The following is a 288,358-nucleotide window of genomic DNA, read 5'->3' on the forward strand; positions in this document are numbered from 1 at the left end:
AGAAAAGAAAAAGCTGGGCAAGGTGGTGCATGCCTTTAATCCCAGTACTTGGAAAGCAGAGGTGAGTTTGAGGCCACCTTGCAATTACATATCCAGGTCAGTCTGTGCTAGAATGAGACCCTACCTCAAAAAACAAAAAAAATAAAAAAAGAAAGGAGACAACAAAACAAGAAAAGAAAAGGGTGTTATCAGTGGTGCTGGTGGGAGTGAAAACCTGTACAACCACTCTGGAAATCAGTGCGGAGAGTCTTGACAAAGATGAAAATGATCTACCACCTGATCTAGCTATAACTTTTCTGGACATAGACCCTAAGGACTCCACTCTTTACTACAGAGGTATGTGCTCAGTCACATTTGTCACTGCTCTTTTCACAATAGCTAAGAAGTGGAATTAGCCCAGATGCCTATCAACTGATGAATGAGTAATGAAGATGCATTGAGTGGATTCTACTTAGCAGTAAGGAAAACTGAAATAATGAATTTTGCAGGAAATGGATGTACTTGGAAAGCATCATTCTAAGCAAAGTCACACAGGCACAGAAAGACAAACACTGCATGTTCTCTCTCATATGTGGTTCCTAACTCAGGCCAGCTGGAGTTGGAAATAATTGGTAGCAAACATCAAGAGTTTGGGCATAGAACTAGAATAAGTCTAGGAGAAAATGAAAACAGGGAAGGATGAGAGGAAGGGATACTTGACAGTCTAGGTGAGGGACAAAATATAGGGGGGTGGAAGGGTCTTTGGAGAAGGGAAGATGGAGGGTAGGGAGTGATACACAAGAGTAAAGACAATGTGAGTTAGCACCATAGAAATCTTCCTCCTGCACAGCAGGGAGCAAGGGCAGGAAAGTGCCCTGCAGAAACAGGAGAAAGCTTAATTCTAAAACAATAAGCTCAGGTTGACCAATCCCAGGTCCAGAAATGGGTTACTCCCTACAGTGAGCTATTGGTCAGGGAGACCCATGAGGTCCCCCCAAAAAACACCTGCCATTGCCAAAGCACTTGGATACCTGCTGGAGGTAAAAGGTAAGACAAAGTGCTATGGGAGCTGCTGGGGGATAATGGTCACTAACAGCATAAAAAGAAAGGGATCCCGCCAGCTACAAAAGCAACCAGTCAGGCAAGAAATACACACCTATGCAATAGTGGCACACCACCTATGGTGATTACCAACTGCTCTCGAATTGGACATGAGGCCAGCTCAATGTGAGAGAACTCATACCTGGTCCTGGGAATCGAGTCAGAATCCCTGGATAGGCAATACATAGATTTCAGAGAGAAGTCCCCACTGCTCTTTGGCTAAAGAGGGTGGGCACACATCTAAAAATTCTCCCAAATAGGGCTGGAGAGATGGCTTAGCGGTTAAATGCTTTCCTGTGAAGCCTAAGGACCCCGGTTCGAGGCTTGGTTCCCCAGATCCCACGTTAGCCAGATGCACAAGGGGGCGCACGCATCTGGAGTTCGTTTGCAGAGGCTGGAAGCCCTGGCGCCCCCATTCTCTCTCTCCCCCTGTATCTGTCTTTCTCTGTGTGTCTGTCGCTCTCAAAGAAATAAAAAAAAAATTCTCCCAAATAAATATGATTGTCCCCTTTAATCCAGGCTACTCTCACTTATGGTTGTAGAATAGGTTTGATTTTACAGATGACAGAGGTAAATACTGGGGTGATCTGAGGTCCATGAGTATGACAAGAAAAGATAGCCAACCACCTACCAAGAGATGTGTCACCTTTTCCCCAAATGCCTAGGAGACACTGCAGAGGTCTTGTGGCTACACAAGTACTGCTCTCACTGCTAGCCTGACATGCACCTCCAGAGAGATGGTGACAGACACTAAGGTCATTGGAAACTCATCAAAGCAGAAATCTAGAGGCAACAGAGAGCACAGCACTAAATCAGGTTTATAACATGCCCCAGCCAAGGCTCAGAGAACACTGTGGAGGAGGGGCAAGAAGAGTAAGAGGGATTACCTCAGGCCCACCCCCTCCCTTAACAGCTCCAACAGAGACTGACCACGGCCTTCCTGACCCCATAGTGAATACCAATAATCCTACTGAGAAGGGCCTTTGCTAGAGTGAACCTGGAGAGAGGAGAGAGTGTAACCTTTTTAAAAATAAAATGAAATTTAAAGCTGAGTGTGGTGGCGCACACCTTGAATCCCAGAGACTACAGAGTTAATTCCAGGTCAGCCTGGACCAGAGTGAGACCCTACCTCAAAAAACCAAAAAAAAAAAAAAAAAAAACAAAAAACAAACAAAATATATATATATAAAAAATTAAATTAAATTTTAAAAAAGAATGAAACACAAGATGAATGAATTTCCTAAACCAAATGACAACCAAATGCAGGCAGATTCACAAAGGTTACATATATTTAATTCCATTTACTCAAAGTTCAGAAATGTGCAAAGTTACCTGAGGTGATCAAAGCCGGAACAGTGATTTGTTTGGGTAGGGTGAAGTATGACTAAGAAGGGTCCTGAGGGTATTTCTGCATATAGTTAGCATTTTGCTTGTTCATCTGAAGTCTGATCATTTAATTAAAGTTTATTAAAGAAAAATAAGGGTCATCAGTGGAATGGGAGCTGAGGAGAAGGGACAAAGAGCGTAACATGACAGGAACATAACCAAATTACAATATGCTCGTATGATAAAGTTTTTGATTTTAAAAAGGGGGGTTTTCTGGGGAGATGTTCTGTAGTTAAAAGCATTTGTTTGTAAAGCCTGATGGCCCAGGTTCAATTCCCCCCATATCAAGGTAAAGCCAGATGCACAAGGTGGTACATGTATCTGGAGTATTCTTACAATGGCATGAGGTCCTGCCAGGCCCATTCTCTCTCTCCCTCCCTCCTCTCTCTCTGCAGATAAACAAATAAAAATGTTTCTAAATGAAATAAAGGGCTGGAGAAATGTCTTAGCAGTTAAGGTGCTTGCCTACAAAGCCTAAGGACCCAAGTTCTACTCTTCAGATCCCATGTTAGCCAGACACACAAAGGTGAGGCAAACGCAAGGTCGCACATGGCCACTAGGTGGCAGAAGCATCTGGAGTTTGATTGCAGTGGCTATCTCTTTTGATCACTTGCTCTCTCTAAAAAAAAACAAAATAAAACACTTAATTAGAAAAGATTACTTATTAAAATTCAGGTTTAGAAGCCCAACATGTTGACACACTCCTGTAATTCTAGTACTCAAGAAACTAAGGAAAATCATAAATTCCTGGCTAGCCTGGTCTACAAAACATGAGAACATGTCTAAAGAAAACAAACTCAAGGATGTATCACCTCTTAGTTGCTATGAACACTGATTTGAATATCATAAGGGGAAGTCAAGACAATGGAAAATATATACAAGGCCTGAAGGATTGCTTGAAAAATTCCATTGCTAGCAGCTCACAAGTGATTCTTTGAGGCCATATCCTATGGTCTTAATTGGCTAAATATAATCCTCTGATGCCAATTAAAAATGCTTTGTTTGGGCTGGAGAGGTGGCTCAGCAGTTAAAGCACTTGCCTACAAAGCCTAAAGACCCAGGTTCAATTCCCCAGTACCTATGTAAAACCAGGTGCACATAGTAGCCCATGCAGCTGAAGTTTATTTATAGCAGCTAGAGTCCCTGGCACACCCATTCTCTGTGTCTGTCAGCCTCTTTCTCTCCCTTTCTCTCTCTCCTTGAAAAAATGATATTTTTAAAATGCTTTATTTGAGACTTTTAATCCTAGCACTTGAGAGGCAGAGCTAGGAGGAGGGTCATTGTGAGTTTGAGGCCAGAGTGGGACTAGAATGAAATTCATCCAGGTTAGCCTCAAAAAAAACAAATGCATGTCAGTTTGTTTATGGTCTTCATGATAGTGATAGTTTGATGGTTGTATTCATTCTGTGTATGTGTGTGCATGTGTGTATGCATGGGGGTGTACTGGTGTGTGTGAGCATGTGCATGTGGAGGCCAGAGGTCTTATGTCTCCGTCTGTGTCTATCCACCTTATTTATTGAGACAGGGGCTTTCGCTGAATCCAGAGCTTAAAGATTTCACTGGTCTAGCTCACCAGCTTGCCCCAGGAATTCCTTGATTCTGCTTCCCTGTGCTGGGAGTAACGGTGGGCCACCGAATCCCCCCTGCATCTATGTAGGTGCTGGGGACCCGGCCTCAGGCCTCATGCAGTCACAGCAAGCACTTTATCCACTGAGCCGTCTCCCTAGCTCTGATGCTTCATTCTTATCCTCAGATTTATCAAGATGTACACGTTGAGTATGGACAGCTTTTTGAATAGCAATCATACGTCACTAAAATGGTTTATAAAAAATGTATTTTGTGTGTCATATTCCAACATTGTCCTGCAGAAACTGGGAACAATTATTTTAAGCCAATCTATTGCAAGCATTGAGAAAAATGTTCATTCTGCAGTATCTCGAACAACTTGTTCAGCCAGACCTGAGAGAGTTTTAAAAAACTGCTTATACAGTAAGGTCAATATAAGGTGTTATGTTTTATCAGGGCAGAACAGTACTCTCCTTCAAGAATTTCAAGAGCACTCTACCCTCACTCTGAAGAAAAGTCTGCAAGTCTTTTTAAGGCCTCATTGAAATTCACTCATTTTAAATGCATAATTGAGCCATGTTTAGTACATTTTGTTATTTCTTTGAAAAGTGACTATTCCTGGTAAGAAGCTTGTACTGAGTTTCTCTCAGTCAGAGGAGTTGTTTCAGTTGAGGTGTCTTGGTGGCTGCTGTTTCTAGGTTACACATGTGAACAGAACTTAGCGTTCCTGCTAGAATTCTGACTGAAAGCCTGCTTTCCCCCACAGATTTTAACAATTCTTGGTCGCCTCTACATTGCAATAAGGACACTGAGGATTCCAATAGGTTTACCATTTAACATCACCATACACTCCAAGGGCAGTGCATGGTAAGCTAGGCATTTCAATGCTGCTGTAAGTCTGGCTTGTTAATCATGTATTGAAGTGGCTTATTCCACTATCAAAATTCAATTAGTCATCATGAAATGAATTTTTCTCTGCTTCTTGGCAGGTGTACAACTCATTGGTCATCAGAAAACAATGCCAGTAATCTCTAAGTCAAAGGTCCCATGAAATTGGTACTTTCACATTCACCTGTGCATTGGTGTTCCTAAACAGCTTGCCTTGTTTCCAAAGCCAAGTGATCTAATTTTAGCACTGGGAAGATTCACTCAGAAAACAGAATTGTTATGTTTTCAATTAACATATCTTTAATCAAAAGCTAAAGAGGAAGAAAGGGAAGCAAGGAGAGAAATATGGTGGCTGGAATGTAGGATGCCCTCCATAGGTTCCTGTGTTTGAGAGCTTGACGACCCCTCCCCCGTGGGTGATGCCATTCTGGGAACCTCGTGGAGCCTTTAGGAGGTGAAGCCGTGTTGTTCTGCAAATGCTGTGGAACCTGTAGGAGGCGTAGCCTGGCTGGAGGAAGTGCGTCACAGGGGTGGACCTGAGGTGCTTCTCTCCCCCGCCCCAACCTTTCTGCTTTCTGATTCCTGTCTGCCAAAAGAGATCGTGCTCCTTGTTTAGCAACCATGCCTTTTTTTTTAGCGACCATGATGGACTCTACCCTCTGGAACTGTAAGCCAAATTAAACCCTTTTATTTTTTCCATCAATTGCTACTGGTTTTTGTTCCCAGTACTGAGAAAGTAACTGATAGAGGAGGGAAGCCCATGGAAGAAACAATTGCCAAGTTCAGTAATCCCATGGTTTCAGAGTAAGGCAGTTTAGGATTAACAGGGCCCCTGAAATTAAACTAACAGCTAAACATGAGAAATGTGCTTGAGTCGTTAAGGGGAGTCTGTCTTTTCCTTATCTCTTTTCCCTAGTGAAGTTCCTCAGTAGATCTCTTCCTCCCCAAAGGAATTTCCTTTCTATGAAAACAACCCTCAAAGTCACCAGATGGGTGACCCCTCCAGACCGCCCGCGTTACTAGAGTTTTGCTTTCTTTCCTTTGCTCAAACTTTGTATTACATTTTTTTTCTCTGTTCTTCCAAACTTTTCTTGCTTTTTAATTCTCTAGCCCTTAGAAGGTAACAAAGGCTTCTGTGGATACCCAAGTCTTTGTTATGACTTGCCTAGACGCTATGAGTCCCCTCCCAGGTCCTCTGCACCTGCCTCCCTTATACTTCTTAGTACAATACAAATGCTCCATAAATAGATGAACTATACTGTTCAGAGAATAACAAGAAAAGAAAGCTTGCGCATGTTAACTGTAGATGCAGTTGTCCTACTCCTAGCTTGATTGACAGCTACTTCACAGATGTGAACCTGTGGGTACTGAGAAGCAAGGATACAGTGAAGATGAATCCACGACATTCCACAGTTTGGCTTTAAAACTGTCCATACATAAGACATCCTGCTAAATAATGGAGCATTCCTGAAGAAATGAAAAATCTTCACTTTATTAGATTATTGAATATGGAATAATAAAATACATAGTTATTGGGCAAATTTCATAAGATTACATTAAAGGGCAAACGTATCTTAGAGAAACAAAGATCAATATCATCATAAATATTAGGAAACATCTCATGGAGGAAATAGTGAATACACTAGGCCTTGAGGATGGCTAATAATTTTAAGAAAAAGTATCCAAATTGGGGGATTCTCTCATATATATAGTCCTAATTTCAATAGAGTGATGACAACCTATATTTATATCTGCCTAAGTGGTCTTAGAAGTGGCACATAAATAAAAATGTGTCTGCATCATTATGTAGAGAACAGTAGAGCTGAAGGATATAAAATGTAGTTTGTAAATATCTGTGTTCCTGACTGTTCTCATATTCCTTGGCAAAAATAAAGTCCAATAAGTTAGTGTGATGATTCAACAAAGATTCATCATCTTCATTGTCATCTTGATTAGAATAGTCTAGGAAAACACGTCTGGGTGTGTCTAGAGTGAATTAACTGAGGATGGAAGACACACATTGCATATGGGCAGCACCATCTCATGGGGTGGGGCCTAGACTGAATTAAAAGCTAGCTGAGCACCAGCCTTTACTTCTCTCTGCTTCCTCACTGCAAATGCAATATGACCATGTGTCTAGACCATGCTCCTACTACCGAGTCCTCCCTCCATGATGAACTGTACCCTCAAACCGTGAGCCAAAATAAGCCTCTGATAGTTAACTTTGTCAACTTGATGGGCTTTAGAATCACCACAAAAATGAATTTCTGGACATATCTTTGGGAGATTTTGTAGGTTAGGTTATTTGAGATGGAAAGACCTAACCTCACTGTGGGGCAACACCATCCCATTGGCTGGACATCTTAGATTACATAAAAAGGAGAAAGGAGCCAAGCATGAGCATTTACCTTTCTGTTTACTGAGTGCTGATGCAATGTGGTCAGCTGCTTTATGTATGATGACATACATCATACATGTATGTAATCTCAAAGTGTAAGATAAAATGAATGGTTCCTTTTGAACACATCTGAAAGAAGGTCACTATCTAAATCCAGACTGCACCAGATGCTGGTGAGGACTTGGAGCAACAGGAGTATCGTTCATTTTCGATAGGAATACAAAATGCTTCAGCCATTTTGGTAGTTTCCTACAAAACTAAATCTATTCTTTTATGAGCCAGCAACTGTGTTCATTGGTATTTATGGTATTTATACAGATAAGGGGCAAGGGAACAGGCTCTGTGTAAAGTGCTTGCCATTCATGAGAACCTGAATTCTGATGGATCTCACACAAAGTCAGACAGGGTACTACATGTCTGTAATCCCAGCACTCATACATTTAGATAGGCATAAGGGAAAATTCATGGAAACTAGTGGGTAAGCTTACTTGGCTTTGTCAGCAGTGAAAAAGAGACCCTGAGCAAATGAGGTAGAAAGTGTGGACTGACACTCAGAGTTGTCCTCTGATATGAGTGCCGTGGCATGTGTGCATGCATGTACACACACACACACACACACACACACACACACACACACACACACAGATAAAATTTTAAACTGGATATGGTGATGCATGCCTTTAATCCCAGCACTGGGGAGGCAGAGGTAGGAGGATCACCATGAGATTGAGGCCACTCTGAGACTACATAGTGAATTCCAGGTCACCCTGGGCTAGAGCAAAACTCTACATCAAAAAAACAAAAACAGGGCTGGAGAGATGGCTTAGCGGTTAAGCGCTTGCCTGTGAAGCCTAAGGACCCCGGTTCGAGGCTCGGTTCCCCAGGTCCCACGTTAGCCAGATGCACAAGGGGGCGCACGCATCTGGAGTTCGTTTGCAGAGGCTGGAAGCCCTGGCGCGCCCATTCTCTCTATCTCCCTCTATCTGTCTTTCTCTCTGTGTCTGTCACTCTCAAATAAATAAATAAAAATAAAACATTTAAAAAACAAAACAAAAAATGTCTTAAAGTGATTAGACAATACCGTATGGTTTTTTAAATGTAAAATTGAGCAAATGACCAGAGATGGTCTCAATATGAATGTTCAATCACTAATCACTTGCTTAGGGATAGCTAGTCCACACTTAACTATGCAGATTTATTTCTCCATTAGGACTATAATATTTCACCCCATCCTTTTGAATAACAAAGCATAACTGAATGCAGCATGTGAGGAAATCCCATGGAATAAAGCACATGACAGGCCCACTGTTTCCAACTCTGTGTTTGTTTTAAGCCCTTGAATTCTAACAGCCCCATCTCAAAGTTTACCCTTTTATTATGCTAAAATGTAATTTGTTCTTTTGTGACTTTAATCCTCTTAAATATTCTTATTCTGCAATCTTAATTTGATTATCCTGTTATCTGAGATTCTTGGAGGGAACTAGCTCTGTTACTTATGAAATTTACTAATAACTAATTATCTATGTTTGTTCTTTAAGAGTTTTATAATTTTCCAGTATGAGCTCATCTTGAGTGGGGCTTAATCTGTCCTGGCACAAGTATTAAACAAGACCCTCTAGAGCAATTGGCTAGTATAGGACAAATTCTCTTTTTTTTCTTTCTTTCCATTTTTTCTTTTTAATTTTTGTACATGTATCTGTAATGAAGAGACTCTTGTTCCTGCAAACAAATGCCCATCCTGCTATACATGGGTGGCTAGAAAATTGAACCCAAGCCAGGCTATACTATCTTCCCAGATTCTTTTTTTTTTTTTTTTTTTTTTTCAGAGAGAGAGTATGAGAGAGAAGGAAAGAATGGGCAAGCCAGGGCCTCCAGCTGCTGCAAACAAACTCTAGATACATGTGCTACCTTATGCATCAGCCTTTATGTGGGTACTGGGGAATCAAACCCACATCATTGGCTTTGCTGAACCATCTCTCCCCCCCCCACCCCGGCCTCTTTTTAAAAAAGATTTTATTTATTTGAAAAAGAGAGATCAAATAAAGGGCATCACGCATGCTAGGCAAACAGTCTAGCAACTGAGCCACATCCCCAGCTTCAAGGAAACTTTCTCGATTTAGGTAATTCTGGGCCAAGCATAAGAACACATTTTAAACTAATTCTGTGGCTAGAGGAAGCCTGACATAGTGAACTCTCATGCATTCTATGGCAGATCAGCTTTTTGTCATCAGTTATGTAGATGGTAAGATTGTAACCAGTTTAGTTTTTCAGGAAGGCTTTGTGCCTTGGACACCCTCTTTATCCATAAGTGCCAACAATCTTATCTGCTGTCCAGGGCATTAGAAGCCCAAGGACACTCAAAGCAATGCATAGTCTTTACTTTCTTCCAGCCACAGAAGGACAGTTATAAGATGCTCATTATTTGCTACCAGTGTTTCCCATAGAGTCAAACAGCTCCTGGCCTCCACTAGCTGCTTTCCATCAGCATCTGAGGAAACAGCTAGGTTTGGTTGGTGTTTATTACATGTCTCACTGCACAACTTTATGAAAAAAAATATAAGACTATTATATGTTTGGAGTTTTTCAAAGACATGAAATAGGTTATTATTTATTCTTTTTCTAAGCTTTTTTTTGTATTTAATAATAAGAAACATTTGTAAATAAGATAAGGGAACAGTGAAAGATAAATGCCTTTGATTAAATTTGAAGGCCTATAAAAATACTTCTCTGGGGTTGGAGAGATGGCTCAGCAGTTAAGGCACTTGTCTATAAAGCCTAAGGACCCACGTTCAATTTCCCTGTACTCATGTAAAGTCAGATTTACAAGGTGGCATATGTATCTGGAGTTCATTTCTAGTGGTTAGAGGCCCTGGTGTGGTGTGACCATTCTTTCTCTCTATGAGCCTCTCTCTCTCTCACACATAAATAAATAAATAAAATAAAAGGAGACTTCTTTGGCCAGGCATGGCGGCACATGCCTTTAATCCCAGCACTTGGGTGACAGAGGTAGGAGGATTGCTATGAATTTGAGGCCAGCCTGAGACTACTGAGTGAATTCCAGGTCTGCCTGGGCTAGAGTGAGACCCTGCCTCTAAAAACCAAATAACTAAACCAAACCAAACAAAAATAAAATAAACTCTATGCAGCAGCCATTGATGTGAATAACAAACACATGCTGCCTACCCAGCACCATCCCTTGGCACCACACTTAGGGATCTGAAAGGCTCCTGCAGCTTTAGGCAATGTTCCCAAGAGAAAGAGGAAGAAGTAGTTCAGACTTGGACAGAAACTTGACCTGGCCCATGCCAAGAACTTTCGAAGACTTCCAAGAATTTTAAGAGTCTTTCCAAACACTTAAGGCAAGCACAGTTAATATAGATTGTTTCTGTCTAGTTCACATAGCATGCTGCTTACTTACTATCAATTTTTGAGACAGGGTCTCACTGTTTTCTCATGTTGACTTTGAGCTCATTATGTAAGCCTGGATGACCTCTTTATTAATTATTATCTCATTGCTGTGACCACCCAATACATGGACAAAAAGCAACTTAAGGAGGATGACTTTGCAGTTCAAGTTTACAATCCATCATGGTGGGGAATGTATGGCTGTGGGGTCTTAAGTCTGATGTCAGGAAGCTGGTGCTCAGTTGAGCCTCTTTTTTTAAAATCTAGTCTATGGAATGCTATCACTCACAGTTAAGATGGTCCTCCCACCTCCAATGACCTAATTAGGATAATCCTTCAAGGCATGCCCAGAGGCTTGCTTCCAAGGTTGTTCTAGAGTCAAGCTGAAAACCATGATTAATCATCGTAGACACAAACATGGTATCCACCTGCCCCTCGACAGTAGTTTACTGCTCCTCTAACCCTGGGGACTGGTGCTATCTATGACCTTTTAAGTTTCCGCTCTCCCATACTTGTTGACCTCCCTCCTCCCTCCAGAAGGGATTATTTCAGTCTCTAGGAATTTGCTATGCTACAAGGCCAGAGGACAACCTTGGGTGTCATGCCTCAGGCACTGTCCACTTTTATTAAGACATTTAGGCTGAACTGGCCGGTCAGTGAGCCCCAGGGGTCCTCCTGTTGCCACCTCCCCAGCCCTGGGATTACAAACAAAGGCTCCCATGCCTGGTTTATTTTATGTGGGTTCTGAGAATTGAGCTCAAGTCCTCATGCTTGCCAAGCAAACACTTCATCAACTGAGGTTTCTGTTTGTTTTGTTTTTGAGTGAGGTGGTCTAGGAAGAGGGAAGTGAAGGATGGCAGAAGAGGTATGGAATACATCTTCAGCCTCAGCCATTGGGCTTTTTCTTTTAACTTCCCTTCTAACTGCTAGTGTCTGTACTGTGTACCTTGTTCCTTAATACAAGAAATCATTAAATGAATAAGCGAGTATACAACTATTAGGAGCAGTTCTGGATTTCTGAGATATAATATGCTCAGCAAGGTGTTCTAAGGGGCATTCCCTCTAAAATAAGAAAAATGGCAGAAATAACTGAGCAGCAAAGGAGCTTGCACTAATTATTATTATTTGTTTGTTTGTTTTCGAGGTAAGGTCTCATTATGGCTCAGGCTGACCTGGAATTATCTATGTAGTCTCAGGGTGGCCTCAAACTTATGATGATCCTCCTACCTCTGTCTCCTGAGTGCTGGGATTAAAGGTGTGCGCCACCATGCCCAGCTTGCATTAATTATTTTTATATAATTTTTTAAAAATAAAAATAGTGAGGTTGGAGAGATTGCTTAGTGGTTAAGGCACCACTTGCCTGCAAAGCCTAAGAACCCATTTTCGACTCTCCAGATCCCATGTTAGCCAAATGCACAAAGATGAGGCAAGTGCAAGGTCACACATGCCCACCAGGTGATGCTAGCTTCTAGAGTTAGGTTGCAGTGGCTGAGCCCCTGGCATGCCAATTCTGTCCCTATCTGGAGTTCGTTTGCAGAGGCTGGAAGCCCTGGTGTGCCCATTCTCTCTCTCTCCCTCTATCTTTCTCTCTGTGTCTGTCGCTCTCAAATAAATAAATAAATAAATTTTAAAAAAATCACTAGGGTTTGTTTACCAAAACCACAGTGAAAATGGCAACTCTCAGTTGAATGAGATATTCTGTCTCAAGGAAACAGGTGGATGAGTGAAAAGAGGAAGATACCTGGTATCCTTTGGCCTCTACATATATGTGCACAGGATATGTGCATTGTACATTCACCTGTATATACCCCACACACATCACACATTTCACATACGACACCACACAGACTCTCTCTCTGTCTCATGTACACACGCACACACACACACACACACACACACCAAAAAAAAAAAAAAATAGTGTATTTGGACTTATGTCTCCACAAACCAAAAATACCAATGTTATAGGTGTGTAAACTGAGTTCTGGTCTGAGAATACTGAATTGAATAGGTCAAAGATTTTTTTTTTTTTTACTCTACTTACAAATCTTCATGCTGACAAGAAGTTTTAGGAAAATTTATGGCAAGTTTGTCTTTTTTAAAATGCTATGTTTCTATAAATCTTTGCAAAGTGCTATGAATAAGGCTGTAAATCACTTCCCTAGCTTGAGTAATGGGACTTGTATTTCATGACAGATACCAAGAGGCCTAGTGGCTATCATTGAGATTGAGACTTCTGTAATATTTAATACTTACCTACTGAAAAAGAGGAATTTTGAGACTGTGTGAAAGTATTAACCATAATTTTTGCTGAAAGATAAATAAATAGAAATCAATGGTGCTAAGTGTGATTGTTTTAAAAAGATTTGTTGTACACAGAGGGAAAAGTAGAATGAATGAGAAACAAAACTGTAACTCTCCTCACTAAATCAATGTGGATGTAACTTCAGAGTTTACGTCTACAACTGGTATGTGGAGTTCTAGTGGAGAGATGGTGCTGAGTGCTTCTTTCTGTATTTCATTTCAACATTAAATTCAGATAAGAAAGAAATGGAGTGAGAGGGGAGAGGAGGACACAGAGAAATAAGACAGGATAGAAATCCATGCCACAGGGCTTTATCACTGAAGTTGCAAACTCCCAGTGCAAAAGCTCAGGCCAGTCATGTGGAGGACAACATCTTTCAAACCATGCATTGTCAGAGGTGTGGGAGACTAGAACAGTCTAGGGGCAGGGGGTTGAGAGGAACCTGGAATGGCTCACAGCTCAACAGAAGGCATCTAATGGGCATTTGCCATTTTGTTTGTGAACATTCCGTTCTACTGTGGAACATAGGAAAATTAACGGGACAGATGGAACTCCCATGTTGTATTAAACATACAGGCAGAAGTTAAAATCTACTCTACTGAGAAGATACACGCTGCACTGTATATTGTGTGCAGGAGACATTTGATCTTCAGGCAGTCTTAAGTTTCTGCCTAGTATGCTGGGCTTTCTGGCCCTGCTGCTGTCTTCTCAAGAAGCAGACAAACAAAACATCCAGCTGCTCATCAGATTTATTGGTAAGTTCCAGCTACTGGCCAGACATTCTTACCACTCTGTATTTGCATGGCTTATGGTAAGTTGTTCCCAAGAGTTATGTCTGTAGGCCTCTTCTTTTCAGTTCTGCATCCTGTCCCTCAGGGACCTGTACCACTTCCGTACTGACATCCCTGTAGATCTCCTAGCACATAGAACGCCCTCTCACCCTCATTTTCCCAGTGCTTACTTCTACTTAGACATACACAAATGTCTTGTGGGCACCTCAACTTTCATGTCTCTAAAATGGGCCTCATCTTCCTCTCCCTAGGACAGCTTGTTCACCTATACTTCAGCATGGTGGCAATGGCTTTGTAGTCAGTCAACCACAACTTTGAATTACCCTGGCTGTCCTTTTCTTCAGGCATTAAGGGGTCAGGTCCTGTGATTTCTACCTTACCGCTATCTTCAGGGGTTTTCTAAATTAGCACTGAGTGACCCTGGATCTCAAAGTGTCTCTAAAACCAAGGTCTAAGTGCACAATGAAGGAGGCCTTCAAGCTTGGCCTTCCTTTACCTCTCATTCTTACCCAGATTCCCAATGCCATGGAAAAGATCCTTCATCTCTCTGTGCTAGCCTCCTGGCATCTCATTGTCTAGGTTCTGGGTGCCTTAGATGCCTCCCATTCTCACATTCAGTATTCTACCACTGCACTTTTCCTGTCTAGATACCCTATTCTTCTGTGACCTATTGGCCCATGACACAGTTACCCACTCATTATCTGCCGTTAGATTTAGCTCTCTTTAGCTCCTAGCAAATGTACCCGTTTCTCTAAGAAGCTCCTCTGAAGCCCAGGCTTTCTTCCCTCTCTATCCCAGCCCTCCCTTGAATCAAATGTCTTTCTTGCATGTTTCTACAGTTCTTAAAATGTCTCTTCCATTATACTAATCACAAGGGTTGCATAGAAGTGAGGTGGGAGAGATGAGCAGAACCTAGGTAAGTAATGGAGTTAGCATTAACCCCAGGCTTGAAGAGACAGGAAGGGAGAGTGAGAAGAGAGCCATGTAGAAGAGGTTACCAGGTGAGGAAGAATGACCTTTGACAGTGGCTGAGGCAACCCTGAAGGGAGAGATTGGTTTTACATGCCTCCCTTCTGGACCTCAGGCCAGGGTTTCCCACTTGCCAAACTTACCATTAGCCAGAGGATAAGGACCAAGTCAAACCATCTTATAGCTCAGCCACTAGATTTTTAAGGAAAAGGCTGGAAAGGCTGAGGGACAAATGACATTATCTAGCTCAGTCACACATGGTTTTGTCCATTAGCCTGTCTCAACAGGCAGAGCTACCTGGTCACAGAGATGTCTGTATTCCTGGCCACTAATACAGAAATGCTTATGGGCAGAATAATAGTATATGGAGACTTGGGCATTACTTAAAGGACTATACATTCTGAGTCTGCCACATGCTTTCTGGAGTCTAAGACAAAAATGATAAACAGCGTAAGACCAATAATTGTCATTACCTGTAAAGAGAAATATCATTTGGTCAAAAGAGGAGACTCCTTGCACACACAGGGAGGAAGGCAGAAAGAGAATCCTTAACAGAAAGTGACTCCCATCTGATTTTCTTAGAGGCAAGCCACCAGGGGGGAACACATGCTCATGGGAAGGAAAACCAAATCTCATTATAGATGGTATATGTCTGTGTGTGTGCCATATGTGTGTTTGTGTGTGTGCATGTGTGTATGTATGTGTGTTCATGTATGTATGTGTGTGTGTGTACCATGTGTGGAAGTATGTGTGTTCACATGTGTGTGTGTTGTGAGGCCTGAGGTTGGTATCACACGTCTTCTTCTATTCCTCTCCATCTTATTTATTGAGACTAGGTCTTTCACTGAACCCTGAGCTCACTTGCTTGGCTAACCAGCTTGCCCTGGGAATCTCCTGTCTGCCTCCAGAACACTGGAATTCCAGGTTGGCTGTCATGCCTGCCAGCACTTACGTGGACACTGAGGGTCTGAATGCATGTCCTCATGTTTTACCCAACTAAGCCATCTCTCCAGACCCTCATCTCCACCTCTTGATTGGAGGAAAGTAAAATAAAATTGTGGACACTCTTTTAAACTACAATATTTTCCTTTTCTAATATGCTTGTCTAAATGAGAGCGGGTGTGGAACTCAGGGGGTAAGAGATTACTCCAGGGTGGTTCAGCTCTCAGGTGGTCCTGCCAATATTCGATTCGATTTTGTAAATCAAAATCTCACTGACTGTCATAACACCAGACAAACCTCTTGTAATTGATAATAATAGGATGGGTAAACCCTGCTAGGCCCCAAGTAGATGCAGCCCATTTAATTGCCTTGGACAATATATTTGTTTTGCTGGAAAAATATTACCCATCAAACAACCATCCATAAACACTTTCCAAGTTTCTCCCAAACATCTGTGTTTTTAATTGCATTTTTTTCTGTAGATGAATCACCCTTTTTGTTTTTTATTATTTTATTATAATTTTATTTTTACTATTACCGTATTTCTCACTAAAGATTCTGTTGTATTGTTTCTCATGCCACTACCTAGATTACTACCACCTCCCCACTTGCAGCCTTTGCTGGTTCTGTTATTATGCCTGCATACGCTCTTCCGGTAGACCATTAAGGATTTTTTTGTGTTTATGAGACATAGAGCCCAAGCTGGCCTCAAGTTGCTATGTAGCTGAGGCTTGCCTTAAACTCCTGATCCTCCTGCCTCCACCTGGGATTGCAGATATCTACCACCACACCAGCACAGCTGAGGAAATATGTTCTTTTAGATTAAAGTCTGACATATGGGCAGAGAAACATTCTTTTGTCTTTCTTTGTCCTCCCCCCCACACCTCAGATTCAACATCCACAGTTGAAATTTTCTGTTGAGTCAGAATTTGAGACATTCTAGTTTAGAAAATCTGCAATCTCTTACGAGTTTAGTACTTGTTGGTCTAGACAGACTTCTCTCTAGGAGCTTTACCTGATTAGGGTTCTGGTTCTTTCTTTGCTCCCCACTCAAAGCCTTGCTTGGAGAATGGGGTGAAAAATCAGTTAATATGAGGTTCGCTAGCAGAAGCAAGTTTCTAGGAGGATGAGCCAGGCCTCAGAAACAGAATGCAAGCCATGAAGGGACTGCTGTGAGGTTTTGCTTTAAACAGATTTTTAAAAAGTATCAAAAGATAGATGCAATTAATTTTGCTAGCATTTTGTTTAACTCAATAGATCCAAAGGACTATTTATTGGAACATACAACTATGTAAAGATCACAGAAAATAAAACCGTGGTTTAAAACCCCCGTCCTTGTGCTACCTGCATCCTGATGGAAAACATGCCTAATGAAGAAGGTGGTTCTAGAAGACAGCAGCTCTATGTTGCCACAAAACAAGTTATGGGAGTTATCTGTCATTCTTGTTTTCTTATTGTCTTGACTCTGATACAGTCTGTTGTCCACTTGACTCAACTCATTCAAGGCTACCTACGTTTCAACTCAGCAACCGACAGGGAACTGACAAAGTGCATGAAGTTAGCCTCTGACATCTCAGCCTCCTTCTCTCAGATTGCAAGCCTTCGTTCCCTTCATGTCCCAGCTCAAGTCACCTGTCCTGGAAACGACCCCATCTGATGAGGCCTGAGCACTCCCTGCCATCCCCCTCCCATAACTTGTTTTGTGGCAACATAGAGCTGCTGTCTTCGAGAACGACCTTCTTCATTAGGCATGTTTTCCATCAGGATGCAGGTAGCACAAGGACAGGGGTTTTAAACCGCGGTTTTATTTTCTGTGATTTTCCAGTTGCAGAGCACCACGCGTGGCCCACACAGGTGACCCAGCACCCAGTTGAGGACGACAAACTCGGGTTTCTCTAGCCCCAGCGGAGGAGGTCAGTCGGGCGGCGCGTGGCAGGTGGAGCGCCCACGCCGGGCGGCTGCGCTCGCGCCCCGGCTGGCTGGCGTGGGTGTGGGGCGAGTGGGTGTGCGCGGGGTGTGCGCGGCGGAGCGCGCCAGCGAGTCGGGAGCGCGGAGCCGGGAGGAGCCGCGAGCGCTGCGCCGAGCCTCAGCGCCGGCCGGCGGGGCAGCTCGGAGGTGGGTGGGCCGCGCTGCCGGTCCGCCCGCGGGGTCCCCATTGGCCGCCTGCTGGCCGTCCTCCGCCCCGAAGCCGGCGAGGAGCCGAGAGGCCGCTCGGGAGCGGACGCCGGGGGGACATTGTTCGCGCCGCGACCCTCGCCGCCCGGGGCTCTGGAGGCAGCGGGGTCCGCGCCCCCGGTGTTCGCTCGCTGCGCTGCCGCCTCCGGCGCCTATGCTCGGCCTCCGACAGCGGTCCGGAGGGACCGGGGAGCGCCCGGGCGCCCGGGTGAGTGATCCCTCCCGGGCTCCGCCGCCCGCTTCGGCGTTTGTCCGAGCCGCGCTCCGGGCTACGGCGAAGGCCAAGGCGGGGAAAACTTGGCCTCGATGGGGAGGAGGATCGCCGCCGGCAGGCGGCCCCCGTGCCCCGGCTCGGCTCCGCTCGGCTCCGAACAGGTGGCGCGCGCCGGGCCGGGCCGGGCCGGGCGCTTTGTGTCGGGGCGCGGGGACCGGGCGCTGGCGGCGGCCGCTCCCTCCCCTCCCTCCCTTGCTCCCCCGGGCGGCGGCACGCCCGGTCGGCCCGGTAACGGAGCCGGAGTCGTCAGGAATGTGCCTCTGGGGACCGCCGGGCTCCAGGAAGGAGAAGAGGTGGCGGCGTGGCCGGGGAGGTGCGGGGGCCGAGCGGTGGCGTGGGGGTGACGCCGCCCGCGGGCTGGGCAGGGATGCTGCGCCCCGGCGAGGGCTTCGCTGTTCCGCTGCGCCCCTGGAGGCGGGGAGCCGGGGGGCGTGTGTGCCGAGGAGCGGGCGGCCGGGAGGCCAGGTACTTCCGGAGCTGCCTCCGGACCTAGCCGACCGAGCCACGTTCCCGGACGTGGACCTTGGGGTGCGGTGATGCCGGGATCCGGGGTGCCCCTAGCCCGGGTTTAACAAAGGGTGCGTCCCCCTCCGCCCCGCGGGGAGGGGCAGCTCGGGAGACGTGGTCTCGGGAGAGCGGGGCTCAGCCCCGGGGAGATCTGTTTCCTTTTGGATGTGGCTTTTTAATTAAAAAATTTTTTTTTATCTTCCCCCATTTTTTTGTTCCTTCAGAGGACTGGAGCTTGATGCATGAGGAGCCCATTGAGGCGCGAGAGCGGTGGTGATGGTCCGGCTTTGGTGAGGCGCGACGGTTTATCATGACGGTGTTCAGGCAGGAAAACGTGGATGATTACTACGACACGGGCGAGGAACTTGGCAGGTAGGAGGAGGGGCGGAAGCGCACGCCACTGGGTTGTGGAGATGCGTGATTCTGGGGGCAATAACGAATGCACTTCTGAATCTGACATCTCTCCCCCACCCCCACCTCGCCCTTACCGTAGATAGCAAATTGTAGAGAAAACTAACCCAGAGAAGGCCAGGGACCAGAAATAAATGACCTGATCAGAGAGGCCCAATTATTATGCACCGGAGTATTGATCAGAAATCCTGGAAGGAACAGATTGGTCACTCCCACTTGTGACAGCCTTGGGTCTTCTGAGACAATGAGGCAAATGCGAAGGTTCTAATTGCAAGCGGAATTAGCTCTGACGTGTGATTTAAGCAGAGTACAAATTAATTAATGGGCCTTTAAAAATTTAATACTTTGCCCCGTCCCCTCTCTCTGAATTCTCAGTGTATCACAGCAGGGATTGGTAGGAGGCTAGTGGAGACTTGACAGATGTTTGGCTCAACATTGTGAAACTTCTTGTAGCCAGGAATTTAATTACAGGGTTGGTGTTGAGGTGGCTTTGGTATCATTTACTAGGTTAAATTTTTAACCAATCAGTGAGAGTCATTGTGGCTTTCTGAACTCAGAGTATGCTTGCACACTGCAGGAGCTGTGATTCCGGGCAGACTTGCAGTGTGCAGGTGAACAGTCTTCAGAGGCAGTCTGAGCACTGCTGGCCGCTGCCTTTGGGTAGTTCCTGGTGTTCACTGCATTATGTCAGTGAATATCCAATTTTCAATTATATATTTATAACCTGTAAGGCATTGGCCTCCTGAAACCCATTTTGTGGAATCAGAGTACTTTCACTGCCACTCAAGTAGGCAAAAAGTATTTAAACAAAGTACGAATTGACTCATCTGGCGTGAGTACTAAAATAGGCATTTTTCCCTTCATACCTGATGTCCTCAGACCAAGTTTCCTTTTTCTTCCTGTATTATTTAATCCACACTCTAGATTACCTAGTGAGAATTGTGAAAGCTGGCTTAACTTTTTTTTAAAATTTAGATGATAGTGAAGAGTGACAGCAATTTTGTTTAAAGTTACTGTAACTTCTATTTCTGCATCTGTTCAGTATTGACTACAAAACTTGCTGAGAGCAGGAAATTACTAGATGCTACAGATTTCAGCAAGTGAATATAAGGGAAGACTCCAGAAAAAAAAATATTTCATGGATATAGTTAACATTGAGGCTTAAGTGTGTGCAGTTGAAATATTTGGCTTGACTGGGATTAAATCATTCTATGCCTGTGGTTGACAGTAAGATGAGTGCTTATACGATTATCCTTTGGAACTGGACAATATTTCAATACTATTTCTGTATGGTTACCTGATTCTAGAAATTCTGTTTCAAGGAAAGATGTGTAAAATTGGACAAAGTGATTGTTTTATAGTCAAAGTATATTTTTGGTGGAATTATGTGTTCAAGAAAAGAAAAAAGAAGGCACATCCCTAGGTTGTCAAGGGGCGCTTGTGATCACTGCGTGAGTGATGACAAGAGGCGGCTTGCTTAGCTGTCGCTAGCATTTTGCTTTGCTTGTGGTCCTGACTACATTTCCATGTTAACTTTGCTGTGCAAGACTAATTGATGAGCTGTTTAGTAAATAATTTATGCAGCCTAGGAATTTGAAGAAATACTCTGCAAAACTGGAGAGTTTTGAAAAATGAAACACACATACACATTTGACATGTATAGCTCCTCTTGTTTTTGCCAAAAGATGGAGCAAATGGTTGGCTTTTTCTAAAGGCTTTCAAGTCTTCAAGTTTTGTGTGCGTTCTGTCTGTGGTGTGTGCATATGGGTGCGTTTGTCCTATGTGTGTGAAGGCCAGAGGACAACCTCAGGTGTCATCCTTAGGTTGACTCTGTTCACCGCTTTTTGAGACAGGGTCTCTTTGGCCGGGAGCTCACTCATTAGGCTATTCTGGCTGGCCAGTGAGCCTAGGGATCCTCCTGTCTCCATCTCTCAGTTCTGGAATTATAGGCACATGCCACCTCAGCCTGGTATTTTACATGAATACTGGGGATCAAACTCTGGTCTTCATGCTTGTAAGGCAAGACTTTACCTAGTGAGCTGTCTCCCCAGTCTAACTTGTATGTTTGTGTGTGTGTGTGTGTGTGTGTGTGTGTGTGTGTATCTTGATGTAAGGTGGACCTGTGTGACAATGCTACTTTTATGGCATCAGGAGTTACTGGGATTGGAAGTAGGAGTTCAGTGTTTAAAAAATAAAAATAGCACAAGTGCAAGGTAATTCTAAATACTGACCCTTAAGTTGCTAATCAGTGAGTTCTAAATAGGCTACATTCAGGATTTAAGACATAACTTAACTGTTTTTAATCATCATTAGATAATAGCTGCTCACCTTATATATGGACTGAGACAAAGTCTATAAGCTAGAGAACAGGTGTGTTTTAAGGAAATGGAATACAGGATTATTATTTTTCTATTAAAAGAACTGTGAGAATGCTTATGTTTGAATGTTGTACATGTATCTGTGTATTTTCCAAGACTGTAAAAGCTCTCTGTTAACTGTGACAAACTTTTAAACTACTAGGGTTATTGCAGGAGTGATGGATGAAGCCACCCACTTGAGAGAGGGCAGAACCCACTCTGTAAGTTGTCTGATTTAAAATCTTGAGCAGATTGCCTCCCCACTCCAACCCTTGCCTAGTGCTCATTTCATAGTTCTTGTGAAAATTAAGCCATCTAATGTGCAAGATCAGTTTATAATAGTAAGAGTTAAACAAGAACTGATAGTTTCCACAGGACTGGCCAAGATAAGTGGGTGTTCCATGCAGGCTAATATCTTGGTCTGCTGTTTGGTATTCTCTAAGTTTCTGCTTCTCAATTTTGAGAAAGGACAGGATGTGTGAAAAGCGTCCTGATGGAGACAGCGCTGTGGCCAGTAGCTCCTCCGCCTCTCTGGTTCTAAATAGTGCAGTCTAGGCTGAAGCAAAATGTGAGGGGCCCATCATCATCTTTAGGAGACTTTGGTGACCTTTAATGCTGATTCCAGGAAGCCTTCTAGCATCTCACCATCTACCCCAATAGTCTAAACCAAGAACCCTTTTCATGGTGTGCTGAGCTCACTGTTCTGCTTCGCGTTAATGGCCCAGGGCTCCCTGGCTCTGTAATCAGCCAGGACTTTGGGCAGCTGCCTGCTGGCTTGCCCTACCATCCGTTCTGTTTTTCTCCTGGCCATCAATCAGCCTGACCTATAAGCTTGCTGGGGCACCTCTCTGTCCGCTGCTTTCCTGAAGGACTGGCTCTCTCTTCTCATTGTCTGACCATACCTGGTCTGAAGGTCTGCCTCCCGAGTAAGTCTTTCCATAATGAATTTTCCCCTCATAGGAGACAGTTGATTGGAGAGATGGACTTCCCAGTGACACGTACCCCCATGGTTTATATGACTTTGTTTTACTGCTTGCTCATGAGTTCCTTCTGGGCATACTCTGTCGCCTGTTATTACTGGGGTCCTTTCTCTCCTGAGTGTGCACTGTACTGAAGAACATGAGGCCAGTGTGCTATGCCTGTCCAAATGGGCATACTGTCCAGGGCCATAGAATGGGAATGGACTTTCGTCTTTTCTAACACATAATTAGATTCATGACACTTAGTAAGTGCTCAGCAAGTACATGGTGAATGTTTGAACAGATCAGTATGTGGGAAGCACCTTGAAAAGAGTAATAGCCATCAGGTCTTCAGAAAGTGGGGACCATGGTGGAGCTGAACATGGAGGAGGACCAAGCCACAGCTTACGGAAGTGAAGACTTCTTTGTAATTGCACTCTGTGACCCAGTCATGAGGAACTCAGCCAGCAAATTTCCAAGTACAAGGTCAGTTATAAACAAGTCAAATGGAATGGTGCATTAAATATTGCACATTAATTTGTATAGTTGTTGGAGGCAAATCAGATTTATAACATTCCCTGTTTGGCATAAAATCCATAGGCATTTTAACTGAAGTGAAAAATTGTTGGTATGCAGTAGAAGGCAAGAGGGGGTGCTGAGAAAAGTGGCCATTTTGTGTGGCAGGCAGGAGCAAGGCTTTCTGGAAGGCTCTCTCTGGGGAAGCGGCTTGATGAGTGAGATCAGCCTGGTGGGGCTGTGCTGGGTGTGGTTTTTCTCTTCTCATTTCTGGCTCTGAATGTTCCCAGATGTTTCCTCTGATAGGAGAGACCACAGAATTTAAAGAGATGACATTGAAACTGTGTCAAGTGCTGCATATGGTGTTTCTAGGTGTTTCTAATGGAACTGAGAGACTCCTGATGCCTCTTGATGTCATTGCCGTTGCATGGGTGGGGCCCAGCGCATCACTGATGTGGCACTGATGTAAACATACCCACCACATGGCCAGTCCTGAAATCCTACAGCATTTGCAGCTTTATACAGGACATCATACTTGTTGGTCACAAGCAACTCTTCCTGGCTTATTACCTTCATTGTCTTGTGTATGTGTGTGGAAAATGCAGTTATTGCATGTGTGTGGAGACCAGAAGTCAATGTCAGGTGTCACTCACTGTCCATCTTATTTTCAATCTTTTGGTTTTTCGAGGTAGGATCTCCCTCTAGCCCAGGCTGACCTGGAATTTACTATGTAGTCTCAGGATGGACTCGAGCTTAACAGTGATCCTCCTCCTTCTCTCCTCCCCAACTCCCCCTCCCCTGCCCCAGAGCTGGGATTAAAAGCATGCGCCACCATGCCTGGCTCTCCATCTTATTTTTTTGAGACAGGTTTCAGTGAGCCCACAGTTCACAGGTGCAGAAAAACTAGCTAGCCAGCTTGTTCCAGGGATTCCCTGCTGTCTCTGCCTCCTGAACACTGGGGTTTCTAGTGCAGTCTATCATGCCTGCTGCCCCGCATTGTACATGGGTGCTGGAGCTGAACTCCGGTCCTTGTGCTAGCATGGCAAGGGCTTTATCCATTGAGCCATTTCTCTCTCCCCTTGGTTTTCTACTTTTAGTTATTATTTTGGAACGTTCGCCTACTTTTGAAAGAAAGGTTCCTTACTCTTAGTGGTATTCGATGGTACACCAGCAGCAGCAGCCTTCTTTGTCACATCATCTCTTGATAACATTAGGAGACCACACTGAGTGACAGATACGAGCTGTGGGTATAGGTAAGCACTCTGTGGAGTCAGCACAACCAAGACTCGGTCTAAAGGCAGTACTTATCTTGTCCTTTAGTGAGACATGAGTACACAGATGCTAGAGGTGAGCTGTACATTGGAGGAAGTTCTAATAATGCCACGCACGTGCCAGGCTGTGAGGGTGAGGGGAGTAAAGCCAGCTGGTTGAAGGTTTGCTTTCTGGCCTGGGGCTGTTTCTGTTCTGCATGAGTCTCCCTTAGGTTCAGTGGGGCCAATAGCAGAGAGGGCTGGCAAGTGTTCATTGATGGAGAAGCCGAGGAACCCTGAAGCTAGTTTCTTAGCCTTCTGTGCAGACCCTATGACCCCGGACTTGTGTGTTGGCTGGACCCATGGGAACCTGAAGGCTCTGTCACATTGGCATGCCACAGAAAAGCCAGAAAATCCACTGGAAATGGACAGAAGGGGATGCACTAATTCTTTCCAGGAGTTGCTTACAGGTGTTTCCTCAGGAGAGATTTACTGTCTCTTGACATTTCCTATCCTTTTTTCCAGTATAGTTGTCACCCCTGGAAAGCACAAACTAGTTCACTTCAGGGGTGGCAGGAAGAGGAGGACAACAGAGGGGAGGCCCAGAAGCTGTTGTTTGTGTTGAGGGCGGGGTCAGGGTAACAAAAATCAAGGTTGACCCAGCAAGCAGTTGTCTTCTTAAGTCTTAGCAGTTGTTACAAATGCCTGATATAACCAAGTATTTTGTAGGAATAAGATAAATCATACCCTAAATAAAGGTGTATTGCTGGTTAAAAGACACAGAAAACAGGCTACAAAGATGGCTCAGTGGTTAACATGGTTGCTTGCAAAACCTGTAGGCCCAAGTTAGCTTTCCCAATAGCCATGTAAAGCTAGGTGCACAAAATAGCGCATGCATCTGGAATTCATTTTTAGCAGCAGGAGGATCTGGTATACCCATGCATGCTCTCTCTCTACCTCTACCTCTCCAATTATATACAAAAAGAAAAGAAAAAAGAAAAGAAAAAACAGGAAGTTATCTATTCCTATGGGAGTGGCTTCCTTTGCTGCCTCAGGGACATTAGCCTGGAGGAAGCTTGGGTACTTAGCATTCCTCTCTCATTTGTCCAATCAGTGTTTAGTTAGGCCAAGTGGCCTTTCTCAGACAGCACATTAATAGGTGACAAGAGATACACCCAGGGGCTGGAGAGATGGCTTAGCGGTTAAGCGCTTGCCTGTGAAGCCTAAGGACCCCGGTTCGAGGCTCGGTTCCCCAGGTCCCACGTTAGCCAGATGCACAAGGGGGTGCATGCATCTGGAGTTCATTTGCAGAGGCTGGAAGCCCTGGCGCGCCCATTCTCTCTCTCTCCGTCTGTCTGTTTTTCTGTGTCTGTCGCTCTCAAATAAATAAATAAAAAATTTTTAACAAAATTTAAAAAAATTAAAAAAAAAAAGATACACCCAGGACCCTGGACAGGCCTGACTCATTATCTACAATGCTTAGGCTATATTAAGTTGATTGTTAAGAGGTGGTTTGGGCAGCTCTGTGATGCCAGTCCCCCCATTGTAGAGGAAGGTCAAGCATAGTGTATTTGCTACTTTTTAAATTTATTTTTTATTTTTCAAGGTAGGGTTTCACTCTATCCCAGGCTGACCTGGAATTCACTATGTAGTCTCAGGGTGGCCTTGAACTCATGGCGATCCTCTTACCTCTGCCTCCCAAGTGCTGGGATTAAAGGTGTGCACCACCACACCTGGTCATTTTTGCTACTTTTTCATCACTGTGACAAATACCTGATAGAAACAGCATCAGGGAGTTGAGATTTATTTTGGCTCATGGTTTCAGGGAGGTCTCAGTCACAGAAGGCATAGCAGGGAATCTCAGTCTGTGTCAGTAGAAATGTATAGTAGACACCACTCATGTAGTGGTAGACCAGGAAGCAGAGGGTAAGGCTGCAGCCAAGGACCTGGCCATAAACTTTTAAAGCCCATCCTGACTGATCTGTTTCCAACTGCAAGGGCCTACCCCCTAAGGGTCCCCTAGTCTTCCAATATAGAGCCACCAGCTGGGGAGCAGGCGTACAAAACATGAATTTGTGAGCAACATTTCAGATCCAAACCTTAACAGATAGCAACTACTTGACAACAGATTTTTGTTAGAAGCCCTGCCAAAGCTGTCATGATCTAGCTTCTTGGAGCCCGCTCTGGCCATAGGGATGCACCATGTGTGGACCTCCTTTCCTTTTCAAATGGCTTGTGCCTTGCATTTGCATGTAGTGTTAGCACGTGGCAGTTTTTTAATCAATGTTGCAGTTACCTCCTTTTTCATAGGACAAAACACACAACCAGAAGCGGCTCATGGGAGAAAATGGGTTTATTTCAGCGTGACGGGCCTAAGTAGAAAGGCTGGGTCACACCTCCACATCATCAGGAAGGAAGCAGTCCCATGTGAGCTGAGGATCTCACACCCAGTAGGGCTGAACTAACAAACCCCAAGGTTTGCCCCCAGCAATACATCTCCTCTAGCAAGACTCCACTTCCAGAAGTTTCCACCAGCTGGGGATTAAAAGCACGAGGCTTTATCATACACACATGAAAGGCTATGGGGGTATATCTCACATTCAAACTACCACAGTCCAGTCCTAAAGTTAATAGTTTAACATTTTAGAAACTTCACAAAACACTTCCATCATTATTTAACTTTTGAGTGACTTAATATGTTAGAATCTGGTCTCTGCTCCTGGGTCTGCCTCCTAAATGAACAACAGTTTATCTTTTCACTGGACAGCAGTTTAGAAGTTGTCTTTGGGATTTTTATGTGGCAGGTAGCATCCATTTGTTTTGCTTTGGTTTGTTGGGATATACTCTGCAGACAAAATGCTTCATCTCTTAGCCTTGAGGCAGATTATATAGCAATATATATGATTATTGATAACAAATTCAATGTGTCCCTTTGATAGCATTCTAAATGAATTACTTAAGTGTGAAGTTAGGATGGGGTGGAGGAAAGAAAGTAGGCATTTGATTTTCCATATTATCTAAGTAAAACAGGTTTAACAAAGCTTTCTCTAGCCAAGCCTGGTGTGCGCACTTTTAATCCCAGCATTTAGGAGGCTGATGTGGGAAGATCACTGTGAGTTCAAGGCCAGTCTGGGCTATAAAGTTAGTTCCATGTCATCCTGGGGCTACAGTGTAACCCTTCCTCAAACAACCAACCAAACAAGCAAACAAACTCCAAAACAAAAAAAAGAGAAAAGAGAAAAACCCTTTTTCTGTCTCATAAATCTTTCTCTTGTTAAAGTGCTGCAACCCACCAGGCTGACCTGGACCTCATGGTGGTTCTTCCACCTTAGCCTCCTGCCAGTGATTAAAGACCACACCTGGCTGTGGTTATTTTTTTTTAACAATAAAAAATTAAAAATCTAAGTATGTGTCTTATGTTTCAATCCCAAACTGAACCAAATAAAACAGCCAAGGGTAGTAAGTAATCTCTGGAGCCGCTGGACAAGCATGATCCCCACCACCACATCTATTAATGTGACCTGTTTTTTAGGGGATGTTGAGGACTGGCAGGCTAACACATTGGAGTGTGGTCACATTAATGTGATGTTGCTTACTTCAGATAAATGATGTGGAGTTTTGCCTCTTAGGTGTTTACCATTGACATTTCCATTGTGAACCTGAGAAATTTTGCTTAACAAGATATATTGAAATGTCAAAAAAGGAAGAAGATTGGGAGAACATGCTTGGTGTTTTTTTTTTTTCCTTTGTTAAATTTATTTATTTATTTGAGAGCAACAGACACAGAGAGAAAGACAGATAGAGGGAGAGAGAGAATGGGTGCGCCAGGGCTTCCAGCCTCTGCAAACGAACTCCAGACGCGTGCGCCCCCTTGTGCATCTGGCTAACGTGGGACCTGGGGAACCGAGCCTCGAACCGGGGTCCTTAAGCTTCACAGGCAAGCGCTTAACCGCTAAGCCATCTCTCCAGCCCTTTTTTTTCCTTTTTTAAACACATTTGATTTTGGATAAAACACATAATGTTGGAGCAATGAATGTTTGTAAATTGCTGCTCTCTGGTTTGTAGAAGCTTCTGATGATGGTGATTATAGTTATAACCTGGTGGTTTGGGGATGAGGAAGTTAGTTTCACATATGGCCTCTCCTGAGACAAATTTTACTTTCTGTCAAAGTTGACTGATTGTTATTTTTTCAATAAACATAGAAAATATTGCTTGTTTTTAAATATTTGGAGAACAGTTGCCATTGTAGGTTGAACATCCCTAATCAGAAAACCCACAGTCTGAAATGGTTTCAAACCTGAAACTTTCTGAGTGCTGATGGGGATGCCACAGAAGAAAATTGCACAACATGGAACCTTGATTCATGCACAGAGTTTTTACAGATATGCTATAATGGGCAGGGGAGATGGCTCAGTGGTAAGGTGCTTGCTGTGCAAGCATGAGGACCTGGATTTATTCCTTAGTACCCATGCTGGGTGTGGTGGCATGTACTTATAATTCCAGCACTGGAAAGGCAGAGATACGATGATTTCTGGAACTTACCTGCTACCTAGTTTAGTCTAATCGGTGAGGTCTAGAGCAATGAGGGACCCTGTTTCAGAAAGAGGTAGATGGGCTAGAGAGATTGCTCAGTGGTTAAAAGTACTTCTTGTTCAAACATGAGGACCTGCGGCGGCTAAGAGACCACTCTTGATTGTTAGGAGCTGGGCATGGCCATGCACATCTAATCCTAGGGGCAAAGAGCCAAGAATCATCAGGGCTTGCTCTTGGATCTGTAAGAGACTGGCTCAAATAAATGAAGGGGAAGCAGTTGACCATGATGGTAGAGGTTGGAGGATCGCTGTGAGTTTGGGGACAGCCTGAGAGTACATAGTGAATTCAAATTCCAGGCCAGCTTGGGCTAGAATGAGGCCCCACCTTGAAAAACAAACAAAAAGAGCAGGAGAAAGACCACTGGAGTGGGACTGTAGGCAAACACCCCTGCTGCAGGTCAGCATATGAGGCAACACACATACCACATATCATATTACACACACACATGCACACACACACACACACACACACACACACACACACACAAGCAAACCCAGCAAAAACAGATTGGCAGGATTTTAAGACCTTAGAACAGCCCCACATTCCTGACCTACAGTATAAAATAGTCTAGTTGAAAAAGAAAGTAATCAGTACGTTTCTTTTTAAAAAAATATTTTAGCAAGCAGGGTGTGGTGGCACACACTTAATCCCAGCTCTCAGGAGACAGAGGTAGGAAGATCATTGTGAGTTTGAGGCCACCCTGAGACTACAGAATGAATTCCAGGTTAGCCTGGGCTAGAGTGAGACCCTACCATGAAAAACCAAAAATAGATAAATACCACACACACACACACACACACACACACACACACACACACACACACATCCCTACATAATGTTATGTCCAGTTCTCGGCACCCCCAGTGACCACCAAGGAGAGCTTTATTTCTGGCTTAAGCTCGGACTCTAAACTTCCTCAGCACAGTGGATCCATGCAAGAGCCCCAAGTAGCAAGAGGGCAGGGTTTTTATAGGGATTTGAACAAAGAGGTAGGGGGCAGTTACATGATTCGTTGGTTTAAACAGTAACTGTACTTGTATTCTTTTGATTGGCTGGGGCAGAGAGGCCGAAGGGACAAGTCTTGGTCATGTCTGGACACATCTAGGGGCTGACTCAGGTCCTCTGCCTAAGCGGGAATTTGAAACTTAGGCCTAGCTTGGGCAGCGCCTTACTGAAGCCTTGTTATGGTGCCAGTCTGTTTTCCGGGTCTTTCACCTATATATATGAAAGGGAAGGTGGGGGGGAGAGTAATGGGTGCCACAGGGCGTCCTTTCAAAGGAATGCCAGACACATGTGCCACTTTGTATACATCTGGATTTACATGGGTACTGGGGAATTGAACCTGGGCCATGGGGTTTGCAAGCAAGTGCCTTTAACTGCTGAGCCATTTCTTCAATTCAGAGTGCCTTTCTTTTAGCCCATCATGAAAAAGATTAGATTTTTTTCTGAGTTCCCTATCTTTTGCTTAGGAACTCATTGGTCTGTGACCAGGCTGCATATGGTGGGCAGATGGATACTATTTAGGTGATGAAAGAAAAATAGATGCAGAGGGCTATGCTGGAAAAAATGGGAAGAGGTCCTGTTTACATCTTCCTTTGTGTTCTCCTCTATCTGGCATCCTCTGTGTGTAACTCATTTTTTCTCTCATCAATCTGTTTTGTTAATAAAACAGTAGAGATGTATGTCTGGGAAAGTCCTGAAGGGATGCAGTTCTCTGGATGTGGGGTTAAGCGGATTAGGAGTTAAAGACTGCTCACTGTGCAGAGGCAGCCATGGTATGTGTATCCTGTGGACCACAGATTTAGCAGATGACCAGTGAGGTTGGAGATGCCGAACCACACAAGGGATAGGGATACAGATGCTGTCCTAGAAAGCTGCTAAGCCAAAGGTACTACAAAGTTATTACGAACTTAAAAATAGAGATTGAGCAGAGTGTGATGGCTCCTGTATGTCGTCTCAGCACTTGGGAGGCTAAGGCAGGAGAATCACAAGTTTGAGGCCATCATGGATTACATAGTGAGATACAGAGAACCTTTTTTGAAAAAAGTAAAAAAGCTAGGAATGGCAGCTCAGCTCTAGGGAGACTGAGATAAGAGAATGAGACCAGCCTGGACTACAGAGTGAGTTCCAGGACAGCTAAAGTGAGATCCTGCCTCAAAGAATATAAAAAATAAAATAAAATAAATACAAAAATATTTTTTAAAAGAATTTAAGCATTCCTAAGCTGAAATATCTGAATTTAAAGTGTTCCAAAATTTTAAACTATTTGAATACAGATGTGATACACATTTCAGATTAGGTATGTTCAACTGGGAAGTCTGTGTACATATACCCAGATCTGAAACACAAACACTGAAATCTAGAACACGTCTGGCCCCAAGAGTTTCAGATAAAGTGTCTTCAAACTGTAATATTTTATTGGTCTATCAAAAAGTGTAAGGGCCGGGCATGGTGGTGCACGCCTTTAATCCCAGCACTCGGGAGGCAAAGGTAGGAGGATTTTGATGAGTTCGAGGCCACCCTGAGAGTACATAGTTAATTCCAGGTAGGCCTGAGCTAGAGTAAGATCCTACCTCAAAAAAAAAAAAAAAAAAAAAAAGTATGATGGCAAACAGCTTGTTAGAGGAGCCCAGTGTACCCCTGGAATGAAATAGAGAAAGTTGTCTCTACACATCGGCTTTGCTATTCCCAGTATCTGCAGCTGGCTTGTGCACTGCACTTAGACATGCTGGAACTTTCTGGCGCTTGGTTGTCAGGAGCTTGCTCCTGTCTTCAGATAAGCAGTGTGAGGTTTCCATTCCCACCACAGTTTATAGAGGGGCCCTTTTCTCCTGGGTCTGCCCTGTGTCATTCTGGCTGCAGTGGCTCTGATGGGAAGGGGGAAGTATTTACAGCTCTCCGGTTTAGAACAGATAAGGGTCTGCTCCCAGGCTGCCACACCCTCCCAGAGAGCTCCAGCTCTCTGAGTCAGTTGTTTGGGAGAGGAAGTGAGTTAGCACAAATGGAGGATGACATTTTATCAGTCCCTGCTTTCCTCTCCACCCCTCCTACAAACTGTGGACTGGGGAGTTGAAACTTGGTGGCCACGGTAAAATCATGAAGTCCCTTGCTTTTAATTTGAGCATTGAGTGATTATGTCTAATTTTAAGAATATTCCTAATTAATATGGACTATCCTTTCTGGGCCCCATCTTTACAAGCCGCAGTGTCTGGGTGTGCTGAGGCTGGATCCCAGGGCCTCATGCATGCTTCGCAAGTACTCTGCTACTAAGCTCTACTCCACCCCGAATGCACGTAATTGTAAACATTCACCTGCATTGGAGACAGTTGTCATTTGGAGAATAAGATTCACATACAAAAATTAAATAACTTGTGCTGGAGAGAAGGCTTATCAATTAAGCCACTTGCTTGCAAAGCCTGAAAGCCTGGGTTTGATTTTCCAGTACCCACTTAAAGCCAGATGCACAAAGTGGCACATGCATCTGGAGTTCCTTTGCAGAGGTGGGAGGCCTTAGCATGCCCGTTTTCTCTCTTAAATAAATAAAAAACAAAGTGAAACAACTTGAAAGTATCCATAACCTTCTCTCTGTTCTTTATTTCTGTGTCACTTAACAGTTTGGATGACTTAATTGACTGCTTTGTGTTTTAAATTAGTGTGGACATGTGATTTGGGGCTTTCCCTAAGGGTTGGGCCTCCCCTAAGTCTGCTGAGTAGAGAAATCGTGGCTTTTTGGTGTCTCCTGTATTGGTCAGAGTGCACAGTGGACCTTTCAGAGTTGTTTTATAAAGGTTTACATCCAGAAATGAGAATATGAGCTCTGAGCGTGGGCATAGTAGCCCACACCTTTAGTCCCAGCACTGCGGAGGTCATGAGTTCAAGGTCAGCCTATACTAGAGTGAGACTCTGCCTAAAAAAATAAGTAAGTGATGCAGAAATTAGAATATGGCTCAAGTCTATAGCATAGTGCTACAATCTGACTAATGTGTAAGCAAGACATTATTTGTCTCTGGAGGGTGAATATGATGAAAATACATGTTGTACACATATGTCATTGTCAAAAACAAATAAAATTATTTAATAAAAGATTATTTGCTTCACAGTTTTGGTAAACCCAGGGCATGTTACCAAAATCATGAGAGGCCTTTGTGCCTTATCCCATGGTGAGGGTAGAAAGGGCAAGGGCTAGAGAAAATTAGAAGAGTTGATCTGCTCTTGAAACAACCCACTCCCACGATACCCAGTCCACTCCCATGATAACATTAATCTATTCAAAACCCCTCTCATCATGCCTCATGTCCACACTGTTGCACTGGGAACCAGGTTTCCACATGAGTTTTGTAGGAGACATTCAGACCATAACAGGACTCAGATCTCTGACTCTACAACATGCCTTGGAAATTTCACTATTTCTATGAGACCATTTTCTTACTTACGAAATGGAAATTCTCCCCGTACCTTCTTCTTAAGGCTGTTGTGAGACTGCATATGATGTGGGTAAAGTGCTTGGTGTCAGGTTCTGGGTTCAAGCTAGAGGAGTACTGGAGATTAACTATTTCTTGGTCCCCAAATTTTAATTTTAACTCCAGGAGAAACTGGTGGGATCAAAGCCACTAGAATTAAATAATAAATAAGAATGGACTATGTGATTAAAAATTATATAATCACATGTAATGCTGTAATAGCTAGGCTTAGCTGTTTTACATGGGTGCTGGGGTTTCTGAACTCAGGTCCTCAGGCTTGTTCAGCTAAGCCATTTCCCCAGCCTTGTAAATTCATGTTTTAACGTGGTGTTCTTAAGTTCCTGAAAGGTAGATTCCATTTTTCTAGCATACATTTTGTAAATTACAGACCACTTTAAGATTCCTAACCAGTATACTCACAGTCACAGCACTAGGGATTTGGACAGGGAAACAAATGTCTGATTTTTGTTTTGGGTCTTTATGCGGATGGGCATCTGAAAGGAATATGGCATTGAGTTCCTGATCAGGATGAGCCTGCTACAGGGTACAAGACATAGGGCAGATCCGGAGGCTCCATTCATGTCTGACACGTACTTAGTGAGATGTGAAAATGGGTGCTTGGCCAAGGCAGAACTGTCCTTGCCAAGAAAAGCCTATTAGGTTGGTGACTGAAAGGCAGAATTGTTCAGATTTGCTTAATGGCCAGGCTGGGCCAGCTGCTGGGGTAATGCCCACTTACGTGGCTGAGTGGCTGTTCTTGTGTGCCTGGAGTGTAGGGTCTGGTTTGTGAAGGACCATGGGTACACAAGGGAGGATGCTTTGAAAGGATTCTTCCTTACTCTTTAGGCCCACCAGATGGATATCTTTATAAAACTGATGCTAGATTCTGTCAAAGTTGAAAAGGTGCTTGACTAGAAATTGCATCTGTCATGTGCATTCAGATGAAGTAAAAATGGTAAAATTTAATAAACAGGAAGCACAGATAAGCTGCTGTAGAACTGTCCACCGTAAGATCACTCATTCATTGAGGCTTAACTGAACAAGCTGTTATGTGTAGGCCGGAGTCTGATATCTGTTTCTTGTGTTCTGAGACAAAGAAGTGGACCAGGGACACATGGCTAGTGAGAGAACTAGAGACTGTGCATTAAGAAAGAGAAAATGGGGGCTGAAGAGATGGTTTAGCAGTTAAGGCACTTGCCTGTGAAGCCTAAGTACCCAGGTTCAATTCCCCAGAACCCACGTAAGCCAGATGCACAGGGTGGTGCATGTGTTCATTTGCAGTGGCTAGAGACCCTGGCACACTCATTGTCTCCCTATCAGGAAAATGAAGAGATAAGTAAGGGGGTGTATGCCTGTGGTCCCGGAACTGAGGCAGGAGGGTTGCCATGAGCTTGAAGCCAGCTTTCCTATATGACATACCAAGTCCTTGTCTCAAGATAACAAGAAACAAATGAGATAAATAGGATTAGGGGTGCAGCTTAGTAGTGAAGCACTTGCCTGCCGTGTCCCTGGGTCCAATCCTCAGCACCCTGCCCCCTACCCAATTCAAATTACAAAGTGAAATAAAAGAAATAATTATTTTAAAATTTTTTATTTTTTTATTTATTTGAGAGAGTGAGAAAGAGAGAGAGAGACTCAGCACACTGGGACCTCTGGCCACTGCAAATGAATTCCAGACTCATGTGCCACCTTGTGCATCTGGCTGACGGGAGTCCTGGGGAATTGAGCTGAGGTCCTTTGGCTTTTCAGACAAACACCTTAACCACTAAGCCATCTATCTCTCCAGCCCGAAATAAGTATTTTTGACTTACTCCAATTTGAAGGATTTATCCATCCAGCTTATTGTGAGGGGCATATACAGGTATGCTGGTGGATTCAGGTGAAGATGTGGGGTTTATCTCTATCCACCTAGTCCCTGTAAAAGCTGGAATTGAAAAATGAAGGAATTGGGGACAAGGAACCTGAGGTTCACCAGAGACCTCCCACTAGATCAGTAGCTAAAGGTAGATATTATTTTATTTCAATTTATTGATTTTTTTAAATGAAAAGTTTGCACACATAGACCCTTTTGAAAGGTAGATATTAGAAATAAGGTTTTAAAGTTGAGAAAACCAGGGCTCAAATCTGTCTTGGAGAGTGTGTTTGAAATGATCGAAGTATCTGCTGGTCTCCCAAACTGTTCGTCCATGTTTAAAAACTGGATGATGAGGAATGCAGCTCATTTCCTGACCTGTTTCTCTCTACATATGTCTTGAGAGAGATGTGTAAAGACGTTCAAAGCGTCAAGCACAGTGCTGGAATGATATGTTGAGTAGGTGCTGACTTCCTTGTTTCCTCTAAGCCCGGAGTTCTCACCTTCAGACTTCATTGTGGTCTCGATAGTCCTCAGTCATAGTCCTCAGTTGGGTGAGGCCTCCTGTCTATTGTGCATAGCCTGTACCCACAGGAGGCATCAGTTTCCCACAGTACCACACAGAACTGTCTGTAGCCATTGCTAAATGTCTGCTGGGAGGCAGACTCCTTCCTATAGGCAGTGAGGACCACTGGCTATAGAATCATAACAGCATGGCCGATAGGTACAAGGGCCGTGGACAAGGAGAGCCTGTACCGAGGGGGTGAGGAGAATGCCTCTGACCCTCCTATGAAATGAGCTGAAATAAAGTATTGGCCTTGGATCCAGAGCTGGGAGGTGTAGGCCAAGGTCTGGGATAGTTGCTGTTTACTGTGGCTTGACTGGGCTGTCCCTGGAGTCTGGGCTGGGACTGAGACTAGGCCTGGAGAACCTGCTGGCCAGATTACTTCCAGGTCCTCATCCCTGGCATGATCGCTACTTTGTGGCTTCACTTTGTGTTCTTCATGCTAGTCACTGCTGTCATCTCCTCTTTATGATACGACTTCACTGTGTCGTTCTCTTCCTTATGACTGGAAGCTTCTGTGATCCAGACCTGTGTCTTGCTTTCTGCTGTGATGTCAAACAAATAAACTAGTCCCAAGTAAGACTCAGTGAATGTTTGAGTGAATGAATGGAGGGTTTACATCATGCTGAACAAATAGATATCAACATAAACCCAGATAATTAAGTTAGAGCAAAAAAGCAATAACCCCAGTTCAGAGGCAAAGGGTCCCTGCCTGACCACTTGGAGAGGAATTGTAGCAGTTTGGTAATTCACACATGTTTGGAGAATTAGTGGGGTCCTGATTGCAGGAAAAAGAAAACTCAGCTTTCAGCTGCACTGCAATAGTTGACCACCACATCGGGAAGGTGTTGGCTTCTCTGTTTTCACAGAGGCTACCCTGTGTGCAGGACATGATGGTGTTCTGTTCTAGGTAAGAACTCAAAAAGCAGGGAGCCCCGTTATGTTATGAATTATAGATTTTGCTTAACTGTCTGGTCAGGTGCCATGGATTTCTTTTTGCAAGTACAAGCTGCATTGGGTCTATGAGACCAGCTCCTCATGGGGGACCCTCTATTTCAGGGCTTAGTCAGCCTTTTCTTTGGAGATACACATTTTAAGTTCGGTGGGCCTTGTGGAGTTGCAGACAATCGCGCTGTTGGGGTTTAAAAAGGACCACAGGCGCTCCATAGCTGGATGAGTGTGACTGTGCTACAATGAGAACAGCACTGATCCAGGGTTCGCCAGTTCATCACAATTTCTTAACTCTGCTGTTTTACTGTTGTGTAAACCACGACTCCAAGAAGTGACATAATTTACTTTGCCAGCAGGAGTGAAGGGCTGAGCTGAGTTTCAGACTTCAGGCTGCCTGGCTCCACAGCCAACATTCTTTCCATCTGTCACATAGCACAAGGGATCTGCTGGATGGAGACGTTTGCATGTGGGACATGAGGGTACCAAATAGGGCCCGTAGCAGGAGCAGTAGGGACAGTTTGTCTAAGTGGGAAGAGCTCAAAACCGTCCAGTAGACAGCAGGGAAAAGTGGAGTCATGAGCATGAGACACCAGAGATGTTAGCCCAGATTGCTCACCTGTCTGGGATCATTCCTGTTAGACCAGCATTACGGAGGATTTGAGCTGATAACCTCTGAAGGTCTCTTTGAGTCCTGTTGGCACCTGATGCTCAGGGAAGGTAACCATGTGGTAACAGCTGTCATCACACCTCTACCCTTCAACAGTGTTCCCACCAGGATCTGCTGGGCCAATAGCCACTGTTTTCTTTTTTTTATAGGGTGCATCCTGCAGCTCTCTCCTCCCTGCTCCTAATGAGACTCGTACCTGCATCAGTTCCCTATCATCCACCCTGCTTTTTGCGCAAGTCAACAATATTCTAGTCTCCTTTCTCTGGCTCCAAGCACTCATCTCAGCCAAATCCCCTGGGTGAATAGAGCACAGAGCAGGGCGGTTGTGGGGTTCAAAGTCACAAAGTAGCCCAGATAGCTCATCCTTGCACATGAAGGATATGGCTTGAGCCTTGCCGCTGAATGCTAGCGGACTTCAGTCTGTCTGGTGTAGTTACAGTCTCATTGCTGAGACAAACACCCAACTAGAAGCAGCCTGTGGGAGAAAAGGGTTTATTTCAGTCTTAAAGTTTCTGGGAGAAACTTCATCATGGCAGAGGAAGCTGGTTAATTTTTTTTTTTTTGATTTTCAAGGTAGGGTCTCACTCTAGCCCAGGCTGACTTAGAATTCACTCAGTAGTCTAAGGGTGGCCTTGAACTCCCTGCAATCGTTCTACCTCTGCTTCCCAAGTGCTGGGATTAAAGGCATGTGCCACCACACCCTGCTATGATGCATTCTTTCATATAGCCACAGCAGAGGCCGGATAAATGGCTAGAGCTCAGTCTGGCTTTGAGCATACAGTAGGCTAGACTCAAGATCCGCTTGATGGAGACTAAGTAGGAAGCTTTATCAAAATTGCCTGAGGCTATGAGAGATACTTAACCACTACACTGGCTGTAGTTGTGGCTTTTGCCCTTTTCTGGTGTGGAATTCTGACTACCTCCAGGACTACATGATTCTGTCTCCACTGGGTTCCAACTGGAGGTTGGTTGTGTCCAGATAATCTTTGGGTTGGTCCTTATTTTCTACCTAGTTTGAGGCAGAGTTTCTCAATTTTCCACTGTTCCAAGCAAGGGCTTCCAGGAAAGCCTCCAATTTCTGCTGCCTTCCTTTTTAACCTTAGTATGCTGGGCTTATAGAACCCTGTCACAATCCTGGTTTTTATGTGGGGTCAGGAGATCTGGACTTGTATATCCAGCACTATGCTGCTCCACAGCAAACGCTTCATCCGCATAGCCATCTCCCTGGCCCTCTCGCTTATTTTCTGTGAGTCTGTCACTGAACTGGAGCTCCCTGATTCAGCTGGCCGGCTTGCCCCAGGGATCCTCTTGTCTCTGCATCCCTGATGCTGAGATTATAGGAAGACCACCACATGTAGCATTTACGTGGGTGTTGGGAACTGAACTTGGGTTCTCATGCTTGTAAGGCAAGCACTTTGACGCACCGAGCCATCTCCTTAAAGCCTCTCATGACCGAGAGTGGAGTTGCGAAGGGAAAAGTAAGGTGGGGGGAGGGATGACCATGTTTTATTGTCTGTGATTATGGAAGTTGTCAATAAAAAAAATAGCTTCAACTCTGAGGACCTAGGGCAGGAGGTATGAAGCATACTCCCTGCCCTGTCTGCTGGCTCCCTGTGACTTGATGTGCCTTTACTTTCTCTCTTTTCTACCCTCCCTCACTTCCTAACTTCTTTCTTTGCTTCTTTCTCTTTTCTTTTTCTTTTTTTAATTTTTTTTATTTTTTAATTTTTATTAACATTTTCCATGATTATAAAAAAATATCCCATGGTAATTCCCTCCCTCCCCCCCTTTTTCTCTTTTTGCCTGTCTGATGGGCTAACAGTCTGGAAGGCACTTTTATGGCAATGAAGTATAGAGGTTTGGGGACTGACAGAGGGCTAAAAGACCGGGGGTGACTTGGAGAGTGATTTTTTAAGATTTAAAATATTTTATTTATTTATTTATTTATGAATGAAAGAATGAGAGAGAGGTAGAGAAGGGGGGGAGGGAGGGAGGGAGGGAGGGAGAGAATGGGCATGCCTCTAAATACTTCAAATGAACTTCAGGTGTATGTGCCATCTTGTGCATATGGTTTTATGTGGGTACTGAGGAATTGAACCCGGGTCCTTAGGCTTTTCAGGCAAGCACTTTAACTACTGAGCCTACTCTCCAGCCCTTGAGGATGATTTTTAGAAGGAGAGGGTGGAGTGCTGACAATAAACCGGGTTCTCTCCCTTATGGTCAAAACTGAGGTCATGGGCCAAGTACACACAGGGAAGTATCTGGCAACCGAGAGCCTATGTCAGCCTGGAGTGAACTGGAGCCACGAAGGAGGGCCATCAGTGCATGGCACTTTGGAGAATCAGTTATGCCACTCATCTCTCATTCTGACCCCCACACTCCTCCTACCTGTGCCTCCCAAATAGCAGGAAGCCCCCTGCAGGTAGCTGGGTGGTGCCCTGTGTAGGGAAAAAAGAGCAAACGTGGGGTGGAGATGGGTAGGTAGATGAGAGAGTAACCAGGAAAAGGTGTCCTCTGGTAACAACAGGGACATGTTAGTGGGTTTGCTATGTTCTTGCTTCCTTGTGGCGGGGCAGGTGTCTGGTATCTGTGGTGTCGATATGCTGGGCCCTCCCCTCCGCTGCTGCAGGAACTGGGGTTGTATTTTATTTCCCTATAAAGTGATTCCTGAGCACCTTACTTCAGAGTGACATGCTCCTAGCCCTTGGATGTTGGCATGTCCATCCAGTGCTATGTACACAAGTCACATGTGTGTACACACTTGTGTGTGTTGCCTCAGTGAAGCTGTCACGATTTCAGTGTTGTCAGTATCTTCTAAGGAGAAGATGCTTCAGCAGGATGTGTTGTTGTTTGATGATGATCAATTCTATTTACTGTTCATGATCACAAAATTTTGAAATGAAGGACTGTAGACATAGTTCACGATGAGTTTTTGTGTTGCTTTTTTTTTTTTTTTTTTCTGAGGTAGGGTCTCACTCTGGTCCAGGCTGACCTGGAATTAACTATGTAGTCTCAGGATGGCCTCAAACTCATGGTAATCCTCCTACCTCTGCCTCCCGAGTGCCGGGATTAAAGGCGTGCGCTACAATGCCCGGCTGTGGATGTCATCCTCAGTAACACCCTCCCCACCTTTTTTTTTTTTTTCAGTTATTTTAATTTAATTTAATTTTTTTTTTTAATTTTTATTAACATTTTCCATGATTATAAAATATATCCCATGGTAATTCCCTCCCTCCCCACCCCCACACTTTCCCGTTTGAAATTCCATTCTCAATCATATTACCTCCCCATTACAATCATTGTAATTACATATATACAATATCAACCTATTAAGTATCCTCCTCCCTTCCTTTCTCCACCCTTTATGTCTCCTTTTCAACTTACTGGCCTCTGCTACTAAGTATTTTCATTCTCACACAGAAGCCCAGTCACCTGTAGCTAGGATCCCCATATGAGAGAGAACATGTGGCGCTTGGCTTTCTGGGCCTGGGTTACCTGACTTAGTATAATACTTTCCAGGTCCATCCATTTTTCTGCAAATTTCATAACTTCATTTTTCTTTACCGCTGAGTAGAACTCCATTGTATAAATGTACCACATCTTCATTATCCACTCATCTGTTGAGGGACATCTAGGCTGGTTCCATTTCCCAGCTATTATAAATTGAGCAGCAATAAACATGGTTGAGCATGTACTTCTAAGGAAATGAGATGAGTCCTTTGGATATATGCCTAGGAGTGCTATAGCTGGGTCATATGGTAGATCAATCTCTAGCTGCTTTAGGAACCCCCACACTGTTTTCCACAATGGCTGGACCAGATTGCATTCCCACCAGCAGTGCAGAAGGGTTCCTTTTTTTCCACATCCCCGCCAACATTTATGATCATTTGTTTTCATGATGGTGGCCAATCTATCAGGAGTGAGATGGAATCTCAATGTAGTTTTAATCTGCATTTCCCTGATGACTAGTGACGTAGAACATTTTTTTAGGTGCTTATATGCCATTCGTATTTCTTCCTTTGAGAACTCTCTATTTAGCTCCTTAGCCCATTTTTTGATTGGCTTGTTTGATTCCTTATTAGTTAACTTTTTGAGTTCTTTGTATATCCTAGATATTAATCCTCTATCAGATATATAGCTGGCGAAGATTTTTTCCCATTCTGTAGGTTGCCTCTTTGCTTTTTTCACTGTGTCCTTTGTGGTGCAAAATCTTTGTAATTTCATTAGGTCCCAGTGGTTAATCTGTGGTTTTATTGCCTGAGCAATTGGGGTTGTATTCAGAAAGTCTTTGCCAAGACCAATATGTTGAAGGGTTTCCCCTACTTTTTCCTCTAGCAGTTTCAAAGTTTCCGGTCTGATGTTAAGGTCTTTAATCCATTTGGACTTAATTCTTGTGCATGGCGAGAGAGAAGAATCTATTTTCATCCTTCTGCAGATATTTATCCAGTTTTCAAAACACCATTTGCTGAAGAGGCTGTCTCTTCTCCAATGAGTATTTTTGGCATTTTTATCGAATATCAGGTGGCTATAGCTACTTGGGCTTACATCTGGGTCCTCTATTCTGTTCCACTGATCTACATGTCTGTTTTTGTGCCAGTACCATGCTGTTTTTGTTACTATGGCTCTGTAGTATAGGTTAAAATCAGGTATGGTGATACCACCAGCCTCTTTTTTGTTGCTCAGTATTATTTTAGATATTCGAGGTTTTTTATGATTCCAAATGAATTTTTGGATTGTTTTTTCTATTTCCATGAAGAAAGCCTTTGGAATTTTGATAGGGATTGCATTAAATGTGTAGATTGCTTTAGGTAAGATTGCCATTTTCACGATATTGATTCTTCCAAGCCAGGAACAAGGGATGTTTCTCCACTTTCTAGTGTCTTCTGCAATTTCTCGCTTGAGTGTCTTAAAGTTCTCATTGTATAGATTCTTTACTTCCTTAGTTAGGTTTATTCCAAGGTATTTTATTTTTTTTGATGCAATTGTGAATGGGAGTGATTCTCTGATTTCATCCTCTGTGTGTTTGTTGTTAGCATATACGAAGGCTACTGATTTCTGTGTATTTATTTTGTATCCTGCTACATTGCTGTAGGTTTTGATCAGCTCTAACAGCTTGCTAGTAGAGTCTTTAGGGTCCTTTATGTATAGAATCATGTCATCTGCAAATAATGATAACTTGATTTCTTCCTTTCCAATTTGTATCCCTTTTATGTGTGTCTCTTGCCTTATTGCTATGGCTAAGACTTCCAAAACTATATTAAATAGAAGTGGAGACAGTGGACACCCTTGTCTTGTTCCTGATTTTAGTGGAAAAGCTTCCAGTTTTTCCCCATTTAGTAATATGTTGGCTGTAGGCTTGTCATAAATAGCCTTTATTATATTGAGATATGTTCCTTCTATTCCCAGTCTCTGTAGGACTTTTATCATGAAGGGATGTTGGATTTTGTCAAATGCTTTCTCTGCATCTAATGAGATGATCATGTGATTTTTGTCCTTCAACCCATTTATGTAATGTATTACATTTATAGATTTGCGTATGTTGAACCATCCCTGCATCTCTGGGATAAAGCCTACTTGGTCAGGGTGAATGATCTTTTTGATATACTCTTGTATTCTGTTTGCCAATATTTTGTTGAGAATTTTTGCATCTATGTTCATGAGGGAGATTGGTCTGTAATTTTCTTTTTTTGTTCTATCTTTGCCTGGTTTTGGTATCAGGGTGATGCTGGCCTCATAGAAGGAGTTTGGTAGGATTCCTTCTTTTTCTATTTCCTGGAAAAGCTTAAGAAGCAATGGTGTTAGCTCTTCCTTAAAAGTCTGGTAAAATTCAGCAGTGAATCCATCCGGGCCTGGGCTTTTTTTAGTTGGGAGATTATTGATAACTGCTCGGATCTCCATGTTTGTTATAGGTCTATTTAAGTGATTAATCTCATTTTCATTTAATTTAGGTAGGTCATATAGATCAAGGAAATCATCCATTTCTTTCAGATTTTCATACTTTGTGGAGTATATGCTTTTATAGTATGTCCCTATAATTTTTTGAATTTCTCTGGAATCTGTTGTGATGTTACCTTGTTCATCTCTGATTTTATTAATTTGTGTCTCTTCTCTCTTTCTTTTGGTCAGATTTGCTAAGGGTTTATCAATCTTGTTTATCCTTTCAAAGAACCAACTCTTTGTTTCATTAATTCTTTGGATTGTTCTTTTTGTTTCTATTTCATTAATTTCTGCCCTAATCTTTATTATTTCTTCCCGTCTACTACTTTTTGGTTTGCCTTGTTCTTCTTTTTCCAAGGCTTCAAGGCGAAGCATTAGGTCGTTTACTTGCGACCTTCCTAATTTCTTAATATAGGCACTTAAGGCTATAAATTTACCTCTTAGAACTGCCTTCATTGTGTCCCAGAGATTTTGGTATGTTGTGTTCTCATTATCATTTGACTCTATAAATTTTTTGATTTCCTTTGTGATTTCTTCATTGACCCACTCATCATTTAGTAGTGTATTGTTTAGTTTCCATGATATTGTGTATGCTCTATAGCCTTTCTTGCTACTGATTTGTAGTTTAATTCCATTGTGGTCAGATAGAATGCAAGGAATTATTTCAATTTTCCTGAATTTGTTAAGATTTGCTTTGTGTCCTAATATATGGTCTATTTTAGAGAATGTTCCATGTGCTGCTGAAAAGAATGTATATTCTGCAGCCTTTGGATGAAATGTCCTGTATATATCTGTTAGGTCCATTCCTTCTATGACCTCATTTAGTCCAGATGCCTCTCTGTTTATTCTTTCCCTGGATGACCTGTCAATTGATGAGAGTGGGGTGTTAAAGTCACCCACCACCACCGTGTTTGGTGTTATCTGTGACCTTAGTTCTAATAGTGTTTGTTTGACGAATTTGGGAGCCCCCATGTTAGGTGCATATATGTTTAGGATTGTAATGTCCTCCTGTTGTAGTGTGCCCTTAATCAATATAAAGTGACCTTCCTTATCTTTTTTGACTAACTTCGGACTAAAGTCCACCCTGTCTGATATTAGGATAGCAACCCCTGCTTGTTTTCTAGGCCCATTTGCTTGAAACACCGTCTTCCAACCTTTCACCCTAAGATAATGTCTATCCTTTGTAGAAAGGTGAGTTTCTTGAAGACAACAAATTGTAGGATCCTGCTTTTTAACCCAGTCTGCAAATCTATGTCTTTTCGTTGGGGCATTGAGACCGTTGATATTAAGAGATATTATTGAAAGGTGTGTATTTATGTTTGCCATTTGTGTGTGTGTGTGTGTGTTACTTGTTCTACCTGTGCTCTCTTCTGTTAACTGGTATTTGAGTATGGCTGGTTTTTTCTAGGTTCCTTATATGTGTGCTTTTCCTTTTGTTCAGCATGGAGGATTCTATCAAGTATTTTCTGTAGAGCTGGTTTTGTCTTCAGATATTCCTTTAACCTGCTTTTGTCATGGAATGTCTTTATTTCTCCATCTATTTGGATGGATAACTTTGCAGGATAAAGTAACCTTGGTTGACAGTTGTTATCTTTCAGAACTTGGAATATATCACTCCAGGCCCTTCTGGCTTTAAAAGTTTGTGTTGAATAATCTGCTGTAATCCTGATGGGCTTGCTTTTGTAGGTAACTTGATTTTTCTCTCTAACTGCTTTCAATATTTTTTCTTTGGTTTGTGTGTTTGGAAGTTTGAGTATAATGTGGCGAGGAGAGTTTCTTTCTGGGTTTTGTCTGGCTGGGGTTCTAAAGGCTTCCTGTATCTGTATTGGCACCTCTTTCCCAATTTGGGGAAAATTTTCCTCTATGATTTTGTTGAAGATGCCTACTATGCCTCTGGAGTGGAGTTCTTCTCCTTCTACTATGCCCTGAATTCTTATATTGGATCTTTTCATAGTGTCCCGAATATCTTAATTCCCACTCATACTTTTCTATAAGTTTGTCTTTCTCTTTGTTGGACTGCATTAGGTCTGCCACCTGATCTTCTAGCTTAGATATTCTGTCCTCTCCCTCATCCATCCTACTGGTGAGATTTTCTACAGAGTTTTTTATTTCATTGACTGTGTTCTTCATTGCTAGTAATTCTGACTGGTTTTTCTTTATTATTTCTATTTCTCTATTTATGTCTTGTATTGCCTTCTTTATTTCATTAAATTGGTGTCCTGCCTCTTCTTTGATTCCTTTGATTTCCTCTTTGATTTTGTCTTTGATTTCTTCTTTGATTGTTTTCATGTGTTCTTTGACCTCTTTGAACATATTTATAATTATTCTTTTGAACTCTTTCTCAGGCATTTCCTCTAACTCTTTCTCACTGGAGGACATTTCTGATGCATTAATACTTTTAGGTGGATTTATATCGTCTTGCTTTTTAGTGTTTCTTGTGTTATAATGTATATATTTTTGCATCTTGGATTAAGTTAATGCTTGGATTTTCTAGCTAGCTGTGTATTCTTAGCTGTATCAATTGATTTGATGTAATATATTTTCAGGGTAGGACCTTAAGGTATTAGGTGTGGCTCTTAAGACTCTCAGAGTATCTACAAAGATGTTCTTAGGGGTTGAGTTTCCCTGCTATAGGAGTATTCAAGCAGGCTGAGTGGAATAATATACTGGTAGATTCTAAAATTTAACTAAACACTGTACCCATTCCATCAAAAACAGCCCCGAGTATGTATGCAAGAGTAGTTATTATAATGACCAGATCCTCTATCAACAAAGAGGTTTAGATTTCTGGTCTGTTGAGGTATCCAAGTCAGCTTGTGACCAAGTGAGACCCTTCCCTGGTGCAATCCCAGTTACCTTGGGTGATTGTGGTCTCAGTCAAGTTGCTGCCTGGGTCGTCGGGCTGCTGTTCTGATTTCTGGAGCTGGGCACTTGCTTTTCCTACGGGGCAAACTGAGCCGCTGCTGCCGCCTCTCCAGCTGTTGTAGCTGCCACCCCCGGAGCCACCACTGCTGCTGAAGCTGCCATTGCCGTGTCCACCGCTGCTGCTCACCCCGAAGCCGCTGCTGCGGGATCTGCCACCGCTGCCGCTCCTGGGTCCGCTGCTGCTGGGGCCACTGGTACTGGTGCTGGAGCCGCTGAAGTTGCTGCCGAATTCTGCTCCTCCTTGGGTCCCGCCGACAGCCCAAGTTGGCGTGGCTGGGTCCCAGGCCGCTGCTGTGTTCGCTGGAGCTGGGTTCAGGCGGCGGGGGAGGGGAGGGAGCCGCGGCTGCTCTGGTTGTATCGCTTCTCCACATGTGCTTTTACCTCGCGGTCTGCTCCTCCCTCCGTTGCTCGCTGCCGCTCTCCCCTCACGTTTCCCGAGTTGCGGAGAGCGCGGTGTGAGGGGAAAATCCCGCACCTGGCTTGTCCTGCGGCTCGAGCCGAGAGTCCGGCGGTTTTCTGCTGCTCCGCGGTTGCGGCGGGTAGCCGAGCCGCCCCGGAGCCGCTGTTCCCGCCTGTGCAGGCTCTGGATGCTCTATAACTCTTCCACTTCTCCGCTGCCGCCTCAACTTCCTATACACCTCACTTTTTGGTAAAAGTGTGTATTTTGCTGAGTTTTTTTGGTCTTTCCCCCCCCTAGGCTGCTTTGGCGTGGTACCTACGCCGCCATCTTAACCGGAAGTCCACCCTCCCCCTTTTTGAGGTGGGATCTCTCATTATCTTGGGGCTTGCTAATTAGGCAACTGGACGGTAAGAGAGCTCCCATGGTCTTCCTATCTCTGCTGTATAATGCTGCTATTACAGGCATGTACCACCACACCCAGCGGTAGTTTTTCCTGGGTATTGGGGATTGAACTCTGGTCCTCATCCTTGTGATACAAGCACTTTACTGACTGAGTTATCACCTCAGCGCCCGTTGTGTTTTGTTTTTGAGACAAGGTCTCACTGTGTAGCCCAGGCTGTCTTTGAACCTGCAGTGTTCTTACCCAAGCCATGACAGTGCTGGGATAGTTTCTAGGAGTTTTAAAAGTTGACTGAATATAAACATTCTCACTGCTGGTATCCATAGGGAAAGAAAGAGGTCTATCTGAAGTTACCTGCCCCTCCATGTTCACTGCAGCATTATTCTCAAGAGCCAAAAAAGTGGAATCACCCTAATGTCCATGTACATGGATGGCTAAAGAAAATATGACACATGGTCGTCCCTAAGGACCCATGGGGGATTGATTCCTGGATCCCCTGCAGATAATATTTGCATACAAGATGCATTTTCCTGTCTACTTAAAACCATTTCTGTTACTTCTAATCCCCAATACAGTGCAAATGCGATGTAAACTTTTTGTTGCATTGCATTGTTTAGGGAATAATGACAAGAGAAGAAAAGTTTAGACATGCTTATTATAAATGCAGCTGTGGTAGACTTAATAGTTTACAGCTAGACCAGGGTAGAATTGGAATCAAATGGTTATGTACTTCATATGCTGACGATTCATCCAGACAGATTGGCACTTCTTACCATGTTAACTCATAGAAGGGAGAGAAGGCAAGTAGGAATAAGATGTGGTTGACAGTGTTTCTGTTGCACAAGGGAAAATGGGCAACTGGGATAGCCAGGAGGATTCATAAAATCCCACAAATCCATGACTCAACCTTGGGGGCACACTTTCCCTCAGCACAGCTGTTTGCTGGAATATCCCCTATTCAAAATGGAACCTCAATTCCTGGTGTGAAACCTATGTGATTGGAGTTTTCACTGGCCAGTGGAGCAGTCATGCCAAATCTCATTGTTTTAATGAAAGGAAGAAGGAAATGTTAATATGGAATTGGTTTCTTGCTGGTAAATTTTAAATTGATTTTTAGTGCATTCTGAAAGTGTATGACAGCTTCTAAAAAGACAAGATTTAATTATGGGCTACAATGAGCTGTATAGTAGGTGCTTGGATTTGACCCAGGGAGAAGAGGAACCATTGGCAGAATCTTGTGAGTAGGTTGATGGGAAAATCAGCTTTTGGGACTGAGGCCTTGGGAGCCTTCCAGCATTCTAAGGTGTGAATTAGCCTTCTGGGCACTCTGGGAGGAAGTGAGGAATTGCCTACTGAGCAGCTGGGAAAGCATCTAAGCTGTCTGCTCTGACAGGGACCAGGACAGCAGGTGACACAGCTGATTTCACCCTCTTGTCCCTTGAGTTGTACTTCCTCCTGTGATAATCAAGGGATTGAAGTGTAAGACACTTCAGGCGCTTGAAAACCAAAGACAGGGAAAGCTGATTGGGACAATGTGTTTGAAAATAACTCAGGGCTATGTGTATACACATACGGTGGGGGCGGGGGGAGTTAGATATTGCTAATTACTTCATGGCTTATTTTTTTTTATTTTCTATTTTTTACTTGTGTGTTGTATGTGTGCATGTGTGTGTAAATGATTGTGGAAGCCATGTCAATGTCAGGTGTTTTTCTGTATCTCTGTCCTCCTTCAGGGTCTTTCCGTGAACCCATGGCTCACTGATTAGGCTATACTACCAAGCTAGTGAGTGGCAGGGATTTCCTATCTCTGCTTCCCCAACACTGGGATTACAGGAAGGTAGCACCACCTTCTGCATTTTTATGTGAGCACTGGGCTTCTGAACTCAGGTCCTCATGCTTGTGCAGCAAGCACTTAACCCACTGAGCTGGCTTCCAGCCCCAGCTTGAGGGTTTATGGTTGTTACCAACACCAAACCAACGTGACCAGTGATGAAGAATGAGAAGCTTATCTGACCCTCAGACTCTTACATCTTCTGAATTTAAGTAGGTAATGTGTACAGATAGTTTCAAAGCCAAAGATAATATCCTTCTGCTTTCCAGTGAGTAGTTTCTTCTTGGGAGACATTCTAGGTTTAGTCTATGCATATGTAAGTCGATGAACTTATAAATAATTATTTTCACACATGGCATTATGTGGCACATATTAGTCTGCACATTTTTCCCCAACTAACAACATGGCTTGAAAAGGATTCCAATACTGAACTATTCTATATACTTTCTGTCATTCCTTATCTAAAACCTTTTAGGATAATTTTCATATTTTTGTATTATAGGCAATTCTGCAATGAGTACCTTTGTATGAAATGTTGACACACTAGATAAATTCCTAGAGGTGGAATTGTTTCATCTGTAGAAATGAGTCAGTTTACAATCTGACAATTCTGTTATTACTCTGTTATTCCAACCCCCCTCACACAATTGTGATGAGTATAGTTTCATTAATTAAAAAAAAAAATCTGCCAGAGTGTTGAACATGAGTCCTTAGGCTTCGCAGGCAAGTGCCTTAGCCACTAAATCATCTCTCTCTCATTCTCTCTGTCTCTTACTCTATCACTCTCACATTAAAAACAAAAAAGGTAGTTTGTTGGGCTTTCTTCAGAAAAAATATACCAGGTGTGGTGGCACATACCTTTAATCCCAGCACAATGGGGAGGCAGAGGTAGGAGGATCACTGAGTTTGAGGCCAACCCGATACTACATAGTGGATTTCAGGACAGCTTGAGCTAGAGTGAGACCCTACTTTGAAAAAAAAAGGAAGAAAAGAAAAGAAAAGAAAAGAAAAGAAAAGAAAAGAAAAGAAAAGAAAAGAAAAGAAAAGAAAAGAAAAATGAGTGTAAGCATCTTTTAAATGTGTATAGGAACTACTTGTTTTTGCTGTGAATTTTCTACTCATAGTATTTGCCCATTTTTTCTTTTAACTGGTAACAGTTCTTTTAAGAATTTTTGTTTGTTTGTTTTAGAGAAAGACACAAAGATTGAGGTAGATAGAGAGTGAGTATGGCTGTGCCAGGTCCTCCTGACACTGCAGATGAACTCTATACTTATGTGCCACTTCATGCATCTGGCTTTTTTCTCATGGGTACTGGGGAACTAAACCCAAGCTGTTAAGCTTTGCAAGCAAGGGCCTTTAACTGCTGAGCCTCATCATTCCAGCCCAGAAGATCTTTTTTTTTTAATCTTTAAGAGAGTGAGAGAGAGAGAGAAAACGTGAGAGAGAGAGAGAGAGAGAGAGAGAGAGAGAGTGTGTGTGTGTGTGTGTGTGTGTGTGTGTGTGTGTATGTGTCAGAGCCTCTTGACTCTGTGCAAATACATTCCAGATGCTGCCACCACTCATGCAGTGAGCTTATGTGGGCAGCTTAGGAAATGAGCCCAGGCCAACAGGCTTTGCAAGCAAGTGCTTTTAACTGTTGAACTATCTCCCAGCCCCTAAATGTGTGTGTATATATAAGTTGTTCTTTAAAATATTTTTATTTATTTATTTGAGAGAATGAGAGAGAATGAACTTGAGCTTGCCAGGGCCTCTTTCCAATGCAAGTGAACTTCAGACACATGTATCACCTTGTGCATCTGGCTTTACATGGGTCCTGAGGAATTGAACCTACCCTGGCAGGCTTTGCAAGCAAATGCTTTTAACTGCTGCGCCATCTTTCCAGCCCCTGGATATTTTTTTTTTTCTTTTCTTTTCTTTTATCAAGGTAGGGTCTCACTCTAGCTCAGGCTGAACTGGAATTCACTATGTAGTCTCAGGGTGGCCTCAAACTCATGGTGATCCTCCTACCTCTGCCTCCCGAGTGCTAGGATTAAAGGTGTGCACCACCATGCCCGGCCCTGGGCATGTTTTTTTTTTTTTTTAAATAGTCAGATTAATCAAATTCCTTACATCTTTTGTACATTTCATATCACTGTTAGAAAGGCCTTTTCTATCCTAAGTTTATTTATTTATTTTTATTTATTTTTTTTATTAGAGACAGAGAGAATGAGAATATGGTCACCCCAGGTCCTCCAGCCTTTGCAAATGAACTCCAGATGCATGTACCACCTTGTGCACCTGGGTTATGTAGGGCATAGAGGATCAAACGTGGGTCCTTGGGCTACTCAGGCAAGCACCTTAACTGCTAAGCCATCTCTCCAGCTCCTGAGTTTGTTTAAAGATGCTTTCTCATGGCTTCTTCCAGTACTTTTAGGGTTTATAACTTGTCTGTGCTCTATTTGGAATTCATTTTGGTATACAGTGTAAGGAGTGGCTCTATATGAATTTTTCTGGGGCCCCTCAATTGCCAGTTGGTCATTTAACATAGTTTTTAGGGAGGCTTTTGGCACTGTTGATTGCTGTAGGGAGACATAAGAGCATTGACCTTCAGGGATCTTTGTGCATTCTGGAGACTTCAGAAGTTATGCCTGAGCCAGATGGCTGATTAAGGAAATCTAGAAAGATAGTTGTGTTTGCTGTCTTCACATAGGCACAGATGTGCAGCCAGACCATGATCATAGTCGGTTGGAAGATGGTCTGCAGGTATTTCCACCCAGGGAGGTTGGTGCAACAGGGGCTAGCACCTAGCACAGAATGTACTGTCTTGGACAATGCGTGCTACAGGGATAAGCACTTTGGGTACCAACCAGGAGGTGGGCCAAAGCTTGATGCTCCTGAGTTCCTGTTCCTGTTCTTTTTTAAAAAATATTTTTATTTATTTTCAGGACTAAAAAAAGAGAGAGAAGTATACTCCAGGGCCCTTTGCTCCTGCAAATGAACTCCAGATGTATGTGGGTACTGGGGAATCGAACCCGGGTCCTTACGTTTCGCAGGCAAGGGCCTTAATACCTAAACTATCTCTCCAGCCCCTCACCAGAGCCTTTGATGGGAAATAATTAAAATGGAAGAATTAGTCCTACTTTGTATGAACGGATGAGTTCTAGAACTTCCTGTATTTGTGTTTTACTGTGAATAGCTTTAAAATGAATTAGACCTGTCCCGTTAATGTGTGTGTATGTGTGTGTGTTCATTCATGTGGAATTCAGAGGATAACTTTGAGGTGTCTATGTGTTACCTTCTTGTGACAGGGACTCTTTTTGTAGTAGTTTACTTTTTTATTATTTTTATTATTCTAAAGTTTACACTATGAACAAATTATATACTGGTTATATTCCCATTGGGTTATACTCTGTATCCTCTCTCCCTTGTCCCCATTCCACTGAGGGTCCTCCTCAGGTGGGGTTGATGATATTTGTAATGGGGACATGAATGCACCAGCGTTTGGGGTCAGTGTCTCAGGATATACCTTCCCACTCTGTGGCTCTTAGAATCTTTTCACCCTCTTTTACACTGTTCCCTGAACTTTGATGGGCATGTTTTAAGTCTCCTTTAGTGTTCAGCTCTCCGCATCTGCAGAATTTCTGCTTTGATGAGATTAGTCTGTTCAGTGTCTACCACCAATTCCTTGGAGGATATTGAGGCAGGGACTCTTGTTACTGCAAACCAACTGCTAGACCGTAAACCATCCTGAGACTAGCTGACCTCCAGCTTTGCAGTTTTCTGGCTCCTCCTCACATTGTTGTATGGTGGTGGGATCATAGATCCATGTGCCACTTTTCACTCACCTTTATGTGGGTGCTGTGGAATTGAGCCCTTGAACTTTACCTAGAAACAGCAAATTAAATTCTTTGTTGAATTTTGTTCTTTTTCCTAATTAATTGTTACTAGATTTTCTTGGCTTTTTTTTTTTTTTAAGTGTTTCAAGGTAGGGTCTCACTCCAGGCTAACCTGGAATTCACGCTGTATTCTCAGGGTGGCTTTGAACTCACAGTGATGCTCCTACTTTTGCCTCCCAAGTGCTGTGATTAAAGGCGTACGCCATCATGCCTAGCTTTCTAGGCCTTTTTTGAGAGGTTTATTCTCTCTACAGTGACATTCATCTTTTCTATTGTATAGTTCTGAGTGTTAAAATTTATTTCTCTCTCTCTCTCTCTCTCTCTCTCTCTCTCTCTCTCTCTGTGTGTGTGTGTGTGTGTGTGTGTGTGTGTGTGTGTGTGTGTGTGTACACATCAGGTCTCTTACTGCTGCAAACGGAGCTCTAGATGCTTGAGCCTTTTTTAGGCCAGGCTTGATGTGGGTACAGGGGAATTGAACCTGAGCCTGCAGACATTGCATGCAAGCATTTGACTGCTGAGCCATCTCCTTAGCCCCCAGTTCTGAGTTTTCACAAACATGTAGTCTTGTAGCACACTATAATGAAGACATGCAGTGGTTCTATAATCTCCAGAGTTTCCACATGAGCCTTGTACTTCATGCTTTCTCATCCCTCATTCCTTGCAGATAACTAACTTACTATCTGTGTTCTGTTCTGCTATTCTGTCCTGTTTCTGAAAGACGTAGAAATATAATCGTAATATGTATGTGTTTTAAATTTGGCTGGCATGATGTTTTTGACATTTGACATGTTATTGCTTATATTCATAGCTCACCCATTTTTTAAATTTTTTTTGGCTTTGTTACTTTTCTTTATTTGAGAGTGACAGAGAGAGAGAGAGAGGCAGACAGAGAAAGAGAGAGAGCGAATGGGCACAACAGGGCCTCCAGCCACTGCAAACAAACTCCAGACACGTGCGCCCCCTTGTGTGTCTGGCTAGCATGGGTCCTAGGGAATCGAGCCTTGAACCGGGGTCCTTAGGCTTCACAGGCAAGCGCTTAACTGCTAAGCCATCTCTCCAGCCCTCACCCATTTTTTAAAAAATATTTTAATTTGTTTGTTTGCAAGGAGAGAGAGAGCGAAACAAAGAAAGAGAGACGGGGGGGGGGGGGAGGGAGAGGAGAGAAAGAGAATGGGCCCATTAGGGCCTCAGCTGCTGTAAATGAACTCCAGATGCATGCACCACTTTGTGCATCTGGCTTTACATGGGTACTGGGGAATCAAATCCAGGTCATTAGGCTTTGCAGGCAAATGCTTTAGCTGCTGAGCCATTTCTCCAGCCTAGTTCACCCATTCTTACTTCCAAGTTGTATCCCATTGTATAAGTGTGCACAGCTTATTTATTCACCAATGGAGGGTCAGACACTTGGGTTTTTTCAGTGTATTACAGTCATCTTCCTTATTCTCAGTATAAGTTATCCGTGATCAACTTTAGTAAATTTTAGTAGATATTTTGATATTTGTTTCATGATGGTGTTGTAATCATTCTGTTTTACTATTGGTTATGTTACAAATCTGTGTGTCTAACTTACAAATTCCACATTATGATAGATAATTTATAGCATGCATAGGCATTAGGACTACCTGAAGTTTCTTGTATTCACTGGGATTTTGTAACATACCCCCTGGATGCATGGGGATTACTGTGCTTGTATTTTGTTCTTTCTCCTAGTTGACAGGAAGCTTTCTAGAGAAATTATTGACCAAAATACGTTAGTGTATTTTTTAGGCAGATTTTTTTGGACATCCTTCCCCTAAGACAGCCTATATAATTCAGACCAAATGGTCCTTTATGGTGATGGTGATAGTGCCATTGTCACCATGCCCAAGTCTGGTTGACAACTTACCATTCCGCCATACTCAGTCTACGCTATGAAGAAATGTTACAAATATTCTTGAAATATTCTATGAAATACTCTATGAAAATGCAGAATCCAAGCAAAATTATCTCCATATGCTGTTTTCAACTTCAAAGACAGTTGGAGGACAGCAAGACTGGATTTCTTCCTGTGAGAATGCAGGAAGTCTCCTTAGCAGTGAGAGCCAAGGAAGCAAAGCTGGGAAGGAATTGTTGAACCCAGGGGTCTTACGCAGGGCAACTGATGAACACCGCACAGTGTAAGTTGTTAGGACTGTCAGCTTTTGGTCACTACTTTTTGGATTACGAGAATGATATTTTGTCAACATTCTGCCTGAGCAAAGCCTGGTGTAGGGCTTCATCCTTCAGAGAGGAAGAGCTGGTGTCTTCATGTTTCCTTGCCAGCTTGTGCTGTATATGTACATGTGTGTGTGGGATGTGCATGCACATTTCTGTGCTTGTGTGTGGAGGCCAGAGGAAAACTATGGTGGTGTACTTCAGGTGCCATCCACTTTAAATTTTTTGTTTGCATGTGCCTGCACGTGTATAGGCCAGTGCTTGACATAGGGTGTCTTCATCTATTACTCTAGTGTATTTTTTTTTTTTGAGGTTGGGTTTTTTGGGGGTAAGGTCTCACTCTAGCCCAGGTTGACCTGGAATTCACTGTGTAGTTTCAGGGTGACCTGCCTCCTAAGTGCTGATATGAAAGATGTGAGCTACCACACCTGGTTTAAGGCTGGGTTATTTGAGCCTAGAACGCGCCCATTCACTGCTCTAGCCAACTTGTTTCTAAAGATCTCCTTTCTCTGCCTCCCCTACTCTGAGATTACAGGCAGCTACCACACCCAACCAGCCAGCACCCACCATCTCTTTAGACGACCTTCATCACAGGTGAAACATATAGGGACCACCTGATTTTGAGATTTCCAGCTTTCAAAACGATGAGTTTAACAAACCTCTTGTTTGACCTAGGCTCTGTCCTTTTGTTATAGCACTGGGAAATAAACTAAGAGACCCAAGGAGCTTGTTGGGTCTCTGATGCTGAACCTACCGTCTTTGAACCCAGCACATAGTTGTCTTTGCAGCCTGCAGGGTCTGCAAGTCCAAAATGGCAACTCCATACTGCCTCCATACTGCCTACCAGATAGGCAGGGGAGGCCAGTTCTGTGTGGGCACGATCTGTAACAGCCAAGCTCCCAGCCTGGCACAAGATCGATCTTGCTCCAGCTAAGGTGGCCTCTATTCCTGGAATTTAATGCTTTCTGAATCCAGGTCTCATTTGCCAAAAGATCTCTAAAGCCTTTAAAAAACCCTAAAGTAGATGTGCATGCAATACTGTCTTCCATTAACAAGTGTATCAAAACACCAACTTGATTTTTTTTTTTGTTTGTTTGTTTTTGGATACTTTCCAAACAGTGAGCTGCTCTTTGAGCTGATACTGACTGGATTATTGGGACTTCCCCTACATGATGTTTCACATCCCTCTTTTCTTATAAGTGACATTTTGATCACTTCTCCTTTGAAACATGTACAGGAAGCCAGGAGAAAAATCCCTGAGTGGGAAGAGATCTTACTCGAAGACTTTGTCTGCATCTGACCCTTTGCTGGTCAGAAATAACCCACCTTTGCTGCTGCTGTCAGTTGACTTTGAAACTGGAAAGTAGATTTCACAAACATTTCCACAAACATTTCCATTGCACCTGTGTATCTACAGTATCCCATAAGGTCGTGTCCTTAGGCGGCTTGTGTGAGTGCACCTATACTAATGTGCAGTGCAAAGCCAGCGTACACTAAGCATATGTCTTTATTATTCTGGTTTTACGGAACCTTGATGGGCCAAGTGCATTGATGATCTGTCCAGTTGGAAGCTGTTACTGTGCTTTGTCTACTCCATCTTTCTGGAATGTTCTTTCCCAGAGAATCACATTTACCCTTAATGCCCTTTAAAATTAGTTCAACTTAATGATATAAAAAATGACTACCCTACAAAAAACACCTCTCACCCCACACTGCACCCCATTTTCTGCCCTGCTGCCCCAAAACACATAGGTTTTCTAAGGAAGTACAGTATAACATTCTTATTTTTATTTATTTGTCACTGTGTGCATGCACCAGGCTGCCTCACACCAGGTTGTCTTGCCTGCAAATGAATGCCTGGTACTTGTGCCACATTTTTGCATCTGGATTTATGTGATGGTGGGAAATTGAACTCAGGCTGGTAGGCTTTGCAAGCAAGTACCTTTAATAGATAAGCTATGTCTTCAGTATTCTATTTCATCTCTTTAGAATTAAAGATGCTGTCATTGGCTGACTCTTTGGGCATGTATTTATGCCTGTTTTACTCCAAGTACTTGAGATGGCTCCTGACACATGTAGGTATTCAGTAAAAGTCAAGTGACAGGTTGAAGATGTTGCTCAGTTGGAAGAGTGCCTAGCATGCCCAAAGATCTGGGTTTAGTCCCCAGAACTACATAAACAACAGGAGTGTCAACCCCAGGACTTGGGAGGTGAAGGCAGGAAAATCAGGAGTTTAAGATTATCTTTGGTCACATAGTGAGTTTTAGGCCATGCTAGGCTACATAAATCTCTCTGTCAAAAAAAAAAAAAATTGCAGGGGCTAGAGAGATGCTTAGCAGTTAAGATGCTTGTCTGCAAAGCCAAAGGACCCATGTTTGATTCCTCAGTACCCTCATAAATCTAGATACACAAGGTGGCACATGAAGCTGAAGTTCATTTGCAGTAGCTATAGGCCCTGCCATGCCCATTGTCTCTATCTATCCCCCCTCAAATAAATACATAAAATATTTGTTAAAAGTTGCAGAGGGAATGCATGTATGGGTGAGAGCTGCACGGAATCATGTTGCTTGGTGACAGAACAGCTAGGAAAGGGCCAGGTGGCACTGGGGGAGACAAGTTTGGCTGAATGTGGGTGCCAGCTGATGTCCTTTACCTTCTAGATAACTGACTGCAGTGAGGCTGCCTGGAGCAGAGGAGCCATCACCCCACGGGGGCTCATGGCCACTCTGTAGAAGGCTCAGGAGAGGGTCTCTACCACCTACACTGCATGCCGGTCAGAACCAGGCTCTTGTAGTACGACTCCTCTTTGTCACCTTGGGCACTTTAAATCTGAGGTGTCATGAAAACACTTGGTGTGGAGGAGGATGTGAAGCCCCCCTTTCCACCTGCTCACAGGCTCTGCTTCCTCACTTGCAAAACAGATCACAAGAGAACACGGGAACTTGTGCAGCCTGAAGCAGAGATCGTGCCTCTGCTTTCCCCTGTAGTATCCAGCATGGCAAAGCACAGCGTCCTTGTACTTCCTTTCTTCCCAACAAGACCTACCCAGCTCTGCTGTGTTCTGGTTTGTTATTCCATTCACTGTGTGGAAACACGGCATTTCCCAGAATACAAGGAATAAGCGGAGCCTCGAGGTCGCCACTTTCACGTAGTTGTTGGGAGTCCAGGGGGAGGAAGCAGTTCAGAGCTGTAACCTCTGTCTAACACACATGTAGTTATCACCTGGATTTTAGTTTTGCAAGGTGATTTCAGATTAGTTTTGAAGGAGAAATTTCTCTAAAGCACAATCTTAAGTCTCCCCAAGGGTCAAATAATGCCTCTTTTTCCATCCACTGTACTTCAGAAATTCCAGATTAATTTTCCTCTATTTGAAGAATATGGTTCTCTAAAAGGATAAATGTTATTTAATTTTTAAACCCCCACATCCTGGGGAGTTGTGACATTTTGGGAGACTGAGACAATGTCCCTTCATGTCAGTGGGGTGCCATGGGATAGAGCCTCTAAAAAAAGTGCACAGAGGGGATCCTTCTTAGGGCAGGTGGGAGCACACAGCCAAGGAAGTCCCCAAGGGGCCCTTTTGAAGGTGAGCCTCTCTGAAACAAAGGTAGTCACAGGGGCCAGCAAGGTGACCTCTCCATATTCAAGCAGGGCTCCCTTCAAAGGAGGTTTAAGTAATTTCCTTCCCCAGGGGATTGGAGCAGCTGTGAGCCAAACATTAGCATCAGACCTTTTAAAAACAGAGACTGATGCATTTCAGAAATGCTTACCTTCCAAGTAGCCAAGTGGATATATTTTAAAGTATCTATCTAACCCTCATGGAAGAATTAGAAGAGAAAGAAGAGGAGGAGGAGGAGAAATCTTTGTTTAAAATGTTACTAAGGGGGGAGGGTTTGGGAAGATGGCTCAGTGGCTAAAGTGCTGGCTGTGCAGACATGAGAACCTGAGTTTGGATCCTCAGAACCCATGTAAAGATGGCAGGTGTGGTATTGCATGCTTGTAATTCCAGCACCGGGGAGGTGGAGACAGGAGGATTGCTATGGCTCACTGGTTATCTTGTCTAGCTGAAGTGGTGGGCTGTGGGTTCACAAGAAACCCTGCCTCAAAGAGTAAGGTGGAGAGTGATAAAGATCCCTGTTGTTCAGCTTCTGGCCCCCACATACATGTGCACACACAGGCATGTCCCTATTCATGTACCCACACACATATAAACATGTATACACACAAGCACACACACCAAACGTGTACATTAAAACAAAAAGAAAAGAAAAACTGTCACTAATGGGGAAAAATGGCTTTGGTGCTGCCACCAGCCTGGCCTGGCCCTTGCCAGATGGGCACTTGCCTCACTGAATGAGGATGTTACGGTGTACCTGGTATCACCATTGCCAGTGTTTTGGCTTTCAGCAGTTCACCAACAGTGGCCCAGGGCCACATCTAGTTGTTGTTAGTTTTTGGAAAGCCAGTGTGATAATTTTTATATTTATATATTTTATAATGATTTGGAAAAATACAAAGGAAAGCAGTAATTCAGAACACAATTTATATGAGAATTGGATTATTTCAGTATCCAAAAATGAATTTTTTTGAGGTAGGGTTTCTCTCTAGCCCAGGCTGACCTGACATTCACTATGTACATTCAGACTGGCCTTAAACTCACAATGATTCTCCTACCTGTGCCTCCTAAGTGCTGGAATTAAAGATATGTACCACCACACCTGGCCCAAAAGTGAAATTTTATCAGAACCCAGCTGAACCACTACTTAGATTCCATATTTACTGTTCTTTTGTTTTATTTATTTCCTCTATGATATATATTTCCATTCACCCATCCATCCATCCATCCATGTGTTCATCTCAATCTTGATGCATTTCAAAATAAGCTATAAATATTAGTGCATTTCAACTATAAGTTGCTTTTATTTCCACAGTTACTAAGGAAAGAATAAAGGGGATGAAATATTTTTATTCCTTGGCATACAGGGATACAGTTAAAAACATATGGGAGGGGCGGGAGAGATGGCTCAGTGGGGAAAGTGCTTGCCATCCAAGCATGAGGACCTGAGTTTGGATCCCGGCACCCACGTAAAAGCTGAATGCCTTTAGCCCCAGGAAAGGGGAGGGAGGTGGATCCCTAGTGCTTGCTGGCTAGCTAATCTAGCTGGATCAGTGAACTCCATGTTTAATGTGAGACCATGCTTCAAAATACAAGATGGAGACCGCTTGAGGAACATACCTAGCATCAACATCCAGACTCGTGTGCATACACATGTGCCCAAACACATATGAACATGAACAAATACTTCAAACACATACACATGCAATAAGTATAATATATGAAAAGACCTGGGTAGTTGAGGCAGGTGGATTACCCTGAGTTCAAGTCAGCTGAGGCTGTAGATTGAATTCCAGGCCAGAGTGGGCTACAGAGTGAGACCCTGTTTCAATAAACAGAAAGCTATAATGTAATTAAAAAATACTTATGATAGATATATAACTATAATGAATACATTCATTATAAATAAAATAATACATGTAAAAAATATAAATTCTAAATACATATATGCACACTAAAATTTTGTACATGCATGAGTGTACATTATATATATATACATACACCTGTGTGCATGTGTTTGCATATGTGTGTGTGTGACTGTAAATTCACATGGAATGAAGATTATCCATAAAGCAGGGGGTTGTGAGAACCTGCTGAGAGAATGGCATGCAGTAGTACCGGGATGCTTACTGAATTGTGAAATTAAAGATGCCAGGGACATCCATGTGGAGGGTTCATGGTAAGCAGATGTTTTTTTGACACCAGGGAACCACATGGCAAAGGGAGTGTGTGAGGGATTGGGCACTAAATGTAGTCAATGGTATAGCCAGTTTGGTCTCCACCTTCTTGCCCATCACAAGATGAAATCCCATAGAAGTATTACTGCAGTTTGGTTGTGGTTGTGCTGAACCTTTTTGACCCTGCCCGGGACAGAAGTGGCTTCTGTGTGTTTGTGGGCAGTTTAGTATACATAGGACTTGTACAACCCAGAAGCCCAGTGGTTGTTACCTATATGAAAAAGGGTACATCTAAATGACTTAGTTATTTAAAAACTATTTATTTATTTAGCATTTGCATGTATTGTGTATGTCCATTATGTGCAGTTAGAGGCCAGATGACAGCTTCTCAGGGTCTGTGTTTCGCATCTTTGCCACTGCAAACTGCCAGATTCTTCTGTCTCTGCCTTCCATTGTTGTGTGCTCAGTAGGATGATCACTGATGCATACCCTGGCATCACACAGGTGGTAAGGAATTGAATTTGGGCCTGCAGGCTTTGCAAGCAAGTGCCTTTATCCACTGAACCATTTCTCCAGCCTAAGTGATTATTTTGACTATTTAAAAAATATTTTATTTGTATTTATTTGAGAGAGGGAAAGAGGGGTGGGGAGGAAGGGAGGAAGGAAGAGAAAGAGAGAGAGAAAGAGAATGGGCACACCAGGGCTTCCAGCCACCGCAAACAAACTCTAGATGCATGTGCCACCTTGTGCATCTGGCTTACGTGGGTCCTGGGGAATCAAACCGAGGTCCTTTGCCTTTACAGGCAAGTGCCTTAACTGCTAAGCCATCTCTCCAGACCCTATTTTCACTAGTTTTAACTTTGGTGGTGCTGGAGGTCTAAGCCAGGACTGCCCCACAGTTGACCAGTGCCCCACAGAGCTACCTCTCACTGCCGTCTTAGATGCTTTTTGTTGTCCTTCTGCTCATCAGTTTTCTAAAAGTTCTACAATAGATAGGCATTTTCTCTTGGAATAAGGAACTAAATAAGTGGGTAATTTATACCTGCTTCCATCCTCCCTGTTTTGCAGATTAGCTTTTGCTCAAGTCAATCCCAGGGTACCCTCCAGATCTGGCCTAACCTTGGCATAGTGCCCCAGAGCAGCTGCTTCCTAAAGCTGCTGGCTGGTAAGGATAGTGAGAGGCTCTCGCCTGGAATTCCTCCAAGGCTCAGTGGGTTTTCTGGTTTCTTTTTGGAAACATGTCCACAGAGGCTGACAATCATATTCCCAGGATGAGCAAGCAGGGAAGATGTATGTCATAGTACATGGCTACAATCCAGAAGGTTTTAAGACACCACATTGGCTTATGATCTAGACTGCTTACTTCAGGGAAATGCTAAAGAGTTAAAAGCTTTTTATCTCTCTGTACTGATTTATAAAATCAAAAGCTTAAAATTCTAGCAAGTGAATTAGTTTCAAAAATTGAACAAATCCACAAGTCATATGGGAATTGTAAAATGTTTTGGAGACAATAGTTCTAATTGAGTCAATAAATAGTTTAATAATAAATAAGACACCACAAAAGGCATCCATTTTCCTCCATTGGCCTCTCCCAACATCAGCCTCCAATGAAATCTGTGTTTTGCAGTGTTCTATTTGTTACCCAGACACTGCATTTATTAGATTTATTTGGTTTTAGGGCAAATGATAACAACTTCCAGACTGTTATTGTCATTTAAATTGTCATACTCTTGGATGGGTACAGTAACAATGAAAAGTCAAGACAGGAAAAAATTTTAATTCAGCCCATCATTTTATGCTTTCTTCATGGTGTGAGCAGTATGAGCTTTACCATCTGAAGCAACAATAGTTGTTTAAAATTAAATTTTACTTTGAAAACTATAAAGTTGAAGAAGTGTTCTCTCAGTGAGCTTGGAAGACTCTGGAAGTGTGCCCGCCAATAGTTGCACTTGTGTAGCAGACAGCATATGGGGCAGGTTTTCTGGGCGTGTTATTGGGTATGTATACATGTGTGAAGTGTGTAGTGTTTGTGTGATTGTGGTATGAATGCATATGTGTATGATTGTGTATTTTGTATGTAGTTCTGCATATGGAGTGTGTGTGTATATAGTGTGACTGTGGGTATATGTGCGCTCATGGATGTGTGTAGTGCACATGCATGTGCCTATGTATGTGAAATGTAGTGTGCATACATGTAGAACATTTTGTATGTGTGTATCAAGTATACATTTGTGCACTCTTGTGTGCTTTTAGTGGGAACAGTGGGGAAGACCACAGAGGCTGCATATCTAATCTCTGCTTTTAATGGAGAAGGATTTCCAGAAGCAGCAGATGGTATGAAACATACAGCTGTGAAGTTAGAAGAAATTCATGGTGTGGACCAGATTGGTCCCACAGCCTAATAAAGCAGGCCCCTGGAGCTGAAAACGTCAGAGAGCAAAGCCCTAGGCCACCTGGGGTTGCTGAGCTGCAGCACGTTCGCGCCCATGAAATCATGGCTGCCAGTTCAGTCCCCAGTTCCCCAGGAATCCCTGCGGTCTGACTGGTTTCCAGTGCTGTGCTGTTGCCTTCAAGACTTCTGCTTCTTCCCACATTTACTTTTAAGGTCAGAAGTATTCTAAGTAGAGCCAAAGCTGCAATCTCAGTGTCAGTGTTGGAAGCAATGCACCAAGACTATCCTTTCAGAGGAAATTTAAGATGCTAATTTCTCACACAACTATAATTGAGCCAATCATTAGCATTAACGACTGACTTAGGGACCTGCCCTTTTGAAGTGCATTTTTGAAAAGAAATTCCCCTTACATAGCAGTGGCCATTAGGAGGCAGAACTAGAAGAAAATGAAAACCGCTATTACTACACCACCTGGAGAGAAGCATTGTCCTCATCCAGTCACTTCCCCATCTGAGGTGAAGGCAGATCTGTAGATGGAAAGGCTGTTGCACGCCATCAGCCTTCACATTCCAGTATTTTCTCTTTTCAAAAGGCTCTACCAAAGTACACTGCAGCCCTCAATAACACGGTTCAGTTGTCTTGAAGTGTGTTATTAGGACAAAAATTTAAGCATAATTCTTTTAAAATCCTGAAGCAAATGAGACCCGGTATTTATGCAAATGACTTTCTGGCCAGCTGTTTTCTGGATGTGATCCTGTAGGCTCTGCCCACGTACTGAAGGGAAACTGACTGCCGCCTCCCAATCTGAGGATGTGAGTGTTAGATGTTACATGTAAGCAAAACATGTAATCACCAGACATTACTTAAAAACTCCTGGAAGTAAAATATCAAGTCATGGGACAATAGAAAACAATTCTGGTCTTACAGAGAGTTTATGGACTTTATTTTTGAAGTTAATTTTATCTCAGGATTAAGGGTGAACAGTTTTGAATCTTTGTGCATATTGGACAGTAAGTTTGCTTGAATACTCAGTAGTGGGCTATTCTGTGTCAGCGCATTGTCTGTCACTGTGCATGCAGATTCTTTGGGAGACACCATATGTTAGCTTCAATTAAGTCTTTGTGTGATGGCAGTGATAGCATATAAAAATAGTTAACGAAGTTTGTGACATAAAGGTTTCTTGGGACAGGGCTCTCTACATAACCCTCATAATACAAATGCTGGGATTATAGGTATATGCCATCATACCTGGTTCAAGATGTTTTCTTATTTCAGATGTGTGGATGTATAGTTCACAATGTGTAGATTGTATTTTTTTTTTTAAAGCAGAATATAACCTTTCCCTGACTGCTGTTTAATCAGCTTAAGGTAAATCATTCTGGCTGCTAACAAGAACATGTATGACCCTGCTATACAAATCTGTTCTAAAGCACAGTATGCATGATATCTATGCTGAACATTCATCTCTTCCCCACACTGCAAGCCTCTTAGTACCTCTGTCCTAAATATCTTTTCTATCTTAGAGCCTTCATATATTTGACCCACAGATAATTGTTGAATTAAAATTTTTCACTGATACACATATCACAGAAGTTTGTTTTCAGTTTTTCTAACCAAGCTAAACATCACCCAGGAATGAATGTTATTTAAAATTAAAAAATACATTCACATTCTACGGCCGGAGGGATGGTTTAGCAGTTAAGCTGTTTGCTTGCAAAGCCAAAGGACCCAGGTTCAACTCCCCAGGATCCATGTAAACCAGATGCACAAGGTGGCACCTTTGTGTGGAGTTTGTTCACAGTGGCTGGAGGCTTTTGTGTGCCCATTCTCCCTCCCCCCACATTTCTCTCTCTAATAAATAAAAATAGAAATAAAAAAGAATGCATTCTTAAACATTACTACATTTTAAAGAAGATAGATACTACAGATTTTTTAAACAGTAAAAAATATTTATGTGTGTAAATTATCTAACCTATTTTTAGAAAGACAGAATCATAGCATCAAGCAGAACATCCTTTTAATTAACTCAGTGAAGCTTGCTATTTTCATTTTTTGATGATTGGTTTCTATGGCACTCTCAGAGCCTTCCTCTGTAGCCGTGTTCATTTTAAAGGCAAGCTGCTCTTTTGTCAAGACTCAAAGAATGATGGAGAGAGATAATGAGGAACTGTTGAAGATCTGACTGCATTGTGCTATAAACACATGCACTTTCAGAAGTGATCTTCAATGGTTAACCAAAGAAGAAATGCAAGAAAGAGTGTGAGACTTATGTTTGAAATGAAGATAAAATCAAGGAGAGTTAGAATCTGCCAAGGGTATGTTTACATACATAACAGATATAATGGCAACTTGCAGTCTTTGTCATTGCTAATGTGATAGGCCTTTCATGTTATATATCTATCACACTAGATATCACACTCTAGAGATCATATGTATCAATGGTTTTCCTGTTTGTTGCAATGAGATTTTATCAGTGACTGCTGTTGTCTGTATCTTTGCTCAGGTCAGATTACATTTTAGCTGCTCTTTGAAATGGTGGAGGGAGCTACAGAGAATTAGTAATTTTTGTGCTTGTGTGTGTGTTCATGTGTGTGAGCTTCTACTTGTGTGTGGTGGCCAGAGGACAGCCTTGGGTGTTGTTCCTCAGGAATACCATCCACCTTTTTCAAGATAAGCTCTCTCATTGGCCTTGAATTTACCTTATTAGACTATACTGGCTCTCCAGTGAGCCCTGGGGATCTACTTGCCTCTGCTTCTCCAGGGCTGGGATTATAAGCGCATATCACCAGTAGCACATATGGCATTTTTACATGGGTCCTGGGGACCAAACTCAGGTCCTCATGCTTGTAAGGCAAGCACCTTAATGATTGAACCAATTCTCCTGCTCAGAATTACATTTTAAAGAAATAAACATCCACAGTTTGATTTAGACCTTGAATTTAATGCCAGCAGCAGGAGTAGTGAGCCCCCCAGAGTGCTGTTGCTCTCTTCCCCTCCTCCTCCTCCTCCTCCTCCTTCTTCCTTTTTCAAGGTAGGGTCTCACTATATCCCAAACTGACCCGGAACTTACTCTGTAACCCAGGCTGGTCTTCAGCTTACAGTGATCCAGTTATTATTATTATTGTAAAAAAGCAAAAAAAAAAAAAGTCTTCCAAGACTTTTTAGGGGATCTGTAAAGTTTTCACAGTAATTTAAAAGTATGGAACTGAGTAGTGATGCACTCAGTTTTGACCCCAATTAATAGTAGAAGAGTAATCCTGTATTTTGTAAGGTCAGATGGTAGTAATTTTTCATGGGTTTCAATGAATTGTTCGATGGTATCAGCACATCAGCCCTAGGATGTTGATGTCCGTATGCTCACATTCAGCGGCAAAAGTGGAGGCTTGATGGTCACAGGGAGAGTTAAGGGATGAAGTTCAGCAAGTTATGAAGGTAGCCAGAGATGTCTGGCAAGCTGCCCTTGACCCTGGCTCCATCCACTGTCACTAACTTTGTCAAGAGTCCCTCCTGCAACTGCAAGCAGTGTGGGTCACTGGTTTACCAGAGCTGCCGTATTCATGGCCCACATAGTGAAAGCGACACCAGTATTTGTCAAGTACTGTGGGGACTGGGGAGATGGCTCAGTGCATGAAGTGCCTACAGTGCAAGCATGAGGACCTGAGTTCAGATCCCCAAGCAGTCATGCAAAATGCTGGGTATGGTGGCACATGCCTGTGATTCTAGTTCTGGGGAAGCTGAAACTGGTAGATCTCTGGGGCTTGCTGGCTAGGTAGTGTAGCTGCATCAGTTAACTTAAGATTCAATGAATGATATTTTCTCGTAAAATCAGTTAGACAGCAATAGAGGAAGATACCTAATTTTAACGTCTGGCCTCATATGTATACACACACACACACACATATTTGTACTACAAATACATACTTTACTTAAAAAGCATTTATGGTACTGGTTGGCTTACATTCGATTACTTGTTGAAGATTCAGCACACTGTTGATACAGGAATTAGGATTCGCGGTTGAAGGTGACAGAGCTTTTCTCAGCTCTTGGGCAGGCAGTAACCTGAGAGTTAGGGTACTGGAAGCTCATGGCCACATACAACATTCACCCAGTCACTGGCTTGTAGGTTCTTGTCTAGTGAATTTGATGCATAGAGGGTGGAGTTAAGAAAGATTTTATTATAGAGGTTAAGAGACAGAGCTCCTGCTAGAAGACAGGAAGGGATTTGCAGAAATGGGGAAGCTCATCTAAAGACCCAAATTGGGGTCTTCGATGGAAATTTACTGAATGGGAGCTGAGTTAGCCAGTCTAGTCCCCACCTCAGATGTTCAGGTATCACAAGGTTTCCAGAAAAGGAAATGATCTTTCTTCTAGGGAAGAAAGAGAAAGAGGTGAGGAAAAGCCAGATTTCCCCTTATGTTCCTGACCTCTAGCAAAGTGGAGTCTGCAGGGACTCCTTCAGGCAGAAAGAGATAAGGAAGAGCAGGCCTCTCCCTCTATAGGCTCAAGGCTTTCTACCACCCCTACACTATTTCATTACAATGCATGCGATGTCCTACCAATTTTAAAGATAAAGAAACTGGCTGAGTGGTTAAAGTACAGCTGAGCCATGGAGAAGTGAAATTCACATCTGTCTCAGGCCAAGACCAGTGTCTATGCCTTTGTCCTTGCCCTTGCAGGTCTGTCTGTCTATCTGGCTTTGGAGACCATGTGGAGCCATTCACTAGACTCCAAACAACACATCAGGTCTCACTATGTCAGCCCATGGAAGTACATGAAATGGCATCTTGATCACAAGTACACATTCTTCTAACTTGATTCATTGTTGGCATGCCTTTCTGTAATTAGGACTGTATGAAGGACATGCTAGAAATGAATTGTTTTTATTGTTTCCACAATGAATTGAGTAGACATTTTTCAAAATTTGTTTTTAACAATTCATTTATGTATTTATAATATGGCATATGGTATAGACTGTCAGTGATACAGGAATTTTGAGTTCCTTTTAGGCCAGTGCACCAATAATTTGAGGTGCCTCCAGATCCTTATCCCATGAATTCGAAGAATGAAATCTTCATGGATAAGGATAAGAGGATAAGGTTCAGAAAGACTTTTTTAAAAATTTTTTTCTTGTTATTTATTTTTATTTATTTATTTGAGAATGAGAGAGAGAGAGAGAGAGAGAGAGAGAGAGAGAGAGAGAGAGAGAAAGAGAGAGAGACAAAGAGAATGGGCACTCCAGGGCTTCCAGCCACTGCAAACAAACTCCAGATGCATGCGTCCCCTTGTGCATCTGGCTAACGTGGGTCCTGGGGAATCGAGCCTCAAACTGGGGTCCTTAGGCTTCACAGGCAAGCGCTTAACTGCTAAGCCAACTCTCCAGCCCCAGAAAGATTTTATTATAGCTTAAAACTTTAGGGAGTAGGAGAGAAGGGGGCTTAAGCCTAGCATATAAGATAAGGAAGCAAGATGGAGCTCCTGCCCAGGGAGGCAAGAGGGGGTTTGAGAAGCCAATCTCAAGACTCAGGTCTGTGTTTTTATGGAAAGTGGTTACATGAGGAAAACAAAGTCCTCAGGTTGCTATGGACACAGAGCAGATTTTACAGCTTTTCCAGTAATTTTAGGTAAGGGTCAGAGTTTCTGTCCTCTAGGAAGCGTGTATGCTCAAACCAGAGATCCAGAGATCTTTTATGGAAGGTATGATATCCAGGTTTATGCAAGCTCAATGACATTTCCTGCTTTTAGTCAAGGAATTAAAAAAAAAAAATTCACTTTGGGGGTTCTGCTACCATTTCTGTCTCCTATCATTAGCATAAAGAGTGTAAAAAAATAAGTACTTACTGTGTGACAAACAGTCTTCAGTTGTGGCTGTAGTTCTGCTCATGGCCCAATAAGGAAGACATTTTCATTCTGGGGAAGGGGCAAGACGGTACTTTAAAAAATATTTATTTATTTGACAGAGAAAGAGGGAGAGAAAGAGACAGAGAGAGAGTGGGCGCACCAGGGCCTCCAGCCACTGTAAATGAACTCCAGATGCACGCACCCCTTGTGCATCTGGTTAACATGGGTCCTGGGGAATCGAACCTGGATCCTTTGGCTTTGCAGGCAAATGTCTTAACTGCTAAGCCATCCCTCCAGCCCAAGATGATACTTTTTATACAAGAACACTTTTAAGATTCAAGCAGGAGCCAGGCATGGTGGTATGTGCCTTTAATTCTAGCACTGGGGAAGCAGAGATAGGAGGATCACCCTGAGACTCCATAGTGAATTCCAGGTCAGCCTGGGCTAGAGTGAGACTCTACCTTGGAAAAACAAAAGCAGAAATAAGAAAACAGAAAAAGTTTAATTCAGCTTATACTTGCATATGATAAAATCCATCATGGTGATGTGGAAACCTTGTTAGAAGGAGGAAGCCAGCCTTACATTGTTATAGCAACAGAAATGTAGGAAGTGGGGGCAGAGAAAAATGAATGAGGACAGCACCTGAGCTGCTTATAACACCTCAAGCACGCCCCCCCTCTCCCTGCTGCACCACACGGTCACATACTTCCACCAGCAAGGTTTTGCCTCCTAAAGGCTCCACAACTTTCTAGAGTGGCACCACCAACTAGGGATCAAGTATATCCATGAGCCTATGGGCATCATTTTACAGTCAAACCCCACAAAAGGCTTCCTTAGTGGGAATGTATTTGACTTTTTCTAGATACTCAGCAAGTATCAATAACCACTTTTCTTAAAAAAATAGTTTCAGTGGCTTACCAGTTATGTGTAACTATTAATTGTATTGAACTTAGTTTTGAAAAATGCATTAACAAGAGCAGGGGAGATGGCTCACTGGGCAAAATGCTTTATACACAAGTATGAGGACCTGAGTTTGGATCCCCAACACCCACATAAAAGCTGGATGCAGTGGCATATGCCTGTCTGCAATCCCAGTGCTAGGGAGACAGAGACAAGAGCATCCCTAGGACTTGCTAGTGTAAACTTTGTGTTCAGTGAGAGATCCTACCTCAGAAAACACGGGGCAGAATGACAACAACCACTGGCCTCCATATACATTTGCACACACACATGTGCCCATACTCATACACACACAGAGACGTGTGCATGTCACACATGCATATACACATAAAAAATTTAAAAATAAAATGCTTTCATGAATGTCTTCTGAAGACAGGTAAGGGAATTCTGGAATAATTAAGAACACATCTGCCAAAATGACTCTCAGGCTTACTTTTTCATCCTATGGAGCCTTTTGCAAATGCATTGTTTGTCTTCATCTGAGGATTTCTACATTTGCCTGTTAAAGCATTATATTGTTGGCAGTACAGTTTGTGACTTGGATAAAGTGTTAAAAATTTAAGCAAAATACCACTCACTTTTAAAATGCTCAAGTTAAATGCACTATAAGGATGTGTTGGGACTTTTTTTTTTAATAATATTGTACTATGAGTTTAAGGTTTGAGTACCCAGAAATTAACCTGGAGCCTTAGCAGTATCCATAATCTAGAAACAAACTCACTTGAGACAATAAAGCAACAAGTTGTAAATATAAAATGCCCAGAAACTTTCTCCCACAAATTACTTCAGGTGAAGTTTCAGAACAGATCATACATGGTTAAATATGTGAATTAAAACTTTAAAAATTATGCAAACAAGATAATTTGTTACCTGAATTTTAGAGTAGCGAGGGAAAGTATTACACAGTACTCTGCTAATCCAGTGAAACCTAAGTCTGAATTTTTCTCATGCTTATTTTCAATGAAGATGAACCAATGAACTCGTACTTCCATTTTTGGCTCTGGCTTGCATGAACTGGAAAGAGTTTCATAAATACCATTCTCGAGATTATACTGGGCTGGCAAGATAGCTCAGTAGTTAAAGGCGTTTGCTTACAAAGTCCACCAGCTCAGATTCAATTCCTTAGTACTTATGTAAAGCTAGATGCACAAAGTGGCACATGCATCTGGAGTTCCTTTACAGTAGCAGGAGGCCCTGGTACATCCATTCTTTTGTCCTCTGCTTGCAAATAAAATGTATTACTTGTTTGAAGAGGTGGGAGGTGGAGGTGGAGTGTCTGGACAAGCATGAAAAAGGTATGTTAAAAAAGCATGCTTGCCTTCAACAGACAATTGAAATAACATATCCCAAGGAGTTAGAATTTCCTCCGGGAATCTCATGCTGGGAGAAGGAAAAGGTTGAGACAGTAGTGCTGTGCACATGTTGACCAGGACCTCTGACCCGCTACTTAAACCTTCAGGACCTTGAAGATGGATTGGGGTGGTGATGGGTCGCTGGGCCTCTTTGTCCCACTTCCCCAGTGCCACCACATTGCTTCAGTCTCCCTTTCTGCTTTTGACTATTAATTTGTCTCTTTAATTGGATTATCTTTAATAGGTGGCTAAGCCTGGTTTGTTATGGCTGCCAGATCATAGGCTCTGACCCTAGCTCTCCATAACAGAAGGAGAAGGATCATAAGGCCATCCTCAGTATTAGCAAGATCAAGGCCAGCCTGGGCTACATGAGACTGTCTCAAACAGCAACAAAAAACAGATAGATAGATAGATAGATAGATAGATAAGATAGATGGATGATAGATAGATAGAAATGATAGATAAATAAAGTACTTTTTGAGACTGCATAGGTGTGTGTATGTTTACTCATGTGTATGCATATGTACATACTTGTGTACATAAATGTACATGTACACCCACCCACCTGAAAATGTATATAGCGTGTAGTCTAAAAGAGCCCATATTCTTTTGAAAACAAGTAAGTTTGCAGTATTGCTAGTGACTGCAACATAGGTTCTTTTGCATGTGTGTGGATGGGTGGGGGTTGTGCACATGTGTATAGACGGTCATGTGTGTGGGTGCAGTTATGTGTGTGGAAGCCAAAGGTCAATGTCAGGTGTCTCTTCAGTTTTTCTCTACTTTTTTCTTTCGTGAGACAGGGCCTCCCCTGAATCTGGAGCTCATTGGTTTGTCTAGACTTGAGAACCAGAAGGCCTCCTCATTTTATGTGGGTTCTGGGATGCAAACTCATGTCTGCATACCTGCCCAGCAATCATTTCATCAATTGAGCAATCTCTCCAGCACCCACCCCATTCTTCATAGTAGGATTTGAGGGCATCCTACAGATAGTACATTTCCCAATCTCTCACATGGTTATGTGCATAAAACTGCACCCGGGGAATGTGGAAGTGGTACCTTTAAGATGTGTATTTACAAAAGACACAAAGTAGCCAGGCATGGTGGTGCATGCCTTTAATCCCAGCACTCAGAGGTAGGAGGATTGCTGTGAATTTGAGGCCATCCTGAGACTCCATAGTGAGTTCCAGGTTAGCCTGGGCTAGAGTGAGACCCTACCTCGAAAAAACAAACAACAACAACAAAAAAACCAAAGCTAATTTCTTTACCACTCTCCAAAATGCAGGAGGAAAGGCCGCTGAATACATTTTCCATGCAGACTTGAGAACAAGCCCACCTCCAGCACTATGGGTGGTGTACCCACACGCTCTGAGCTACTTGAAGCGTTTGATGAGCTGCTTCCTACCTGGGAGATTATGCCAGTGGCCCCTGCATTTTGCAGCAAGTAAGAGGCTGTCAGACCAGCTGCTGAAGTGCTTAGCGCCTTTTGTTCAGACAATCCCAGGCTTCTGGGCCCTAGTGTTCCTCCTTCCTCACACACCAAGCTTCCTGGGGAGGTGTTAGGAAGTGCTTAATGAGCTTTAGAAATGCTTTTGGAACCAACCACCTAATTGTGATTAATCATCTCAGCCCCAGCAGCTAAGATGAAGAGATGGTAATGGCGCTTTGATTAAGTTAGAGGTGTACCGCACAGGACCAGCAGAACACCAGTAGGAGCTCAAAGTCATTCATTAGCTTCTTTGAGTTTTTAGGTGAATATGGAACTTTCTGGAGAGAAGACTTACTAGATAGGTCCCTAACAAACGGCCAGACATTTCAGCACTAAAGTCAGGGTACTTGCTTATTTGGTTTTTTTCTCCAGTTCATCAAGATGCTAAGTTTGGGGTTGAAGAGATGGCTCAGGGGTTAAAGGTGCTTGCTTGCAAAGCCTGACAGCCTAGATCCCATTTCTCAGTACCCGTATGCACAGAGTGGTGCATGTGTCTGGAATTTGTTTACAGGGATGGGAGGCCCTGGCCTGACCATAACCCCCCCTTCTCTCTACATTTCTTCCAAATAAATAAAATATTTTTTAAATTTTTAAAATTTTTTTTGTTGTTGTTCGAGGTAGGGTCTCACTCTAGCCCAGGCTGACCTGGAATTCACTATGTCTTCTCAGGATGGCCTCAAACTCACAGTGATCCTCCTACCTCTCCCTCCCTAGTGTTGGGATTAAAGGCATGCCCCACCACGCCCGTCATAAAATAATTTTTAAAAGGTGCTGTGTTTGATTCCTTATGGTCATGAAATGGACCAATTTGTCACATTCCTAAAAAAGTGTAAAAAGTTATCTTTTTTATCACCATCATCTTCTTTGTTCTGTTCTTCCTCTTCATCCTCCTGCTCTCTCCTCTTCAGTCCTGCTCATACCTCCTCTCCTCCCTTCTGTTTCTTTTTGTATTTAAATATTAAATATTTTCAATATGTTCCATAGCAAACACTGCCAGCTTGTTTGAGGGGAAGTTGATTTCCAGTTAAACTTTAATTTGCCTATTAAGAGGCTCAGTGTCCTGGAGGGTAACTGTTCTACCGTAGAGTTTCATAATACTCAGGTACAAGCATGGCTCAGGGAATTTTGTGGAAGAGGGGCAGAAAGATTGTTAGAGCCACAAGTTGGGACTCTTTGCACAGAGACACTGTCTCTTCCTCATAACTGACTGCTGCCCCCATAATGCATGACCCCCAATCCCCATGGGGTTGACCTGCATCCCCAATGAGGAAGGCCTCTTCAGAAAAGGGGCAGGGAGGAGGGAAAGGATGGTACCAACATGCGATATTTACATACAGAATATGTCCATATCTAATAATAACAAATAAAGTATTTATTAAAAAATAATACTCAGGTACAGTGAGGCCAATGGGTCAGTAGACCTCTGCCAGTGGAAAGACACCGTGTGCTCATGTTCCCAACAGGAAGGGTACACCTTGACACACAGGTTTTTACTGGGAAATACTACGGTGAGTCAGGAGGCAGAGGGAGCAAGGGGAAAATATGGGGGGAAGAGCCTGTAATGGGGAAATTGGGGTTCTGGGGTGCTTCCTGGAACGTGAACCCCTGAGTTCATATTTGCAAACTAACCAAAGAATTGGCAATTCCAGATTCAAGAGAATGACTTTTACAATACCACATTTTATTCAGATGTTACAAAGGAGTGGGGAAAGGGGCAGGTTGTGAGGTAAGGGGAGGTAAAGTAGAGAGAAGTATGCCACGTGGAGCCCAAAAGCCCATGTGGGCCACGTGTAGCTCAGGTGTCCATGTGACCAGATACGGATCTGGGTGGAAAAGCATGGGAAGAAAAGAGAAAAGAAAGTTCAAGGAGTTCCTGCCATGTGGGAAGCTGGGGGGTGGGGATAAAGTATGTGGTGAGTAAGAGCTAGGAGGCTCTCCTGGGCTGGGCCTGGGCCCAGCCAGCTCAGGCCCAACCAAGGGAAAAACCCACAGTTGAAAGTTTCCAAGTGATGAGAGAGAGAGAGAGACAAAGACAGAGAGAGAGAGAGAGACTACCCTCCCCTTGCAATGATATATATATATTTTTTTTTTGGTTTTTCAAGGTAGGGTCTCACTCTGGTCCAGGCTGACCTGGAATTAACTCTGTAGTCTCAGGGTGGCCTTGAACTCATGGCAATCCTCCTACCTCTGCCTCCCAAGTGCTGGGATTAAAGGCGTGCGCCACCATGCCCGGCTTGCAATGATATTTATAACCTTAGGGTGGTGGGCTGTCTTTTGGCCCAGGTGAATGAGAGGGCCAGTTGGTTGGTTAGAGCTAGGGGCTGTTTCAGGAAGAGATTAGCTCTGGCACCAAGATCTGGGGCTGAACTTGACCAACCACAATGTTTAAATCCTATGAAAGACCTTCTTCCCAAGAGGGGTCCTGACAGTTTGTGGAGAAATAGTTCTACAGAACTAGGCAAGAGATAAGAAATCAGATTGTCTTTGATTTCTAGCAAGTGCAGAACAAACTTTCTTACCCTTTTTATCTTCAAGGGTCCAGTCACCCTAACTCTACTCCCCACCCCCGCAAGCCTTTATTGTGGTTTCTGGAGAAAAGAAGAGTCCAGTTAGGCGAGAATTTAGGACTGCAAAGTCTGAGTAACTTCAGTGGGCTCTGGTGTCTGAAGCTGACCCTAGCTGTCTGGTACTAGTTCCTGAGGAGGCTGAGGCTGAGGAATTGTGTCCTGAAATGTGGAGGCCAGATAGGAGAAATGGGGTGGATGGGCTTAGGTGCTGGATGGGTTGATTTGTATATTAAAGGTGTGTCGTCTGGTGAGTCATTTTCTGTCTCTAAGAGTAGGCCAGGCCTGGCAACCACCCCTGAGTTAGTCAGGGCCCGAAGTCAAAGTCTTAGATGGATAAACCAAAAAACAGGAGGCAAGGTTAAGAATGATGATGCATCTGTTTGCAATATGGAGGACCTCTCACCCCTTGTCATCCTTCCCTCTTCCTACTTCCCCTCACCATTGTGTGGACTGCAGCTCTCTTTTTTGTTCCTAGGTCTATTCTTCTGCAAAATATAAGCTTGGTTAACATTGTCGGTGAAAAACAATCAGTAATTGAAAAGCTGAATTGATACATACATTTTGTTTCCTTAAGCTAATACCCAAACACTGGAATTACTTTTTGATTCTTTAACCACCGCTAGTTTTAAGAAGTATTCAGAATTCCCCCTCACTCAGGCAAGCGGGGCTATGTTCTTACTTGGTTTTTTTTTTTTTTTTTTTTTTTTTTAATGTTTCCTTGTTGGGTATCCTGTTCTAGCCAGGTTTCCCAGGTGTTTAGCACCCCCTTGGGGTGCACAGTATTGGTGGTACTGGGCAAACTATGTGCCGGGAGCCTGCTGGACACTTCAGCTGGATTCTCTCCATGTGTACTTCAGCCTCCGGTTCTGTTTTGGGGTACTGCCAGCAAAGTGGCTCTACAGCGGGCTGTAAAGGGTGCACCTTTAGTGTAGATTTCGTTCTAATGCATGTGGTTGGTTTGGATTATCTTCTGAGTATTTGAAGAATGAACATCTATGGTGGGGAGAAAAAGTCCTTAATTTCTCCGTTTATTTATTTATTTTGGACTTAAACAGATTTTATTCTAGTTACTCAAAAAAAAGAAAAATATTAACAGATTTTATCAAACCCATTGTCATGTAACTCGAGAGAGCAAGTAAAGTCCTGTCTCACCATTTTAATGAAACTTTAAAACAGGAAATATACAGAGTCACCACTCCATACAATTTGTGAGCCATTTTGGCCAGCAAATATTAAGCAGAAAGAGCATTAAGAACTAAAAATTCTCAAGCTTAGAAAGATGTAGTTCAAGTCTTTGCTCTGCATTTACTTATATGAGAAAACAATGCTTTAATATAAAACAAGTCTGAGTGCTTTACTTCCATTACAGCCTGCTTAGCCTCCACTGACCGCTGTCCTTCACAGCCTTAGGCTGAGTCTTATCACTGCAACTGAGCTTGGGAAATTCGGCACGACTGTAGGTACAATTCTGTCTTACTGTGCAGGTCACAATAGATATAGTAAGAGATTGTATACCCAACCATAAGATGACTATTAATTATTAGACAAAAACATCCAACTTTATCCCCAACCACAAATTAAATAAGATACCACCATCTAAAGGCTGTGTTTACTGTGGTGCCGTCCTGAGAGCTCATACACTGAAAGTGTGTTAAATACAGATGGTAGCATCAGATATGAAGTACAAGGCACAAGACTAAGTGTCCTGGGCTCCTGAGTCATCTGTGTGCCACATATGTAACAGAAAGATCAATTTTAAAGTTTTTCAGACAGTTCTTCAATTGTTTACCTTAAAAAATATTATCACATGAGTTAGGATTTCTTAATTATACATTTTTCCTTTTATTTATTTTTGTTTATTGTGTATGCATATGTGTGTAGACATACATGTGTGTGCAGAGGCTGTGAATATGGTCTGTTCTCACCAAAACTCATGTTGAAATTTGATTAAGAGCTGGTGAGGTCTTTAAAAGGTGTTTGGTCGAGTCCACATTCATCAGTCAGTAGTCTCACAGGCATGGGTTGGCTGTCTCAGGAATGTGGCCCCATGGAGTCTCTTTTCTGCCATATTTGGGGTAGTATGTAGCTCTCATACAGCTTTGGGCACCTTTGGAGCCTCCAGATGAGCCAACATCATTCTCTTTTCTTCACAGATTCTTGAGTCTTGAGTATTCTGTTAAGACATACCATCTTGTTTGTCCATTTAGTTGACGTTGTGTTTTCCTTTTGAGGTTAATGATGAAATCCTTAAAGATGACTTGTTATCTGGGACAGCAAAGAAGAGATTTTTATTCCAAGAGACTTGTGGACTGCCGAGGCTTATTCCAAGGACTCTGGTGACAATAGATTAATTAGGACAGCAACCAACAATCTTCTAGAACTTTCCAGGTGTGGTGACACACACCTTTAATCCAGCACTTGAAAGGCTTGAGGTAGGAGGACTGTTCTGAGTTCAAGGCCAGCCTGGGCTAGAGAAAGACCGTACTTCTAAATAAATAAATAAACAAGTAAAATCTTCTAGAGCCATGGTTAACAGGGGAAGAGAAGTACTCCTGAGAAACCATCAGGAGACGACCCTTGGCAGAGCTCGGGGGCCAGCTCCGCATCATGTCCCCTGCATCCTGGCTGCATAGGGTGATGAGCACCTTGACCTCTTTCAGGGCAGTGTGGGCCCTGATATGGGGACACAGAGAAGCTGTAACCAGACCAGAGTGTGGCTGCCAAGCTCAGCAGAAAGGACACTCCTGAAGATAGCATCATTGTATTCTGTCTTCTTAGAGCAATGAGCAGGGCTGATAGACATGAGAAAGTCTAGCTTGCAGCCGATGCAAGTCTCAGATGCCTATGTGGGCCATCATAGCTGGGATCTAGATGCATAAACACACTCTAGAATAATCTCAGCTGCCAGTAAGTCGGGGAGAGGGGGGCTTCGAGAACAAGGAGTCCTGATGATACCTAATATCAAATTCTAAGACAACCAGGAGACTCCCTGGGCCAGCTCAGCTTTCATTTAGCCTGCTAGTCTGGGAAATGTGATCCAGTGCTTCCCAGCCTGGCCCTGCCATGCTTCTTTCCTAGGCCAGGTAGGGAGCCCAGACCTTAGTCAGGACAGCCTGCGTCATGGCTAGTGCTCATGGAAGAGGATGGAAGCTCAGTTCACTGTGCTTAACTAACTGCAGCCCTTGGTGTCAGGAGAGCTGAGAGCCACAGAGCTTTTCTTAGCTCTGGTTGGGTTTCTTTAGGAGTTAAGAATGCCAGACACTTAAGCCTGGAGTGGTGGCGCACAGCTTTAATCCCAGTACTCAGGAGGCAGAGATAGGATCTCCATGAGTTCAAGGCCACCCTGAGACTACATAGTGAATTCCAGGTCAGCTTGAGCTAGAGTGAGACCCTACCTAAAAAAAAAAAAAATAAGGAATGCCAGGCACAGTACTGCAGTGGCTCTCATTCTTGTCTTGTGACTTGAGTTGACAAGCACCGACACACAGAAGGTAGGTTATCAAAGACTTTTTTTTTTTAAATTTTTTATTTATTTATTTGAGAGCGACAGACAAAGAGAGAAAGACAGACAGAGGGAGAGAGAGAATGGGCGCGCCAGGGCTTCCAGCCTCTGCAAACGAACTCCAGACGCGTGCGCCCCCTTGTGCATCTGGCTAATGTGGGACCTGGGGAACCGAGCCTCGAACCGGGGTCCTTAGGCTTCACAGGCAAGCACTTAACCGCTAAGCCATCTCTCCAGCCCTCAGAGACTTATTTTAAGAGAGAATAGAAGTAAAGCCAAAAAAATCTCCCAAGCTAAAAATCTGAGTTGCTTTGAGCAGATACCTGCATGGTAATTTAGGTCTGGTTTGCTTACAGCCTTGGAGATATAAGTTAGGCATGAGCCTTTTTGCCATGTTTATATATATGGGGTGGGGAGACCTTGATTGATTGGTGAGTCAGAAAGGAGAGCACAGACTCAAGAAAGAGGCCGCTAATGGGGGGAAAAGCTTGTGAGTTCCTAGAAAGGTGAACCAGAAAGTTGTTCTTGATTGCTATACTGAATCAGACTGGAGTTCTCTTCCAGTCCTGCCAGGGCAGGTAGGCATCTATGTTCTTTGGGCCTGTGTCTGTAAGATTACTTTGCTCCTAATCTCTATTATCAGGGCTGTCTGGATCTGTAACTGCTTTGTGAACCTCCCTGAACTTGCCAAAAAAGAGCAAGGAGGGATGATTACAGGAAGAGAGTGCCGGTCTCAACGTGACAGGGACATGACTGTTCAGTAGGGAGCATGAGACTTGTAGCCAGGTGGACTCTCTTTCTGTAGCACCCTAGCAGACATCACCATTGCTGACCGTTTTCCCCAAGTGCAAAGGGAAAAATCAGTATTACTTAAAAAAAAATTGTTGTGTATATAACCATAAAATGTATCATTATAATTTTTGTATATGTTATTTAAAGATTTTGTTTATTTATTTGAGAGACACAGGGACAGAGAGAGAGAGAGAGAGCACGCACATGTATGGCATGCTAGAGCCTCCTGCCACTGCAGACGAACTCCAGATGTATGTGCCACTTTGTGTGTCTCACATTATGTGGGTAGTGGGGAACCAGACCCAGGCCTTCAGGCTTTGCAAGTGAGTTCCTTTAACTACTGAGCCATCTCTCCAGCCCTGTAACTATTATTAAATGCATGGTTCAGTAGCATTAGTTAACGTAATGCATTGACTATGAAATGTCTCCTGCAGTCATCTGTGTTCGGACCCTTGGTCCTCAGATGGTGGCACTGTCTTGGTAGGTTTTGGAATCTTTAGGAGGTAGATTCTTTTTCTTTAAATTAATTAATTTACTTATTTGTTTTTTCGAGGTAGGATCTTGCTCTGGCCCACGCTGACCTTAAACAGAAGTGAATTCCTACTGGGGGAAGTACTTCACCGGGGACAGGCCTTGATTTTTCTAGCTCAGCCCCACTTCCTGTCCAACTTCTAGCCACATGCTCCTGCTGCTGTGCAGCTGCCTGCTGTCGCGCCTCCCCATCATGACTGAGGTTAGACCCTCAACTGTGAGCTGAGATAAAGCCTTCCTCTCAGTTACTTTACTCAGGTATTGTGTCTCGGTGGTGAGAAAATACTGAACTCAAATATATTCACATTGTTCTGTGATCACCACCACTGTCCATCTCCACAGATACCCTATATTTCTCAAATACTAACTAGGTTTTACTGCATTTAGCACTTGACAACCGCCATTCTATTTTCTGTGTTTGAATTTAAAATTAACTTTTTATATATAGTTTTATTTTTTTTTAATTTATTTGAAAGAGAGAAGAGAGAGAGAGAGAGAATGGGCACGCCAGGGCCTTTAGCCACTGCAGAGAAATTCCCGATGCATATGCCCCTTGTGCAGTTGGCTTACATGGGTTCTGGGGAATCAAATAGAGGTCTTTTGGCCTTGCAGGCAAATGCCTTAACTGCTAAGTCAACTCTCCAGTTCCCTAAAACTAATTCTGAGAAGATATGTACTGATCCTTGATACTGTTGCTGATAGTAAGGCATATCTAGAAAACTAGACAAGAGAACAAGCAAAATCCCACTTATCAGATTCTTAGATATTTCGTACTTGAACTTTGTCCTATAGGGTGGGGCAGGTTACTGGGAATACTGTTAATCCACACACTTTCTGGCCCTCCCTAAACATTCTGGGCATGTGCCATCAATTATGTAATTAGTAATGCACTAACATATAATCATTCTAATAATATCATCAGCAGTTGTTACCAAGTTGAGAATAACAAGGAGAGAAAGAGGAGGGAGGAGACATGTGGACCATGGGCAGAAAGGGATTTGGGAGAACACCCCCAGTAGAACCTTCACCAAGTCTGGACATGTTCAGTGGACTGAAAATCAAGAACCAAATCTGTAAACCTCACCGTAAATTAATTAAACTGTAAAATGTAATATTTGGGAGATCCCATTTGAGTTTACTTGAAAGCTATATTGCTCTTTTCTCAAAGAAGTGCTCTCCAATACCCAAGTACATAATCTAGGTCTCTGTAGAGTCCCAGATCAGAAACCCGACCCACAGCTTGGTATGGTGATGCAGGCCTGTAATCCCAGCACTGGGGGAGGCTAGGCAGGAGGATCCCAAGTCCCAGGCCAGTTGGACCTACCTAGTTGAGAGAGTGTCTTTAAAAAAAAAAAAAGCATGTTCCAAGACATTAAATAGGAGGTTATGTGTTTTCTTTTGTTTGTCTCAACAGCAATCATTAAAGAATTGGAAAATTGAGCTGGGAGTGGTGGTGCATACCTTTAATCCTGGCACTTGGGCGGCAGAGGTAGGAGGATCACCATGAGTTTGAGGCCACCTTGAGACTACATAGTATATTCCAGGTCAGCCTGAGCTAGAGTGAGACTCTACCTTGAAAAACAAAAACAAAACAAAACAAAAGAGTTGGGAAATGTCAGAAGAAGCAATCAAAATAAAATGTAATACCAAAACAGTTATTTTCACTTTATCTAGAATATTCAAGGTAAAGGAGTACAGCTCAGAGGTAGAGTAACAATTAGCATGTATGAGCCCTCAGTTCTTTTCCCAGAACCTCAAAAACAAAATTCAGCCTTAATAATGTTTACCTCTGGATGTAACAATGACTCAAGTGGGAAGATGGAGGGACCATTCACAGGAAAGCACACAAAGCAAGGGTGTGTACCTCTGTCCCTTGGTTGGATGCATTAATTGCTCCTGTGGTTGGGAGACCTCCTTGGAGATCACTGATGGCAATGTGGACCCCTCCCCCAACTGCCAAAAGAGCACAGTGCCTTCAGGTGGCCTCTGGCTCACTGGTCATGCCAGAGGGTCAGCTGGAGCCATTATTGCCTCAGTGCTTCCAGGTCTCCGGACTACCTTCTTGGATGCTGGCTTTTGTTCTTGACAGGGCTTTTGTTCTGTGCCCTCTTGCAGGATATAATAGTAGTGTCTGTTATAAAGGTGTCTGGTTCTCCAGAGAGATTCTAGGAGTAAAGGAACCACTCCTGGACCCTTCCAAGCTCTCAACAGAGCTGATGGGAAGGAGGAGCTCATTGGGTCACCGGCTACACTCACGACAGCCGCACTGTAATGACTTAGGGACATGAGGGCTTATGCAGCATCCCTTTATGAAAACCTCAGAGTCACACAAGGCCCACTGTCTGATTTCACTGCCCTGTTGGGCACTGGTTAGGATATGCACTCTGAACAGACACAAGTCAGGATGTTGAATTGAGAGCAAAGCCTGGTCCAGAAACTTAAAGCGATGAATCTGCCTACAATTGATTTCCTCTTTTTTCTTTCCCTTCCACAGACCCAGGGAAAGACACCCTGGGGCCACTAGCTATTCCTCAAATAATATTAGTAACAAACATTAAAAAAAAATCATCCTTCCAAAGTTATTTAAGTCTCCTCCTATGTCATGTATGTGTGCATGCACGTGCATGCGGAGGCCAGAAGTTGATATTGAGTGTCTTTCTCAATCACTCTCCACCCTATTATTAATATTATTTTCTTTCAAGGTAGGGTCTCACTGTAGCCCAGGCTGACCTGGAATTCACTATGTATTCTCAGGGTGGCCTTGAACTCACGGTGATCCTCCTACCTCTGCCTCCCGAGTGCTGGGATTAAAGGTGTGCACCACCATGCCCGGCTCCACCTTATTCTTTGAGACAGGGTCTCTCATTGAATCTGGAGCTCCCTGATTCAGCTAGACTAGCTAGCCAGCAAACTCCTGGGATTCTCCTGTCTCTGCCTCCCCAGTTCTGGTTCCAGGCTTACACTGCCATGCCCAGTGTTGCAGTCCGATTCACATTGCTGGTAGAAATCACCCAACCAAGAGCAGCTTCTGGGAAAAAGAGGTTTATTTGGCTTACAGGCTCGAGGGGAAGCTCCACGATGGCAGGGGAAAACGATGGCATGAGCAGAGGGTGGACATCACCCCCTGGCCAACAGAAGATGGACCACAGCAACAGGAGGGTGTGCCAAACACTGGTAAGGGGAAACTGGCTATAAAGCCCATAAGCCCGCCCCCAACAATACACTCCCTCCAGGAGGCATTAACTCCCAAATATCCATCAGCTGGGAACCTAGCATTCAGAACACCTAAGTTTATGGGGGACACCTGAATCAAACCACCACATTCCGCCCCTGGCCCCCATAAACTGATATTCATACATGATGTAAAATACAATGCATTCAGTCTGACATTAAAAGTCCCCATAGTTTTTATCAATCTCAATGATGTTCATACATCCCCATAGTTCAAGATCTTTTAACTGAGCCATAATACCAAAATATAACCTCAAAAAACCCAGAATGGCACAGAATAAATATTCACACTGCAATAGATGGCATTGGGCATAGCAAAGAAACATTCAACCAATACAAGATTTAAAACAACCGGGGCAAACATCAAACTCTGTAGCTTCAAGTCCAGCAACTCAAACCAGTGACAAATCTTCAAGTCCGATAATTCTAACCAGCAACAAGTCTCTGGCATTCCAATTCCATGATCATGAGCCCACTGCCATACTTCCTTGGCGGTGAAGTGAGTTCCTTGGTCAGAAGCAATGCTGTGTGGAATGCCATGACGGTGGATAAGGCATTCTGTAAGCCCACGGATGGTAGTTTTGGCAGAAGCGCTACGTGCAGGAAAGGCAAATGCATACCCAGAATAAGTGTCTATTCCAGTAAGGACAAAACGCTGCCCTTTCCATGATGGAAGAGGTCCAATGTAGTCAACCTGCCACAAAGTTGCTGGCTGGTCACCCCGAGGAATACTACCATATCGGGGGCTCAGAGTCGGCCTCTGCTGTTGGCAAATTTGGCACTCAGCAGTAGCCATAGCCAGGTCAGCCTTAGTTAGTGGAAGTCCATGTTGTTGGGCCCATGCATAGCCTGCATCTCTGCCACCATGGCCACTTTGTTCATGGGCCCATTGGGCAATGACAGGGGTGGCTGAGGAAGGAGGTTGACCACTATCCACAGAACGGGTCAGCTTGTCTACTTGATTATTAAAGTCATCCTCCAGTGAGGTCACCTTCTGATGAGCACTGACATGGGACACAAGTATCCTTATATCCTTTGCCCATTCAGAGAGGTCTATCCACATACACCTTCCCCAAATGTCCTTTTCACCAATTTTCCAACTGTGCTCCTTCCAAGTCCCAGACCATCCAGCCAAACCATTGGCCACAGCCCATGAGTCAGTGTATAACCACACATCTGGCCATTGTTTCTTCCAAGCAAAATGCACAACCATATGCACTGCCCGAAGTTCTGCCCATTGTGAAGACTTCCCTTCACCACAGTCCTTCAGAGTTGTCCCAGAAAGGGGCTGTAATGCTGCAGCTGTCCACTTCTGGGCAGCGCCGACATAACGTGCTGAACCATCTGTAAACCATGCCCTAGATCTCTCCTCCTCAGTCAGTTGATCATAGGGCACGCCCCATGATGCCATAGGTGCATGCTTGGGGACAGAAGGCATTGCAACAGGAGTAGCAACCATAGGCATTTGGGCAACTTCCTCATGTAACTTACTCGTACCTTCAGGGCCTGCTCGAGCCCGATCACGTATATACCACTTCCACTTGATGATGGACTGCTGCTGTGCACGTCCAACTTTATGGCCTGGTGGGTCAGACAACACCCAGCTCATAATGGGCAGCTCGGGTCGCATAGTAACTTGATGGCACTGGCTCTGAATTGACATTGATTCCAGGAGACCCCAAAAAGCACCATGGCCCTTCAGTTAAGGTAGGTGCTTACGGAGGTCAGGTGATCAATGGAGTTTTGGCGAATGTTAGACTGACAGTGGGTCCACTGGGTCCCCGAACGCATCCTGTGGTTATTTCCCCTGTCCCAGAATGCATAATTGGGATAGATATACTTAGCAGTTGGCAGAACCCCACTCCCGGTACCACTTTACTGTTGCAGTCCGATTCGCATTGCTGGTAGAAATCACCCAACCAAGAGCAGCTTCTGGGAAAAAGAGGTTTATTTGGCTTACAGGCTCGAGGGGAAGCTCCACGATGGCAGGGGAAAACGATTGCATGAGCAGAGGGTGGACATCACCCCCTGGCCAACAGAAGATGGACCACAGCAACAGGAGGGTGTGCCAAACACTGGCAAGGGGAAACTGGCTATAAAGCCCATAAGCCCGCCCCCAACAATACACTCCCTCCAGGAGGCATTAACTCCCAAATATCCATCAGCTGGGAACCTAGCATTCAGAACACCTAAGTTTATGGGGGACACCTGAATCAAACCACCACACCCAGTTTTTATGTATGTACTGGAATCTGAACTCAGGTCCTCAGGCTTGTGCAGCAGGCACTTTACTCACCGCTCCCTCTCCCCTAGCAAGCACTAGAAGCACCCTCATATTTACTGTTAAGATCAAATAAGCATCATGCAAGTGCACACAATTATTAACAATTTATTGAATAGCTTTAGAGGTGGGCAAGTTCATACCAATATGAGTCAATGTGTATTGTATGGGAAAATTATTATTTAATGCAACAGAGTAGGTCACTAGCTGGTGCTTGCCACTAGATACTGTTTTATTTTTAAAAAGACAAATGGAAAAATTAGGCATTCTAAAACAAGACACAAGAGTGAATGGGACCATGATAATTACTGCTCAGGGAGTTGAAGAAACACTTTATTTGCATTCTAATTTCCCCCTTTGGGGCTCACTGATGATTCAGAACCCAAAAATAGAAGGCTGGACATTGTATTCATAGTAACTCATGGGTCCGTGTGGGTCACAGATCTCTTGAAGTGGTTTTGTGTGTATGATTTCATTTATCTTCACAGCAGCAGATGAGGAAACTGAGGCAGAGAGTCAATGTACTTTAATAAGCAAGCTTCTTTAGTCAAAGATGGCAGAGCTGGGTGACATGCCTCCTTGTGCTGTCCATCTGCCTCCGGAGTTGCCCTATGTGGACAGTGAGTTTCACATTGCTCTTTCTGGGTCCCTGACACTTGCCATATACCTGTGGGAAACAGTATGCATTGCTCAGGATTCTGGCCACTGGGGACAGGGCAGTGAATGATGTCATCTCGTGCCATGGTGCCAGTGCTAGGTAGAATCCTGCTGATTGTTAGGGATGGGGATTGTGGTGTTCTCCGGTGGAAACCCATGAAGGAGCCTCAGCTGCTGCTTCACAAAGAGGTGTCTTGGGTGTGGTAGTTAATCTCTGTGTCAACTGTTGTCATTGGATCACAAATCACATAGGAGACATATCTCAGGATGTCAGTGAGGATGTTTCTAGATTAGGTCACGTGAAGTGGGAAGACTCACCCCAAATAGAGGAAGGACCATATCCTTGATTGAATAGAAAGGAGAGAGATGGTTGAGCTCTAGCATTTGTCTTTCTGATTCCTGACTGGATGTGATGTGACCAGCTGTTTTATGCTCCTGCTGCTATGTGTTCTCTGGATGACGGACTGTGTCCTCTTAATTGTAAGTTAAAGCGAGCCTTTCCTTCCTTGCTTGTCACAACTTCAAGGAAAGTAATTAATACAAAAGCTCATGAAGCATGGCATGGTGTGGAAGGTTTCCTGTGTGATTTTCAGCTGGTCCTCTCAGGAGAAGGAACTTCCTCCTCAAATGGTTTCTTTTTACTTGTTTGTTTGAAAGTCACACGGCCCACGGGTACCTCAAATGCTATGTAACTGAACTCAGGCTGGCCTCACACTCCCAGGTCCCCAGTGCAGCATGTCCTGCCTCAAGTTGTTTCTTACAAGGCGATAGAATGGGTTCTTCTTGGCTTATTTTCAGTAAGAGAGTAAGAACTAATTTTCCCTGTTGGGTAGAAGGATTGTTGGCTTGGAGAGAGTCTTTTGTTTGCTCTTCTGAGTTGGTGAGCTGGCAGTGTTCTGTGAGGCACTGGCCTAGGAGCCTGGGGTGGAGCGAGAAAGGCTTCTCTCAGCTCAGCAGCATTGTAGTCAAATGGATGAATGGCCTAGTTAGCTTTTCCTCTCTAGTCTCCAGCTGCTCCTATCTTCTGAGAAGCAGAAAAGAAGCCCTGACCTGGCTGTCCCCCTGGCTGCCTTCCTTGGCCTGGTGTGGCGTTTGAGGCCCAGTAGCATTGTGCTGTCGGTGCCTGTCAAGCTTCCAAGTTAAGCTTACCATACAAGTATTGCTGTGAGGAAATGCAAGACCCATCTAAGAAAAGTCTGGAAGCTTGGCCTCTTCATTTCCCACCATGGCTGAGCCTGAGGACAAATTATGTCTCTTGCCTTTTTGTTCTGTTCCGTGCTCCTTATGTCCTCTGCTTCCCCTGTGCTTCCAAGTAAGAATACTTGCCTCTTTTCCTCAGATTCACAGAATACTCCTTTGTGAACCATGGAGATTAAGAAATTATAAATTTACAATAACTTTGAATGTCCACATCTTTTATTTTGACACATTATCATGAGGACTGTTAAATGACATTGTTTTGGACTTATAGCCTGCACTGATTCCCAACAAACCAGGCTCAAAAACAACATGAAATCACTCATGCCAACATTCACCAACTAAGTGCTGAAAGCAGGCAGTTGACCTAAACTTTGGACAAAGCAGGGCCAGAGGAAGGACAGCCAGTTGTCCCAGATTAGCTACAGTCACCATGACAGGAAGCTCCCTTTGCTTTAGTCCCTACATTCTTTTTAAAAAAATTTTTTATTTATTTGAAAGAGAGAGAGAGAGAATGGGCACACCAGCACCTCTAGAACCACTGCAAACTCTAGATGCCTGCACCACCATGTGCACCTGGCTTATATGGGTACTGGGGAATCAAACCTGGGTCCCTAGGCTTTGCAGGCAAGTGCCTTAACCACTAAGCCATCTCTCCAGTCCCTACATTCTTTCTCCCCCATTTTCAGCAGGGTTTCCTGAACCTTAGAGGATGTGTTCAATTCAGCAGAAAGGAAAAATGAAACTGAAATTAGCAGTTAACTTATTTTTCAATTGTTCTCTCTCCTCACTTGCTAACCCTACCTTACTTTGAATGGTCCATTTACTTTTTATTCATTTGAGCATTAAATTTGGGTCTTCATGTTGGCCCAGGCAAGCACTTTAGTGACAGAGCTATTGCCCCAGCTTCCATTTTAGTTTTTTTATTTTTACTTATTTTATTTACTTGAGAGAAAGAGGCAGATAGAGAGAATGGGCACACCAGGGCCTTCACCTACTGCAAATAAACTCCAGATGCATGCACAACCTTGTGCATCTGGCTTACATAGGTCCTGAGGAATCTAACTTGGTCTCCTTTGGCTTTGCAAGCAAGTGCCTTAACCACTAAGCCATGTCTCCATCCCTCTGTTTTAGTTTTGATTGTTACAATTGTGAGGAAACACCCCGAGTGTGCAGCTAGTGGCAGGTTCCTGTTACTTCTCCCTGGCTTTTGAGAGCTGAGTGCAGGAGACAGGCGATCTATCTGGCTTCACATGAAGGTCACAGAACTTCCAAGTAACTGGCGTCCTTTATGCACAGTGACTGTCTATCTTGGCCTGTGACTTGCTCTCCCTGAGGTACTGCAGGAAGATACTGGGCATAATGGGTTATGTTCTTCTGCTGTGAGTGGCCCATGGGCAGTATCACAGAAGCTGAGACTAAAGCCAAAGCCACAAGCCAATGGCAAGCCTACAAAAGAATGAATGACCTTCCCACTGAATGTCTTAAGTGAATAACTGATAATATGCTTCTCACATGAATACAGATGTGCACATGTATATGTACACACCCATCACAGTGTACAGGCACACAAGCTCTAAGGTGGTCACTGCATACAAATACTCGCTACGCAGAAAGAAACAATTCCTAGGCACCAGCTGGTCTCTAGGTTTCTGCTACTTATTTTCTCCCCTTCATTGCAGGGGTTGTACTGTGACTGAAAGGCATTCTCTTGGCCTGGGCAGCAGCTGCCTCCTTGGACCGCTTCACTGCCTTATTGGGGGCCCTGTGAGAACCACACAGAGTTCAGTCAGAGCCTGGAGTGGCCTGCACCCGCTCCTTTGGTTCCCATTCCCATGCTGTCTGTGATATCTCCTGATAGGCAGGGAAAAGGGGAAATCAGACTGTCTAGAGCCCAGCCAATGACTTTGCTGAGTAGTCACTGGATGCCCCTTCTACTTTAGTTGCTTATTGAGTCACACAGAAGGAGCCCAGGACAGTTTAGGCTCCCTCTGCAAAAAGTCACAGGTATGAGGGCTTTGTGTTTATTCATCCTCCAGGCAGCTCCTTCCCCCTCTCCCTACCATACCAGCACCAGCATTTACAGTGCTTTGAGTGTTGTCTAATTTAATTCATTGACCTTAAGGAGGTCTGTGGTAACACAGATACCCCTCCGTTTACAATGGGATTATGTCCTGTAAATTTAAAGACCCAAGTGAAAAAATGTACTTACTACATTTAACTTACTAGGCATTGTAGTTCAGGCAAAGAACACACTATACAGTGTGTTTTACTCATATTTGTATGGTGAGCTGGGAGCTGTGAATGTCACTGTCCAGCATTCTAGGAGGTCAGGGTTTTGAAGTATAGTCTTTTTTTTTTTTCTCCTTCTCTTTCTCTTCCTATTCCTACTTCTTTCCTTTCCTCCTCCTCTTATTTGATACTTTTAAATATTTTTATTTATTTATTTATTTATTTGACAGAGAGAGAGGGGGGGGAGAGAGAGAGAGAGAGGGAGAGAAAATGAAAATGGGCACTCCAGGGCCTCCAGCCACTGCAAATAAACTCCAGACACATGCACCCCCCCCTTGTGCATCTGGTTTACATGGGTCCTGGGGAATCAAACCTCGGTCCTTTGGCTTGTAGGCAAATGCCTTAAGCGCTAAGCCATCCCTCCAGCCCTTATTTGATAGTTTTTGAAGCAGTTCTTTCTCTATAGCTTTATGGCTTTCAGCACATAAACCCTGTGCCCAAAGATCCTCGCAGATTGCTGTTGTTGGGCCCCACTGGGCATCCCTCCTTCCTGCTGCTCTTTACTGCCTGTGAGGGGGATGGTGGGGGTAGGGACGGAGGCTGTACTCATTGGGGATCCTCAGAAACAGGAACCGGAACAGGAGGAGGTCTGCCTAAAGGCTCAGTGGGGCTTTAGAGGGACCAGTCAAGGTTCCCTAAATCTCTGGCATCTGAAGGTTGTAGGTTTTGGGGACCTCGAGGGGCATTATAGCCACCTGTAGGACCTGGGGAAGAAGCTTCATGGGATAGCAGCCAGAGCAACAGCGCAGAGCCAGGTCCTGGGGGGAAGAGCACTGGACTGTATTTGGGGACATTGAGGGACAGTCTAGGAAGCAGGACATGGGCCAGGCATACGCCTAGGCAAATGGCCTGCACCTTAGATCTTTCTTTGTCACTTACTCTAGTTAGTGGCCCACGCTTTCCCTCAGAGTCAGAACTATGGATATGCTGGTCTCCATGTGTGATGCAGGATATCCCCTGATCTCATGATCCCAAACTCAGGCATGGTGATTAAAGGAATCAGAACAAAGGCCTTGAGGCTGATAAATAACTGATTAGCTTCAGGCTCCCCACTTTTCCCCAGTACCTTCTATGGGTTTCCTGTGATGACAGAAAATGAATCAGTGTTCTAAAGCCAAGGTAAGCAAGGAGATGAAGGCAGAGTGAGCAGGCAAAGTATGAGCAGAGGATCAGTGCCGTTTTAGTAGACCGAAGTTCAGGAGCCATCCTGCAAATAAATTAGGACCAGTGGAGCCACACTGCTGCATCCACAGCCCTTCTGACTAATGTGAGCTGGAGTTCCGCCTCACATGTCCTAACTCTTGCTCCTCAGCCCACATCAGTGAACCAGTAGCACATGGCTGAGTAACAACTGGCTTTCGAGTCTGGAAGAAATATGGGGACTTGAGCTACATCTTATGTGCCAAAAGTCACTGGCTCATAGCAACTTTAGGAGCACTTGAGCCCCCTCCTGTGATGCATAGAAAGGATATTCTGCAGTACTTGATAAATACCACCACACAGGAGCATTTACAAGGGAGGTCAGGAGCCAGGCCATCCTCTAACCCCATGTCTCTACATTATTTATACTCGAAGGAGGTTGAGATTGCCTCTCTGACCTTGAACTGTGGCATTTTGCTTCATCTCAGGCAGTGTCCAGGGGGAAATAAATATATTTTGCCAAGTCTAACTTTTAAAATAATAGCATGTCAGCTGCCCAAATTTGGAAGACAGATTGAATCATCAGTCTGATGCTATTGCAAAACAAAGACCATTTGCTGCCTATCAAGCTCAGTAAATGACTTAAAGAGGATTTTGCCCAGACATGATGACTGGCTCTGCTTTTTGATGGAGCCTAAACTGAGTGGTGACCTTCTAAACTTCTTTAGTTTCTTCATGACAAATGATGTGATCTGGAGTGAAGATTGCAAAGTGGAAGGCTCGCAGCAATTGGCCTGTGGATTTGTAAGCAGTGAATTTCAGGGCAGATGCTGTCCCCTCTTTATAAAGTGATTGTTTGTCTTAGTTGCTGTTGTTTTTAATGACAGACTTTTGATTCCTTACTGACTGTCTATTAGGGCATTATTTCCTGGGACACGCTGTACGTTTATACATGTATTTGTGAGAATGTTACCACAATGTTCTCAAGTTTTTAAAATGTCCACAGTATAGGAAGAACTGTGGGAGTTGTGGTAAATAAAGGTAAATATGATTTTAAGAGGTCCATGTTCTATTTTGAGAAAGTGTGAACACGTGCACTAATAGACTTTCCCTCCAGATATCCTTCCTACTTAAAATTTACTGTTGTCTGTTTCCCTTGTATAGTTCATATTCTTATTTCCCACAGTTACTGTTTTATTTCTGTTACTCACTGCTCCTAGTTGCATATGAACACTTATTTTTATCACATGCCAGGCAGTCTGCTAAGCTCTGTCCATGTATTATTTATGGCAGAGCTGAGATTTGAGCCTGGCTGTCTGTTGCAGGCTTAAAGAGATTTATTTATTTAAGAGAGAGAGAGGGAGGGGAAGAGGGAGTGTGAGCATGAGCATGAGTATGAGCATGCCAGGGTCTCCTGTCATTGCAAACAAACTCCGGACACCTGTGCCACTTTCTTTTATGTGTGTCTGGTTTTATGTGGGTGCTGGGAAGTTGAACCTGGGTGGTTAGGCTTTATAGCAAGCAATTTAACCACTGAGCCATTTTTCTAGGATTCTTAAGAGTGCTTGTACAGTATCCCAGCTGGCTTCTGGGACTGCATCTATCTGGCTTCCTACTGGCTGGTATAGGGATTCCCCACAGGAAAGAAAGAGTTGTCATTTGTAGTCTGAATGAGACCTCCCCCCCAGAATTATTTTATGTATTTACTCTCCCACTTTTGACTGGCCCAGGAAAAATTCCTATCACTATAGAAGCTAGTACTAAAAGATCCTGCACTTTATTGTTAGTGATGTTTAAAACTACGAGTGGAAAGATGATGGACTTGGGAAAGGGATCTAATCATGAAAAGAGAAGAGGACCATGGAAAGTATGGCTTCAGCCCTTGACATTGTGATGGTTAGCCTCTGGCTGTCAACTTGACAGGATTTATAATCACCATGGAAACAAATCTCTTCAAGTTTTCTAGATTAGATTAATTGAAGTGGAAAGACCCTCCCTGACTGGGGGTCCTGGACTGTACAGAAGGAGAGAGCTGACCGAGCAGCAGCGTTCCCTGCTCTCTGCTTCTTTCCCCTGGGTGACAGCAGACTCTGCTTTCTGCTCCTGCCATGCTTTCTCTGCCCCGATGGACTTCCCATTGGAACTTCCAGCCAAAATGAACCCTTCCTTCCTCAAGCTGCTTCCTGTCTTGTATTTTGTTACAGCAACAAGATGGTAACTGAAACACTCATCATCAGAGTAAAGGGCAAAGGAACCCAGTGTCCGTGCATGGGAATCAGGTGTCCTGTGAAAGTGCAGATTCTGACAGTAGACAAGGAGAGGAGTTGAGTTTCTGCATCTCATACAAGCTCCCCTGTCCATGCTTTAGGTAACAAAGCCATCAAAGATAATTAGTGTTGCAGTCAATAGTGAAATACATCTTCAGTGACTCTTAGAAAAATCACATAAATGATGTTGACAATTATGCCTGTGGCCACTTGGCTATGAAATATGACTACTCAAGGGAGTCTGATGGCTCATGGAAGCAAACCAGATTCCCAGTCAGACCACATGCAGTTGTGCATGGGTAGGAATATGGTAACAATGGATGTCTCTATTTCAATAAATGTAAAATGGGATGGGAACAAACCTGTTTCAACACTGGTGTGGAGTGTATGGAGTGTGCGTATGTGGTGTGCATGTGTCTGTATATTTGTATGTGTGCGGGCACATGTGTGTATAGGTGCTCATGGAAGTATGCGCACATGTGTGGAAGCTAAAGATTGACATCAGGTGTCCTCAGTTGCTATTTACCTTTTTTTATTTTTTTTATTTTTATTTTTATTTTTTTTTATTTTTTCCAGCTTTTATTTTTATTTTTTAGAAATATCTAGTGATAATTAATTACTATGGTGGTTTTTGTTTGGTTGGGCTTGTGTGTGTGTGTGTGTGTGTGTGGTTTTTTTTTTTTTTTAAATTTAATTTATTAGTATTTACCTTTTTTTAAAAGGTAGGGTCTCACTCTAACCCAGTGTGACCTGGATTCACTTTGTAGTCTCAGGTTGGCCTCAAACTCCCAGTGATCTTCCTACCTCTGCCTCCTGAATGCAGGGATTAAAGGCGTTCCCCACTATGCCCATTTGTTTTTTAAATTTTAGATTTATTTTGGAGAGAAAGAAAGAGAATGGACATGCTAGGGTCTTCAGCCACTGCAAATGAACTTCAGACACATGTGCCACCTTGTGTACCTGGCTTATGTTTGTCCTGAGGAATCAAGCCTGGCTCCATTGGCTTCACAGGCAAGCACCTTCACTACTAAACCATCACTTTATCACACCCTATTTTTAATTTTTTTTTTTTTTTTTTTTGGTTTTTCGAGGTAGGGTCTCACTCTGGCTCAGGCTGACCTGGAATTCACTATGTAGTCTCAGGATGGCCTCGAACTCTCAGAGATCCTCCTACCTCTGCCTCCCGAGTGCTGGGATTAAAGGTGTGCGCCACAACGCCCGGCTCATTTTTAATTTTTAATAATATTTTTTATTTGAGAGAGAGCAAGAGAGAGAGAGAGAGAACATGGATGTGACAATGCCTCTCACTATTGCAAGTGAACTCCAGATGCATGTGCCACATTGTGTATCTGATTTTACCTGAATACTGGGGAAATTGAACCCTAGACCAGCAGGCTTTGCAAGCAAGTGTCTTTAAACTGCTAGCCCATCTTCCACTGAACCTAGAGCTTAGTGATTCAGCTAGACTAGCCAGTGAGTCCCAGCGTGTCCCAGGGACACCTGTTTCTGCTTTGCCAGTGCTGGCATTACAGGCACACTCCACCATGGTTAGTGCTGGGGTCTGAATTCAGATCCTCATGCTCTGTTGCAAGCCCTCTACCCACTGAGCCATCTCCCCAGCCTTCAACCTACTTGCTCTGATGGGAAAATGATACTCATCTCAGCAGCAGTGAGGAGTTGGCTCCCCTTTGCTGCTACGCAAAACAACTGTCCACCGTGGAGGGGCTCGGTTGTGGCCTGTGACCCTATGGCTCCATGGAATATTGCAGCTTGCTAAAGGCAGGAGGGATGATGCTCTTTTTGTTTGCATTACTAAGTGGTTTCCTGTCTCCCAGAGCGGCAAACCCAGGGGACAGGTCAGTGTAGGAGGCCAGCCTTATTTTCTTCCCTGAACCCATCACTGGACCAGGATTTCTCTCAGGTATTGGCATGCCCCTTTTGGGCCCAATCCTTGGGGTCAGTATGGAAGAACCTGAGCTGGTTCCTGTTTGGGTGCTGGGACGAAGAGGCAGAGAGTAAAGAAGCTGGCTGATGAAGGCTTACAATGCATGCACAGAGATGTGGCCCAGAATTTGTGGTAGTTTGTTGAAGACATAGCTTATGAATACAGAGTTCTTTCCCAAACAAATTATTATAACATCAAAATACACTCTTTCTACTGGCAAAGAAAGTGTGGCTAAAGTCACAGGGACACGATGTACCTTAGAAATGCTTAGCCTCTCCTCCCAGGTCTTGGGTGCCAAGTCAATCTGTAGCTGATTATTGTTGTGAATATGCACTCAAATTAGCTGTGGAGCCAGCCATCTGCTGTCTCCTCTAGGTTCCAGCCATGGGCTCTGGCAAACTACAAATAATCCAAACTGATAGCATAAGGAAAGGAGGAGATGGGGGTTCCACGAGGCAGTGGGAAGCAGAAGATGGGGGAGGTACTGGGGAATGTGACTATCTTTTTACTCCTCTGTCTTTTCTACTTATGTGTTTCTTCCAGTCAGAGCAAGATCATGTGTGAATCAGGAGACCCTGGTCCAAATCAGAGATGCTGCTCCAAGTGGAAGTAATGAGGGAACCAGGCTCACTTGTGCCTTTTGGAGCCTGTTTTGAAATCAAGAGCTGCTAACCTCTTAGCTTCCTCGGGCGTGACATAGCAAGAGTCCCCATCAGACTTGAGCCTAGTGGCTGTGCTCACAGGGCTACATTGCCTTTGGATAGTCCGGGAGCCCAGCCCCACCTGGACCTCCCTTCATGACTCTTTCCCAAATGCCTCCAGAGTTCTGCATGGTTGTCTGGAAGTCCTGAATGGCCTATGTGCACGCTGCCCTATTATGTTTAAACCACTTGCTCCCCTCCCTGTTCACACTCACAGACACCCTGAGAAGCTGGCACTGTTCACTGTCAATGCTAACATTAAAGAAACAAAGGTTCCAAAAAGACTGTTTCTGTCTAAGGTCTCTTGGCCAATGAGTAAGATGAAAATGTGATTCTGGATCCCACCACTGACTAGACAAGTTTGCTCTGCAGAGAACAGTGCTGAGGGAGGCTGACCAGGAGTGAGGGAGCAGTGGTGCCCGAGTCCAGCTAGAGACACAGGACCACCTGCAGGGCCAGCCCTTACTGTCTCGGCTCTTGGTGCCCACAGGGACTTGGACCAGTGCTGCTAGTTCCCCTGAGCCAGCAGTGCCAGGGTGTGTGTGTGTGGGGGGGGGTCTGTGTGCATGCATGTTTGCATTTGTATATATGTTTGCATGTATGTGCTCCTTCATGTGGAGGGCAGAGGTCAACATTAGGTGTCTTCCTATCCCACTGTCCACTTTACCTTCCTAAGACAAGATCTTTCACTGAACCCAGAGCTCACCTATTCAGCTAGACAAGCTGGCCAGCAGGAGATTTGCCTGTGTTTGCTTCCCTAGTACTGGGATTACAGACATGTGTCGTGAGCCTTGCACATGGTACTAAGGGACCCAAACTCAGGTCCTCATTCTTGTGTGGCAAACACTACGCACTATAATCTCCCCATCCGGGGACTTAAGAGTTTGAAATACTGATAATGGACTCACTTCTTTTCAAGACACTGGGACCCAGTGCTGTGGCTCTAACAGACATCTCCACAACCCCTCCAGTCATGATCAGTGGGTGAAAGCCACACTCCCAGTGAGTGGGGCTTAGCTTCCTGGTAAGGCACTTGTGTAGAAGTTTGTTGAAGCAATTTCATTTCGAATTGCTGCAGTCCCTGGGGAGATGGTATGTTGCCTAGAGCCCTTCACTGCATTCTTAACTTCAAGGTCTGCCCCTGGAAGAGATTGGGAAGTTGGCTGTGCCGTGAGTGGATCAGATCGCTTTTGCTGCTTAAGCATGCTCTCCTGTCTTCACTGTATGGGGATCTGAGACCCACAGGATAGAAAGAGCCCACTAGAAGGGAAAGGCTGTCTACATGTATATATTTTGTGTCATGCACCAATGTCATTTAGAAAAAAATAAAAACTGTTCTAAAAATCTTTCAGAAGTGGTTGAAGGGCTGTCTGGATTTTATATTTCTACAATTCTGCAAAACAGGCCTGCCTTTAGATTGTGCTAGTAAATCATCTACTCCCAGGAGGTGAAGGGGAGCGAGCTCTCCCTCCCTCTCTCTCTCTCTCTCTCTCTTTCTCTCTCTTTTTCTGTAGTAAAAAGCTTGGTCTAGTCTGGTTTGCACAAGCAACTGATATATTAAGCAGACCTTATGAGGAGAAAAAGGAGAATGGGCTAAGGAAGGAGACATCAGCTTGCAAAGTTATCAGACAGTTTTAGGGAGGCAGTTTGTCTCAATGAAGGAAATTCCTTCTTGTCACTTCTGGTTTTGAAGCACCAGCACCTGTTCTCAGCCTGGCTCCTGGTAGACCTGACTGACTATTCCACATTGCCCTCCTAGGCTTACTCGGCATGAGGTATGGTGAGTCTAGGTTTGAACAGAACTTTCATTGACTCTGTGGTTGAGAAATACTGTCCCAGGCACCTGTCTTTTTATTTTCATTTTGTTTTTCTTTTTTGAGACAGAATCTCATGGAGCCCAGGCTGGCCTAGAGCTTGCTACGTAGCCAAGTTTGGCCTTGAACTTAGAAAAAGCAACAAGAGGAAGTTCTAAATCATGCATTTATAGGCACTGAGAACCATTTCCACAAGGCATGTCCATCCCAGATGGAATCAGGTACTGTTGCAAGAGAGTAAGGATTGCATGCGCACGCACACACCCAAACACACCCACACACACACAGATAGAAAGAGAGAGAAAAACATTATTTAAAATTAATAAATAGTAATACTTTAGTGGCCTACTTTGTGGAGTCCAGGGTAAAACAAGGTCTCACTATAGCCCAGGTTGTCTTGGGTACTTACTATATCAACCAGGCTGGTCTTGAACTTATAGCAGTCCTCTTGCCTATGTGCTAGAATTAGAGTGTTCCACCATGCTGCCCCGAGGCAGCCCACGTTTGTGTGTGTCTGTGGGGGTGAATATGTGTGGTTCTGAGCACGTATGTGCCATGGCACACATTTGTAGGTCAGAGGATGAGCTCAGGTGTGGGTCCTCACCTTCCACCTTGTTTGAGACATGGTGTCTGTTGTTTGCTGCTGTGTATGCCAGGCTGGGGATTCTCCTGTCTCTGCCTCCAATCTTGCTTGTTGGAACACTGGGCCTATAGAAGCATGCTGCTATGTTTAGCTTTATGTGGGTGTGAAGGATCCTAACTCAAGGTCCTCATGCCTGTATTGTAAGCACTTTACCCACTGAGCCATTTCCTCAGCTCCAGTAGCTCATTTTTTGACAAGGGCTTGGGGTGAAACTGGAGTCTGGGAAGTTGACGCCCATTCAGGCGCAAAGCTGTGATTTCCTAAGGCCTCACAGCTGGTGCACCCGGTTGGACAGGCTACAATTCACAGAGGGGATATTGCAGAGCTATATCCTGCCTGTCTCATTCTAGATGCTTTGCCAGCTTTCTGGTTAAGCTGGACCTGCCCTTGGGGAGATCTTCCAGACCTTGCTCCGTTGGTCGCTGCCTGCCTGGGATGGGCCTTGTAGAAATGGCTGTCAGGGTGTGATTGATAACCGCTGTCCGTTTGTCTTGTTCTTCTGCCCAGAACAACTTTCAGGAAATCAGTAAAACTTTAGGTATTCTCTTCATTAAGGAAATCAGCATGAAATATTATTTCTTGATACCTGAATGTCGTGATTTTATTTCTGGCCACATAATACCTGTGATTCTGGCTCTTGATGAGTTTGCAGAGCTCATGAGAGGACAGCAGCTGGTTTTTCTCCCTTGCAGGTCTGATGCCCGTTATCCCAGACTTGGGTTTGCATGCTTTGTGTTTCTCTTTGCATACCTGAGTCACTTGTTTATATTTACTTTGTCACTTTGTGATAAGAGAAGAATTTCTGTTGGTTGCAGTCCTGGGAGAAGGCACAAACATTGCTGATCAAATATCAATCTCCACAGCCATTAAGGACTTGACCTCATTTTCCCTGTGATACCAAACACGAGTCCCCTTCATTCTTACTCTGTGAGCTTTTCTGTCCAATTCAGACTTTACTTCTCACTCCAACATTGGCTACTTATTAACATAGAGGGAGATAACACAAGTTGCCAATTTGCAAAAACGGAGAGAAATTAAGTTTGGGGAGCCAGTTTTATTACATCTCCAGATGTCTTTGAAATAAATCTGCCTGTATGTGGAAGTGTATGTGTTGAATAGGTATGGTATGGTGTATGATGTGTGTGTGGCCTATGCATGTGTGTGTGAAGATGTGTGCACATCCATGTGGTAGCCAGAGAAAACTGTCAGATTTCCTTTATCACCCATCCATGTATTTCCTTGAGTCAGAGTCACTCCTTCAGCCTAGGGCTGCTAAGTTTTTATTGGTGACCTCGGGTCTCCATCTGTTGAAAAACTGAGTTGCAAATGTGCATAACTATATCCAGATGCGCATGTGGGTGCAGTCTCAGGCCGTCACAAGTCCTCATGCTGGAGCAGCATGTGCTCTCACCTGAGCCTTCTCCCCAGCCCTTGTATTTTTCTCTTCTTACCTCTCCAGCTGGGCCATTGTCCTTTTCCATTCTAATCATTATGTTATGCAAACAACTAGTTATACCAGGCATAAAAATACAAGTTTTACACTTCGGAGTGGTATTTTCTGGGACACACACAAGCAAAAGGCTTTTGCTTGAGGAGTGAGAAACCTACCTGGTGTGAATATCCATTTTTCCTGGAGTTCCTAACAAGAGGAGTCCTCATTATATGGCAGAATTTGAAGCCTGACTCCAAATACAGAATTGGCGTTTCATGCAAGGATGCAGGTTCTGATTCCCAGAACAGGAGAAAAGGACAGTAGCCATTTAGGACACATGGGACATTGAGTAAGGGGTTTGGTGACTTTATTTTTCTTCATCTGACATGTCATGTGCTCAGTATGCTTTCCTTGCTTACACAAAGAACTGACCCCTAAACATGCTGATAAGAAAAGACTAAGTAATTAAACACTCCCAGGGTTCCACTTGGTTTCAGTGAGCGGGCTGGAACACGAGCCTTTTGTTTGCTGTTGAAAGTTTAGCACTTGAATTTCAGGTTGGGCTGTTTGGTGCATGAAGGAAGATGGGGGCACCTCATGCCAATGCCTGCTTTCTTTAGGCCTTGAGAACAGAAGGCATTGTGCATTCGGTACACATGCACACAAAGCCAACAGTGACTTAATTGTACCCTGGGAACAAAAGCCGTTACCTGGGGTCAAGATGGGGCAGCTCAGACTTTGGCTCTACCACTCTCCTCTCTGCAGAGTCAGATGCTGAGAGCACCAGAGCAGGCGTCTCAGCTGATGCTGGTATTTCCTTGTGAAATTGTGCTCTGTGGAGCAGTTTCTCCTGGAGCTTTGAATGGGTGGAGATGGTTCAGTAGTTTCTGCACTTTCTTAGCATGTGAAAGGTACTGAGTTCCATCCAATCATTGTAAAAATGAATGAAAGAGTGAATGAATGAATAAACATGTAAAATGGGAGCATGTGGCTTTGTGAAAACGACTTTATTCTGAAGGAACCCAGCCTAACCCATAATCCTTCCCCACCCTCTACACACACACCCTTTACAACACACATACACACCACGTCAAACAGAAGGAAAAGGCTGAAAGGAAAAGGAAGAGTTTAGTTCTCCTGCTCATTCTGTCACTTTCCAGAAGTTGTAATGACAGAGATGGATGGTGGCTACCAATCTGCCTGCCAGCACTTTAGCTCTGGTGACGTGACTTAAAAGCATTTACAGAGTTTATAGGTGAAGCTTTCTGCAGGCAGTATGTGAGTGCCAACAGAGAACGTGGGGCCTGATGTTTTAGGTGGATTGCCACCTCTGTGTGTGATGACACTATCTCACTGAGTGATGCCACCGTTCCTTCTCAAAGTGTGATGTGAGGGATAGAATATTCTCTTCTGAAAATGGCCCAACAGTTGTCTATTATCTTGTTGGTTGATGCCCCCTAAACCCAGCATCTCCCTTCTGGGGCACTTTTTTCATTTCCTTTTAGAGGTGTTAATGAAGATCATTTTCAATGTTTTATGTTCACTAGGGAGACTGGAATAGCAAATCACCAGTGAGCATAGTTGCTTGGAATTGGACATTCTTTTTTTAAATTTAACTTATTTATTTGAGAAAGGTAGAGAAAAGGGATGTGCCAGGGCCTCCAGCCATTGCAAATTCCAGACACATGCACCACCTTGTGCATCTGGCTTACATGGGTCCTGGGGAAGTGAACTGAGGTCCTTTGCCTTTGCAGTCAAGTGCCTTCACTGCTAAGCTGTCTCTCCAGCCCAAATTGGGCATTGTTGTTCCTCCAGTGTTTTAGTAAGTCTTTTTCAGCCTTCTCCTTCTGTTTTGACTTCTGGGCAGTGTGTGTGTGTGTGTGTGTGTGTGTGTGTGTGTGTGTGTGTGTAGGCTGGGGAATGTTGGAGGTCTAGACTTGATTTCTTCAGAATAGCCTGGTTTCCACAAAGCCACATTCCCCATTTTTTAAAAAACATTTTGTTTATTTATTTGAGAGGGAGAGAGATAGACTGAGAATGGGCATGGCAGGCCCTCCAGCCACTGCAAACGAATCCAGACGCATGTGCCCCCTTGTGCATGTGGCTTATGTGGGACCTGGAGAATCATACCTGGATCTTTAGGCTTCAAAGACATATGCCTTAATCACTAAGCCATCTCTCCAGCCCACATTCCCCATTTTTAAATATTAATAGAAAAAAAATCCATCCATCCATCCATCATTATTTTTGCAGCAATGGGATGCCTCCCACCTTCTAGGCAAATGAATGTAGCTGCTAGTGATGACAGTAGCAGCAAAATGCAAGCTGGCATCTACTGACCTTTACACTATACTGCTCCCATTGTCACTTTTCATCCTCACAATGGTGGGTTTTTATTTTTAATAGTGAAACAAGATGAAAAGTGAGTATTTACATGGAGTTCCACCTCAATGTCTAAATACATTCTCCTTGAAGGTATACATTTGTCATTAAAGCTGTGTGATGGTGTAGGGCTCTTGTTGGCATGCAGAGTCCAGTTCTGGGGCCTGGGTGGGCCTGAGGTCCTGTGTGTATAACATGTGTCCAGTCCAAGCCCAGCTAGTGCTGCTTGCTGTGCAAAGAACACGGGGTGCCAGGTTTCCATGTTGGAGATGAGCCAGCCTGGCTGAGCAACTTTTCCCCCACCTCAGAGCCTTGCTTTTACAAAACTGACTTCTTGAGAGTGTCTGTGATCTGTACACGGCCTGCAGCAAGTGCCCGCTTCCTTCCTCACACTGCTGCAGCGTGACATTGATGGCTGCTGTTGGCTTCAAGATGCCTACAAGTTGGGTCTTTTCTTCTCATTGATTTCTGCCCCAGGAGAAACAGCTGTACTTCTTGCTGTGAAACGCAAGCCGCTGGGCTCATCTTTTCTGCACATTACGCACAGATGGTCTCAGAGCTGATACCCTGGCTCTCCAAGAAGCACTACTCATACTCAGAGAATGATGCTTCCCCCAAGCCACTTGTCAATACAGCCTCAGAGATGACAGGAGAATGGGAGGCTACTCCGGGGGGGGGGGGGTGATATGTTGTATAGATGGAGGTCTCATGTGTTTGTAGCATAACTGAGCCTGTGTTGCTAGAAGGAGAGACCAGATTTCTATATGGAGAAAATGTTTCCAATTCCAGCTGACACTTTCAGTGAGTGTCCAATCACTCCAGTACTCCCATATGCCCAGGAATTTAAGAGCAGGGGAACCAGTTTCTGGAAATGTTAACAAGTGATTAGTCTTGTGAGATTTTTTTTGCCCTTAATTGCTGTGATGCTACTCGAAACTGACCATTGATCATTTGGATTTGGAAGGTTTCTTTAGCGATGTCTTCATTACTGAATTAGGATTAGTTTTGGCTGCTTGTGACAGAAAAGCCTGAATAACAAGAACTTAAAGAAAATAGTTTGTTTCTCTGTCCTGTAGTCCACAGGTGACATGGCAGCTTTGTGATGCACTGTCCTTCTAGGTGCTGTTCTCCCGCACAAAGAAGGACTTTGACATCGTGGTCAAATATGGCTGCCAGCACTCCAAGCCATCACAGGGTGAGGGCAGGCAGGGCCATGCTCTTTTCAATGCAGATGTGTGTGGGGGACAGACTTCCACCACATCCTTCTGGCCAGAGCATAGACACATGCCCACAAGGAAAGTTGTGAAATGGAATCTTTACACCAAGCGACCAGCTGCTTAGCCCAATATAGGCAGTTCTAGGGTGAAGGACAAAGGGAGGTTCATATGCTGGATAGACAACTATCTCTGCCTCACTGGGGTCTCAGAATCATTCAAACCTCATTAGTTCTTACCTGGGCAGGTATTGTTTGGATTTGGTCCAAATGCTTCAAATGAAGGCTTCTTGGCTATACCAGTTGAGGTATGGCATCCAAATTATTTGAATATTAAGAATTAGATACATTGCTAAAGTCTCAATTTTTTTTCTAACATTCTTCCCGTATTGCCTAGAAAGTACCTAGAATAACTTTTTGTATAGGTGAATATCCATAAGTTGACAATTAGCACAGTGTTTTCTCTTTCTATTTGCAAACTCAAATATTTTCCTTTAGAAAACAGTACATCCAGAGAAGAATAAACACATTTTTTGGCAATTTAATCATGCCAAACTCAGAACAAGTATCCAGCAGAAGTATGCAGAGGCCATACAGACCCCCACTTTGTCTCAGGAGGAAGGCTATGAATAACCCCAAGTCCTGTATCCAAGGCAGCCTGATCTTAAGATTTTACAAAGGCTTTGATGTTTTGCTCTTATTGGCTTGCTCATGTTGGCAGTGACCATATGGCATTTAAAAAAAATAATCTCTTAATTCCAAATTTTGGTGCTGAAAGCAGGCTGAACCAGTGTTTTCTTATACTGAATATATTGCTATTTTATCTATTAAAACCTAAATAGGAGGGCTGGGGAAATGGCTCAGAGGTTAAAGGTGTTCACTTGTAAATGTACCGGTCCAAGTTCAGTTCCACAGCACTCACCAAAGCTGGCCACAAAAGAAATGCATGTGTGTCTGTAACCCAGTGCACCTATGGCAATGGGAGGCAGAGCCAGGAGAATCTGGAAGCTTAACAACTTGGGCCAGCTACACTGGTGCACATGCAGCAGCAGAATGAAGAAGACCATGTCTCAAAAAGAAGTTAGCTATTGATACAATTTTATAATGTTACACTAGAGTTTACGCTGATTAGCATGATTTTACAACTTTTCTAGGGTGCCAGCAGTTAAGAAGCAGACAGATCAGCTGTCCTACATTGGACCTAAAGTAAATTGCTTCTAGGAATTCAATATTCGAGGTCTCAGAAACTTTGTCATTCAACCAGACTCAGGAAATAATGGTATATGTTGAATTAATTGCTCAACTGGATCAGTTTTTGCAAGGACTGAGCTTCAGCAGGACTAAGGTGACTACGATGGACAATGAAGGAAGCACATGGATGGGAAATCTCTTAAATAAAAGTTTATTGGCTTTCCACATAAAAAAGAAGAAGTTAGAAGGAAAGGAAGAGCACCCCAAGATTGTCCTCTGACATAGCACACACACATACCCACACACGTTAGAATCCAAACAAAACCAAACTTCATTGTACCTGTATTTCCTTGTATCTAAATTCTGTATTGTGTCAGAGTGTGTGATATTTGCATCTCGGGAAGGTTTTATCTTGTTACATGTGTGTCCATGTTTGGAGGGAAGAAATCCAAGACTGGGGTGACTTGACAAGCTGTGGTTGCATCTTGGCTTTTGCCTCTCGCTACCTGTGGATTCTGACAAATTACTGCATTTCTGCAGATCTCAGCTTTTGTTTTCCCACAAGGCTGACAGTGAGGACAGAGCAAGCTGCAAAGTATGTACCAGAAGGACCCAACCAGCACTTGGCTCAGTGGCATACCCTTTCTCTGTCTAGATGTCAAGGGCGCTTTGATGTCAATGGATCAAAGTCTCACTTGTCACCGTGTAGAGGAAGGGAAGAAACAATAATCTGAGTTACCATCCACTTGTATTTATGTGTCTATCTGGTATGGAACTGATGGCAAACAAGACAAACCCGAGAAGCTGTTGTGTGTCCCAGGTTCCCCAAGTGTCTGGCTATGGGCAGCATCATCAGCACCACCTGGAAACCCGCTGGAATGCAGGCCCTTAGGCGCCGTCCCTGAGGGTCAACTCTGTTTTCACCAGACTTGCAGAGGATTTGAGAACCACTAGGTCTTTACATCCTGTTTCTCAGTCCTTATAGGATTGAAAATTCAGTTAAGCTGGGCTTTAGCCCAGGCATGAGGACGTTTTAAAAGGCTCTGTCCCTGATCCCTTTCCTGTGTACCAATGCATATCAGCATGGCAGTTAGGAATGTGCCTTCAAGAGGCACCTCGAAGTCCTCTGGGAGATTGCAGCAAAAGACATGCACAGCATTGCAGTCTGCATATCTGTTGGTGTGATGATACCACACCCCCCAAAAACACACACACTTGCACACACACAAACATGATCACACATACACAGTCACACACACAGGCTTACATGCACTAGTCTGGTGTATCCTGAAGGGAAGCTTTTAGTAACTCTGACTGAAATAATTAGAGATTCCATTTTCTTGGTTTTCTATGACAAGTAACACTTGATTGACACATTGAATGGCTTGTAATCATATTCTACTTTGAACTAAATGTGCTTTGTTTAGGTCCAGAGGGAAAGAGAGAACATTTCCACTATTACACTAACATCTTGAAGCCACCACAGCTGGTCACAATGGCAAAACCATACAGGTCAGGAGCTTTAGGTTGGGAACCCTCACAGAGGAAGCTCTGTGCTGGACAGGTTGTGGCGAGGCAGGGACTCTTGTCACCATTTCCACTCACAAGGCTGTCTATGGGACTTTTGCATCCTAATTCCTTTGCTTTTATATGTGTGTAGACATCTACCTGCCAGCTTGAATTTGTGCCTGAGCTTGGAGGCCTGTGTTCCAGCAGGAATGATAGAGGCTCACTTTGTGAATTCCAAGAACTTGGCATTACAGCTGTTGCCAGTAACCATGGTGTACTCGTTTCAGGACATCCCCCATCCTGTCATTCTAAAATCTCCTGGTGATCAAATCTCTTTTAGGAAATCTCTTTGTGGTGGTTTTATTCAGGTGTCCTCCATAAACTTAGTTGTTCCGAATGCTAGGTTCTCAGCTGATGGAGATTTGGGAACTAATGCCTTCTGGAGGCAGTGTATTGTTCAGGGCAGTGTATTGTTCACTGGCACACTCTTCTGTTGCTATTGTCCACCTTATGTTGGCCAGGGGGTGATGTCCACCCTCTGCTCATGCCATCATTCTCCCCTGCCATCATGGAGCTTCCCCTCAAGCCTATAAGCCAAAATAAACCTCTTTTTCCCACAAGCTGCTCTTGGTTGGGTTATTTCTACCAGCAATGAGAACCTGACTGCAACAGTAAAGTGGACCCAAGGGGTGGGATTGCTGCTAGATACCTGACTGGGTGGCTTTGGCCATTTGTAGCTGATTTTCAAAAGGAATGTGGAAGGCTTTGAAACCTTGGCCTAAGAGATGCCTTGCAGTGCTATAAGTACGTTTTGATGGACTATTCTGGTCAGAGCTGAAAGGCCAGAATGCAGTAGGAACTATGGACTGTGAGGTTTGGTTTATGAGGGTGAGAAAGAGCTTTGTCTGGACTGGGCTAGCAGTTTGTGCGAGAAGCTTGCTCTTATGTCCATGTCCTGAGAAGTTGTGCAGGGTTGCTTTGCGTAGAAATGAACTGGTGTGAGGAGAGGGATTTGGCACGGAAAAAAGAAATATCTTTGGGTGAATTGCTGCCCATTCAGCTGCCATTGAGAAATTAAAACCTTTGAGATTGGACCAACTGACCTGTGTTGGGGCAACAGGAAGAATGTAGACTCTTTTGAAGGGGCCTGGGTGTTCAAGGAGTGTCCTGTTCTTCAAAGTCTGCTTTATTTCTCCCTGGATTAACAAATTGGCACCCTACCTGGTATTGTAGAGTTTAAGAAATGCTGGAAAGAGGGTCATTGAGTTTGCAACACGGTCTTGTGGTTTGGAAATGGCCATGAGCAGTGTGAAGCAGGTTTGCTGGATGCCTGCATGGAGACCCCAATGGGGCCATGAGGATAAGCCGTGGGTTGCAGTGGAGAGCCAGTGAAGATGCCAGGTCCACGAGATGGCTGCTGAGGAAAGCTGCCAGTCCTAATGAAGTTTTCCAGGACTGTGAGTAGCCTATCTGGAGGGGCGGAATTGGAACTCCAGAGACTTTTTGCTAGTTAAAATTAACAGACTTTGAGCCGGTCGTGGTGGCGCACGCCTTTAATTCCAGCACTCAGGAGGCAGAGGTAGGAGGATCCCTGAGAGTTCAAGGCCACCCTGAGACCACATAGTGAATTCCAGGTCAGCCTGGGCTAGAGTGAGACCCTACCTCGAAAAACCAAAAAAAAAAAAAAAAAAAAAAATTATCAGACTTGGAGATGTGTCACTGGTTAGAGTTGTTGGACTTGAAGGTACAGAATTTGATGTTTGCCCTGGTTATTTCACATCTTTTATTGGCTGAATGTCTCTTTGCTATGCCCAATGCCCAATGCCATCTTTTGCAGTGTGTGCTATTATGGGTTTTTTGAGGGTATTGTTTGGTATTATGGTTCAGTTAAAAGATCTTAGAGTATGGGGATGTATGAACATCATTAGAAATGATAAAAATTATGGGGATATTTAAAGTTAGATGAATGCATTGTATTCATCATCATCATGTATGGTTATCAGTTTATGGGGGCCGGGGTCAGAATGTGGTGGTTTTATTCAGGTGTTCCCCCATAAACTTAGGTGTTCTGAATGCTAGGTTCCCAGTTGATGGAGATTTGGGAAATAACGCCTCCTGTTGGGAGTGTATTGTTGGGGGCGGGCTTATGGGTGTTGTAGCCAGTTTCCCCTTGCCAGTGTTTGGCACATTCTCCTGTTGCTATCATCTACGTTATGTGGACCAGGGGGTGATGTCCACCCTCTGCTCATGCCATCATTTTCCCTGCCATCGTAGAGCTTCCCTCGAGCCTGTAAGCCAAAATAAACCTCTTTTCCCCACAAGCTGCTCTTGGTTGGGTGATTTCTACCAGCAATGTGAAACTGACTGCAACACTCTTTTACATATAACTTATGTTCATCTTCCTTCATACTTCCAGTAGATTCTAGATGGCATACTATAATAAAGTATAAATGATATGTAAATTGTTATTATATTGCATTGTTTGGGAAATTATGACAAGAATAAAACTTGGTCCACATTCTGTACAGCTGCAATTTTTCCTCCACGTATTTTCTCAGGCTGAGTGAACCTGTGGAGACAGAATGCACAAATGGGTGACCCCGACTAAGTGTGGGAGATGTGGAAGCTCTGCAGGGAGAAGAGGAGGAGAAAGGATTGAACTTTCCTCTTGGGGTCAAGCCCATAGGTTCACGCCGTCTCTGTTTCTGTGTGTGGTGGTTCCTGGGTCCTCCTTTGCAACCTGGGGAACTTGGCAGAGTGATACTGCAGCAGTGACTAGCGGACTGACTATCATCCCAAAGGCTCTACATGCATTGTGTTCCACCCACCTGTCCATCCATCCCTTCATACACCACCTACCATAGTGTTCCAATAAAAATGTAGTAGGTAGTATATCCAACCTACTTCTAGAAAGCATTTGCACTTGGTTTTTAAAGCACAGCACTGGTGTCCAATGGAGGACTATGTAACTATCTAGAGACCCAGTGGTGGCCTCTACAGAAGTCTGCTTTTTTCTTTTTCATTGTCTCCAGACTTTGGGGGCTAGGGAGATGACCCAGTGAATAACGTGCTATTGTGAAAGCTTGAGGATCTGAATTCAGATCCCTAGCACCTACATAAAATGCCAGGCATGCTAGTACACACCTGTAATCCCAGCACTGGAGAAGTGGAGATGGGGATCCCTTGCTTGCTGGCTAGCCAGTCTAGCTCAATTGGTGAGAGACACTGTTTCTCTTAATGAGGTGGAGAGTGAGTGAAGACGACACTGGACATAACCTCTGACTCCCCCACATGTGCGTGCGTGCGTGCGTGCGTGCACATGCACATAGACCTACATGTACATGCATGCCCATACACATACACACATGTAAAAATAACCCTAGACCTTATGAAAAACTACATGTGTACAGTCTGCCAGTTAGTTATAAAGCCTCTTTGATTAAAGACAGTGGGTATGGAAGCCGAAGTGGTTGAGAGACAGGCAGTGTGCCTTTAACTGTTTGCCAGAGGACATCTTAGTCAAGAGACAGTTATGCAGCCTGACCTTCTAGAAAATTTCTTTAAGTTCCCGATTTTAAAAGTAAGCAGAATTGTCCATGGTTATGGTGAGCCCATTGTGGGAATATGGTAGGCAGGGTGATGACTCCAATGATGTTCTCCTTTCTAATACTTGGAATCTGTATACGTGATCTTACAGAGCCCACATTGGAGCTAACATTAGGTGGGTGTGGGGTTTCCAATGCAGAAGCAGTCATAGATGTTTTGTCCTCATAAGTATAATTTTACTTTTTTAGACCATCTGCCCTAGAATTTTCTTTGGAAGATATGCTCTACATAGTAAATGACACAGTAGTCAATTCATCTTATCTTTTGGTTTTTCAAGGTAGTGTTTCACTCTGGCTCAGGCTGACCTGAAATTAACTATGTAGTCTCAGGGTAGTCTTGGACTCATGGCAATCCTCCTACTTCTGTTTCCTAAGTGCTGGAATTAAAGGCATGCACTACCACACCCAGCCAAATTCATTTTATTTTTTATCTCAGGAGTTTCTTATATAGCTCACCATATGTTGGTGACCACTTACTGTACACAGATGGATTGTGAGGTTAGACACCCCTCCTGTCTACACAGAGATGCCCATCATGCATGTCTCAGTAGAGATTAGGTTATATCTCTACTGAGATTATTATTGCCCCTGTACTATATTGGGGAGGGGATAATAAGGAGGAATAAAACCCCTGTAGAGGGCATCAGGCAGAATTCCCCAGGAAGGACTGAAGGGTTAAGTGTCCAAAGAGGTTTTGTACTGTTAGAGGGGAGGCGGTGTTGAATAGGGTTCTAGTAACACACAAGGACAGTGACTGGCAGCACGTGATCATTATTTCTGCTTGTGTGCATTATGTGGCTTGTTGTCAGTTCTGCTGTAAATGTAGACAGCACGGAAGACCTGAACTGCTCAACCCACCCAGACCCCCAGCTACAGGCAGCAGGGTTAATACATGACCCAGTTAGATAACAGTGAGGGAACTCATCTGAGTGCTTAATACATGACCCAGTTAGATAACAATGAGGGAACTCATCATCTGAGTGGTTTTCCCACTTGGTTTCATCCTCCTTAACTACTTTCACCTTCAGCCTCTGAAACTCCTGCTGGCTGTTGGCCTACACCACTCAGTGTAGCCTCTGGAGATAAGTGTGTGTTCATTCATTGGATAAACCTCTGCATTCCTCAAATCAGAGTCACTGTACTTTGGTTTTCTGCCAGAGGGGTGGAGCTAAAATTAAGATTGGTGGTAGCTGGCCGGCCTACCTGAAAATGAATTCTCTTTGTTTCTTAACCACAGACTCAGGGTTGTGATAATACAACCAGGCTCTGTGTGTGTGTGTGTGTGTGTGTACTTAGTTTTACTTACAGCAAATATCAATATGTCAAAATGGTTGAAAACAGCATGTTTTCATAATAAATAACAGAAAAACATCCTTAAAGGCTATGGTTGTGAGGATCGGAATTCCATTTCAGCTCTGGAAACTACATGCTCTTGTGTAGCTGTAGCGAAGTTGGATTGTAAATTGGAATTTGATTCTTCCTTCTTACTCCCCCAATTCCCTGTTGGCCCTGTTGAAGATAGCAATCTGGGTCAAAAGCAGTGTGCTCCCATGATCAGCCTACACAACAGTCAGCATTGGGACCTACCTGGCTGAACTGGCTTGGAAACTTGGAGAACGCTTTCCAGCCTGCTGCCAGGGAACAAGGCCACCATTCATCTTGAGCCTTTCACCCAGAGTGGATCAAGTGCTTTGCCCCGAGGGCCTATGTAGTTTAAGCATTACTCTTTCTCCTTTTCTCTAATTTGAAGGTCTTTGGCTTAAAGTAATGAGAAGTTTTAACATAAATTCTGAAATTTAATTTTAGTGGAATCTCACACACAGGTACCAAAATAACAACCCACTACACCTTAAAAAAATCCCTTGGGGCTGAGGAGACAATCCAGTTGGGAAAAAAGTTTACCGTGCAAGCATGAGGATAAAGTTCGAATTCCCCCACCACTGAAAAGCTGAGTCTGGTGGTGCACACCTGTAGTCATAGCACTGGGAAAGGAGGAGACAAGAAGATCCCTGGGGCTCGCTGGCCTGCTAGTTTAGCTGGATTGGAGAGTTCCGGGTTCAATCTCAAAGACTTAATGTGGAGAGCAACTAAGGGAGGTACTAGCATCCACCTTTCCTATCACAGGCATGCATACATGTGTGTATAATGAACATATACATATGCTATGTACAGATACATAATCCTAGAAGGACTTCAGTACTGTACTACTTGAACGACTGATTTTGTGCTCTGCTGGAATGTGGCTTAGTGATATCTGAGGTATGTCCATAACCTATCACCGAAGGGGCTACTGGATTTAAAGCCAAATGGAGTTGGAGGTGAATTGAATTTAAAGGTTCAGTATGTCAAGAAAAACCAGTAGAGAAACCACAAGAGTTCCTGGAACTGTAACACCAAGCTGCTAGAAACCAGTCATGGACATTTGGTGACAGTCATTGCTGATTTTTCTTATAATGGACAAATGTTTAATAAATGGTCAGGAATGGAGCTGGAGAAATGGCTCACTGTTTGCTGCACAAGCATGAGGACCTGAATTTGGATCCCCAGAACCCATGGAAAATGCTGGGTAAGGTGGCACACACTTGTAAGCTCAGTGCTGGGCAAGCACAGACAAGGAGGTCCTGGGATTCACTGGCTAGCTGGTATAGTCAGATCACTGACATCTAGGTTTAGTGAGATCATGCTTAAAGAATAAGGTGAAGAATGACTGAGAAAGACCCCCCCCAGCCTTGCCCTCTGCCCTTCCCCCACATGCGTCCACACACACACATGAACATGTATACACATACACACCCAAAAAACGTCGTCAGTAGTGGCCAAGACCAAGGCTTGAGACTGACTCACTTAGTTGCTTCTGCCACGTTTCTTCATGCTCTGCCGTTTTTCCTTACTGTGACTGCACACCGTCAACTGCTCCGCTTGTAATGGAGTCTGTCAAAAATGATTTTGAGGGCTGGAGAGATGGTTTAGCGGTTAAGCGCTTGCTTGTGAAGCCTAAGGACCCTGGTTTGAGGCTCGGCTCCCCAGGTCCCACGTTAGCCAGATGCACAAGGGGGCGCACGCGTCTGGAGTTCGTTTGCAGAGGCTGGAAGCCCTGGCGCGCCCATTCTCTCTCTCTCCCTCTATCTGTCTTTCTCTCTGTGTCTGTCACTCTCAAATAAATAAATAAAAAATTAAAAAAAAATGATTTTGAGATATTGGAGGCTCACAACTTTAGCTACCTAGTAAGCAAAGTCCCTCGATCCTGTTGTCCTCTGTATACAAGTGATTGTCCCCTTGAGGTCTTAGAGCTCATCGTCTCTAGGTCAACAGTGGATATGCTTGGGCATGGTCAGAATGGTGCCATATTTTCCTTTCTGTTAGGAGATATTTCCTGGTACTGCCTTTTCACTGCCTATTACTGCTCTCTCTTCAGTCTGGGGGTGGACATTGAGAGTAAGTCAATTGAATAAATAAAGTCCACTTGCCAAGCAGGAGCAAACTTAAAATTAGCTGAATCTTAATCTCCATTTGTATTTAACACTGAGACTGGGCACCTTTTTGTTGCCTCATATGTCATGCTGCATAGAAATCTTTATGTTTACCCTTTTGGAGCTAAAGGCTGGTCCATGTGATACCAACATGAGCTGACCAGAGGATGCTACCTGGAGACTGGCGTATGTTTTCAAGCACCCAGTACTTCTTACAGTATGCATGGTATCCACTTGACTTCCGTTTGCAAAATGGCAGAGTATAATTAAACAGAAAACTCTTTTAATGCACATAAGCAAAGGAGTGAAAACTATAGTCACTTCTTAAAAAATTGTTATAGGAGCTAGAGAGATGGCTCTTAAGCATTTAAAAACACTTCTCACATAAGCAGGGGGCCTGAGACCACCCAAGTTTTATTTCCCAGCACTCACAAACACAGCTGGGCATGGCCATGCATGTCTGTAATTCTAGCCCTGTGGGGAGCAGGGAATTTTATTTTTACTTATTTATGAGAGAAAGAGAAATGAATGGAGATACCAGGACCCCAGCCACTGCAAACAAACTCTAGATGCGTGAGATACCTTGTGCCGTCTGGCTTATATGGGTCCTGGAGAATTGAACCTACATCCTTTGGTTTTGCAGGCAAGTGCCTTAATCGCTAAGCCATCTCTCCAGCCCTCACTGGGATATTTTCATACAGAAATATCATTGTACTTTGTTCATTTTTACCTTCCACCTGCCAAGTCACCCTGCTAGTCTTCTTCCTCCCCCAAATGCTGCTCTCAAGTCATACAGATACATAAAAACACATACATAAAAATCTAGGTTCTGCATATGAGAGAAGACATGCCATATTTGTCATTTTGATTCTGGCTTATTTCACTTAACCAAGATAATCTCTAGTTCCATCTATTTTCCAGTACGTGTCCTGATTTCAGTTTTCTCTGTGGCTCAATAAAACCTTGTTGTGTATAAGTATCATATTTTCTTGACCCATTTTTCTGTTGATGGACATCTGGACTGGTTCTATAGCTTGGCTATTATGAGTCCTCCAACATTAAACATGGATATACAAGTGATACTGTGGTGTGTTGGTTTTGATTCCTTTGGGTATATGCCCAGGAGTGGTATAGTTGTGTCATATGGTAGATCTATTATTAGCTTTTTGAAAAATATCCTTACTGATTTCCATAGTGGCAGTACCAGCTTGTGCTATCACCAGCAGTGCATAAAGGTTCCTCTTTTCTTACTTCCTTGTCTGTATTTGTCTTTTCTTCTGTTTGTTTTTTGAGGTAGGGTCTCACTCTAGCCCAGGCTGACGTGGAATTCAGTCTATTTTCAGGGTGGCCTCGAACAACGATCTTCATACCTCTGTCTCCTTCTGAGTGCTGGGGTTAAAGGCATGCGCCACCACACCAGCACATTTGTTTTCTTGATGGTAGCGCCATTCTGACTAGTGAGATGGAATCTCAATGCAGTTTTAATTTGCATTTCTCTGATGTGAACTTTTCTTCAAATGTTGGTATTGATATTTCTTCTTTTGGGAACTGTATGTTCAGTTCATTTGCCCATTTCTTCATGATGACTTGTTTCGTGGTAATTTTTTGAGTTCTTTTAAAATTCTAGACAGTTGCTAAGGATTTCAGCCCATTCTATGTGCTGTTTCTTCATTCTGTTGATTTCTTATTTGCTGATATTCACATATTTTTAAGAAAATGATCCCAGATACATAACTGGGTTTCCAGGAGCACCTGATATGTGGCATTCTTCCAACAAGGCATGCATCTATATCTTTTACTTTCTAATGATTAACTACTAAATGAGCTCTGGTTTGTATCCTGTGGCCTTCACAAGGACCTCTTCCACTTTCTATCTGTAGATATACACGTGGTGTCCCAGTTTTATACTCTAGCTATAAAATTGGCCCCAGGCTGTGCTGTTAGAACCAACAGCCACCAGTCACCTGTGGCCATTGAGCACTTAAAGGGTGGTTGGTCTGAGAAGAGATATCCTACGAGTACAAAATATACACTGCATTCAACCAATGAAAAAAGGTAAAATATTTCACAATTATTTGAAATTATTGTACAAATGTGTAAATTACAATGTTTAGACATACTGGAATAAATAAAATACTTTACAACTCGGCATGTAGGTCAGTTGGTAAAGTGCTTGCCTAGCACTCACAGGACTCTGGGTTTGATCCCCAGCACCACATAAACTGGGCATTGGGACGCACATAACACCGGCACTCGTGATGTGGATACAGGAGGATCAGGCGCTCAGAGCGATCTTAGCTACAAAGTGACTTTAGGCCATGAGACTCTGCAGCTTCCAGATCAACTACAAGTTATTGGAGTTTATTTCATTTGCTTAATTTTTTTTTTTTTTTTTTTTGTTATGGTAGCTGCTAGTAAGTTCAGCCATGCATGGGGTCTGCATGTGTGGCTTGTATTCGTTCCATTGAGTAGCTGTTCCTGAGTAGGACATAGTTTTCATTCATTACTATTTATTGATTCAAATTTATTTTTTAATATTTATTTATTTCTTTGAGAGAGAGGCGGAACGAGACAGAGAGAAAGAGAATGAATATATGATATGAATGGGCATGCCAGGGCTTCCTGCTGCTACAAATGAACTCCATATACATGTGTCGCTTTGTGCACCAGGCCTTACGTAGGTACTAGGGAATCAAACCTGGGCCTTCAGTGTTGAGTCATCACTTCAGCCACTTGTTGCTTAAACCTTAAGTGTATGCATCTGAATGATAAAGATTTTATAATTACAGTTCACTTTCTGGAATAAAATATTATCAGGCCAGTCTTCTCAATAAATGATTGACACTTGTATTTAAGTAGATTAATGCATATCTTGAATCATCTTTAGTATTGGCAGTTGAAATCTTTAGAGCATTTCCTGTGTTAAATCCCAGTTTTATTTACATGAGTGTATTTGAGGGTGGCTAGAATCTTGGAACCAGTGCAAAGTTCATTTTCCTCTGCTATTAATTGTGAACCTGACAGACGGTGGCACCCGTCAGTTTGAAAGTTGATTCCCAAAATATTTTCTGTGCCTGCCTCTTTATCATGTTCTAGGAACCCAGTCATGACAAATACCTAACTAACACTGCCTTTGGTCATTAAGCTAGTCAGTTGAACATTACCATGAGAAACTTGGACTGCCAAGAACCGAGGTTGAATAAATAAATACAATCTTTCAGTCAGCGTTTGCTGACACAAGGAAGAAAATATTCAGGACCTGAGTTCCATGCTTCATATTGTTGTGTTCTGAGGAGGGTGGGAAGCCATCTTCCCTCTCCCACGCCATAGACTTGGAAGTACATGATGCATTTCCAGTGCTGTGGAGGTTACACAGCTCATCTTTCTTGGGCCAATGGCAGGAATTCTTCATCCAAGATAACTAATGGCATCTTGCATTTACATTTATAATAATTAAAGAGAAACTGAACTATATCATCGTCTATTACTTGAGCTTATTTAAATTTTGCTTCTGATGCTTTGTTTTCTAGCTCTGAGTCATTCTCAGGAAAATGGCATTTGTGTGCTTCTGGTGCAGGACGAATAGTGATGGTGAACGATTAGAATCACAATGTCTGCATGAAAAATGAAGCTTCTTTGAACATACAAAGCTTTCAGTTAGCAATAGCCCCAAACAGTTTCAATCACAGTGGTTTCTTGGTGGCATGCCAGAGGATAGAGCAGTAACCTATGATTGTCCTACAGTGATGTTGCCCACATATTCTAAGTATCCACTCTAAAGCTGTGAGGCCAGAACGTCAGCAATACGAACCATGAGCTCAAAACATGGAAATGGACCATTTGTGTTTTCATACCTTTCTTCTTTTCACCCTGAATATCTCAGTATTTTAGAAATCCAAGCAATTTTAGGCCAAGAAGCAATCCCCATGAGCCTGCAGTATTCTCATAGATTTACTTCCTCAAGACAGTGTCTCCAGGAAAGGGTCAGGAAGGACTTGTGTAGGATTTTCCATCTTTTATGTTCTCTAAGACAGCTTAGACCATGACATGTAAAGATGCAGAAGGTGGGCTGGAGAGATGGCTTAGTGTTTAAGCGCTTGCCTGTGAAGCCTAAGGACCCCAGTTTGAGGCTCGATTCCCCAGGACCCACGTTAGCCAGATGCACAAGGGAGAAACACATGTATGGAGTTCGTTTGCAGTGGCTGGAGGCCCTGGCATGCCCATTCTCTCTCTTCCTCTCTCTCTGTGTCACTTTCAAATAAATAAATAAAAAATGAACAAAAGAAAAGTTTTAAAAAAGAGGCAGAAGGTTTTAATGGACTATATTCAATGATAGTGATTCTAATTATAATTAATTTCAAGGTTATAGCTCATATCATGTGGCAGACAGTAGTGAAAGATCTTTGCATGTTGAACAGTCTTTGTAGCATGTTAAGTTAGCTATAGTATTATGTTCATTGACTGTAAAAGAACCTTTGCCACAAAAAGGTCTCAGAAAAGTTAAAGAACCATTCTAAGCTCACACAATAAATGGCAAGGCCCTTCCTCCTCAGAGTTCACATCCTCTCATGCAAAAGATTAAAATACGTTTTCCCTGTTATATGTTAGGTTTTGGGTTGAAGATAAGGCTTAGTTAGTAGAGTGCTTGCATAGTATGCATAAAGCCCTGGATTCATATTGAGTACCATATAAACTGGATCTGGCGGTACATACCTCTAATCCTAGCATTTGGGTAGTAGAGACAAGATCAGAAGTTCAAGGCCATCCTTGGCTACATGAGACCTTGTCTCCAAATAATAAATAATTAAGTAAGTAAATAAATAAATAAATTTACTTTAGTTTTGGAAGAATTGAGCTGGTTATTTGTAAATCCTACTGAAAAGAATCCTTTTCTTCTTCTCCATCCAGTTAGAAATTGGCCTAAACCTATTAGGGATCTCTGGACATAAATACAGTGATTTTGTTCTCAGCTATAATGTCATGTCAATACTTTCAGATGTAAATGTTATAGTTTCAAAACAGCACACCAGATATAAAATATAATTGATTTTTTAGAACCTCTTTTGAGTATTACAACAGTCCTATCAACTAAATATCATTAATCTTCTTTTTTTTCCAATGTTCACGGAGGGTCTAATCCAGGGCCTGTACATAGTAACTGGGGCTATTGCTAATATGCTATTATACAATATGCTATTGTACATAGTAGGCATGTGCTTTACCACTAAGCTGCACCTCTTTTTGCTTTGTTCACCAAAATGACCTTGCTGAAAACGGGTGTTGAAGGGTCAGTGTTCACAGAATGTGAAATGGTCCTGTGGGTCAGTGTTGTAGTCAGCTACTCATTCCTTGGACACAGTTGATGGGAGGAAGGGGTTTACTTCAAGCTCCCAGGTCCAGGGGAGGTTCCATCAGTGGTGGAAGAAGCTGCTTCCATACAGCCAAGCAGCGAGACACCACCAAGCCACAGCATCAGAAGCAAGTACAGCCAGAGCTCAAAACCCCTGTAGGCTGGAATTCAGATCCACCCCAGTGACACATTCCACCCCCTCCCTTGTAGTAGGAGTCTACCTGCAAGGGGCTGAAGCTGCAAACTCAATTTTAATGAAACACCTGAGTTTATGCAGGACAAACATTCAAACTAGCACACTTAGCTCCTAGCTGGTACCCCCTAGACAACTTCCTAATTCTACATTTCCTCACAGATTACAAGTCCTGTCTACTCCTTTGAAAATTTGGGTTACAAGTACTTTTTTTAAAAAAGTATATTTGCAAATAGGGACCAGAAAAGCTGGTGGAAGTATGAGTTCATTTTAAGTTTCAATCCAGAAAAAGAGCAGAAGTTCTAAAAATGCATGAAAATGAAATTGTGTTCTAGGATTTCATCTGTACTCGGTGATATGCATTCTTTTAGTGATGTGAGCCATATATAAAGACAAAACCCTGGAGAGCAGAGCGTCTTAGAAGTAGAAGGAATCTTAAAGACTAGCCCAGCCTCCTTCTCAATGTTGACATATTGTTGGTAATTTCTGTCATGAGGTCTATTTCTCTACAACATTTCCTATTTGACAATTCTTGTGCTCACATACAAAACCTGCTTAGCACTTCATGGATCTCTTCCTTGGCTTCTATCACACTAAGGTCATGTGCTCTATCTTCAGCCCAGCCTCAAGCACAGGAGCACTGACCCTATAAGTCACTTGGGACAACGCTCAGCACTGACTGTGAAGTGACACTACAGTTTGCTTTAAATGCGGTCAGCCAACACCTGCCACCGGGTTTGTTTCTTGTATGAACTGATGTTACATGAGGTCTCCCTCATCCTATATTTAGGAGGTTGATTTCTTTAAACCTAAATGTAGGAGTTCTGCTTGTTTATGCAGTTAGAAAAAGCCCTTGTATGTATGTATAGTATGCACATGTGTATATTCACATGTGTATGCATGTGGGCACAGTTCTGCATTTGGATGCATGTGTATATGTGTGACCAAGTGTGTAGGTAGAGGCCAAAGGTCGATATTGAGTGTCTTTCTAAACAGTGACATGATATAACCCCTGCAACATCCAGTTACCTTCCTCAGACCTGGAGAGTTGGGTTTCTTTTAAATGCCTGGCCAGACAATTTCTTATGATACCTTTTTAGACCCCAATATTTCTCAGTGTTTCCCCCAACTCCAAAATAAAAATCACTGGTATCATTAAAAAAAAAAAAACCCACAACAAATAAATAAGATAGCAAAAAGAGTTGTCTAGTTTTGTGTCCTAAATTCCCATTATAGCACCAACCTTGAACAGCCATCTTAGTTTTTTTAAGCCATAGATACATGTACATACACCACAAACATGTACCATACTTCATATACCACACTACATATACCCCACAAACAAAACAACAAAAGGATATTCTTTTTTTAAATTTTTGTTCATTTTAATTTATTTATTTGAATGTAACAGAGAGAGAAAGAGACACAGAGAGAGAGGGAGCAGGGAGGGAGGGAGGGGGAGAGAATGGGCGTGCCAGGGCTTCCAGCCACTGCAAACGAACTCCAGACGCGTGCGCCCCCTTGTGCATCTGGCTAACTTGGGTACTGGGGAATCAAGCCTCGAACCGGGGTCCTTAGGCTTCACAGGCAAGCGCTTACCCGCTAAGCCATCTCTCCAGCCCACAAAAGGATATTCTTAAACCCAGTGACTTGACATCCTATGTGATTTTTAAAAAATATTTTATTTTATTTATATTTATTTATTTATTTGACAGAGAAATAGGGAGAGAGAGAGAGAGAGAATGGGTGTGCCAGGGCCTCCAGCCACTGCAAACGAACTCCAGATGCATGTGCCCCCTTGTGCATCTGGTTAACATGGGTCCTGAGGAATCAAACCTGGGTCTTTTGACTTTGCAGGCAAACGCCTTAACCGCTAAGCCATCCCTTCAGCCCCTATGTGTTGTTTTCAGTTTTGAAACAATTAGTTGTTTTTTTATTGTTTTTTTGTTTTTTGTTTTTACTTCAAAGCCAATAGAAAGAATTTTAAGGTTTGACAAGTGGGAAGATAGTTACTGTACAAATTCATGGATCCAGAAGTTGATTGAGTACACATGTATTAATTCTAAAATTTTATTAAACACATCATCTTAGGCTCCGGGGACTTAAGTCATCATCATACATACACACATACACACAAATTTTTAACCACTGATATATTTGTAGGTTAAAATGAAGGGGACTAAAATTTGAACTAGACAAGCCAGGTCTTGGATTATTTGTGTCAGTGCATTGGTGGATATAAGCATAGGAACTAGTCTTGTATCCCTTATTAATGTGTAACAAATTGTACAATAGCTGAGAAAATGACTTTAATGATTATACATTCACTTACCTGTTAATTGGAAAGTAAGTTTCAAATTCTGTTTATTGAGGTCCTACAGCTTCTTAGCCCCTAGTGGTGTGAATTCACCTTCACAGTGAAGGTGCTTCAGGACTATACAAACCCATCACCTCTAGTGAAATGCAGGGCTCAGAAGCCAGCACCCTGGAGTAGAAAGTCTAAACAACGCAGTTCGTGTGACAGTCATGTGGCAGACAGGGTGTGCACCTGTATCTGGAACGTCTCTTAGAGGTGTGCTCTCCAGCATGGTGTTGTGGGAGGTGATGGAATCTTTGAGGGGACACAATCTTTGAGGAAGTCAGGTAATTGAAAATGATCCTTTAAAGGCGATTTTGAGACCCTGTCCCAGCCTCTTTGCTCATTATTACCATGAAACCAGTATCTTTATGCCTCACTGATATTCTGCTAAGCAACCATGGGCTCAGACCTCTGAAATCAGGATTCAAAATAAGTCTTTCCTCCTAATAACCTGTTTATCTCAGATAGTTTTGTTACTGGTAGCTGCTGGGGTTCCTTTTGCTCTACCTGATAGAAACCTGAGTAGGCAGGCAAAAGCACTTCAAATGCTGGTCTTGGAAAGCTTTTGTATCCCTTAGCAATTGATGGAGGTGTACAGCAGCAGCAGGCCTGTGGGAGCAGCAGCAGGTAGTGCCCTCTATCAGTGTAGCTCCTGTTAGGCCTCTGTCAATGAGACCCTGAGCTATCCACGTGTCCCTTGCTCTTGTGCAGGCCTAGGGTATTAGCACCTTTAGTTCAAGAAGTGTTATCACTTTTGTGAAGCCCTGGGAAGTTGGAACACCTTAGCCCTTGCTATTAGCTGCTATTGTGCCCCTTTTCCAAAGAGGCAATCCCATGGGGATTGTGGGTCATGCATTGTGGGGGCAGCAGTCAGTTATGGGGAAGAGGCGATGTCTCTGTGCAAAATGTTCCAACTTGTGGCTCTAACAATCTTTCCGTCCCCTCTTCTGCAAAATTCCCTGAGCCATGTTGGGCACATTTTAAGTCTACTTCAGTGATGGACTCTTAGGAGCCTCTGGATCTCTGGTTTGGTAGGTGTTGAGTGTCCTCAGTGTCTGTCTGCTTCACTCTTATGCTGATACCAGATTCACCAAGAAAGCAGCACTCTTACTCATTTCCCCAATTCCTCTGTGGTTTCAGCTGGGGCTGGGGTGAAGTGCACTGGGTCATTTATCTCCTCAGGTCCTGCTTCCGTCATAAAAAGAGAAGCACATTCTCCAATGGAGAATGAAGTCAGCACCAGTTAAGTGGGATAACCATTGTTAATTTAGAGAGAATTTAAAGGGTGTAGACCCTCTTATAACCCAAGATTAGTAGGAGCTTGACAGTGGAAAGCAAAATCATTACCTGGATATGATCTGACTTGTTTCCCAGTTCCAGATATGGTTTCCTTTCCACTGAGCAGATCTGTTAGCCAATCCAAGAGCAGTTGGTTACCCACCATGGCTGTGTGCCACTATTGCACTTGTGTGAGCATCACATCAGGTTGTTTGCTTCTGAGTAGCTTAGAATTTGAGTTCCCTGGCAGATGTTGGCCACTAGCCCCCACTCCTCCTGGTAGCTCATGTAGTGACTTAGAGCACTAGGTGGGATTGGTTCTCTTCTGGATTCTAACCAGGTCTCTCCATGGTCTGTTCCGACAACATGTGATGTCTTTAGCATTAACCTCTGGTGGGTAATCAAGTGCTTTGACAGAATTCTGTCTTGTTTGCTTTGGGAGATCTTGTTGGTCTCTCTGATTAACAGCTGATTGTGGGTGTTAACCTCATCCTGGTACAGGGGAGTATAGGCCAGTGCAAGGGAAAAGAAAAAGACAAAGAGAGAGAGAAACAGGAGAAATTTAAGGTTAGGCTTCATCTCCAGGCCTTCATCTCCCCTAAGGTCCTGCTGAGAGTTCAATCTTTTAGTGTAACTTCCAAGATAAAGGTTTCTGTGGTACCATTTCAATTTGGGTTCAGTTTTGTGCCCTTCCCTTTCTCCCAAGCCCTACCCTTCCTTTTGTCCAAGCCTCAAGGTGCAACTCTGACTAATCCAGGTTAGGAACTGCAGATGAGTGAGACCATGGGACGATTGTCTTTCTGTGATTGTGTGAGTTTGCTCAATATGATCTGTTCCAAGTTTGACCATTTTTCTACAGATTTCAATTGTTATTTTTTTCTTACTGCTGAATAGAATTTCATCATGTAGATATACCACATCTTGGTTATCCATTCGTCCAATGATGGGCACCTGGTTTGATTCCATTTCTTAGCTTTTACGACTTCAGCAGCCATAAACATGGTTGAGCAAGTATCTCTGAACTGAGAAGTGGAGCTTTTAGGGTAAATAACCAGTAAGGGAATAACAGGGTCTGTTGGTTCATCCTTTTCAGTAGTATCCCAACTGCTCCACTGTTTTTCTGCTATTTCTTTCTTCCTGTAACCAGCTCAGCCTATAGTACAGAAAGTTCCCAAGAAAAGACCACTTGAGAGAAACCTTTTATTGAGCTTAATGTTGCGACACCCAAGGATGCAGCATGAGAGGGCAGCCGTTTTACAAAATGGATCTGTACTTCCTGCTTTGATAGCCAAAGAAGCCACAGCAAGCCTCATATGCAAATGAAGGTTTATGTTTGCACCAATCACAGCATCATCTCCTTAGCACTGGTCACAGCGTCTCTCTGTGGTGGTGGGGGAACTAATTGCAGGCCATCTAGAGTGTACTGAGGTTTGTGGTAGTTGAAAAGTATGATAAAACTGAAACAGCCCTGGCTGAGGCTGCACCTTCAGGAGCTGGCACAATAAGCTGTGGTTGTTAGGAATTTGATTTTACATGTGGCCAAGTGTGTGCACGCTTGCATGCACACACGTGTGCAGGTCAGAAGTTCACATCAGTCATCTTTCACCTTATTTTTTAAGACACAGTTTCTCATTTTGAGCCCAGAACTCACCAGTTCAGATAGTGTAGCTGCCAGTTTACCCTGGAGATCCCTTAATCTGTTTGCTTCAGAAATAAGCAGTAGGATTATAGGCAAGGTGCCACACCCACCCAGCATTGAAATGGATCTGAACTCCTTATTTTATTTTATTTTATTTTATTTTATTTTATTTTATTTTATTTTATTTTATTTTATTTTATTTTATTTTTGAGACATAGAGCTTACTGCTTCTGCTTGTCTAGCTAGCCCTAGGTATCCTGTCTCTGCCTCCAGAGTGAGTGTCAAGACTACAGGCAGGCTGCCAACTCTGTCCAGTATTTACGTGGGTGCTGGGGATATGAACTCTGGTCCTCATGTTTATATGGCAAACACTTTATCACTGAGCGATCTCCTCAACCCTGTTAAAAATCTTTCCAAGGCATCTGTGAAGTCTTCAAAATGGCCATTGCTGACAGAAGTGTAGTCTGTTCTGTGTGTGATAGTGTTTTTGCTTAAGGCAGCCAGGGAGAGCCAACAGCTGCAACTGGGGGTTCAGATTGCTCCATCCCTCAATATCTTTTCTTATTGTAAGAAAAAAAACTTTAGAAGGAAAAAACCTAAGCTTTAAATATCCAGAGTGATTTTATTTATTTAGTTTTGGTTTTCCGAGGTAGGGTCTCACTCTAGCCCAAGCTAACCTGGAATTAACTATGTAGTCTCAGGGTGGCCTTGAAGTCCCAGCACTCCTACCTCTGCTTACTGAGTGCTGGGATTAAAGGAGTGGGCCACCATGCCTGGTTGTTATTTTATTTTTTAACTGTTTTTGAGGTAGGGTCTCACTGTAGCTCAGGCTGACCTGGAACTCTGTAGACCAGGCTGGTCTCCAGCTCACTGTAATCCTCTTACCTCAGCCACTTGAATTCTGGGATGAAAGATGTGTGCCACTATGCCCAGCTAGATTTTCTCTCATTCTGGCTTTCTGTTTTTGTATTTATCTTTTCTGAGGTAGGATTTCACTCTAGCGCAGGCTGAACTATGTAACACCAGGCTGCCTTGGGAACTCAGGGTGATCCTCCTATCTCAGCCACCTAAGTGCTGGGATCAGAGGCATGTGCCACCACACCAACTAGGAATGTTTTTAACAGTGCTCCCAACATCCACCAAACAACCCAGGGAGAAGTGGGTCCCACTGCTCTGTCTCAGTTTGTCACTGTGATAGAAGGCTGGCTAACAAGCATCTCACGTGGCTTTTATATGAGGAGCTGTGGTGTGTTTGTTCAATGGAGAAACTTACTTTGTCCTGCTGTTCCCACATGATTATAGACAAGCACAGCCTCTCAGTTCTCCATGGCAAGACTGTGAAGACTTGGCTCTGCAAAGTCCACGGCTGTCTGGGATGGGAGGGTGCAGAGCTCCTGAGGCTCGCCCTCCCCTCACTGCCCAGCAGAAGAGGGGCTCTCACCCAGCCTCAGCCTGCTTGCTGTGAGGTCACACCCCTTCTTGTCTACTGAAATGCTTCCCACCATGTCCTCCTTGATATCTTCTTTTGCCTTTTCCATCATCCATAATGACATGTTGATGGGCTACAATTGTTCAGGTAACCACAGCCTGTGCGCAGTTACATGCAGCAGCCATCATATGTCTGGAATACGACATTCCAAAGCACTCTGCTCCACCCTCTCTGGCTCTTAGATTCTTTCCACCACCTCTTCCACTATGGTCCCTGAGTCTTGGTGGTTCCTTGAGTCAAAGCTGAGCTCCTTCCCAAATGATCACTCTTGGTTTCCCAGGAGTCAGACTTAGATTTCCTTAGAATGTGCAGAATTCTAGGGAAAGGTCCTGAGTTTATAATCCCTGCTTCAGACTCCAAACACAAAGATTATTTTTTTATTTTCTTTACTGTTTGGCCTAAAACATTTATGTGCTTCAACACACATATTTTCTTGGCGAAGTAACCATCAATGCATCTAGCCTCCTGGCTGTGCAGTTTACACAGTTGAGTCTTGTGGATCTCATCATCAGCCTTGTGTGTGGGGATTGGATCCCAGGGGTGAGGTCAGCCCTTCTGGAAGGCTTCCATAGAGTTCTGCTTTCATGGAGCGAATGCTCAGGCTTCCTGGGAGCTCTGGTTTCTCTTTCAAATATCATCTTTCACTTTTATCAGTGTGGCTTTCCCTTCAGGTAATCCCAGCAGCCAAGTTCTCTGCAAGCCTCACCTCACTTGGCCTGAAATGACCCCTTAGGTTCCTACCTGTGTCTTCCTCTCCCAGACTCCTCTGTGAGGTGATCCCACCTTATTGTTAGCCAGGCTGACAGATAGTAGACTTCCCAGGAAAGGACTTGGCCAGGAGCTCTGTGGAAAGGATTTGTTCTGGCAGAGCTGACAGCCATGCACTGCCTCCTACAGAACTATTATAGACCATCACTGAAAAATCATCTCCTGAACCCCAGCTGTCTTCAGGCAGAGGCAACAGAGCCAAGTAGGGTATCGCTGAAACATGTCAGCCATGTGACTGTGCTACAAGCCATCTAAGGCCAGGTGTACCTGACTTTCTTCCAAGTCTCTCAGGCCTAAGCTCTTTACTGCATTTATGAGTTACAGGGTAAGGTGGAGCTAAGAGTTCCCTGTGTTTCAGGATAGAGAGTCCTAAATCTACCCATAAGAGCACACAGGTGCACAGAATATGGACCTAAGCTGAGGGAAAACAATAAGAATCTGCTGCTTTGTTCAGGCCTCTGATGTGCCAGAGCTGGGCAGAGCACAGACTGGATTACCCACTCAACTGTAGCATTTTCATTTTTATTTATACTGATTCTTTTTACATGTGTGCCTGTACATGCATGCATTCACCTATGTGTGGGCACACATGCGTATGTGGGTATGTGCAGAGGTGCCTATGCATATGGATGCCAGAGGTTGCTGCTGAGTATCTTCCTCAGTTGCTCTTCTCTACATTTTTCTACAGCAATATCTCTCTTGAACCCACAACCCATGGCTCACCAACTCAGCTTGTCAGGCTAGCCATCCTGCCCTAGGATCTTGACTTTGCTCATAGAGCACTGCAGTTATAGGCAGCCACCATACCCACCCAGCACTTACAGGCGGCTGCCATGTCCAGCCTACATTTCCTGGATGCTTGGGATCAAGCTCATATTTGTATGACACTTAATCAATCCACTGAGCCATCTCCCTAGCTACTACAGGCTGCATGTGTGTTGTCTGCACATGTGTGCGCAGGGACGCATGCGTATGGAGACCAGTGGAGAATGCCAGATGTCCTTCTCTTACCACTCATCTATGTATTTCCTTGAGATGCATCTCTCCCTCAACCTGAAGCTAGTATCCATCAGGGAGCCCCAACAACTCCCATCTCTCCTTGCCCCTCCCCAACATGGCCTGGGGTTCCAGATCTCTGTGGCCATATTCAGCTTTTTATGCAGGTCCTAGGGAGTAGCAATTGGTGTTCTCCAACCCAAGAGGTCTTCATGCTTAAATGGCCAGCACTCTTCACCACAGAGCCACCTCCCCGACCCTATAAGCTGCATCTTCACCTGGCTCCTTAGTGTCGTGCTTGCATAGTGAGGAGCTGTGACCATCAGATTCTTCTGGGATCTTTCCTTCTCTTTCCTTCTGCCTTGCTTTTCTCCATCCTGCATCTTGGCACCTTGAACGGATCTCACTTTTTCTTTCATCTTTGGGCCTTGGCATGGGGCAGCTTCCACTCAGCTCCTGTTATGTCTTGCCTTTCTCCACAAAGATACATGAACCTCCTGCTTCCTTTTCAACAGACTCCCCTTGAGAGTAATCTGCTGACCTGAGAACAGATTCTACCTTATGGCCCAGTTAGCTTGATCCCAGTAGACGAATTGTGATCAAATAATGGGGATGGGGATAGCATGGTGAAGGCACATGAGGAAGCATGATCTGAGTCCCACTTGAGACAACCCAGAGCCCTCGTAGCAGGAATGTGATCTTGAGGCAGGAACCCCCAGTTTCCAGTCATTTGACATGGTCTGTGTCATTGATGGACCCTGACATAAGAGTATCTATACACAGATCCTTTCTTTACAGGGCATTTTGTTCTCCATAAAATCAGACCCTAATGTCAGCTGTGATTTTAAAGTGAGGCTTATTGAATTTGGAGAAAATATCTGGTGTGTTATTTGTCTGGTCCACTGGAAACTCTGTTTGGATTATGTCAAGTGACACTTTCCAACAACTTTTTATTCCTTCTTTCCCTCCTTGGCTTTAAAGACAAAATGGCTGAGCAGATAATTGAACACCAGGCTTGAATTTGTTATATTTAGTTGACTGGGATGTGGCTGTACCTAGAGTGATGACCCCTCCACTGCCCTCAGATGCTGAAGGATCCACTCACTCTCCACTCCCAATCATTCAGCCCATGGGAATGTGTTAGGTTGAAGTGGCTTGGTTGTCTGTGTGAGTTCTGAATTCCTGATCTCAGACCATCTCTGTACCAGGTTGGATTTGCTGTGGTAACAGTATCAAAGAACAATGTATCTGGGCTTTGAACAAGATGGCAATGAAAGCCAGAGATGGTGACACATGTCTGTGATCCTAGTACTCTTGAGGTAGAGGCTGGAGGATCAGGAGTTCAAGGCCACCTGGGCTACGTGAAACTCTGTCTCAAGAAACCACAAAGAAATAACAACAAATATTATAATGAAAGAGTCTGGGGAGATGGTTCAGAACACTTGCTACACAAGCCTAAGGACCTAAGTTCAATCCCCAGTGCCCACGTTAAAATGTGTGTGGCTGTGGATAACTGTAAGTCCACACTGAGAAGGGCACAGGCAGGAGGCTTTGTAGAACTCCCTGGTCAGCTAGTCTAAGGAACAAATGGTGTGCTCCAGGTTCACTGAGAAAGCTTGTCTCAGAAAAATAGTAGAGAAGGGCAGAGGACACACAACATCCTCCTCTGTCCTCTGCACAGGGTACATGCGTCAGCATACACATGCATAAAACCTACACACACCGCATACATGCACACTCAGAACGTTTCCTTAAATTATAGGCTGTTTGAGCCATCTGCTTTTCTGTCTGTTTTTTTTTTTTAATTTTTTTGTTGTTGTTGTTCATTATTTATTTATTTATTTGAGAGCGACAGACATAGAAAGACAGATAGAGGGAGAGAGAGAATGGGCGCGCCAGGGCTTCCAGCCTCTGCAAACGAACTCCAGACGCGTGCGCCCCCTTGTGCATCTGGCTAACGTGGGACCTGGGGAACCGAGCCTCGAACCGGGGTTCTTAGGCTTCACAGGCAAGCGCTTAACCGCTAAGCCATCTCTCCAGCCCGTGTTTTGTTTTTTGTTTGTAGTTTTTTGAGCTAAGGTCTCACTGTAGCCCAGGTTGACCTAAAACTCACTCGGTAGTCCCAAGCTGGCCTCAAACTCACAGCAGTTCTCCCACTCTGCCTCCCAAGGCTGGGATTGAAGGCATGCTACCCCACCTGCAGCTGCCTTCTCCTTGCCAGTCTCGTGTGGGATCGTGTCAGGATGGCTCTGCTCTGAAGCACGCACTTCTCTTCTGCGCTCCTTGGCCTGCTGTGCTGTTTGTATGCTCCTGGTCCTCTTCTCCTTTCTGCACTTGCTCATGACCTTGGTGTTGAGGTTCCCTGGGAGACAGGATGCTGTTTATCCACTTGGGACATGCTTCCTGTTCTGCATCATGGCAACCTAGCTGCTTGCTCATGAGGGCCCCCTTGCTGTCCAGGTCAGAGCATTGTAGTAGTGCAAAATCATTTTGAAGGGTTTCCTTTTAATTTTTATTCTGTATTAATACATGTACTTAGTTTTTGTTATCTCCCTACTTTCTTCTCCCTCGTCTCTCTGCCCCTTTGCCTACCTTCACCCTCCCACCTCAGTATTCTCCCTCTGACTTATCACTTCAGTTCTGCCACATTCCCTACCTTCCTTCTTTGAAGCCTGTTTCCCTGCCTCCCATGGGCCCCTTCTAGTCTGCTGGCTTAACAAATTCTTACTCCCACAATGATACGCACACACACACGCATGTACACATGCACTCCTGCATGCATACATCATTCACATATGAGAGAGAACATGCACTGTTTGTTTTTCTTAAGGGAAGTAACACGAGTTATATTTTCCAGATCCATTCATTTTTCAGCAAATTTCATCATTTCTTCTTTCTTTGTAGCTGAATTCCATAGTGTATATGTGCCATATTTTCATTATCCATCTTTCAGTTGATGGACATCTCAGCTGACTCCCTTTCCTTGCTACTTTGAAAAGCACAGCAATGAACGTGAAGAAGTATTTGTAGCAATGTGTAGAGGTCTCTGGTGGTTTTTCTTATAATAAACATTTAAAAAAAAAACTCATCAGCTTTTCTTTTTCCTAAAATGTAACCTGCCTGTGTTGTTATAGCTTCTTAACAGAGAGAAAGTGAGCAGCCCCCAGTGTGAGTGCCCTAAGAAATTGTTCCAAGGGAGTGCTGAACCACCTGAGGCTGACATTCTGAGTTTCTAACATAGGGCTCACCTCTAGAAATCCATGCAGCCGGTAGGGTTAGGCTGCAAGGACAGGTTTCTTCTGGATTTGAAGAGAAAATAGCTCCTTTTTCCATGCCTTACTCTAAAGGAGAACCCACACACTCACTGTGGATATGCCCTGGGCACTCATACTAGTCAAGTGGTGGTTGGGTAGCTGGGTTTAATGGAGCATGGTGTGTGTGTGTGTGTGCGTGCGTGCGCGCGTGCGTGTGTGCATGCGTGTGTGTCTAAGTAGAAACTTTGTATGGACACATCATGTGTTGGTACCATCATTTCCTGCCTCCCTGCCCCCATTCCACTCTGGACCCTCCTCAGTGGGATTGCTGGTATTCAACCATGGGGTTGTGGGTTATGAGTCATGAATGCAACAGTCAGTCATTGTGGGGGTGGGCAGTACCTCTGTATATTCCCTTCCACCATATGGCTATTATAATCTTTCTGGCCCCTTGGTGGTGGTGGTGGTGTGTGTTGTGTGTGTTTTCTGTGATAGAGACTGGCTTCACCACAGAGCATGGGAAAGATAAAGTTGGAGGCCAGCAACGAGCTTAGCTTTGCCAGAAATCTGGGATGGCATCTTAGTGTAGGCCATAGGAATTGTTAACATTGAGCCTTGCACCTGGTATAGCAATCTGCTTTAAAGTCTCTTGTGGTTTGTTCCCAAAGGTTCAATGAGCCGGAAGCTTGGTCCCCAGTGTCCTGGACAGGTGGTGGATATTGCAGGGGAAGGCTTAATGGGAGATCAGTAGATTTACGAGGCACCGTCCTGGGGTAGGGATGCAATGTTATGGGGATAGATGAGAGCCTTTGAGTGTGGTTATAGTAAAGAGCAAGCCTGGCCCTCAGTGGTGCCTTGCATCCTTGTGAATGTAGCCGATTTCTTTCCCCTGTGTGCTGGGCTATGCAATGGCTAGATCTCTATTAGAGGCCAAGGAGATGGGCTATTTGATCTTGGATTTTTAGCTTCCAAAACTGTGAATCTAATTTCATTATTCTCTATTTTCCTAAGTGTCATTTGTTGAAGAGGGTGTCCTTTTTCTCCAATGTATGTTTTTCACACCGTTGTCAAAGAGTGGGTGGCTGTAGCTCAGTGGATTTATTTCTGTGTCCTTTAGTCTATTGGTCTATTTGTCTGTTTTTGTGCCAGTAACATGCTATTTTTATGAATATCACTCTAATATAATTTGAGGCCAGATAGTATAACTCCAACATTGCTCTTTCTTTTGAGGATTATGTTACTTGGGGTCTTTTATATTTCAGTATGAAATTCATAATTGCTTTTTTTCCCTCAGTTTTATGAAGAATGCCAGTGGGATTTGGTGGGGATTACATTGAATTTTTAGGTTACTTTAGTCATTTTACAATATTAATTCTACCAACCCACAAGCATGGGAGGTGTTCGACTTCTTTGTGGGAGTGTTTAAAAATTTTCTTTGTGGAGGTCTTTCACCTCTTTGGTTAGATTTATTCTTGGATAATTTTTTGGAAACTGTTAGTGGTGATTTTTTTCCCTTAGATTCCTTTGTCCACAAATTCATTGTTGGCATATAGAAAACTTAACTGACTTTTTTGGTGTGTGTGTGTGTGTGTGTGTGTGTGTGTGTGTGTGTGTGTGTGTGTGTGTAGATATGCATACCCTACGTGTACTCATGAAGAGACCAGTGGAAGACTTGGGTACCTTTATCACTCTTCTGCCTTATTTGTCCGAGACTCACTGAATCTTAAGCTCCCCATTTTTCAGCTAGCCTGGCTGACCATTGAGCCCCATTGAACCTTTTGTCTCTGCCCCACTCAGCACAGGTGTGTGTGGTCACTCCTAGCTTCTTAGCTTTTTACCTGAGTTCCGAGGGTCAAACTCAAGTCCTCATGCTTGTATAAGCACAGCAAGCACTCTCGTGTGCTGAGCCATTTCCTTAGCCCTGCTTATACAGATTTAACACATTTATTTCTTTATTTGTATGTGTGTGGGATGATTGTACACACATGCTGTGCATAAACCTTTGTAGCTGGCTTTATGGGAAAGCTGGAGAATCAAATACAGGCCAACAGGGTTTGCAAGCGAGCCCCTTTAACTGCTAATCCACTTTCCCAGGTCCCTATTATTGATTTTTAATGCTATGTTTACGTCCTGTGCTTTTGCTTATAAGTGTATATTAGGACTATGAGTTTTCCTGTAGAATTTTTAAGTACAGGATCACTGTCTGCATGTAGGGATAATTTCAACTTCTTTTTGTATCTTTTACTTATTTCTCTTGTCATATCCCTATGGCTGTGACTTCAAGTTGCATTTATTGAATCAGATTGGAGAGAATGGTCACTTTTATCTCATATCTGATTTTAGAAGGAATATTTTCAGTTTTTCACCATTTAAGTAAAATGTTGCCTGTAGGCTTGCCATATATAGTAGTCTTTATTATGTTGAACTATGTTCCTTTTATTTCTAGCATTTTAGGAATTTTATCATGAAAGGATATTGAACTTTATCAAAGGCTTTTCTGCATTTGTTGAGATAATCATCTCATTTCTGCCCATGTGCCTATTTATGTACTCTATTGCATTAATTGCTTTGCATAGGTTGAACTGTATTTACATCCCTGTAGTAAAACCTGCTTGGTTTTCCTACAACCCTCTTGGCAGGAACCCAGGGTCTCATGAGAGCTACCTTCATCTTTTCTGAGGGCAGCTCCCGACTAGAACCTCCTGAGCCCCACCTTCTTTGGTGATCCAGCCTGGGTCAGCCCATCAGCCGCTGACCTCGTCTCCCCTGGGCACAGCAGAATCAACTTCTTTCTTGTTGCCTTCCCCACATTGCGGTATTGCACGCTTCTCTCTCCCTCTAGTCTATAAGCCCTTGGGGTTATTTTCTTGTTATTAGCAAATGTTAACCCTCTTTGAGAAAACATTTTCACTCACTCTGCTCTTCACCAAGACCTGAATTCGTCTTCTCCGTAGGATTCAAGTCCTGCTACCTTCTGAAGTGCAGCACATCAAGAAAAATAGATCATCTGTAAGCTAGTACTGAAATTATGGCACACGTGCTATCTATGAATTCCAAAGTAAAAATTACTGTGTTCACTAGAAACCTTATTGCAGAGACGTGGAAGGAGGGGGTAGATGGAAAGCATTGGCTTTTAGAGTTCTACTAGATGCATTGTCAGCATGAATGCAGGGAACTCACAATAATAATAGTTACCATAAATACTTGTTAACTGTCAAATGTATAAAATCAATGATGAAAAGTCAGTATGCTATCTTAGCCATAGCTTTGAATCTGCAACCACCGGCCCAGGTGGGAGCTTGTTCTCATGTAGCAGCTTGATAATAACGACAGTATTAGTCCCTTTGCTGGGCACCCACTCATAGGCAGAAAGTAATTGGGATATGTAGTCATAATGTGACTTTCTTTTCTCAGTACAGTATACTTTCTTCCCCCTTCCTTTTCCCTTTCCTCCTCCCTTCTTCCTTTCCTTGTCCTTCTCTGTCCTCACCTTTCTTCATCCCATCTTTTGTCTCTCCTCTCACTCCCTTTTCTTACTTACTCCCCACTTCTCTTGTGCTGGTGTGGAACCCAGGTCCTTCTGCAAGTAAGCAAGCCCCCTATGACTGAGCCACACCCACAGCCCCTGCTACACCTTTTCTGTCAGTGAATGTCCTCATCTTTCATCTCCATGAACAATATATACTCAGTCAAATGAATATATTGTAAAAGTTTAGTTTGGGCTAAACAACTCTTAGGTTTGTGTTTAACAACACATGGACATGCCATCCTTGTGGCTTTCTTGTATTTATTTCCAGTTGTGAGTAGAAATAAATGGATCATTATCTGAAATGTTTGGACGTTCAGATTTTGGCATTTTTACCAGCAAGTACCTTTTTACCATTTAGCCATCTTCCCAGTCATCATAGATTTTGGCATTGTTGCATAGGCACCGTGAAGTCTGCTGAGGATAGGACCCAACAGTATGGATTGTGTTCATTTATTTCATTGACACATCATCCACATATCCTGAATGTATTTTATGCATTCATAATTTTAAGCATGAAATAAAATTTTATGTGGAATTTGTCTCAAAACATGTTGAAGATTTGGATTTTAGGATATTTGATTTTCTGAGTAGGTGCTCAAGCTGTATAGTGCTTTCTCAACAGACATTCACATACATCACATATAGGTTACTTTTTGCTGCTGAGAATGTCAGAACATTTCAGAACTATGGTATTTTTTCACATGTGTGTGTTTTTGTGTGCAGTATACAAATGTGGTTTGTGTGTATATTCACGTGTGCATGCAGATGTGCACATTCCATGCATGCATGTGCCAGGGCCAAAGAAGAATGTCAAGCGTGTACCTCTCTTACTCTTCTGCATCATCTCTGTGAGGCACTAACCTAGAGCTGCCGTTTTGATTCGGTTAGACTGGCTGTCCAGCAAGCCCCAGCGATCCTCCCGTCTCTGTCTGCCTCAGCACTGGGGTTACAGGCTTGCACAGCCACACCTGGCATCTTCATAGGAACTCAGACCTTCATGTTTACCCACTGAGCCATCTCCCCAGCCTCTGTTTTTGTTTGATGTCTTTGCTTTTTAGTTTTGTAAAGCCCGTGATTCAAACCATAGTCTGCTTTGAGTCAGGAGCACTGAGCTTAGCTCTTGTGGCCTGTGAGTTACAGAAAGCCTGGCAACTATGAGCATGGGATGTGTCACTGGTTGCCCTGGGGTGGCCTGTCCATCCTGGGTCCCTTGCATGTGCTTGTGAGGACACAAGGAGAAAGCCACTCTTCTTCGCTGGCCTCTGTAAGGTTGACACTAAATGCAATTTACATTTATTTAGGTTGTCATCTCCCTGCTATCCCTTATCCACACATAGCAGAGAGCAGCAGTCAACTCAAGAGAGAAACTGTAAAAAGCTGCAATGAAGTTGCCCCGGAGATCCCATGACTATCAGTCAGCCAGTTTATGGGCAGTGGTTTCTGACTTTCCAGTGGAATTTATTCTGGGGCTTCCCCCCATCCTGCTTCAGAGCAGGGGACATGGATATTAATAACCTATCATGCATAAAATAAATACTTCAGGGCTACAGAGGTGGATTTGCAATTAAGGCGCTTGTCTGTGAAGCCTAGGGACCCATGTTTGATTCCTCAGTACCCACATAAACTAGATGCACAACGTGGCGCGTGCATCTAGAGTTCATTTGCAGTGGCTGGAGGCTGTGGCACACCCATCCTATCTGTGTCCCCCCATAAGTAAATAAATAAAAAATATTTTTTCTAATTGCTACAAAATCTTCGTGTGGATTTTTTAAAGCTCCCCCCCCCCAACCCCAGCTGCTAAAGTAAATGAGTAATGTGGTAAAGTCTCTATTCTTTAACATCAAAATATTATCCTTCATTTGGTTTTCTTTCCTCCTTTTGTCTTCATGTGAGAGAATAAAGACAGCCAAAAATAACTGTGATAGTTCCTTATATAGCCATTCTTTAGCAGGTGCCAAGAAACCCACAGATGCTGTGATGAGTGGAAGGGCCCCTCCTTCCATAAGAAGAAAGGAGGAGCCAGCACTGATCGGGAGGCTGGGCCTCAGTGCCTCTCAGGAGGGCCCTACTTGGCTCCCATTCCTCACCTGCTCACGCCTGTAGGTGTTGTGTTCAGTTCTCTTACTGTTCACTTTTCTATATTGAAGGAGGTTCTGGTTGTATGTATGTTCGGTGGCTTTTAGGATACTTTCTTTGCAAGAACTAGGCAATCCAGACCAAACTGCCTTTACAGAAAAAAGACTTCAGTGGCTGAAAAATCCAAAATTATATGGCTTCAGGCTAGGATTAATCTAACTCTTCTGTAGTGTTACCTGGCTTCTTCCCCCATTGGCACTGTCTCTGCAGTGTATAAGCCATGCGTTCACCCCCCCCCCCACACACACACAGAGATACACACAAATGTCACATATACATAAACACAGGCTTGATAAAACTGCAGAACGCATGGTAAGAAATTTCCCCACTGGGCTGGAGAGATGGCTTAGCGGTTAAGCGCTTGCCTGTGAAGCCTAAGGACCCCGGTTCGAGGCTCGGTTCCCCAGGTCCCATGTTAGCCAGATGCACAAGGGGGCGCACGCGTCTGGAGTTCGTTTGCAGTGGCTGGAAGCCCTGGCGCGCCCATTCTCTCTCTCTCCCTCAATGTGTCTTTCTCTCTGTGTCTGTAGCTCTCAAATAAATAAATAAATAATGAAAAAAAAAAAAAAGAAATTTCCCCACTGAGCATGCTCATTCTCAACCGTTTGAACTTTCCTAGTCACAATTTTGTTGTTCTTCCCCCACACCATTTTCAAATTCTGTCTTCACTGAACCATAAACATTGCTCCGTCTTTCTTTTCCAGTGGGCAGTTTGCAGTTGTGAAGAAATGCCGTGAGAAAAGCACCGGCCTCCAGTATGCAGCCAAGTTCATTAAGAAGAGGAGGACCAAGTCCAGCCGGCGGGGAGTGAGCCGTGAGGACATCGAGCGGGAGGTCAGCATCCTGAAGGAGATCCAGCACCCCAACGTCATCACCCTGCACGAGGTCTATGAGAGCAAGACCGACGTCATTCTGATCCTGGAGCTGTGAGTGCTGGCGGGGCCGGGAGGGCCTAGTGGGGAGTGCAGGCTGGACGACGCCTAGGGAGCCCGGGCCACAGCCCATGCCGCCCGTCCTTGCGTGTTAGCTGAGCTAAACTGCGTGGACTTCTGGAGAGTGCTGCAGTTCGTGAGGGGCTGCCTGCCCATCCAATGCAGTCAGGTCCCCAAATCTCGGGATTCACCTCTTATGCAAGGTTCATCTGTTTGCTGAGTGTGTTGCTTTTGTGTTTCCCATAAACTTCATGCATATGACGTTCCTTCCTCTCTGTTTCTGTCTTTCATGTCGTGTATTCTCTCCCTCTATCCTCCTTTCTCTTGTCTATTTTTATTTCTTGTGTATATGGTGTGTTGTGCACACACTCGTGTATACATGCTGCTTATGTGTATGAGCATGTGAGTATGTGTGGGGGCATGTGCATATGCATGTGGAGGGCAGAGGTCAGCACTGAATGTCTTTCTCAGTTGCTCTCCACTTATATTTTGAGACGGGGTCTCTTACTGAACCCAGAACTCACCGATTTGGCTACACTAGCTAACCAGTGAGCCCCATTGATCTGCCTGTCTCTGGCTCCCCTGCACTGGGATTATAAGCATGTCACCACACTCAGCCTTTAATATGAGTGTGTGGCAAGCACTTTACTCACTGAATCATCTCCCCAGACTCCTTCCTTGGCTTTTGCATGTGTGTGCGCATACACACCACTTGACTGTTGGAAGTGTCAGCACAAATTCCAAGAATGGGTGACATTGTATCTGACTCCGAGGTGTGATTGGGGACTTGTTTGCTAGCGGGATGCTGATTTTCTCAGGTACTGATCCGATATGATGATGGACGCCCAATCGAAGTGCATTGTTCTGTGCTGCTTGTGGTGTCCATCGCCTTGTCTCTTTCTGCCCCGGCTTCCTGATTGTGTGTGCTGCGTGAGACCTGCTGTGACCAAGTCCAGAGGGCCAGAGGCACATGTGGGTAGAACAAAAGGAGAATACAGCCATAAGTGCACATTGGTTATTCCTGTAGGCATTTTAGATGTTGATCTGAGAGATGAGGGATGGATAAAGCAGATTCTGAGAAAAGCAAGTCCACAGTGATTCTCAGAAATCACAGGTCCTGTCCATTCCCTGGGAGTGGATGTAACCTCTGCCAACCTGGTAGCCTCCCATTCTTCACACATCTCTCAATTATTTTATTTCATTTTAACTTTTTGAGATGGGCTCTTAGTTATCATCTAGGCTATCCTCACATTCCCTTGGTCAAGTGATCCTCCTAAGTCTCTCAAGTAGCTGTAATCAGAAGCCTGTGCCACTAAAGGTAATTGCATATACTATGATGGATTAAATGCCTCTGGATAGATTGGTATTTTATATATAGCATGATTTTAATTCTATACAGAAATCAGCAATTGTATATTTAAAAAAAGTATCCAGCACTGAGCCTAGCTAATTCTCCCTGCTTTTTAAAACCAGAAGGGAAGGAAGTGAAGGCAGGGTAATTATCCCAGCCACCAGGTAGCACATTGAGGTACAGGACCCTGCAGTTACCACACCTGTGTTCCAGTATCTCAGCTTCTCATTGAGCTTTGGGCACATTTATAGTTTTAGTCACAATTTTCACCCCTCTTCCCTTTCCCTCCCCCTCCTTCTAACCCTACCCCAATCCCTTCCAGGATACTCAGCCTCAGCCCTAGTGATGGGCTAGACCACTGTTCAGGTGCTGTCCATGCACTGAATGTCAGGATTACCCTCCTCCCCACAGTTTCGACCAGCAGAAACCCCAAAAGGGGTGGCAGGTGTTGCCATGGGTCCCCTGGGAGCAATCTCCCTCCCCTTCCCAGAAGCTGAGCTGTGAAGGAAGCCAGACCAGGCATGGAAAGTCTGCCTAAGACCCAGCAGAGGCAAAGGCACCATCATGGAGCTGTTCTCACTGTGGTCTAATGTGGCTTCTGGAGTTCACAGGCTGTAGCATAAATGAGGAACAGGGCTGAGAAGGGGCCCAGAACCCAGCCATGTAGGGAAGTTTTCTCTGTCTAGGGGCCTCTGTTCCCTCCCTGAAGGCTACGTCATGAGAGGACATAGGTCCAGAGTGTGTGGAGAAAGAAGCATCCCAAATCATTGTTCTGCCTTTTCACAGAATGTCCAAGGTGTATCAGTGGCTCAAGAATATCACTTAGGCTTTTTCCTTGATATCAAAATATGTGAAAGACAACTATAACTGGCTGTCCTGGGCCTGAGTGTGTGGTCTGCATTCCTCATCTGGGGTCCCTTGACCCCTTCCTTGCATATTTTGCACAAGATGCATTTGCCGTGGAAATAAGTGGATAGCATGTAATTTTTTTTTTGTATTTTTAACTTTTGAATTTTTAAAATCAGCTTACCAAGCTGTGAGCTAATTAAGTCTTTTTCCTATTTAAAGGACATCACCTCAGGTATTTGGTCATAGCAGTGGAAAATATACTAAGACAGAGATTCTGCCAAAATATAAGCAAAGATGTTCTGGTGAGAGCACAGCACAGGCGCACATGGAAAAGAACCCCAAGCAGAAGGGAGAGGCCACAGGGCAAGAGAGCAACTGAGACACCAGTGAGGACCAGGCCCACTTTCTATAACAAGCCATACTGTAGCATATAATAAGTGTGATGTTGGAAGAAGGTTGTGTAATGCTATGAAAGTTAACAAACGTAGGTCAAGTGACTACTTCCCAAAGCAGAATAGCGAAGAGTTCCCATGTCCCTAAGTACTCCACAACCCTTGGACTATTTGACAGTAATATCTACTCCAGTGTTTTTTTATCTTTGGCAAACATTGAGCTGGTGTTCATCACTATTGTTTTGTCTTTTTAAAAATTACCTGGCCATAGAGCCACACAGCATCTCATCTCTGAGACTAGCTTCTCCAACTCAGCATGATGTGTTTGAGATTTGTGCACTCTGTCCCCTTTTCACTGCTGAATAGTGCCCCATCACATGGATGCTATGACTTGGTTATTCATCCACTTTCCTAGCTCATATTTGTGCTGTTTCCAGCGTTTCACAATCATAAGTGAATCTGCTGTCAACACTCACAGATTTGTGTTGTGAACACAGGTGGGAGTGGCATTGCTGGGTCATGTGGAGTGTTCATAAGGAACAGTCAGCCTGCTTTCTGAAGTGTCACGTTTCATTTTATAGTTCCTCCAGTAACCGATCATTCCCGGTGCCCCACCAGCCCTTAATTCTGTTTCTGTTTACATGTTTAATCAGGGACATGCTATGAGGTAGATGCAGCACACAACTTAATATTGTTAGTATGTGACTGACCTTGAATGAAACTTGAGCCAGCTCACCAGGAGCATCAGAAGAAAGTTGGGAGTGAGCAGCATGGTTGCAGCCATGCTCCTTCCATAGAGTCACGCAGTATCTCACCTTTGAGACCAGCTAGACACAACCTGGATGGTTGGCTCTGCTCCAGTGTCTACTTTGACATGCAGTTCTTGCCTTTTCTCCAGCCAGCTTATAAAGGCTTTTTTGTTTATATGCCAGCTTTGACTGAGCATTGGCTGCCCAGATATCTGGTCTAGCCTTCTGGTGATTTTGGATGCGAGCAACACTTGACTTGAACTGAGTGGAGCAGATTGCCCTCCCTGATGTGGGTGGCCTCAAAAAGGCCTGACTGCACCCAAATGACCACTTCATACCTGAGTAACAGACGGTTCTACAACCATTCTTCAGGGATCCAAGATGGCGTCTTTGCTGTCATTTGTGCACATACTATTTCTTGTTTGTATTCAAGGTACAGGGGTACTAGGTCAGGATTGGCTTTTAAAATTTTTTACAATCCCTAAAAAAGTAGCTTTGAACAGGTACCCACCTCCCACATGCTTTGCTATAAAACAGTCTTTATGTGGCAGACCTAATCTTATTACAGCTCAGAGCAGAATAAACATGAAGGAGGCACACGTGACATCTTACCATCACGATCCACATCCTCCACACCCCATTGTTCTCTAACGAATTCGTGCTGAGACAAAGATCTCCCCGACCTGTGTTCTTGCCCACCCACGTGCCATTGCACAGTTAAGCCACTACAGAACTTTAATGTTTCATGCCTGAGGCATTTCATAACTTACTCAGTCATCTGGTGAAAAGTAAAGCCAAAGGTAGGAACTTGAAGTCAGCTGTGACTTGGCTTACCGCTGTTGTGGTAACATACTTGAAATGACCAACATGAAAGGGAGGAAGGTTGGCTTTTGCCTCATGGTTCCAGTCATTTGTCAATTGTCATTGTCCCTGTCATTTGTGAACCTATATTATGGTGGTGTGTATGTTTTGGGGCGAAGCTGCTCATTCCATTGTGGCCACAGAGAATGAGGGTGGGGGGAGATAGGATGGGCTGGTGTTCCACTATCCCTTCAACGACACACCCCTAGTTACCTAACTTATTTCCACTAGGCCCCAGTACCTAAAGATTCCACCTCTTACTAATAGCACTCCAAGGTTGGGCACCAAGCCTTCAACACATGAGCTTTTTCTTTGGGTGGGGGCCAGGGTAACACTTTGTAACATTGATGCCTACTCCTCTCTTCCTCCCTCACCTCCTCCCTCCCTCCTTTTTTTCCTTTCTTTCTTTATTTTGCATGTGTATGTGGTATCCATGCATGTGTCTATATGAGTTTGTATGTGTGTGGTTGCACATGTGTATGAGTGAGGGTCCGTGTGTATGTGTGGTGAGGATGTAGATGCCAACATCAGGTGTCGTTCTGTTGCAGCTCTCTTCTCATTGTTGGCAGAAAACACCCGGCCAAGAGCAGCTTGTGGGAAAATAGGGTTTATTTTGTCTTACAGACTCCAGGGGAAGCTCCATGATGTCAGGGGAAACATGACATGAGCAGAGGGTAGAATCACCTTCTGGCCAAAATCAGGTGAATAGCAGCAGCAAGAGAATGTGTCAAAAACTGGCAAGGGGAAGATGACTGTATCCCCCATAAGCCCACCCGAACAACACATCTCCTCCAAGAGGCTAAAATATCCAAATTTCCACCAAGAATCTAGCATTCAGAACACTTGAGTTTATGGCAGACACTTATTTGAGACCACTACACTTTCTGAATTGCCATCCACTTTATTTTTTTGAGACAGGGTTTCTCACTGAGCCTAGAGCTCACCAATTTGGCTACACCAGCTAGGCGGTAAGCCCGAGAGAGTCCATCTTTGTCTCCCCAAGCTTTGGAGTTTCATGCACACGTCACCATGCCTGTCATTTTATGCATGGGTGCTCAAAATCTAGACTCTTTTACCCACTGAGCCATTTCCCCACCCCTGAGGCTGTGTCAGTGTTAGGCAGACACTGTTTTCCAGCATTGAATTCCTAAACCTGCTGCTTGGAGAGACAGTTAAGTGTTCGGTCTGGGGATAGTGACACACTTTTCTTTCTTCTCTATTCTGCCCCACTAAAGCTGAAACCCCAAAGCCCTGAGGGATGAGTCAGGCTGAATCAAGACCAGATGTCTCCTGAGCTCGGCAGGCAATGGGAATGAACATGGCCATGATTCCTCACTTTCAGGGACACACCAGGGAATGGTGGAGACTGAAGATAGCTGGAGTCTTCACTTCTTGCTTTAGAGAGACAGCTACAAGAGTGTCCAGATATTTCAGGGTTTCAGGAAAAGTCTAGGATAGGATTTTTATTTTATTTGTGTGTGTGTGTGTGTGTGTGTGTGTGTGTGTGTGTGTGTGTGTGTGATGTATATGTGCTTCTGTGAGTGTGCATGTGCCTGTGGCACAGTGTATGTATATGGAGATCAGAGGACAACCTTGAGTGTCAGTCCTCTGTGGTCACCTTGTTTGAGTCAGGGTCTTTTTGTTGCTCATCACAGCATAAGCCAGGATAGCTGGACCAAACTTCCAGAATTTCTCCTATCTCACTTTCTTTTTGCCATAGGACCACTGGGATTGCAGGTGCGTGAGCCCCAGGTATTCTTGTTTCTGTCTTCCTGGAACTGAGATTCCAGGTGTGTGCCACCATGTCTCTCTATCATTTTACATGAGAATTGAGGATGAACTCAGGTCCTTATACTTGAGAGGCAAAGACTTTACTCACTGAACCACTTGCTAGCCATATAACAAGATTTTTAAAATGTACAGTATGACCAGGCATGGTGGTACACACCTTTAATCCAAGCACTCAGGAAGCAGAGGCAGGAGGATTGCCATGAGTTTGAGGCCAGCCTGAGATTACATAGTGAATTCCAGGTCAGCCTGGGCCAGAGTGAGACCCTACCTCAAAAAACCAAAAAAAAGTACCATATGATTTAAAATACTACTTCTCAACTATTAGTAAGCATTAGAATTTCCTGGAGAGCTTGCCAAAATCTAGGTTTTCTGACTGTGTTTCCAAAGCTTCAGGTACTGTTAAAGAATATTTATCTTTAAAGTATTCCCAGAGGCTGTGGTGGCTGGTCTGGACTCTGCCTGTTAAAAGCTGGTAGAGGTTGGATTATGTTTCTACCTCCAAATGTGATGAAGTCCTGTCTCACACTTTCGTAGAACATCCCTAAATAAAAGCGTTAAAAGGGTGGCTCCCAATGCCCTTGGGTGAGATGCAGAGCAGGGCTGCCATCCGAACCAACTGGGGCCTGCATGAAGGCGGGAGATGGAGTGATGCAGCCACGTGCCAAGAGGTGCTTGGGCCTGCCAGCCCTGAGGGGGCAGTGCAGATCTCATGTTCCTGAGGAATCCTGGCACCTGGATTCTGGACCCCTGGCCTCTGTGAGACAATAAGTCATTTTAGGTTTGTGGTGCTTTGTTACACTGCCCCGAACCTAGAACCAGTCACTTTCTACCTTATTCTTTGAGACAGAGTCTCTCATGAACCTGGAGCTCACCAGTTCAGATAAATTAGTTTTCCAGCAAGTCCTGAAAATCCTTTCCCTCCACCGCCCCAGCACGGAGGTTACAGGCACATACTATCACACCTAGCTTTTATGTGAGTGCTGGAAATCTTGGGTCTCCATCTTTACCCACTGAGCCATCTCTTCAGACTTGGTTGTGCTTCAAATTTAAAACAAGCTGGCTCCAACCCAGACATGGTGACGCATGCCTTTAATCCCAGCACTTGGGAGGCAGAGGTAGGAGGATCACTATGACTTTGAGGCCACCCTGATACTACATAGCGAATTCCAGGTCAGCCTGGACGAGAGCGAGACCCTACTTCAAAAAGAAAACAAAAAATGACTGCTTTTAGTTCTTTTCTTTTTCACTCTTCCATTCAATGAGTGCATCCTGCTGTGTTTGGAGCCAATTGCAAGTCATAAAATGAGGGATATATTCTTTTTCTTAATTCAAAAAGGCAAATGTTATTTATTCCCCACATAACACGTGTCACCCTAACCAAGTTATTTAATGTGCTGTACAGAGGTCTTAACTTCACACCAGCTGTGGGGCGTGATCTCTGGAATGCCACCGCTATTGAATTCGCTCTCTCTGGCTCTGGCTGAATTCATAAGTTCTGAGCTTCTGCTTGTTCAGGCAAGTAGCCTTTGTCCAAATATTGGCTCACACAGGATGGCTGCTCAGTGGGCTCATTCACTCCTTAGCCAAACAGAGAGGTTCAGTAAGCAGAACAGGAATATGAGTTCTTGTCATTGTATATCAGCATGGTGCACACGGTGGATGAGGACATGCTGGCCCAGTGGGCGTACCCGGAACCGAGGGAGCCCTATAGGAAACAAAGGTGGTGATTCACATGATGGCTGCACAACCTATAAAGTAGGAAGAGTAGCAAGCCAGCTGCAAGGTGGGGACTTCTCGGCAGCGAATGGGTGACAGTTGTCTGAAGCCACCGCCTTTCTTTCGTCCTGCGCCCTGTCCCGTCCTCAGAACACCGAGGCTTCTTCCACACTCTTGCGTCGGCACACTTGTCTGCTCTCACCTGGGTTGGCGCCAGCCCCTTAGATGGTTTGAACTTTGATTGTTATTCACAAAGGCAATTTCAAGAGCTCTTCTGGCTAATGTTCCAACACCCTTCTCCCCTGCCCCACCATTATCTTTTTTTTAGGCAATAGAAGTAAAGAATATTTGCAACAGCCGCAACCTTTCTGAAGGGAGTTGAATCCTAGAAAGAAAGTAGGTGCTTTTGCTCTCTTGCTCAGGAGAACAGCTGAGAAGTAAAACACGGCATGCGCGTCACTCTCCACCCTTTCCTCTTGCCAGTCCAGTTGAAAGCGTTTCCTTCATGTTATTAAATCAGTGTCTTCACTCTGATAAGTGAATTAGTGCATTTTTTGGTTTTAAGAAAAACTGGAGCATGGAAAATAAAGAAAGTATGTGGTAATTTTAGGATATATTTTCATGCATGTATATATTGTATGTTTTGTTTTTATCTTTTGTATATGTGGTGTTTGGGTATTAGTGTGGAGGCCAGAGGACAACCTCTAGTGTGTCTGTCCACCTTTTTTATAAAATTAATTTTTGCTTATGTGTATGTATGTATGTATGATCATTCGTGTGGAGGGGGGCAACCTTGAGGTGTCGTTGTTCTTCCACATTCTTTGAGAAAAGACCTGTTGTCATTGTAGGCCTGCCGCCATATTTAGGTTGGGGGCACAGGTGCATGTGCCTCTTTGTGACTAGCTTTACATGTGTGCTGGTGGAATTGAACTCAGGTCACCAGGCCTTGCAAGCAAGTACCTTTAACCGAGCCATCACTTCAGCCTGTCCATCTTTTTTGAGACAGAGCTTTTCACTGGCCTTGAGCCTGCCAAACTGCCTAGCCAGTGAGCTGCTGGGATCCCTCTATTCTATTCTATTCTACTCTATTCTATTCTATCCTATCCTATCCTATTCTATTCTATTCTATTCTATTCTATTCTATTCTATTCTATTCTATTCATTCTACTCTACTCTACTCTACTCTACTCTACTCTACTCTATTCTATCCTTCTCTTTTCTTTTCTTTTCCTTTCTCTTTCTCTCCCTTCCTTCCTTCCTTCCTTCCTTCCTTCCTTCCTTCCTTCCTTCCTTTCTTTCTTTCTTTCTTTCTTTCTTTCTTTCTTTCTTTCTTTCTTTCTTTCTTTCAAGTGTTCTGGGGAAGCAAACTCAGATCCTCATGCCTACACAGTAAGCATTTTACTGAATGAACCATCTTCCCATTCGTATTCACAATTTTAATGTCTGATATGAAGTGGGATCCACATGAGCTATCAATTTTGTTTACATGAACTCTGCTTATCTCTAAGAACGACATGCAGTCCCTAAAGTTTGAGAAACTTTGGGTACATGGCTCCCTGCCAGCCTCTGGGACTTAAATAGCTTCAAGAAGTGACTGCCCTTAGACCTCGGCTCCGGACTATAGGCATTATCTACTCTGTGGCCCTGTGTTAGTTTGTGTCCTATTCACACATCTTCTTTGACACACACAGCTGCATTACAAGTCTTGCTTCTCTCCTTGCCTTCGGCAACCACCCCAGCCCATCTCGAGGCAGGGACAGAAATGAACTCTGAATTGTGGCTTACTTAACTCTGGCATTCTACTTTTGATGCTTGCTCTTCCTTCTCCTGGCTGACCCCATCCTACTTCTCTTCCTCAGTCACAGGCCACCCTGCCCTGCAGTTGCTGCTGTGGCTTCCTCTTTCTTCACAGAGCTCCCTTCCCTCCCAGGCCTGAGGGCTGTTGGTTGGGGTATCCTGGCTCAGCTCAAACTTTTTACTTGAATTTCTTCCTCGTTGGTCACATGACAGCCATATTCTGGCTTCTTTATACAAGAATTTTGGGTCAGTGGTCAGGGTCAGGGCTGCAGATAAGACACTGGGGACAATAGACCTATATGTGTTCCTCTGAGATCATGCAGACCGTAGGTTACTGTTGCAGTTACCCTTTCATTGCTGGATAAGACACCAGACCAAAAGCAGCCAATCAGAGAAAAGGCTCCATTTCAGTCTACAGTCTCAAGGAGAAGTTTTATCATGGCAGGAGAAGCTGGGAATTCTATCTTGAGGCAGCAGCTGGCAGAAAGTAACAAGAAAGTGAGCTGGCTATCATTGACAAGCTGGACTAATAAACCTCAAGGTCCACCCACAGTGACATACCTCCTTCAGCAAGACTCCACCTCCGAAATTGCCACCAGCTGGGGATGGAGTGTGAAGCTCTATCATAAACATATGAGACTATGAGGGACATTTCACATTAAGACTTCCATATTCTACCCCTGGCTCCCACAGATTCATGACCATCTCATGATGCAAAATGTGTTCAGTCCAACTTCAAAAGTCCTTATAGTATTTTTTAAATCAATTTCAACACTATTCAAAAGTCCAAAATCTAAAGTCTTATCTGAGACGGCCTCACATCTGTGAGCTTGTAAAATCAAGACACAGGTTACCTGCTGCCAAGACATGATAGCACATAGAAAACATTCTCCTTTCAAAAAGAAAGAACAGCAAGGTAAGATGGCACCAATACAAGATGAAAAACAAGCAGGGCAAACATCAAATCCCATAGCTCTATGTCCAGCATCTGGGACCTGTACCATTGAAATCTCTGAGCTCCTAATTCTACCCCTCTAGCCTTACCTAAGCTTGCTTTCCAAGCAGATCACCAGAGCCAGTGTGGCAGTTGTCCCACCGTCTTGACATCTCCAAAAGCCTGTGGTCTCTATTGCAACACATGGTTCATTTTGACAGCTCCATGACATTGGCCTTTATTGTCTCTGTACACCTAGGACCCATCTCCAAAAACCCACATTGATACCTAGTTACCCTCTCTTTCCTGCATCTGTCATACTTCCAAAACTAGTAACAGGTGGGCCACCAAATTCGTTTATGCAGCTGGGAATAAACTGATTTTGAGGAACAAGAAATTGCTTCAACATTCTTTCTTCAGACTCCTTCATTTCAAGAGTGAAACTCTTCCTATTTTCCCAATGCAGAGCAGCTGGCCCAGTCTCAATTGTGTTAATATTTTAAACCTTTGCAGCAGAAGCAAATCCAGAGTCTGGGTCTCCCAAAACCCATTAATATTTTCTTTGGTGCCAGTAGAATCTCTTCCATATCCTCTATTTTGTGTTCTTGGCAAACAAACATGTTTATCACTTCTAAATTCAACCTTGCTGAAGTTCCTAGGATAGGGCAAAGCAGCCAGAATGTCACACAAACTGGGTCTAGTCCAGTCCCAACAAAGTTTTCTGTCCCCTCAGAAACATCACAACCTAAGCCTCCATAGTCCAAAGTTCCTTCAAACTCTGGTGCATCAAACTTTGCATATGGCACTGCAAAGCCACTCCAGTTCCAAAAGATCAGACAGCATAAGGTTAGATTCATCAAAACAACAGCTCCACTTCTTGGTACCAATTTTCTGTACAGTTGTCATCTTGTTGCTGGGACAAACCACTTTATCAAAATCAGCTACTAAGAGGAAAAGGTTTATTTTGGATTGAAAACATGGCAGAGCATCACACCTTGCCACAGTACCTAGAAAGAGGCAGCAAGAATGAGAAGACTGTGAACACCCAGTATGGCTGGACTAATGAATCCCAAGACCTACCAGAAGCAACACAACTCTTCCAGGAAGGCTCCACCTCCAAATTGCCACCAACTGGGATCAAGCATTCAAAACACACAAGGCTTAATTTCAAACACATGAGGCTATGGGGCACATTTCACATCTGAACTACCATAGTCACTGTGATGATCACTTTATTAGGTAGAGTCGATGGCAGATCAACAGCATTATCTCTATACCTATGTGCCCCATAGACCTTCCCTTTCTGCCTCAGGTCCTTGCAAAATATTGTTTAGAAAGCAAACAGAAAAACTTCAAAAGCAGTCTTACATTGCTTTTTCTCTTAATTTCTATATCCAAGTAACGGAGTGGGACACTTGGAAGCAACACCACTCCACACATAAGGAAGGCCCCGGGCTCATCCAGTACAGCAAAAGGAGAGGCCGATTTGCATTCTCATGACAGCCTTTTTCTTTACCTTAGCTTCTATACACCTTAGCTTACAAAGCCATTGTTCATGGAAAGGTCACCCTCTGCCTTTGACCTCCTTAGGCAGTAAGCCATGCATTCCAGTGTCTTTGAGACACACTTAAGCTTCTCAGTGGGTTTCATAGATCAATTCAGACCTATTGAAAAGCAGCATGGACTGCCAGGACCTCTGGTCTTTCGGTCTCTTTAGCTAGCTGTGCCTCCCTGCAGCCACATTGTTGCTCACAACAGTAGGGGACGATGGGAAGAGGAAGGGAAGGCTGTGAGGGGTCTTTCTCAGTGAGGACAGTGGGAAGAGGAGAGGGAAGCTGTGAGGTGTCTTTCTCAGTGAGGTCAGTGTGATGGGCACAGGAAAGCAAATTGGATCCCACATTGCTTTCTGACTTTGCCTTTCTGTGGTCTTCCTAAACCTTACATAGTCCTCTCTCATGAGAACATAGACACAGTATTTACACTGCATCATGTGACTGATGCAGTGACTAGAAGGTCAGTAGGTAGGACTCCAAGGCGCAGGCGTTGAGAACCCATTGTAAGCCATGCGCTCTCGTGGCAAATGTTAATGTCACTCAGAGGTGGGCAGTTGGAATGAGAGTTGCTCTATACATGAGCATAGTAAAACAGTAATATCACAAAGCAGAAAGAAAGGTGAGCTCTTCAGATGGTCACAGGTCCTCTTTCCCATGACAGCATTCTCCTGGCATGGTCCCAGAGTAACTGTTGTTGAAATGGTCATCTAATTCTCTCAAGAGACCTGGTGGTGTGGCTCTCTGCTTTCATCCCACTTTCCAGCAGAGCAGATTAGCAGGCTTCTAACTCTCATTTATTTCCCTTATGTGGTCAGCTGGAGGTGGTCAGCTTCATATGTCTTTCACCGGGACCCTGATCTCCCACTTCTCTCAGGAGCAGTTCTTTTGTACTTCAAGGGGTAATGCTGTATACTTGCAAGTGAATTTCACCTCTTTCTACTTGAACATCCTTTCCACACTCTTTCTCACTTCAAGCACTTTTCAGATTGAGGGAGAGGATTTTCTGCTTTGTGGCCTTTCAAAGCTCAGTTCTCCACATATCAGAGACAACCTGACCCTTTGGGTTGGTTGTGCCCCATCTGATACACTGTTGGCCTTTTGTCCTGGGATTCCAGATCATAAAAATTAGTCAGCAACTGTCACTTTTGCTCCTTTACTACATCATCAGGGAGAATCACACCCAGTTAAAAAGTAGGAGGAGTGGAATTTCATTGTATCCCCTAGGTAATAGCTTCCCCTTGTTTTCAACTGGACCAGACAGATTGATTTTGGAACCAACCTCCATGTATGGCTGTCCCAGCCTGGTTTACTCCCACTGGCCTTTTGTTCTAACGCCAGTTATAATTACTCAGGCTGAAGAGCTGTCTGGCTGCCCCAGCTTTTCCCGTTTGCCCCACTTTCAAATGGCCTAATTCTATCTGTGGGTCTCTAAAGGTTGGGCTGAAGCCATTAAAGTGAAAAAAGACTTGGCATATGCTGCAGGCTTTCTGGCGGTTGGTTTTATCATTTCCCTTTGCTCAAGAAATGTGCATGGACTAAATGGAAGATGGGCCTATGGCTTGTCTCCCAGCCCTTTTCCAGTCATGCTCCTGCCCCCACTGAAGTCCCTACAGTAGGGCTGCCCCTGTCTTTCTCATCAGTGCTTTGAAAACGACCACTGAAAAAGTGGAGTGAATAAACAAAAAACTGGGTCATGGAGACGTCTCAGTGGATAAAGTTCTTGCTGTGCAAGCATGAGTTCTCAAGTTCAGATCCTCAGAACCCCCATAAAATCAGACACTGTAGTGAGTGTCTGTAGTCCCAGCACATAGATGTACAGGTAGACAGTATGTGGAGATGGAAGCTCATGGCTCAGCTAGCCTGGTGAACACAATGACGAACAGTGAGAAATTTTTTGCCTCAGACAAGGTGGAAGGCGATGCTGACATCCGAAGTTGTCCTCTGAACTTCACCCACACCATAGTATGTGTGTACCATGTACCCCTCCCACCAAAATAAATAAATAAATAAATAAAACTGTCTATACGTGGAGATAATCATCTTCCAGATCAATGTGAATACTTTGTGTTCATTAATCCCATTGACATTTTGGAGAATCTGACTTGAGAGTGCAGCCTTTACTCCCTTCCCCCATGCCAGTGCTCTCGGGAGATGCTAGAATTCATAGTAGGTAGAGGGATAAATGAAAGGATGTCTGTGATGCAGCTTTTAAAAAAATTGAAAATATTTTATTTATTTTCAAGGAGGGAGAGAATGAAAATAGGTGTGCTAGGGCCTCCAGCCACTGCCAAGGAGCTCCAGATGCATATGTCTCCCTGTGCACCTGCCTTTACATGGGTGCTGGGGACTCAAGCCTGGGTTATTGGTCATTAAGCTCTTCAGGCAAGCACCTTAACTGCTGAGCAATCTTCCTAGCCCTGATTCAGCTTTAAGTCATTATCCGCAATGGATTGGGATGTTGTGGTCACATGGCTGTTCTGGAGGCACTCATTCTTTGTAATTAATCCTGACTCTCACCCACACTGCGGTAAGTTGTTCAGGTTAAACTTGGGAGGAATATTATCTGGGATGGATAGACATCTGTTCATGTCTCCTCAGAAAAAGTTATTGTAACATGTGCTTATTCTGAGGGCTGGGAAATGCAGCTTTGCAGGCCTGTGTCCCATCCATGCAGCTGGCGACTAGGCCACCAAACTCTAGAATACCATGCCCAGAGTGTCATGTGTTCCTGTCTGACCTTTTTGGGCAAGTTTTCTTCCATTCTGGGGATCAGGTACAGTCATCTTCTCTACATCTGTTAACTTTTAAACATTTTAAGAGGAGGAAATCCTTACTGTCTTGTGTATATAGTTCCTTCTCTCTCCCGTCTCCCTCTCTTCCCTTTACTTTCTTCATCTATCCTTCTTCCTTCTTTCCTTCCATCTTCCCTCTCTTTCCTTCAGTTATTTCTAGCATAGGCTCTACCATTAAGCGCATGATACTGTCTCAACCTTTAAGTGATGGAATTATAGGCATGTGCTTACATGGCAGGCCAAACTATTAATGTTTTAACCTAAAAGCAAAACCTTGAATAGAGTATTCTACATACAAAAGTCACCCTCAGTGACATTTATAAACCTTATCAATATTCCCATAGTGTGTGCGGAATGCTTGTGATGAGGAAGGATAAATAACACCTAACTACATGTAGAAAGGCTAGGATTCAGAAATATCCAGTCTAGCCCCAGTATAACATTTTCTGAACATTCTCCTGTAGCAGTTACCTTCTCCTTGCTGGGATAACAGACTGGGCCAGAAGCATCTTAGGAAAGGAAAGGGTTTGTTTGGCTTGCAACTTCAAAGGAAAGTTTCATCATGGCAAGGAAATCATGGCAGGAGCTGACAGCCAGACATCACACCTCCATTCATGAGCAAGGAGGAAGCAGAGTGCTAATGTCCGGTGGAGCCAACTAATAAACTTCAAGGCCCACCCTGAGTGAAACATCTCCTCCAGCAAGACTCTATTCTCCCCCAAACTCCCCAGCCAGGGGTTGAATAAGAAGTTTAATCATGCCGGGCATGGTGACACATGCCTTTAGTCCCAGGACTTGGGAGGCAGTGGTAGCAGGATTGCTGTGAGTATGAGGCCACCCTGAGACTCCATAATTAAAAAAAAGAAGAAGCTTAATCATAAATACATGAGGATGTGCACTCACTTTACATTCAAACCACCACATCTCCTATTTCATATTTCTTAAAATATATAGCACAAGAGTACCTGCAATTCTCTGTGTACTGACCAGTGGGTGGCCAGCAGCCCGGCCTCATGTTTCAAGTATTTAACCTATACTGCATCTCAGTACAGGAGCTGAGAATCCCCTCAGAACCCAGGTTACCCCTCTGCCATGCTTGTACCCAAGGTTTGTTGTTGTTGTTGTTTTTGCTTAATTTGCCCATGATGTCACTTGCCATAGATACTTTGGATCCTCTCTTGCCTATTCCTACTCCATTACTAATGAGGCCTGGGTGACCCCAGTTCATAATGACTTTAACCAGAAGTCTCCCCACCCCCACCTCCACATACATTGCTATGACCTCAACTACATCAGGATCCCTTCTCAATCCTCTTTCAAGGTAACCCTGTGGTTTCACGGAACTACTGCTACTACTGACTGCACCATCTTCTTCCCTTTTCTCCTCCTTACCTTGTTCTCACTCTTCCTCTTGTGTTTTGTGCTGTGTGTGTGTGTGTGTGTGTGTGTGTATCTTTGTATGTAGGCTAGAGGTCAATGTTGGGTGGCTCCTCCATTACCCTCCACCTTATTTTTCGAGTCAGGATTTCTCACTGAATTCAGAACTCATCCATAGAGCTACTCTAGCTGGCCGCAAACTCTTAAGGCTATTCCTGTCTCTGCCTTCATAGCACTAGGATTACTGGCTCATACTGCTTGCCTCTGGCTTTTTTCATTTTTTAAAACAATAATTTATTCATTTATTTATTTCCACTGTAAATGAACTCTAAATGTCTGTGCCACTTTGTGCATCTGGCTTTACATGAGTACTGGGGAATTGAACCTAGGTCATTAAGCTTGAAGACAAGCGCCTTAACCGCTGAGCCACCTCTCCAGCCCCACTCTGGCCTCTATATGGGTGCTGGAGATTCAGTCTTTCTCTTGAACAGCACAGTGGGCTAGTGTTCTGCAGAAGTTGTCCCTTTCTCTGGTTTCCCTTAGGGGCTAGATGGGATCCATCATCTTTGTCTCTGAGAGCTTTAAACAAATTCTCATTTCATCTGTTTAGAATTTTAATTAATTAATTAATTTATTTATTTTGAGGTAGAGTTTCACTCTAGTCCAGGCTGACCTGGAATTCACTATGTAGTCTCAGGGTGGCCTTGAACTCACAGCAATCCTCCTACCTCTGCCTCCCAAGTGCTGGGATTAAAAGCATGTGCCACCACGCCTGGCTCTACAATATTTTTTAATTAATTAACTTATTTATTCAAGAGAAAGAGAAAGAGGCAGATGGAGACAGACAGAATGAGCATGCCAGGGACTCTTACCACTGCAAACAAATTCCAGAAGCATTCACCACCATGTGCATCTGGCTTACGTGGGTACTGGGGAATCAAAATTGGATCCTTAGACTCTGCAGACTGGCACCTTAACCAATAAGCCATCTATCTCTCTTCCCCTATCCCTTTTTTTTTTCCACGTGCCTTCTCTCGCTATCTCCTGTGCAATGAAAGTGGGTGCCAAAAATCTGAAAATGAGTGGGTGCTCAGAGTCAAGGCCTGTGTGAATCCATGGTAGGTAGGTATGACAGCCAACTACATGGGTCAACCTGCAGGGTGTCATGCGTCACCCTGCTGTCTGAGCAGCAAGCCTCTGTAACTCACACAGCCACCATAAAGGGTTTCCACTCCAGAATTGTCTCTCACAAGACACATCTTTGAGTCCAGAGCACATTTTCATGGTCAGCAGTCAATTCGACCTATGCAGTAAAGGAAAAGGAACTACAAACAGGTTTTGGTTGTTGACTTATTTTATAAATAATCTCAGTATATTGCACATGTGTCCTCAACTTAAAAAATACAAGGCTGCAAGCACTCGCTTGCAAAGCCTGATGGCCTGAGTTTGACTCCCCAGTACATACATAGAACTAGATATATAAAGTATAGTGGCAGGAGGCCCTGGTGTGCCCATTTTCTCTCTCTTTCTCCTCAAATAAATAAAATACATAGAAGAGGTATATTCTCTCTATCAACTATTATCCATCCATCTATCTATCTATCTATCTATCTATCTATCTATTTTTAGTGTCCTGTCTGGCCTCCTACATGAAAATCTGCCTCAGCAAACAGCCACTTGATTATTCTACCCTAAACTTGAGCATGCAGTCATTGAAGTCAGGAGCTTGGGGGTCCTTTCAGGGAACTAACTATAGGACCTGAAAGCACATTTGTGGGGTTGTGCTGTGTCAGCAGCTGCTCAAACCTCTTCCCAGCTCAGGGATGTGGTCTGCCTATGTTGGATGCTGCCTGCATGTACTAATAAATCATGATGCATTTTCTTTTTGCCAGTCTGGCAATCTATCCCTGTCTTGATGCTGAAAGAAAGTCAGGACTCTGCCTTTTCATTCAGGAATGAACTCGGCTACTTTAATGCCTCATTTTTCCACATCAGCATATTTTAATACTACTTCAGAGATTATTCTTCCATGACTGTGAAAGATGCAGTTCATTCAGCCAAGGAGTTGGGGGGTATCACAGATTATTTCCAATTGGATATTTTTATAAGATGACAGTCTTCCTTTTTCTTGCCACAGTTTCCAGGGCTTGCAAGTTTTATCCCTGTCCATGTACCAGACAGTCTTAGAAAAGTAAGCTTTTCTGGGCTGTTAACAACTGTTCCTCTCAACTCACTGGAATCTTCAATACCAATGTGGATGCCAAGAAATTGAAAAAAAAAATGTTAGGTTTTGCAGAGGTTGAGGACAAGGTGGTATGATTCCCTGATGCTCTGGTGGGAGGGTTAGGAGAAGAGTTGTGAGACGAGCTAGAATGTTTCTGGGCATTAGAAAGGAGAGGCTTTGGAAGGAGAGCAAGCTAGCATGGCCCTGGTGACAGCTGTGCTGTTCCCTGTACTAATAGCTCATTTCATAAGCATAGTCTCCTCAGCTTCACCGACACTCCTGAGGTGGGAGGAAATATTTTACCCCTCTCCTGGGAAGGGAAACCAAGCAACATCACTTTTTTCCTGAACACTTGATTTATGTTTAATCCTGGAGAATAAAAATATTCTCCATTCCTTATTGTATGATTGAGAAGAATGAAACTTAATTTCCCTCCCTCCCTTGCTTCCTTCCTTTCTTCTGCAGTGCTGAGGATTGAACCCAGGGCCTCATGTTAGCAAGGCAGAGGCAGCCAAAGACCAAAACTCCAAGAGAAAGACATTGTTGAGAGCAGAGGATGACAAGAGGGAGTGAGAGAATCACATTAACAAGACAGTCTTGGCTATAAAGCACAGGATTCTTAGGTTGGGCCTGGGGGTGGGGAGTGAGCAGCTCTTCACTCCTACCCAGTGTGTCATTTCTCCTGCCAGGCTGCTACAGCTACTCCCAGGGATACCTCAGGATGTTTTCTCTCCCACAGCCAAAACCCACCTTCCAGCTTGCTTATTTATTATCTAAGAATAAAACTCTCAGTGATGGACTGGAGAGATGGCTTAGTGGTTAAGGCACTTGCCTGCAAAGCCTAAGGACCCAGGTTCGATTCTCCAGGTCCCATGTAAGCCCGATGCACAAGGTGGTGCATGTGTCTAGAGTTTGCAGTGACTAGAGCTCCTGGTGCACCCATTCTTTTTCTCTCCCTCTCTCTTTCTCTAATAATAGTACTCATGTCTCAGTGAGACAGTTAGCACCCGAAATGCCCATACACTTTAGGTAAATCAGTTCTCTTTTAACGTCAGGAATGTGGGTGACCTTATTGTGATGTTACCCTGACAACACATCAAAATCTGTATGATAAGCCTACTGTCTGAGCAAAAGTCCATACTGAGAGGGGTCCCATGGGTTTTCTCATAGTGTCCCATAGCTAAGAGGAACTGAAGCCAAGAGGTGCCACATGGAAGGTACCCTATGTGCCTGACCTGTATGTCTAGGTCATGTTACCCCCACTAGTCCTCATCAAGGCAATGAACAATATTAACACCAAGATGTCATAGAGCCTATACTCCAACCCAGGCTGCCGGCTCTCAGTGCCTTTTACCTATTGAGCAGGATTCCTTCCGGGGAAGCTTCTCATGTTGATGCGTAAACTCTAAGAGAAAATGAAAGCCCCCATCCCCTCACCATGATTTACAGTGTCAGACATATTTCCCCCAAAGAAGCCCTAGAACTCATTTTAAGTTGTCACTTGAATTTGAAATGAAAACTGACAGAAAATGTGTTTTCAGATACAGCTTGCTTGTTGGGTTCAAAGGAGGTAGGCTTCATTGAGAGAAGGCTCTGGGTTAGTAATTTTTGATGATATTCATTTGGTTTGGGAGCTACCCAGCATATAAGCAGAAAATGGCATCTTAAACCCTGTGAATCCTTTTCCAACCTTAATTCTGTGTGTGTCACGAACAGAAAGGAATGCATTGTATTCATCTCTTCTTCATACATTCAGATTTGCATTTACTAAAGTTTTTAGTGACTCAAAGCATCAAATTTCAAATGCGAAAGGTGAGAAAGTGAAAACCTTCAAGGCTTCTCTGAACGAACATGAACACGCGCTTAGCACACAGTCACAGCAAGACAGCACTGAGTTTTTTATTTTTATTTTTATTTTTATTTTTATTTTTATTTTTATTTTTTGGTTTTCAGAGGTAGGGCCCTGTACCTGGGCTAGGCTGACCTGCAATTCACTGTGTAGTCTCAGAGTGGCCTCCAACTCACGACAATCCTCCTACCTCTGCCTCCCAAGTGGTGGTATTAAAGGTGTGCACCACCACGCCCAACCAACACTGAGTTATAAGTGTGAGTTTATTTAGAGTCAGTACCCAGAGGGCTAGTTGGGTATCACCTCCTCCTTCCCCTTGGGTGTCACAACTGTTATGTTTAAGGAAAAAAACATGTTAAAGTGAAGTTGGAGAACTGGATGATCATCTCCAAGTTAGGGAACCCCAAAGATTGCTGGAAAGTCACCAGAAGCTAGGAAGAGGAAAGAAGAGTCTCCCCAGGTTTGAAAGAAAATGTGGTGTGCAGAAGCACTTTTAGGACTTACAGACCCCACAATTGTGCAATGATACTGTTCTGTCATCTTTATTCTCCTAATCTGTGGCATTTCTGGAACCTAAGCAAGCTAATATACTATCTGTGACTAAGCCCTTTAAATTATACATGCATTTCATGTGACATTATGTTTTCCATAGATGATTTCAATGTTATTTCCTACCTTTCATGTATATCTATATTCTTGAATCACCTCCACCCCCAATTCAAAGTTGTTTTATTTATGTATTTATTTATTTATTTATTTATGAGGTGAGAGACAGAGATGAAGAAAATGAGCGTGCCATGGTCTCTTGCCATTACAAACTCTAGATGCATACACCATTTTGTGCATCTGGCTTTATGTGGATACTGGGGAATGGAGCCTGGGCCAGCAGGCTTTACAAGCAAGAGTCTTTAACCACCGAGTTATCTCCTCAGCCACACAAGTTGTATCTTTTAAGCCCTCTTGAGTGTTGATGGGCTTGTGACTCACGTTTGATGCCATGTGACTTCTGAGGCAGCCTGCACTGGCTGAAAAGCTCACTCTGGATCCCTGTTGTGCTCAGGGGAAGCCCAACTAGCCCCATGGAGAGAGCACATGAAGACAGAGACTACAAGAAGAGCCACTTATTTTAAAGCCACTACTATTTGAAGGGAAATTTGTTACGCAGGAACTAACAGTTGTAACTGTCACTGTGCTGTGTACCTGCCATTGATTGTCTTCTTTTCATTAAAGTCTTTTTTGCATGTGTATGTACCTGTGCGGTATACATGTGGTTATGTGTGTTTGTATTGTATTTGTGTGAGCACACTATGCTTGTTTATATTTGCGTATGTGTGTGGAAGCCAGAGATCAGCATTGTGTATTTTCCTGAGACTCTCTGCCTTATCCTTTGATACGGCGGTCTTTTAAAAATATTTGTTTATTTTTACATAGGTGACATATTTCCTGTATATTCCCTCTCTCAGTCCCCATTTTCCTGAGGGCTTTCCTCAGTAGGGTCCTTGGTGTTCACCATGAGGTAATTAGGGCCTCTGTCAGTCTGGGCATGGGGACTATTTCTCAGGATATTTCTGCTTTCCCTGTGGCTCTTATAATTTTCCTGCCCCCTCTTCTACAACAACCTGAACCATGGAGGGAGTATTAGCAGTTTGTTTTTAGTGTTGAATTCTTATTTCTAGTATGATGTGATTGAGTTCACCACAGTGTTTGTTGCTATTTCCCTGGAGGTGGTTGTCAGGCTAGCACTGGGAGCCATTCTCGTGTGGATGTGTCCACCACAGTTTCTTCTGTACCTCTGTAAATGAGGTAGAGGTGGCACATCATGGTGAGCAATTGGCTGAGACAGGGTCTTATACTGGATCAAGAGCTCTCCAATTCACCAGAAAAGCTAGCTAGGGAATTCTAGTAATTCTCCTTTCTCTGCTTGCTCAGTGTTAGGATTGCAGGCATTTGCCATACTGAATAGAATTTTACCTGTGTGTGAACTCAGGTCTTCACGCCTTCATTGCAAGTGCTTTACCCATTGAGCTGTCTCCCAAGTTCTGTCTTCATTTTTAAAATGGATTGCATTTTTGCATGTTTCTGACTGAGCAAATTTATATTGAGCACAGATGAAACTCAGCCATAAAAATCTCAATGGTTGGGGCTGGAGAAAGATTAAGGCACTTGCCTGCAAAGTCTGTTGACCTGAGTTTGATTCCCCAGTACCCACATAAAGCCAGATGCACAAAGCGGTACATGCATGTAGAGTTCATTTGCAGGGGCTCGAGGCCCTGGTGTGTCCATGCTTCCTCTCTCCTTCCCTTCCTCTCCTTGAAAATAAGTAAATAAATAAAACCTCAATGGCTAAATATTATAGGATTTATTTGGTAGTCACTCAAATTCTCATGTGGATGTGACAAGTTGGGTAGCTTTCTTTCATGCAATGACTGTGTTCAAGTGGCCGATGAGAAAGACAAGAAGGAGATGCTTTTTGATACTTTGGGGCAGCCCTATAGTGCCAAACATCCCTTTTATCCATATTCCATTGGCTGGACCTAGCCCTGGATTCAAGGATTCAGTGCACCCCAGCTGTGCATCCAGAGGGGTACAGAGTGTAGTAGAACACAGATACAGACTGTTTAATAGACCCTGCCCCCAGGATCCAAAGCCAAGCAGGAAAGTAAGACTCAGGGACTCCAAAGCCCCTTGAGTTATGCCTGTGGTCTTACCTAATGCTTTCTGGTGTGGCTTCCAGCACATAGGTTGGGTCACATGATGTGGAACTTCCTCCCTCCCCTGAAACCTTATAAAAGCAAGAAATTCTTTGTTTGTTTTTTTTTGATAAACCAAAGTCCTTCTCTCTTTAGTTTTGGTGACCCTATCGTGCTCTTTCACAGCATAGTAACTCCCCTCCTGGGATTCAAAGGCCTGTCTCCCCACCAGCGTTGGGACCTCATCATGCTACCTGCAGCATGTTGCTAACAGTGCTCCTCATGCAGCTCTGATTCTTAAGGGTGGTTTGTCTCAGACCAGCCTGTTCTCCCTGTCTGAGTTCATCACGTAGGAGCAGCTCGGCCATATCCCTACACACACGGACTCATGTGGCCTTAAAATAGCAGCACTGAGGGCCATATTGCATTGCAGATCCTGGGGCCCCACTCAGGAAGCAGGTGCCAGGAAATTGCATTTTAAAACTTCCTCTATTGTATGAGGTACACTAGGTTTAGTCAACCACATGACTGAATTTTTCTTTCATAGTTAAGAAAGTTGAGGTCTAGAGCGGCGACCTACCTCCGGGGCTAGAGTTGAAACCATTTGTGCTGTGGCCCTTTTAGTCTTCTGGTATGTCGTCTTCCCAGGTGCACGCTCTGGCAGGCTGGGTCCTGAGCATGCGCCCAGGAGAGCATCTGTGGCTCCTGAGTTGTTCACTGTTCCAATTCATCCTCCTCACAAATTTGGTCTTTGGCACCAAGTGGGGCATGCAACCTGTGGTGATTTGAATGGGAAATACATTCATGTGTTTGAATGCTCAATCCCAGGTTGATGGTTTGCTGGGATGTTTGTGGAGCCTTCAGGAAATGGAGTCTTGCTGGAAGAGGTGTGTTTCTGGTACAGGCACATGACGTTATGATGCTGGCTGTCTGCTCCTGTCATGCTTTCCCCACCACCATAAAAATTCCCCTGAAAATTGTAAACTAAAATTAAACCATTTCTTCTCTGAAACTGTTTCTGGCCAGGTATTTTGTTCCAACAAAGAGAAAAAAGTGACTCACAGCCCCCACCTTGGAGAATCTAAAGGGGCCAAATTGGTCAGTTGTCTTTTAGAAAAGAGTCCTCTACAGTGTAGATTATACAAGAGCTAGTGCTGAGTCAAGTCTGATTATACCGGTATTTTAGGAACTTGGTAACAAGAATCAGGAACTAAGTTATTTAAATTAAAAATTAAGAGATCGGAAATCTGCAATAACAATAATTTGGAGAATTTGTGTGCGGCGTATAACTGTGCATGTATATGTGTATGCGTGTCATGTCTGTGGGCACACATGGGTGGTATATATGCACATATTTATGTAGTTGCCAGTACGGAGGCCAGGGCACAACCTTGGGTGTCATTTGTAAAGTATATCCTTTTTTTGTGCTGTAGCTTACCAGTTAGGCTAGACTGACTGGCTAGCGAGCTCCAGAGATCTGCCTGTTTCAGCTTCCCCAGTGCTGGGGTTATTACACCTGGCATTGTTATTAGTCTGGGGGTCAAACTCCAGTCCTCAAGCATGAAGGCTGAGTTATCTTCCCAGCCTTGTAGGAAAAATTTTAAGGTGTGTTCTCTACAGACTCACTTCCTGTGACATTACCCGGGAAACCCACTTAATTTTCAAAGCTGTCAGGTGTCCTCATCAGGTTCTGCATGGCCAATGTTCAGGAAAGCTTTGCTTGTAGTAAGAGACGTGGAGAGAAGGAACCTTCATATTTTGCAGCTTGTGGTGAGCACAGCAAATGCTGATTAGCATGCACTCCGCATCCTGCATGTTCTTGTTGTAATATAAAAGCTCTGACTCAAAGACAATAGAGGAGGTGAAGTCGCTTTCTAAATCTGCCACACAGATTGCTCATCTCTTCTCCCATCAATCTTCCTTCTCTTAAGCAATACATAACATTTGGAACAAAAAGTAAAGTACCAAGATTTGGACTGATTTCCCTATTAACTGTTTTTTAATGTCTCCAGCAATGCTGTGCACATCTGAATTCTGTCTCTAACCATGTGTGTGGAAGTGCCTGTGCAGGAAAAGAAAGAAACAAACAAAAAGCAAACTACTTTCTATCTTCCTAGATCCTAGGGACTGAAACGGGGGGGGGGGGTGAATTATGGTAAACCATCTTTGGAAAATGCAGAGACAGCCAGCTGCAGCACAGGGCTTTTGTACCTATCTGGCTTCTCAATGCCACCAGCACTGACACTGTGGCTGGCCATAAGGAAGCAGGACACCTCTGGCATGAGCTTTGTCCCATCTCAATTGACAGAGCTTGTTAAATATTCCCACAAACCACTGCTGCTATGAGAAGACTTTTACTTGAAGCCACACAGGAAGAAAGAGGTAGTACTTTTTGACCACAAAGGGCCAATATGTGTCTCAGAACTCCAGGGCAGCTTTATAAGGAATGGTTATTCCTGATTATTTTATAGAAAAGTCTCCAAGCATGACCTGGCAGGATTTGAGTTGGAGTCCCCTCACCTTTGTCATCCTGGAGAGGGCTGGAGCCACCAGGAGAAAGGTCTCAGTGTAGACGCGGCGTAGGTTGAGTGGGAGGAGCCTGGGCCAGGCAGCGAGGGTACTCCTCACACTCCCTAGAAGGAGCACCAGGTCTTCACAGCGTGCCTGCGCGGCTCTAGGTGCCATATGGTTGACACTCACACCAACAACCAGACCCCAGCCAGCATTTCTCCTGGACAAAATAATTGTGCGCTGATCAGAGTGCCTTCAGTGTGAGGTGGAGGTGGCAAGCCCGGGAGGAAGGGCACAGAGAGAAAAAGATGAGAGTAGCGCCATATTCATAAGGGAAAGGCTCCCTTCTTTCTTTCCCTCCTCTCCCCTTTCCCTTTCTTCCTGGAAAGTTCAGCCCTTGAGCCCCAGCCTGGGTCAACCTGAGGAGCAGCTGAGGACAGGAGGCTTCTCATGATAGAGCCTGTCTGGAGTGAAGCCTTCCTGAGGATGGAGCCTTCTTAAGGGTGGAGAGTGCCTGGGGTAAAGGCTTCCTGGGGGTGGGGCCTGGTCCTTATATATGTTCCTGTGCTCTGGACTCAGTCTTGTGCCAGACTTAGCAGTGCTTGGCAATCATTTATCATTCTTGATACTCACAACCACAAAGTAATCCATGACTACTGGTTGATGGGAAATGAGGCTCAGAGAGACAGGATAACGCAGGACACAGGACTAGCTGAGGCAGAATTAGGATTCAAAGCTGGATGCAGCCTGAACCTACACATGGTTTGCTGCTTTCTGCATCCTCCTCTCTACCCAGAGAGCAAAGAGGCTTTTTGAAGGTGCAAACAGGTATGGCCAATGTCTCTTGCCTGTTCCGTTTTTCTGTTTTTGTTCTCTTTCTCCCATACTTCAAGGATCTCTTCTCCTTTTGTATGAGAATAAGAACACAATTTGTCACTTTGTTAACTGGGGGCATGTTCGGGAGATATGTGGCCAAGGGTGTGGCAAAGGGGAAAGTGTGGGGCTAACCACATTTTCCTAGAGTGGAACTGAGGTTTCGGAGAGAGAGAGACCACAGTGACAGAGGTCCATGTTCTCTGCAAGCCCCTGTTGCCCTTGGAGCCAAGTCCCAGGGCTGACACAGCCTCCTGCTCTCTGAGTGAATCAGGAAATCTTGCAGAAGGAATTAAACCTTGAAAAAATGGTTCCTAGTGTTTGGGGTCCTTGTTAAAAATTGCTGCTTTCCAATCTTAGAAACTGACATGCAGCTAGTCAGAACTGAGGCTCAGATTGATCTGATCCTTCCCTCCGTTCCCCCCTTCCCTTCCATTTTTTTCCTCCCCTCCCCTCCCCTTTTCTCTTCCCTCATTCCATGATACATGTCTATAAGTGCATGCATGAAGGTGGAGGCTAGAAGTCACCATCAGACATCTTCAATCGCTCTCCACCTTATCTAACACAGTTTCTCACTGAACCTAGAATTCGGCCAATCTTGGTAGCCAACAAGTCCCTGGACTCCTGTCTCTTGCACTGAGATTACAGCTATACCCCACTGTGTGTGTGATAATTGACATGGGTGCCAGGGAACTGAACTCACGTTCTTATGCCTATGCAGCAAGTGCTTTACTCACGGAGCCGTCTCCCCAGCCCCAGGCCCCTTGGTGCAGTCTTGAGGCCGGTGTGCCCTGAACTGTGCAAGTGGAGACACATACCAGCTTGGAGGGCAAAGAGACAGGTTCTCAGTTTCTTTTGAGAAAAGTAACTTCATCTTATGAGCACCAGCTTTTTAACTTTGAATGGACATAGATTCAGTAGGATAATGTCTATGATGCTATTCTGCTGAAAAGAAAATAAAGAATATAGTTATGTACATGCTTATACTTAATGATATTGTGAATGAATAGTTAAACTTAATAAAGATAACCTTATAAGAGCTGTCATTAATACCATTAATCACCATTGTAGCATTTTGAGTTCAAATTTGTTCTTTCATCTCTCGGATAGAAAAGATGTGAACACTTCCTGTGTGCATGTCACTGCGCTGGAGAACAACAGTCCCTGTGGCCATGGTGACTGAACTGCTGCCCTCCATGACTTAGGGTCTGGCCATGGAGACTGTCTACATACAATCAGCTACTTATATTTCAATTTGTGTAAATTCATTTTTACTAACTAAAATATTTTTAAAGCTTATTATCAAATGTGATTGTCTTTTTAAAAAATATCTTATTTACTTATTTGCAAGGGGTGGGTAAAAGAGAGAGAGAGAGGGAGAGACAAAGAAACTGACTGCACCAGGGCCTAAAGCCACTGCAAATGAACTCCAAATACATGCACTACTTTGTGCATCTGGCTTTACATGGGTGCTGGGGAATTGGACTTGAGTTGTTAGGCTTCACAGGCAAACACCCTAACTGCTGAGCCATCTCTCCATCCCCAAGTGTGATTTTTTAAAATCACATTTATAAATGTGTACATGTTTATATAGAAACAAATTTTCTGAGAATACTTGTTGAGACTGGATTTGGAATTGATTTAATTGTAGGTGAGGAACTGTCTAATCAGATAGGATGGGTTAGCACTGGGTAGATGGCTCCATGGGTGGAAGCACTTGCTGTGAATCAAGAGAAGCTGAGTTTGATTCCCAGCACCATGGAAAAGGCTGAACATGGTCTCATAGGCTTGTGACCCCAGCACTGAGGGAGGCTGAGACAGGAGGATCTCTGGTTAGCTGCATAACCAAAACATGGGAGTTCTAGGTCTAGAGAGAAACAGTCCTGGTATAGCAGACAGCTTCAGGTTCGCTGAGATGAACTTCCAGACCAGGCACAGTTATGGAGGAAGGGATATTTATTGAAGCTTATAGACCCAGGGGAAGTTCCATAATGGCAGAAGAAGCTGGCCTGCTTTCACAGGACCAAGCGGAGAGAGAGAAGTACAAGTCTAAAGGCCAAAAGCCACAGCATACTTCAGGAACTCCAGCTAGGCACACTTTATATATCTTTAGATTGAAATCGGAAACCCACCACCACAACTTAAGAGCCACCCAGTGACATTGCCTCCAGCCAGGTAGCCAGCAGATGCAAACTACAAACAAACAACTGAATATATTGGGGGCCATCTATTCTATTCAAACCACCACACCTGGGGAGTAAGGCCCAAAAGTGGCAGAGGACACCCAGCTTCTTTCTCTAGCCTCACACATTTGCCACACACACACACACACACACACACACACACACACACACACATTTCCACATATATGCACACACATACACACCCAAAAATGTAGTAGGTAGATTATTCTACAAGACCTATCCAAAGCTTGCTTACACCTTTTTTATTTGGTGAATTAAAAATTCTAAATATTTAGCTGGGTGTAGTGGCACACACCTTTAATCCCAGCACTCGGGAGGCAGAGGTAGGAGGATTGCCATGAGTTCGAGGCCACCCTGAGACAACATAGTGAGTTCCAGGTTAGCCTGAGCTAGAGTGAGACCCTACCTTAAAAATCCAAAAATAAAAAACCCCAAAACTAAATATTTGAAATTGAAATATTTTGAGGGTAGTTTGATTATTTTTAAAAATTTCTCTCTGCTCTGTCCTCTTATTTGTAAAATGGCGCATTAGAAAAGTGCCACTGAGTGCTTTTAAACACCACCCAAATATCAGTTTCTTACAAAATGCCCGGAGAATTCCAACTCCAGGCTCAGTGTTTCAACACATCTTTCTGCCAACTTGTCTGAAATTCCCCAGGTGTCTCAGTGTGAAACTGAATGGTCCTCCTTACACTCTGCTTCTGGTCTCAGTGTTGCAGGTGGCGAGCTGTTTGACTTCTTAGCAGAGAAGGAATCCCTGACAGAAGAGGAAGCAACTGAGTTTCTCAAACAGATTCTTAATGGTGTTTACTACCTGCACTCCCTTCAGATTGCCCACTTCGATCTTAAGGTAATGTTGCCGAGAGTGGCAGCCAGCCAGATGAAAGCTTATGCCAACCTCAGACTCCGTGGCTTGTTGGCTAGGCAAAGTTCAAGGCCCCTGAATGAGATATGTATCTTTCCCATTGGGCTTAACAAATGGAACTCTTCACATACATCAGCTAGTGTGGAATGTATGCCTGCCACTGGGATTCCTAATCTCATTGTGGGATACAGGGTTAAGTCAACCACACTCTGGAACCCTCCTGCAAGAAGAGGTGGGTGCATCCTAGCCAGGTCTTTGAGCAAGGAGCTGCTTTTTGATAGAAATGTCCCCAAACCTTGGATCAAGATTGTCAACTTTAGTTTGTTCCATAAAATTGATTTTGGTCACTAGGGCTGCTGTCTGACAGGGTTGTTGTCCTCTGTGGCTGTGGGAATCTGGTGGTATCTTGAATTCTACTTTGTTTTCCATACTGCCTGAGTCCTACCCTGTCACAGCTTAACAAGCAAACTCTGAGACTGGCTGAATGGGGTCTTGACCTGGCTGGAGGTACAGCCATATAGGAAATTAAAAGATGGATAAGTCATAGTTGCAGCTATCACAGAGATACAGTATTTTGGGAAAGTGAAGAAACACAGGGGTCACAGAAGGTGATACTGTTTGATTCAAGTGCCGGCTCCAGGCAGTGACTGGAGATGGGGCTCAGCCTTGCTCAGATCATTGGAGCTCAAACTTAACCATAGAGCAGGAAGGATTTCCTCCATCTGTCCTGCAGTGGAACATCCAGACCTGACCTCTGCCCCCAGTGCTCATAAATGCACACACTGAGATGACAGCTGTGCTTCTGCTTGCATTGTTTCTGATCCTGGTAGCTGGAAATTCTCAAGAATGTAGCCCAGTGGGTTGTTCTCCACTCTGGAGAAAGGACAGATAGCTCTTGCTTAACCTGCTTAGGCTTCTGTTGGAATGACCCTGAGTTCTACTCTTTCTTTCCCAGTTATCCAAAATGGTTGAGCCCTGGTCACTCCTATCGGCATAGTTTTATACCAGCTTCTTCTGTTTCCTGTCTACTCTTCCCCTGCCAAGTGTTTTCTGTTATCCCTACACACAAACACCATTTACAGCTGAATTATTTTTCTTCACTATTCACAGTATAGTCCCAAGGTGGCCTCAAACTCACAGTGATCCTCCTGCCTCTGCCTCCTGAATGTCTGGATTAAAGACGTGCACCACCACATCCAGGAGACACACAGACAGATAATAGGTAGGTAGGTAACAGACAGACAGACAGTGGGAAAGAGGGAGAAGAGGGGCACCAGGGGCCTCTAGCTACTACAATCTCCAGATGTATGTTCCACTTTGTGCATCTGCCTTTACATGAGTACTGGGGAAATAAACTCCAGTCATTAGGCTTTGCAGGCAAGTGCCTTAAATGCTGAGCCATTTCTCCAGCCCTCTAAATTCTTTTTTGTAAGGTTTCTTGTTTAATATTTTATTTTATTACTTATGAGGGAAAGAGTGTGTGTCAGATATATAGAGAGAATGGGTGTACCAGGGCCTCCAAGCCATTGCAAACAAACTCCAGACACATGTACCACTTTGTGCAGCTAACTTACATGGGTACTGGGGTATCAAACCTGGGTCCTTATGCTTTACAGGCAAGCACCTTAACCACTTAGCCATCTCTCCAGCCCCTAAATTTTTATTTTAGGCCTGCTTCCAGGAGAACCTAAGCCTTCGTGTGTGTGTGTGTGTGTGTGTGTGTGTGTTTGTTAAGTAGAGATAATGCTTCCTTGTCTTCAACATCATAACACATTATATCTTTTACTTCTCTATCTCTCTTTAAGCCTGAAAATATAATGCTTTTGGATAGAAATGTCCCCAAACCTCGGATCAAGATCATCGACTTCGGTTTGGCCCATAAAATTGATTTTGGAAATGAATTCAAAAACATATTTGGGACACCAGAGTTTGTGGGTAAGTTTCTTTGATCTTGTGATCCTCTATGGCTCATAAACATTATACTGACAAGATTGGGCTGGCTGTGAGACCATTTCCCATTCCATGTTTGTGGCTGTAATATGAAGACAGAACCTGTTGGTCTGCAGCCTTCCCAAGCTAAAGGAGTGTTTGTTTCCTCTTAGCTCCTGAGATAGTCAACTATGAACCTCTTGGTCTCGAGGCAGATATGTGGTAAGGAACACATCTTTGATGTTCTTATCTTTCTGATTTGTTTTACAATTCACCTGACATGTTTTTATTTTGTTTTGTTTTCATGTGTAGGAGTATTGGAGTAATCACCTATATTCTGTAAGTACCCAAGTCCAAAATGTGTGCTTGCTTTTTCTTGATAATTATCTATCTATCTATCTATCTATCTATCTATCTATCTATCTACTATCTATCTATCTATCTATCTATCTACCTACCTACCTACCTACCTATCTATCTATGTATTATTAGCCATTAAATGTATTGTGTTGAATCCCTCAGTATGTGTGTGCATGCTGTTTATGTAAACATATACATCTTGCACCCACAAAATACTATTATTTATGCCAAGTGTTTTCTCCTAATTCAGAATGAATCTCAGTAACTACAGCATAATCATGCTAGGGAAATGTGGCTGTCCATCACTGTTAGAAAGTAGGAGTTTTGAACCAGGCTCTGGCTCAGATGAACTTGATTTTTGCACGTGTGTGTGTGTGTGTGTGTGTGTGTGTGTGTGTGTTCATTCGTATGTATATGGAACGGGTACTTTTGTACGTATGCATGCATGTGGAGGGCAGAGGACAACCACAGGCATCATCCTCAGGTATAGACTCCACATCCTTTGAGACAGGGTCTCTTATTGGCCAGGAGTTTGCCAGAGGCCAAATTGGCTGGCCAGCGGGCCTGAGAAATCCACCTGTCTCTATCTTCCCAGTGCTCTGATTACAGGTGCATGCCACCAGACCCAGTACCTTTACATAGGCTTGCACCGTATCAGTTGAGCTATTTCCCAGATGAACTCTGTAAGGGAATCCTTTGCATAATGCTGACCCTTTTGTTCATGACAGCAGGTGCTGCATGAAATGTGGTTGAATTGTGAAGTGACTGTTCACTCAATTATTCCCTGTTCCTTTCAGAAGACTGTAGAGAAGCATTGAGAACCAGGGAAGATGTTAATGTTCCATGCCAACTTCTTTTCTTATAGCCTCAGTGGAGCCTCCCCATTTCTTGGAGACACTAAGCAAGAGACATTAGCCAATGTATCTGCTGTCAACTATGATTTTGAGGAAGAATTCTTCAGTAATACAAGTGCCCTTGCCAAAGATTTCATCAGGAGACTTCTGGTCAAGGATCCAAAGTGAGTGTCCTCCCCTCCTAAAAGGTGCTCATTGTGGCCTTAGATGACTGACAACCAGCACCTGTCCTGTGCAGGTGGCCACTTTTGTCAGAACCTTGCTGTTCCACCTGCAACGGGGAAGTATGCCACAGGTAGGAAGTGTTGCTAAAAATGCCCTGAGAGCTCACTCAGTCCTTCAGTGAAAGACTCTAAACGGGCCAGCTTAATTTCCAGTGTCCCTTGATGTGAGCCCTAAGCTATATATATATATATATTTTTACATATATATATATTTTTTTTTCAAGGCAAGGTCTCACTCTAGTCCAGGCTGACCTGGAATTACCTATGTAGTCTCAGGGTGGACTCGAACTCGGTGATCCTCCTACCTCTGCCTCCTGAGTGCTGGGATTAAAGGCGTGCGCCACCACGCCCGGCTGTGAGCTGTTTTTACAGTGTCTGTCTAGTAGCCGAGGTGGTTGAAAATCACCTTAGTGTTACTGCAGTGGTCACAGAATGTTTTTCTTCTCCCCCATCCCTCCCCAAAGGAAGAGAATGACAATCCAGGATAGCCTGAAGCACCCCTGGATCAAGGTGAGCTGTGTGCTGTGTTGCTGTTTGAATCATCCTCTAAGTGGTTGTTTTGGCATTCCTGACTTCATCTGCTGGTCACGGATCATGCCCGGAATGTTAAGTGTGCTGCTGGTAATGTAAGACAACCTGCTGGATTAGAGTGATGTCCAGTGATCTCGGAAGTAGAGGGAGAGATGATCTCAGAGCAGGCATGGAAAAGGTCAAGTCCACTCAGCAGCCATGACTGGTTTAACCCGGTTGTGGGGGGGGCAGGGGGGTGATATTCCAAGCAGAATGTTTTTATTCATGTTAATTTCTATCATGCCAATATAATATCAAGTCTAGATTATCTAGAAAATTCTGAAGGTCTACCAAGAGTAAGTCTTCATTCCATATATCTGCTGGGCAAGCTGCCACTTTTTAGTGAGAGCACTTAACACCCCTGATGCATGACACATTTCCATTTCCTTCCCTGATAGCATGGGATTAAAGAAAGTGAATTTGCCTCAACCTAAGGTAGAAAGGCATGAGGATGGTTGATATGTTATCTTTCCATCAGTGTAAAAATCAACTTTTAAGAAGAAAAGGCTGATTTTAGCTCACAGTTTCAGAGATTTCAGTCCAAGGACAGTCGGCTCCATTGATTTGGAGCTTGTGGTGAGCAGAACACAGTGGCAGAGAGCATGTGGAAGAACAGAGCTGCTCACACTCACCTCCTGGTAGCCAGGAAGCAGAAACAGAATCCCAGTCTTTCCTTCAAGGATCCACTGAACTTCCTTCCACTAGACCCCACTTACAAAAGGGGGCTCCCCTTCTGACTAGTTCTGTAGGCTGGTCACTGCCTTTAGTATGAGGTTTGGGGAACATTCAATACCCAAACCATAAAAGGAGACTATGATATTTGCAGAAGAACATCATGGAATTGGTAAGGGTAATTATGGAAGATCTTCACTGCATCCCTCAGAGGTAGAGTCCACTGTCTAAATGCATACCTGAAGAGGATGCAGCAGATGAAATTTGAATACTGTGAGACAGGCCACATCCACACCCCCAAGGTCTCTTCCAATTTGAAATTACATCATAACACCCCAAGTTATGCATCACAACCTGGCCTTCCCATGAATCCTGACATCCACAAAGTATCAGAGTGGAAGGCTTTAATTGAGTTTGGTCACAAGCCCCCTTCTCCCTTACCTGCATGCTGCACAGATTACATAGAACCCTCAGCCATGAAGAGTTACATGACTGAGTCTATGGGCTCGGTGGGTAGAGTGCTTGCTGCACACGTACAAGGATCTGAATTCAGATCCCCAATACCTTTGCAAAAACTGCTGGGTATTGCGGCATCCACCTGTAATCGCAGCGCTGGGAGGCAGAGACAGGCAATCTCTAGGGCTTCACAGACAAGCTGTTCTTGCTGAGTCAGTGAGAACCAGGTTCAGGGAGGGACCTTGTGTAAAAAATAAGGTGTACCGTGAATGAGGAAGACACTTGATGTTGACTTCTGGCCTACACACACACACACACACACACACACACACACACACACACACTGCTAGCCAGCTATTTGTTAAATTTCATGGGTTGTCCTGGTTTCTCATCTTGTCATGCTATAGGATAGTGAATGTAACTTTATTAGAATATCAGGTCTTAAAATATTGTCATTTATCCCATTTCTGTAATTAGAGAGCTCTAATTTGTTTCTTAAACTTTCATTTTAGCCTAAAGATACCCAGCAAGCACTTAGTAGAAAAGCCTCAGCTGTAAACATGGAGAAATTCAAGAAGTTTGCAGCTCGGAAAAAGTGGAAAGTAAGATTCTTTGATGTGGAGACATTAACAAATTGTTTCCTCTGCATAGCTCTGTCTGGTCACCACTCAGGTCTTATGCTAGCAATTGGAAAAGGCATCCATTTTTAAAAATAAACTGTAATCTTCTATACTATTGCCTTATTTTCAAAGACAAGCAAACACCATATTTCAGTCAGATTTTAGTCATTCTCTCAAATGTAATTTTCTTCTATCAAAACTATCCAAAAGGCAAATTTTGACATCAGTATAATAAAGTGATAGTGGAACCTTGTGCTGAATGTGACAAGCCACCACGTTTTAAGTGTCTGCGTTCTTTGTGGCAGCAGCATGGCACTGTCAATATCAGACGCACCTGTGTTTCTGCAAATCCAGCCTTGTCCATCAGGGTGGGGGTGGGTGGTCCAGGGGCACTGCTGTGCGTCCTCTTCTTCCTCAATGTGACACTGTTTCCGGCCTCCTGGAAGCACAATGTAATGGGGTAACTTTCTGTACCCACATTCATGTCAGACTCAGAGGAAACACGGACTGCCATGTCTTCCAGCAGTGTACCTCATTTTCATGCTTCAAGTTTTGACTACACTAAAAAGGCCTTTAAAAGTTTTAGTCTGGGGCTGGAGAGATGGTTTAGCGGTTAAGCGCTTGCCTGTGAAGCCTAAGGACCCTGGTTCGAGGCTCGATTCCCCAGGACCCACATTAGCCAAATGCACAAGGGGGTACATGCATCTGGAATTCGTCTACAGTGGCTGGAAGCCCTGGCGCACCCATTCTCTCTCCCTCTCTCTCTCTCTCTCTCTCTCTCTCTGCCTTTTGCTCTGTCGCTCTCAAATAAATAAATAAAAATAAACCAAAAAAAATTTTAAAAAAAGTTTTAGTCTGCTTCCTCTCTCCGTCTTTCCTCTTCTACTCTCTCTGTCTTCCCTCTCTTCCTGTCTCATTCTTTACCTTTTGTGTCTGCCTTTAATACTCGATACGGAGAAATTTGTGTTATAGACTAAGGTGTCCTCTGCACTTGCACATCTATGCATTTTCATAATCACGTTATCCTCTGTTACTGTTACTTGGGCTCAGAGGGCTCAGAACAAGGTTCTTCCTTGCCAGGCTTGTCTGGGGGACCCCACGTGTCCTTAAAGAGCAGAGGACAAAGTGTGCAGAGAGAAGGGATAGGGAGCAGTCACTTGAGAGCCCAGCAGCGACTGCAGCACAGGCTCTGTCCTGATTTATAAGACCTTTAGAAAACTTCCTTAAGCAAATAGTCCAACCTTCGTGGGAACATTTGCCCTGAGAAATAGTGCTATCAGCAGTGCGCCCTCTCAGTGACTTTGACATCTGCACCAATAGGGCCTTGTTATATAAGCTGTCCTACCTCCTCTCCACTAACTTTTTATGTGTTGTTGTTTTTTTTAAAGCAATCCGTTCGCTTGATATCACTGTGCCAAAGATTATCCAGATCATTCTTGTCCAGGAGTAACATGAGTGTTGCCAGAAGCGATGATACACTGGTAAGCCATCCTGTTTACTTTGGCTGCTCTGCTCAGGGCCGTGTGTCTAGCATGCTTACATTGTTGTGTTTGTTCAACAGTTCAATAAACCTCCACGTCACAGAAATGCCAGGCCTGCACTTACTTTTCCTGAAGTGGAGGATTAGGGATGCTGACACCATGTACCTGGGACTGCTGTTTTGCTTCATTTTACTTGCCAATATCCGTATTGCCCCTGTGAACCTACACTGCTCCCCTTTTCCCACAAGCACACATGCACACACCCAAGCAAAAGAGTAACCAGTGCAGTGGAAGAAGAAAGAGCTTGCACTAGTTTAGTTCCCATGCATGAGAATGAGATCTCTAATTGTCAGTGGCAGGAGAATATAGGATCATAGTGCTACAGAAGGGACAAACAGTTGTCACTTCCTTCTCTACCAACATTGAAGAAAATGGCCAGCCTCTGTCTTGTGGTATTTATTGACACTGTTCTGAATGCCCAAGGCCCTTGAGAACAGCAACACAGTTTTTCCCCAAGTCTGAACTGAAGCCAAATCACAGATGAGTTCTTCGGATATGACCAGACACCTCTGAGTCCAACGAGACTTCCCCCAGCCAGTCAAACAATGGGACTTTGTTAATTCAGGGAATGAAGGGAACTCCAGGAAAGGCAGCTGTGCTTGTTCTGTGGGAACTCCCCCATTCAACAGTCAATGCTTCCTGAGTGGAGTTGGGCACTCCATTGCAAGGGATCACACAGCAGCAAGACAGCAGCTCTGTTTTCTTCCTCTGAAGCTAGTCATGGCACCATAGCCCAGGTCTGGTCTTGTGGAGTGAAAGGAGGAAGTGTCTAAAATCAAGTCAGAAAGCATAAATATATAAGAGGGAATAGTAGCAAAAGGTGTGGATTCAGTGGAGAAAGATGGGCGTACAAAGGGAAGTGGTGAGAGATTATTTTATAAAAAATGGAACTCATATTTGCCTGTCAATAAATTTTATTTATTTTGCTTCTTGGAAAAAAAAATAAATAAAATAAAATAAAAACAAGTCAGAAAGCAGCAAGTCTAAAGGGGAAGGAGGGGGGTGAAGAGGAAGGCTTCCTTGGGAAGGGCTTGAGGGTGGCCACAGAACAGGAGAGTGATGGCAGCTGTGAATTTAAACTGGATATGAGGATGACTAGTTTGTAAATTATCACCGTGAGTAATCACTGGGGAGAAATACTTGTGTCACCATGAAGAATTGAGGGCTGGAGCTGTGGGCAAGGACGTGGCCTGCCCTGCTAACCATGGGGCATGTTTTAAGACCACTTCCTTCCATTTCTCTTATTTCTCTTGACTTTTTGTCCCCCATATCAATGACTGCTGGTCATCCACTTGGATTATGATAGAAAAGTAGAAGTTACAACATTTTTTTTGTGTGTGGTGTGCATGTGTGTCTATGTGTGGAATGTCCATGTACACACATCATATAAAAGACCAGAGGCCAATGTTGGGTAACTTCCCCAGTCACTGTCCGTCTTATTCTTTGAGACAGTCTCGTATTCAACACAGGTTTCACTTATTTGGCTAGAGTAGCTAGCCTGCAAACCCTAGGGATCCTTCTGTCTCTGCCCCTCCAGTGCTGGGATTACAGGCGCATGCTGCTACACATGGCTTTTATGTGGGCTCTGGGAATTCAAACTCAGGTCCTTATGCTTGTATAGGAAGCACTTTACCAACTGAGCCATCTCCTCAGCTCCTTATGGCATTCTTAAACAAATGTCCTGTATAAATATTATCAAACCCCTGTGGCATTGTTTAGATGCAGGTCTGTAGAGACGAGAAAAAGCTCAGAGAAATGCTTCTCCCTCCTTCCTCATACGCTGATTCTCAGCAGAGAGCTTGGCTTCTCCGTATTGGATGTTTCCACGCATATCCTTCAGTACTTTGTTTAGGATTCTACTAGCTTATTACTTCACTTAATATGCCACATTCTGGCAACACTGACAAAGTTGCAACAAACTTTTAAATTATTTCATAGTTATTTTCTTCTTTGAAATAAAAGCATCTCTTGGTTTCTTTTTGTTGTTGTTGTTTTGTTTTCTTTTCCAAGGTAGGGTCTCACTCTGGCCCAGGCTGACCTGGAATTCAATATGTACTCTCAGGGTGGCCTCAAACTCACAGCGATCCTCCTACCTCTGCCTCCTGAGTACTGGGATTAAAGGCATGCACCCCCACACCTGGCTCTGGTTTCTATTTTTATGGTTCCATTTAATGCCTGTTTTTTGTTTTGTTTTGTGTGTGTATTTGTATATGTGTAAATATATGTGTGTTGTGTTTTGTGTGTGTGTGTGTGTGTGTGTGTGTGTGTGTGTGTGTGTGTAGACCAGAGGTTGATAGCAGTTGCATTCCTCGTTTACACTCCTGTTTACTGCAAGGCCAGCCACGTGAACCGACTGTAATAGTCAGCTAATCTAGTCAGCCAGCTTGCTACTGGGATTCTGTGTCTTCGCTTCTGGAGTACTGGGATTATAGGTGGCCCGCCACCACCACCCAGCATTTACTTCGGTGCTGGGGACACAAACCCAGGCCCTTATGATTGATTGCATGGTAAGTGCTCTGTTCACTGAGCCTTCTCTCCAACTTTCAAGGCTTGGTTTTAAAATATATGTAACTGTTTTCATCTCTCAAAGAATTTCATTATTTTAAGCCTAGAGAAGCAAGACTTTTTAAGTGACCAAAAAAACTACAGTTCTGTGATAGGAAAACTGGAAAAATGAGACTTCTTTGTAGAAAGCAGAGTTTCCCCTGGTTCTATTTATGGGTTTTCTTTTTCCTTATCCAGTAAGTTTGTGTTTCACTGAAACTTCTCTCTGCAGCCTTCTATATTTTGATGGATTCCAAAGATAAACACAGAGGGTCATCAACATTATTCAAAATCTGATCGCTGAAAGTTATTTATCTTTGGGTTACAAGTCAGGTGACAATTGGCCCAAGTAAATAGTAAATGGCATTAGCTTATAACACAGAAAGGGCCAAATTTTACTTCCAAGTTTCCTTGTAACCATGTATTTGGGAATGAAGTGACATGATTCCCCTCAGATGCACCTTGTAGAAAATCAGCCCTGAGATTCACTCATGAGGGAATAAGGACGCTGTGAGCACACTAACACTTCCCATCTTCACTGTCTCAGGATGAGGAAGACTCCTTTGTGATGAAAGCCATCATCCACGCCATCAATGATGACAATGTCCCAGGCCTGCAGCACCTTCTAGGTTCCTTGTCCAGCTATGATGTCAACCAACCCAACAAGGTCTGATTCTCTGCTGCCTGGAGGGGGGATGGGTGTGTCACAGATTGTGCACCCACAAGTTTGAGTTTGGAGAGGCCCCATCTGCTTCCTCATTTTTTGTTCTGATTAAGATCTTCATAACTAGGGAGATGGGATTCTTCTTTTTAATGTGATTTCACTTAGGAAGGACTTTCTGCCTTGAGGGCTTTTCCTCATGCCCAAATCGGGCCTGTCTGCTTGACATGTTGGGTCTTCAACAAATGACAATGTCACTTTTGATTGTCAGTTTGAACAAGGAAGGACCTTCTGTTCTTTTGACCACCTTCCTTTCCTGTCAGGCAGCCATAGCTCTAGGGAGGGACACAGGGACAGCAGTGATACTGTGTGCTTTCCCATTCCTTCCAGACCCAAACACTCATGCTTTCCTTCCTTACCTCTTCCAGCACGGGACGCCTCCGTTACTGATTGCTGCCGGCTGCGGGAATATTCAGATACTACAGTTGCTCATAAAGAGAGGCTCGAGAATTGATGTCCAGGATAAGGTCATGATCCTGTTTGACCAAAAATGAATTTATTTTATGTATTTTCAAATGTCTCTTAATTGTAAGGGTAATAGCGAGGGAAAATATGTCTTATTTCGTGATTTCCTATCAAAGAAGACATACTGCTTGAGCCACCTCTGTCCCAAAGTACAGACCAAGAAGAGGCTCCCCATGGCCTTCCCAGGGCTCTGCCCAGGGGCAGCAGGCCCTAGTCTCCAGGGTCTGTAGTCACACTTGCAGGTTTCCATGTAGAATTAACTTAATCAGAAATTCCTTTGCTTGCATGTTTATTATGTAACCAAATAAGGAGGACACACTTGGTCGTATAGACCTCATGGACATGTAATCATGATTGAGTGAGGCCTGATGACCATGACCAAGGATCCCGCCATTAGCTCCCCTAGACGTTAAACAGAGCTGTAAATGTGCCAGTACATTTGGCCCTGGGAATTCATAGGTTCTATGCCCACAGATTTAAACAACTGTGGATCAAGAATATTTGTGAAAAAAATTCCATGAAGATTTATTTTTTGTATTGACAATTTTCATACTTGTATTTGCCTTACTTCTGGACCAAAATAAATAAATATATAAGATAAAATATAATGTACAGAATAAAATATAGCAAGTAAACGTATAGTAAGTATTTGTACTGTATGGGATGTTATGAATAATCTATAGGTGATTTAAGGTTCATGTGAAGATATGTCTTGGTTCTGTGCAAATAACTGTGCCATTTTATAGTAGGGTATAGAACATTAATGGATTTTAGTATCTGTGGAAGAGGCCTGGAACCCCTACAGATGCCGAGGGCTGACCATGTAAGGAATTCTAACCATAGGATGATATGAAGACTTAAAGATAAACAGGATGAGGAGATAGCTCTGTGGATAAAATGCTTACTGGGCAACAGTGAAGGCCAGAGTTTGAATCCCCAGCACCTATGCAAATGCTGATGGGCATGGAAACCCACCTATAATCCCAGAGCTCGGGAGACAAAGACAAGGGATGCCCCGGGCAAGCTGGCTACTCTAGTTGAAATGACAAGCACTGGCTTCAAATGAGAGTCTCAACCTCATTAAATAAGATGGAGGGTGATTGAGGAAGCTATCAGACATCAGTGCATACTTCCACATGTGCACACATGCTAACATATATACCCTACACACACATGCACAAAGAAAACCAGTTTTTTTGTGTGTGAAATGACTCATATTCATAAGAAAAGTTACAAAGGTAGTACAGAGACTCTCTTGAGCTATTCAGCTGGCATCTTGTTATTAACAGCTTACACGACTGTAGAATAGTTGTCAAAAGCCTAAAGCCTAATCAGATTTGATTTCTTTTGGAAGCAGCTCCTCTCGGGTTTGCCAGTTATCACACAGGAAAGCAAGGGGTGTTATTCCAGTGGGTGCATACATCCAAACCCTTCTCAGCTTAGAAATGTGATCCCATGTTATTCTTATGCAGGGTGGATCCAATGCCATCTATTGGGCCTCTCGGCATGGCCATGTGGATACTTTGAAATTTCTCAATGAGAACAAATGTCCTCTGGATGTTAAGGACAAGGTAGGTCCACTGCTCTTGGGAGGGGTAGGAAGAATTAATACAGGGATGTATCTGATTTCTGGCGTGGCTATGGATTCAAGAACCAGAAAATAAGGATTGAAGAACCAATGCTTCTTACAGCGAATTTAAGGTAAACTTTTTTGGTTAGCCTGTGGCTAAATACTAAGATGCCTTAACCTGAAATCTGCTAGGTAGCAAGCAGAGGCTATCTCCCTCCCTACAACGTAAGCACCCAAGCAAAGAAGAGGAGAAGGAGCCAGTATCCCAGTGTCCCTTCAAAGGCACATGCCCAGTGACCTAACTTCCTGTCACTAGACTTCAACTCCTAAAGGTCTCATCTCCCTTAAAAAAAAAAAAAAAAAAAGCCTTCAGGGCTGATGAGGTAGCTCAGCAGTTGAAGGTGCTTGCTTGAAAAACCTGTTGGCCTTGGTTTGATTCCCAGTACCCATGTAAAGCCAGATGCACAAAGTAGTACATGCATCCGGAGTTCTTTTTACAGTGGCACAAAACTCTAGTGTACCCATTCTCTCTCTTTATGTCTGTTCTAAATAAATTAATAAGTAAATAAAATACTTTTAAAAGCCTTTAGCACATGTCTTTTGGGAGATATTTAAAATATAAAATGTAACACATATGTTTATTATAGCACTTGTCTGGCAGTTGACAGTAGAATATCTTGCTTTGTCCTTTTTTAGTTTATTGTGATGTTTTTGACTGGCAGATATAAGTAAGCTATTCAAATTAATTTCATATATGAGAAAATTGTAATGTTCTTTACAATTCCTAAATGTAAGAAAGAAGTTTCTAAGCATAAGTGAACAATGAAATGAGAAATTTAACAAATATACAAAACTGCATATTTAAGTAATTGCTATATAATGAAACTTAGTAAGGGGATTTTTTAGAAAATCAAGCAGCTAAAAGTACCTGTCTGGAAAGAAGGTGAAGCATGGGCATCCTAGGAAAAGAAACATATTCCCACCGAGCTTTTTGCACAGGGGTTTTATCACTATCAGGATGAGCCAGGTGTGTGGGCACAGCCCTGGCTGGCTGCTGAATACCCTCGCCCCAGATACGGACCAGACCCCTAGGAGCAAGTGTCCTAAGGGAGTGCACAAGGTGCCAAGAACCAGCAGGGTGGGACAGCATGCTTAGGAGTGATCTTAGCTTGGTTCTGCACACCCTACTCACAGAGAAATCTCTAAACCACGGGCTTGTTTCTTTTGCAGTCTGGCGAGACAGCCCTTCATGTGGCAGCTCGTTACGGCCATGCAGATGTGGTTCAGCTACTGTGCAGCTTTGGTTCGAATCCTGATTTTCAGGACAAGGTAGGTCATGGGATGCCATGCACACTTCTGTGCTCTTTGCATGTGTGCCCAGGTGATATACCTGGTGCTCTCTGCAATGAGCTTTCTTGTCATTCATTGCCAAACACTGGTCTGTCTCACATGCAGTCGGCATTGCTGCCTGGTTCACTTCCAGCCTCTTCATTCATTTTATCATGTCATCCTCTGGACATTTCTATGTTGTATGTTACAATTATTAGCATCCTTGTTTCACACATGAGGAAATTGAGGTCAGAGAAAAATTCTATAACTTGATCAATGTGTTAGTTACTTGTGTATGACCAAATACCTGAGAAGAGACTGCTTAAGGAAGGAACATTTTATTTTGGCTTATAGCTCTAGGGGATACAGTCTATAATGATGGGGAGGCTGGCTAGTCACATTGCATCATAGTCAGGAAGCAGAGCGTAAACAGGAAGTGGGGCCAGGTTATAAAATCTCACTGCTCACCCTATAGTAACATGCTTTCTCCAGTAAGGCTTCAACTCCTAAAGGTATTATGGCCTTCTTAAATAGTACCACTAGATTGGGAATAAGTATTCAAACATAGTAAGTCTATGAGGAACATTTTTCGTTCAAAACACAATATCCAAGCTCTCATAAGCAGTGGAGTTTGGGCTCAAACCCTATCCAGACTGATTTCAGAATTCACATTTGTGAGCATGACACTGTAGTGGCATCTCATAGAGCTTCACGACCAGCTCTGCCCTTGGCTAATTAAAACATAGTTATTTTGATTGCCCTCTTGCAAAGCAATAATGCTGTCCTGACTCACCATTATGTGGCAGAAATCTTGAAGCACAAAAGTTGCTGGAAGAATTACTGCTCAGAGATGTGTTCTCCTGCTGTGAATAATTTCAGATAAAGTTAATACAGGTAGTTTTACAGAAAAGATGCTATAAATCTACACACGTGAAGACCTAGTTGTTCAAAATAGCTGAGCCAGTTCCAATGGGCCACCAAAAGTCAGTTGTCAGTCAAATGACAGGAACACTAAATTCACCCAATACTCGAATGCTGAAGACAAAACAAACCAGGAAGGATGCTGGAACAACCTCTTGATGGCAGTGGCTCCCAGCAGCGGTATTACCTTAGATTACTATTTGGCCCCATTAGTTGTAAGTTCTGTCCTTCCGTGGCCTTGAATTCTATTTTCTTCTTTCTCTATTATTGAAATTTTCTCTTCTCTGCACTTGGGACCTTGGCTAGGAAGAAGAAACCCCCCTGCACTGTGCTGCCTGGCATGGCTACTACGCAGTGGCCAGAGCCCTTTGCAAAGCTGGCTGCACCGTGAACATCAAGAACCGAGACGGAGAGACACCGCTGCTGACAGCCTCGGCAAGGGGCTACCATGACATCGTGGAGTGCCTGGCTGAACATGGCGCTGACCTGAATGCCTCTGACAAGGTGCTGGATGAGGGAATGCAGGGCACTCAGCATGAAGGGATCTGGTGGGCTAGTGAAACCACAGGATTCTTCCATTTGTTTCTGTCTGTTTCCCTGAGATCACAAACACGAACGCAACAAATTGCATTTGTCTTTTCTCCTCTCTGCTCCTAAGCTTTTGTGAACTAGATTCTGCTTAGTAGTTAATATCCATCGTTGTGTGTAAGAGAATCTACAAACTCATTTTGGCTACTATTACAATTGTAGCTGTTTCATTTTGAATTAGAGACAGTGATGATCACTGAGCCCCAGGCAGTTCTCACTAGGCCTAAGCTGGGCAGCTCACAGTTAACTTTTAGGCACACAAAGTAACAGGAACTGCCTGCTTTTTTGTAAACAACAATAATAATGATGATAACAGGGCTGGAGAGATGGCTTAGCAGTAAAGCACTTGCCTGTGAAGCCTAAGGACCCTGGTTCCAGGCTTGATTCCCCAGGACCCATGTAAGCCAGATGCACAAGGTAGCACATGTGTCTCGAATTCGTTTGCAGTGGCTGGAGGCCCTGATGTGCCCATTCATTCTCTCTGTCTTTCTTTCTCCCTCTTTCTCCCTCTGTGTGTCTGCTCTCAAGTTAATAATAATAAACAAAAAAAAAAGCTTTTTAAAAAATAAATGGTGATGATGATGGCAACAAAGCACTCTTGTCTGGCAGCTCCAATTCCAGACCAGGTGTTTGTTTGTTTGTTTTTTTAACCTAAGCAAACAGTATAATCAGCTTGCATGCTGAATTTGTGCTTACTGAGAAGCAGAAGTGATACACTCTATATAGTTAACATTTGGGGTGCCACAGTTCATGTAGTAGCTTCCACTTGTGAAATGTTGCCTTGGTATAGGATGAGGTTTTTAGCTGAAGGCCACTTTGCCCACAGGGGACTTCTAGTAATATCTGAACGTATTTTGTTTGTCACGTTTAGCGGGGTTGGGAATTGCTACCCACATCTAGTAGATCAAGACCTATGGCTGCTGCGTGCCCTGTGACTCACAGGGGCTCTCACGACAGAGCACTATCCCACGGCATGAGTGCTTGTGGAGAAACGTGGAGGAAATGCGCCCAAACTCTCCGCTCAGCTCCAGCACACAGTTCATCGACTCACCGGGGACTCTGCAGAGTGGAATGACTTCCCACCCCGATTCTGTGCTAGCAGAAGCTCAGCTTCCCGTGTACAAGGCGTTATGTCTCCTTGCTTTCTTAGTTTATCCTGGTGTAAAAGAAGTCTTTGTTTAGGAATTGAGTATTGCTGAGCAGACGTGTCTTTCACATTGTCTCTCAGTTGCTCCAGTGCAGGGAGCGTTGTGCCAGCAACACTTACTTCCATCTTTCTGATACAGAGATGAGAAGCACAGGGCCTGTCTGCTTGCGCTGCTATAGGGGTCAGCTTAGGCTGGGGTTAGTTAGAGTGTGCTAGACCGTGCCCCTCCTTCCAGAGTTGAGCCACTGACTTTTCAAGCCCTCCTTTAGGATTTATGGTAGTGATTCTGTTGCCAGCTAAGTCTCACCCATTGGGGCAGTGAAAGTGGAGAGGTCCAGCCACTAGCCTAAAGGAGGACACTCATGGCCCAAGTTTGTTTCCAGGATGGACACATTGCCCTTCACCTTGCTGTGAGGCGCTGTCAGATGGAGGTCCTCAAGACCCTCCTCAGCCACGGGTGCTTCGTGGATTTCCAGGACAGGCATGGCAACACGCCCCTGCACGTGGCCTGCAAAGATGGCAGCTTGCCTATCGTGGTAGCCCTCTGTGAAGCCAGCTGCAATTTGGACATCTCAAACAAGGTAAGTGTGCAGGACAGAATTCTCACCTTAAAATGTGTCTGTCCAGACATCTGCTTGAGGGTTTTGGTCAGGTTTCAGTTGGTATTTTTTCATGAATATCACTCACATGGACCTGTTTTTCATTGGACAATGCTGAATGTGACTTTTGAGGAATTTCCTAGGCTAACATAAAATTGTTACAGTAACAAGTACTTCTGTCCACTCTGGCCTCCCACTCACTGCTGGATGTGTGGGTTGTCTCTGGGCATATCTTGTCTTTGTGCTGTGTGCTTCTCTCTGTGTGCTCATGCGTGTGCCCACGTGTGTGCTCGTGCATGTGTGCTCGTGCGTGTACTGCTGTAGGGGAATCAGACACGGGGCACAAACAAGGACTTCTGTTTGGAGCACTAAGTCTTCAGGAAATGCCTGATGTTAGGATTGTTTTGGGTGTGTGCATTTGTGTGGTGGGTGTGCAGCAAGCACCATGAGCATACGGCAGAAGTAGGCATTGAGTGTCTTCCTCTGTTGCCTTTCCTCTTTATTTTCTTGAGACAGAATCTCTCACAGAATTTGCAGGTTGCCACTTTTGGCTAGACTACCTGACCAGTGAGCCCATCAATCCTTTGTCTCCACTCCCCTCAGTGCCAGGGATACAAGGGTACCCTGCAACGTTTGACTTTTTATGTGGATGTTGGTGATCAAATCCAGGCCCTCATGCTTGCATAGCAAGTACTGTCACCAGCTGAGCCATTTCCCAAGCCCAATATTATGACTTGGTCCGGGTTCCCACGACCACATGGTTGTCTATACGTATGTTGAGAGTACTATAGTCAGAAGTTTTGTGTGCGTGCCAAGTAAAATGGACACACCAAGAAGACACAATCACCTGTGACTAATGAAGGGATGAAAATAAATTGTATGCTTCTTAGTCCATAAAAGTCCATGTTGGCTCTCACCTCCTTTTCCCTGAACCCCATCTAGATTGTCAGTACCAAGTACAAACAGTTGAATAGTCACATAGTTTCAGCCCAGAACCTATAAGAAAGACAAACACTATTCTCTTATGATTGTGGTAGTCTAAGAGGAATTCCTTTTTTTTTTTTTTTTTGAGGTAGGGTCTCACTCTAGCTCAGGCTGACCTGGAATTCACTATGTAGTCTCAGGGTGGCCTCGAACTCATAGTGATCATCCCACCTCTGCCTCCCAAGTGCTAGGATTAAAGGTGTGAACCACCATGCCTGGCAGGAATTCCTTTTTAATTGTGGGGAAATGTTTGCTTATGAATGGTGTATACATTGCTAGCAGGGTTTTATGTAGATTTGTTTGAGGTAAAAGAATTAATATCTGGAACAGCTAGAAAATTTTATACCTATAGAAAACGTATTCCTCTTGCATATTAAGTGGTTAACTGTGATGGAAACTGAAGTCAGTAATCCCCACAGTATGGAAACAGGAAAAGGCAGTACCCTAGGTCTGGGCTGTTAGCTGCTTGTTGCTTAGTCTACCCTGTTCTCACCTCACCAAGACAGCTATGGAGGTGGCTGAGGGAAGCCAAATGTGACATCAGCACCCACACCTTGGTGTTCCTTCTAGGAGGCTTTCAGCACAAAAAAATGTGCTTCACTTTTGTGGTATACTTCTTAATTCATCCATGGTACACACATTGGACCTACTGGGTGCACAGCATCAGGAGTACTGTAGCTCATTTTTTAACATGAACGAAGCCCTGAGCTCAATTCTCAGGTCCCAGAAAATAAAACAAAACATGAATGCTTTATCTCATGCTTCAGGGAAATGTACACTTGCTAAAAATGCTCATTAAAAAGTCCAACTAGGGGTTGCAGAGATGGCTCAGCAAGTAAGAACACTTGCTGTGCAAGCATCAGGACCTGAGGTTGGTCCCCAGCACACACATAAAAAGCCAAGCTGTACGTGCCTGTTACCCAAGTGCTGAAGGGCTTTTTGATCAGTGAGAAACTCTCTGTCAGAAAAACAAGAAGGAAGAATGATAGAGATGCATGCATGCATACATACATCTCTCTCTCTCTCTCTCTCTCCCTCTCACACACACACACACACACACACTAGCCCCCCCCCCCCCAGAAAAAGTTCAACGGTGCTAGGTGTGGTGATGCAGGCTTGTAATACTAGCACCTGGGCAGTGCAGGCAGGAATATTAGCAGCTGGAAGCCAGCCTGGGCTACAGGGTGAGACTGTCCCAAACAAACATCCAACAAGACAATCTTAGACTTTCATGTTTAAGAACATTTGTCTTAGGATGCAAAGTAGCTCAGTGATGGAACTCTTCCCTAGCATGTGTAAGGCCCTTGGTTCTATCCACAGCACCAGAAAATGGGCAAACAAAAAACTTGATTTTTTTTTATGGAAAAGGTTTTTTTCTATGTGTACATTGTGTTTGGAATATGTGTGTTCATATGTATGTGGGTACACACATGTCAGTACAGGTGAGTAAGTATGTGTAATAAGCATGTGTGGGGAGAGCAGAGGTTGACGTGGGGTCTTTCTGAGTCATACCTTATTCTTTGAGATAGGGTGTCTTCATGAACAGAGTTCACCAGTTCTGGACAGAAAGTACCAGGGATTTCCAGTTTCTGCCTCTCCAGTGCTGGGATTACAGGCATATACTACCATGCCCAACATTTTATGTAGATACTGGGGATCTCTACTCAGGTCCCCAGGTTTGCACAGCAAGCACATTCCAGTGAGCCATTTCCCAAGCCTGGAAAAGTATTAATACTAAAACTAGTTGTGGTAATTCAAAAATGCTGACATGAACTCAGACTTTTGGCCATCTGTGGCACAGCAGCAATGCACAGGGGACACTCAGTAGGCAATTGTGCATTTATATTGAGTTCAGCCAAAGTGAGGTTGTGAGTTTCCAGAATCAGCCTCTTGGGCTCTGCAGCCAAGTTCAGACCCTCATCCAGACCTGTGTGGAGCAGAAGTGTGTTGTTGTTCACAGCTGCAATCAGGCAGAGAGAATGTCATCATATGGCGGGGTAGAGGGAGATAAAGTTGAGAGGAGGCAATGGAGGAGCAGACAAACCAATCCAAGACCAATTCCTCTTCCCAGAGACAGGCATCAGTCTCTTTCCTGCTAGATCCCAATGACCTACTCACTGTTAGTCATCATCTCTTAAAGGTTCCATCACTGAGATGACAAACCATACCCAAACTTTTGTCTTTCCCTCTCCCCTCCTCGGGTGGAGAAGTAGTGGAGCTTAACTTTTGTGCAGGAAAGCAGGTGCATGCCTTCATTTTTCCACCAATCCACCCACCTCATCTTTTCACAGGCTCACTCAGGTAACCATTTGTCAGCAGAAGGAACTCCACATTGCAAAATTTATGTTCCCAGGCAGACCTTCACTCTTTCCCTCTGGTGTGATTGATCTCACCTTCTCCTTCCTATCAGGTTTCTCTCACCATCCAAATCCCACCTCTCTCATAGTATGGGACAAGACCTTGTTATTCTCTCTCTGAGCAAAAGATAGTGATATATTTTCAGGCTTCATTGTGTCAGTGACTATTTAACCCTGCTGAATTACCAAGCAGATACGAGAGAAAGGAAGGCATGGCACAATGTGTTGCCAAGGCAGAGAAAGCACCCTGCACCTCCAGGCACATCTGAGTGAGTGTCATGTGATGCTACTTAGGGTGGGCCTGTCTTCAGGCTGCTTTCAGAAAGCCAGTCACACAACCCAGAGCAGCCACTTCTCCTGTTGTCCTCACTGCTGGAGTGGGCTCAAGGTGCTCTAGAAAAAGAAAACATTTTGGACATTAAAGAATTAGAAGCTTTTCAGAGGTGATAAAATGGTTAGGAATAGACCAGATGAAGTTTCAGGAAAGCCAGTTCAGACTGAGCTCTGCCTGCACGAGTGTCTGTTGGGGACCATAGTGCATATGTAGAGGATACAGTGCAGTGTTTAGGAAGGAGTTGATGGAGAAAGAGAGGAAATAAAGCCAGGAAGAAATACAGGGTCCAGGTTATGAAACACCTGAATAATGCTAAAGAATTTGAATTCTGTTTTCTTTAGGTGTTGCAAATACTACCTGCAACCCCAGTGCTTTTGAGTGAGGTAGAGGCAGGAGGATCAGGAGTTTGAATTCAGCCTCAGTTACATTGCAGTCTTAAGGCCAGCTTGGGCTATATGAGACCTTGTCTCATACAGAACATTGAGACCCTTCAAAGGGGCAGTTTCCTTGAGTGTTTTCTTCATTGTCTCCCTAACCTGCTTTGAAGCTGCACATTCTATAACCAAGATTAAATATTCATCTACCTGATATTTGGTTCAAACTTTCTCTTTTCCTTCTCACATCAATATTAGAATGTTTGAAAGCTTAATACCTGCTTTCTAAATCACTGTGCAACCACGGTCAACAAAGCACATATATATGCACTCATCATAGCATTGTTTGCAGTAGCAAGGAATTGAAACTCCCTCATGTGCTTATTCTTGTGAGCTGGCTGAATGAATCGTGGTATAGCCACACACTAAGTATTTTCCAGGCATTTAAATGCATGTGATAGATTTAGTTATAGATATGGAATAAGATTCTCAGTCTATTGTTTGTTGAATCAAGCAAGTGGTAATGGAAGAGAATGTAGAATATGATCACATCTTTACATTTTCAATGTTTTCTGTCTCACTAAGGATTCACAAACAAATAGTATTAAATTCCCAAGTTTTTTAAATCTTATTAGAGAGAGAGAGAGAGAGACTGCGTGCGTGTGTGTATGTGTGCATGCACACATGTGCACATGCTTGTATGTGTCTGGGCCTACCAGGGCCTTCTGCCACTGCAGACATACTCCAGATACACATGCCACTTTGTGCATCTGGCTTTACGTGGGTACTGGGGAAGTGAATTTGGGCCAGCAAGCTTTGCAAACAAGTGCCTTTAACCACTGAATTATCTCTCCAGCCCTGGCCTTGAATTTTTGATCCTCTTGCCTCTCTCCCTCCCGAGTGATTGGGCTATAGGTATGCAGTACCACAGCCAGCATTTTATATGGACACTGGGGATATGAACTCAGGTCCTCAAGCTTGTGTCACCTGCTGAGCGACATCCCCAGGCTCTGAGTACTCTGCTCCTCCTCCTCAGTATCTGGGTAATTTTATTCATGGTTTCCATACGGCAAATAACAGTACCTCACCATTGTGTTTTTGAACAAGTACAGTCCAGAAATCTTAGCAGCCATTGAGGAAAACAAAACCCGCAAATTGAAAGCAAGCTACTGTTTTAATTTCATCTTTACATGACCACAGTGACTTCCTGACAAATGAATGCAATTGTTAGATATTGCACAACTTCTAAGGCCTTGGGCTGAGATTGGATAATACCTCCCTCATTTTCTGTTCCACTGTTATTTCTTTGAAGGTGTTTGCCCCATCTCCTAGCCACCACCAAAGTCTTGAGAGCAAATAAGCAAAGATACTGCATGAAGAGAAATGTAGGCAGCCTGATGACACCAACCTGACCTAACATCTACCTGGTACCCTTCAAAACCCAAAGATAATCCTCAGGACCCCTCTGGGTTAACTACAGTACTCAGAGGGGCTATGGCACACAGTTGGAGAACCGTAACTGTGACAACCCCAGTGGGCATGTCCTAAAAATGTCACAGCATTATAGTGCCCTCAAATCGCTGTCCTTCCACCTCGTTCTCCTTTGCTGTACAATTTGAACTGTGGTTCTGATATACTACTGGACTCTCTGGCCCTTGCCTCCCTCTCTTCAAGCCTAGCCAGAAACTTAATTTAATTATCTATGACAAGCTTTTGAAGCTACTCTTTGAACTGCAAAGTACTGGAAAAGATGTTCTGACTGGCTGGCCTGCCTCAGTGGGAGACAATGACTCCTCTCACTTTCTGATGGACCACAGGCCCCTTACATAATGCTGTCTCTTGGAATGTGCTTCCTAAAATGTCTTTCTCAACAGCTGAAATGTGAACCAAAGGGTTTCACAAGCCACAGTCATGAGAACTCTGTTTTGCTGTGCTTTCCCTCTCCCCAGTATGGTCGGACTCCTCTACACCTTGCTGCCAACAATGGAATCCTGGATGTGGTGCGCTACCTCTGCCTGATGGGAGCCAATGTGGAGGCTCTGACCTCGGTGAGTACACAGTCAATCGAGTGGGTTTTTGGATGCAGAGAGCTATGGAAACTTCTAGTGCCTCAAGGGCATGAGGAGAAAGATAGTGCTTGGCAACAGCATTCTCAAACAGACAAGCTGCTATTAAGCTTTAACTCCTCCGCGGCGGTTATATAAACATTTGCCCACACAGACCCAGTTAATACCTAGTTAATGTTTCATCCTCTTCTCCATGCACCAGCCCTGCTGTGCTGGGTTCTCACTGGCCTTTTTGTTTTCAGTGTTACACAACAGTGCCTCTTAGATTTGGATAGGATGTATATTTTTCTCTGTCATAAACACTGTCAATTGGCCCCAGTGCAGAGGATGCCCAGTGCCCTGTAATGGAAGCTAGAAGCCCCTCAGTGGCTTGGGTGGAGAGTGCCAGGCCACCATGAGGCAAAGTGCTTCACTCTACTATTTGAAGAGCCCACCTTCGCTAGTAGGTTTGCAAAATAGTTTTAAGTAAGATTGATTCCATTCCTTTCTCCTCCCACTCCCCTTTTCAGGTCTTATCTCTCCCAGCAGAAGAAACCTTTGGGCTTTCATTTCATGAAATACCACAGGCAATAGTTTGGCTACTGCAGTAATGAGGTAGCTGTGTTGTTACTGTGACGTGCTATTATTTGAGTACTTGCTGGCCCAACAGTGGGTTCGCTGCCCAACCCTTGTGTAGGAAAGTCCTGACAGTCACAGATAAGAGCTTTACTGATAGTTGGTGATTCTTGAAAGAGAGCAAATGGTATGTAGATGTGGCAGCTCACCTCAGGATGCTGAGTCAGAAAACAGAGCCTCATTTCCTAAAGATGTTAAAGGGCTTAACAAACTGACCGACAGAGCCAAATCCAGCTAGCTGCCCTTTTTTTTTCTAAATAAAGTTTTATTGGAATAGCCACGCCAATTCATTTATCTGTTGTCTCTGGTTTTACATGGTACAGTGTCAGAAGCAAGTAGTTACAACCCAGATTATTTGGCCCACAGAGCTCAAAGCACACTGACATCTCTATAGGATATGCCTGCTGACCTGTAGGTAGGAACTATCCTCCCTGACTCTGCTTTGGGTTAGGCTTTTGTAACGCTATTCCCTCCCCAGGAGTGACAGATCTGTTCTGTGCTGTTAGACTCTCTGCAGGCTCGCGCATTACCAATACACTGCATGGATGGGTCCCCTTCTTAGGGCACCTACTTAGCTCCTCAAACCCACATTCCATACAGAAGACACCACCCTGCTATGTAAGGACCTGTTAGACCTGTGGTACCATTATTAGCTCACCGTGCTGTGTCTTTTTGTTGTTTTTGTGTGCATGTATGTGTATAGAGTGTGTGTGATGTGTGGTTGTAGGCATGTGTGTTTGCACGTGGTTGCAGAAGCCAAAGGAGAGCATTGGGTGTCCTTTGGTAATTGTTCCTGTGCATATTACCTTGAGATGGGTTTTATCCTTGACCCTGAGCTGCTATCCGTCAGCAATCCACAGCGATTCTCCAGTCCTCATCCCTATGGACTGGGGTTACAGATGTGTGTGGCCATGCCTGGATTTTTACATGGGTTCTGGCTGAGTTGAACTTGGATGTCTCTGCCCCGAAAGGCCCTTGTGCTTGAGATGCATGCAGTCTTAACCACTGAGCCATCTCCCCAGCCCCCAACCATGTCTTAGCCCACAGTTTAGTTACTCTGTGATGCGGTATTAATATGCATTTTATTTTAAGTTTGGGGTGTGTGTATGTGTGTTGTATGTACATACATGTTTAGATGCATGCACCCCATGTGCACACATTCCGAGGTCCTTCTTCATTGCTCTTCCCCTCTCTTTCCCTGAGACATTCCTTCACTGAACCTAGAGTTCCGTACCTTTTGGTTAGACTGTCTGGCCAGCGATCCTGCTCTCTCCGCAGCTCTGTGGTTATGGGTCGGGGTGGCCATGCCTGACCTCTCACACCGGTGTCCTGTTAGGAGTTACAAGGATGGTGATGCCACTGCGCACTGAGTGCCTTTCATGAGTGGACAAGCGTGAGGACACCCAGCTTCCTGGCCGAGGAGGATGGGGCTCTTCCTCCTTGAGCAGGTGGCTGGTGGCTGTGGAGGATGGAAAAGACCATCTGGACACAGCACTGAGCTTCAAGGACAACAGACAAAGCCTCGACCACCTGTCCCTTTCCATTTTCTAGCAGCTGCATTAAAAAAAAGAATCAGAGTAATACATTTTAGTAGTTTGTTTTATTTAGCAAAAAATACGAAAAAATACCTTTCAACTTGAATATTTTGAAATTTATTGAGATCTTTCTATTCATTTATCTATGCCAAGTTTTCAGCGTCCCACGTGTGTTTGGACATTTCAGACTTGGTGGGGGCTGCTGTTCTGCCTGACGACTCTACACAGGCCAGTGCCTTCCTCTCCTCTTACCTGAGCCAACTGACATCCAAATAAACCTCAGCCCCACAGCGCCCTCTGCTGTCACACTTATTCCATTCCGTTCTCAGCCAGGATAAGGCCAATCAGGATTTGTGTCCTCAGCCGTAGGTCCCTCCTACATTCCCCATGGCCACATGACTCACCACCAGGTAGCTCTTTCTTTCCAAACTTTTATGATAAAGCAAAACATAGGTTTAAAATAAAGCATATGAGCTGATGTAAAGCATGATGAATTATAAAACCTTCTAGATCTGTTTAGTTCAAGAAACAACTCTTTGAGCCACCCAGGAACCCCAGTAGCCTGGCTTGGTGATGCCTCCCCATCTCTTCCCTTCTGACTTCTCTCTTTCCTTTTTTCAAGCAGGAGGGACCCCTGGCATGTGGGCAGATCAGGAAACAGCACAGGAAATGCTGATGCTCTGCTGGCTCTCTCCTCACCCCACCCCTGAGTTTTTTGTTGCCGTTCTTTTTGCTTTTTTGAGGTAGGGTCTCACTCTAGCCCTGGCTGACTTGGAATGTACTACATAGCCTCAGACTGGCCTTGAACTCATAGTAATCCTCTATCATACCAGGCTGAGAGAATGAGCATGCCAGGGCCTCTAGGTGCTACAAACTCCAGATACATATGCCAGTTTATGCACTTGGCTTTATGTGGGTACTGGGGAATCAAACACGGGTTGTCAGGGTTTGTGGGTAAGCTCCTTAACCACTGAGCTATCTTTCCAGCCCCCTACCTCTGACTTTTGTAACATCTTTTCCTTTCACTGTTTTGTGAGTCTGGTCACCCAGGGATCAGTGGCTCTCAATCCTGTTTCTTGGTCATTTCCCCAGCTCTCCATGTCCCTGACCATCCTGGATATTCTCCTGGCTTCCTGTGCCTGCTTCTCCTCTGCCTGCCTGTCTTCCCACTCTGTCTTCCCTGTTGCTTCCAGGCCATCTATCTGTCCCTCACTGTAACCCTTTCTAGTCTTCTCTGGGCTTAGGTCTGCAGCCTCACTTGAACTTGAAGGCCCACGTCCAGGTTTCTGGTCCCTGGTTGTCCCCACGGTACCAACCTTGAAATCAAATTGTGTGCTATTCTAAGCCTTTTCTTCAAGTGCACAGTGATCCCCACTAATGAGGATCCTATGAGGGCCAGACGTATCTACACAAGGACTGTAAGACATGGGTTTCTACTAAAACAGAACTTGGTGTCTAATGATGCTCTTGACTGCGTAGAGACAGGTGCTCAGGAGAGGACACAGTCAGCCAGAGAATGAGTTTGGATGAAAGCCCACGAAGGAGGTGTCTTGCTCTTGCACCACAGGGCACCATGGCATGCTTTGCTCCTGTGTCTCTCTCCTTTGCCACCAGCAAAATAAGGACTACCGAGTTTGTGAAACTGCCCAGGAATATGTTTCTCTTCCTGTCTGATTTACTTTGAAACTTGCTGTGTTCCTCTGCCTCGGGTTCTCCTTTGCAAAGAAAAGACACTGTCTGTCTCCAACAGGATGGAAAGACTGCTGAGGACCTTGCTAAGTCAGAACAGCATGAGCACGTGGCAGGTCTCCTGGCAAGACTCCGGAAGGTAAGAATTTCAAGCTGAGATTTTCTTGTTTTGATGTGAAAATTCTGTGTTTTCCTTTGCAAGCTATGAGGATGAACAACCAGGGACTCTGGGCACAGGTTGAAGAGCATCTGCCCCTGCCCTGTCATTCACATGTCAGCTGGCAGACATTCATATGCTGTTGGGTTTCTTCCATGGCTGACCTTGATTTTCCCATTGCTGTGCGGGTCTCTCTCCTCCCACCCACTTGGTGCTAATCGTCCTCTCACAGTGGAAGGGAAATGAGCACATGGCACATGCCTTGCCTTCTCTTGTTTTGAACTCCAAGCTATTATGTAAGCTTCGGTTTAGCAAATATGACTGCCATCAGTTACACAAAAACACAACAGAAATAAGTAAATGCAGGTGTGCATTTTGTAGCTCATGTCATAGCAGTAAGCATTGAGAGACTTAAAAATAGTTAAGCCCTTTAAGCCAGGAGCTAAATACTTGATGAACAAAGATGTTCACAGCAGTCCTACTTAAACTATAATAATAAAAATTAGAATTACCACCATCACAGCTGGATAGATGGCTCAGTAGGCAAAGCTCTTGCCATGCAAACATGAGGACCTGAGTTTATATTCCCAGTACCCACATCAAATGCCATACATGGTGACACATGACTATAATCCCAGCACTGGGGAGGCAGAAACAGGATAAGTCACAAAGCTCACTGGATAGCTCTTCTAGATGAATCAGTGAGCTCTAGGTTCAGTGAGAGACTGCCTCAAAAAATAAGGTGGAGTGACTGATGACACCTGACCAGCCTCTGTCCTCCACGTGCATGCATCAGTTCATGAGCTCACCCACACACCTGTGCACCCACACACATACAAATGCGCATAGGCAAATGCATGCACATACAGAAGCCATGAAATGTTAGAAACATCATAGAACCAGCAATAGTGCCTAGTAAATTGTCATAGAGACAAAACTGGTGTTTGGGCTTTAGAAATATTTTTTAAATTTTATTTAACTTAATTTATTTATTTGAAAGAGAATGAGAAAGAAGGGGAGAGAGAAAGGTAGAGAGAGAGAGGGAAAGATAAGGGCATGCCAGGGCCTACAAATGAACTCCAGATGTATGTGCCACCTTGTGCATCTGGCTTTCTGTGGGTACTGGGAAATCAAACCTGGGTCCTTTGGCTTTGCAGGCAAGCATCTTAACCATTAAGCTATCTCTCCAGAAGTATTTTTGAAAATGTAATGATAAGATTTTATTGCTGAGGATATCCCTAGGCTTAACAAAAGAAAAGAGAAGGATAAGTTGTTTGCTTATTTTAGTCCCTTCAATAAAAAGTGAATAGAAAGAAAATCACAGTGGTATATTTGATTCTGTTATTGGAAATTAGCATTTTTCTTTTTTAAGCACTATTGCATCATTTCAAATTTCCTGTAATAATTGTTATAATTTCTATAGAACCAACTTTTTAGTAGTAAAAGGTGATTTAGTTAATTTGTTAAGATATTGTCTAAGGGCTGGAGAGATGGCTTAGCGGTTAAGTGCTTACCTGTGAAGCCTAAGGACCCCGGTTCAAGGCTTGGTTCCCCAGGTCCCACGTTAGCCAGATGCACAAGAGGCTGGAAGCCCTGGCGCACCCATTCTCTCTCTCCCTCTATCTGTCTTTCTCTCTGTGTCTGTCACTCTCAAATAAATAAATAATAATAATAAATTAAAAAAAAAAGATATTGTCTAAAATACGCTCTGGATATCTCACAAAGTTCCTGTCATGTAAGTTCAGAAGTGCCTGTGGGGAACCATGACATCTTCCCTGTCTTCCTTGTCTTGGTCTGGAAGGCAGGTCATAGATCGGGGTAATGCCTTTCTTTGAGCAGAATTTAGACCTGGGAAGACCCACTGTTCAAGTATATTTGCATATTTAAAACCCCTTCCCTGGTGGGAAAAAGATGAGCTCATGGATCATTCATTTCCACAACCCTCTGCTGTGAACACTGAGAACAGGGCTAAGGGCAGCAGGCAGATGAGTAATGGACTGGAGACGGCCCACGACCTGGAGGGTGCGTCTCCCCTTCCGGTGAAGGTTCGAGGGAGATGAGTCTTGTAAGAACTCCCCAGCCTTGCTTACCCAGACATTCAGGAAACATGTTATGAAATGACTGGCTTAGTGTATTTCCAGTTGTACCACAGGGGACTATCTCTGTGTGAGTGAGAACTAGGACTAGAAGAGTAGAGTCATCTTTCGTTTACAAGCAAAACACAGCTGGGTGGGTGGGAGCCTCCTGGACCTGGCCAGCAGTCGACACTGAACATTTATATGATGTCTCATTACCGGTTATTTGAAGCAGTATGTCAGTCCAACAAACCCAGTCCAGACCCCAGTTGGCTACCTCTGATTTGGGCTATATTAGTTAGTGAACCTGTATCTGGTCATAGATAGTGTCCAGGTGTATGGACTGTCTTGAGATTACTTCTCCGTGGTGTTAATCTGTCCATTGTGACAAATGAAGTCTGGTTTTCTCCAGAATTGTTGACCATTCACCACTGGGTTTCTATCATGCTTCAACGGGGCCGGAAAAAGGGCTTTTGTGAACAGCCTTAACTTAAGCCTTCTTCACCAGGCATGTAGACATGCTCAGCATAGTCCACAAAGAAGGATTTCAAGCCATTGTAGCCCCTGGTCTGGTTAGTGTCCCCAAGGATCAATGTTAACCAACTGAGAGCTTCGCTAGGCCCTCACTCAGCTCCTGCACGTCTCAGCACTGGGAGCTCTGGAAAGCATAGTGCTACATTCTTCCTCACCTTGGAGTACAACCATTGCAGATGCTAATATTCTAGAGCAGGGGCCCTTGGAAGCATCGAAATACGGTATCATCTTATCCTTATGCAAAAATTATTACCCCAGTAGTTCAGTGGGCCACAGCAGGGGATACCTTTCCTTTGGTAGCAATAGGCATTTTTTGACACTGCTGTTCTTAACTGGTTCCCTCCCCCAGGGGTCTCTTCTTTGATTTATTTTTTAAACTTTTTTTAATGAGAAAGAGAACAGGAGAGGCAGAAGGAGAGAGAGAATTGGCATGTCAGGCCACAGCAATCAAACTCCAGAAGTGTATATCACCTACTGGGCGTGTGTGACTTTACGCTGCTTCACTTTGTTTGACTGGTTTACATGGAATCTGGAGAATCAAAAATGGGACCTTAAGCTTTGCAAGCAGGTACCTTAACCACTAAGCAATCTCTCCAGCCCTCTTCTTTTATTTAAAACCCAGTTGTATTTTATAGTGAAAGTACACCAAAAACAAATAAGTACTCAAAAAAAGACATAAAAGGAGACCAGTGCTGGAATTGAATAGGATTGGTAGGTTGCAAGGTCTTTCTCCCTCAACTGTTGCCCACACTTGCTTTCAGCTCTGTGTTTAGATTGTTGTTGCAATTAGAGTATAACGAACAGGAAGCTTGTGAGTACAACTTCCATACGACCCAGGCAGGGGCAGACCTTTCCAGGTTAGAATTCTGAATCTACTGCCAGGTGGGTTTCTACAGCCATCACAGCTTGAGGTTTTCTTCCCCCTCTCCTTTGATGGGCATGTTCATGCCTAGTGCCTTGACTTTTTAAAAGAAGGTTGCAGGGAGATATTACTATATTTACTATTTTATCATTGCCCACAATTTTTTTTCCCTCTATAGGAGATGTCAAGGGCAAAAAGGATCATTTTAGTGACTCTGGTTCAAGGATCCCCTCTCTCTTGCACTTCACCTCGAAGAAGTTCCCCTCATCTGTATTTGAGAGACAGAATGCAGGGTAGTAGCCAAGAGCACTCTTAAAATGGAATTCAGGTGCCAGCCATGGCAACTGGTAGGGAGCCTGGAGAGCTCACCATTGAACCATCAGCACGTGCAGCAGGCTGTTCTGTTTAGTACATCTGTGAGGTTCGCGGAGTGGGCTGCTCCTATAGGAAAACAGTCTCAAAGAGTGTATCCATTACTGTCTCATTACTGAGACAAAATACCTGATTCAAAGCTATTTAGGGAAGAAAGCATTTATTTTATAGTTCCTAGGGAGAAAGCCCACAGTGGTGGGGAAAGCAAGGCGGGAGCAGGAAGTTTGAGTCACACTGTCACTTCCTCAGGGAGACAGTGGAGAGAGAGAAAGAACAGCACGCAGGGCTACTACAGAACCTCAAGGATTGTCTGTAGTGGCATACTTCCTTCAGCAAGACTCCCTCCTAGAGCCTTTCTGAACAGCACCTCCAATTGGAAATCAAATAGTCAAACACATGAGTCTATTTTCCATCCAAACCACCACAAAGAGCTGATATCTCCATCTAAGGTCACATTTCTCCTGCTCTCCATGGGCACAGGGATGCCCCGGTGGACATTTCCAGCCAGGACAAGGCCATTTTGTGAACCCCTGTGGAGCTGCCCTGCCTTGTAGAAGTCAGATCACCCTCAGTGGAGTAGGACAGGTTTCCTGTTATTGACAGGGTTTTCTAGAATCCCTGTTCAGCATAACCCTCATTTTCTTCAATACCCTTTAAATGACTCTAGATTTCACCTTCCTGGTGAGCCACGAAAATAAGAGTCCAGAAGGGTACTGCAGATCACATCTCCCCATTGTTGAGATCTCTCTTTTATTTTTTAAAACAAGCCCCAAACTAAGTAACTATTAAGCATTTAGGAACATGAAATTCTAAGATATGGTTTCAGAAGTGCTCCAAGCAGCATCCTTGGTGGGTGAAGATGGTGGTTGCCCCAGGGCCAGGCAGGACGTGTTTGCAGTATCATTTGTGTCACTTGGAGAGAAAGACTGTTTATCATCAGAGTACCATGGGGGGTTCTGGAAAGGTGAATGGTAATCCACAGGAGTGTTTAGTACTCTTTTCTTGTCTGTCATTTCTCATATTTGTGTCTCTCTCCAGGGTGCCATTGGCATTTTGGGTGGCTGGAAGGTCCTGTCATTGCAGGATATTTTGGTCAGTTCTCTGCGGGCAGCTAACATAGCTTCCCTTCTTTCCTTGATTGTGAAAACCAAAAGAATACTTCCCCCCATTTCCTGGTACCCCCTTCGCTGTCCCCACTTCTTACCATTCCATCCGGTCTCCACATGGGCCAGTGAGCTAAGGCAGTGCCCCTTGTGCTTTTACTCTCATCAGTTAGCAATGTCCAGGAATATAGTCTGGGAGCTTTTCTGGGGAGGCCATGGAGATTCATCACTGGAAATAGAACCAAAGGCACCTTGTCACTTCACCAGTGGAGGATGGAGGAGAACAGCAGAAGCTGTGTTGGTCTCAGTACCACACAGAAGCTGCGTCTGAGTGTGCTGTGGCTGAGAGGGCCGAGGACAAGGCCAGGGCAGCTGGGAAGGAAGACCAGTCTGTTCTGGCTCAGTTCATCCTGGAGTGATTGGGTATTGAGGACGCTGCAATATTTGATTGCAACTGAGAACCAACCACCCGCATCTCCTACCAACTGGCTGATGTCACTTAGGGTTCTGGTAGTCACTTGGTAGGAATTGTTTATACCATAGAAATCAGGAATTCCTACAGATAAGACATTCTCTTGCCCATGGAAGTATGTTCTCAGCAACCATGGCTTTGGGGACTCTAGATGCTCCCATAGCTACCCTCCGGCTGGTAGCGGCTACTTCTAAACAATGAGGTTGTCCTGTGTGTTCTAGTCTTTTCTAAGAAATGTTTTATTTATTTGCATATGTGTGCATGTGTATGTGTGTGTGTGCGTGCATATGCATGTGTGCACCAGGGTCTCTTACCACTGCAAACAAATGCCAGGTGCTTGTGCCACTTTTTGCATTGGGCTTTTCCAGAGGTTCTGGGGAATCATACCTGGGCCAACAAGCTTTCCAAGCAAGTGCCTTTAACCACTGAGCCATCTCCCCACCCCTACTCTATTCTGTTGTGTTCTTGTGCCAAAAAGTAAATTCCTATTCAGCCCTCCTGACCTGCACAGACTATGGTATTGGTCAGCCAAACCCACGCCTTCACCTAAAAACAGTGAAGGACTCTTGTCATGGCTGACATGGAACAGGCCTCATTAAAGTTTGCTATGGTGTGCATTTTTACTAACTCTATATCTACAAGTCCCATTCTTACCTGATATTAAAGCAGTGTCACAGGGATGCATATAACAGAAGCTTGGGGACTTTGTTCACTTTATTGACTCTCATTTTAATTCAGTTTTCCCAACTCAGGAGTATAAACTGTTCCTCTTAGTCCTAAGTACCCAGGAATATTTTGGAAAATTAGACAAGCTAGGAGCTACTCAGCATTAAGATTCACTAGCGAAGTAGACCTCATTTGCATAATTAGGATGTGCACTGCTCCCTTCCACGTGATCTAACTGTGTGCTGCCACATGCAGGGCGCCATGCTCCCCTTTCTCCTCGCAGCACTCACATCTGGCTTCCCCCCACTATGGATGGTCTCCTTCTAAGCTTACCTCCTCTGTAGGTTTAGCCGGGTGGGAGAGCGGAAACCCAGAGATGCAGCAGGGTTGCTAAGAGCCATGCTGCCCTGACTCACTCAAAGACAGCCTGTCTGCTGTATGCCAGAACCTGGGCTGTGCCAGGGAAAGACCTCGGTGAACACGAGAGGCCAGACCCAGCCAGTGAACTAGTAAGGCCAGTGCCAGACAGGGTAGACAGGTCAGGGGTTTAACCAATGACCTGGAAACTAATGCCAGGCCAATAAAATATATGGGACACAGCCATACCTGTTAATTTCTTCTAGTCTCTGACTAGTGCCCATGCAGGGCGGGGATTCAGTAGGAGAGATGATCGGGAACCTTCAAGCCTCTATGGAAAGGTTACTGCCCCCTGGTGGACATGCTTTGCAGGGCACTGAGAGGATGAAGTGAGATGCAGTGATCTAGTGGAGACACCATCACTTCACTGTCATCACTTCACTGATCAGGATTATCTGAAGGTCAGAAAGGAGCCAGTCAGAGAAAGGACCAGAGAAGACCGAGGGAAGAGCAAGTGAAAATGGCCTGAGGTAGTAGAATTGATCATGTCCAAGAGAACAAACAAGGAAGGAAGGTGATCAGGACTAGGGTTAGAGCTTGAACTTGCTGGCTTAGGCAGGGAGTGGTGCATGATGGGATCAGAGAGGGAGGTGCAGCTTATATACCTGGGTTGGGGGTTGGTTTGGTCCAGGTCTGCAGAGCAGGTAGGTGTGAGGCTGCCTCAGATTTAGAGTTCCCGCTGGTCTCTCAGACTCCATCGTGAGGCTCTGGAGAAGGAGCCGGGAGTCCTGGTAGTGGGAGACCCTGGTGGCCAGGGATGTGCTAGTGCTCGGCAAGGGTTCTGTAGGCTCTTCTCCTCTATGAGCCTTGGGCCAGAAAACAAATGAAGGCTGACATCCATGCACAGCTATTTAAAGCGAGAGATTAAAGCTCACCAACAACCCTGTGTAACATGTCCAGCAAGTCCATGTTCACCTGCACCTAGAAGGTTCTAGTTCAGAATTCTGCCCTCCTCGGAAATGGTGGTCACATCCTCATTTCAGCCTCGTCCCAGACTGCACTGGCAAGGATTTGCCCAGACCCATGATACCACTGCCTGGGTTTGTGTCCAGATGGCCTCTGGGAAGTCTCATAGCTTCAGTTAGTCACTATAGTGGAGAAATTGCTTCCCTCCAAAATAAATCAGTTTTCATAGCACTGTCTACAAGTGCCTGAAGCTATTCCTCTGGGATGGGGAACAGACCACAGGGCCCCTCAACTCATCCTTACATTGCCATCTAGTGGCAGGGAGTGAAAATATACCAACCACAGTGAGCCAAAGATTGCATTGATTTTTATCATGGAAGGGCTGTATCAAATTTATTTCTGTTGAGATTCTCTGAGGTTTCCAGTGAGGAGGGTGAAGGTGTCTTCCTTTAGGCCAAGGTTAGGTCTCTTCCATGGTGGGGACGCGAGGGCGTTATGCTTTCTCTTTTCTCTTGATGTAGTCTCTACCATCATGAGGGGAGAGTTGTCAACAGACTTATGTTCCCAAAGCCAGGGTGAAAGAGAATACATCATCTCAGCCAAGGCCACCATCTCCTGGTGTAGAGAGAAGTGTGCATAGGGGCATGTGCGCAGCCCTAGATACAGAGGCAGGAGGGGTGACATGAGGTCCCTCTTCCCTCCCTGTGTATGTGTGTGGTGTGCATACATGGGTGTATGCGTAAGCATGTTACAGTATGTGCATATGTGCATGTGGGGACCAGGGGTGGATTTTGGGTGCCTTCCTCAATTGCTTTCTTCCTTATTCTTTGAAATCAGGTGCCACACTAAGCCTCAAGCTCACCAGTCCCACTCTACTAAGCTGTCAGTGGGCACAGGGATCATTCTGGCTGAGCTTCCCCAGCACTGAGAGTACAGGGCACACACCAACGTGCCGGGCATTCTACATGGGGGTTAGGGATCCCACCTTAGGTTCTCACATGTCCAAGGCAAGTGCTTTACTCACGGGCCACCTGCCCAGCCTTCCCTTTCCTGGCTGATGTCTCTTGGTCCTCACTTGAGTGGAGAAGGTATGTTCTTTTGCTTAATCATTTGGTTGAAGGCATCACAGAAACTGAGCTGTAGGTTCAGTACATCATTTTCTTAGATAAAACAAGATTTGTTAAGGATCATTATTTGGGGAATAGACTGTGAGCTAGTCATGGATTCAGAGATGAATGTGGAATCCTCCAAATTAAGTCCCAGCCATCCACCGACAGCATTTCTAGAAAGAATTGAAGTCCTTCTGCAGCTCTGGAGATGCCAGAGAATAGTTCCACACTGAGCCAGGCAATAAATGAATTTTCTTGTGAAATAAAATTTAAGTGAGGTATTGAAACAGTGTGCCATTTTTCCTGTGAGCCCAGCCAGGGAGGGAGGGCCTTGACTCACTTTGCACACTTTCCTTGTAGTGATGCTTTACAAATCTTATGGAAAATCAGAGTCCTTGCAGTCACATAGCTCTTGAGACAATGCACCAGGGGAACGTGTCTGCCCAGTAAGATGAACTGTGAACAGCCCTGGTTGGTCTTCATTACTTAAACCTTTGGTGTATAGCTTGAGATTCTCTCTTCAGTTGGCATATCTTTGGAACCCATCACCTCCTTTACAGTCTCTGGAAAGAAGAGTGGTGATGAACTCTATTCTTTTTTCCATGTCCTCAGACAAATGATCTGGGTTTTCTGAACCTCAGTTTCTTTGTCTGAAAGGGAAAAGAGTAGACATGGCTTCCAACCTGTCGCCCTAGCTTTTCTTAACATACATGTTCTAATGTCCCTTCACTGTTCTGAAATATTCCAAAATCCCTACATAAAACATCTACACAGATTTTTGTAGATGGCCAGTAGTTTCCTAGTTGGAAAATTACAGACTCTGAAGAGAAATATTTATAGTAAAATATGATGTGTCATGGTATGTAAATGCAGGGACACTTAGTGAGTTAGGCAGGGCTTGGCTAGTCTGGAGGTCCTGAGAGTAATTCCTACAGGTACCAACTGGATGATGACTGGTGTGGACCTAAAACAATTTGTTCATAAGGTTTCATACCTAAGGAGACAATCTGTCTCAACGCTTAAAGACAAAACAAAAATGTTATTGTGTGGGCCGAGTAGATGGCTCAGTGGGTAAAACACTTACTGTGCAAGCATGCGGACTCAAATTCGTATTTCTAGGACTCATGTAAAACCAATTGTGTCAGTATGCAGCTGTAATACCAGTGCTCATATGGCAAGATGGGAAAGGGAGACAGGAGCATTTCTAGATGCTCACAAGCCAGCTGGCCTGGCATACACAAGGGATCCTTCCACAAACCAGTTGGAAGGTGAGGAATGACAGACACCCTAGGTTGTTCTCTGAACTCCCCGTGAAAGTCATAGCTCATGTGCACATACATGCATACAAAGATGTTGTGTGACTATCCACCAGTTTCCAAGAGATTTGCAATCTTGGGAAAACACAGGCATATTAAAACGTGCTTCCCCAGCCCCACTGGGTTATGTGCAAAAACACAGCTAAGCCCTAAGCTGAGGTGATTTTTCCTATATATAAATTCTGGTCCGATGCTCAGAAGTCACAGGGGTCCAGAGAGTTCTTCACTGTGCATGTATTTGGTGCACGTGTTGTTGGAACCACTAGCCACCAGTGCCAACGCATCTCCACAATATGTGAGAATCGCAGCCCAGCTGAGAGTGACTGGTGTCAATACAGAAATAGAAAGTAGTGGTAGGGAACATTGGAGTCTTCAGAGGAGTGTGTAAACCACTCATGAAAAAGCTAGCAGTGTTGAGTTGGATGGGTCAACAAAGAAAGAGCATCTCGGGATTCAGAAGTGGAAAAAGTGGTCCAGCCAGATGTGTAATCCCAATGAGATGCCTTTGCATGTTTCCTTCTTGGCATATATGCCAATCACAGAGCAAGTGTTTGTTGATCACTCTCTGTGTCAGAGCTGGGATACCATATCTAGCCTTCGGTTGGCTTATGGTCGGGAAGGATAGAGTTCTACATTGTTTTTCAATCAGCTGGTGTCACAATAGAGCACCATGGGTGTGCTGGGCCTACAGGAGGAGGTGACAGACAAGAGAAGTTTTGAGGGTGTGTAGAAGCTAAGCTAAATGAGGTGGGACCTTCCTGGGATGCTGTGAAGAAGGGACTTCAGGCTGCATGGAGTCGCTCCAAACAGCATATGTAGGCAGCAAGCAGGACCTGGTAGAAGTGAGGCAAGTATGTGGACAGGATGAAACCATTGGCATGAAGGATATCCCACTGCATAGACTTGGAGGTGGGTGGCGTGGGCACCCTGTGCTCCTTGATAACATTCCATTGAGAGCATTTACATTTGAGATCAAATTTTCACCGAGTGCCCCAAGAGTGTGTATCTCAGTCTAAATTTTCCAGTTCTCAGCACCGGACTTAGTACATAGGAGATCAAGTGTTTGCAGATGAATGAATGAGTGAATCTGGGAATGATTCTGTGTTGGGAAGACTTAATGTTTCTCACTATAGGTTGAAGAAAGAATAAGGTGAGAAGTCTTTGTGTGTGGACTTGTCCCTTGTGAAACATCCTCTCTCCACACCTTGTACCATACCAGTCCCTTAAAGGAGTCAACCTCCACACAAAAGAAGCTCCATCTCCTCAGGTTCCAACAGCATCATGAAGAAAGCAGCCCTCCCTATGGATGGGAACAGGTTCTTTCCCCTTCGCATCAGACCTGTCATACAGACAAGAGCAGGTTCCCCTCTCCTGTGAGAGGAACTAGAACTTGCAGGCAAAAGCTAGGCCCAGAATTCTTGTGCCACAACTGTGCTATTATGGAACCAGACCTTTCACACCTGGGAACAGACCGTTCCTAGTCAAGAGCCTATCCTATGTCCAAACTGACACTTTACATGTACTCCACCCAATTTCTTATGAGTCAAAATACCGTGCAAGCAGGTAGATGCTTAGACAGGGCTGAGCACAGGGGACTGGCAAGGACACCCATGGAGGAGACTCCTTTTGGGGTGAAGAAGGCACTCTGGAATGAGACCATTGATGATTGTACAACATTTAAAATGTATTAATGTACACTTCAAGACAGTGACTTTTGTGTTAATATGTTTACCTGAATTTCAAAAACATTCAGTGGAAAAAGAAATCTATCTCCACAAAAGGAACATGTGCAGACTTAGGGCTAAGAACCTCCATAACCATCCTCTGCACTCTGTCAGGGTCTTGCCTTTTCCACGAACAACAGGCTCTTATTTCTGTGTCAGGACACACACCGAGGATTCTTCATTCAGCAGCTACGACCCACGCAGAACCTCCAGCCAAGAATCAAACTCAAGCTGTTTGGCCACTCGGGATCGGGGAAAACCACCCTGGTGGAATCTCTCAAGTGTGGTCTTCTCCGGAGCTTTTTCCGAAGGCGCAGACCCAGACTGTCCTCCACCAATTCCACCCGCTTCCCGCCTTCACCTCTGGCTGCTAAGCCAACAGGTAGGAGTGTCCAGGTGGTAGCTGTTGTGCATTCTCCCAGGTCAAGGTCTGGGATAGAGCTTCCCTTGTTTATGTCGCTTTACCCTACAGGTGAGTGGAGGTTGAGCCCCCAGCCAGGAGATAGGATGTGGGATACGTCTTCCTCTGTGACCCTGCTCTGCCACCAGTAGCCCCCAGCACTAGCCAGCATATTTCTGCAGCCCAGTCTCAAGATGCCTCTGGATCATCCAAGCAGTATTAGAGGAAGGGAGAGAGACTGGAGGTTCCCTGCCATGGGAAATGACATCATGGGATTCTGTGTTCACTCACAGTGGTGACACGGTGGAAACGTGACCTCCAGTGACCTCACACATGCTTGTGACCTGATTGCTACATGCATCACTTGACATTTTTAAGCACAGACAGAAACCTCCATCCTCTTGGAGAAGCACTTGACAGGCTGTTCCTGCCCTCACCTGTCAGAGGACAACTGCTCAGGACCCTGCTTATGACCTTGGAGCCAAAGCAGGTTCTCCCTGCAAGTTTGCCACTCCTCACCACTAGGGGGCAGTAGTTAGCAACATAATAAAGGTTTCTTCTGATTTCAATATAGCCAATAAGCTGTTATTTTAATCCTGTGACATGCGACCCTGTCCTTGCCTTTTGTCCTCATCATGAACACTAATCATCCAGATGTAGGAATGACAGCCACTTACAATTGCTTGTCCCCCTTGGTGAACTTAACAGCCTACTAACCATGTCCACTTCTATCCAATTGTTGTCCTGGGCAAAAGTACCAAAGTACATGGAAAGGACAGACATGTTCCCATGAGATCCTCAAAGCTCTTGTAAGGCTGGAATCACAATCTGTAAAATACACTGAAATGGCAACTGTGATGCCCTTGAGGGTTGTGTGGTCTAAATTTCTTCTCACATTCTTGTTGGTCACGTTTTATATCTCTGTCATCAGAAGTACATACATTTGAATGTAACCCCCCCCCTCCTCTTTTGCCCTCTGTCCTTTCCTGGGGCCTATCCTTGCTCCTTCCACTGTCCACTTTCTCCCCCTCACTCCCTACCTTGGATATTCTTCCCATCCCTGCATCCAATTCTTGGCTCTCTGAATGTGGGATTGCCTTTCCTGCCCACAGTCTCGGTGAGCATCAACAACCTGTACCCCGGCTGTGAGAATGTGAGCGTGAGGAGCCGCAGCATGATGTTCGAGCCAGGTCTCACCAGAGGGATGCTGGAAGTGTTTGTAGCACCGTCCCACCACACACACTGCTCATCTGACGACCAGTCCACCAAGGCCATTGACATCCAGAATGCATATTTGAATGGTACGTGGTACAATTCTACTTATCCCAAAGGCAGCTTGTTCCAGAGTCTGTCATATCTGCTGAAAGCAGACTGGGCTGGGAAGAAACCCAGGACTGAGACATGACTGGCTAACACCTCTAACAATAGAACTACACAGGCAAGTCATCAGCACACAGTAGGTGCTTAGTAAATGACAGATCAATTAATATTTTTAAAAAAGTAGAACTGGGGCTGGAGAGATGGCTTAGTGGTTAAGGCACTTGCCTGTATAGCCAAAGGACCTAGGTTCAATTCCCCAGGACCTATATAAGCTAGGTGCCCAAGATGGTACATGTGTCTGGAGTTGGAATGCAGTGACTTAATGCCCTGGCACACCCAGATTTTCCCTCTCTCTTTCTCCCTGTCTGTCTCTCCCTCTCTTTCTCTCTCAAATAAACAAAAATAAAATATTTTTTAAAAACAGCAGGATGGGAGAGATGGCTTAGTGGTTAAAGTGCTTGTCTGTGAAGCCTAAAGAACCAGGTTCTACTCCCCAGTACCCGTGTAAGCCAGATGCACAAGGTGGCACATACATCTGGAGTTCACTTGCATTGGCTGGAGGACCTGACATACCCATTCTTTCTCTATCTGCCTCTTTCTCTCAAATAAATAAATAAATGATATATATTTTAAGTAGAACTCGTGCTGGAGACATGGTTCAGCAGTTAAGGCACTTGTCTGCAAAAACTAAGGACCCAGGTTCAATTCCTGAGTACCCATGTAAAGCCAGATGCACAGTGGCACATGCATCTAGAGTTTATTTGCAGTGGCTGGAGGCCCTGGCATGCCCATTCTTGTCGTCCCCTCCCCCCGTCTCTCTCCTATCTGTCTGTGCTTGCAAATAAATACATAGAACTGAATACCCATTTAGATAGGCAATCTCATAAGCACACAGTCCCTTTAGTGATGAAACAAATATAAGACAATTTTTAAACACATTGGGAGTTATATCTAATACTGTCATAGAGACATAGGCAATTTTGTTTTCTCTGTGCAGTTTTTTTTTTTTTTTATTTATTTGAGAGCGACAGACACAGAGAGAAAGACAGATAGAGGGAGAGAGAGAGAATGGGCGCGCCAGGGCCTCCAGCCTCTGCAAACGAACTCCAGACGCGTGCGCCCCCTTCTGCATCTGGCTAACGTGGGACCTGGGGAACCGAGCCTCGAACCGGGGTCCTTAGGCTTCACAGGCAAGCACTTAACCGCTAAGCCATCTCTCCAGCCCTTCTCTGTGCAGTTTTAAGTCTTTTGTTACTGTATATTAATTATACATAATGGGTCACATTATGACATTTTCATACAAGTATGCATCCACCCCCTCATTGCCCTTCTTTTATCCCACTCCCCGTCCTGCTCACCCCTTCATCTTCCCAGCTAGTCCCTCCCCCTAATGCTTCCATGTGCGCACGTGTGCACACCAGAGACTCCTGCCACTGCAAGGAATATCCATCCAACTTTAAGTGGGCTGCTGGGGAATTGAATCAGGCCAAGTTAGTTTTGCAAGCAAGCCTCTTTAACTGCTCAACCACTCCTAAATCCTTCAGGTCGTTTTTTTAAATGACCACACAATTAAGGGTTGCTAGAAGGCTCATGGGTGAGGGGTTGTATGCAAGCGCATGGACACCTTACTAGTGGCTTAGTACTGACGAAAATGTCTTTCCCTCCCCAGCAACCATTAGATGAGTATAAATCCTCAGGGAGGGGCGGGACCTCATGAGTTCCTCCCATACAGTGACAGAATAAGAGCTTTAATCTTACTCAGGTAACCACAGCTGTCCTGAGCTCAAGAGTGCAATGGCCACATCATTCTGGAAGTCGATGTTCCACACCACACCCCTCTTCCTCTGGCTCTTGCATTCCTTCTTCCACCCAGTTCCCTGATCCCTGGAGGGGAGAGGATGTAGATGTGCATTCATTTGCTTTTCATGACTGAGCACTCTATTGATCTCGTGTTTTTTTTTCTTTTTTTCTTTTTTTTTTTTTTGATGGTTTTTCGAGGTAGGATCTTGCTCTAGACCAGGCTAACCTGTAATTCACTATGTAGCTATGTAGTCTCAGGGTGCCCTTGAACTCTCAGTGATCCTCCAGCCTCTGCCTCCTGAGTGCTGGGATTAAAGGTGGGCGCCACCACGCCTGGCTTAAGAATTTTTTTGTTGTTGTTGTTATTGTTGTTTCTCCTTTTTTTTTTTTTTTTTTTTTTTTTAATTTGAGAGAGTGTGTGTGAGAGAGAGAAAGAAAGAGGCAGGTAGAGAATGAGTCTGCCAGAGCCTCTAGCCACTGCAAACAAACTGCAGATGCATGCGCCACTTTGTGCATCTGGCTCACATGGGTCCTGGAGAATCCACCTGGGTCCTTTGGCTTTGCAGGCAAGCACCTTAACTGCTAAGCCATCTCTCCATCCCATCATCATGGCATTTTTGTTTGCTTTCAAGACAGAATGTTGTTATATAGCCCAGGCTTGCCTCAAACTCACAATCTCTCTGCCTCAGCCTCCTGACTGCTAAGATTACAGTTGTGCACCACCACACATGGCAAAGCATTTGCAATGGGTTGAGGTTTTAAAGTTTTGCTGGGAATATTCCTTTCACTCTGCATAACACTTTGTCCTCTGTGCAGGGTCCCCATATAGTCCCAAATCCCTGGGATGATGGCCCCAGCCATATTGCGATGCGGATTTCAGGCAGAGATCAAGTTATCACCACTAACTTGGAGTGAAACTCCCCAACTCCACTTTAAAAATGTTCCATAACTCACCACATGGCCTTGAGCAGCCCACTAATTTCCCCCAGACTCAGTACATCTGCAATTCTGTTTTCTGTTGCTGCAATAAAATACCCAAGGCTAGGCATTTATAAAGGGAGGAGATGTATTTAGTTCCCAGTCTTGTGACTGAAAGTCCAAAATTGGATGGCCCCATCAGTTCAATGTCTGGTGAAGAACTTCTCTGCTATGTCACTTTGTCATGGCCAGCCTCGTGGTGGAGTGTGCCAAAGGGAGTGGATTATGTGGTGAGACTGGAAGCGGGTACCAGGGAGCAGCCCGCTGAGGGGTATTGTCTCAAGTCCTCAGATTTCTTCCCCTCCAGGAGTTGGTGATTTCAGCGTGTGGGAGTTCTCCGGAAACCCTGTGTACTTCTGCTGCTATGACTATTTTGCTGCCAACGACCCCACCTCTATTCACATCATCGTTTTTAGTCTGGAAGAACCCTATGAGATCCAGCTAAACCAAGTGATTTTCTGGCTCAGTTTCCTGAAGTCGTTGGTGCCGGTGGAAGAACCTATAGGTGAGCTGAGCCCTGGGGCCAGGGAGGTCCTTCCTGCTCTGCTCCCAGCCCGCTGCTGGCCACACACCTGGCCATGCCCGTGCTCAGAGTGTAGCGTGGGGCTCACAGCTACGGCTTCCTGCCTTTCTTCTTCTCATAGAACTTCTGCCCTGTGATGTGCAGGGAGATTTTGTCTCATGGTTCTGTGCTTCAAAGGCCCAATCCTGAGCCTTCCCTGGCAGCCATTTCTCCCTTCCTTCAGTATACTTCAGCACCAATGTCATTGTAGCTGATGCAAAGTAGAGTTGTCCCTCTCAGCCCAACCTAGCATGCTTTCAGCGAGCTTTCTCTGGTCCTGTGAAGGCTGTCTACCTGGTTGGAGATTCAGTCATCCCCCATTTCTCAAACAGCATGGGCTGCTTGAGAGATCCTTGTGAGCTTTGCTAGGGTGGGTCCTGGGCCCTGCTCAGAACTCTCCTGGAGGCCCAAGAATAGGACTGTACTGCACAGTGGGGAACTCAGGTCTGTGGGTAGGTTGTAAATAACTTGGACAGTGTCCTGGGCCTGAGTTCAGCAGCCCCCTCGCCTGGAACAGAGATCAGCCAGGTAGGGGACTCACTTTCTCACAGAGTTTACATTCCCGCCCAGCATTTGGGGGCAAGCTGAAGAATCCACTCCGGGTTGTCCTGGTAGCCACCCACGCTGACATCATGAACATCCCTCGGCCTGCTGGAGGCGAGTTTGGCTATGACAAGGACATGGCATTGCTGAAAGAGATCAGGAACAGGTACGGGGAGGCCCACGAGGGGGAGGAAGCTCCTGCCCCAGGGAACTGGAGTCGAGTGTGAAAATACAGCATAGGACATGTAACCCAGACACAGGAATGAAAGGCCTTTGTCGTTAGGTAAACTTCTTGTGAGCTTTTCATTTTGTTAATGCAGTGAGTACATGTACAAGACACACGGTAAAAAGCCACAACGCTCTCACATTGTCTCCCACATAGCTCCTCCACCCACCTAGCTCCTCCACCAAGAGGGCACTTCCGCTAGTTCTTACAGCTTTGGTCTTTTCATGCCTAACATAATGGTTACCAGTATCTATTATTGTGTAAATTGCAAATTACCAGTGAGTTATGAAATTACTTCTGTAGCAGGATAGGTTAGGGTAGGATGGGATGGGATGGGATGAGATGGGACGGAACAGAACAGAACAGATAAGGATGCCACTCATGTCAAGTGTTATTCAGTAAGTCTTTTGTTTTACTTACCAAGGAGGTAGAGGGTCGTTATGGGCAATATAAAAATAAAAATTTTTACTTACACTTTATATTGGTCATAACCATTGCTATGACAATATACCTGAGGCTGGATAACTAATAAAAAAATAGCATGTTTAGCTCATAGTTTAAGGAGGCAGAAAATCTGAACAGAATACCATCACTCTGTGTGAGGCCCCCCTGACAACATCACATCTCAGTGGCACAAGGATCATGACAAGGCCCATGTAAGGACAGGAACTCAGAAGAGATTCAGAGGTCTCTCCTGAGAATGAACTAGGGTCCCATGAAAGCTATAGTAATGCCTTTTGAGGGCAGCACCCAGAGATGTCAGCCACCTCCAGTTAGACTGTAAACCTCTTTAAGGTTCCATGACACACATCACCACACTGAGGACAGAGCCTCCAGTGTATGAACCTTGGGGGCCAGGCTACATCTAAACCATTGCAGATCCCATCCACAACGTTTGAAGCAGCAGATCTCTAGATTATGCTGTGAACTCAGCTCCTGGATTATCAATTTGAGATGAAACTGGCTCTTGTGAATACTTTTAGATCAGTACCTCTGATCTTAGCCCCTCTGCCATCTGTAGCATCTCCTCCTGTCCCTTGAAGGTGAACACCTGGGCTTCCCCTTTCCTTCATCAGACTAGCCCACATCTTGCTACACTCAGTTCCTGTAGCTGTGCTGATACCCCAGAATCCAGCCTGTATGACCCAGAGTGCACACTGATTTCCCCACATGCCGCACCCACAAGGACCAGGCAGAGTCCACACAACATCAGGGTCAGAGGGGCCTCCAGGCTCACTAGGACGTCCCCCACCTCCCGCCAGCCTCAGAGCCAGTGGGAGCCTGGCCTCTGCATGGGAAGACGTAGTGAGAATGATTCAGGGCTAACTTCTGTTCTTGTCATAGGTTTGGAAATGATCTTCATGTCACAAATAAGCTGTTTGTGCTGGATGCAGGGGCTTCTGGGTCTAAGGACATAAAGGTCCTTCGGAATCACCTGCAAGAAATTCGGAGTCAGATTGTCTCGGTGAGTACACGCTGCAGGGACCTGGACTGACGCCAGGGCTGGTAGGAAAGGGAGCCTCTGTCTGCTGCCCTGAATTTGGTCCAGTTTCTAGGGGACAGATTCACATTGGGGGCCAGGACGAGGGGCTGCATGGACGTACTGTATTCCTGTTGTGCTGGGGTGACGGAGGAAGAGTGTGAGTTTGAGGGTTGTGGGCAACAGTGAACCACTTCTGAGGCTATCAGAGTCATATGCTTTTCATGATTTGTTTAAATGTAACATTTATTTTTTACAAATTACAAAGTAATTTTAATGTGTTTTATTGTAGAATGTAAATTAAGCCCAGAAAAGAAAATTAGAAACACAGTTTATTGCAGGATGTGTCCTAAGATGAGATCACAGGATGAGCCTGTATTCCTGCTGTAGGCAAAACCTAGATGTGTTTGCATTTCTCCTTACTTGTGTCTCCGTATTTCATACAATGCACATGACATCTGAATAGAGTGGGGCAGACTGGGATTTAGACCTTAAAAGTTAAATGTAGGAATAAAGCATATTTATAAAGTTCTATAATCAGTAGATTTGATTAAGAATAGAAGAATAGCTTAGAGAGTTTTCACATAAATCACAAAGTCTGCAGAAAGTTAGTAGAAAATGAAGATATTATTGTAATTTAATGGGGAAGACATTTACCTTATTAATAATCCAGCACTACTGAGCATTTTCGGGGAAGGACATGGGTTGGGCTGTCCTACTCAAGACATAGCCCAACAGGTAATGGGTTAAAGCATTTAAGTGTATAGACACAAGGTAATACAGATGTTGAATGAGAATTTTGGAGAATGTTTTTTCAAAATCATTTTGAAACATTTGAATGCATTTGAAAAAGGTAACCCCTAAAAGTTTGCAAAGAAAGGGCACACAAAGGACAGTGCCTACTAGAAAACACAGGCAAGGCAGATACCTACTGGAAACACAAATATTTAAGACGTTTTCTGATAAAAAAATCATAAGTTGCAAGGTGATATAGATTGGGGGAATTCATTAGTCTGTCTCACAGATCTGGTAAGCAACAAAAATACATGCTAAATGATGAAATACTGCTAAAATGACAAATGCTAGAGGTTATTTAAAGTGGTTTCCAGGCCCAAATCTAGACTTGAGTGAGGGACGCACCTCCGCTCTGACCCAGTGGGGGGTCACCTTGTAATCTGTATTCCCTTCTAAGGCCCAGGCCTTCTTCACCAGGCTCTAGTTTCAGATGTGCTTTTCAGGGATTCTCAGGAGAACCTCTCATCTCATGAAGGCCAAGCAGCACATCAGAGATCAATGCTTTCCTACTGCAGTGCCACCATGATTCAATCAGCAGATAGGAGTGATGTGGAAGACCTCTGGGAATCTGGTCACAAATACTAGCAGACTGTGGTCTGGGGACACACAACAGCCTATGAATAGACGCCAGGGACTCCCCCTAGGTTCAGATCAAGGACTCTGTCTCCTGAGCAGCAGGGAGTCTTTGAGCTGAGTTGCAGTCTGCCCAGCTACTTTGTCCACTCCATCCCTCCCCCCAAGTCCTGAGGGTACATAGGTGGTTCACCACACAAACTACCACTGCTAAGAATTTTGGTTTTGATTAGGGAGTGGAATTAAGGTGGCATAAGAAGGCTATGACATAAGGAGAGATACACAATTAACAGCAATACAGAATATGGAATGTGTAGTTTCTAATTAGGATAGTGTGTTGATTATATGAATCTGAAACAAGAGCTGGTTTGTTTAATTATTGCAACATCAAAATACAACTTTAAGTCAGTTACCTAGAAATGGCCTCAAAACCTGTCAACAGTGGTCCCCAGGAATACCCAGTTTACTGGCTAAAACCCACCCCAATGTTGATGGTTCTCATTCTTCACTCCTCTCCTTGTTCATGACTTGACCTTTGTCTGACTGAGGAGGTTATTTACATGAGGGAGGAAGTGAAGAGAGGAAGGGAGTGAAGACACACGTGACGCGTTAGACACCGATGAGCATATGTTGATGGATTCAGTTTGTTAGAAAGGAGTCTGTGGTTAGAGAGCAACCACACAACCATCCGAAGCACACTGGCAGCGTGTACAATGCTTGCTTGTAGAAGGCTTTTTAGAGTTCAGACAAGCAAGCATGCCAACTGGAAGTCTGCTGGGGTCTTTATGTTCCCTAACACGGGCAGGATCCTACGTGTTACTCTGGGTCAGAGTTTGGCCTCACAAGCTCACACAATTGACTAACATAAAAATGAGGCAGTTTATAGGGAAAACCTAAAAGAATGGGACATATAAGTCCCCTTTCCAAATACAGCCATAAAAGCTTTGGTTTCAAGGGTTGTTGGCTCTTCTAGTCTCAAGGATGGCTGACTCTAAGTGTCAAGGACAGCTGGTTCAAGAAAGGGACTTCCCAAAGAGGAGTCCTTCCAGAATAGAGTGTCTCTATCTTTTTAACCCTTTGGCAGAAAAGACAGTACCTCTCGTGCATATTTTCCACAAGTTCACAATTCCAGAAACATTATGTTCATAATCAACACCATCTGTGTGGCAGCCGTGCGGAGACGCCCCAGCCCAGCTCTACTCGATGGTCAGGTTCTGCTGGAAGATAGCACTGAAGTAACAGCCACCCAGTGTGCAGCCAGCAAAGCACGTCCCCTTCACAGAATTGGAGCATGACCTCTTCTGGGGAGAAGCTGATGGGAGCTTGCTCACAGCAGGCAGGACATCCCCAACACACTAGAGGCTAATCCACCCAAGTTCACCCTGGTGAGCCAGTGACTTCACTGGGCTGCTTTATAGAGCATGGGTGAGCATGGAGTGGAGACCCCAACCAGCTCTAGCATGGAAAGGTCATATCTCAGGGGGACAACAACCTCCCCACAGCTGCTTAGATGGAACTCTGTCCCCGGGTCTCCCACCTTCTATACACTCTTCCTCCCCTGAGACCATGAGACCATGTGCATCCTTGACAATGGCACAGGGGTGCCTGGGATGGCAATTGGAGGTTTCATGACAATCCCCATCCTCTACTTCAATGGGGGAATATTGTGGGCCCAATCTCAAGGGTCTCTTGTGGGCAGTTGCAGCTGCTTCTGATAAAGAGGGCATCCATTGTTTTTCTAGCATTGCCATGTACCAGGTATACACACAGTGTGGAGGAACTGCATTGTCTCTTCTGGGCTCCTTGTAGATGCCCAGCCACAGTGGCTAACCTATCCCACCTGTTTTGTCTAGGGCTGTCCTCCCATGACTCACCTGTGTGAGAAGATCATCTCCACGCTGCCTTCCTGGCGGAAGCTCAATGGCCCCAACCAGCTGATGTCATTGCAGCAGTTCGTGTATGATGCACAGGACCAACTGAACCCCTTGGCCTCTGAGGAGGACCTCAGGCGCATCGCACAGCAGCTCCACAGCACGGGCGAGGTGAGGGCTGCAGGAAGCCAGGCAGAGGCCCGCCCCTGGGGGTGTCTGGCCTGGCAGAGTAGAAAAATGCAGGATCATTTCTACGCCCAAGGCTGTTACTCCTCAGGTGGCCTCAGAACTGCTGCCCGCTGTTCTCTGCGTCTGCTTCACCTTAGCAGTGGTTCATTTGTCTTTGCTTTGCTGATTGCTTCTGGGGGCTCAGGGCCTGAGCCCTGGGTTATGGGGTCTCCACGTCCCCTCAGGCACTTGCTACTTTCTTCAAAGCTGTTCCCAGGGGATGGGAAGGGTCTGGCTCCAAGTACGATTCTAAGTTGACAAACATTGAGAAAAGGCTCATTGAGACAATGTGTTGACAGTGTCTGTGAAAACTAAGACATATCCATATCCAGTGCACAGATGTGTAGAATGGTCATGACTTGAGCCACACATTGAAAGATCTACAGAAAGCAGTGCCCACCAGCAAGAACAGAACATGGGAATTGTTGTCCTAACTTGGGTGACATCCCTGGGGTGAAGTTGGGAAGCTGTTCTGCTTGCATAGTGTGCCTGTGCTCAGAAAGGAGCTGTATTAGTCAACTTCTTGTTGCTAGGAGAAGATACCTGACAAAAAAAAAGAGGCAGGGTTTATTTCAGCTCACAGCTCCGGCTCACAGTCCACCATGCAGGGAAGGCCTGGCGGCAGGAGCATGAGGTGCTGGTCACATTCAGTCCACTGTGAGAAGCAGAGAGTGATGAACACTGCTGCTCAGCCAGCTCTCTCCTTTTGGTGTAGTCCAGGACCCTAGCTCAGGGAATGGTGTTGCTGACCACAGTTAAGGTCAAGATAATTCCTCACAGACTTACACTTAGTGTAACCTGATCTACATAATCCCTCACTGGTGATTCTATCTTCTGTCAAGTTAACACTATAAACTATCCAGGGGCATAGCCTTTACTATTTCCTTCCTTTCCTGAATACTGTGAAACCAGGATGCAACATAAGCTAGCCTGGGCCAAAACCAACAGTTCTGAGGTGACAGTCAGAAGCAGCTCTGGGAATATTAGAAACCAGAAGTTGGCACCTCTCATATCAGATACCACATCATAATCACATTTGTGTGAGGTGTATATTGCTGAAACTAATATGACTTGAAGGTGACTTGAAGGGCCTCAAGCTATAATATCAGCTTTAAACTTCCAGTGAACAATCGGTTGATTGGCTGACACCCCAGCAGTAATGTAAAATGACTGTAATGTAAAGGAAAGAGACCAGGGAGGGCCACATCTCAGATTATACTTTCAGATGGATATAAAACTAACAAAACAGTAAACTTGCCCCCTTGGCTCAGTATTCTCTTGTCCTCTACTATTTTGTCAGCAATTTTGTAATTCATAACGTATAATCTGCTGAATATCATTATCACCTCCTCTCCCTTGAACTGGACACTTTAGTAAATAAATGGAGACTTAGAAGGAGGGAAAAGGAAAGGAAATCTCTGTGATGTGGTCGTTTCTGGCTAGTCTCAGCCCCCTTCATCCAGCTGCTGCCTCCTAACAACTGCTCCGCTGACCTTCATGTTCCTGATCCACACAGCACACGGTGTGCTGTCCCCTCTCCTCAGTCTCCTCCACCAGAGAAGGTGGGTCAGACTTTGCCTCTTATGACCTATAGGACATGGCCAGAATTAGTAACAAATTGCAAATGGTGATGCACCAAATGCCATCTTGAGAACAAAACAGAAACAAGCTATTTCTTCATGAAAGATAAGTGTAAGGTGCGGTGATGAACAGACACAGAGAGGGCATTAGAAGGTCTAAGCCACACTGAGCAGAATCTGCCTGTGGCCACCAGGTGGGGCCGGAGCACCCTGTGAGGAAGGAGCCTACCTGGGAGCACCATGTATTTCATACAGTAGTTCAAAAGGGACAGAAGGAAAAGTGACTTCTGTTTTTGGTAATTGTCTTTTGTGAGACACGATCTCTGGGCAACTCAGGCTGGTCTCAAACTCACAGTGTTCCTCCTAGCTCAGCCTCCCTAGTGCTGGGATTATAGGCATGAGCCACCGTGCCCTGCTTCTTGTTTTTTTCTCTATTCTTTCAACTTCAGGTTTTTAGAGAGAGCAATGTAAGTGTAGAGTTGAAATCCCCACTGGTCACCATCTCAGGTCTCATTCTTGCTTCCTTTCTGAGATGAGCTGTTCTTACTGAAGCTTAACTTTCCAGAAATTTCTTTTTTAAAATGAAAATACCTTTAAACTTTATGTGCATCATGGCATATGCCTATAATGCCAGCAGTCAGGAGGCTGAGGCAGGAGGTTCAAGAATTTGAAGCCAGCTGGGAGCACAGACTGCACCCTTCTCAGTCTTCACGCACTCTCCGAGTACACTGACAAATCATTTACATCCGCCACCTTTCTTCCTTCCTCACCTGCTCACTTGCTTTTCTGTTCTGTACACATCCAGACTCCTCATGTTTCACCCTTAAGTAATTGAGCCTGCTTCTCAGAGAAAAGGATGTCCAGTATACAGGATGGTCACATTCCCAAAACCCAACACTGGTTTAGTACTGTGACTGAAGAGTGTCGTCTTCATACAGTGGGATTTCATTTGCCCTCATGACTTCTTCTTATAGCTGTTTTCATTCATTTGTGGATTTTAAAATTCTGATTTCCTCCAAAACTCAACTCATTACATTTACTTGCTATCTCCCCATCTCCTTCTCCCTCTCTCTCTTTTTTTCTTGTTTTGATTTGGCTTTATTTTTGTCTTTCTTTGTATTGGGTTTTGACATCCCTGTCTGAATGCTTGCCAGAAATCTCCTGATATTCTCAAATTACTTTGTGGTACCAGTGTTGGGCTTGAGAGATAAGTCACTAGAATAGCCTTGAGTCTTTCTTCATAGCATCCAGTCAGGTCTCCTCACTGGGCTCAGGCCCTCTGTGCTTGGAGTGTCAGGAGCCCCCATCCCAGGTCCATTCCTGCTGGTGACCTTGCCTTGTTCTCTTTGGCAGATCAACATCATGCAGAGTGAAACAGTTCAGGATGTACTGCTCCTGGACCCTCGCTGGCTCTGCACCAATGTCCTGGGGAAGCTGCTTTCCGTGGAGACGCCCCGTGCCCTGCACCATTACCGGGGTCGCTACACCATGGAGGACATCCAACGCCTGGTACCCGACAGTGATGTGGAGGAGCTGCTGCAGATCCTGGATGCCATGGACATCTGTGCCCGGGACCTGAGCAGTGGGACCATGGTGGATGTCCCTGCTTTGATTAAGACCGACAACCTGCAGCGCTCCTGGGCCGATGAGGAGGACGAGGTGATGGTGTATGGCGGTGTGCGCATTGTCCCTGTGGAGCATCTTACCCCCTTCCCGTGCGGCATCTTTCACAAAGTGCAGGTTAACCTGTGCCGGTGGATCCACCAGCAGAGCACTGAGGGGGAAGCGGACATCCGCCTGTGGGTCAGTGGCTGCAAGATCACCAACCGTGGCGCCGAGCTGCAGGTGCTGCTGGTCAACCATGGCCAGGGCATCGAGGTGCAAGTGCGTGGGCTGGAGACAGAGAAGATCAAGTGCTGCCTGCTGCTGGACTCGGTGTGCAGCACCATCGAGAATGTCATGACAACCACACTGCCAGGACTATTGACAGTGAAACACTACCTGAGCCCCCAGCAGCTGCGGGAGCACCACGAGCCGGTTATGGTGTACCAGCCACGGGACTTCTTCCGTGCACAGACCCTGAAGGAGAGCTCCCTGACCAACACGATGGGCGGGTACAAGGAGAGCTTCAGCAGCATCACATGCTTTGGGTGTCATGACGTCTACTCACAGGCCAGCCTGGGCATGGACATCCATGCTTCAGACCTGAACCTCCTGACCCGGAGGAAACTGAGTCGCCTCCTGGACCCACCCGACCCCATGGGGAAAGACTGGTGCCTTCTTGCTATGAACTTGGGCCTTCCAGACCTGGTGGCCAAGTACAACACCAACCCCAGGGCTCCCAAGGACTTCCTCCCCAGCCCAGTACATGCCTTGCTACAGGAATGGACCTCCTGCCCTGAGAGCACAGTGGGTATCCTCATGTCTAAACTGCGGGAGCTTGGGCGCCGGGACGCGGCGGACTTTTTACTCAAGGCCTCTTCTGTGTTCAAGATCAACCTGGATGGCAACGGCCAGGAAGCTTACGCCTCCAGCTGCAACAGTGGCACATCTTACAATTCCATTAGCTCGGTGGTGTCCCGGTGAGGGCAGCCTTGGCTTGGCCAGGGTGTCTTTGGACTGAAATGCACGGGGGGGTGCAGCCTGTCCTTCCCCTGCACATCCGCAGGCATTCCTTCTGCACCCATATCCTGAAGACATCCCTCTCCCTCCTGTTTCCCACCTCTCCCAGTCTCCACCTCCCTTCTGTTCACGTTCCCCTAGTCTGTGGTTGGTCTTTCTCCTCAAGAGCAGACCACATGCTTCACTTTGGCCACTTGAAAAGCTAATGCCCTCCTCTCAGTGTTTGGAACTCCATCTCTCGTCCTCCAATACCCTGCTTCTTAACGGTAGTTTTATTGGAATTTCAAAACATTTCAATGAAGTTTTTAAAATTACCTATTGTCCTTCAAAAAACAACAAAAAAAGGAAAGAAACATACACATTATCCACGACATGTGTTTCTTACTCTTTCTTTGCTATACCAGCTCCTCAGCTTTTCTCTTTTATATTTGTAGGAGAGACTCCCATGCTTGGACCCCACTGTATGCTTTATAAACAGACAATATGTGAGTGCCTTTTGCAGAAGAGGGTGTGTTGACATCATCTGAGTCAGCCCGGAGCTGTCACCAAGGAAACGCTACCTCTCTGTCCTTGCTGTTTGCTGATCATCGCCAGAGGTGCTTCACCCTGAGTTTTTGTTGTTCTTTTGTTTTGTTTTGTTTTTGTTTTGTTGTGGGGGAGGGTCTGTATTTTATTTGGCAAGGAAAGAGGAGAAAGAAATCCTCCCCTGGGGATTACATGGCCAGTGTTGTTACTGTAAGAAGATGTTTTCTCAGTTGCTTTTGTTGAAATTTCCACATGAACATGTACATGAAACCTACAAACTGTCATGCTTCATCATTCCCTGTCATCTCAGGTAGAAGGTTGACACAGTGTAGGGAGATGGAGACTGTGTGAGAAGTCAGAAGCCCCCGACTCATAATCCATGGCACTCCGTCATCATCGGTGCATAGCGGATGGTTTCCACGTTTAGATCCTGGTTTGGTCACTTCTTGTACTTGAAGTCTAAAGAGAAAATGTAGGAAACGACTTCTCTTGCAGTGATTTGAAATTGTGATAGAATTTTAAATTGATATGAGGGAACATGTCCTAATTCTTCTGTCCTGAGAAGCATGTAATCTTAACGTTATATCACCTGTACATATATATATGCACTATGTATATACATATATATTAATACTGGTATTTTTACTTAATCTATAAGATACAGTGAAAGAATTGTTTGGGTTTTTTTTTTCCTTTTTCTTTTCATTTTTTTTTTTTTTTATAAATAAACTGTTGCTTATTGCAGTGACTAGTTGGTCCTTAATCCATAGGGAATTCTCTTTTTCTTTTGGGTTTTCACTACTGATGTTCAACACAGTAACACTATTAGGTCTGAAATCTAGAAAATCTTTGAACCTAATTCTTTTTTCTGTTTTTGAGTATTCTGTAAGTTTGAGAGTACAACACACAACCACAGAAGTGTTGCAGTACTGAGCAGTTTTACAGCAAACATGGATTCTCGCACAGTCATCTCTACGTTACCTCTGGTGGAGATACTGTGAACGCAGCTAGTCTGTCCTTCCAGTCTATCTGGTCAGCATGAGCTCGCGTCAGAGCACGGCAGGGTGGCCCTGGGGAACCACAGCAGCAGTAGTTGGTGAATGGTTGTGCATAGAATTGACTTGAAGGCTCACACTTGAATAGTCCTGTAGACCAGGCACACACACTGAGAGATGGCGAATGTCACTTCTATTGACAAGATAATGTGTTACTTATGTTTCAAGTTTAAAGCTCCAGGGCATTTTAAAAGCAGACAATACAAGGTGCTCTAATTCTAGATGCCATAACCTATTCTAATAGTTGCCTGAGAGTTGATAACATTGAGGACCACTCACAGGCTTATGAAGTCAACTTCAAATGTAAAAGCACTTAGTTTACCAAAATCTAATTACATTAGTGACATGTTACAGTAAAATAGATCTTTTGAGAAAAACTTACAAAGATTACATTATTGACTTACAATAAATTCAGAAATTGTGGCTCTTACAAGAAAAAAAATACTTTCAGATCTTCCAACATACTATACATGTAAATTTTGTGACTACTTCTTTAGGTAATTCAAAACTTTCAGCAAAATACCATTTTAAAATATTTCTAAGGCCTAAAGAAACAGGTCAGTGTATCTGTGAAGCAGCTATCTAATATAAAACAGTATTTGTCTCCACTAAGAACACCCATTCCTTTCTAAAGCTGACTTCCAGTAAATAATTTACACCTTGCAGTAGTACACAAATATGTCATGTTTTTGGCACTTAAATCTGTGCTACCACATAGACAATTTTTACAAAAAGTTTAAAGGTTGCCCCCCAAAAAGGGGGTGGAAGATGGGCTTGACAGCAGCTGGCTAGGAGAAATGATCATCTTCCTAGCTGGGTCCTCAGTCTTTAAAACAGTCCTCAAAACAATGGCATACCTGGTCACCATTAATCACTGCTGGAAGAGCTCAGGCTAGATTCTCATACTTGTCTTAATACTCAGAACCTTTTCAACTTTAACAACTTACTGCAGGATAGCCCACTTCCCATTGAGGCTGAATGTGGCTGTGACGTGGTTCTGGTGAGCTCAGCTACAAAACACTAACACGGACCAGCAAGGAGGGACTCTTCCTCTCTCAAGTGAGCGAATGACATGTGTGAGTTACTAACACTTCTAGGCATGGCTTCCCAGCATCAGCACAACATTAAAGCTCTATCAAATAAGACAGGCTGGAAACAGAAATACCAATAAATAATGTCCAACACATATAGCCTTACAGGGATCCACGTGGGCATGGCTAAAGATTTCAGGGGGTTGTATTAGCCACAGTCTTTAATACTGACACAACAGGAAATTCACCTGCAACTCAGTTTAAAAACACAAAACCATTATCATCTACTTTAAGTATCATCTACTTTAAGTATCACCATAAACACAAAGAGCTCAAAACATTAGACTATGGAAAAACCAAATGTGAACTCCCTCAGCACTGGGATGCTTTGGGCATCCTGACCATCAGAAGGAGATATTTAGACAGTACATGAATTCAATGCTAAAAATGACGTCGCTGGCTCTTATTCCCTATTGTCACACTGTACCCAACAAGGAAAGCGAGACAGGAGGATTGTGCCAACTCTCAACTGCTGGGCATCTTCCCCTAGCAAATGCATCAACAAATGCTCTGTTCTGTAACTTCCCTTTCCGTATTTCCAGAGGGCCACACTACCTGTAGAGGAGTTCATTGGGAATACAGCGTGCAGCAGAGCCAGTGGACTACTAATACACAAAACCTGTTAGCATGAAGAATGAGGTATCAAACATACTCCCACACCTCCTGAACATGGGTGATGGCCAGCTCTTGAGAACCAAAGGTTAAAAACATAAAGAACTTGAACTGACAAAATAAGTTGGCTTTGCTTTGCATTGCTTTTTTTCTTTTCTTTTTTTTTTTTTTTTTTTTTTGGTTTTGGTTTTGTTTTTCGAGGTATGGTCTCACTTTGGTCCAGGCTGACCTGGAATTAACTCTAGTCTCAGGGTGGCCTCAAACTCATGGCGATCCTCCTACCTCTGCCTCCCGAGTGCTGGGATTAAAGGCATGCGCCACCACGCCCAGCTCTGCATTGCATTTTTGTACAGAGCAGGCAACATTAAACTCAAAGCTTCACTAATCTATGTCTCTTCTGGAGTAAACAGTCCAAAGTTCCGTTAAGACAAGCATGAACTCTGGCCAGAGTCATGTTACAGTTAAGCGCATTTGTTCCCACTGTGTGAATGACCTAGTAGCACCTGGGAGGTCTTGTCACCCAGCTGTGTGGGAAATACTTTCTCCACAGCACAACCCACAGCACAGAAGTCCTCATACACGCGGAGTGAGTGATCTCTCTCTTCTAAGCTACTACTATCAGTCCTGAAAGGGTTACTCCCAAAAATGTACTTTAGAGATAACTCTTTTTACATTACAAGATTTAGAATTAAGTTCTCCATGAACTGAACCTTCTAAAACTCCAAACCAAACCCAAACAAACCTTTCTTGTTAAGTTGCTTACTTCAAGCTCTTGTTACAGTAGCCACAAGCTGGCTAACAACACAGTCATCTGCAGGAATCCCTAGGAAATGTATGGAATGTCCCCAGAAGGCTGCTGTTTATTTTTCCCCCAAACCACTCACCTGAGGTGTGCGTGCTGGCAACAGCGTGCTCCCTGGGCCAGTTCTCAGTCACGGGGAGTGAGGTGGTGGCGGGCATGGGGACAAGAGCAGGGAAGAAGTCTCATAGTGCCTGGACCAGAACTCAGCATCTGAACACTTAGTCAGGGGCTGCTGCCAGATGAAAGTGGTCCTGTTAGGTACCCACGGCTGTGACTACAACCCACAGACTTCTGTTCATGAGTGTGGAGAGGGAATTGCACTCTTTCGTAGAGGATGCCATCTTGCTCCATTGAAATCACAGAATTGTACAAATCAAAGGAACCTTACAGATGGACTGGTTCAACCTCAGTCTTAACAGTTTCGAAGCACTGAAGTGAATAGAATTAGCCAAGTCACACTCCAGTTATTCATAATTTTGACCTAGACAAGGTCATCTAGTCACATCTAGCCCTTTATAGGCTCTACATATGCACACACACACATGAGCATGTGTATCATAAGTATACTTACATACACATTGTGTATACATGAATTTGTACCCTTGTGCATTAGGACATTGGTACATGTGTCATAGGAATGTGTGGTTGGGTTTGAGTTACTGTATAGGTGTGCCTATGTACAAATGACTAGGTATATATGCATGGCTGTATCTATTTTGCGCTTGTGTGTGGTGTTGTGCATGTGCACATGCATATGTTTTGTGTGTGTGTGTGTGTGTGTGTGTGTGTGTAAAAGAATATTGTAGCCATAAAAATTTTGACCCTTCAGTTTGTCAGATTCAGCCTGTGTGCTTCTGCCCATCGTTCTCCTGAGCCCCACAGAGTTCTACAGAGTCCCCAGGGTTCCTCACAGCCAGCATCAGTTGATGACAATCGCTGTCTTCCAAGAAGAAAGGTGGTTCCCTTGGCACATCTCAGCTCTGTTTCTTCCACATCGCTTCCTTTCAAGACTGATCTGCAGATGGAAGGAGAAAGCCAGGAGCTGATCGGATGCCTGTGCACCTGCCTCTGCCCTGGAGGCACAGCCAGTCTGGTCTTCTCCCTCCCCTGCAAACTTGCAGGGAATTTCAAGCAATGAAAGCTTTTACCCCTTCTGTTTTTTTGCTTCCTGTAATATTTTGATACAGTTGAAATAATACGGGGTATGCAATTAGATCTACAACTGTTCCCATTACTAGTAGAAGCTTTTCAGAAACAGCAGTTTTAATGGCTTCTGCGTACTGCAATAATGGGTCACATCTCCACTCACCTGTCACCTACCATTATGAAGTGCCCAGGCATTTCCCCTATTAGAATGCAGCGGGGGCAAACATTGTTGGGCACTTTTTTGAGACAGGGTCTCATGTAACCCAGGCGGGCCCCTCTGACTGTGTAGCCAAGGATAATCTGATCTTCCTGCTTCCACCTCCTCCGTGCTGGGGTTTCAGTGCACCACCACCCCTGATTTATGCAGTGCTGTGCACCGACCCCAGTGTGTCATGCATACTAGGCCATGTCTCTAGTGCCCTAGGTGCATCTCTCTCCCTCTCTCTTCACTCTCTCTTCTGTGTGTGTGAGAGAGAGAGAGACTTGAGATCAAATCCAGTCTTGCTTACACTAGGCACTACCACTATACTCCAGCCCTCTTTCCGGATTTTGAATTGCACATTAAATATAAATATACACCTGGAACACGTGTGTGTGTGTGTTTCTGCAGAAAGGTGTGTTTTTACTGTTCACTGCTAATACGAATTCTTTGTCACTACCCATTGCTGCACCATGTGTGACAGCTGTACACTGTTAGCAAGATCACACAGAAAATTGAATCTTCCCACCATCATGAGACACTTAAGTGCTTCATTGATTGTTACAACTATTGTGATTTTCCAGAAGTTTTGGCTTCAGGACCATTAGTTGTCTATCTTATGCAACTTTTTAAGGTTGTTGTAAAATTTAGAGAAACACTGGGAAGTTTGGTTTTTCTCATATATAAACTGTAGGATTTACTAGCATCTCATGTTGTCTTCCTGGTGACTTATATTTTAAGTGTTCATTGACTTGTCACTGGCATCATATTCTGCTTTCCTGGGCTGAATTTTTGGACCAAATTTTCCTGGAAGGCAGTGGGGGAGTGCTCATCTGTTCTCTTTGCAAGGCTGCATACTGCCCAGTATACCAGACTGGACCTTTGGTGCCACCTTGGACTGTGGGCACTGGCTTCTGGAGACCCCCAAGTCCCCACAAACACAAAGAAGACCCACACATCTCATTCCCACAGAGGGACCCGGTCAGGGTGCAAAAGCACGCACTGGTCACTGTGCACAGCTTTCCAAGTTGGGCGTCATTGGAGTGCTTCCTCCTGGTAACTTATCTGCCCATGAACCTCACAGACATGGGCTGAAGGCTTGGCTGGAATTTTGCATGAATGCTATCCCATAAGTAGAAATAGAGGTGAATTTTACTTCTCTCCATCCCTGAAAAGCTGATTTTCCATAAAGAGAAAGTTCTGGTTTATCTGACTGTTGTACCCTGAGAAACTCTGTGTATGCCACTGGCTCCCACTTTAACAATTTCATGAGAAAGTAAAAATTTACATGGAACGCCAATGAAGTCTGAATTTTGCTGACCCAGGATTTTGTGGCTATCCAAGGGGAGCTTGCTAAAGTTTAAAATAAATTCAGGCTGGATATGGTGGTACCTGCCTTCCATCCCAGCACCTCTTGGGAGGCAGGGGTTGGAGGCTCACTGTGAGTTTGAGGCCACCCTGAGACTAGGCTAGAGTGAGACCCTACCTTGGTAAACAAAACCTACAAAGTAGCACACTTGTACTACTACCCGGCAGTGCTGAGCACATGATGACGTTGTGAATGCCGGGAGAAAGGGGGAGGAAATAGTTCCTGATCAGCATGACAGAAGTGAGGGCGGCATGTTCAGCAATAGCCTAAAAGACAGGAAAATAGTAGAGGCTCCAAGTGGAACTGGAACTGACACCTCCACATCACTTACCTCCTCTGCCTGGCTCCAGTATTAGAGAACCTATAATGAAACAGGCCAAACACTTTCTCTGTCTTTCTTTCCCTCTCATTTCCCACACATAAATAACTGTACTTTTAGTACTGTTTTCATTTTCTCCTAAAAGTGATTTACATTTTTCTTTTTTATTCACCTACTTACATAATTTTGTTTGTGAATACTCTCCTTACTGGGTAATCAGAATTTTAAAATTACTGTCTTGATCTTCTTCATAACAATTTTCTTCATTACTCTTCAGCTTTTGCTTTTATTTAAACTTTCTTTTTTTCTTTTTCCTCTTTCAGCGCTGGTAGCATTATTTCATACATTATCTATTTTACATTCATCCTAAATAATTTTTAAATGATTTTATTTATCTGTGGGACATCTGGAGATAGTGATAGATAGATAGATAGATAGATAGATAGATAGATAGATAGATAGATAGATCACAGTGGGGGGAGGGGAGTGAGAATGAGCACTCTAGGTTCTCTTGCCACTGCAGACCAAAGGCAGACACACAAGCCATTTTCTACATTTGGCTTTTGTTGGTGTTGTTGTTGGTACTAGGGAATCAAACCAAGGCCAGCAGGCTTTGCAATCAGGTGTATTTAACAACTGGACAATCTCCCCACACTTCTGAATAATTTTAATGTCACCTCACATTTTACATGGTATTTTCCATTTCCAATTCAGTGTTCATTGGTGGTGTATTAGTTAGCGTTAGTCGATTTTAACTGTGCTACATCTCTTGTTTGGGCTGCTCTTGTTCCTATAACAGCTTATACTCTCTTCTTTGGATAGTAATTGGAGCTTACACTCAAGAACAGGCCATTCCATAAGAAAGATCCCCGAATGAAACCATTGTAAATACAAGAATAAAAGAATGAATGAATAAATAAATAATTTAAAATTTCAACACAGAAACATATGATCATGAGGAAACAAAGCAATGTGATGTTTCTAAGAGCTGTGCTTGTCCCAAACAACCTAGTTCAGATCCCCAGCACCCACATAATAAACTGTTCATGGTTAATCACTTCCGCAATCACAGTCCTGGGTGGGTGGAGACAGGAAGATACCTGGGGCTTGCTGGCCAGTTAGTCTAGCCAAATCAGTGGGCTCCTAGTTCAGTGAGAGATCCTGTTTTAATAATTAAGGTGGAAGCCAGGCATGGGGGCACACAGCAGTTGGGAGGCAGAGGTAGGAGGATTGCCATGAGTTAGAGGGCACCCTGAGACAACATAGTTAATTCCAAATCAGCCTGGGCCAGAGTGAGACCCTGACTCAAAACCAAAACAAAGGTGGAAAGTCAGGCATAGTGGTGCACACCTTTAATCCCAGCACTGGGGAGGGAGAAGTAGGAGGATCTCTGTGAGTTGAAGGCCACCCTGAGACCACATAGTGACTTCCAGGTCAGCCTGGGCTACAGTGAGTCCCTAACTTGAAAAACCAAAATAAAAATAAATAAATAAAAAATAAAAATTAAGGTAGAGAGTGATTTAGTACAACCATATTTTTATTGCCCCTCCACAAACTTGTGCATACAAGTATACACACGCGAGCAACCACATGCTCACACTCACATGAACAGTCACATGCACATACACTCATAACACATGCACATACATACATAAAACACACAAAAAGAATCTATGTCCAAAAAGCCAGTGATTTTTAACGTGAAAGTACACGGGGATGAATTAAGGAAGAAAATAAATTCAAAACATGAATAAGAATGTCACAGCCATAGGACATCAAGTCAGCAGGAGGAATGAGACATTCAACAAGGAATATAATAATCTGCAAAATACCAGACAATGAGAAATGTTGAAAATGAAAGCTCATTAAGAAAACTACAAAAAAAGAGGAGAAACCATTAGCAAAACACTAGATGAAGCAAAAGAAAGAATCCAAACAGCCATGGCCACAGAAAATCCTCTCTACAGCACACGATGTTCTAAAGAACAAAACATACAAGAGTATCATATCATACCCTGTGAGATAAATTTCCTAAGAAAAACATTAGGACCATCAGAATAACAACAGACCTCCCAACAGAAAACCTAAATATTTTGAAAGTAAGGAAGTGCATATTTTAAGCTCTAAAATTGAATAACTGCCAATCAAGATTATAGTTAACAGCAAAGTTATCCTTTAAAATAATAGTCATACCCAGAAACTCTAGCTAACCCTTCATCTCTGGGGAACTCTGTATACTCCAGAGCCTTTGGACCCTCCATTCATTTCCACAGAGCACTGTGAACTCCAGTACCTTTAACTCACCCTCACCTCCAATGAACTCTGTTCACCTGGACCCCATTTACACGCCCTTCTTCATCTCTGAAGGTTTTAACCGCCTGAGAGCCTTTGGCTTGTTCTCTGTCTCTGGGGAACCCTGCACACCTGGGTACCTTTGACCCACACTGTCTGAAGAGGTAATCTGTGCATAGGAGAGTCTTCAGCCTGCACTTCATCTCTACTGATCTGTGTGCACAAACATCTCCGGGGAGTGCTGGATACTCCACAGCCTTCAGCCCACTCATCGTCTCTTCTTAGCTCTGTGCACCTGAGAGCCATTTGTTCCTCATACAGGGACTTGGGTGCAACTGCCCACCCTTAGCCTATCCTTGTCTTTGGGGAGCTGCACCCAAGAGTCTTCAGTCTCTCTGTCTTGAGAGAGGAGCCCACACAAGAGCCTTTAGCGACTTTGCAGAGCCAGTAAAGGGAAAAGGATACTAATCCAGGTACAGAAGATATTTGGATCACCAAAAACACAAGACTAGAGAAGAGATTCCTTTGGACTATCATAAGTAAGACACTAAATATACAGAACAAAAACATATATTGAAAGCAGCAAGAGATAAATACTGAGTCAGGTATAAAAGTCGGATTCATCAGAATAACAGATATCCCAACAGAAGCCAAAAAGCTAGGAGGGCCTGCAGTGGTTTATTTCAAATTCTGAAAGACAACTGCCAATACAGACTTTTTTTTTTTTTTTTTTTTTTTTGAGGTAGGGTTTCACTCTAGCCCAGGCTGACCTGGTTTTCACTCTGTAGTCTCAGGGTGGCCTCAAACTCACACCAATGCTCCTACCTCTGCCTCCCGAGTGCTGGGATTAAAGGTGTGTGCCACTACACCCGGCCAACCCAGACTTTTATACTTAACAAAGCTATCCATCTTAATTTAAAGAGAAAGGAAAAAATTTCATAACAAAACTGGCTCTGTAGGATATACTCACTGATGAATAGAAGACAAGGGAAATAGTAATAAATAAAGGCATTGAGAGAGGAGCATAATAAAATTACATGGTGTTAATATCATGAATTGTCAATTAAATAAATAACTTTTAAAACAATACTCAAAGGAACTCTCTAAACTGCATTGAATGACAAACACATCCATAAGGCTATAGAAAAGTATAAACCATGATTGAATAGTAGTTACATAAGAAAGGAATAGGGAAAATCCCAGGCACATTCAAATCAACTCAATGACAAGACTTGTTGACTAGATTAAAAAGGAGATTCTAAGGCCAGAGAGATGTCTCAGCAGTTAAAGACACTTGTTTACACAGCCTGACACCCTGGGTTCAATTCTTCAGTACCCACATAAAGCCAGCAAGCCAGATACACAAAGTGGTACATGTGTCTGGAGTTTGTTAGCAGTGGCAGGAGGTCTTGGAAAGCTCATACACTCACTCACTCTCTCTCTCTCTCTCTCTCTCTTTCTCTCTCTCTCTCTTTCGCTTTCTCTTTAAAATAAATGAAATAAAACACCTTTTTAATATTTTTATTTCTTTGCAAACACAGAGAGAATGGGCATTCCAGGGACTCCAGGTGCTACAAATGAACTCCAGATGAATGCACCACTTTGTGCATCTGGCTTTATGTGTGTACTGGGGAATCAAACCTGAGTCATTAGGCTTTGCCTTAACTGATCCCCAAAAATATTTTATTAATTTTCTTCCTTTATTTTAATTTATTTATTTGAGGACTGGAGAGTTGGCTTAGCGGTTAAGTGATTGCCTGTGAAGCCTAAGGATCCCGGTTCAAGGCTCGATTCCCCAGGACCCACGGTTAGCCACATGCACAAGGGGGCGTCCGTGTCTGGAGTTCCTTGGCAGTGGCTAGAAGCCCTGGCGCGCCCATTCTCTCTCTTGCTGTCTGCCTCTTTCTCTCTATCTCTCTCTGTCGCTCTCAAATAAATAAATAAAAATAAACAAAAAAAAATTTTTTAATTTATTTATTTGAGAGCGACAGAGAGAGAGAGAAAGAGGCAGTGAAAGAGTGACAGAATGGGCATGCTGGGGCCTGCAGCCACTGCAAACGAACTCCAGACGCGTGTGCCCCCTTGTGCATCTGGCTAACGTGGGTCCTGAGAAATGGAGCGTGGAACCAGGGTCCATAGACTTCACAGGCAAGCGTTTAACCACTAATCCATCTCTCCATCCCCCAAAAATATTTTTTAAAAAGATAAAAAATTGAAAAGGAAAGTAGGTTCTATTGACCTGGTGTTTCCATGAAACTCATCTCACTATCAGACATATAATATCATAGGTATAAAGGATGAAAAAACATTTTCCAAACAATAGGAAGTTGATAGCAGGCAGTTGTCACAGTTCTAATTTCTGACCAAACTGACTAACAAAAACCTACTCAGTATTCACTGATTAAGGGCAGTCAATTGAGAGGATATTATAGTTCTCAACATATATCTACCAAAAATGGGTGCATGCACTTTCATAAAAGAAACAGTGTTAGAGGTAAAATCAAAGATTAATACAAAAGTATGGATGACTTCAAAAACCCACTATTGACAACTGGTGGGCAATACAAGGAAAAAATTAAACATAGAAACATGTGAATTGAATGACATAATAGATCTATTGGACTTAATGTTAACATCTACAGTACATTTCACCCAAACATTCCAAAATGCATATTCTTCTCTGCAGCCAAATGAAAATTCTCTAAAATAAACTATATATTAAGACACAAAGAAGGTCTTAATACATATATTTGAAATAAGTCCTTATATCTATTACAATAGCATAAAGGTATATATCAACAATAATAGAAACCATAAACATGGAAACTCATGGAGATTAAACAATACACCATTGAATGCTGAATGGGTCATTGAAGAAATCAAGAAATTACTAGTAGTGAATGAAAATAAAACAGAACATACAAAATTTATGTGATGAAATGAAATGAAAAATCCTAACAGAGAGGTTCATAATTCCAAGTGTGTACATTAAAAAGTCTAAGCAATGTCAAATGAACAACCACAAGGTTCACCTTGTGGCCTTGGAAAAACAAGAGCAATCCAAACCCAATACAGGTACTAGAAATAATTAACATGATGAAAAACAGTGAAATAGAAACAATAACAAAAACATAAACACAATAAATATATAAAACAAAGAGTAGGTCTTTGGAAGAAAGCAATAATATTGAAAACCCCTTAACCAAAATAATGAAAAGAAATATAAAGAAGGCTCAAAGTTATAAAAGTAGAGACATAAGGGGAGCCATTACAAGATAGCAATGAAATTCAAAAAAATCAACAAGATATACATTAAAATATATATTTCATGAAATTGGATAATCTGTAAGAAACGGATCAATTTATAGATGTGTATAACCCCCCCACCTAAACCAAGAAAAAATAAATGAGTTAAACACACACACCCACACACAAACACATACACACACACAAATTAAAAAATCCCTTGATGAAAAGAATTCAAGGACTAGATAGATTCATTTCTTATGAATTACACCAATCATCAAAGAAAAAGTAACACTATTTTATTAAATATTCTCCAACTATTTCACAAAATGAAAAAGGAAAAGAAACTACCAATCTTTTTATATGAAGCCAATATGTGATATAAAACTAGATAGGAAGAAAAGAAAATTATACAGTAGTCCTCTGATGAGCACAAATCCAAACATTATCAGTGAAATGTGTACAAACAGATTATAGGATTCTCAAACATGATCATTTATCATAATCAAGTTGGATTTACTCAAAATGGGTAGAAATGGTTCAACATATGCAAAGCAGTAAATGTAACAATCTATATAGACTTAAAGAGAAATTACATGATTATATCGATAACTACATCTCAACATAATAAAGGTTATATGCAACAAACATATAGCCAACACTGTACTAAATGGGGAAAAGCTCAAAGCATTGCCACTAAAATAAGGAACAAGATGTGTATCCACTTTCTCTCTGCTTATTAAATACTGTGTCAGAAGTCTTAGCTTCAGATATAAGAAAAGAGAAGCAAATAAAAGGCATACACATAAGAAAGTAAGTAGTCAAAGGGTCAGTATTTGCAGATGATATAATTGTATATATAAATGACCATCATGACTTAGAATCCATAAACACTTTAGATAAGGTGGAAGGTTGCAATATTAACATAAAATATGCTGCCTTCCTGTGTACTGATAACAAATATGCTGAGGAAGAAACTGTGGAAAAAACTATAATATAATTACCTGAAGAAAAAAATAACCTGGAATAAATGTAACCAAGAAAGTGAATGGCTTCTTAGAACCAAAGCTTTAAAACATTTAGGAAAATAATTGAAGAGGGAGCAGTCTCCCAGGCTCATAATGTAGAAAAGTAGTGAAGAGGGCTTTGTCAAAAATTGCTGCTTACAGATTCTATGCCTTCCTCATCAAAAGGTCCATGCCATTCTACACAGAAATAGAAAAAACCATCTTAGGGGGCGGAAAGAATGTCAGAGTCACATGTTGGGTCATGATTTGCAGAGACATTTATCATACCAATAACTGGGGGCTAACTCCACAATGCACGACCCATTTTCATTAACAAGGAGGGTCTAATGGGAGGGGGTAGATCACAGATGAGCCGAAATAATGGTACCAAACTGCCTGTATTTACTGAAAAGAAAACTAATAAATTAAATTAAAAAAAAGAAAACACTACATTTTTACTTATGCTAATTAAAAATAAAATAAATCAGTTACATGTCTCCAAAAAAAAAAAATCTTAAAATTCACTTGAGGCACAAAAGTCCTAAGATATGCAAAGAAATTTTGAGCAGAACAATATGGCCTAAAGTATCACCACGCCTGCTTTAGAGCTCTACTACAGAGCCACCGCAAGAAGCACTGCGTGATTCCTGCACGTAGAGAGACCGACAATAGAGGAGCCTGACGCGACCCACACAGGCGGAGCTACTGACTTTTGACACCAAAGCTAAAAATACTCACTGGACCCAGGCTGTGTTGGCAAAGCTGCATATCCACATGGAGAAGATTGAAACTATATTTTTTATCTTTTACCCCACACAAAAGTTATCCCTAAATGTGACATGTAAAACTTTGAAACTCTCACAGGAAAATTGGAGAATACTCTTCAAAACACAGGAATGGATAAGACATTTTGGAATGGATTCTCATCACCTGAGATAGAAGTCAACAAGATTAGAAATTCTGTACAGCAAAGGAAACAACTGCGTGAAGAGACTACTCACAGAATGGGATAAAATCTTCACCAACTATACATATTATAGAATGTTAATATCAAGAATATACAAAGAATGCAATAAAATTCAACAATAGAAGAACAAGCAGCCGAGTAAAAAGTGGCCTAAGGAACTAGAGTTCTCAAAGAAGGAATACAATGGGAAATATATATTTTCACAAATATTCAACATACTTAGCAACCTGGGAAATGTAAAGTAAACTACTACTGAGATTCCATCTCATCCCTGTCAGAATGACGATCATAAAAGAAACAAATAACAACAAATACTGCTAAGGGTGTGGGGGAAGAGGAACCTTCATTCACTCTTAATGGGAATGTAAACGGTGCAGCCACTATGGAAATCAGTGTTTTTCAGAATGCTGTAAAAAAAATTACCTTATGACCCAGTGTACCACTCCCAGGGACATACCCCAACAACTACACTGTACTACAGAAATGCTTGTTCAACTGTGTTTATTGCTATACCCATCACACTAGCAAGGAAATGAAATCACCTGAGATGTCCACCAATGAAGAATGGATGATGAAAATGTGTATACACACACACACACACACACACACACACACACACACACACACACACTGGAATTCGTCTCAGCAATAAAGCAAACATGAAAATTTCAGGAAAATGAATTGCACCAGAAAATACATATATTAAGTGATATATTCAAGGAATAGAAAAACAATCACTACAAGTTTTCTCACATATATGGATTCTAGCTTAGAACATTTGTATTGTGGGGAAGAGAGAATTGTAAGTGCCAGGAAACTAGAAAGCTGGTTAGAGAGAGAAAATATTTGGTTACAAAGGAGAAGAGAAGGAAGTGTCATAAATTTAAAGTGCTATGGAAATCAAAATGGGAATGATAGAGTAGAAGGTGAAAAAGCAGGGTTAGAGGCAGGGAGTTACATCAAAGAACATAAGGAAGAAGCTTATCATGAACTCCACAAATGTACTAACAATGCTGTTGCAGTCAGGTTTACATTGCTTGTAGAAATCACCAGACCAAGAAGAGTTTGTGGGGAAAAAAAGGTTAATTTTGGTTTACAGACTTGAGGGGAAGCTCCATGATGACAGGGGAAAATGATGGCTTGAGCAGAGGAGTACAACACTTCCTCACCAACATCAGGTGGATGACAGCAACAGGAGAGTGTGCCAAACACTGGCATGGGGAAACTGGCTATAATACCCATAAGCCCTCTCCCAACAATATATTGCCTCCAGGGAATGTTAGTTCTCAAATCTCTATCAGCTGGGAACCTAGAATTCAAGACACTTAAGTTTATAGGGGGATACCTAAATCAAACCACCACAGATGCATAAAAATATTATTACCCAGTTATGATGCAGTACCCTTATCAAAAAAATATATCTTGGGCTGGAGAGACGGCTTAGCGGTTAAGCGCTTGCCTGTGAAGCCTAAGGACCCCGGTTCGAGGCTCGGTTCCCCAGGTCCCACGTTAGCCAGATGCACAAGGGGGCGCACGCGTCTGGAGTTCATTTGCAGAGGCTGGAAGCCCTGGCGCGCCCATTCTCTCTCTCTTCCTCTATCTGTCTCTCTCTCTGTGTCTGACACTCTCAAATAAATAAATAAATAATTTAAATATATATATATCTTGCCAGTCATGGTGGCACATGCCTTTAATTCCAGTGCTTGGAAGGCAGAGGTAGATGGATCTCCATGAGTTTGAGGCTACCCTGAGACTACATAGTGAATTCCAGGTCAGCCTGAGCTAGAATGAAACTCTGCCTCAAAAAACCAATATATAGGTAGGTAGGTAGGTAGGTAGGTAGGTAGGTAGGTAGGTAGGTAGATAGATAGATAGATAGATTTTATAATATATATTATCTTTGTCCTTACCCAATTAACAACTTTATACAAAGCTCACAATTTTTTATATTAGAATAAAAGGAGAAATAAAAACATTCCAAAACAAGAATAATCTAAAATACAGAATCTACAAACTGGTGTTTCAGAAGATAATTAAAAGAATACAATACACAAAGACATAAGAGTTAAATAATCATGATATCACAGGAAAGAATAACTTCCATGAGATAAACAGATGAGTAAACATAAGTAGAAAAGACAAATCATGTTCAATTCAGCAATGAAACAATCCCTAAAAAATAAATTAAAAGAAAAAACTCAACTAGAAAAAAATTATAGGAATTTGTGAATATTCTCTCATTATTTATTTATTTACTTATTTATTTATTTTGGTTTTTTGAGGTAGGGTCTCACTCGAGGTCTAAGTTGAACTGGAATTCACTATGTAATCTCAGGGTGGCCTTGAACTCAGTAATCCTCCTACCTCTGCCTCCTGAATTATGGGATTAAAAGCTACCATGCCCAACTATCTCTCATTACTAATCCTAAATATGAATTGTTATATTTATCCCACTAAAACTTATAAACTTACATGACTGGATTCAAACACTAAATCCACCTCTTTTTTCGCTTTTTTTTTTTTTTTTTTTGTTAGTTGGCCTACTAAGATAGATCCACCTCTTAGCCTTTAAGAAACAAATATCACTTACCAAAGTAATCTTATGCAGAAGGATAGTACAGAATTCAATATACCAAGAAAACATAAGAAGAAAGCAAGTCATAGTAGCTATATGTGATAAAGTAAACTTGAGGCATGTTTAGTTAGGAGCGCTAAGGATGATCACTATGTATAATCAAAAGAAACAACCTATCAAGAAAATATAGCACTTGTAAATATGCATGAAGGAGAAAGAAGAGGATAAGAAAGAGGAGGAAAACATATTCCAAGCAAGCAAATGTCTTAAACCACTAAGCCATCTCTCCAGCCCCAGAGAGAATATTCCATATAATAGCAATGGAAATCAATCTCAGCAGCCTATAGATAAATAGATCATCTTAGGTCTAAAAGTATATTATTAAATACAAAAAGCATCTAATTTCTTGTTTATTATCAGGTCCTGGTAGAATAAAAGTAGAAATCAAGAGCAACAAAAATTACACAAATACCTTGAGATTGAGCAATGCACTCTTGAAAGATGACTGGGTGTTGAAGGAAAGGGAGATGCATTTTAATATTCCTAAACTCAAAAGAAGATGAGTTTTGTAGAGATGGCTAAGCAGTTAAGGTGCTTACCTGCAAAGCCTAAGGACCTGGGTTTGATTCCCTAATACCCATGTAAAGCCAGATGCACAAAGTGGCACATGCATCACGAATTTGTTTTCAGTGGCTAGAGGCCCAAAGGTGCCCATTCTCTCCCTTTCTCTCTGTCTCTGTCTCTCTCTCTCTTCTATCTATCTCTGCCTGCAAGTAAATAAATAAAATTTAAAAGAAAAGAAAATGGCAGAATAAACTTTCAGAAATACTGCAAGTCTATAAAGGCATTTCTAAAGGTAATACTTGTAGCTATGAATAATTACACTAAAAATCAGAAAAACCTCAAATACATAACAATGATCTACCTCAAGGACTTAGAAAATTTCTCTTGTATATGGGTGTGACCCACTAAATTTAACTAGGGTTGACTAAATGGAACCAGGTAGGCAATTATTTACCCAGGAAGATGGGAATACACATGCAGAAAACATCTTGCATTCCCCAGCCACCATTAACCACCAGGAACTCTTCACAGAGGAACAGGAGCCTCGTGCACCCCTCTATTGTCTATGCTGGGATGTTTTGGGGATGGCCACTACTGTCATTAAGCTAAACCTCCATAGAAGGTAGCATATTTAGTATGGTGGAAATGCATTAGAAAGAAACAAGAAAACATCTCAGCACAAAATGAGATGATAGGAAATAAATTTTCTATATTAGTATTTCCACTCATTGTAATTGGATCAAATTCATCTGTAGACAGAAATTCTCAGATTAGATAAATTCTATTTAAAGGAGACATTGGAGATTATACACAAGATAAATGATTTTAAAAACCAAACAAACATTTTTAAAACTGCAAAATATTGGGCTGGAGGAGTGGCTTAGCAGTTAAGGCGTTTGCCTGCAAATCTGAAGGACGCAGGTTCAATTCCACAGGACCCACGTTAGCCAGATGCACAAGGGGGCACACACATCTGGAGTTCGTTTGCAGTGGCTGGAGGCCCTGGTGCGCCGATTCTCTCTCTCTCCCCCTCTTTCTCTGTCAAATAAATAAACAAAATTGAAAAACAAAAAGTGAAACATGGGCCATCCATAGAAAATAAACATGTTTCTGAAATAGTTCAGAGCACACACACACACACACACACACACACACAGAGAGAGAGAGAGAGACAGACAGAGAGGGAAAGATTAGTGGTGTGCTCTTTACTAAAAGAAACATAAGAGACATAGCAAACAAATTAAACATATGGACCTTCTTTAGACAGTGATTCAAATTACCAACTACAAGAAAACACAGGATTCCAGGAATGAATTATGTATTTGACAGTGCACAATACCAAAAAATTATTATTTTGTTATTTTGTCAGATATGATACTTATACTTGGTATTTTTAGAAAAAAAATGTACTATTTAGAGATACATGCAGAATGAATAATGTAGTAAGACAATTAACTTTTGATGGTTAATCTTGTCAACAAAAAGATATTTAGAATCACAATGGAAACAAACCACTGGGTATGTTTGTGAATGTTTCCGGATTACATTATTTAAGCTAGGAAGACTTACTCACACTATTCAATTGTTACATAGTTACCTCTAGTGGTCTTGGAATGTGTGGAGGACCAGGGGTTTTGTGTTGTTGGTGGTGGTTTTTTGTTTTTTTGTTTTGTTTTGTTTTGTTTTGTTTTGTTTTGTTTTGTTTTGTTTTGTTTCTGTTTGTTTGCTTTCAAGGTTGGATCACTATCTAGCCTAGGATGGCCTGGAATTCACTATGCAATCTCATGCTGGCCTCTATCTCAAAGCAATCTTCCTGTCTCCCAAGTGCTGGGATTAAATGCATGTACAACCTCCCATGGTCAATTTTTTAATTTTTTAAATTTTTTTTTAATTTACTTTCAAGCAGTTAGAGAGAGGAGAAGGAGGGAGAGGAACAGAGAGAAAGAGAGAAGAATGGGTGCCCTAGAGCCTCTTGCACTGCAAATAAACTCCAGATACATGCACCACTTTGTGTACCTGCCTTTATGTGGGCTACTGGGGAATTGGACCTGGGCACACAGGCAATATAAACAGCACCTTTAACCACTGAACCATCTCACCAACCTGTATGGGACAATCTTTATATCATCTTCCTCCTAGCCTTCCTTATCTATTTTACTAAATCTCTATACATTGAGTTTTTGTTAGATGCATGCAGCTGTGTATAAAGAATGTTATTAGTACAACTGAAAGGAGTGTGTTTTCCAGAGGCAATATCTGCACTGACCTTAAAAGATGAAGGAAAACAAGTAATGGGAAAGTAAATAGCACACAAGGCAGGTAAACCAAAAATAAGATTAGAGGAACATGTATGTTGAAAAGCATAATGATTGCTGAGGAAGGCCACACCAATAATTTTAAATCTTAGAGAACTGGGAAACAGTATTGTAGCAGACAGCTTCAGGTTCGCTGAGATGAACTTCCAGACCAGGCACAGTTATGGAGGAGGGAGTGATTGAAGCTTACAGATCCAAGGGAAGTTCTATAGTGGCAGAAGAACCTGGCCTGCCTTCACAGGTCCAAGCAGACAGAGAAACACAAGCCAAAAGCCAAAAGCCACGCCACACAGCACACTTCAGGAACTCCAGCCAGGCACACTTTGCATATCTTTAGATTGAAATCTCAAACACACTACCACACCTCAAGATCTTCCCAGTGACATTGTCTCCAGCCAGGTGGCTGCAGATGCAAACTACAAACTAATAAAACACTGAATATACTGAGGGCCATCTATTAAAACTACCACAATCTGCCCCTGGCCCCCAATAGATTTATAACCATCACACATTGTAAATTGTACTCAGTTCAATTTCAAAGATCCCCACAGACTTGACTAATTTAAGATAGTAAGTCCTGTAAAATCAAACAAGTTAAATACCTCCAACATATAAAGGCACAGAGCAAACATTTTTAACTGGTATAATGCGTAGTAAATAATGGTACCAAACTGCCTGTATTTACTGAAAAGCAAACTAATAAATTAAATTAAAAAAAAAAGAGAGAATAAAACAATGCAAACTCAACCACCATCAAACAAACATAAAACGTCTTCAGTTCAAGTTCAATATAACCAGAGACTGTCTCCAGATATTTCAATTCCACCCCTCTAGCTGGGCAGAGTAGTCAGGGAACAGTTCTATCCTGGGCCAACAGTGCACTCTATGGAAGCCCTTGTATAGTCCTAGTATATCCAAACATCTTCAGGTCTTCATGCAAAACCATGGTCCATCTTCCAAAGCCTCTTTCAGTCTGTCAGGGCATCAGGCTCTGCCTCATGCCACATCTCAGCAGTGGCTCTTGGAACCATGTGCAATTCAGACCACTCCATGTATTTTTTTATGTTTCTGAAACCAATACCAGGTGTGCAGGATACAGCCATATTCCTAATTCATGGACAATGTAAATCATAACCTTGAAAAGCATGTTCCTTCTTCAGTCAATTCTTTCCAAAAGAGTTTGCATTTCTATGGTAGTCTTTCCTCAGGCATCCTTTCTATTGTTTTAATGTAAAGCAGTTGGGCCATCTTCCTTAAGATATAATATATTGGCGGTCATCTATTTAAACTACCACAAGTATCAAAGAAAAGATGGAAAGATATAGAGGAGGCAAAGTATGAAGAATCATATGTACCTTCATGTCACTTTTCCAGTAATAATTTAAGTGTAGTTTATGATGATATTGGCATTGGGAATAGCTGACCACACAAGCTGCACGGTGAGGGGAATATGATAATGTACCACACAAACCTTCACTTGCAAGCTTTATCTTGTTGTTTGTTTCACACCCTCCATATTGAAGGACATTATTTTGGTTATTGATGAAAAAGGAAACAAAAAATGGAAATACAAATTATTTGTATATATAAGAAACATTGGTTCACACCTAATATTCAATCCTCTACATGACAATTTATCAATTTGGCTAAAATATTCTTATTCTATATCAATACAAAGAAAATACATGGTAAGTTTTCTTAATTCATACCTCCTCAAATGAGTAACTAGAACACTGAATTAATCAGTAAATGAGGATGAATAGATATGACATAAAATTAACAGAATGAATAGCCTAGTGGAATTATAATTGATATTTATTCATTTACTGTTGAGGGGACTGGAAAATCCCATCCAACCACATATGGACTCAATCTCCTGGTAACTACTGAGAGAGAGAGGGAGAGAGAAGGGCAGAGAAAGAGAGAAGGAAAATGAATTGGTGTGCCAAGGCCTTCTGCTACTTCAAAGGAACTCTAAATGCATGTTCTACTTTGTGCATCTGAACTTACATGGATACTAGAGACTCAAACCAGAGTATTCAGGCTTTGCAAGTAAGTACCTTTCACCACTGAGTCATCTCTCAGCCCTGCTTCAGACTCTTGAGTATCTGAAAAAAAAAAAAATCTAAACCATTATACCTAGCTCTTCAGTAAGTATTTGAACATTTTGGGAAAATCTGAGAGTCTCATAACTAGCTAGCCATCATGACTCTTAAAATACAAAGATTGCTATTTAGAAAAATAGGAGACTGAAACACAGAAGTTAACATCTTAGTTAAAGCTTAGATATAAAATTTTTCTGATGCTTTTTCCCACAAGGATGTCAAAACAGACATTTGCAACATTGTGCTAAAATTCGCTGTTAAATTTGTTAGGAAAAAGAAATTAGTAAGGAAAAGAGCAAGCTCCAAATATCTTAATATACTTACCTCCAGTAGCTTCAATTTTATTACCTAATTTGAATCTCTCATCCTTCACTCCTTCCTCTTGATTTGGAACATCTTTCCCTTCCTTCCTGGGCTGGATGATATTGGAAACAAGATCACTACTGTATGTGTCATGTGATACATATTCAATGATTCAGGAAAGAAAGATCAATATCACTACCCTTTGCTGAAGGCATTCCTCTGAATTTTCTAAAAAGCAAATATTGATTAAATTATGTCCAAACTTGGCAAAGCCAGACAGACATCTGTGCAATGCCTTGTTAGGATGGACATAAATATGTAGGTGTGTGTCTGGACATGTTGACGTTAGCTTTAGGTTTGGCAATATTTTTTTTTCACAGATATATGCCGTTGATATTCTCAACATAAACTAAGAAGGAATTTTGTCTTAATAAAACAGAAAGTTATCCTTAAAAAAAAAAAAACTGTAAGAGCCACAGGATGGGAAGGAATATCCTAAGGCACTGATTGCTTCTCATAGAGACTGTTACATTCATGAGCCCTCAGTGGATACCAGTAATCCCACTCAGTAGGGCCCTCAGTGGAATAGGGGTAAAGAGGATGGGATAGAAGAGCATAATGAAAATAAAGAAAATGGCCAAAATGCCAGATGTTTATACAATAATGTTCATAATTAACAAATGATGCCATTTCCATCAACTAGTATTACCATGGGAAAGTGCACACAAAACCCTGTGAATGTATTCAGTGATGTAGAGAAAAGTGATCTGTAATTAGCAGTATATTATGACCCCTACATAACAAATGCTATAGCTGAAGGGAAAGGACAATAGCCCACATCTTAAAAACTTATTTATTTATTTGTGTATGTGCATGTGTTACTGTGTGTGGGCACAACAGGGCCTCCTGCCACTGCAAACATACACCAAACCAGATGCTTGCATTACTTTTTGGATCTGGCTTATTTGGGTAGTTTTGAAATTGAATCTAGGCCTTCACACTTTGCAAGCAAGCACCTTTACATGCTAAGTCACCTTCCCAGTCCCAACATTTCAAATATAGTGGAACTGACCCATACAGCATTCATGTGGATGTGTGTGTGTGTGTGTGTGTGTGTGTGTGTCTGTTTGTAATTTGTTATATTCTTACACTGCTCCTATAATTTTGAGAACATTACACTGCGATTCCAGTGTATCAAGCGGTATAATTCATTTCACAGCACAGAAAGTCTTCTGATTAGATTAGGTTAGAGAAACATGGTTAAAATATATTTTTCATACCCAATTACACCACTGGAAGGCCTAAGGTCTTGGATCTTACAGACTAGTGTGCTGAAAAATTCCTGGACTTCTGGTTAAGATGGTGGCATAGGTACCACGCCAAAGCAGCCTAGGGGGGGAAAAAGACCAAAAACACTCAGCAAAATACACACATTTTCTAAAAAGCAAGGTTTATAGGAAATTGAAACAGCAGTGGAGGAGTAGAAGAGATCCAGAGCATCCAGGGCCCACACAGGCCGGCAAAAGGGGCCCTGGCAGGTCCACCAACCGCTGCGGCAGTGGCGCACCAGAAAGCCTCCAGGCTCAGCTTGAGCCACAGGAAAAGCCAGGTTAGGGGAGTTTCCACTCACACCAGAGCTCTCCGCAAACTCTAGAAACGTGCAGGGAGAGTGCCAGTGAATAACGGAGGAGCAGAACACAAGGTAGAAAAACACATGGAACAGTGAGAGATCTAGAGCAGCAGCAGCTCCCTCCCTTTCCCCACCACCTGTGCCCAGCTCCAGCAAACAGAGCAGTGGTCCCGGGACCTGACACACCAACTTGAGCCGACAGCGGGACCCAAGCAGGATCAGAGTCTGGCAGCAACATCAGCAGCTCTGGCACTGGCAACAGTGGCCCCAGTGGCAGCAGATCCATCAGTGGCAGCTTCAGAGGCAATGGTGGCAGATCCACCATCAGGAACTTCAGCAGCAGCAGTAGTGATTCCAGCAGCTGGGGTGCCATTTGGCAGGGCCACAGTTGCCAGCCTCGTTTGCCTCGCAGGAAAAGCCAGTGCCCAGCTCCAGAAATCAGAACAGCAGCCCGATGACTGGGGCAGAAACTTGACTGAGACCAAAATCATCCAAAAAGGTAACTGGGATTGCACCAGGGAAGGGTCTCACTTGGTCACAAGTTGACGTGGATCCTTCAACAGACCAGAAATCTTAACCACTTTTTGATAGAGGATCTGGTTGTTATAATACCTACTGTTACATATATACTCGGTGATGTTTTTGATTGAATATGTACAGTGTTTAAATTTTAGAATCTACCTGTATTTTATTCCACTCATCCTACTTATATACTCCAAAGCAGGTAAACTCAACCCCTAGGAGCACCTTTGTAGATACTCTGAGAGTCTTAAGAGCCACACCTAACACCTTAAGCTCCTACCCTGAAGATATATACCATTAGATGAATTGATACAGCTAAGAACACCCAGATAGCTAGAAAATCCAAGCATTAACTTAATCCAACATGCAAAAATATATACATTATAACACAAGAAACACTAAAAAGCAAGACAATATAAATCCAGCTAACAGTAATAATGCATTAGAAATGACCTCCAGTGAGAACGAGTTAGAGGAAATGCCTGAGAAGATTTCAAAAGAATGATTATAAATATGTTCAAAGAAGTCAAAGAACAAATCAAAGGAGTTAAAGAGGAAATCAAAGGAATCAAAGAAGATGCAGAACACCAATTTCATGAAATAAAGAAGGCAATAAAAGACATAAATAAGGAAATAGAAATAATAAAGAAAAACCAGTCAGAATTACTAGCAATGAAGAACACAGTTAATGAAATAAGAAACTCTGTAGAAGATCTCACCAGTAGAAAGGATGAAGGAGAGGACAGAATATCTAAGCTAGAAGACCAGGTTGGAGAACTTAAACAGTCCAACAAAGGGAAAGACAAACTTATAGAAAAGTATGAGTGGGAATTTCAAGATATTCGGGACACTATGAAAAGATCAAATATAAGAATTCAGAAGATGGCTGAGGTGGCACATGCCTTTAATCCCATAACTCGGGAGGCAGAGGTAGGAGGATTGCCATGAGTTCAAGGCCACCCTGAGATGACAGAGTTAATTCCAGGTCAGCCTGGACCAGAGTGAGACCCTACCTCGAAAAACCAAAAGAAAAAAAAAAAAAACAACTCAGGGCACAGTAGAAGGAGAAGAATTCCACTCCAAAGACATAGTAGGCATCTTCAACAAAATCATAGAAGAAAACTTCCCCCATATTGGGAAAGACATGCCAATGCAGATACAGGATGCCTTAAGAACCCCAGCCAGACAAAACCTGGAAAGAAACTCTCCTTGCCATATTATAATCAAACTACCAAACACACACACCAAAGAAAAAATATTGAAAGCAGTTAGAGAGAAAATCAAGTTACCTACAAAGGCAAGCCCATCAGGATTACAGCAGATTATTCAACACAAACTTTAAAAGCCAGAAGGGCTTGGAGTGATGTATTCCAAGTTCTGAAAGATAACAACTGTCAACCAAGGTTACTATATCCTGCAAAGCTATCCATTCAAATAGATGGAGAAATAAGGACATTCCATGACAAAAGTAGGTTAAAAGAGTATTTGAAGACAAAATCAGCTCTACAGAAAATACTTGATAGAATCCTCCATTCTGAAGAAAAGAAAAAGCACACATATAAGGAACCTGGAAAATACAAGCAATATTCAAATACCAGTTAACACAAGAGAGCAAAGGTAGAACCACAAAAAAAAAAGAAAAAAAGACAAACATAAATACACACCTTTCAATAATATCTCTTAATATCAATGGCCTCAATGCCCCAGCCAAAAGACAGAGATTTGCAGAATGGGTTAAAAAGCAGGATCCTACAATTTGTTGTCTCTAAGAAACTCACCTTTCTGCAAAGGATAGACATTATCTAAGGGTGAAAGGTTGGAAAATGGTGTTTCAAGCAAATGGGCCTAGAAAACAAGCAGAGGTTGGTATCCTAATATCTGACAAGGTAGACTTCAGTCCAACATTGGTCAAGAAAGACAAGGAAGGTCACTTTATATTGACTATGGGCACACTCCAACAGGAGGACATTACAATCTTACACATATATGCACCTAACATGGGGGCTCCCAAATTCATCAAACAAACACCATGAGAACTAACGTCACAGACAACACCAAACACAGTGGTGGTGGGTGACTTTAACACCCCACTCTCATCAATTGACAGGTCATCCCAAGGAAAAATTAACAGAGAGGTATCTAGACTAAATGAGGTCATAGAAGGAATGGACCTAACAGATATATACAGGACATTTCATCCAAATGCTCCAGAATATACATTCTTTCCAGCAGCACATGGAACAATTCTCTAAAATTTACCATATATTAGGACACAAAGAAAATCTTAACAAATTCAGGAAAATTGAAATAATTCCTTGCATTCTATCTGACCAGAAGGGAATTAAACTACAAATCAATAGCAAGAAAGGCTATAGAGCATACACAAAATCATGGAAACTAAACAATACACTACTAAATGATGAATGGGTCAATGAAGAAACCAAGAAGAAAATCAAAAAATTTATAGAGTCAAACAATAATGAGAACAAAACTTACCAAAATCTCTGGGACACAATGAAGGCAGTCCTAAGAGGTAAATTTATAGCTTTAAGTGCCTATAATAAGAAATTAGAAAGGTTGCAAGTAAATGACCTAATGCTTCACCTGAAAGCCTTGGAAAAAGAAGAACAAGGCAAACCAAAAATCAGTAGATGGGAAAAAATAATATAGATTAGGGCAGAAATTAATGAAATAGAAACAAACAAACAACAACAAAAAAAAAAATCCAAAGAATTAATGAAATAAAGAGTTGGTTCTTTAAAAGGATAAACAAGATTGATAAACACTTAGCAAATCTGACCAAAATAAAGAGAGAAGAGACACAAATTAATAAATTCAGAGATGAAAAAGGTAACATCACAACAGATTCCAGAGAAATTCAAAAAAACATAGGGACATACTATAAATGCATATACTCCACAAAGTATAAAAATCTGAAATAAATGGATGATTTCCTTGATCTATATGACCTACCTAAATTAAATCAAAATGAGATTAATCACTTAAATAGATCTATAACAAACATGGAGATCCAGTTATCAATAATCTCCCAAATAAAAAAAGCCCAGACCCAGATGGATTCACTGCTGAATTTTACCAGACCTTTAAGGAAGACCTAACACCATTGCTTCTTAAGCTTTTCCAGGAAATAGAAAAAGAAGGAATTCTACCAGACTCCTTCTATGAGGCCAGCATCACCCTGATACCAAAACAAGGCAAAGATAGAACAAAAAAAGAAAATTGCAGACCAATCTCCCTCATGAACATAGATGCAAAAATTCTCAACAAAATATTGGCAAACAGAATACAAGAGTATATCAAAAGATCATTCACCCTGACCAAGTAAGCTTTATCCCAGAGATGCAGGGATGGTTCAATATACACAAATCCATAAATGTAATACATAATATAAATGGGTTGAAGGACAAAAATCACATGATCACCTCATTAGATGCAGAGAAAGCGTTTGACAAAATCCAACATCCCTCATGATAAAAGTCCTACAGAGACTGGGAATAGAAGGAACATATCTCAATATAATAAAAGCTATTTATGACAAGCCTACAGCCAACATATATTACTAAATGGGGAAAAACTGGAAGCTTTTCCACTAAAATCAGGAACAAGACAAGGGTGTCCACTGTCCCCGCTTTTATTTAATATAGTTCTGGAAGTCTTAGCCATAGCAATAAGGCAAGAATCACACATAAAAGGGATACAAATTGGAAAGGAAGAGATCAAGTTATCATTATTTGCAGATGACATGATTCTGTACATAAAGGACCCTAAAGACTCTACTAGCAAACTGTTAGAGCTGATCAAAACCTACAGCCATGTAGCAGGATACAAAATAAATACACAGAAAACAGTAGCCTTCATATATGCTAACAACAACCACACAGAGGATGAAATCAGAGAATCACTCCAATTCACAGTTGCAACAAAAAAAAATGAAGTACCTTGGAATAAACCTAACCAAGGAAGTAAAGACTCTCTACAATGAGTACTTTAAAACTCTCAAGCGAGAGTGCTGGAGAGATGGCTTAGTGGTTAAGCGTTTGCCTGTGAAGCCTAAGGATCCCTGTTCGAGACTCAGTTCCCCAGGACCCTCGTTAGCAAGATGCACAAGGGACGCATGCGTCTGGAGTTTTTTTGCAGTGGCTGGAGACCCTGGCGCGCCCATTCTCTCTCTCTCTCTCTCTAACTGCCTCTTTCTCTCTCTGTCACTCTCAAATAAATAAATACACAAAATATTTAAAAAAAAAAAACTCTCAAGCAAGAAATTGCAGAAGACACTAGAAAGTGGAAAAACATCCCTTGTTCCTTGATTGGAAGAATCAATATTGTGAAAATGGAAATATTACCAAAAGCAATGTACACATTTATGCAATCCCTATCAAAATTCCAAAGGTTTCTTCATGGAAATAGAAAAAAACAATTCAAAAATTCATTTGGAATCACAAAATACCTCAAATATCTAAAATAATACTGAGCAACAAAAATAAGGCTGATGGTATCATCATACCTAATTTTAACCTATACTACAGAGCCATAGTAACAAAACAGTGTGGTACTGGCACAAAAACAGACATGTAGGTCAATGGAACAGAATAGAGGACCCAGATGTAAGTCCAGGTAGCTATAGCCACCTAATATGTGATAAAATTGCCAAAAATACTCACTGGAGTAAAGACAGCCTCTTCAGCAAATGGTGTTGGGAAAACTGGACATATATCTGCAGAAGGATGAAAATAGATTCTTCTCTCTTTCCATGCACAAGAATTAAGTCCAAGTGGATTAAAGACCTTAACATCAGACCTGAAACTCTGAAACTGCTAGAGGAAAAAGTAGAGGAAACCCTTCAACATATTGGTCTTGGCAAAGACTTTATGAATACAACCCCAATTGCTCAGGCAACAAAACCACAGATTAATCACTGGGACCTCATGAAATCACAAAGACTTTGCACTGCAAAAGACACTGTGAATAAAGCAAAGAGGCAACCAGAGAATGATAAAAAATCTTTGCCAGCTATACATCTGTTAGAGGATTCATATCTAGGATATACAAAGAACTCAAAAAGTTAAATAATAAGGAATCAAATAAGCCAATCAAAAAATGGGCTATGAAACTAAATAGAGCATTCTCAAAGGAAGAAATACAAATGGCATATAAGCATCTAAAAAAAATGTTCTACATCACTAGTCAACGGGAAAATGCAGATTAAAACTACATTGAGATTCCATCTCACTCTTGTCAGATTGGCCACCATCATGAAAACAAATGATCGTAAATGTTGGCGGGGATGTGGAAAAAAAGGACACCTTCTACACTGCTGGTGGGAATGCAATCTGGTCTAGCCATTGTGGAAATCAGTGTGGAGGTTCTTAAAACAGCTAAAGATTGATCTACCATATGACCCAGCTATAGCACTCCTAGGCATATATCCTAAGGATTCATCTTATTTCCTTAGAAGTAAGTGCTCAACCATGATTATTGCTGTTCAATTCATAATAGCTGGGAAATGGAACCAGCCTAGATGTCCCTCAACTGATTAGTGGATAATGAAGATGTGGCACATTTATACAATGGAGTTCTACTCAGCAGTAAAGAAAAGCGAAGTTATAAAATTTGCAGAAAAATGGATGGAATGGATCTGGAAAGGATTATACTAAGTGAGGTAACCCAGGCCCAGAATGCCAAGCGCCACATGTTCTCCCTCATATGTGGATCCTAGCTACAGGCGATTGGGTTTCTGTGAGAAAAGGAAAATAGTTAGTAGCAGAGGCCAGTAAGTTAAAAAGGAGATATAAAGGGAAGAGAAAGGAATGGAGGAGGGTACTTAATAGGTTGGTATTGTATATATTTAAGTAGAATGATTGAGATGGGAAAGTAATATGATGGAGAATGGAATTTTAAAGGGGAAAGTGCGGGGGAGGGTATTACCATGGGATATTTTTTATAATCATGGAAACCGTTAATAAAAATTGTGTAAAGATTATAAAAGAACTTTATAAGCATTTCTTTTCCTGTGAATAGATAATGGACTCCATCAGATACTTTTTTTTCCCCAAGGTAGGGTCTCACTCTAGCTCAGGCTGACCTGGAGTTTACTCTGTAGTCTGAGGGTGGCCTCAAACTTGTGGCAATCCTCCTACCTCTGCCTCCCAAGTGCTGGGATTAAAGGCATGCGCCAGTCCCCGCCACCCTGCCCCCAGAATCCATCAGATAATTTTGCATGTCTGTGGTTCCTATTCTATTGAGCCAAGTGAAACTGAAGGGCTTCTGTGGTGGTTTGATTCAGGTGGCCCCCCATAAACTTAGGTGTTCTGGATGCTAAGTTCCCAGCTGATGGAGATTTGGGAATTAATGCCTCCTGGAGCAATGTGTTGTTGGGGGTGGGCTTATGGGTGTCACACTCCTGTTCCTGTTGTCCACCTGGTCAGGAGGTGATGTCCTCTCTCTGCTCATGGTATCATTTTTCCCTGCCATCAGGGAGCTTCCCCTAGACCCTGTAAGCCAAAATAAACCTCTTTTCCCCACAAGCTGCTCTTGGTTGGGTGATTTCTACCAGCAATGGGAACCTGACTGCAACACCTTCCTTCAGCCTGAGACTGTCACTGGGCACAGACCTTGCAGCACCTTGACCTAGCATTTTCTTGATTTCAGACTAACAAATATTTGTTCCTTAAGTCCCAAGCTATGATAATTTATTATACCAATAAGTTTATGAAGCAGTTCACTTTGCAAAAGCTGAATTTATTAATGATCATTTCAAAAGAGATTAGAGAGACATAATACTTAAAGAATCAAACTTGTGGGAACAATCATTAAAAGGGGCATTTTTCATTAATATCATTCAGAAGAGAGATGGCCACTGGTAGTTTTCTTGAGAAACAGGTGCACTGTGCATAAGAAGGGCCTGCCTTCCTTCCCGGCGAGGAGAATCAACCGTGGTGGTCACAGGCTCCAGCCTCCGTCAATGATGACAGGGTTGCCTGTTACGTAGGCCAACTGCAGTGACAAGCACAGAAGACCCAACAGTTAACCAAGGACAGTATTGAAGCCATTTTCCATGACTGGGAGGATTAAATATTGACACTCATGCCAACACAAACTTCAATTTATGAACTGAATTTGGAGCAAAACAAAGTTTGGATGATTTAGAACTACTGAGTGTTCCTGTTGATCTGAAGCAAATGGCCTGTGGCTATTGCTCAAGTATGCTACATTCAACACAGGGTAAGTCAGGTGTTTGGGTTCAGAATAAAAAATTAAGGAGTGGTTATATAAAGTGTAGTCTATGATTCCTTCTTTTCTTTTCTTTTTAATTTATTTTAAAATATATTTTATTCATTCATTTATTTATTTGAGAGAGAAAAAGAGAATGCAGAGAATGGGCATGGTAGGGCCTCCAGTCACTGCAAACAAACTCCAGATGCATGCTCCCCTTTGTGTATCTGGCTTACATGGGTCCTGGAGAGTTGAACCAGAATCCTTTGGCTTTTCAGGCTAATGCCTTAACCACTAAGCTATCTCTCCAGCCAATATCTTATTTTCATTGTGAAACTCAGAACCATCCAAAACTAGCTCAGCTCTAGCCTACTAATCCTTTTTTTAAAATCTCTCTTACTATTTTAATTTATTTTGTAAGGAGAGAGAGAGAGAGAGAGAGAGAGAGAGAGGGAAAAAGCAAGAAAAAGAGAGAGAGAGAATATGAGGTGGAATTGCTAGGGCCTCTTGCTGCTGTAAATTAACTCTAGATGCATATTACTTTTTGAGCCTGGCTTTACATGAGAACCAGGGAACTGAACCTGGGCTGCTAGGCTTTGCAAGCAAGTGTCTTTAACTACTAAGCTATCTCCTAAGACCTAATTTTTTTTCTTTTTTTTTTTTGAGAGCGACAGGCACAGAGAGAAAGACAGATAGAGGGAGAGAGAGAATGGGCGCGCCAGGGCTTCCAGCCTCTGCAAAGGAACTCCAGACGCGTGCGCCCCCTTGTGCATCTGGCTAACGTGGGACCTGGGGAACCGAGCCTTGAACCAGGGTCCTTAGGCTTCACAGGCAAGCGCTTAACCGCTAAGCCATCTCTCCAGCCCCAAAGACCTAATTTTTAAATATAAGCTTCTTAGTCATAAACTGACCATGCCAATGACCAAACAAACAAAAACAAAGTGGATATTAGTTGACCAATACATGGAAATGCACTAAATGTTTTTTTTTAATTTATATGAGCAATAATTGTTGCAAGGTATTAAGTTATGAAATAATGTTCTGTACCAGTTTTATATCTATCCAAATCCATATAAAAATGAAAGAATTAAAAAGATTCATAATTGGGATAGGCATTGTGGTGCATGCATGCCTTTAATCCCAGCACTTGGGAGGCAGAAGTAGCAGGATTGCTGTGAGTTTGAGGCCAGCCTGAGACTATATAGTGAATTCCAGGACAGCCCGGGCTAGAGAGAGACCTTAAATAGAAAACAAACAAATGAAAAAACAAAACAAAACAAAGAACAACAAACAAAAACAAAAACAAAAAACCTGTGAATATAAATTAGAAGCACTTGGGATTCTAATAACTAGGGGCTATTAGTCAGTTTACACAAGAAATAAGTCCAACTTTTCTGACTTTCCAGCTGTCTGCTTTACATATGAACTGTGCCTTGCCTCTCTAAATGGCCTAAAGTCCTTTTGCTTAAAATTTCAAGTCAGAATATGTACAACACAAGGACTTTCTAGTTATCAGCTGAGCCTGTTACTCACAAGAGCTTCCTAAAGAGTTGGCTTTGGAGTAATCACAGACTAAAACACTGGCTCTACTAATCCTTTCTCTAGTAATCATAGCAGTTCCCCCAGCTGCTCACAGCTGCTGCTAGCCCCACTGAGAAGTGGAAACTGCTGGGCCAGAATATTTCAGCTCTTGTATTTGCCATTCACCAATCATCAGCCCAGCACCCAGTCACCATTGAGCAGCCAATGCTAACTCATAAGTATCCTTGCCACTCCCACCTCTCCCTTTCCACCTGTTTACGCTCACAACATGGAAGGATATAAAGCAGAAGAGGAAGTGCTTTTCCTCTGCACCTTATAACATGGCTTTTACTTTGCCAGCTATATGCCATTACAAAGTATACACTGGCCACCAGGGAAGAAACAATCACTGGAAAGATGCAACATGGAAGAGAGACAGTTGGGAAATTTTACCCAGATGTCAGACAAGTAGGACTAGGAAAAATAGCCAGTGGACATCTCCCGAACAAGTCCCCAGTAATACTAACTGCCACACGCCAGTCTGCACGCCCTGAACACAAATTGGCTACCCACTTACCATTTCATCTCGAGTACTCACAGTCCCCAAAGGCTTCTTTGTTTGACTAATGTTTAATTGGTTGTTTACCAATTGTAACTTTTGAAGGTAAATTTCTGAGAAAATGGAGCACTTTTAATTTTCCCCCACCCTTCATATCATCTGTGATATGATTTGAGACATATAAATGTGGGTTATGGGGAGTTGAACCTGGATCCTTTGGCTTTGCAGACAAGTGTCTTAACTGCTAAGCCATCTCTCCAGCTCTTCTTTTGTTTTTGAGACATGGTCTCATATTGTAGCCTGAACTGGCCTAGAATTCAAAATATTTCTAGTATAGCCTAAGAGAATTAAGATTGCAGCATGTAGTACTCTCTCAGGCTCAACTTAACCTTAAGCTCTATGAACCACTTAAAAATTTTTTTTCATTTATTTTTATTTACTTATTTGAGAGCAATAGACAGAGAGAGAAACAGAGAAAGAGAGACAGAGAGAGAGAGAGAGAGAGAGAAAGGGAGAGAGAATGGGTGCACCAGGGCCTCAAGCCCCTGCAAACAAACTCTAGACGTGTGTGCCCCCTTGTGCATCTGGCTGACTTGGGTGCTGGGGAATCCAGCCTCAAACCAGGGTCCTTAGGCTTCACAGGCAAGTGCTTAACCATTAAGCCATTTCTCCAGTCCAACTATGAAACACTTTTACAAGTAAATCTGAAACACTTAGCAGGTGCTTTGATGGGAACTGGTAAACACTTACTGACATTTCTGAGGGATGTTACTACCTTCTTGTGGTACCAGAGCACTAGCAGCAAGACCAAGAATGAATTCTGAGTTAAACAGAATATGAATAAAGCATTCCTGATATTGTCAGACTTTTACTGTATTCGGCATGTATTTAGCAAATATCTACTCTGCTCAGGTACTAAGCAGAAGGTTCAAAGATAAATGGGCATGGTTACTACCCGTGGTGGGCAGCCAGCCTAACTGAAGAGGCTGACATAATTAGCCTCAGTGGTGACAGAAGAGGGTAGGAGGCTGCTCTGGGCTCAGGGCATTCAGAGAGGAACCTCTGAGGAGGAGGGATCAGCACTGAATTTTGAAAACTAGACTGTGAGTCAGAAAAAAATAACAGACAAAAGCAGAGGTGCTCCATGGGGAGGGTACACAGGTATAAAGGCTCAAAGGAGGGACAGGGGAGGAGTGATGGGACTGGTTGAGTGCAGGCCCAGGGAGGAGCGAGGCTGCAGAGAGGAGCCCATGCTGACCTTGGAAGCAGTGCAGTAATACTGAAGGGCTTACGGCAGAAGTAGGGTGGCACATCCAGATTTGGGTGTAATCAGGATGACTCCTCAGCCGTGCAGAAAGCAGTGGAAGCATGTGCAGTGACTTGGGACAGCATGGTAAAGCAGAGTTGCAGAATTACGTAGGACAGAGTGGGAGTGCTGAAGTGGGATGGGCAGGCCTTGGTAAAGGGCCATCCCCATGAAAGCAGGTGCTGCCCACTCAGGACTGTGATTCCTAAGATGCCTCTTTCAGAATTCCCTCACTAAGATGTGACATTATCAAAAGAGGTCTTTGTCTTCCTTATAGGGTACCCTGTAGGCAGTCAACATATTTGGGTGAGTCAGTTTCTCCTGATGCTACCCCAAACTGCAGATGCTGCACCCTGTCCTAGATCTAAAGGAATGTATAATGAGCAAATTTGCTATAAATTTGAATTTTTTTAAAATATGGGCTAGAGAGGTGGCTTAGTGGCTAAGGCACTTGCCTTCAAAGCTAAAAGATCCAGGTTCAATTCCCCAGGACCCACATAAGTCAGATGCATGAATCTGGAGTTTGTTTGCAGTGGCTGGAGGTCCTGGTAAGCTCTCTCTCTCTCTCAAATAAATAAATAAATAATGTTTTAAAATTAATTTCGGTTTTATTAGCCATAACTCCAATGTATGTTTTTTAGACAACAGACAGGCAAGGGCATAGGCATCCATGATTTTTCTGGGAGAGAAGCGGGAAGTTAGTGGAATTCCCAATTATTGGGTACCAAATTTTCTGTGAAGTCATTGATGAAGCAGACTGCCAGGAAACAAGGCCAACCAAGATGGTGGAGGACACAAGAGAGACAAAGTGTTCAAATAACTGCTGGGGGAAAGCAGGTCACAACGTCAAGAATGTGAGGCCCAACTTGTGTCACACTTAAAATCAAGTGACATCGCCCTGCAATGAACAATCTCCACGGGTGCTGGAAAGGATCTAGATCTCTGTCCTCTTGGGATCACTCAACAGCTTTCAGGAAAAGAACTGGAGGAGAGGAGACGTTTGGTGACAGGTAGACCCAGGGCTGAGAAGGACATGATGATATACTTCTGTATGGTATTTTTCTTACTTTCTATTTTAATGCTCCTACCTAGTTGTACCCAGGGTTAAATCATGTAAAATAACTCCAAGGCTTTGCACTACAAGGACTAACAGGATGCAAGGAGAGGCAGGGGTGATCAGGCCAGGTCAAGGAACACAGCACAGGAAATGCAGCAATGAACTTCAGTGTGCTTTCTACCTGATATTGGAAATTGTAACCAAACAGGGTCCTTTTTCATCAAAAGACCTGGAATGTTAGTAGGGTATAATTATGGTGAAAACAAAGTCTTAAAATTGTTCTTTCTTGTCCATCTTAACTGACATGACCTACCTTTGGTGTGTGCATCTTCATGTGTGTGTGAGTGCACACACAGCATGCGTGTGGAGGTCAGAGGACAATATCTGGGTCAGTCCCCACCTTTCCACCTCATTTGAGGCAGGGCTTCCCTCTCTGGATCTTGCTCCATGGTTCTTTGCTGTGCTCACCACCAAGAGCTTCCAGGACAGGCTCCTGTTTCCACCTGTCATCTTACCATCACATCAGCGTGCTATGAATACAGAAGCCAAGATGCAGCTTCGTGCTTCATACATGACATCTGAGGATCAAATTTTGGTCCTCATGCTTGAGCAGCAAGCAACTTATCCATGAACCACCTGCCTAGACCCCTGATTTTAATACATAGAGAATATGAACAGTTCATTTTAACAAGTAAAGATTGACTCAGTTTCCAGTCTTTTGAAATGAAGTAATACCCTGGACAATACCCTTGGAGATGCTCATGATGCCCTTAACGCTTGTACTGTCCATTCCACCCAGGTTCATCTACAGTTCTTGTCCTTATCTCCATCCTGGTGGTCCCAATGCCAGCTCAGTTCCTGCTGCTATGACATAATTCATTTACCCAGCTCCCCATGTAACAGCACTCTTATGGGTATTGAAAGTGAAGCACGATTCACCCACCTCCAAGAAACTCAAGTGCAGGCTACAGAGCCCTCTGAAGGGTCCTTTTGTCTGTATCAAGTTAGTCTCCTCAGACCCAGTCCTTCTGTCCCCATTGGAAAGACCTCAGCTCCTATCATTGGCAAGTCTTGGCCACTTAAGTCTCTGAGTTCAGAGCTGACCCCCATCTGGACTGACAACTTTGATTCATTTATTCATTCAATAAATGTTGGCTGACTAACTCAATGTGCTAGTGACTCCCCTGAAATAAAACAAGGAGAAAAAAAGCAAAGAAATAATGAACAAACCCAAAAAACAAAGACATCCCCAAGCCTGCGCCTTAGTGGCTGTTCTCTTATACTGGACCTTGAGCCCATGTTTACCTCTCCTAATAGAACCTTCATCCCGGTCTTGCCCCTTGACTGATCCTCCCATCTATGATGGTTTGTTGTACGTCTTTCCATGAACAGACGTTGTCCACAGGTATCCCCTGTGCTGACCAAGTAACTTTTATATATATATGTGGGTTCCAAATCCTGACTTTCTCTGGAAACTTCTACTCTGGTGTTTGTGTGCCAGAGCCAGTGAGAGAGAAAATCTTAGTTAGGACTGGAAACGACGTGCAGTGTGGGTGACAGGCAGACACTGGCAGGACACAAGTGCATCTTCTACAGCACAAAGCCTAGGAGGTCAGAGTGTGCCCAGGGACTTCCGACATCAGTGTGTGAGACCAAGAGTCAAGCTTCTCAGGGTCATTTCCCCCCACATGACTAGATCTTGCACAGCCTGGACTGGTCTCAAACTTCTAATCCCCCTGCCTCAGCCTCCAGAATGCAAATATTACTGATGTGTGCAGTGCACCTGGCTCAGTCACTTCAAACAAGTGACAAAGCATCCCTATGATTCCATATCCCAGCCAATATATTTTTCTGTTAAAAAAAGAGTGAGTTATTGACTCACCTAGATCATTGTTAGGATGCTATGTTGTGGGCGAACTCACTAATTTATGAGGTGGCATCAGTATATTTTAAAATTTAACGTGGATGACAGATTTCAGTCCTACTCAGCTGTGCTCCTAATGTCTCCGAGCCACTGCGTGTGCAGGACTTCAAGCTGATAGCAGGCTGGATTGGAAAATGAGTTGTGCTCATTTCTTGTCCCCTGTGACCTACTTCTCTCTCCCTGAGTGACTTTTTTTTGTCTTCAAAAATACTTTGAAATCCCAAAAAGCACAGATTCTCATAAACTCTAAATAGACAAGAAGGGAACATATTTTAAAGGATATAACATATGTATGTATGTATGTATGTATGTATGTATGTATGTATGTATGTATGCATGGTCTCACTGTAGCCTAGGCTGGCCTCAAACTAAGAACAGTGCTCTTAACTCAGCCTCCTGAGTGCAGGGATTAAAAGTGTGTGTCATACACTGGCTTATTCAATATTTTGTGAGCCTACCCAATGTTCTTTCAGGCACCAAATAAGGACTTTAAAAATCCTTTATTACCAGGGCTGGAGAGATGGCTTAGCGGTTAAGCGCTTGCCTGTGAAGCCTAAGGACCCCGGTTCGAGGCTCGGTTCCCCAGGTCCCACGTTAGCCAGATGCACAAGGGGGTGCACGCGTCTGGAGTTCGTTTGCAGAGGCTGGAAGCCCTGGCGTGCCCATTCTCTCTCTCTCTCCCTGTATCTGTCTTTCTCTCTGTGTCTGTCGCTCTCAAATAAATAAATAAATAAATAATTAAAAAAAAATCCTTTATTACCAAGTCAGTGACTAACTTTCCTGTCAGTGTTCACATGGATTTTTCTTAACATTTGTTTGACCATCCAGAGCAAAGTGGCAGCCTCATTTTTCCATTAGCAAAGCTGTGTGCCTGCCATGGGTTGGACGGCATCCATTCAAGACCTTTGGTCAATCATCCAGTGCAGCTGAGGCAAAGGGAACGTGGCTCCTGTGTATTTCACCAGTTATCTGACAACCTGGAACTGGGCTGGCTCTGGCTCAGTCTCTTTCACATTGTCTGCTACTGGTTCAGGTGCTCATTCAAAGCCAGGGCTGTGCACATCCCACATTGACACCACACAGAGCATCCAGAACAGTACTTTGTACTCAAAGGTGTGTCAGTGTTGCTTGAAAGTGAAACTTAAAATCCTGATGAGGTGGGTGAAAACTAGAGAATTCAGGGGAGGCTGAACTTAGAGGCCTGTGGTAGTTTGAATCAGATGTCCTCCATAAACTTATGTGTTTAATGCTTGGTCCCCAACTGGTGGTAATTTGGGAGGTGGAGCTTTGCTAAAGGTGTGTTGTTGGGGGTGGGCTTAGGGGTGTCATAGCCAGCTCCCCCTAGGTAGAGCTCTGTTCACTCTCCTGCTGCTGTTTCTACCTGCTGTGGCAAAGGAGATGCCCATCCGCTCATGCCATGCTTTCCCCTGCCACCATGAAGCTTTCCCATTAAGACTGTAAACAACCAGAATAAAAATCTTTCCTTCCATCAACTGCTTTTGGTCAGGTGCTGTGTCCCAGCAATGAGAAAGTAACTACAACAAGACTCCACTCACTCTCTCCTCCTCAATCCCTTGTGGCTCAATTCAAAATAGAAGCAGGAGACTTCAGAGTGGAGAATAGCACTGGGGCTCATGCACCTTTGACAGTGTGCACCAGAAGCTGGAATTATGAAGGGATGAGCTACCAGGCTTCATATTTTGCCCCCAATCATTTGCTGGTCATGTAACTCAAAGCAAATTCCCTATCTCCTCAAGTTTCACCTTCTCTATAGTCAGTGGATATGATAAAATACCACATGCTTCACATGACCCTTCAGGTCCTGCATGCCTTCTTGCTGGCTCTTCTGTCTGGAGACCTCTCCCCAGATACTTACGGCATTCACTCCCTCCCTTCATTTCCATGGCTCTGAGCATGTACTAGATGTACTAGAGGCTCTCACTGGTATCCTAGCTTCTTTGGCTTCATAGAACTCACAAATACTCCACATTTTATATGTCATTTGGATTACTTGTTAACCTGTCTCACTAATTCATAATGGGAACTATCTTGTGAAGAACTTAAGTTCATTACTGTGTAGAACAGGGTCTGGTGAGTAGAATGTGGCTAAAATATACTTCTTGATTGGAAGATCTGGAAAGTTAAATGAATCAATGTATATGAAATGTCCAGAGGATATTTGCCATTCTGTTAGCTATCATCACTCTAGTACATTTGTGTTTCCGTGCTGAATCCCAGGAGGAGACTTTGCTCATTTCTTATCCTGGCAGTCCTCTTACTTTGGGAAGAAATGCCTTGATCATCAGGTACATGCTGTGGACATTAAGATTCATTGAGAAGTCCTAGTCTTTTTCTTCATAGTCTAGAATGGTTCCATGGTGGACAAAAATGAAGGAGTAATTAAACAGAGGGGAAAATACACTGTTAAAGGGCTGTAAATTGGGCTGTGTGGTAAAGCACTTGCTTAGCATGTTTGAGGCTCAAGGACTCAATCTTTAGCACCAGATGAACAAACAACACAACAGCAGCAGCAGCAGCAACAACAACCACAACAACACACACACACACACATGCATACTTGTGATTAGAAACTTCTGTATTCTAGATAATGATCATTTTTACTGTCCTTTACTGACTTTGACCACCCATCCCTTCCCTTTATCACAACATTAAACAATTCACAGTAGTACATACTATGAATAACACCAACAACGTAAGCCTGAACATTTGTTAAGTGAAAATACCATTCTTTAAGAGAAGAAGGCAAGGATCAGGGGTTGCTGAACATGAAAAACTTTTGTCACATCCATCTGGAAACACCAGCAGAGGTGATGAGAAAGGAGAGCATTGGAGCAGTTTGTCTAGCCATCATACAGTGAAAAGCAGTAAGGAGGACTGCACTTGGTGGGTGTTGAATGAAACTGGTCAAAATAACCTTCACATTCCTCTGCTCAGCTGCTGGCCTGATAAAGTGCAGGAAGCCTTGAGCGCTCACATTTCCTCCTGTCTTTGGAACTTTTCACTTGAGCCAGCTAAGTTTTTTTTGTTTGTTTTTAATTTATTCTTTGTTGTTTTACCCATGTACTCTTTTTTTCTAAGCCTCTACAGTTTGGTCTAAGCTATATAAGTTCAAGTGCTTGTAGGCAGCTGGCATTGGAGGATTCATGAGAAGACAGTTTTTTCAAATTCACAAATTAGAAATATTCCTGGGTTGGTACAAGGCCTGGTAAATTGAGGGATTACACGTTTGCCTTCCAATTACAGGGTGAAGAAAAGGCCTCCTTGTTCTCCTGTCTCCAGTAGGCTTCTAAGTCTTGAGGGCTGGGCCAGGAGCCTGCGCTTTCTATACCAGGGGCCATGGGAGAGGACTGGTCATAAGGTCCCCTCCCCAGAGGCCATTCTCCATACCAAGACAGCCCTGATTTCCCAGATGCACAGAGCTCCTTCTCCACATCTCCACCTTGCTGAAGGCCATCACAATGGCACAACTGTCAGGGCTCTTCCACACCACCTGCTTTGCTCCCTCCCTCCTTGGCACTATGGAAGAAAGTTCTCCCAGGCTTACCTAACTCCTTCCTCATTTCCTCTAACAAGATGCATGTCTGGGGAAGTCCATCTTGGAGGTTAATTTTTGAAGAACCAGCCCAGCAAACAAGCTTCTGGCTGTGCTCCAGGTATGTTCACAAGTGTTAGGTGATAGAAACTTTTTTATCCCCCATGCCTCACCTGCTCTGATACAATGTCTTTTCTTTTTCTTCTTGCACAAAACTTACTTCCCAGCATGGTCTTTGGTGATGCTAGGCACAAGGCCCTGTGATAAGACATGCCAACATTTCCTTAGGGGTCTCTCTGCCCCCGGAAGCACCAGAGGCAGCCGCTCCCTGTCTGCTCAATTTGTAGGCCTCCCTCCAGCTGGTCTCCAGGTTGTTCTGGGACTAGATTTTGGTACTGGAACCCTAATAGATAAGTTGCATTCTTACTAAAATGGATTTCTTTTGGAAAAAGAGAGCAAATTCCGCTAGAAATCATAAGATGAGCGAATTCTTAACAAATCCAATGTGAAAGTCGATCACTTTGGCTTTCTATTGGGAACAACATCATTAACTTTTCATTAGCAGGGGCTCAGAGCATTTTCAGGAATTCCTTCTATCTTCATAAACCAGAAAAAAAAAAGTTTACTTAGGATCAATAACGTGAAAGATGTCCTTTTTGGCTATTTTGAAAAGATCTGGCAAATTCTGACCTTTTAAAATCTTTATCCTTCTAACATTCATCTTGAAATAGGCATGTACAAAATAAATAACATCTAAAAGTTAAATGTGCCATTTCCCCTAAAGTTTTGTTTTAAAGCTTTTAGAAAATCTTACTTTAGAATAGTGTAGTGAGTTGATGCAGTCCTCTGCTCCAGAAGCTGAGAACTTTGTGCAGAGCCAAATCACATGCTCAGGAATGCATGCTGGGTTATGTAGTTCCAATTCTTTGTGGAGCACTAGCCAGTGCAGTTACTGTTTAAAACGAGTTGCAACAAATATAGATATGACTACATGCTTCCATCTAGTGGAAGATACGTGGAACTATTAACTCTAAGCAGGTGAATCTTGGAAAGTCACGTTACAGATTTTTATTAATTTATCTATTTATGAGAAAGGGGGGACGTGCACCATGACCTCCAGCCACAACAAACAAACTCTACATGTATGCACCACCTTGTGCATCTGGCTTAAGTGGATCCTGGGTGATCCAACCTGAGTCCTTTGGCCTTGCAGGCAAGCACCTTAACCGCTGAGCCTTCTCTCCAGGCCACGTTGCAGATTATTTAAGTTGAATGAGTCCTTTTTTTTTTTTTTTAAGCTTTTAAATCTCTAGGTTTTGTTAAATCTCTATCTAGTTCTTGTTAGTATGCACTTATCTGGAGCAGTGAAAAAAAAGTGGGACTGAGATGACCCAGTGGTTAAAGTGTTGGACTGACTAGCAAAAGGGCCTGAGTTTTGAGTCACAGCAGTCACATAAGCTGGGCATGGTGACGTAGGCTGTAAACCCCACCCAGGGGAGAAAGAGACAGGAGGATCCCAGAGGTTGGATGCTAGTTAGTTACTTCTGCAGAAGAGTGTGCTGTCAGAAAGGGTTTAGGCAAGCAACCACACCCCAGGCAGTTCCTAGAGTCCCTGAGCCTCACTTTAATTTATTGGTCAAAGGTTGGCCTCACACGTTTACCCGATTGTGTAAAATATGAAATGGCAAGTGTTGCTGGGGGAAATCTAACAGGAAGGCACTTTGGGGGGAAAGTATTGTTGATCATTTTTGGTTTCAGAGACTGCAGACTTTCTGGGTTTTAAAAAAGGTTTTATTTTTTTATGAGAGAGAGAGCGAGCGAGCACGAGCGAGCACTGGAGAGCTGGCTTAGCAGTTAAGGTGCTTGCCTGTGAAGCCTAAGAACGCCAGACGCAAAAGTGACATAAGTGTGCAATGTCACACATGCACACAAGGGGGCGCACAGGTATGGAGTTTGTTCACTGTGGCTGAAAGGCCCTGGCATGCCATGCTTTATTTCTGTGGCTCTTCCTCTCAAAAATAAAAGAGAAAGGAAGAGGCAGATAGAAAGACAATGTGTGCACCAGGGCTTTCAGCCATTGCAAGTAAACTCCAGAGGCAAGGGCCACCTTGTACATCTGATTTAGGTGGGTTCTGGGGGATGGGGCCTGGGTCCTTGGGCTTTGCAGGCATGCGCCTTAACTGGTAAACCATCTCTCCAGCCCGACTGACTCTCTGGGTATTAAGTTTTTCTTACTTCTTAGGCCCCCAAGGACTTATGACTCAGTAGGAACTTCCAGAAACCTGCTCTTCCTCACAGTCAAGATGTCCTTAACCCTTTGATAGAAAAGACAGCATGTCTATTTCTCACATTCGTCACAAGCTAAATCTGTGAGCTCCAGGTTCAGGGGGAGAACCTGACCCAAAATAATAAGGTGGGAAGTGATTGAGGAAGACACTTGATATCAACCTCTGGCCTCTGCACCCACATACAACACACGTGCACATTCACATACACATGTATCCACATACATGAGTGTACACACACACACACATAGAAAGAACTCAGCTCACTGAAGATTTCTGGTCATTCTTAGAGCTTTATCCTAGATTGTCGTGAGGGAGGAGAAGGAACCTTCCCTGAGGTTCAGGTACAGTTTGGGTTGTGAAGCTGCCATGCATACTGTAGTGTATCCTAATACTAAGGCACATGTAGTGGCAGGCAGCTGGGTCACTCTGGGGCGAGGGAGTGAAGCACACCAAGCTCCAATGGAACTGTGAAGTTCAGAAAGGAAGAACCTCTTGGTTAACAACAAAAAGACAAGTTTGGCTGAAGAACACAATAGATACAGAAAGGATGAGGCTACTGATGCTTTATCAAATTGTTGTGAGGAAGCTGAGTAATTACGTAGGTTATCTGTAAATGTCCTACATAAATTTCTCAATTCACCTCACTTTCCCATTGCTTTTTCCTTTTGAAGGCAAGAAAACAAAGCTATCAAATTCCGAGTCTTTTTTGTTGCTATGCTGCCCAGATCTAGCTATTGAAATGTAGGCTGAATTTTCTGAGGGCTTCTTTCTTAAAGAGAAATGTGATGCTTGTCTACGGGCTCTTGTCCCTCCCCTTCTTTTCTCTCTGATGAGGTTATGAGACTTGATATGAGCACAGCCACTGTGGTGCTGCTCCCAGGATCTGATGCACAACACAAGGACAGAGCAGAGCAGGAAAAAGCAGCCTGGTCCCATGAAGACAGTTCAGGGTGACTTTCTCCTTAGTGGGTTGTGTCAACTTCTGATCGCTGCTTCTGTTTTATTTGTTGTCGTTATTGTTACAAGGCTCTGGGTTCTGAGTGTGGTGAGATTACAGGTGCCTGTAATCCTAGCATTTAGGTAGAGGCAGGAAGGTCAGAAATTCAAGGTTATCTTTAGCTACATATTGAATTTGAGGCCAATCTGGGCTACAAGAGACTAGATCTGGTGAAGGAATGCTAATTAAAGACAAATTCTCTAGGGCAAAGGACAAGAGTTTTCCTTACTAGCTGAGTGAGCAAGTCATTTCAGCCCTCAATCCCTGTAGTTTCTGCATGTGTCCTGTGAGGTCTTCCCTGACATCATTCTTCCCTGCTTTACTGATGCTTCCTGTGATCTGCAGTCACATCCAACTGCATGCTTAAACATACCTGCCTTTGACTTTGGAGGCCTTTGGAAGAGAAACACATTTTAATAAACGTGTAACCAGAGTTGTTAGACTCAAGGGTTTGGGCCCTTAAAAATATTTATTTGCAGGCTGGAGAGATGGCTTAGCAATTAAGCGGTTGCCTGTGAAGCCTAAGGATCCTGGTTCAAGACTTGATTCTCCAGTACCCATGTTAGTCAGATGCACAAGGGGGTGCATGGGTCTGGAGTTCGTTTCCAGAGGCGGGAGGCCCTGGCGTGCCCATTCTCTCTCTATCTGCCTCTTTGTCACTCTCAAATAAATAAATAAAAATAAACAAAAAATTAAAAAAATATTTGCAAGCAGATAGAACACACACACACAGAGAGAGAGAGAGAGAGAGAGAGAGAGAGAGAGAGAGAGAGAGAGAGAGAGGGGGGGGGGAGAGGGAGGGAGGGAGGGAAGGAGGGAGGGAGGGAGGGAGAGAAATGGGTACACCGGTGCCTCTAGCCACTGCAGGTGAACTCCAGATGGATGCATTTGACACTATGCATCTGGCTTTAGGTAAATACTGGGGAATCGAACCTGGGCCATTAGGCTTTCCAGGAAAGTGGTTTATCCTTAATGGGCAAATTCAAGAGACGAAGTAAGAGTGAAAGCAGATTTATTCAATATGGCTTTTCCTTCCCCCAGCAAGAATTTGGCAGAAGTTGCCAACCATACACTTTCACTGTATTACCTTGAGGATGTATCAACTCTCCAACAATTTATCATCAATTTAGTTTGCAGGAATCTTGATTTCTTTTCTCTGCCACAAGATATTATACTGGGCCATTTATTACATTGATGATATAATGTTGAATGGACCCAATATACAAGAAGTAGCATACTCTATACTTTTTTGGTGATATCATGGCAAAAAGGGTAGGAAGTGAATCCAACTAAAATTCATGTTTTCTACCTCAGTGCAATTGCTAGGGGTCTAGTGGTATGAGGTACATGGAGATATTTCTTTTCTTTTCTTTTCTTTTTTTTTGGTTTTTCAAGGTAGGGTCTCACTCTGGCTCAGGCTGACCTGGAATTCACCATGTAGTCTCAGGGTGGCCTCGAACTCTCAGCGATCCTACTCCCTCTGCCTCCAGAGTGCTGGGATTAAAGGCATGCGCCACCACACCCGGCATGGAGATATTTCTTCTGGTTGAAGGTTAAGTGGTTACACATGGCCCCTAGGACAGTTTTGTTTTTTTTTTAAAAGAACAATACCCCTTTGGATTTTGGAAACAAGCAGTTTTTACTTAGACCTGTTACTCCAGCCCATTCACGAGTGATTAGAAAAGTTGCTAGTGTTGGTTATGGTCCAGAACAAAAGGTGGCTCAGCAGTAGTTCCAGTCTGCTGTGTACGTTTCTCTGCCACATGGGTCATATTACTCAGCAGATCCAGTAGTACTTGAAGTGTTTGTAGCAGAGCAGGCATCTGTGTGGAGCCTTTGACAGGCTCCTGTAGGCAAGACCTTTAGAATTTTTGGATAAGATCATGCCATCATTTGCAGCAAAATAGCTCTTGACCTTTACCTAGACTGAATACTTGACTATGAGCCACCAAGTTACCAAGTGACCTGAGCTGCCTGTGATGAACTGGGTGAGATGTGTATGTGTACCACAAATTAGGTGTAGCATAAACCATGAAGTTTGGTATACAAGCAGTAGTCCCTTATCAAATGGAAATTCTATCTACATGATTGGGCCTGATCAGATTCTGAAGACACCAGTACACTTATATGAAGAAATGGCCTCAATAGGCATGATTTGAACCCTGCTGCATCATTTTCTACATCCTTGTCTGTATGTATAGCTCATGAGAAACACCCTGTTGTCACCTGACAAAGGCAAGGCAGCAGCCTGTGTACAGACAGCTATGCATGATTTGTAGGAACCACTCCAAAGTGGACCAGTACAAGATTATAGCACTATTCCTAGACAGTGGTGCAAACTTCTCTGTGGGTGGAACTTAGGTCAGGGCATCTGTGTGAACATTGGGAGTAGGAATAATACTATTGAAAGACCCAGACACTAAATTAATGCCATGAAGGGATTCAGTAAGGTGCTGCCCTGGCTGGGCCTAACTTTCAGGTTTTCCATTTAGGCAGAAGGCAACCACCCTGACATATGGTTAGGGAAGGTACCCACCCAAAGGCCAGAGTCACCCCCAGCCTTGACATGACCAGGACATGCCTGAGACCTGTCCTCTCTGCTTTCTGCCCCAGCCAATCACAATGAAGACTACCTCATCTGCCTGGGGTTCCCCTAGCTCCTACCTCTGTCCTGCCCCCAACCTTGCCTGCCAAAATCCCAAGCCAATCAGAATACTGCTTAAATCAACCAATCATGTACCCAGCCTCTTCTTCTATGTTCAAATCCCTACCCTCCCACTACTTGGGCTCTTGCACAGATCCACTTGATGAAGTCAAGGGACTGAGCATAAGCCTGAATTAAAGCTCCTTGCCCTTGCATGTGTTTGGTTCTCCTTGGTGGTCACTGGGGGTTCCTAGGGGGTGCCTAGAACTGGGCATAACACTATCATATACTTTTTCATAAGCTGTGGACAATGGTTTGGTTGGATGGTCAAGGAAATGGACAGAACATAATTAGAAAAATGGTTACAAAGAATGTAGGGGATGAGATACATGGATAGATCTAAGAACTAGACAGACTTGGCTCTGGACATTGTACATAACATGAAACCCTTAACCCTTCCACACTGACAGGATGCTAAGAGAATCCTTTGCTGAATTATTTTCTTTCTTGAGGTAGGGTCTCACATTAGCACAGGCTGGCCAGGAATTCTCTGAGAGTGAGGAGCGCTGGGGCTCACTGAGGTGGGGGAGAGTGAGGAGCACCGTGACTCACTGAGGTGGAGGAGAGTGAGGAGCACTGTGATTCTCTAGATGGAGGAGACTGAGGAGTGCTGTGGTTATAGAAACAAAGAACCTATAGCAACATAGACCTAAAGCCTTAGGGAGACAAGTGAACTTCTCTAACTGGGAAATACCAGTATAAGCCTATAGTAGTTGTATGATCCAAAATGGTTTAAAAGCCCCCATAATGTCTAATTGTCCTGATGAACTTAACAGCTTTCCAAGAAGTTGGTACTATAGATGTATGTCACTGTGCTAGGATTAATGGTTGCAGTTCATAAATCTCAGGGAGAAAAACCAAAAACAAAACAAGACAAAACAAAACAAAAACCCAGAGAAAGTTCATGAAGGACCTGGGTAACACTGTCCAAAGGATAAGAATAATTTTTCAGAAAATAATCCCAAATAAATGGGTATTTTTGAATTATCTAAGAAAGAAATCAAAATAATCACCTTGTATAAAAATAGCAGTCTGTAAGAAAACATATTAACGGCTGGAGAGATGGCTTAGCGGTTAAGCGCTTGCCTGTGAAGCCTAAGGACCCCGGTTCGAGGCTGGATTCCCCAGGACCCACGTTAGCCACATATACAAGGGGGCAGCATGCATCTGGAGTTCGTTTGCAGTGGCTGGAGGCCCTGGCGCGCCCATTCTCTCTCTCTCTCTCTCTTGCTGTCTGTTGCTCTCGAGTAAATAAAAATAAATGAAAAAAATGAAAAATGAAAGAAAATATATTAAATATATATTCAGGGACCAATACACAAAGTGAGATCAACCTAGAAAGGCTATATTAAGAGCATCAAACAAATTTTTCAACTAAGTAAAGGAATTGAAATGTTCAATGGGTTGAGTAGAGTTGCTCAAGTAGGAAAATTAGTAAATTTGAAAGCATTAATTTGAAACTACTGAATCTGACAAGCAAAGAGCAAGTAAGAGTTTGTGAATGTGCAAACAGAGCAAGGGAGTAAGTAACACACAGTCTCAGGGTTCAGGATATACGCATTATGGGAAACTCCAACAGAAGGAAGAGAAGAGTGCAGGCTGCACTGGGAGCAGCAGCCTCAAGTTCCCTAAATCTGAGGAAGGAAATGGGCATCTTAATTCAAGAATTTTGCAACATTCTACTGGCCTGGATACTTGACATTTAATTATATTTTTAATGGCCTTAAAGGGGTTCTACTATGCAGGTGAACTCCAGGTTACTTTTGTTCAGTGGAGGAACATCAGGTCTACAATAGTTAACATGTTGTGTTGGTCAAGGTAGAAAGGGAAGCCAGTCTACCAAGCGGCAGGACTCAGGAGAAGAGGCAAACAGGCTTCATTGTCCATAAGGCCTAGCAAAAGCAATGTGTAAGGGGAATTGTGATGGTTTGATTCAGGTGTCCCCCATAAACTTAAGTGTTCTGAATGCTAGGTTCCCAGCTGATGGAGATTTGGGAATTAATGCCTCCTGGAGGGAGTGTATTGTTGGGGGCGGGCTTAAGGGCTTTATAGTCAGTTTCCCCATGCCAGTGTTTGGCACACCCTCCTGTTGCTGTGTTCCATCTTATGTTGGCCAGGGGGTGATGTCCACCCTCTGCTCATGCCATCGTTTTCCCCTGCCATCGTGAAGCTTCCCCTCGAGCCTGCAAGCCAAAATAAACCTCTTTTTCCCAGAAGCTACTCTTGGTTGGGTGATTTCTACCAGCAATGCGAACCGGACTGCAACAGGAATCATGTCAACTCTGATCTATAACCTTCTGCAACTTGTTCTTTTTAATGCATTTTCAAGGCATTATAACATATAAGTAATGTTAGCTAATTCCTAAAACCAAAGTTTTTTTGAGGTAGGGTCTTACTCTAGCCCAGGCTGACCTGAAATTCATTATGTAGTCTCAGGGTGGCCTCGAATGCATCATGGTGATCCTCTTATCTCTGCCTCCTGAGTACTGAGATTAAAGGCAAACACCACCACACTGGGAGTTTTTGAAGTAAGGTCTCCCTCTAGCTTACACTGACGTGGAATTCACTAAACTAGAGTTACCCAGTCAGATTTTATTTAATTTCTGTTGTTTTGAGGTAGTCTTGTCTAGTACAGTCTGACCTGGAACTCACTATGTAGTCTCGGGGTAGCATTGAGCTCAAGGTATTAAAGAAAGCTCATCATTTTGTTAATGCAAGGTTTTTATTAACTTATATACAGTGTTTTACAACTGTCATATAAGTCATATGAATTGCATGCATGTTGCATAAATTTTGCTGGGTGTAGTGGCACACACCTTTAATCCCGGTACTTGAGAGGCAGAGGTAGGAGGATCGCTGTGAGTTCAAGGCCAGTTGGAGAGTACAGAGTGAATTCCAGGTCAGCCTGGGCTAGAGAAAGACTTTAGCTTGAAAAACCAAAACCATAACAAACAAAAATATATACCTTTTGAGTCTATACAGAAAGACTGGAAATGGTTTTTTAATAAGTTTGTTCTTTACAATATATAAAAATAAATAGTCCAATGTTTCAAAATGTTAAACATGAGCAGAGTACTGTTATACTGTCATTTTAAGTTATTGAAAAACGAATTTCTCGTTCCTTCATTGTCTCAGTTTAAAGACAAAGTAAAAATTAAACTGAAATTAAGTCGGACTATAACATTAATGGGTAGATACATAAATAAAGTTACTGCAAACATTCCAGGTTAGTGTGGGAAGTCTACTGCATTTTGCAGTCATCTGTTTCTTTTCTTGAGGAGGGTGGCCACAGATCTGGCATAGCATCCAGACTGTTTGTTTCTATTGTTCGTTCCGCTGAGAAAGAAAAGAAAAGTCAAAATTAATCCTACTACTTAAACCTAGAACAGCAGGAAGCAGAAAGGGTGTTAAAACAGAATATTTAAGGAATGAAAAACAGCAATGTGGTTCATGTGTTTGGTAACAAGGAAGATCTGTCACCCTGTTATAGAACTTATTTCCCACTCACGCAGAAGATGAACTGCTAGGAAATGGTATTACATATCAAAGAAGTGATAAAATTTTATTTAGAATTAATTAACTGGATATTTAAAGTGAATCAAATATGAACTAGTTGTCTTTAAAAAAAAATCTAGTTAAAAAAAGGAATACTAATCAAATGAAGTAGTCTTCCCTTGTCCATAGTTAGCCATAGTTATCCATAGTCTGCCTGGTTTCACATACCTGTGGTCAACCTCATTCCAAAACTATGAAATGGAAAACTGAAAAAAAAGCATGTCAGACATCTTTCAGTTGTATTCTGGGCATGGTGGTGCATGTCTATAATCCTAGCACTTGGGAGGCTGAGGCAGGCAGCCAGGAATATGGCTGTGAGTTAGAAGTGTGCTGCCTGGACACATAGTGGAAAAAAAAAAAAAATCAAATGTGAGCTATTCTGAGCAGTAATGAAATCTCATGCTGTCCCTCTCATCCTGGATACCAGTCATGTGTCCATTCCACAGTATCCACTGTGTGTGCCCATCCATCAGCAGCCATCAGATGGACTGTCACTGATGGTGGTGCCTGTTGTCAAAGGAACCCTTAACTGTGATAATCCCCTAAAGCATAAGAGTAATAAGGCCTGAGGTGTGTGGAAATGCCAAAGAAGCTGTAAACCACCCATTATACCTCACAAGGGCCCCATCTGAAATTAAGAACAATTGGGGAAATGAGAAAGAGTGCTGCTTCTTTGGTGAACCTGGTACCAGCCCAAGGGTGAAGGAGGTAGACACAAAGAATACTCAACTCCTACCAAATCAGATATCCAGAGACACAAAGGCTCCCAAGACCTCATCACTGAAGCAGACCTAAAATGAACTCAACATGGCTCAGGGAGATTTGTGGAACAGGAGGTGGAAAGAATGTTAGAGCCACACGTTGGGCCATTATGCACAGAGACAATGCCTCTTACCCATAATTGATGGCTACCACCCACAATGTATGAGCCATATTCCCTGCAGAGAGAGGAGGACAGGGAGGAGGCTAACAATGGTACCAACATGACTGTATACACTGTGTCCATAACTAATTAAAAAGAAAAAATTTTTGAGCATTCAGATGCAGAAGGGGGTGCATCCACCTGGAATTCACATGCAGTGGCTAGAGGCCCTGGTGCACCTATTCTCTCTCCCTCCCTCTGTCTCGAATAAATAAATAAAAATAAAATACAATAAATTTAAACATTAAAATGATACTTCAGGAGGAAATTTACACTGTTCCAATGGTCGCTGAGACACTGACAAATTCACTTTTTAATGGTTCGGTGTAAAAACATTTTTGTTTCATGCAAAAAACTGTTAGAAACCACCCATTAATTATTAATTATCAAATTACCTTCAGGCTTTGCATTTATGTGTCTAAGAAGCATACATGAATCATTTTGAAATAGATACTCAGGAAGTTCAAGCTAGAGTAGGTATCAGGCAACATCTTTTACATGGCTTTCTCTATTTTCTTTTTTTAAAACTAGATAATACATACAATTCTATATTTTGTTTGGCATTTAGTACCACTTTTTTTTTATTTTGGTTTTTCAAGGAAGGTCTCGCTCTAACCCAGGCTGACCTGGAATCCACTATGCAGTCTCAGTGTGGCCTTGAGCTCCCAGCCGCCATCCTACCTCTGCCTCCCAAGTGCTGGGATTAAAGCCGTGTGCCACCACGACTAACTTGTTTGGCATTTAGAATTCTCATTGTGCTTTCACATTTCTTTTGGTGTGATCCGAACAAGTGTGTGTGTGACTGATATGGTTCTGACCTCCACTTATGGTGTGCCATAGTCTTTGAGGGCAGAATTGGCAGCCTGGAGACTTGTTCTGAGCTTAGCTCAGTGGTGCATCAATACTAGTTAGTGCAGTCAACATTTTCTCAAAGGAAACAAAAAACAACAACCACATCAAAGGCAGTATGAGTGCATCTGCAGAAATGTGATCATTCAACCTTAAAACTGTGTTGAAGATAAATTTCAGTTTTTTTAAGAAATTACCAATGTTTTCAGTTTTTAAGAGCAAGCAGGCTAACATTAACCTCTACCCTGCAGCAGTTGTTATTTATTACTTACTGGTATACATTTACAAAAAGAGTCTGTGTGTGGAAAAGTTACATGAAAAGTATTGGAAAATACCTGCAGTTTTCTACTTACTTGAAGTATCTTGGGCCTGTTGATTTCTTCTGAGATTTTCTCTTAGTGCCCTTATCATTACTTTTTGATATTCAGTAGTAGCTTTTGTAGAATTAATTCTAATGAAAACAATAATTAAAATGTAAAATCCCAGTATATAATGTTATATGGAAGAGTAAGTAGAGCTACTGTTATGGATTTTCTAATAATAACAATAAACCATACTGACACAGTCTCCACAAGTACTAGTAGTAGTCAGCCTCCAAAGACAGCACACTGCTATCATGCCATTGATGATAAAAGCCAGCCACATGGAAACTAAGGCATGTAAAAGTCCTTAATGTTCACTTTGAAGTATACAAGACAACTTTTAAGTTTTTATTGATAGATGATTCAGGAAGACATATTCAGAGACACAGTGACCAGAGCTGGGCTCATTATTATTTTCCTTTTCAGACTGGCTGTCGAAACCAGGGAGGCCTTGAGCTTACTAGGCAAGTACTCTACTATTAGCTTCACCCCAGTTCAAAATTGTACATATAAGGTGACAACTGAATGAGTTTAAAGTCTGTGGGCATTTGAGTTTTCAAACAGCAATAACAATTATTTTCATAAGTTGCTTTTTAAAGAGTAAGTTAATGCTAAGATATTCATGTAGTTCAGAAAGAAATGTTTTATGACTAAAGCCATGTTCAACAGAGGCAAAAAACATACTCTTTTTCATGTTCTCTGCCATTTTTCATCTTTTCTAGTTCTGCTTTCACCAGTTTTGTTTTCAGGTATTCAATGTCTTCTTTATACAGTTTAGTTCTTACAGCAACTTCGTCCTAATTGTTATAGGAAAAAGAAAGGAAAAATAATGATTAGTTTTAATTTCTCCAGTTTGATTTTTAAAAATTTATTTGAGAGAGGAGAGAGAGAGAGAGAGAGAGAGGGAGGGAGAGAAAATGGATACAACAGGGCCTCCAGCCACTGCAAATGAACTCCAGATGCAAGTGCCACCTGGTGCATATGGCTTACATGGGGCCTGGGGAATTGAACCTCGAACTGGAGTCCTTAGGTTTCACAGGCAAGCTCATCACCACTAAGCCATCTCTCCAGCCCCTAATTTCTCCAGTTTTGAAGAGAGTTTGGCTACCTTTGCTAAGAATATTCAGTAATTTTCAACGCATGAAACATAATGTTAGTCATTAACTTTAACTGAACATCTAAGTATCTGATATAAAGTATATCTGAAGGTAATAAGGCAATATTTGATTTTTATTTATTTTCTAGTTTTTTACTTTCAAGAAGACAGAGATAGAAACAGAGAGACAGAGGATGAGAGTGAATAAATATGGGCATGCCAGGGCCTCTTGTCACTGCAAATGAACTCCAGATCCATGTACCACTTTGTGCATCTGGCTTGGTATGGGTACTGGGGAATGCAATCCAGAAGATCGGGCTTTATAAGGAAGTACCCTTAACTGCTGAGCCATCTCTCTGGTCCCTATAACATGTACATTTTCCCCCAAGGAAAATAGCAATATAATTTACAAAATGAAACAGGATAAAAATTATGAGTGGACACAGGCAGATATGGAAAAGGAAAAATAGCAGTGGTGACACTTTACACAACAAAGCAGTGTGAACATCAGTGACATCACACCACAAAGCAGTATGAGCAGCCCTGACTTGCATGCCACAAAGGAGGGTGAGCAGCAGTGACTTCAGGCCACAAAGCAATGTGTGGTAGTTTGAATGTGAATGTAGGGCCCCATAGCATAAGAAGTATTTTAAAAACATTATTTCTTTGTGAATGAGAGAAAGGGAGGGAGGAAGGAAGAGAGGGAGGGAAGGAGGAAAGGAAGGAGGAGGAGAGAGAAGGGGTGCATCAAGGCCTCCAGCCACTGCAAACAAACTCCAGATGCATAAGCCACCTTGTGCATCTGGCTTTAAGTGAGTACTAGGGAATCAAACTTGGGTCCTTAGGTTTTGGAGACAAGCACCTTAACCACTTAGATAGCTCTCCAGCCCAGTAACTTTTAAGTAATTAATTTATCTGTAAGGAGAGAGAGGGAGACAGAGGGAGAGAACACACACAGAGAGAATAGGAGTGCCAGGATCTTCAGCTGTTGCAAACAAACTTCAGACACATACCACTTTGTGCATCTGGCTTTATGTGGGTACTGGGGAATTGAACCAAGGTTGTTAGGCTTTGTAGGCAAGTGCTTAAATTACTAAGCTATCTCTCTCCAGCCCAGTAAGTTATTTTTTAAAGAGTAAACTAACACATGCAATTCTAGCAACATGGAACTGACTATAAGACAGTGTGAGCAGCAGTGACTGCACATCACAAAACATTATTGGGAATCCTTTTTTATCAAAAGATGGTTAAGTCATAACAATATTATCTGCATGTGTTTTGGTTTGCTTTTTCGAGGTAAGGTCTCACGCTAGCTCAGGCTGACCTGAATTTCACAGTGTATTCTCTGGAAGGCCTCGAACTCACACTAATCCTCCTACCTCTGCCTCCTGAGTGCTGGGATTAAAGGCATGTGCCACCATGCCTGGCTCAAAACTTTTATTTTTGAAATGATTTTAGCTTACCTGAAGTAACTGAATGGTTTCTTTTGCTTTTTCAAGACATATGTTTGATTCATTAACTTTGTTTTCAAGTTTTGCTATTATGTCATTAGTCACTTTTAGTTCTCCCTGCAACTTTACAATCTTGTCTTCTTTACGTACAGCACTTTCTTTAGCTTCGTGTAGGGAAGTTTCTAGTTCCTGAATTTTCTGTTAGAAAAACATATATCCCTAATGTGTATCTTAAAGACAGTACATTTATTTGAGACAAACGGCATGTTGGCATTGTTAGTACATACCTCTGCAGTCATCTGTACGTATCCTGAGGCAACATGCTGAGTCTTCCTGCTTGGTGTAGTAGAACAAATCCGGACACTCGATTGAGAAGCTGTCAAAGATTGGTAGTCTTCAACTAGTTTTTTAGTTTTTTCTTTCATGATGTTTAGGTCACATTTCCAGTCTTTTGATCTGATAGCACTTCTTTCCTCAAACTCGGTGGATTCATTTATTATGGCCTGTGAACAGTGAAAGGTCACTGCAGCTCTAAATATTTAAAAAATCTAGAAACATGAGGAAAAATACTAGACTCCCAGAACGGAGTATACCTTGAAACTCATTTTTTAGAACATTTTGGAACAGTGCTTACAACAGTGATGGCTGGAGAGAATTCATATTGATCTGTAAGACAATCTCACTTTGTATGCAAAGAGATGGCAGACCTGTGCAGTTAGAGTCATCATCTCTGTCATGTCTGATAAGGAAATACTAGCTGTATCTGAGAGCAGAGCATTCCTAGTAGACAAGAGCTAGCTCTTTTTCCTGCCTCACTTCAAACGTCAGTGCTCACATAGATCTAACTCACTTGGAATTCATCTATAAATCTTGGCTTCTGTGCAGAGATCAACAATCAGTTTCTCTTTTACACTGATGGCTATGAACCTGCCACACTTTTTTACTTCCTAATTCCTAAGGACTGCACTTTTCACTCTCACCATGAATGTTTTACTAGTCTCATCCGTATCTGTGTGGTTTTATGGTCATTCTTCAGGTCTGGATCTAAGTTAGTTGTGCTCGGGTTGGCTTCTTGGACTATCTTTGGTCTTCTTCCTTCACACAATTCTTACTCCTGGTGGGCAGATCCACACAGCAGAAACTCCTATTTCCTGGTTGAATCACAAATGAGCCCTCAATATTATAAGAAAAGTACTGCATATCCAGAGGTTATAGCCTTTCTTCTCTGTGGACTATAGACTTATGTGTGGACAACAGCCATTTACTGTCTTACTATTTATGATTACTTAACATATTTGATGAACTATCCATGAGAAAACTGTTTTCTATAAGCATTTCAAACATAAAATATAAAAACAAACTTGGAAACTATAGTATCAATCTAGTTTTGCTGATTTCATAAATAACAAACACTTTGACAGTACATATTTTATTAACTATGCAAGAAAGGAAATATATCAGAAAGCAGAATGAATACACTCATCACTGTTAAAACTGATTAGAGCAATACTGGCTCTTATGAAGCAGTGTTATAAGACACAACATCTGGTAAAGAATGATAGACAAGCGAACATAAGACTCCCAATTGGTGGACAAATACGTAAAGGAAGATGAGAACACAGATTTTTTAAAAAATTTAATATTTATTTACTTGACAGAGGGAAAGGGGGAAGGGAGGGAGGGAAAGAGAGAGAGAGAGAGAATGGGTGCGCCAGGGCTTCAAGCCACTGCAAACGAACTCCAGATGCATGTGCCACCTTGTGCATCTGACTTACATGGGTCCTGGGGAACCAAACTGAGGTCCTTTGATTTTGCAGGCAAGCACCTTAACCACCAAGCCTTCTCTCCAGCCCAGGAACACAGGGATTTTTTATGGCATTAAAATGACCCTTCATGAGAATGGGATGATAGGTGATGTCATTACACATGAAACAGGATGTTCAGTACCGAGTGAGACTCTAATGTAAATTATGGCCTTTGGATGAGAATGAAGTTATTAGTCTAGGCTCACAGACTGCAATTTTGGTGCAGAATGTTGGTAATGAGAGAGAGCAAGTTTGTGGAGGATGGGTATGTGAGAATTCTGTAGTTTTGGCTCAATTTTGCTGTGAACCTAAAATCACTCTATTTCTCTCTGTTTTTAAACTAACACTAACCCCACGAAGTCCAGGATTAGCACATATGGTAGTGAGAATGCTGAGGTAAAAGGCATGAGTGGCCCTGCCAGAGATAGCCAGCAATGCTTATGGCTTTCCAAGTAGTTCCTGCTCAGAGCCTGCTGACACAGACTCAAGTCTCACCTCATCTGAGATGACTTGGGGGTAAAGCTCAGTTCTTCAGGAATGAGAAGGAAAAGGGAAAGTAAGAAGCCAGCAAATTCAGGATTCCATAAGTGGAAATTGAGTATCACACATAGTAGTTGTTACTATAATAAGTACAGACATAGTTAAGGAAGCAGAATACATTAGAAGCTGTTCAAAATCAAAACGTTTTATAAAGCCTATGTAAATAAATTAAGAACTGTACTCAAAATCAAGTCATCATAAGCCCTTTCAGATATGCAGTAGAAAAACAAAAACCGCCAACAGAAAGAATGAGGTAGAATAATGGAACATTGTACTTACAGTTATCTTATCATTATAGAAGTTATTCACTCGAAATAAGCTACTGTTTTCTTTCTGGATAGCAAGTTTAAGTTTTTCTGTATCAAAAGGAGCACTCAACCATTCTTCTAAGAACTGACACATTTCTTTTTGATCATTTAGTAGTTGTTGAAATTCAGTCCTTATACTTTGGAAGTCATATTCTGAGAAATCTTTGAGAATTTCCTGTGTGAGAATTAGTATCAAATTGCTTGAAGATTAGCAAAGTTGAGACTCAAATGTCATATGAGAAATAAAATTGCCATAAAAAGGAGAAAATACCTAGTGTACTCTAATTCTTCATATTGTAAAGCAAATTAGAATTATAATTCTAACTTAAACTTTATTCTAGTTATTTACATTACAAAATGTGACAATGTAGTCTAATGTGACAGAGGGACATCTATAAATTCTAATTTGTGCCTCAATATCCCAATTCATATACTGCTTCTAGAAGCTGCTATTTTGTGTCTCCAGCAGGCCTATTATGCATGTTAGGAATTGGCTGTCAGTTTTGTACAGCTGGGGAAAGGAGAAGAGTCTTTGTGGAGTGTGATAGTGATAAGACTTCTTTCAGTCGCAAGTGTAGGGATTTTCAGAGGCATTAGAAAACCTATTCCAGTGGCCTATGATTGCTGATGTTGTCAATTTCAGTGTCTATGAAAGGAGTCTAAGACATCACTTGGTAATCCTATGTCTGGTCAGGTGTCACTCAGTAAGCTATTTTTAATTAAAAAATATTTATGAGAGAGAAAGATTATGGGTACCAGGGCCTCTAGCCACTGCAAACAAACTCCAAATGCATGTACCAATTTTTGCATCTGGCTTATGTGGGTAATGGGGAATCAAGCTTTGGACCTTAGGCTTTACAGACAAGCACCTTAACCATTAAGCATTTTCTCCAGCCCTTATTTTTAATACGTATTTATTTTGTCGTTTTTGAGGAGGTCTTGCTCAAATTGAAATTGCTTTAGACATATGGAAAGGTACTTTTTGGTGTGATAAAGGCTTAAAATCATTAAACCCATTTGAAATAAAATATACCTCAATATGTAGGTCGATATTTGGGTTCAATTTGAGATCCTTTAATTCTCTGGGTGCTGGTGCATTGTAATCCATATCAAGACACTGAATTTTAGTTTGCAATTCATTTTGCTTCTCTACTTCTTCAACAAAAGCCAATTCAAATTTATTGATGGTATCATGCTGTTCTTCCTTTATCCTTGTAACATGGCTTAACACATACTTGAAGAGAAAGAATAAACAAGCTGTAAAGTGAAACTCTTACTGCATTTAGAGTATACTTTGTGCCCTTGAAATGGTAAGGAAGCAAGTGGGGAAGAAGGAAGCAGCTACTCTTCATCCTTAAATGTCTCCTCTTGCCATCTACTACTTCCACACATGACTTCCTATTGGATATACCTCCTAGATGTCTTAGCAGGATCTCCTATTCAGTATGTTTAAAGTGCTACATCGTCCTTTCTCCTTTTCATGTTGTCTTACTTTTTGTTAAATTGGCAGCCACCTAGATCAAGCATTTGAAATATTCAATGCAGTGTCCTGCCAACCTTGACTGGATAACCAAAACAGTGTCATATGCTTCTAGTTTTTGTTCCCAGCCCAGTCAGATGTAAGTACTGGATATCTGACTGTCAGGATTTGCAGAATGATTAACAGAATCTAAGGAATCAAGGTCAGGAAGATGCTTTCTCATTTCCTCAACCATTCCTTAACTTCTTATAATCTGACCAGACAACAACTTTCACTGCGTCTATGAACAGGAGCTGAGGTAATATCTCTACGCCATCGTCCTGCTCTCTGAGCATTTCTGCCCTAGGGAACTTCATCTCTGACATCCTCTCATTCATGTATCTGAGTGACAGTGCTTCTGCTTAGTTCTCTTTTGTCTCTTGGATTTATCTAACTTTGATCCCATGTTTTGTTCCTTTTTTGGGGGGTACTATCCTAGACATTTATAGTTTTTGCTGTTCTCTTCTTATGCTTTCTAGATGATCTTACTCATATTATCTATTACCTACACGGTGATGGTTTCCAAATTTTAGCCTTGACTCTTCTGACAAAGCCTAGGCACACACTAAGTGCTTTCTCGATTCTCTTCTTGAATGGAAACACAAGGGTGCTGCAACTTTAACTAGTTCAAATCAAACTCCTGATAACTCCTGTGCTCCCCTCCCCCCCAATTCCTATCTACAAACCTAGCTAAGAAGTCATGTTGGGACTCCATTCAAACTTCTCCCCCTTACTTCTACTACTGACTACACTTGCAGCTGCCAAGCATTACCTTTAATCCCTGTGTTCACTTCACCCCTAAAGAACTTTCCCTAGATGCACAGATAGTTACAAACCATACCCCATCTGGACCACTGTAACTCCCTCTTATCTCTTCTCATATTGGCCCCCCCCCCCCATTGGAATGGTAATCTCAGCATGTTCCTACCACTACTTAAAATGACTGTCCATAGGCTCTATGTCACTTACAAAATGAACTCAAAGCTTTACTGCTTGAGTCAGGTTTCTACTACAGCCTCATTCTCTGCAACTTCTTACACATGGGATGCGTACAGCCCTCCATCACTGCACTCATTACCTGTGATAGCCAGATTATGACATCTTCAAGAAGTGACGCATATCTGTCTCCTGAGCACCCTTACAAGCCCTTAGACAGAGCTCAGGTTTTGTTTAATGAATCCTATTTTCAAAACCAAATAATCTTTAATTTGGTGATATAAATAGTACATATATTACCTTCTAAAGAAGTACTTAAATACAATGAAATGGATAGCTAAAATTTCATGTGGATATTAAAACAGGTAGTACCTTAAGTTTCTTCATGACTCTGTAGGATTCTATGGAACACCTTTGGTTTACTGCAAGAAGTTTTTGAATCTGTTTGGTTTGTGAGTATGGAAGGTACAGGTTTCCTTTTATTCTAACTGAAAGCTCTTTTTGGGTTTCAATTTCCTTCTCCAAATCAAGAGAGAATCTATCCAAGCACTCATAATCAGTATCCATCTCTGAGTACTTCTTCAGAAGCTCCTAAAGGAAATCAGAATTCATCCAATTGAACACAAAGTAGTTCCAAAGTTAGAATTTAAACAAAACTCATACTTTAAAACTTTCTTTTGGAAAGAAATTAAGATCTTTGTATGTGAAAGAAATTAATATTAATTTCTGAGTGAGGCAAAGGAGAATTATTGATAAGTGGTGAAAAAGTCCCAGTGTTTCAGGACATACTTAGGCTTTCAGCTGGTATCCAAAGAAGAAAACGTAAGGGAAAAAGGAAAACAGAAAGAAGAAAATTATGCTGAATTAGAACTCAAAGAAGTGGGCAAACTCTGCTGTGAGGGTCTGTAAGCAATTGCCTCAATTGTGGATTACACAAATGACATAACATGGAAATTAAAACAAATATTGGCAAATACAACAAAATCAGAAAATATTATCATTTGGAGGCATTTTCTAAGTTTTTTAAATCATGCATGATTTGAACAAGCAGTGGTAAAGTATGAAGAAAAACGTGAATTCACTTTAGAATTCATCACATTCAGGTTGAATGTTGGCTTACTTTTATAAAACATAAGTGTTTGCAGGTAAAGCCAGGTTGGCGTAGCCAGTTCACACATTTTATGACTTGTCAGTACTGCTTTCTAAGCCTGTATCACTGGAGTTCAGACTCCGTTTGAATTGGGGAAGTCATTGAGTCACTTTTCAACAAACTATGATATCTAGGATTGTCAGAAAGTTTTCTAGTGGGTCAAGTAAAATACACACACGCACACATACACGCACACTTATAAGGCATGGAATAGATACAAACATAACTTGAAGGAAATAAAATAAAAAATTTAAAAATATTTCTACCACTCCTAGGCATATATCCTAAGGACTTGTCTCACTACCTTAGAGATACTTGCTCAACTATGTTTATTGTTGCTCTATTCACAATAGCTAGGAAATGGAACCAGCCTAGATGGCCCTCAACTGATGAGTGGAGAATGAGGATGGGGCACATTTACACAATAGAGTTCTACTCAGCAGTAAAGAAAAATGAAGTTATGAAATTTGCAGTAATATGGATGGACCTGGAAAGGATTATACTAAGTGAGGTAACCTAGGCCCAGAAAGCCAAATGTTACACGTTCTTTCTCATATGTGGATCCTAGCTACAGATGATTGGACTTCTATGTGAGTAGTAAGAAAACTCAGTAGCAGAGGCCAATAACCTAGAAAGGAGATATAAAGGGAAGAGAAAGAAAAGGGAGGAGGGTACTTCATAGGATGGTATTTATATATGTAAGTAGAATAGATTAATGGGGCTAAAAAGGCCCAAGTGAGGTCAGGGGAAGAGACTGAGTAAAGGATAGGTGGAGGGAGGGCTAATCAAAATCTAAGAGGCTATAAATAAATCATATCGAAACCTACTTTTTTGGACAATGGAACACTCAGGAGCCATAGATTGTTACTAGAAAATTTTCAGTGCCAGGGATGGGATACCTTCCAGGGAGTTGTTGGCCAGGGAGTTCCTGATGCCCTCAAAACATTACAGGACATTACCGAGTCCCTTGGTTTCCCACCAGGAATAGATGGATGGTAAGACCCTATTGCTGAAGACTCCACATACTTGGGCTACAAGGTCACTGAGAAATCCTGCTGGAACTGAGCTGAAAACCTCCTCCATGTAGACCAGCTGACAGAAAGCTGGAAAACCACACTGCATACAGCTCAATGGGAGAGAGAAATCACCAGTGAAGATACTCAGCAGTGGACACTGCAAGCCTTATATTAGGCCAACCAGGCAAAATGAGCCAACAGGTGCAATAGTGACATGTCTACTATGGGGGAAACTAACTTCCCTCTAATGGGACTGGAGGCCTGCTCCATGGGAGGGAATTCATCCCTGACACTAAAAACCTACAACAGGGGCAGTCATGAGCCCTAGGGGTATAATGTCTGCTGCTGTCTGGCTAAATGTATATACTATGCTCACCAAACTGCCCAGTAAGCACTTCTCTTAATGTCCATACTCATATATTAACACTATTCTCACTTTTGGTTAGAGAAGCATGTCTTTTCGGATGGCAGTGACCTTGGGATGACTCAGAAGGCACCATAGTGCTGAGAAGTGACAGAGGAGTGCTCAGCAGTGAAATATCTCTATCACACCTCCCAAGATGCAGAGTCCATTGCAGAAGAGGTGGCAGAAAGAATGTAAGAGCCAAAGGAAAGTAGGACTCCTTACAATGTGCTCCTCCAGACACAAAATAGCCTAGATATCCATGACCTCACAGTGCGTGATACTACCTACACAAACCAACATAATAGGAGGAAAAGATGATGACATCAAAATAAAATAGAGGGGAGGGGTGGAGGGATGTCTTAGTGGTTAAGGCATTTGCCTACAAAGCCAAATGGCCCAGGTTAAATTTCCCAGGACTCACGTTAGCCAGGTATACAAGGGGTCTGGAGTTTGCAGTGGTTGGAGGCCCTGGCATGACCATTCTCTCTCTCTCTCCCTCTTTCTCTGTCAAATAAATAAACAAGCCGGGCGTGGTGGCGCACACCTTTAATCCCAGCCCTTGGGAGGCAGGGGTAGGAGGATCACCATGAGTTTGAGGCCACCCTGAGACTCCATAGTGAATTCCAGGTCAGCCTGGGCTAGAGTGAGACCCTACCTCGAAAAACCAATAAATAAATAAACAAATAAAAATATTTTTTATAAAAAGAGATGGGGAGGGAATTGCTGGAGAGTAGAGTTTCAAAGGTTAAAGTGTGTGTGTGGGGGGGGGGAAGCAGGGAATTACAAAATTACCATGGGATATTGTATAAAATTATGGAGGTTGCAAAGGGACATTGTTTATAATTATGGAAGTTGTCAATATAAAAAATTAGAAATACATAACCAAAGCCACGAAAGAAAGAAAGAAAGAAAGAAAGAAAGAAAGAAAGAGAGAGAGAGAGAGAGAGAGAGAGAGAGAGAGAGAGAGAGAGACAGAAAGAAAGAAAGAAAGAAAGAAAGAAAGAAAGAAAGAAAGAAAGAAAGAAAAAAAGAAATCTGACAAAAAGGAAGCTCTTCCATAGACCTGAGAAGATCGTGGCCCTTATCCATTCCTATTTAAACATCTGCATTTCCTGTCATAACATTTTTTGCCACCTATAACTAGAATGAAGTGTTGTCTTGGGTGCTGGTGTATATTACAATAAACTTTTGTAAAACAAAAAACAAAACTGCAACTGTAAAGTACTTCTACATCCAAATTTAAACTTGGGCCTGGCAGAATCAAATTCTGACTTTACTAATTTACTTTTTGTGTAACACTGAGCAAGTGCTAAACTTCTTCCCTTAACTTCCTTTTTCATAAATAGAGTAATAAAACCTATTTCCTAAGGTCAAGGACCTAGTACGGTACCTGGTGCAGGGGATATATGTAATAAACCTGAGCCCATATGCTCAGGTAACTAAATACCAGGCAGGTGACAAACTGGCCAGAGCACAGGGGAAGGACAAAACGGGGAAAAAGGAGGGGAAAGAGCACAGCTTCTCACAATCTGTTCCTTAATCTGGGAGGTCTGAGAGGGGATTCCTGTCTTTGTCTCATGATGAACTACCTAACCATATGGAACAACACATGAAATCCATCAGCCACGAACGAGATAGCCTACACAAATTACAGAAAAGTTCTTAAAGCGCTACTTCAATTATATGTTCAGAATAGAAACACTTCTTACCACCAAATTTGCTACCACTCTACCACCTCTGGCTAGATTACTGAAATGAGTCTTTCTCCTTTCACACAGTTTTCAATACAACATTCAGAATTTATCCTTTAAAATGTAAGTCAGAAGCCAAGTGTGGTGTTGCATGCCTTTAATCCCAGTACTCAAGAGGCCAAGGTGGGAGGGCTGCTGAGAGTTTGAGGCCACCCTGAGACTAAATAGTGAATTCCACACAAAAACAAACAAACAGAAAAATTAAGTCAGACTAGGAGGTTGTCTCTCATATGGTCCAAACTCTCCAGTGTGAACTCAGAGACATTTTGTGGCCTCTTGGTCTGCTCCTTTCTGCCAGAGACGGCAAGCATGCCATTTCAGGATCACAAAGAATCGAGCGCTGAAGAGCTGCTTGACATAGTTACAGCCCAGCTGTCTCTTCCTTGAAGTCCAATGTGGCCCCTCTATAGAAAAATCTTTGGCTCTCTATGCTACAGAAATATGTGGTTTTCTGTGTAATGTTTGTCTTTCTTTGTCTTTCACTTGGTGTCCCAATCTCTAAGTTTACTTTTCCAGTAAAAATTGGTGTTGGTAAAGTGTTGGTCAATGTATCTGAAAGAGGCTCTGGCATAGAATTAGAAAAACAAGAAAATGGGTCAAAGATAATTGTTTTCCTTAAAGGCCTTAAAGAAAGTCAGGCATGGAGTACAGTAAACTTAGGAGGAAACAATAAACCTCCTGGAACAATGTAAGCATTGTTATATGACTAATTTTTCTAAATGGTGGCAATTACAATTGACTCTTTACCAGGAATCCTTACAGAAAAACAACCGAAGTCAGAAATAGTTCAATTGGGGGGACCAAAGTCTAAGCATTGGAGGGACGTGAAAAGGAAAATTCAAAATAAATAATTGAAGGATAAATGGATCTGCTGGATCAGTGATTAATGATGGGAAGCCCTATTTGTGGTTGTTTTACCTCTCACCTTTAATAGAGTAATTGAAAGTAGAATTCCAGGAAATCACAAGTGCTTGACCGCACATACATGGGAAAACAGTTAATCATTACAGGAGTCTGACGACTTTACTTGAGGTGAATAATTATGGGAATATTGTTTGATGATAAGGAATAACAAAAAGTTTCTATGAATTCTGTAAAACTGTACCTTTCTTGAAGTTTGTTCTTGCATGATGTGATCAGAAAATAAAAGACTGAGACTAAGAGCTGTGGCAGCAGAGAAGCAGAGAATTATAGAAATATGGAAACATAGAAACAAGGAAAAACAGAAAAAAGACAAAAAATAGAAAAAGAAAAAACAAGAAAAAAATAGAAAAATAGAAAAAGAAAAATAAAAAAAAATAAAAACAGAAAAGGAGGCAGAGAGAAAAAGATAGAAAAACTCAGCTGCCTTCAGCATTAGCCTGTCAGCTTGCACCAGAACTTGACTTCGAGTCGTTATTTTGCCGCTCCCTTTCACACCTCTCTTCAGAGACCCTCCTTCAAGCCAGGGCTTGGCCCTGGCACCTTTCCACTAGCTCTGACTCTCCTCCTCATTAAACTTTCCCGGTCTTGATGCCCCTAGAACACTGGGCAGGCCTGTGCCCCAGGAGCCTAGTACCACTGTGTCTTCCATCTAGACAGCTCTTTCCTCTCCATGTCCGACTGGCTGAACCCTTTAGTGGTTTCAAGAATTGCTTAGTATCAGTGAGGCCTAAAAACAATCACAAACTTGCCTTTCCAGAATCTTAGGTTAAAGTGACCAAGACAGGGTAGTAACATGATAAGGAACAGGGTGTAGGGAGAATGCAAAAGAACACATTTGACATGTAAATGGCTGAGCACTCCTAATCTGATACCCAAAGTGGAAGGTTTCTGAGCACCTATGTATAAGTATACTCATGCATACAGTACCTGATATCAAGGATTAGAACAACCCTGGTAACTACCTGTTCACTTCACAGAGGCTCCCTTTACTGTACACGAGGCTTTGGGATGCCTTTGGAATAGGAGTAACATGCACATGAGTTTTTATAGAGGACACTTACTTTTATCTTCAGGCATTTTTCTATCAGGCTTTCTGTAGGGTGTTGTTCTGCATCATATAGCAATTTTCCTTTGTGGTTCTGATACAAAGAAAAAAAATGCCACAGTGATATATTTGTATTTTACATTTCATAAAGAAGTAGGAAACAAAATAAGAATCCCTCCTCCCTTCCACAGCTTCTCCAAGTTGTGTGACTTGGTCACCTTAGTGCCTAGAAGAATGTTTGCTAATTAGGCTTGCCAAATGGATATACCTGTCTATGAATTTACTTAGGATCCATACGAAGACAATTTACTAAGCACCTAGAGTTTTGTTGATACTGAATATGATGTGTTTAACATTAATCTTCAAATATGAAATGAAAAAAATTAATTCATTTCATTCAAGTATTTGACTGAACTTTGTTGTTTTTTACAAGATCTGACTGGGCTTAAAAAGAAATGTTTCAGGGCTGGAGAGATGGCTTAGCAGTTAAGGCATTTGCCTGCAAAGCCAAAGGACCGAAGTTCAATTCCCCAGGACCCACATTAGCCAGATGCACAAGGGGGCACACACATCTGCAGACCATTTGCAGTGGCTGGAGGCCCTGGCGTGCCCATTCTCTCTCTTTCTCTCTGTCAAACAAATAAACAAACAAAAAAATTAAAAATAAAAAAAATGTTTCAAATATAAGAACCTCCCCCCTTTAAAAAAAAACAAAACAAAACTCTTATCTTACTTTTTTCCTTCTAACTTTACCAATGAAAAGCCATATCTAGAATTCTTTTTTTTTTTTAATTTATTTGAGAGCGACAGACACAGAGAGAAAGACAGATAGAGGAAGAGAGAGAGAATGGGCGTGCCAAGGCTTCCAGCCTCTGC

At 43.3% G+C, this 288,358-nt stretch overlaps 1 protein-coding gene and 1 pseudogene across 5 annotated transcripts; one reads left to right on the forward strand and one right to left on the reverse strand.

Annotated features, from left to right (window-relative positions):
- Positions 1-17,562: 17,562 nt before the first annotated feature.
- Dapk1 (death associated protein kinase 1) lies at positions 17,563-221,260 on the forward strand. Of its 5 annotated transcripts, none has more exons than XM_045142872.1 (27): positions 17,563-17,640; positions 18,908-19,055; positions 136,701-136,922; positions 166,153-166,291; positions 168,112-168,241; positions 168,409-168,457; positions 168,548-168,574; positions 169,461-169,613; positions 170,138-170,183; positions 171,884-171,973; positions 173,380-173,472; positions 176,624-176,743; positions 177,166-177,264; positions 178,735-178,833; positions 180,063-180,161; positions 181,389-181,586; positions 183,201-183,398; positions 189,415-189,513; positions 193,432-193,509; positions 205,243-205,465; positions 206,596-206,784; positions 209,889-210,086; positions 210,714-210,852; positions 212,257-212,377; positions 215,614-215,802; positions 218,793-220,021; positions 220,496-221,260. In XM_045142872.1, the coding sequence occupies exons 2-27, from the start codon at positions 18,994-18,996 to the stop codon at positions 220,533-220,535; spliced, it is 4,329 nt and encodes a 1,442-aa protein (XP_044998807.1). In that variant the 5' UTR covers positions 17,563-17,640; positions 18,908-18,993; the 3' UTR covers positions 220,536-221,260. The 5 variants fall into 5 exon arrangements, with proteins under 5 accessions (XP_044998807.1, XP_044998806.1, XP_004672402.2 ...); XM_045142871.1 differs by lacking the exon at positions 17,563-17,640 and adding an exon at positions 17,787-17,842; XM_004672345.3 differs by lacking the exon at positions 17,563-17,640 and adding an exon at positions 17,993-18,110.
- Positions 221,261-271,022: 49,762 nt separating this feature from the next.
- Positions 271,023-288,358, reverse strand: part of LOC123458664 — a 36,488-nt pseudogene continuing 19,152 nt past the window's right edge.

Source organism: Jaculus jaculus, chromosome 2 (genome assembly GCF_020740685.1).
Source record: "Jaculus jaculus isolate mJacJac1 chromosome 2, mJacJac1.mat.Y.cur, whole genome shotgun sequence".
Taxonomy (NCBI): domain Eukaryota; kingdom Metazoa; phylum Chordata; class Mammalia; order Rodentia; family Dipodidae; genus Jaculus; species Jaculus jaculus.

What these genes read in the sequence shown, in the direction of transcription:
- Dapk1 (XM_045142872.1), top strand. Translation starts at nt 18,994, where the DNA reads ATGACGGTGTTCAGGCAGGAAAACGTGGATGATTACTACGACACGGGC. An exon ending in ACGGGCGAGGAACTTGGCAG is followed by an intron (nt 19,056 to 136,700) that starts GTAGGAGGAGGG and finishes TTTCTTTTCCAG; the next exon opens with TGGGCAGTTTGCAGTTGTGA. An exon ending in CTCTGGATGTTAAGGACAAG is followed by an intron (nt 178,834 to 180,062) that starts GTAGGTCCACTG and finishes TTTCTTTTGCAG; the next exon opens with TCTGGCGAGACAGCCCTTCA.